The following is a 263,138-nucleotide window of genomic DNA, read 5'->3' as shown; positions in this document are numbered from 1 at the left end:
TTTTAATGAGCCCAATTTTTTTTTCAGATTTCTTCCAAATACTTTATAATCAATTTAGTCATACATTTCCATTTGATCTCATATTTTGTATAGGCACAAGTAGTGCAAATGTGAATTTCTGGGCAGAAATTCTTTCTTTCCCACTCCATCCCCGGGCAAGCAACCATTGCTCTTCTTCTTACTCAGGTTCATTATGGAAATCTTTATTCATATGCAGCAAAACATAGTTTTTCTCCTTTGTAATTTAGTTAATTTGTTGATCCCACCCAATAACAAGACATACATACAAGTCAATATCCTCTCTCTCTGCAACTGCTGTTTTTTACAGAATAGGCACCATTTTTTTTGTGTGTAAAAAAGATTTCTGCACACTAAATAGCATACTTTCTCCCACTGGGTACTTCAGTTTTACAGATATGAATTTTTCTAATTAACAGTGAATAGTATGAGGACTCTACAATAACAGCGGCTTTCAATAGTGATATTTAGTAGGTTCTTTCTCTGGTAGGCTCTTCCTCTAAGTCTTTTTATTTGGTGCCTCAGTGCCTGCAAGGAAATCATTATTTTCTGTTAGATGTTTAATCACAAACCTTGCAAGGAAATTTGCTGTTTTCCAAACAGTGCAGAACTAACTTCATTACCACATTGACATGCTAGATACACTTGTCAGCTCTAAAGTCCCGTCTTCTTAAAAGTCTGTAGCCTATATTCCCTTTGGAAAAGATTATTTTCAAATAATTCAGCAGCCTAATTTACTATTTTCATCTTTCCTCCAGAGCCTTTCTTGCTGAATGTGACAGGTTATGGGAGACAGGGCAAGTTGCACAGAAATACACTTGGTGCCTGCAGTGAAATGATTTTATATGTACTGGCTCTGGTTTCTTGATGGTCAGATCCTCAGCCTCCTTTGAAGTCAGCGCTGTTATACAAAGATTGTCTGGAGCTCTGCCCAGAGAGGAACAGCAGTTTTGCTTCTCTGCAGAGCTGCCTCAGGGAAGTCAATAGAAGCTGCAGGAGTGCAGCACCTCTGAAAATACAGCACATTCTGCAACTTTTTAGCATGTTTTTTCCAACACCCTCAGAGTTGTTGGGATACTAGAGGCAATGTTAAGGTAAAGAAATCAGATACTGAGTCAGCTGTAGGTTCAGCGTTCTCAAACATCAGGAGTGGATGAGTCTACATCTCTAGCTAAATATTACAAGCATTCTTTGACTCCTACTTCTGTTCACTGATTATTAGGTGTCACCATATAAGGTGACACCTCAGTGTTCAGTCACATAAGTATGTGAATGAAGAAACTTATTTTCTCCCTGCAAGGGAGACTTCTAATGAGATATTGGTCTTGTGTTTAAAGCTAATTGCTTTAAACAGAAGAGCAATAGGCATCTAATTAGACTTGCTGAAGATCTAGGTTCAGTTTCTATAGGCTCTATGATCTCAACAAGTGATTTGATCTCACCACGCTGCCTCTCCACTCCCAAACAAGGTGCCATTAATGCACCTATTGAGTGCTACAATTCAAGGGAAGGATCATCTGAGAGCATGGGGAGAGTGTTTAGTACAAAAGGTCTTTTTGGTCAAGGTCTTCAGCACTTACTGCAATATGCAATATATATACTGTAATTTACAGGAAGAAATTAAACCCCCAGTATTCAGAGAGTGTGCATCATTCCTTTCTGTCTTCTGAAAGACTGGAGAAAGAAAAAATGGAAGTGTGTTTTAAGATACAGGGCATGCAGGTGGTAATCACTGGTGCCACGTGGGAGCTGCCAGCAGGCTCCTTCATGACCATGATCAGCCTGGGTTCCCCCTGCAGCCAGTGGATGTGTGCAGCGCACCAGAGGCCGCGTACCAAGCTGAATGTAGAGCACAGCACAAGCCTGCACTGTCTCAGGTTAGCTGTGCTATTGGTCACTAACTTATTAAGACACAGTGGTCTTCTGGTTAGGATAACTGCAGCAGTATGTGTGCATATGAACCCTCATGAGGCTGCATGTACGCCTCAAGCTGTCTGCAAGAATGCACTTGGAAAGAATGAATGCTAGGAAAAGTAATGAAATAAGGCAGGTAAGAAAAACTAGCTTTCATCATCTTTGCATGTAAAGTTTTCAGATTAAGAAAATTGCTGTTTAAAAGCAATGAATTGCTGCTCTTAGTGGGGTTTTAACCTAAATTCTAATAAACTGTAAAGAAAGCAAAAGTTTGTATAACGCACATATATAACATCCATATAACACATATGCTGGGGTACCTGTTTCAAGTCACTTCTTGCTTGGCTTCCCTTCTGCTGCTTATAGTGTCATGTAGCACTTTCTGGCACATATTGGTGTCTTCAATATGAAGGTGGTGTCACCTGACTGTAATTATACAGATTTCCCCTGCAGGAATTCAGCAATACAGCTACATTCAGAACATGAAAAATGTGTGAATTAAAAATAAAACTTTGCTTTCCTTTTTTTCTTTTTTTTTTTTTTTTTGTGATAACCAAGCACATAATTTTCTTTCCATTTTACCCCTAAAATAAAGATGAGAAAGACAGAAACATCATAGGATTCTTTGAGCCTTTATGCATCATTCATAAAGACTGCAAATTGTAGAAAGGACAGTGCTGCATATGTGATTTCTCTTCATTCTGGTTTTTTATCCCTGGTTTAACATAAAAAAAACCCCTTATTTTTGTATCACCTGTAAATATCACTATTGAAATAATTTATCAAAACCAGAGAAAGATTTGTTTTCTCTCTGTGCAGAATTACACCAAATATTCACGTGTTACGTGAAGCAATGATTTTATACTGTATAACACATTTGCAAGCTGTAGTGCTGCTGTTGACTCCCACAGAAGCCTCTAAAGTTTTGTGTAAGCCACTTTCAGATTTCATGTGTGTTATGCATACAGGACAGCAGCTGAAGCTAGTTGAGAAGATCTGTTGAAAAATGAGGGCAACAAACTATCGACCCCATTGCAGAGTTATCTTCTGTGACTCGTCTCAGGACATATTTCTGGAACCCTTTTTAACTTTGATCCCACCAAACATTTGTTTTTCTCATAGCTTTCCCTGTGGCACTGGATAACAAGAATGAGGTGACATCAGTCTGGCTTTGCACAGGTGCAGTTGCCGATGAATTTCAGGTAATACAATTCAGACTCCGTTGACACAAATACCTCCTTACAGGCAGTTCACATCTCATTGTTAGTATTATCCAATAAAAATAGTACTGAAAGGTCTCTATTTAGTTTGGATTCTAATTGTACCAGGCATTTTCTCTGATTAAACCATTTTTAGGTGTGTATATACTGTTCTGACTGATGTCATTGATACAGAGTAAGAGATTCCTACCCTCAGCCTTTGCCACAACTCCTTTTTTGCCCCCTCACATTTGCTCTTTCAACCATTTGTCTTACAATTCTCTCCCTCAGTTCTGTAAAACTATTCTAGTTTAAAACACACAAACAAACAAACCAATGCTTTCAAGTATGAAAAGAAACATACTATTTAATATTACTGCTTCATTATTCAGTTGGGGAACCAAGATATGGAGAGATTGACTTGCCAGAGGAAAAGGAGGAAAGACGCAGGAAGAAAATTTAGTTCCTCTGAGTCACAGTTCAGCATCTTAAGTAGAATTCTTTGTTCTGACTTCATCTTACCTCCAAGCATTGCCCAATCTCTTTATGCTCAAACTTTCCTCTTCTGGATTGTATCTCTTCTGATTTCAAAGGGTGACTTGTCACACAGGACAGGCACAGAAGAGATTAAGGGGTTGTTCTAGGCTTTTCATCTCTGGAATTTTTCTTCATTACCGCTGCTACAAGCTACAGTGAAAATGATTTCCTGGAATCACAGCTTTCCCTTCACCATCTCAGAATTTTTTTCCCTATATCATATTTGTTCAGTGCACATTTTCTTGCCAGCTTCTGCCTGGCAAGCTTCATCTACCTGCTTTGTTCATAAATGTCAGGGATAATTCTGAAGGCTCAGCATAATTACCAGTTGGCCAGCTGCCAAGTTGGACTTTAGGATTTAAATTTTCATCCACAAAAATGACATGTATTTATTTATTTGTATTTAAGAAGTTCCAGTGCCTATTGTGTCTAGGTGCACAAACAAAAGCTTTCAGCCAAATGTAAATATGCACTGTCTGAATTAATGTCCACTAATGAAAGCCCTTCCTAAACAACCTAAACTAACATACCCTCTGACATCTTTAGGTTCCTTCATGCTCTTTCTCAAAGTCTGTAGAAAACATACTCTGCAATCTGCAATGTGACCTGTAGGTGAAAAAACTTAGAAGCTGACAGTCTAGTAGGGAAGTGGATTCCAGGATCCTGGATGAAGTACTGTACATTGCCCACTTTCAGTCAGATTACCACAAACTGCATTTTTTTTTGTCTCCTTTGCCTGAGGCAGTGAGTTCTCTGTTGGGTTTTTACTACATGCAGCTATCTACTATAAAATATATTCACAGTTAACAATCTAATTTAAAAAAAACTATGCTCAGAACCTAGAGTTTACTTGCTTTCTAAAAAAACCCCACATCAGCTCATGTATTAATGCACAGAAGGTTTCACCCTGATAGGCAGCTGAGCAACACAGCTGCTTGTTCACTTTCCCTCAAGTAGGACTAGGGGTAGAATCAGAGGGGTAAAGATGGGAAAACTTTTGCATTGAGATAAAGGGAATATAATATTTTTTTAAGAAGGGGGTGGGGGCAAGTACAACCCCCCCCCCAATAAACAAAATCAAGTAAAAAAAGTGATGCAAAACAAAACACTTGCTCACCACCAAACGACCAATGCCCAGCCAGTGCCTGAGGAATGGCAGCTCTTGCTATTCCTCCACCACTAAGTTTTATTGCTGAGCATGGCATCATATGGTATGAAATATCCCGTAGGTCAGTTGGGGTCAGCTGTCCCAGCTGTGTCCCCTCCGAATTTCTTGCACATCCCCAGCCTCTCGCTGGTGAGGCAGTGTGAGAAGCAGAAAAGGCCTTGACACTGTGTAAGCAAAGCTCAGTGAGAACGAAAACATCCCAGTTTTAATCACAAATCTAAAACCTGTTTTAATCACAAATCTAAAATGTAACACCATGCAAGGTATTGTGAAGAAATTTAACCCTGTCACAGTCAGAAACAGTCCAAGGGGAAATCACTAAATTGATGCGGACAGCTCTGCAGAGCCTTTATAGCTATTCTTAAAATGATAAGAGTCCGTTTTTAAAACTGAAGTATGGATAAGGATTTGCACTAGTATATCAAATATACTGCCACTGAACATAGTGGAATGTTGTTACTGATAAATAGTAACTGAAAAGTCCAAAGCGAACTGTTACTAATGGCAAGACCTTTAAGATATTCCAAATGTAACAGACGAAATTTTGTGGTTTAAGCAAAGAAAGGCAGTTTTCCAGAAGCTTGGCTTCAGCATACTTATGCAATAAGGGGGAGCATGCCAGTATTTGTTTTCATTACTACTGCCAAAAGTGCATCTTTCTCAGCTAATTCTTCTAGTTGTCCTTTCACTTGCAGAATCCAATTCCTCTGAAGTTCCCTGAGCTTGTAAAGTTCTTCTAATACATTCCTTAACTGGCAGGCTCTGAGTTTTTCTTGTTCATACAGTTTCTCCTTCAACCCCTGTGTGATTTGCAAGCATTCCAAATGTCTCATTTTCATATTTCTTACTTCTAATATATCCATTTTATGATACATTTTATCTTAGTATAGAGAAATCTGTCAGGACATTGCCATGATCTCTGCCTCCAGTTGTTCATTGATTTAATACAAATTTTTACTCTTCAGTTCTAATTGTTTGATTTTGTTGTCTTTGTCTTCCAGTGTGTCCCTGGCATCATCCACTTCTCTGTATAGGTTTTCTACTGATGTCCTCGAACAGCTTGCACTGGCCTGCAGTCACCTGAAGGCATCCTTCAAATCTTCACTTTCTTTCAGTAAATTCTGATTTCCAATATCTAGCTCTGCTACTGTTTCTCTGAGGTGCCATCTTTGCTTTTGCAAGTTTTAATTTCTGAAAGAAAATTTATTAACCAGAGAGGTTTTCATGTTAAACAGACAAAGCATGGTCAAGGTGGCAGAACACTGCTGTGCTCTGAGATCTTCCAGCCTGCCCAAGTGTGACATAGTGTGGATGTCACTATTCCATTGTCCCTAACTGCCTGCTCCTATCGGGCAGCCATTGCTTGCAAGATATTGTGAAAAAAAAGTATCAGAAGATGTTGTTCAGAAAATTAAGAGCTTTAGGGTAAAGTTACTTCATTAGGAATTAGTTGAGAGTGCACAGAAATATATCAATTTTCAAAACAGCTAAGTATTTAACAGAGTGGTGAAAGGCACCATGGTAGGAGTGATGCTTTTTATATATTTACTGAATGAATGTTCAAAAAACTGTTATGAACAGTGAAGTGACCCTGTTTTTAGATGATATAGCATTCTGCATGTTAGAGCAATTCCAGCTGAATTGTACATGAGATTCTTAGATAACAGTAACCATTTAGGAGACAAATGTGGAAATCATGGTGCATAGATCGATAAAACAGCAATCCCCATAACACTAGCAGCAGCAAATAGAATTCAAACTGGCTTAAAAAAAATATGTAGGGTGAAACTACTGGGGTGTTCTTGCAACAGAGCTCCTGTAGCCCTCTCTCCTTGGCTCTCCCACCTGTCTCCTGCTCCTATCCATGGCAATTCTCAGCCTTGGTTTTTCTCCACCCTGAACTTTGTATACAAAGGTTTGTAATACCTTTGGTTGTCAGCATATTTTATCTATGCCTCTACTGTGGGTATTTTCAAGGTAAGGAGTAGCCTAGAATAGCTGTATACAGCACTGAGTGTCATTGCTATTTTCACACCAGTCCCATCCTCAAGTACTCCAGTACCAGGACAAGCAAAGTAGCCTGCATAGGGCTGTCCACCCCATTCTCCAGTGGAGATCTGTGGCACCTTTAGAGCATCCATGTGTTGGAATAACTAATGAGGTTTCCAAGCCCAGCTCATCAATCATCAAAGTTTCTTCAGAGTGTCTGCCAGCAGTTCTTTTGCTTTGCTAACAAGTGTCCTTCCTGGGGCAGAGTCCACAGGTTTCATTATCTCGGCACACTTTCACACCAAATCCATAATGTGGTGTGTCATGGCTCTCCCAGAACTCAACTGTCCTGCTTCTGTTTGTCATGACTTGTAACAGGCTGAGCACATCCCTACAGCAAATGTCTCATTCTTCATTCTCAATGGCTGAAGTACACCAATGACACCTTTCCCACAGAAGGAAAAGGAGGCATTCATGAGATGGAGCTTGGACAATACAGGAAGATTTTATTCAGTTGCATACCTTTTTGTGAAGTGAGTTAATTTAGATGAGCTGTATTAACTATTAATTTCCCCCTCTCTTTTCTTCCACTAGTTGGCAGTGGGTCTCCCTGTTGTTTGAAATCAATTAGCAGGTGTACAGCACTGCAGAACCAGCAGCTTTGCAAAGGATTTTCCCTGTCTATGCTGATTCTCCTTCACTACTGTTACATAATCCTCTCCTTCTGGATGAGTTATTCTTCCATTTTATGCTGTTCTAGCATGAAATTACAAAGCCCCATACTGCAAATTAGATTTCAGTAGGGATATCAGGTGTATCAATAAAGGCAATTTCAAGTGGTCTCAAAAAATGCCCTCTTTAAATGTCTCTTGAATGGAAGCATCCACTAATGTTGTAGGGAAAACAAAGAGAAAAGGCAACAAGAGCAAGAAAAATTGTGATATATTTTGCATTGTAAAGCTTGAACCTGTTGGCATCATTTTCAGTGTGCAAAGTCCTTACTGTTTTAATAAGGCTGGGATATGCAGCAGCTCTGCATGTGCAACAACTGACTTGTAACGAAATATCTTTGAACCATGTCCCTTTAAAACACACTTCCCCAAGAAGCAGAAAGGGTGGGGGAAGATGGAAGGAGATTCAGAAATATGCCATGAACTTCTATAGAAGGGAAACCTTGTTAGGAGACATGAGGTTATGTCCCAACTTATTTTAATCCATATGGGGTTCATTCATCATAGCTAACCTTCAGTATAACACATTCCACCAGCTACAGGAAACCCAAGGAAGACTAAGGAGAGTGATAATCACTGAAAAACCCTGCTGATGACTCCTCGCATGGCTTCAGGCTGCCTCTTGAAGACTCCATGTGGTTGTTTCAGAAGTGCAGCCTCCCTGCCTGTGTTGTATATTGATGCAGGAGAGCAAGACAAACTCCTGTAGACAATAGTGAGGGAATATTACAATTTGAGGAGGATAAAGTTCATCCTTTGAAACTAAAAGAAGCTACTCCTTGGACCACCATGGTTTGGCATAAAACTGGAAAAGAAGCATCTACATTCAACATCATTTCGTCTATTGTTATTACTAGAAAATAAGTCCAAAATTGTAATTTGAAAGGAAGTTGGAAAGCCAGAGAGTTACACCAGAGCCACACTGGACCTGCTGTATTTATGAGTATTCAGGAGGTTTAGAGGTAGGGATAAATAAAAGGCAGCAAAGAAAAATGCCTTGTTGAATAACATGGAAATGCTCTATAACAGCAGAAATCAGAAAGTTATCATCTATTTTAAACTCATTCATGATTGAACAAAATGACTGTTTGTGTCAAAAGGAAGTTGTCGAAGGAAGGGAATGAAGATTTGGCCCTAACTTAATTTCATGCTCCCCTTGCTTTGGACTGATAAGCACCAAATTAACTTTGTGCTAATCAAGAGGTTAGGAAACATTATAGAGATGGATGATTTCTGCTGATTACAGTAAAAAAATATATTTTGTCTTCACATTTAGACAATACAGCAGTGCATTTCTCATAAAAGAATTAGTTTTACAATATTTAAAACTTTTAATGCACAAAAGTAGAAAGCCTTTAGAAGCCTTTTCTTTCTCTTCTCTCTTCAGACCCCTATCTCCCCTGCCTACCCCCATCCTCAGCGCTTCACCACTTCCATTGACAGAGCAGCAGGAGGGAGAATCAAATAGAAAATCCTGTTGTTCTGCTTTCTCTTTTATTATATTCAATACTTGAGCCAAGAAATCAGGAAGAAGTTTAAAGCTTCTGTTTCAACTTCCCACCCTGTTCAAATTCTTGCTCTCATTTTGTTTGTCTGAAACTTTGCTCTCTTAGAAGCTTGCCAGTGTGTTTGAATGTGTACGTGTGTACTTACAGGCATATTTATGCCCTTGTTTTTTCAGTCAAGTGATATTACAAAATGTCTTTTCATTTCTAACAGGCTTCAGTCATCTCTATAATAAACATGTCCTTTAACAAAATTCTCAACCTTAATGCTTTTGAAATGTCTCTAATTTACTGACGTTTTCTCTGAGCCCCTCATCAATTTAACTATTCAAATTGCTAACACTGTTAATAATTCCTCTGTGTCCAGCAGATCCACTGCAGACCTTGAAATCCCTCTGATGCCTCTGCAGACAAGAACACATCTGGTTGTGCATCCATACCATGCTGGATCAGAGTACTTATTAGCCTGGCAGCGGAGTCTCATCACTATGCAGTGTGATGATTAACAGCTTCATTTTCACCATTGCCATCCAGAAGGGCCTCTCATGGGGTCATTTCCTCCCCTCACTTCTATCTTACACTGTTATAATTCCACTTATTTCAGCACTTGGAGAACAGCATGAGCACGAGGGTCTGTATTTCTAAGGGTTTGTGGGGAAGATTTTGAGAAACATTTGGAGCTGCATGCCTAATTTACTTCCATGCCTTTGAAAAAGTCCAGATGTCTGTACTTTGGGAAAGATTTGAAGGGGAAGCAGATGCAGGCTGACCTGTCTTCAGACAAGATCCCAAATTTTCATAATGGCCCAATATATGCTCTACTGGGACATTTGGACTGAAGATACTGAAATAAGCTACACATGACCTTGCTGCACACCAGCTGAACTGTGTGCTCTTACCCTGTGCTATATAAAAAGCATTTGGAAATGGCTCACCTATAGGAGGCAGTTCAGGCCTTGGAGTGTTTTGAATTCCACCTTTCTAGACAAAGCTTCCATGCAGAGGCAGCTTGTTAAGTGGCTCACCTCAAAATTTCCTGGGCAGAAGTGCTTCTATCAGTGGTGGTACATACCACTTGCTAGTCATATGTGACAGTTCCCTAAAAAAGACCCTCCTGCATGTACAACCAGAATAAGGAGATGAACTGCTTCTGCTGACACTGCTGCAGTCAACAAAAATAACCAAACAAATTCAAACAGGAACTGGATGGTCTGCAGTAGAGAGCCAGGAGAGCAGCTGTAAACTAGCAGTGCTTCAGGGGGGAATCCTTTCAGAAGTGCAGCCCAGTAACTACAGCATGAGGAACTTGGTAAAGATTTCTAGAACCGATGTCTTAACCACAGATTTCCTGGTAACCAAGATACTTAAACCTTCTGCGTCTTGGTTTCCTTGTTTGTGAATTTGCAGTTGAGATAACCATCCTGGCTTATGTTTACAAAATGCCTTGTGATACTGCAAGGGATGTTACTGGCTGCATGCAGGGAGTATTTTTTCTATAGGACAGCATATGTGTCCTTTTCAGTTTGCCTTGATAGCTGCCTGTTCTGTAAAATTGGGGTATTAAAAATTACTGAGCAGCTGAGTGATGGTCTCAATGCCTTTGGAATTGTGGATAACTGTGAAAAGTTGTCCACTGAAAACAGAAGCCTGCCTCTCTGAACAGTATTTGCTTCTTGAAAAACAGTTTTGCTTCCATGAAAAACAAGGTTAGAAACAAATCTAGGAAAATAATGTCAGAATAAAATGTCATTTCTCCACTCAAGTAGCATTTTGAGGAAAATAAAACATATAATTTTGTAGCTCTGATGAATTCCTATATGGATTACAAAGTTCATAGAATCATACAATATGCTGAGTTGGAAGGAACCCATCAGGATCATTGAGTCCACGTCCTGGCCCTGCTTCGGACACCCCAAGAATCACACCACGTGCCTGAGAGCATGAACCAAACGCTCCTTGAACTCAGACAGGCTTGGTGCTGTGACCACTTCCCTGGGGAGCCTGTTTCAGTGCTCAACCACTCTCTGGGTGAAAACCCTTCTCCTGGTATCTAGCCAAAACTAAAGTCCCTAAATGGAACTAAATTAAATCATTCCCATGCAACACTTCTGAATCATATTATGTAGGAGCAACTGGAGCAGAATTTGGTCCTCAATCAGATGTTTTATGAAAATATACGGACACAAATTATGAACTTCAGACTCGGATCAAAATCTAGTAAAGTCACCAAGGAAAAAAAAGGAAGCGAAAGCAGCCACATCTTCAACATCTGATAAGCAGGACTGTGAGCTGTGAAGGAACTGTTAGTTGTGGGATAAAGAATGTCACTGAGTATCCTGCTGTATTTAACTTCTTTTCAAGGCCAGCTCTATCAATGGGGCTAGCAAGTGCAGCAAAACATTTCGAACAGCTAATTGTCCAGTAAAGATGTGTGGGAGATTTGCTGCTTTGCCTGGCTCAGCACAACCCAGAAGAGCTGCCAGTCCTGCTTCCCTTCATCTTTCAGTCTCAGATGCTGCTGACATGCTATTGCTGACAGGATCTGTTTCCCCATATGTATTCATTTGTAATATTAAAAGTAGCTCCTGTGTGCATAAAGGCTGAGTGAATAGGGAGGCATTCTTCTCTTTTGTTCCATCGTCTCTGGAGAGTCTCCACAGCCATTTTCAAACAAGCTCAGAACAATGTTTGAACATTAGTTAGAAACTTATATAGAAACAATATAAGGAAGCAGTCAACATAGGAGATGAACATGCATTAGAAAACATAAGATCAGGGTTTAAAGCTCTTGATGTTGCCATTGCATTAGCATAAAATCTTTATTTGTATCCCTTACTCAGTCAATAGAAAGGAGAAAAGAAAAAGGCACATTCCCTGTAGCTTCATCTTGGCCACACTCAGATTATTTCTCTAAAGACATGAAGGAATAGAATCATAGAATCATTTAGGTTGGAAAAGACATTCAAGATCATCAAGTTCAAATATAATCCTAACACTGCCAAGTCCAGCACTAAACTATGCCTCTATGCCCCACATCTACACATCTTTTAAATACCCCCAGGGATAGTGACTCCATCACTTTGCTGGTCAGCCTGTTCCAATGCCTGATCACCCTTCTTCCTTGAAGAAATTTTTCCTGATGTCCAGTCTGAACCTCCCCTGGTGCAACCTGAGGCCATTTCCTCTTGTCCTATCACTTACTACTTGTTTGTTCCTATCACTTGGGACCCACCTCACTACAGCCTCCCTTCAGGTAGTTGTAAAGAGCAATAAGATCCTCTTTGTGCCTCCCTTTCTCCAGGCTAAACAAGCCCAGCTCCCTCAGCTGGGAGTCAGTCCTCACAGGACTTGTGTTCCAGCATTGTTGTCCTTCTCTGGACTTGCTTGAGCATCTCAATGTCCTTCTTGTAGTGAGGGGCCAGAAGTAGACACAGCACTTGAGGTGTGGCCTCACCGGTGCCCTGTACAGGAGGACGATCACTGCTCTGGTCCTACTGGCCACATTATTCCTCTTACACGCCAGGATGCCACTGGCCTTCTTGGCCACCTGGGCCCACGGCTGGCTCATGTTTAGCTGGCTGTTGACCAACACCTCCAGGTCCTTTTCCACCAGACAGTTTTCCAGCCACTCTTCCCCAAGCCTGTGGCACAGCATGGGGTAGTTGTAACCCAAGTGCAGGACCAGTCACTTTGCCTTGTTGAACCTCCTGAATGGATTTAACTCCATTCACCGCCACCCTTTGAGCCCAGCCATCCAACCAATTTTTTACCCAGCCATGGGAAGCCAATTTCTCCAGGAGAATGCTGTGGGAAATAGTGTCAAAGGCTTTACTAGGCTACAGGTAGACAACAGCCACAGCCTTTCCCTTGTCCACTAGGTGAGTCATCTGGTCATAGAAGGAGATCAGGTTGGTCAAGCAGCACTTGTTTTTCCTAAACCCATGCTGTCTGGGCCTGATCCCCTGGTTGTCCTGTATGTGACATGTGATGGCACTCAAGGTGACCTGCTCCATGATCTTCCCTGGCACCAAGGTCAGGTTGACAGTCCTATAGTTCACCATATCCTTATTCTGGCCTTTATTGTCGATGGGCATCACATTTGCTAACCACCAGTCAACTGGGTCGTCCCTGGTTAGCCAGGACTGCTGGTAAATGATTGAAAGTGGATTGGCAAGCACTTCTAACAGCTCCTAGAGTACTATAGATTTCTGTGTCTAAGTGGTGTAACGGATTGCTAACCATTTCCACCTGGATTGTAAGGTCTTCATTCAGTTCCCTGTCTTCCAGGTCAGGGGGCTAGATACACCAAGAACAACTGGTCTTACTATTAAAAACTGAGGAAGTATTTAAACCTTTTCCTTATCCTTTGTCACTGTGTTTCCCCCTGCATCCAATAAAGGATGGAGATTCTTCTTACCCTGTCTTTTGTTGATAATGTATTTACAGAAACATTTTTATAATCTTTTACTGCAGTTGCCAGATTAAGTTCTAGTTGGGCTTTGGCCCTTCTATTTTTTTCCTCATATAGCCTCATGATATCCTCATAGTCTTCCTGAGTTGCCTACCCCTTCTTAGAAAGGACATATGCTCTCTTTTTTTCTCTCCTGTGTTGCAGCCAAGGCTCTCTGTACAGCCAGGCTGTTCTTCTTGACAGCCACCTCATCTTTCAGCACATGTGGACAGCCTGCTCCTATGTCTTTAGGGTTTTATTCTGGAAGAATGTCAGGTCTTCCTGACTCCGTTGACCTTCAGCCTACCAAGGGACTCTCTCAAGCAGGTTCCAGCAGAGAGATACTCAGTTGGTCAAAGGTCTGGAGTATCTCTTATGAGGAAAGGCTGAGGGACTTGGACCTGTTCAGCTTCGAGAAGAGCGACTGAGAAGGGACCTCATCAATATATATAAGTATTTGGAGGGAGGGTGTCAAGAGGATGGAGCCAGGCTCTTCTTGGTGTTGCTAACCAATAGAACAAGAGGCAATGGGCAGAAACTGATGCACAGGAAGTTCCACTTGAACATGAGGAAGAACTTCTTTACTGTGTGAGTGACCAAGCACTGGAACAGGTTAGCCGGGGGGGTTATGGAGTCCCCTTCCCTGGAGATATTCAAGAACCATCTAACACAATCCTGGGCAATGTGCTATAGGATGACCCTACTTTATCAGGGAGGTTGGACCGTGTGACCTACTGGTCCCTTACAACCTGACCTATGCTGTGATTCTGTGAACCACTGACCTCATCGTTGTTCAGTTCCACCTGCGGAGCCTCACACCTATTATGCCAGGGCACCTGAGAACGTGGGGTAGTCACAGAGGAGTCCCAACTGCTGCACTGGGAAGGAACTTGCCACTACTACCCCCTATCCCTTAAGTCCTACCACGTGAATATACAGGGAGCATATATTTCTTCCTATCAAGATCAAAAAGGCGGGGAATGGAAGGATCTGTCAAAGAAGGTTTAGCCTCCAGTGGGTAAACCACTCCACGATAGGGGCAAAGCAGCTTACTTCTCTAAGAAACAAGGAGGACATTGTGTGGTGATTCAGAAATCAGGCCATGATGCATAAATGCATTTAGGTGATTGAGTTGAGTGGGTTGCCCAAATGCCTTTGTGGATCTTAGCATGTATATGTACATAAAAGTTATTAGGAAAGGCTGAAGGAAGGGCAATTTTTAGTCTTATGAAGAGAAGGCAGAGAGGAGATCTTATGGCTATCTGCAACAACTTAATGGGAAAATGTGAAGAAGAAATGCCACCCATTCTCAAAGTTATTCCCATTCTCAGGAGACAACCACCCTGTCGTGGAGTAGTAAAAGGAGATGGGGGCATTAGGTTACTTACTCCCAGCCACTTGAGGTATCTCTGAAAGACTGGACCTTTGTCTTCCTTTTTCTGACAGCTATTCCTTGCAGATTCGGGGAAAGTACTCATTAATCTTCCTCCATTTGATTTCTGTATTTCTGAAGAATTTTAAATAGACAAATGGGGCCAGTTCACTTTCCTTAGCAGGGTATTTTCTCAATTGCTTTTTACCTTTGAGACCTTGTGCACTCAAGCTATTTGCAATGTCTGCTTTAGAGTACATTCAGCTCAACTTATTCGGCATTTGAGGCTTCACAGCTCCTTGCTCATATCCTGACACACGAGCCCATACCTTAAAACACAGTCCTCCATATTATGAATGCGAGCAGGAATTACCTGTGACTTTTTAATTCTGTCTCTGGTCTATCTGTGGACTAACTTAGTTTCTTGTTCTCGTTTTCTTCATAACCCTTAAAATAACCTTGTTTTTTCTGCCTGTAAAAAAGTACTAATAAGAATGACTTTAAAAAGTGGACTCTGCCTTGACATTAACAATTAAAACAGTCCTTGTCATGATTAGGCATCCTGAGCTATAAACATGCTGCTACCTGCACATGACAGAAAAATAACTAACAAATACGGTATAAGATTCTGTAGAATCTCTCTCCCTTAGAGATCACTTTGATGGTGTGAAACATTCTTGTGTAATTTTCTGTGGAAAGGGAAAGAGAGCATCAGTTCCGTTGCATATGACAGAAAGGACAATGGGGACTTGCAGTTTAACAAGCCCAGTCTACACAAGAAATTGAAGTAATTCTAAATTAACATAACTAATTAGCAACCTTAGATAACATAATTGCTATGCAGAACTTCCCAGTTTTAGTTAGCATTCTGTATTAACTACTATGTAATTATTAAGGCACCATACTCAGCACCAGCAACTTAATTACGATTAGTATTGCTCCAGTCTCAAGCTTGAATGCGGATGATTAATAAAACACAATTATTTACATTGTAATTGTGGCATTTTAATTAAACTGAAAATGCACTTGGTTTTCTTTTTGTCAGAGTGTTAATTTTTTAAATTAAGGTCAAATCTTTTTGTCAAGCTTTTTTTTTAATCCCTAATTGCAAGTTAGATAGACTGATCTCTTTTCATCTTAAGAAAAAATTGTGACTGTTTGTGCCAAATTAGTTGGGGTAGCAAAACAGTCTTGTTGCCCTGGAGTTATGTAATCCCAGTGCTAATAAACAATACCTTGATATGTGTTTCCCATGATCTTAAGTAACTTCAGTGTATATAAATCCTACTTAATTTTCTTTTAGAATTAGTCTTCACAAGGGTCAATTTGTTATTACTTATATTATGGCAATAGTTTGAAGGTCCTGTTGAGACCAAAGAATTGACAGACCAAGACCAAGAGTGAAAGGGGAAGTGTTGGCTTACAAAAGTAAAATGATCTGCTCATTGTTACTTAATATGTTACTGTCAGAGCCAGGAATAGAGTCAAAGCTTCCCAGCTCTTATTTCTGTGCTCTGATGCTAGATCACATTGCTTCTCGTGTTTGAAAGTTTAGAAATGTCAAATGTGTGGCGAGGCAGAGGCTTAGTCCCTATTTTCACAACAGGCCTCCTGGCCTTAGTAATAATTAAAGATTTTTTTAAATGCATTTTTGTAACTCCTTTGATTTCAGAGGATTTCTTTCTGATTTACACTAGCATAAGATGGATGAGGCCTGGAATTAATAGCTTTCTTTGGAATGTCTAAACACAGTAAGGTTTGCTTATATAGAGGAAGAGTGATTTCCCTGCCATTACCTGGAGAAATTTACCATGTATTTGCAGCAAGTTCTGCCCCAGTTTTTGCCCACTGAGAGACTCTCGGTGATTGCCATTAGAAACTTTATAGGTAAGATTCAGTTTCTTTTTATATAGCCAGGATTTAACTTAACTCAAAATGTCAATGTGTTTGCCTTGGGGGAGAATAGGAAGGAGAATTACCCAGTCTATTTCAGAGATTAGTCTTACTTGTGCTTGCTTTATTGCTGTATCTTCCAAGTTATAGGACTGGAAGCCCAGAGGTGAAATGGCTGAACATTGGATCAAGAGCCAGGTTTTTGGGAGCAGAGTGAGAGAGGATTTGTCAGGCAGACTGACTGAAAGCCATGATAGACAGAAAATGAAGACTGGAAAAGACCCAGAGGGGAAAAAAATATCTATCTGTTTGGAAAAGAAACAGGTTATGGAAAGGAGGATGCTTTGAGCTGAGCTGCTTAAAACAGAAGCAAGGAATTAGCAGACTTTGGAAGCTGAAGACCATGTAGGAAGCAAACATGGAAGCTGGGAAAGGGAAGAGAAGAAAATGTTATAATTGCAGTGCCACTCAAATGTGATCTAATCTCTGGCCTGGGCAAATCCAAGACCTTTGTGTCTGCTCAGCCCAGCACAACAGTGAAATGACTGACTGCCAAGAAAGGGGAAACCAATTGTCTCTTTATATAGTGCAGATATCTCTGGAGCTGTACATTAAACACTTGATGAAACTTAAACAGATGAAGACACTTTCAGTCTATAAGGAAGAAAAGTCTATGTCCACTATGCAGATTTATAAATATGTCCAAAATTTCTAATTTTTAGAGAGGCCTAGTAAAAAGGCCTCCCCAAAATATTTTTCCCATATGGGATGGGAATAGGTCACTAAGGCAAAAAAATAGAAAAAAACACACAAAAACTGATGCAAAAGCAGATCAACAGGTAAAACAAAGGAGCCTTTTGTGAGAAAACTCATGCAAGACTTCTCATCCACTTCAAATTTCCCTTTTACATTGGAAAATCCTTATTTTTAAAGATGTAATTAGCAATAATTGTAGGGTTGTGTGCTCTTCTCTTTTGATTCTTCTGCTGCTGTATCTTCTGTGAATCTGCTATGTTCTTATGTATGCAAAAGAAGACACAAAGCCCCCTACTCCAGGGATCACTTGTCTGTTGTTTTTGTTGCAGATCTCAGTCTCTGGAGATTATTTTTCAGTTACTTAAGAAAATCTGGCTGAATTTCAAGACATTATAATAATGAACCAGGTGAGGACAGGGGATTTCTAGGCATTAAGAGGGGTACTTTCATTTTATCCTGAAGCAGACACATAAAGTTAGGGATGGCAGCTTAATTCCTGAAGCCACTGGAGGCTTTGGGAATTTTCACCAATTTAGTGAGAAGATAACAGAGTTGATTTACTCCAGCTAAAGAGTGAGCTACATTCTCCAGTGCTGTACAGTCATCACTGAAGTGGCCTATATGATGGCCTCATTAGCCTTGAACGATCTCAGCTGAGTTCTACTGCTTAGATAAAACAGAAGGACTCTAAAGCTTTTCTCAGTCAGATTTATTATCAACATTCTCATCTGTATCTGGTGAGAAGAGTGTGACTTTGTCTTCCAGAGGTAATCCCTGCCAGAGTAATCCCTACTTCTAACACTTCAAGATTACTTAGCTGCATTACACTTTATCTTAACGCCCCTGGGAAACTCAAACTGAGGAACAATTCCATGACCAATTTTCAAAGCAGCATCATGACAAAATTATTATTACACCAATATTTCTGGGTCTGTAGCAGCTGGTACTAGGTTTCTAAATGGAGTTTAAAATACTAGAGTCAACCTGTAAATCCCTAAATTTATTGGATACAGTTACCAGAGGGACTGCCTCTTGATTCCTTTGCAACTGTCCTGGCTGAGATTTCTAGGGGCACTTCAGTGGGAATTCTCTGACTATAAATCAAAGAGGTCACAGTCAGACTGCTTTTCACAGGGACGGGGTAAGGGCTGGAGATACTTGGGGTGAAATTTGTATCTTATAGAAGTGAAAGGAATTGGTTAGTGCGATTTTACTACAAATTTCATATATCTGCATTTCACAGGGTAGGAATGAAGAGCAGAGCATGAGTCTCCTCTGCACAGGGGCTTTTATGAACTTACATCCATTTAATTACTGCTCTGTACTTAGTGCTTTTGGGGCAAGAGGCAGAGTGCTTTGCTGCTGCAAAGCACTGTCCCCTGAAAAATTCCTATTTAGTTTCAGTGGCTCTAGATCAGACCTATTAAAGGAATAACCATAGCAAAAGCCCTTACAAGAAAATCAAGCTAGTTAAATATTGACAGCTTCTGTTTAGAATAATAATACTTTCATAAAGCAGAGTTACAAACGTATGATCTCTATACAATGAATTAGATAAATCTTGAATGCTTTGCTTTTTTTGATATTTTTCTATTACTTTCATTTAAGGAGCTTTTTGTTATGACTACTTGCACCTCCAAATGTAATGTCTTTCATGTAATGTTTGGGATGTAATATACTTCTGATTTTTAAAAACTAAAAAAATTAATTAAAACAAAAAATAAATTGTCCCATTACATGGTTAAGCATATTCACCTTTCACTTCCAAGAGTTTAATCAGAAGATGGAGCACTGCAAAAATCTCAAGATCTATATTTCATTAAACAAGTAAATACAAAGGCAGTCATACTAAAATTGTGTGAAATAGAAAGACACATCTTGCTTAAGTACAAACAATATTAGATTTTGATGTAAACCATGATCATTCAGAAAAGTATAGAGTCACATGGTTTTTATGCCCAATTTTTTTTGCCATAGTTCCTTTCTTCTTCAATTTTTTTTTTTGATAATTCACAGGAAAACAGAAAACAAGCAGTGCCCACCCCTCCACCATTACAGTGGTTTGCTTGTGTTTTTTAAATTATGTTAAATTTATGTTTATTTTAGTTAGATCTTTCCTAGGTATGTCTAGATAGATTTTATTTTGGATAGTATATGAGGTAATTGGGGAGTTATGGAGTCTGTCTGTTTTTAGAACTTAAATAAGTAATCCCTCTGGGCCCTTTACAGCTAAATACTAATTTTCCATTCTCTTTATATATGCCAGTTAGAATTTCATGTCTGCTTCTTGGTTCCATGTGATATTCTCCCATTCTTTGCCAACACTAATAGGTAAGTAGCAAATGGAGCTGGGGATGTTTAAAGAAGGACAGAATGAGCTCATGCTAAAGGTAATCACGGGTACCCTGGGAAACTGTATTCTTTCCTTGCCACTGTGCTAATCTTCAGATAATATGCTGCAAGATAAGAAGTCACATATTTTATGTACATTCATTAATTTCTTCCTACCCGTTAAGTATCTGATCAGATGAGCTAAGAATTTGCAGCTAAAATTATTGTCAGTGAGAACTATTTAATTCATAATGCCCAACACAAAGTGAAGAAACAATTTGCACTCAATCACTCTGTCTCAATTTCCATCTGGAAAATGTGAACAAAAATAATTAAATTAACAAGAATGTTGTGGGGAAAAAAGTGTGAAGTATTGGCATATTACAGTGATGACTGCCATGGGAAAACCCATAGGGAAATTAACAATTGTCTCTTTATAAGGATTTGATCCACATTCAGTAAATAAGTAAGATCTGCTGACTAAACATTTAGCAATGATAAAGAAATTAACTTTTTTTGTTAGCTAAAATTAAAACTTCTTTCCCTGGAAGAGGTATGGTCACTTAAAAAAAAATCCTGACATGAGATTGTATTGCACTTCCATCAGCTTAAACTCAGGAGCTTCCCAACTTTAAAGCTGTCTGGCTAGTGTTATTCATACGAAAAATGGCAAAACCATAGCTGAATACAATTAAAATATTTTTTTATTATTTTTTTTTAAATAAGGACACAGCCTCTATGCAGTATGTAAAGGCTCCATGGATCACCCCTAAACTTACAGCATTTAAGCTGTGAGTGAACTTTCTGATAACTTACAACTAAATCCATTAAGTAGATTAAGTTAAATTAATTAAAAACAGTGTCCTACCAGAGATCTGTCATCTGTAGCACTTTTGATTTGGACATCAATGACCTTCCTGACAAATAACACACATATATCCAACTTTTCAGATAGCAAAAAAACTACAAAATCCCCTCTTTGAAGACATTAAATGGAGGTTAGCAATTGTTATGATTATTTAGGTTAGCGACAAGCTTGAGTCAAGTTAGCATGTGTCAGCATTTGTGGAGATCAAGCACAGAATAATGAAATAGGGGTCTGAATGTCTTAGTCTGATCAGGGAAAAGCAACTCTAAAACTGTTAGCTGGCATGAAGACTCATGAGAGTAATGAACTGGCAGTTTAAATGATGATTAAGCTGAATAGTGTGCGCCAGGAGGACACAAACAGCTCTGTCACCAGGGAAGAAAACCAAAACCACAGCCTAGGAGACTGACAGCTCCTCATATCAATATCCTCATATTCTCTTTTCTATATTGCCAGAAGACTTGGGGGCAATGCAGGCTTCCTTAGGGCACGGCGAAGCAGGAATAACCTAAGTTGAACACTATGCCTGAATTGAATGTCCCAAGAGTGATGTCTAAATAGTGTCCATGTCTGAAAATTGCTCTCAGTAAGTGCTCCAACCTCTTAATTCTAAGCTTGCATTTACATGTGTGACTGAATTGTGCATGTGACTCCCTGGATCCTGAGCACTTTCTCATCCTGAAAAATTTTTTCCAACTTTGCCCTTCTCAGGTGGTTGCTCCTTAAGGTGCCTTTAGGCAAAAATACAGTGAACGTGACATTCTTTCTGGAAAGACCAAGGAGCTCTAGTTTACTTTACCAAGGAGCTTTTTACTTACTGCTTTCTCTTCACTCTTTCCAGAGTGCATCTTCCAGCTGTAAATCTATGTAAAGACTCCACTTACTCTGTCTCATGCCCTTGTGGCGAAGTTGGTGTGTTGAGCAGAGAGATGGACAAGGCCTCAGTGTCCGCTGCAGGGAGACACTAGCACATTGCCAAATATCAGATGCTGTGGTAAAAGTAGTTTGTTCACAAGCTGGGGGTCCCAAATATTTGTTGTTTACAGAGGTTTTTTTGCATAACGTGAACTCACGTATGGTTTCTTTTTGACATCTTGCCATGATTTAACCCCAGCCAGCAACAAAGCCCCATGCAGCCACTCGCTCACTCCCTCACCAGCAGGATTGGGCAGAAAATTGAGAGGGTAAAAGCCAGAAAACTCGTGGGTTGAGATAATGACAGTTTAATAGCTATAGCAAAAGCACTGCACACAAGCAAAGCAAAACAAGGAATTCTTGGGGGCAGGTAGGTGCTCAGCCATCGCCAGGAGAGCAGAACCCCATCACGTGTAACTGTTACTTGGGAAAACAAACACCTTAACTTCCATGTGTCCTCCCTCTTCTTCCTTCTTGCCCCCACTTTATATGCCGAGCATGCTGTCATGTGGTATGGAAAACCCCTTTGGTCAGTTGGGGTCAGTTGTCCTGGCTGTACCTCCTCCCAAACTTCCCATGCACTCCCAGCCTCCTTGCCAATGTGCCAGTATGAGAAGCAGAAAAGGCCTTGGCTCTGTGTGAGCCCAGCTCAGCAGTTACAAAACCAGCTCTTTATTATCCACACTGTTTTCAGCCCCATACTGGCCACGGTGAAGGAAAAATCAGCCCAAACCAGTACACAGCTGCAGGGAAGAAGGGCTTTCTTCCAGTTCATTGCTGACTTGTTCATCACGGGTCTGTCCACAAGGGATGGTGGAGTATGAGAGCTTTACTGACAGGCACCTGGCACCAGCTACATTGCTGACTGACATTATTCCTGTGTGTCTTGAGTTTGAACTCTCCATTGGTTCATAGAGATGTAAAGTTTAATTCCTCAATTTGTACACAAACACTAAATCAATGGGATTCCTGCGTATGCAAAACTCACTCAAGTCGATTATCTCTACTGGGTGTTAGATTAGACTCTGCCTGCAAGACAAATTGCACATACTTTGACTAAAACCAAAACCAAGGCTACTGTGAAATGTACTTTGAAATCTAATGCACCACATAATCGAAGAATGAGTTTACATCAAAAAGGCAAAATGACAAAAAAAATTGTCAGTAAGCACTATATTGATAAAGATACCTCTTCCATATGTCTGGCACCTGTCCATTTATGCTTGCATTGCTATTCTACCTATGTTCCTAAATCGTGGTGAAATGTAAGATTTCCATGTTTATTCATATTTCTAAAATATGTTGTTTGAGCAACTGAGGATGAAAGAAAGATGACTACTGTCAGGCAGCTGAAGGCAACTGATTTATTAGCTAAAGGCAACTGATTTATTAGCTACCCCAATTTGCCTCTACTTATGTCCCTTTAAGTAGTCCATCCTCACTGAACTTAAACTCCCATAAGGCAACACCACCACCTACAGCTCAAACATCAGACTCTTCACCACATCCTAATTGCACCTCTCTCTGTCCTGAACTAAAGCTTTACCAGATCCAATAGTAACAGATTACTTCTTTTGAAAATATGCAGTATCACTTTAATTCTTGTTATCCAAAATTAGAGGTTGGTTTGGAAATAAAAAAAAGGAAACAAAAGCAATGAAACACCTCAATGCAACTTGTTTAAACAAAAGATTCTTCCCTACGTCTTCATCCAGCAATTTGACTTCTGCAGTACAGGACTCACCATGTAATGCCTTTATGCTTTGTAAGCAGAACATTTTAGTTCCAGAGCAATCCAAGCTCCTCAGAAATTTGTGCTTCTGTATTTCTATGGAAAAAATAGCTTCGTCAACAATGGTAACTCATGAGATGTATGTTACAGAGAGAGACTCCTTTTCCTACTACTACAAATGGATACCACAGGATAAAAATCGTTTTACTCCAATCATATTTCAGTAATTATTTCTTACTTTGGTTCTTTGTCCCATGCTGCTAAACATGGCTTTGGCAGGCTGAAAGGGATGCTTCCCCCTTGGTTTCGCAAAGATGGGTGCAAGGTTGCCTAGCACAGTTGGGAGAACCATGGTCTCAATGGTGACAGTGATAGAGAAAGCTAAAATCTTTTTACTTACAGATAATAAGAGTTGAAGGGAATTGAGAGTGCCCACAGATGATATTCTGTCCCGTGGCCTTTACCTGCTCCTCCTTAAAGAAGTAAAGTCAATTTGTGAGCAGCTTTTGACTCCTAGAAGGCTGTTTGGTGCTTTTTTGTACAAGCATAGTCTGGCTCTTAGAGGGAACCACAAAAGCTTCAACACAGAAAAGGCCACTGATTACCTGAATTTATTGTCTGTAACCCTGGCTGTGCCTGTTTATGCACCATGTTTTCTATTGTCACCAGATGTACAGTTATGCAGAATAATGCATACAAATTGTTCTTAAGATGCAATCCTAAGCCACTCACGTAGCTGTTTATAGCTTTCAGCACCAAGATATTGGTTTATAGCTTTGGCATTACTCCAGTCAAAAAAGCTCTGTTCAAGTCTTTTGTAGTGTGTTTTCACATGATTAACCAATTGATGTTCAAAGTAGGCTTAAATGTGCTGTTTGAGTATTTCAGGGAACTGGAGGTAGCAATCATGAAAATTTAAAAAAATGAAGAAACAAGTGTGTGTCGATTTACTGGCAGCTTTGCTCAAATAGAAAGCTAAAAGTTCATTGGACAGGGCAGTTTCTTTTAGGGAAAAGGCATAGGAAACTTAATAAAATTTTATTTCAATGATCCATGAGGTCAGTGGTACTGATACCAATTTACATTAGCTGAAGATCTGAGCTTGTCTGTTTCTGCTTCCAGACCCCTACAGTATTCATGACATGCTATATATTACATTAATACTTACAGGAGTTAGAACAGATAATAGGAAAGGACTACTGCCAATGCTGAAAAGTGATTGACAGTGATTTATGATTAGATGCAGCCATGGAGATCTGTTGTGCAAACACCTAACAGAAAAGACCCAGAAGAATTTTGAAGATGTCATTCACAGGTGCTCCATTCTCTGAGGAGCCACAGATGTAAACAAAGAGAACTCTGGAGCCTGTTTTAGCATTAGAGCTGTGACTCCATTGCACCAAATTTACCCCCGCAGGTTAGGAGAACCCACGTGTGTGTGATGGATCTGTTCACACGCTTACAGGCTTCAATTCTGACAGGAAAATGCATTTTTTGTCCTGGATCTCAATAGCATTAGCTGCAAAACCTGTCTGCAATCTGACATCAGGACCCCCAACCCGAGGGGGGTGGACTTTTAACTTTGCGCCGTTAACTTTACACCAGAGGGCAGTAGCGCACATTTGCACTGGGTGCCTTCGGGATGAGAGTATGGAATAGGTATGCAACATAAAAGGGGATCCGGTGTACAGGAAGGAGGGGCCAGACCCCACCAACTGCAGAGTGTCGTGCCCTGCACACATCTGCCACCGTATAGAATATGTGAATCAGTGAGACTAAGAATTATTGGCCAGCTAGAACGATCTATGAAATTCCATGTTTGAAGTTAATCATGTTTGTGTTAGTCATGCATACTTGTTTTGCCTTAGACAATAGAGAGCACAAAAGTAACATGCTACATCATTTGCCACAGTTGTATGGGTTGCTGGGAATAGCTTAAATGCATTGTACTGTCACTAATGCTGGCAGAGCTACCAGCACGATTTCTGCATGAGAGGGCAAGAAGTTTTTGACTTGTAATTATCCAAATCTTTACAGGTGAGGTGGAAATTTTTTTAAGTGATCTTGGTACTCAGACATCTGACTTAGGTTCACACAGAGCTGACTTGCTGTCAAAAAGCTAGCCAGAAGTCTGCCATTTATAAACAGGTACATTTTGCAGAAGGACCTCTCAAACAATTTGTAAATTCAGTACAGTTCGTCCACAGACCTAAATCTTCTCCTGTCTTTACATATCTTATTTTCATCTGTCTTACTCTGTGTGTGCCTGTTCCTGTTATGCCACTTAGAGCTCTATCCAGATCACCCAGGAGTAATCAACTGTTGTTACTGATAGAACAATTTTTGCTATAGTGGGAAGCATCTTGACCCTCTCGGTTTTCAACTCTTCAGGATTCTGTTTTACAAGCAAAACTGTTTCTACTTTCTACTGCCTTTGAGATAGCTTAATTTCACATAATCGATAATCAGATGGTTCTTGTGACACATGCTACGTAGCTAAGCTTTAGCAGAAAGCAATTTGGTTGTGTTTTTTTTCTTCGCTTTTGAGTGTCCAAAGATTTCATGGTTTTTGGAAAGAAACATAAAAAAAAAGCTGCATAGTAGCTGCTGAATTTGGGCTCCAAATTCTGTTTCTGTTAATTGATTTTAACCCTGTTGCAGTGTACACCTCTCAAATGATGCTGAATAATGTATTTTATCTCTCTGAACCACGTCTGTCTTTGTGAACAGAGGAGAGTCATCACTGAGAGAAGGATTGTCACATTCTTATATTTGGCCAGTACTTCTTAAGGTATGGCTGTTACTCAGGTTTGGACCTCTACATCAAATTGTAAAATGAAAACTAATAATCTGTAAATGCTGACATGAACAACATATGTGTAGCATATTCCCCTTTTTAAAAAATGTGTTCTTTTTGTAAAAATGTCTACCAGAATGTGTTAAAGCCAGGTCTTGATTTTACCACCACTGATGTTTGTTTACTTGGTACACTTTTAAAAAGTCTATTTGTACTTGCTCAAGACCTGGTCTTTGGACTTTTGAGAGACGTATGACACTATTCCAATTTAAGTTCATTGCAGGTATTTTGCCTACTTCTACAATTCTGGGTCAGGCCTTGTTCACAAGTATTTCTTCCCATGTAAGTTGTGTGTTCTTAATTTTAGGTACATTTTATTTTTCTTAATCGCAAGTGGGATTAATGGAAAACCCAATGCAATACCACTTCTATGGCCTCTCTCATCCTGTACCTGTCAAGTTCTGGGATTGCCAATGTCAGTTTCTGTGATTTATCTGCCGGGGTGAAGTTGTTGTGACCTGCAATAACAAAGTACATCATTGTTGGCTTGCATGTTATAAAAATGATGCACAATACTCACATCTAAAAGTCAGAATAAACCTTTTACGCAGCTTTGTCAGTTCTACAAATGGTTGTAGTTAATCGATGCTATAAAACTTTCCTTCAGGCACTGGTATTCAGTGTTCACACTGGGAAATGCAGTTTGAGTCTGACATTTTAAATTCTGGTGGTATTATCTAATGAAATAACTCGAAGTTTGAAAATTCCCATCAGTAAAAAAGCACAAAACTACTGCTGAGTATTTAAAATCATCTTTTGGAGCATCGGGGGAAAAGATACATTGTACAGATGTTATCGTTTTGAAACTCTTCTCCTGCAGACACTTTTAACTTGACCAGAAGTTTACTGTCCCATCAGTGCAACCTTGTAATTTTCATCAACATTAATGGGATCTATGTGTATAAACTGATAAGGGCGTACATTGAATTCAAAATTCTTTTTTCCTTTATTAGCACATGTCATGTAAGTCCTGTCATGAAGAAGCCCTTGAGGCTTTTTTCTACCCTGTCATAACAAACACTGTAGATTTAGCAAGCAAGATTTCAGAATTTCTCCACTACGTAATTTTTCATTTTGTATTTTACTGATTTGCCATTTCTAGCAAAGAGAGGAAAGTCATTCAGGTGATGACTAACTGGAAATTCCATAGGCTTTTATCTGACATTTTAATAATGAATCAATGGATAGACATTTTCTTAAATTTAGGTGTAAAAAGAGTAAAGATGGCATTTGAAATTTTGCTCTTATGAAGCCCTCAAAGGGACAACATTATGTTTATCAAGGCCATTTTCTTAGCATTTCTTTAAATTTGGACACTCAAAAAAGGATGACATACAGAAAAGATGTAAAAAGATTGTGGTGGAAAAGGCAGAGAAATAAGAAAGCCTTCTGGGACTCTCCTCCTATAGTGCATGCTGTGCTGTATTCCAGGCAAGCTCGTGCCTAGAGGCCACAATCTATCCTTAAGTGTATGTGACCTACTAACCACAGTAGGAAAAAAAAGAGCAGGTGATCTGATTTACTGCTTTTCTGAGGGAATAACTTCTGCCTTGGCAGAAGAAATTTGTAGAGGGCACTAATGTTACTCCCATGGGGTTCACAGACCATTCCTCAGAGTAGTGGTGTCCCAGCTTTTCAGCATAACTATTGAAAAGGCCAGTGCAAACCGACCACATTAAAAAAAGATGATCCTTCAGTCATTTCGTTGGAGTGTTTGTTGTTCTCATTTCTAGGCAGGTGGAAAAGAACTGATAAGCAAAGAATACCTTTCCAATGCAATTTTTCAAGAATCTCAGATATTTCAAGAATACTCAAGGATCACCAAGTATATCATAAAGAGCAGATGAGGTGAAAATATTTTTTGAAAAGGACTGAAACAAAGAAAAGGAAGCTAAGGGCAATAATGGGATTTTAGACATCTCAATTTTGGGCTGCCTACTTTTAGCTAATTTTAATAGGAACTATGTTTAGGAAGGTGGGCATCTGCCCTTTTTGGTAACTGGGCCTCTGCTGGTGAAGTGGCAAATATCTGTGATACATAAACTCACTAGCTGTTTTGGCAGCTCTTGGTCAGAGTGACTTGACCAAGTTCATGCAGTAAATCAAAAGCAAAACCCATACAGCAGGACAGCGTCCTATTTTCCAAAGTTTGTTTATTCTACCAGTTTATAACACTTTCTTCCTGTTCAAGCTGAATCATTTAATCATTACAATGCTGTAGTTTGTTTCAGCTTTTTATATTGCCAGCAGCTGAGGATTTAAAAAGCACTTTGCTGTTCACCTTTTAGTCATCCTCATAACTTTCATCTGCATATTGTTTTATTTTGCTAGAGGCTTTCCTAATAGACTGTCATTTTCTCTGAAAAGCTGCATCACCTATGGAGCTGGGAACTGTGACCTTCTGGTGCTTGAATGGTTCTATGGAAACTTCAGAACATCTTTTACTTTTCCTTTAAAAAGAAGAGCCACTAAAACATAGGTTTTAGAGAGTCTGAAATCCCCTCCTACAAGTCTTTGCTCTTTGGGGAGGCAGGGAAAGTGCTTCAGCCTCCAGTATTCCGGACTGCCGTCTTCAATACCTCATGGATTTTGGAACTGTTTTTTCATTGTTTGATGAATAGTAATTGCACTTTCATCTTAGCAGCATTAGCACAGCTCAGTTGTATGATTATTGTTCTAGTATCTAGTAACATGATTCTAATATCTAATAAATATTGCATATAGTATCCATTGCTCCTACTCAATGTGTTTTGGCCTCTGCTACTGAGCAGAAAAGCTCTGAAGAAAATCAGGAAGGTGTTACTACTTCAGTGTATGGCTTTTGCTAGTTTTGTTGGGCTTTTTTTGAACGAACAAATGATTGGTGCAGTTAAGAAATACATTTTAAGGGAAATTATATTGGATTTCCTTTGTGATATAAAATCATTATTTTGCCCATTATAAGCAACCACTTTCACTAGTGCATAGATCTCAGTATGCAAATCTTCAAACAGCCTCTCCCTTCTTGCCTGTGAAACTGGTGGTAGGAAATCCTGTAACAGCTTTTCTTTAGATGAACAATATTGTGTTGACCCCTTAAATTGTTCTTCAGTTCTTCACTTTCTTTCATCAGATGAAACTCTTCCTATTGCTTTATCCTTGATTCTGCTCTCAGGAATGTTGGCTGTTGCTAGCCTACACCTGCCTTGCAGCCTTCATTCCAACTCCTGTCCTATATCAGGAACTACCTCATGTGATCTGTCTTCCTTAAAAGCTTATCTTTTGCACTTGCCACTGCTATATGTAGCAATTTGATGAATAGATACAGTTCTGTTCACTGGTGCATAGTGGCCTCAGGTTCTTGGCTCCTTTGTTCTATTTGCCTACTGCTTATCTTGGCACTCTTTTTGATTGTTTTCAAGTAATGCCTTTTGTTTTCTGTGAGACTGATGTGGATGCAAAGAACAAAGTCCTACTTTTTTCACCTCATAAATCTCTTTGCTCATCTTTTACCATTTACCTGAGATAGTGTATTTTTATGGAGCAGGGGATCCTTTATCATTTTGCCATTGCCATCATTGCTGGCCTGTCTTTAACTTTTCCTTCCAGCATTTTGTGAAAACCTAGGGTTGGATCTCCTCAAATTCCCAGTGGTGCTGAATAACTATAAATCTGTGAACTTTGTTATTTCCCCCTATGTGTCAAATGCCAGATACGCCTTATCTTCCAAGAGATATGGCACACCTCTAGATGACCATTCCTGTCTGAGGGTCATTTCTATCATTCTCCCTGCGGTAGGAACGGTGGGCTATTGTAACCAAGAAATCAAGTGCTTCTTGCAGTTAGGAGACAAATTATCTAACAGCATAATATATAAAATGTTGTGTCACAAAATCCTATGAAGGAGCTCAGGGAGACACTAACAGGAGTGAGCTGCCCACTCCCAGGCCCATCACAGGGGCCATCAGCACAAGCCTCGATGAGCACAGGGGCACAGGTGCTGGCAAGAACCCAAATCAAGAACTCTCCAGACAGCTTTTGGACTAAGGGGCTCAGTACCTAGGAGTGGGACACATTATGGGATGTAAGGGAAAAGCAGTTCCAGATTGTACAGGACTAATTATGGGATGTTTAGGGGAGGAATCCAAGGCGGAGAAAGGGAGTGGTTTTTGTAATTGGGGAGGGACAGGAGTGAGAAAATAGAGGGGTAAGCAAATAAAAAGGGTGAGTTATCATAACTGGCTAGACAGAATGCTTGTCTGGATATGCCCTACGCCTGATCAATGCAGTCTGACCTGTGTTCTTATTAAAATATTTTCTAATTCTTTCCTGGGTGAGGGGTGTCTATTCTGTGCATATATATGTATGAGGGTGCTCCCAGCACCTGTCTGTGGTGCAGTGACTGATGAAGTGTGGGTGTGTGAGTGGGTGTGATCACTAGCAAATATCAAGCCAAACCAGCTGGGGAGTAGGTGATCTGGGAGCAAGTGGGTGAGGTGGTCTTGAAGGACCAGCTCCAGGCGTGAGAGCACAGACAAGATCATAGTGGAGGCAGCAGGGAGTGGGGGTGTTGGCCTCACTGGCTTGTATGAGCAGGTGCCAGCAACTGTGAGTTCTGTGATCTAGGTGCCAGCTACCAGGCAGACTCACCCTGTGGTGTAGACAGTTAATATTTTTACTTGTTCATCCGGGTCAATACTTTTCAGCCTACTTGAAATCACTGCAGAGAAATGCAGGACTATTCTAGGATGTTGATTGAATGTTCCACTGAACCATCTGTGATAAAATCTAGAAAATTTGCTTTATTCAGTGTGTTTGACATCATACAACTTCACTGCATATTGTTAAACTGCCCATAAAACATCCATGGTAGCTGCTAATACATGCCTAGCAGACACTTCTTTAGGATGTCATCATTAAGATCATCAGCCAATGATCAGGGTGCATACGCATTTTGTGGCAGAAACTGAATGGATGGAATTGCTCTAAAACCAGAAAAGCGCAGCCAGAAATTGTGTTTGTTTTCACATACCTATTTTCTACATCTTAAACACCAAATGCTCTGAACTCTCAGCTCTACTGTTTCTAGGCTTCCTGAAAGCCTAGAAACTTTGCAGCTGGAATGGTTCCATTCAGCTTCAGGATTTCAAGAATGGTGCCTCATACATAATTTTCTTTCTCTACTTTTGGGGGTTCTTGAGCATTGATCAATGGATGTTACTCGTCTCAAGGATTCACTGTCTTCTGAGAAGTATGCACATAATCTGAAGAGATGTCTGACCATCTGTCATGGTGTCAAGTTTTTAAGGGAAGACAAAAACAAGCTCACGGAAAAAGAAATCTGTTGAAGACTACAGCATGCACAGAAACATCTGGCTCAGAAAGTCCCTGAACTGCAAACAATTGGATCCTGAGAGAGTACTGTAGGGAAGAATCACACACACTTGCATTGGACTTATTCTTCCTTAAGTTTGTATTTACAAACACTTGAACTGACAACTGAAAACAGACATTCTTTTTGTCTCTTGTACCTCAAAGACAGGTCAGTTACCACAGATCCATCCTCATGCTGAAAGTGTCTGATTGCTTTCAAGTTTGATTTCTGTCAGGACCCAGTCAAAAGCTTCACTCATTGAACATATGAATGTGCCTGCATATTACTATTTTTATGAAATACAAAGCTCAGCATATGAAAAAAGCTTCATACAGAGATTTTCACATGATGGTATTAAGCTGGAAAGTGCATTTTGCTCCTTAATAGTTTAACAGTTCTGTGAGGCACAGGTAATGACAGCAGCAGGCTTGAAAAAATGACAGCAATATTTCCAAAGGAATAAAGAGAGACCGCAGTCCAGAGAAAATGATACTGTGAAAGCAGTTATCTATTTTGTTATTAAATATTTTACAAGCCTTTACCTTAATCCAGCTTTAAACAAAGATGATATGTAGATAACAAGCTAACAGTTCATTTTTCTAGGTGAACCTTAAAATTAGTTACTAGAATATGTAGAATACCAGGAATCCTAATAATAATAGCTAAATTATTATTAACAATAATAATAGCAACAACAACAGTAAAATCTCCAAAGCATCTGTCTAACTGCTACCACAGTATACCTCTGCTGAGCAATGTGGACCTGTTTAGGAGCTGCTGAAGTGGGAGTCTTTATGGAAGCACTGTCTTCCAGTAAGCAAGGTTAACTAGCAGAAGTTCCTCAACCCTTGCTATAGTAGAAAAAGTATCTGAACTCTGAGGATGTTCTAAGAATTTGAAACACCACCCACTTACTAAAATCCAGTCCTTTCTTTTCTTATGGTCTACCTCAGCTTTTTATGAAAAAGGTAGCTATCTAATACAAAGGGGGAAAATTCTCAGTTTTAGACTGTTAGCATCTGTTTGGAGATATTGAAGATTGATACAATTATCCTCAATAAAAGTATTATCAGTTTGTCAACAGTATTGGTGACTAAATGTCTCTCAAATATCTGGCTCAGTTTATTATGGAGGTTAATTCCCAAAATGTCTTAATCCCAATACCACTTATCAAAGGGGTGTCATGTATCCATAGGTATGTGGATGGAACGTGTAATTCAGGATGTGATAATGGATCCCGACATTGAAAATGCTGAATATTTTTCTCCTGTTTATCTTTAATATGTGCTTGTCATTGGCATTAGCTATCAAGTTATTCTAATTGGAGACAAAGTCCTAGCTTATGTGAATTCTTCTTACCACAAAAAGTCAACTCATTTATTCTATGCTAATTATAAAAGCTTATCAGTGCCTTTTCTTGGAAGCCTTATATTTCCTTTGTTAATTTTTCATTATTAATTCCACAGAGAATTCAACTGAACAAGTAAAAAATATTGAAAAAAACTTTCTCGTGGATCTGTTTTTTTCCTCTAGCTTCTTACACCATTTCATGATCCATCGTGACTCTTAATATTTTCATGGGAATAAGAGGAAAGGCAATGGCAAGCATCTAAGAAAACAAATGAACATGAGGACTTCCATTAGATACAAGCTAGTGAAAATGGGAATGGGTGAAAAATGCAAATAATTTGCTCTGCTTTTTTTCCAGAAGTATGATAAAACTAAGCAAAATTCTAGATCATTACTTTTTTATTCACTCCATACTCAAGCAAAATTTTTGCTGGGGTCTGTGTTGAGTCCTTCCTGAGTGAAATTTAGTTCTTAAATGAGAATACTGAAAGAAAAATAATTAATGGATAAACGAGTAAAAGTACTGAAGATTATGTCAATATGCTAACTATACACTTAAGTTCACACTGCTTGTTCATTTAAACACAAGTTAATACAGAATAAGGTCAGGGGAAACCATCCTGTATGCATCCCCAAAGATATCTGATACATCCAATGACAGCAGAGTCCTGTTTATTCAAAATACTCTTGGAACATCAAAACATTTGGATAAACAGGGCTTCAAATAATTGAGGGAGTTATTGTATAAGTAATTCACACCAGGGGGACATAACCTAGATTCAAAGGACTGAGTTTCAGATCAAAGGGGTACAGATAAATGGGATTTGGCTCTATATGAACAAATAAAATAAACAACATTTGATTATTCAGGAATCAAGAAGTGTCCAAACACTTTCTCAAAAACAGTTTAGGACAAAAGGTCAAAATTATTGCAATAGGCCATACAGAAGAATATTCCTATGGAATCAAAATAACATAACTAAATGAGACCAAAAAGATATGGGAGTTTGGGGGGCTGGGGGAGGGGAAGAGGAGAGAGGTAGTGTTTCTGTGCATGCATGTGTATGTTTCTTTGTTTTGTTTTGTTTTCTAATCTCACTGATCTTCTAGTCAGGATCATATGAACTTCACCAAGTTTTCTAATCTTATTCCAGCCGTGACATTCACACAACTTTTGTGACAGAAGGTGGGGATTTGTAACATCTCTGTCTCTGTAACTCATTTTCCCAAATGCCCAACAGAAACAAACTTCACGGTTTGTACACAAGTTTGGTCTTGGATGGACAATATTGTCTGATTGTTCATCTTTCTATTAATATCATGACCCAGATATGATTCAGCTACATACAGACATCATAATCTCCTTTTAAATGCCTTTTAAAATACAAATCTTGGAATTAAAAAAGATGTTGATCTATGCTGATATTCACTCTCTGCATTATTAATATGGTGGTGTGGATACTTTGCTAATTTATACAAATCAACAGTATTTTCCTTTTTCCAAAAGCTATGCTCACATTCCTGTACTTAAGTGTTGTCCCTTGCTGTCTGTGTAGGGGCCTTTTAACAGTGGGAGTGGTCAAACATTTATGGGGAGTGAAGGGTCTGAAAACATGACACATTTTGATTCCCCTCAGCCCCTGATTTCTGTAGCCAACAGCCCAGCAGGGAGAGCGCTTCTCCCCCCACGGTGCCTCAGCTTGAGCAACCCAATCCTGGCTCAGAAGCCATAGGGAAAGGAAGGCTTCTGAGTCATGCATGGGTGCCTCAAGTTTCAGAGTTATTTTTTTCAACCATGTCACAAGACATATCAGACTGTCCTGCTGAATCCATCCTGACATGTCTGGGCCTTGTGGTTGGGCTTTTGAGCCCACGGGTCTGTCAGTGCTGCAGGGGCCGAGTCCTGCACCACACCTGGGGCAGGTTTGTTTTGTACCAAGGGCACGTGGTGCCTTATCCCTTGGCCATGGGGCAGGTCTCATAGGCCTGTCAGCTGCCTGTTCAGCTACTGGTACTACTACCCTACTCTACACCTCTCCACAGGGATGCTCACACAGCCTTCCTCCTGCCCTCTGGCCCCTGATTTGCCACTTTGGGTGGCAAAAGCTGCCACATCACTGTGGCTGCCAGCAGGACCAGCTGCATCCTCTCTGGTCCCCTCCTCTGGTCCTGAGGCTCTCCCAGAGGCTGCAGGACAGAGGGGAGTGGAGCATGGCATGGGGACGTGCCATCCCGGTTGCTGGCATTGTTTTCCCCAACTTACTTCCTTCCATGGTGAGGGGCTGCAGGCTCAGGTGCATGAGGTGACACACCAGGGCTCTGAGGGGAGAATGTGTGGGGCAGCAAGGATGGGCTTGTGGTGAGGTGGGGGAAGAATAATGCTTAATGAAAGATATGGGGAAGGGAGCTTGGAGAAGTGGCAATTTGGAGTTTAGTAGCAAGGGGGAACACCTGTAGGGGCTGTAGGGGGCAGAGGGTGCCATTGGAAAGTCACAGAGGCAGTCCTCAGCATGGAAGGAGTCTTGGTGCTTGGTCACACAGGGTGAAGGGAGGGAGAAGCTGAGGAATGGAGATGGTTTGGGGTGTTCTGGAGTTTGCTGGCAGGTTGCTGCAGTGACACAGTCTGGAAGTCAGTAAAGGTAAACCATAAAGAGCAAAGCAGGGCTTTTCCTTTCAAAGCAAATGTTGGCGTTTTGTTTCCTGAGCAGACAGAAGGATACCTTGGAATTGGTTTAAGGTTTCAGTCTACTAGCCTGGTTTCTTCCTGCCTCCTCATCTTACTAACTCCTCTGCAACTTGGTAAGTAGAGTTGTGTTGTCTGTGGCACAGGTAAAGAGCCAATTTCTAGTTTTATTCCAAATTACAAGAGCACCTGCTGTCTGTAGATATAAGTATTAAAACAAAGTAAATTTCCGTCTTCAAAAAAATAAATAAATAAACCTGAAATAGTCTTCTCTCAGTGAGCAACAGATAAGGCTTGTTCAAGTTTTGCCCTCTCTTTACTCTCCCTTTTACAGGCTTGTTAAGACTTCCCTCTCTGACTTAAGAATGCTTGCGCTCTCTGTGGCTCAGCTGGAATCTGAATAGGAATATCTTGATGAGTTTTCAGTCTGGAGTGGAACAGGGAAAAGAAGGTAAAAATGGCACTTGCTAATGGTAATGGTTTCAGCTTGATAGCCCTGGAGTCTGGCTGAAACTGTACTGAATCCAGAAAATACATAGGCTTGTGCTGAACTGGAAGCAAATCTGCAGAATCTTTTCTTTCATCCAGCTCCTTAAGCTCTGAAGGTTAAAGACAGGCATAAGTACTTGGACAAGAACAGTAAAAGTTTTCTTACACTGCTAATATGAAGCCTGGGGATCTAGCAATCAGTCTTATTATCATTGAATCACTGGATTTTTGGTTGCGTTTCTAATTAAGAGAGTGGCCGTGCCAGTTTTGATCTGTTCATCTAAGGACCTGAAGTTTATTTGCTCCCATAAAATTCAAAAGCAGGTCTGTCACTGAGTTCACTGGTTACAGGACTGGCCCTATTATTTTTATCTTTTTTTTTCCTCTTCACCCTCCTCCTTCCCCCAAGGTTCTCTATAAAGGGTAAAACCCCCAAGAGATATAGGTCCTTCAGAATCAAACAGAATCAATGAATTTCCCAAGCTTATTTTCAGAAGTAGGTTTTTTTCCCCTTTCCTATTTCCTGCCACAGTCTCGCCTTTTCTTTAACAATCTGCAACTACAGCTGCATAGTGGAAAAGAATTCAGAAGTTAAAAAAAAAAAAAAAAGTGGATGTTTGGGTCTTAAAATAATATACACATTAAACTATATTTAATTGTGCCTTATCAATAGGCAGATGAACTTAGGTGTTTGCTGTTGCCATTGGTCCTGATGCTCTGTAGCAGGCAGAGGCAGCAACTGCTGCTGATGGAAAAGAAAAGGTAGTGGAAGGAGGAGGGGAGAAGAAGGTGGGAGACGAGGGATTGGCTGCTTTTAATGTCAGTCTCAGCTGCGGCCCCGGCTCTTCCGCTGCTCTAGCTCTGGCTCTCCCTTGAACAGCTCCCAGAGAGAACAAGGCGTGCGGAGCTCCGATCACCAGCATCATGCTCCTTGGGCTTGGATCGTAGATCCCCCTCTTTGAACATTAAAATAACTCTTTCGTCTTTCAGCGTCCCAAGCAGACCCAGAGAGAGAACACGCACGTGAGAGAGGAAAGAAAGAGGAGGAAGACGAAAATCTGCAACCAAGGGGACTAAAGCAGAGAAAAAGAGTGCTTTGCTTGCACAGCTGCAAAGTGGGAATTTAAAGAGCTGCAGAGAGAGAAATTCCAGCTCATCAGCACATACACATTGCAGAATTACAGATCCAGGTAGAAATGACATCAACAGGGAAAGAAGGCAGCGGAGCTCAACATGCACAATATGTTGGACCCTATCGTTTGGAGAAAACCCTAGGAAAAGGACAAACAGGTTGGTTCTTTTGCAGCAGCACCGGTGCTAGAGGGAAGGTGCTGTGGCAGCCAGTGAGGTGTCGGGGATGGGATATTTGAGGGTTCAGGTTTTCCCATTTGCTGTTTTAGTGCAGATAATATTCGTAAGGGATTTTTGTCTTTATTTATTTTTAGTTTTCATTTTAATTCTTTCTTTTTTCTTTTTTTAAAAAAGAAAAGAAAAAGCCCAGGATGCTTTATGTTCATTACTCCTGCTAATGGGTGTTGTTCTAATGACAGGCAGAGTGCATGCAGAGGAAAAAATAGATGATCTGCTGGTGGTGAATTTTCACATCCATTTCTTCACTGCCCTACTTAGGAGCATTTTCTTTTTAATCAAATTATATTGAAATTAAAGGTTCACAGCCTGTAGTACCGAGGAGGGGGTGGTGGTGGTAGTGGGGGAGTCACCAGCAGTATTTCATGACATCATGATTGAAAAGGGTGTAGTCCTTAAGGTGCAGTTGGGGGGGGGGGAGGTGGAAATACGTATGGTATGTCTCTGGCACTGACTGCTGTGGGTATTTAGCAAATATGGATGGATGGGCTAGTGGTTTTTGTGGGTAGAGTCTGAAATAAAGGAAAAATAGAGGATTGGTAGCAGAATTCATTCTGGTTATGCTGTGTTTTTGTAGGAGGGATTGGGAGGGGGGGAAGGGAGGTTATTTAATTATTTTTCTTAAAGCTTGTTTATGAAACTCGCCCCCAGCAGATTTTCCTGAATGGAACAATGGTAAGAAATATTAAAAAGAGGAAACGGAGTGGAGGGAATTAGCAGAGAGCAGGTGCCTCTGCCCTACATGACATAATTAGATCCCCTGAATGCGTTCAAGATCTGGACTTACTGTTGCTTACATGGATAGCATATTCACTTCAAGGGCAGGGGAGCATTAATTGGAAGAAAAACGTGCTTAAAATGAAGCCCAAATGTCTTCTTTTTTTTTTATTTTATTTTTTTTTTTTAGTAACAGGTGCAATAAGCAATGGCATCTGGCAAATTCATTGGGTTGGGAGCCCCCCAAAAGTGGATTGAGACTCGAGATTATTATTTAGGGAAGGGGTAAGATCAGCTATAGGGGGGCTTCTTTGGGCATGTGGGTGTTAAGTGTTGTTCATTATGGTGGGACAATAAAACATGATGCATTGTGGTGTATTTTTTTTTTTTTTATAACCCAGCCGAGCTTTGCCCATCTGTTGTCTAAAGGATTTAATAGGCGTTTCCAGCCCCAGCTGCTGCCTCTACTCTGCCTGCTTCCTCACTGCCCTGCGTGGCAGCAGCTCTGCAGTCCGCAATTTTCTTAGGGACACAGTCAAAATCCAGATCTTTCTCTGTAAGAAGCAATGCTCTTCTGAGATGATTGATTATAACCTCCCCCCCATCCTTCCCCTCCTCTTCACAACCCCATAGCAACCGTTCAGAGACATGGATGAAGATGACATTGTCTTCTAGTGGAAGTGACTTTTATTTATATTTTTTTTTTCCAAATCTCTTCAGTGTATCAGCTGCTAAAGGTAGTTCTCTGTCACTGTTTTAGGTACCACCTTTATTCTTGGCATAGCTCAGTAAGTCTTCTGCAGCTGTATTCTTACTAAAATCTGTTTTGATGATGATAACGAAAATACAAGAAAAATTGTGGTGTATTGTTAATAAAACTGCCCTATTTCTGCTGATATCCTTTCCTGGATACTCCAGGTGATCAAAGAGCTAGCTGTAGATGACAAATTCATTTTTGCCTTCATCACCATTTCCTTTTTTCTCTCCCTGTCTCACATTCTCAGCACCCCTCCCTCCCCTTTAAATACAATTGTGCTTGGGGTTCCTGAAAATACGGCTGCATTAACCTTTTGCTCCATGTTCTTATAGCCTGACGTTGTGGTCCTAAAGGGTTATCTGCAGCTTTGGTTATTTTTTTTCCTCTCTGCTAATCTTCCTATCTTCCTCCTAAGTGATTAGAGACGTGGGGGTGGAGGGAGAAGAACAGGATGTATTTAGAGGCTTGCTGCTGTTGGCCTCTGCAGTTATTCAGCCAGCTGGACAAGGGTGAAAGTTTCCTTTTGCAGTTTTACCGTATAACTGATCTTTATAGATAAGTCTCTGCTCTTTGCACACATGAATGCACATGAAATGCACAATGCATGGTGTCATAGAAGCTGGAGGTGGGGGGAAGAGGAAGAGAAATTTTAAAAGTAGCTGATGTCAGTCTATGTCTCTCTTGTTATACCCGCCCTTGATTAATGGAATAATGCACTGAGGTGAAATCTAACTCAGTATTAAACATACATGGCTAAATATGGAAATATGCCTCCTGGTCTTCTCGCATTTTCTGTGCTAATCCCATTTTGGAGCCTGCAGAACAGCATGAACAGTGTGTGGCATGTAGCTCATCTTCATCCTGCTTGTTTTGGAGGGTAAGCAGGCAACCTGCAGCATTTTAGGAAGAGGACAAGCAGTGCAGTATGAGGGCCTGATTTGCCATAGTATGTTGTCATAGTATGTTGTCATTTTTGCATTTGGGTTGCAGTGGCATACAGATGAAGAAAGTAGTGGTTGTGATCATTCCTTTGGAGCTTGACTTTAAAGCTTGAAAGATTAGGAGTCAATGGCTTGGAATATTTTTTTATCCCAAGGAGATGAGAAGAATGAGAGAGAAAATGTGGCAAAATGTAATGATGAATAGAAAGAAAGTATAAGTTGTGTTACACAGTACTGTCCATTTTGCAGTGATCTTCATATCCATCATTTTTATTTGGAATAAAAAATTATTGACTCTATACAGTTATTTCAGATAGGCAGATGTTTGCTCCCAGATACATTAGTATTATACAAATGTGTTAATCACTCTTACCTGCTTTTACTGAGATCAAAAGAAGAGGCTTTTGGGAAGGAGTGTGGGTTCATTCATAGTTCAGAGTAGACCTAGAAAGGGTGCCATGGAGGGAGAACTTAATGGTAAGTAGAGCTTTCACTGGCTTGCTTTCTGTGAAGTTCTCAGTGATTGCCACTTTAAAATCTGAAAAAAAGTGTTTACCAACAGCAGCCTGCTGGTCCCTGCAAAGACGTTGCGGTATCTGGGACTTCAGTGGAACCTGGTGACACTTGGCTATGGGTGGGCAAAACCGACAGGGAAAAGCCTTCTGTTCAAATTGGTGGGTAACAACCGAAATTGTTGGTTGATCAGATATGCAAAATTTGTCCTGAGCAGCCTTCTGGGCTGGTGCGTCACGCTTGCTGAGGGTGAGTGATGCCACAAAGAAGGGATTAGGGCCTCTTAGGCAGAGAAGTGGGAAGAGGGTTACATTGCTGCTAGTGGGAATGAAAATTATTTTTAATAATGCAGCACATAAATTTAATGTCTACTTTGAATACCGTAGCGAGATGGTTTGCTTTTGTAATAGGTTGAATTCAGAGCACCTCTTGTTGGTGGCAACTGAAGGAATAGCTCATGGAATCTTTATTTGAATGATTTCACAAGAACACAAGAAGCATCATAATCTTCATTATTCTACTCAAAAATTATTTTACAGAACTGTCAGTGTAAAAAAAATCACTGCTGTATAAATATGGGTGTGTGGGGAAAGGTCAGTTTATCTCAGTTTAATTGATACATTCTTTTACAGTTCATTATAGGAGGTTTTCACTGTAATTAACAGTAATGAGCAAAGGATGTGTGTCACATTATGATAACACATGTGGAAATAGTGTACCTTGAGAAGCCCCAGTCACACGTGATTGTGAAGCAGTGTTTTAGTTTTAGGCAAAATAGAGGCTTTTCTCCATTTGCCACTAATTTTATGTGAAATCAGCTTCTTGCATACTCCTTGCTTTATTTTTTGAGAATTGTACAGTTATCTCTGTTCATGTGTTTCTTTTAGCCTCATTAACCCCTATTTCACCCCTGAAACTCTCAACAGTAATTCAAATTGACTATAGTGAATACTTATTAATGAGTGCAAAGATGAGGAACTTGTGTTTCTTGTTAAGGTCTTCAGCATTTTGGAGGGCTTTCTTGTGTTTTTATTTGACAGTCACTGTATAGGCTTCAGCATCATTGTTTCCTGTAGCACCTGTTCAATGTGTAGTTGAAATTTCCAAAATGCTGCTTTGTCTACAAGCAATAAGACATTAGCTCTAAGCGGGAGTTACCCTACTGACTTTGAGATAAACTTCATGAAAAATGTAATGTTGCTTATCCATTTTATCTTGTTCCTTTCATTCTGTTTTAAGCCCGGTACAAAGAGTCCTGCCTGAAACTCACGGGACTTTGACCTTCTCAAAAAGTGTAGGGGTTCCCTTTTCTGCATTGTATCCTGTATAGTTTGCAGCTGTTTAGGTGTATAACATGTTAATTATATGTGAGCCATAAGTGAGGTGTTCAGCAGTGTACTATTGGGTTATGTAAGAACAGAAGTCATTAAATTTGGGGTTTAGTGAATTTAATAGCCTTTTATTTATTGGGAGCTTAAACAGGATGTTTCTTTACAGCCTTAACCATCTGTTTCCATGACACTGATAGAGACTGAAATTTATTAATTTTTTTATTTTTCTCTGTCAAATTTGGTTGAAAGTGAAAGCTTCAGCTCTATTCAAGGGGTGTTGGGGTGGTCAGTGTGATCTCAGAAGCCTGGTTTCCTTAGGTAAGTAGGCTAAACAAAGTATATCCTTTTCATTCATACTGCTGTAATTGTTTTTCTGACCCACTGTATTGGATCAAGAGACAATCTGAAGAGTACAGCTTTCTTCCATTTAGCTGTCTGGATGAATATATCATTGTAAGAGGTGTAAATCATTGTAGTTTTTCTCATGGCCTTTTTAAACACACAAACAAACAACAAATCAGTAGGTATACTAATAATGTTTTCATACATATACTTTACTTTCCTTATGAAAGTTTCTTTCAAAACAGTGAATCCATACCCTTTATCTTGATAGTCTGTGAAGACTTAAATGTTTAATTAGTAATCATAGAAATAAATTCTACAGGCAATACTGTGGGTAGTAGAGGTCTTAAGAATGAAATTTTGCCTAGAAAAGTTATATCATAGTGACTTTGACTTAATGGATTATAAAGTAATGATTATGAGTTTTGAGAGATTTGGTCTTTCTTAACTTTATATACGTTTGATCTGATTGTTCAAAAGTACTGTTTGCCTGCCTTAGTGACTGAAGTAAACTAGTATTACCATGCTGCATGTCTGAACTGCAGAGTTCTGATAATCCCTGCTAAGACTTTCACTCTTCTTTGGTTTTTTTGTTTGAGGTTTTTAAGCAAATTCCTGTTTGCTAACTGCAGAGAAAATTATTTTTAGTTTTCATTCTTCTGCAAACTTTGTAGAGGCGTGCCCTTAGTCTTTTACCCCCCATATCACTACCACAATTAATATGAAATTGTTGAAACAGCAGCAGGCTCTGAATTATTGTTTTTCTTTGTAAAGCACAGTAAGCTTTCTCACCCAAGAGTTGTTAAAATTCAGCTACTGTCAAATGAGTAGGACTCTACAACCATATACTTACATTTCAGACTTTAGCAGTAACTACGGAAGCAGTGATTTCACAAATAGAGTTTTTGCACTGCTCGAACACTTTTCTACTTTTCATGTCATTTTGTGCCCCTATGGTGGGAAGGACTGCATTAGAGTGAGGAGAGAGGTCGAAAAAATGAAAAAAGCTTCTCGTAAGAATTTACTTCTAGAGAGGAATTCTTTCTCATCTCTAGAAAACCTGTGACTCTGTGAAAAGGCCAAATGTAGTGTTTTAGATGGGTTCTTAAAATTTCTTTTGTAAACGGAGTGGAGCAGCCATTGTATGTTTTGGATTTTTCAGCATTGCAATGTTTTTCCGTATACCATAAATTTACTCCATACATTGAATTTTGGAAAGTCTTTAATGTTGAATGCTTTAGAGAGCTAAACAGTAGTTGCAATGACAATAATAAATGTTGATACACACCTGAAACCTAGTAAGTAGGTAATACAGAACATATGTAGATGGTGGACAAATTCCAGCTTCCAGAAGAAATTTGAAAGGAAGTGAGTTTGGAAGTAATGTCCTCTGAAGTAAGAGACATTGCATGAGGACTGTATTGTGCACATAGGAGAACATTCATAATAAGAAGAGGTGGAAGCCTGGATGTAGATTTCCATGTAGATAGAGTAAAGGCAGAGACATAAATGAATGATTGAGTGGTCCTCTTCAAATGCTGAGATACTGTAAATTGCCATTGTGAAGTCAGTCTATGTGTGAAGTTGAACTGACTTCAGCAGAAAGATCATCAAGTCCATGATAAATGAGTAAGGTGGAATCTTTCTGTTTGTTGTGGATTGTTCTATTAAGAAATATCTCAAAGAAATTTTCTGGTTTTGTTTTAAACAAGCCCAGGATGTTTAGCAATCCTAGTCAATAATGCTGTTCATTCTGCTTATGGAATATGAGAAGATTGTTCCATTTCCAGTTCATGCATAAACATTATGTTTTTCTACAAAACATCCATAATGATCTGTAGAATAACATGAATAATTTGTTGTAAATAGTGTTCTTAATGAACTTGAACCGTCTTCATCTGCAGTCTCTGTAAACGCAGAGTGGTTTCCTTTAAATCCTTATTTGATTCAGATTTTCTGGCAAACAACTATTTTTATCTCCCAACTGTCTTAACTCACATATGGATTGGTTGCACTTAAGTAGTATTCAAAGATTTGAATTGTACTCTTGAATGTAGTCTGATGGATATAGTGCATGACAGAATTGCATTCTACTTGTATCATTGTGCAAGCATGTCCAACACAGATGTTTGCAAGTGCAAACTGAAAATTTAGTTTTCCTGGACAATTTGGACATGAGTCCTATGAGCATCCATGCCTGAAAAACGTGTTTTCCAGGTAGGCTTTTTAAAAGGCTCACAGATGTGACCAAATCAAACTTAATTAATTTTAAATTCCTACTTTTAGAGCCTATTAATATTGTTCATCCAGTTCCATTTGACTTATTTTGCATTTAATTTTGAATAGGGATACAAAATTTTTATTAATTCTAGTTACAGACTAGAAACATTACTGATAAAATCATGTTAAAAACCACACAAAAAAAATCCACCCTGAAGATTTTTTTCATTGCTTCATAGCTTTTGCAAGTTGGATTTAAATGGAGGTTAGGTGGAACATTGGAAATTGTTTTGGTTCCTTTTATGAAAATGTATTACTGGCTATCAATGTAGCTGCAAGCATTTTTTTTTTGGATGTGTCATTTGTGGCAGAGATGCCTATGAGAATGCAGTTGTCCTGTGGACTGTGTAAACAGGAATATACTGTTTCTTTTGCAATGACCTTGAGATAGAGTTTTTAAAGGCTAATAAATAGAAGTGTGTTGTGAGACTAAGGATAAAAAGCAGTATGGACAAAGAAGGTAAATGACGATGTGTGTTTAAGCAAATCCAGGTACATTCTCTGGTAAATGGTCTGTTGCCTTCGTAGAAGGGCAGAGTCACCTTCAGGCTGGTGCAGGTGGCTGATGCACAGTTAGTGATGGAGTGGGTAGAGAAGGACACTTACCTTGAGTTAGTGCTCTTGGTTTTATTTCGTGAAAAATTATTATTTTCTGAAGGCCACAGAGACAATTGTCAACTGACATAAAGTAGCCCTAAAGCTACCCTAAATAACTCTTTCACAGAGTTCTAGTGGCTGAGCTTACTGTTTTGCACCCCATGGATGTGCTAGGCAGTTTCTGCCTTTTAGACTTTTGTTGCACCTACTTTGGCTTTCTTGATAAAGGTTATTGGCTGCTTAAGAGGATAAGAAATATTTTTTTAATTTCTTCTTCGCTTAAACATTTTTAATTTGGGGATGGTGGAAGGGGGTAAGGTTAGACTGGAAGGGGCTGTTCTTTGTATAGCTTACTGCAGAGAACAGGCCGCATTTCAGTTTCTTATCTAAGATCCACCCACTAACAATCAGTGATTTGATAATTAAGGAGTTTGAAGAAAGTAAATAACCTACCAGTTACTGAGAAAAGGAGATTATTGCTGGTAAAAACTTTGCACCAAGATTTGCAACATCAACTGACGGTAAATGGGTTAATGCAGGGTGTAGGGGGGAATTGAGGGGAGAAACCATCAAGTGGCTTAGAGTGGTGTGCAAGTACTATCTTTTTTTCTTTTTTGTTTTAGTGTTCCAACACCATATGGGAATTATAGGCATGGTAATATTTCCAGTGAAGTCCTTACCTTTAATTTTTTTTTTTTGGTTTTTGCAAAAAAAGATGAAAAACTTGTTTTCAGGCATCCATTTAGTAAGTGCTTTTCTGGCTGCCTGCTTCTACTTACAAAACAACATGCTGTCTTTATATGCTCTTTTTCTTAATTATTATATGTGTGGGTAGCAATGTAGACACTAGATTTCTACACAAATACTCTTACTGGGAAAGTGATTGTTTTGTTGCTTTGGTCCAGGATGAGGCACAGCAAAGCCTGGGTTCATAGTGTTGGTTCATGCCCGTTATGGTAATATCATTTATGAGGAAGAGGGATCTGGTATAACATATTTGCAGCTAAATATGAGCTGGAGATGTACGATTTCCTTTTTAAAAAATTTATTAAAAAAAATCCTGCTCTGATAAAGTCTGAGCTCATCCAGCAAAAGACTTTGCTAAGACTACTATCTTGTTGCATTTGAATTAAAGCACAAGTTTAAGTAGGAAAATAAGGCTTCGTATCCCAAATCTTTGTGGCGTAAAATGCACTGTGTGGGATGTTAAAAATTTTCTAGTGTCTTTTGCTGACTGTTTGCCAGCTGAGGGTTAAGTTACTCATCATGCCAGCCATTTGCCCTGGGTGAGTTTCATTCAGTGATTGTGTGAATTCCTTTTAATAACTATGAGCTGTCCCTAAGATTAAGGGTTGGATTTGACTCTTAAGATTTTTACCATACTGGAATCCCCTGATCTCTCACAGTATTCTGTTACAAAGCTCTCATCATATTTTCAGGTTCTAAATGATGGGTAGCTTGGCTGTCATGTTGGGACAACCTGCTGTCGGGAGGTACTGGTTTGGTCTATGGTTTTCTTTAGGAAGGTATTCTCAGAAAACTTTGGGGATGTTACAGTTCTAAGGCTGAGAGCCCTAATCGTTTCAGCCCTATTTAAATAGGTTGATGGTTACTGCTAGAAGAGCTGGTAGAAATACTCAAGAACATAGCCTGTATCTAAATAAGCATATATTATTGTTAGAGGTTTGGGGTTTTTTAACTGTATGGTCATGGTAGACTGAAAAATAAGGTACTTCTACGGTTTTCCCCTATTTCTTATATAAGATATGTTGTCTTTGGGAAATTAATACTTATGTACTGTGTGTCCATGGAGGATTATTTTCTCTTTTAGATGTATTTTTTTCTTCCACATTTCATGTGTCTTGCCTAGCTTGAGAACTGAGAGGAAAGATAATTTGTCTTACATTGTCTGCATGTAATCTCTTTCATGCTAAGGCACTAATCCTAGTAAGGCCTTTGTGTGTGTATAGGAGGTTTCATTTAAATATAGGAAGAAGCTTCTCCACTGTGAGAGTGGGTTGAACCTGGCACTGGTTGCCTAGTGATGCTGGGAAGTCTCTATCCTTGCATGTATTCAAAAAGAGACTAGATACAGCCTTGAGCAGCTTCTCTAGTTGACTGTGCTTTGACCAGGGGTGTTGAACTCGCTGATCTTTGGAGATCACTTCCAACCTCAACTCTTCTGCTATTTGTTATCCTATGCAACTAAACCATAACTTGCTCAGTGAACTGTGGATCTAAGGAACTTTATTTCTTCCAGTTTTATACCCTATATTCCATTTTTGCTCCTGCTCTCTCTGTGTCCCTTGTCTCGTGGACTAGGTGAAGACAGTGTTTGTGGCCCATTTGGAGCTATCTCTGCTGCTTGGCCATCTTTTTTATTTCTCTTGTAATACGTTGAGGATTAAATCACAATTACTCTTTCCGTTGTAGGAGTGGTAGTTTGAATCTCTTATATTTTTTCACAGACATTCAGCACTTTCCATTAAATTTATAGAATCTTAGAGACTCCCTTTGCTCTTTCAAACTTGGTTGAAACTTAATAATCAGTTTTGATTTTATGGAGGAACTGCAGCCAGCCACCCTGAACATGTAAATTTGATTTCCTTAAAAAAAAAATCAGGCTGAAGGAAAGTTGTCCTAAAGAGCACAGCTTCTCTAATCTTTGTTTGGTTTTGAAGAACATGAGATGCTGCAGTGGCAGATCAAGATGGCTGGTATATATGATCTTCAGATATAGCCATCACCTTGGTTAAGATTCTTGCACCAAAGTTAGAAGGAAAAAGTGATGCTAAAACTACATTAAGATACCCTAATGCTGGGGGAATCCCCACACAGCTTGATAGGCTGGATTCCTGCCTACTCTCTGCTGCTGGAGCAGTGCAAAGCAAGGATGATGGAGACTTGAACTTGGTCGTTTCTGTTTGCAAGCTGAGCTCAGCGTTCGGGAGTGTGGGAAGAAGGGAGCCCTCTCTGTATTTCCTCCGTGTATCCATTTTGGTACAGTGGCAGTATTTGAAGTAGTCCTTTCCTGCAGAAAGCTGAGAGGAAGACTGAGAGCTGTTTGTGTGTTTGCAATGCCTGTCTGTACAAAATCGTCACCAAAGACAAAGCCAAGTATTATATTAGAACTTGGCAATGACACAGGCACTATCGCCCTACTAAACGCGAGCATTTGTTTTTTCGTAAAGACATAGCTATGAGTGGCACAGCTTTTAAGATTCCTTACACTTTATGATCACCAGCCTTAAATAATTTTTGTTAGCTTTTGAATCTAGTTAAATCTACACTTTTTTTCCAAACTTCATACTCTTATAAGTCAGCAACGCTTGATTAAAATCAGAAATCATTGACAACAAAGAATGATCTGTCCTAGTGTTTCTGGGATTTGTCCCATGCTGCTTTTCTTCTGGGTCTGCGGTTTATTTCATTGCTCATATTTATGAAATCACATCTCTTTTACTTCTGGTTGTTTCCTGATTGTGATGAAGACATTACTTAGGCAAATTCCTCACTCAGTTAAAACTGTGCATTCTTAGTGACTTCAAGGCCTTGCTGAAGTTTATCTGAGAGGGGAGTTTGACTCATGAGCAAGCTTCTCATTGATGGCAACAGAGGCAGACCTCTGGCAGTGTTCTAGTTAAGAGCAACCTAGGAATACATCTCTGCAGTGAATATTCAGGCAAATTAGAGCACTAAGTGGAACGATACTGTAAGCGAATTCAATTCAAACTGAAAATACAGGCCCAGCATTTTATAAATTGCTATGTTTCATCCTTAAAGCAGAAGTCTGTGCTCAGCTAACAGACAAATTAAGGCAAGCAAATGTTTTAATAGTTTTAGCAGTAATTCTTCTCTAGTATTCCACATGTACTTGTACTGAAATTACCCAACCAGTTTGCATTAAGTTTCAGGATGCAGAAATTGTCCTTACCTTTATCATTACTGCATCTTTGCTACGGAAAGGAACAGCCAGACTACTAGTATGATTGGGACAGTTGCCATCTTATTACCAGGTGGCTCATCCTGCTCAGAAAAAATGCTGCAAAAATAGGCATGGCTTCTGGATCTGTGTCATTAGTGCTGTCATCGCTATCACTCTTATCACCAGTGAATCAGATGAGTTACAGCTGAGAAGCCTCTTTAGCTCCACCAATTCTTTTTTATTCTCAGTGTTTTGGTGCCTGTGGCTCTGCAGAACCAGGTGGTCTGTGGACTGCTTCGTAAGAATTCATAAAAACCTTGATTAGAATAGCAAAATTAACATCATATTTACTGTTCAACTGTCTACTGTGAATTTCTGAAGAGCCCACGAGAAGGGAGAAACTCTTGTGTTTTAAGTCCTTCTCAACTTCGTTGAAATGGTGGAGATTGAAAACATGGCAAGGCCAAGGATCCTGGTCAAAGGGTGTGTGTAACCTGCAATCAGAGGTGGAACTCCAGCACTGGTACGTAATGTTATTCTCTCCTACCACAGTCAGCAGTGAAAATAGGGCAGTGAAGGTTGGAGAAGTGAAACAGAGAGGAACCTTGCTCTGTGTAGAAGTCCTGTCTTCCCCATCTTTACCTTATTATTTATTTGTAGCAGTTGTGCCTTTGTTTTGCTCTGTTGATAAACCCTGCATCAGCTACAAGTTGATATAGTGTGTCAGATGTGGATATGCTGAGCATTTTTATACATAATGCATTGTACACTTGGTATATGTGTGACTTCATTTCAAGGTTGGGTTTTTTTGTGTGTGTGTCAACCTTCTGCTTGATCCTGTAGAGTTCTAATTCTCGTGTGCAAGACTATTGTGCACTCTCAAGGCCCCTTGAGTTAAAGGTACTACTGAACTTTTCGGAGGATTGGGTCACTACTCTTGTGGTCCTTAAAATGCTGGCCGAGTCGTTTCTTGGCTTCAAGAGTGGTAGAGATGGGTACAATACAGGCTCTGTTCATGTCACTGTGCAGTTGTAAGGCAGATTATTCAGAAACAATAACTGTGTAGTCTTCACTGTTCTTAACAGCCTCAGCCACTGACTTGGGGTGAAGCCTTTGACAAGTTAATTTATTTTTTTTTAAATGATGATCTGCTGTAAAACTAAGATAATGCTTGACTTTCCTTTTGGGACTGACAGGGTTAGCCAACTAGTATTGATAACTTTTTCAGAAATAAAAAGCATCATGAAAAGGCCTGGAATAACCCTACTATTTAGGCATAGTGATTTTTTGTTTGTTTTAAATCTCCTGATTATGGAGTGGACCCTACAGCCTGATCTGTCCAGGTGATGATATCTTTTTATGCTATATTTGTCTTCCATAGCTTCTCCTTTTGATTATTGTAATATTGATACATAAATGCTGAAATCTCTGTGGCTGCATTTAAAACTAAAGTTGTTCTAAGTATCTAATAAAATAGAAAAATTGCTTTGATGTTCCCATTTTGACAATCTGTGGCTATGCTGACTTTTGTTGCTTCTTTCCTTAGGGGCATTTGTCCCTGATCTCTCAAACAAAATGTCACTGAGTAAAACTATGTATGATGCTGTGTGTTCTACTTACAAAAGATTTATAACTTGGTCAGTTTTATTTATGCCTCTGTGGAGCTGGTAGAATTCTACTGCAGTGTTAAAATGCAGCAGTTTCATTTTCCTGCAGGCAGCAGCCCTCTGGTGGTGTGGGGTTTTTTTTCCTTTTTCTCTTTTTTTTTTTTTTTCCTTTTAAGTCATCTTTGGAGATTCCGATAGACTGATAGAGAAGCCTTTAAGAGTGTCTCAAATTAAGCTGTATAGTCCCATATCATCTCTTTTCCTTTCGCCACCCCAATCTAAATTTGAAGTAAGAGACAAAGCAAGGTTAATAGATGCACCCAGTTGATAATACCGACAGTCTTATTTGGCAAAATTATATTTACCAAATACTATTTCAGTCAGTTTCAGCTTCCAGAGCTATGGCCTGGAAAGGGTATAGGTCAGTGTGAAGTGGGTGGAGAGGCTAATGGGTGGGGAGGCTAGACTGCTAGGAATGCAGGCATTTATGAGGAAGCTGCTGATGAACTTGAAAATTGAAATATCAAAGGATTTTTTTAAGGAATGACCTTACAAGTCTGTTACATGGGCGTTAAAGATAGTCATATTGTAAGCTGCTGTCTGGAAAAAATATTTTGGCCAATAGGGAGGGAGAATCTTTTTATCAGCACCCTAGGAGTGAAATTTACCCTTTTGCTAATATGAGATTTAGCTATAACTTGAATTCCACTTAAGACCTATTTTGAAGTATTAAGTTATGTTCTGGGAGGTAAAAATGGGAGTTCAGAAAATAGATAAAATTAAAATATTGCTCCTTCCTATTTTTGAGATGGTAAGCCAGAGTTTTGTGCAAATGATTTTTTTGAAATTATTAAAGCTGTGCCAATGTTGCATTTGGCTTGTTTCCTTTCCAGGACTCCAGTAAATGTCAAAATCATGCTGTATCTGCCACTGTGCTACTGCAATAGATACTTTGTAGGAAGACATGCAGTTTTGTTAATGATATTTTTTTCTAATGAAAATCTCAAACTATGTCTGTTTCCAGCATAAAAATGAATTCAAGTAGTTTATGGCCACTGCTGGAGGTAGAGTATGGAACTTGGTAAGGCTTTTGTGTTGATCCCTGTGTAGCTGTACATGTATCGTAGGAGAAATTAAATCACCAAGAATTAATTCCCTAACCTTAACAGAAAAGCAGCTGTGATTATAGTGTCAGTAGCCTGGGTAAAATGCACAATTTCTTCAATTTGCTCGTCTCTCAACCCGCAGAAATGCTGAAATTTGAAAGGAAAGTGTTTAAAACTCATTTGCTTTCTTATTGGTTCTGGTTTTGTTACTGAACACGCTTGGTAATGTGACCTTTGCAATGCAATTTTTGCCATCCTCATATTTGTCCTGCTGTGAAGTTGGATAGATGTGCTATTTCTCTACGTTTTGGAAGTTGTGCAAGGTGAACCAGTTCATACACAAAACAGTATCTAAATGTCAGTTTTAAACCAACACTGTCCTGTAGTTTTTGGTTTCCTCTGCTTATAACAGGCTGTTATAGACTCTGTCTTTACATGAGAGCCTCAACTTCTCCCTGATCGTTACATTTGTACCATTTGTATTTTGTTCAGAGATTGTGTTTTACAAGAAAATTCTCACATAATGATGGGTCAGATTTTTGTTCCTGCTACACCCTTTTTTTTTTTCCTTCTTGTTGGAACTCTGGTTTTTCATTGACATTTCTGTGGATTTACAGCCGTTTGACACAGCAGAGCAGCATAATATCCTACTATGGACATTACTGTCTACCATATGTCCTTATAAGAGTCACTGTACCGAAGACAGCAAATGGGTACTACCAGGAAGTTGTTTCAAGTGAGAATATTTTGTAGTTGCTGCTCCTGAATTGCATGTAAACAACTTCAGCAAAGACTAGACCATAAGCATTAAAGGGTATAGATAGAAATGTTAGTCAAATGCTATTTGATTACAAGCTATACCAAAAAACCCCCCAAAACCCCATGATGCATTCTCTTGTCAACATGTGATGCTTATTTAAAATGACATATACTGCTGAAGAGAAGCATTTAGTAATTGAAATGTAAGTGGGTGACAAAGAAACAATACATATGCAGCAAGGTTTTTTCCCTCCAGTTTTGTGTTTCCAAAAACCCCATCTCTGACTGTCATAGCAACTATTGACAGTATTGGAAGTAACTTTTTTGGTTTTCTTATTTCTCTGGTGCTATATTAAACCTTTATTCTTTGGCATTCAGCAAGTCAGTGATATAGGATCATCTTAGTGCTCGCTCTTTGATTTTTCACTCTTTCCCTGTGGCAACTTTCCCTGCTGGATGCATGTGGATTTAGCTTGATTCCCAGCCTTGCCAGCAGCATTGTAAAATCGAACTGTAGCATTTGAAAATACTGCTCTATTGAAAAACAAGCTGGAGCAATCCAGACTTGGATTTCAAAGGGAAAGGAAAGATCTTGATCCATGCTGCTTTGCAAGCTCAGCACCATGGAGTGTGATTGACTGTAAGCTCACTCATATTATGAAACACTAAAGGGTATTTAATGTAATGAGAGGCTGGAAAAGTGGGATATGTGAGATCATGAAGAAGCCCAGAGTCTGCCTCTCTCCACAGGCAAATAGGTGTTTTGCTTATGCTGTTGTAAAAGTGGCATGATGACCCTGAGGCTATTGAGTCTTACTTTAGATTTACAGTGCTTCACAGAAAACACAATTTAACTGTGGATTACAACAGAAACAGCCTGAATTACTATCTGTATAACTTTAGTTGGAGTTGATTTATTTTCTACAGTGTAACTGAAATAAAGGTCAGGTTCTGTGACTATGGGCTAGATCCTCAAGTGGTGCTGTCTGGTTAAGAGTCTTGGACTTCGTGCTGCATAACTAGTTATGGATTTGACCTTCTATACAAGGGCAGAGACTAAAATTTTTAAATTTGGCAAAGGGTCTAGATGTTGAATTTTCTTGTTTCAAACATTGCTACTTGAGAAAAATACAAAATCACACGCATTATGAAAGGGTTTTGTGTCTGAAGTTTTAGATATTACACTGTTTCTGAGAAGAGGTACATATTTGTTTCTGTCTTTGAAAAGGCCTTTCTGTATTCTTTACCTTTTTTTTTTTTTTACTTTCTTTATGTAAGTAAGTGGTCTCTGAATTTATAGCAACTGTATTTCTGTGTTAATATAATAGCCACAGCTTTGATACTGCCTCTGTTCTAAGCTATCCACAAATTCTCTTAGACAATTGACCTTTGGGCCTAGAAGTCTCATGCTTGACCTCTGGTCCAGAAATTTCTTCTTTTTGTCTCAAGAGATCTTGATAAAAATTTGTATGACTAGGTTTATTTTATCTGACTGTTGACAGCAGAAAGTGGTAAGGAAGGGGAAGTCGGTAGTTCAATTCCTTGCTGGAATTAAATCCGTGAGAGAATAAGGATGGTCCGTCATTTGAGGTTTACTCTGTTGGTACCTTCCCAGTACTTAGCTTGCTCCATGTCAGACTTCATAATTTTTGTAATTCTTTTCCTTTCCATTAGAAGGCCTAGAAGTTACTAATTTTGCATTAATGCCCAATGATGAAGAGTCACATGGTGAAATATACACAGTTAAACACTGGTACTTTTGGTTGCAGGTAAGATTTTAAATCTGAGACCTAAACATCTCTGAATTTCAGGAGAATGCATATAGGAAAAGTGGGTTTTGTTCCAGATCAGTACATAACCACATACATTTCCTCTGAGTGAGATGTAAAACTGTAAAAGAGCCTGTCTTTTAGATCAGTCTTGGACATTGTCCAAAATCTCATGCCATTTCACACTGTCGAGCCCGAACATCAACATAGTTCAACTTCGTGTTATGTCCACGCTGCAGTTACTAACCAGGCAAAAAGGAGGCTTCAGACTGCTGTGGCAAGTCAGGCTGATACCTGCATTTACTAACTTGAAAGTGTCTTGGTTATCTCTACTCTGCACTGCTATCAGTTTTAGACAGCCTAGTTCTTGATGGGCACAACAGCAATGCTATGATAAAACAGCGGTTTTTGTATCAGACTGGTGTTCTCTCTTGTTTCAGTATAATGTAGTAGGTGTTGTTCAGTGGACAGGTTTAGGAATGTTGCAGCAACTGATTTCAGAATCACCAACAGTAGGATTACTTTTTTGTTACCTCCAGTATCTTGGTTAGTAGTTGCCTTCTATCTGGATGTGTCAGAGCTTGTCAGTTGATTTTTATTCTAATATAGGGATATGAATCTATTCCCAATATCCATCTGTATTTCAGATGTATGTGATTGTATATTGCCCCAAATGAATGAAAAGAAGCCTCAAAGTCCTTTTCTCCTTTTACTTCCTTCTCCATTTAAAACTATTCCATTTTACTTTGTCAAGATAATATGCATCCTGGTATTAAGAAAATGGAGAATTCTTACTGTATCATCTCTATATCTGTTATCATCCTATGTTTGTCTAATGTTATCTAGTATGTCTTTTTTTACTCTGGTCTTCAAAACTAGAATGTCTGTATATTTTAATTCTGTCCTGGTATCCTCGTGCACTCACCGTTTTTGCTGCTGGTCTCATAATGTTACCTATTTCTACTATATATTTTTTAAGTCAGTGATTTATACATTGGCATTATCTCGTTCTCAAGCATAATTTTGTTTTTGATTGTTCAACATTTTGTTGTCAGTTTTGATTACCGCTGCACATTGAGGTGATATTTTTATTATGCTGTCCAAAGTAATGATAAGTTCTTTTTTGAATTACTTCAGTTAACTTGGGAGTCAGAAATGTATATTAATAATTCAGATTAGTCTCTCTGTTATGCATTTATTGACACTGAATTTCATCTACAGTCATGCTGACATGCTGACTTTCCACCAAGCTTTGATGTTTCATGTTTTAAGTGCTTAAGTAGGACTTAAGTATTGGTCTTGTGCTAACCTACTATGCAAGGGTAAATTTCACCCTTTATGAACTGATGCATCCTGTCACATTAATCAGAGATGTACTGTGTATTTCCTAGGGCAATATAAAGGATCAAATTTCCCAATTAACCCCTTCAGAACTGAATTAAGTGTTGATGCCATGTCTAGAATGTGTACCACAAACTTGATGTATCATGATCTGTAGTTCTGGTGGTCTGTCTTAGTGTGACCATAGGAAAACTTCAGAAGTAGCAATCTGCTGGATACTTGAGATATCCTGAGATTGAAAAGGTCACAACTAGTGTATCCAGGTGTTGAGAGTTGTGGCATTCTTTTTCTATTTGTAAAATAGCTTTTTTTTTCAAAGCAAGTCCATAAAGGGTTCCCCAATGCCTAAAACATCAAGTGAAATTTTGAAGAAGTGACACATTTGTACCCATCTATCCTTTTGCTTTTATTAAAAGGAAAATCCATTCCTTCTTTGTTTTTTCATGGAAGACTTTCTAAGTAGGTGAGAAAATGGGTCGACTCGAGCCAAGCAGGTTTGATTTCTTTAGTTATCTCTTTATTTTGAGACTTGTTTATTGACAGTTCTGTTTTTTCACCTGCAATGTTGATACTGTGCCTTACACAAACTGTTTTGAAAGTTGAAGACTTGGTATTGTATAGGAGCTAGGGCATTTTTTTTGAAGTATAGTGTTCATAATATATAACAGGATCTGCTGATGTCTGATTTGCTTTTCTGTGGGTCACCGAAAATATCAACAAACGGACAGACCAAATAAAACTATTCTCTTTCATATCCCCCAAATGAGGGAGGAAAAGCTATGAAGATGATTCTTTTTCCTACTTCCCCAAAATACCCAAACAAAATAAAGCTGCAGTGTAAAGGGTGTAGAAATGTGAATAGATGGAAGAATTTTTTATCCCTTCAAACTTATTATTTTGATGCTTCTGGTTTGGGAAGAGAACTTGTGTTCAGTGATCATTGATTGCTGTAAAATTGGCAAACTGTGCCCAGCTGTTCAGTGGATGCTTGTCTGACCATGGAAATCCTGCTGATGAAGTAGAGCAGGGAGAAAAAGAGAGGAGCACGCTTGTATCTTAGTGGATTTAGTTTTACACAGTAGCATCTGCTAAACACGCAGTGACTCTTTTACTTAGCATTTAGACTAAACCCCATAATTATTTAATGAGCAGCCTCCCTCTTTGTCTCCCATTTGTTTTGATCCCTAACCCCCAAAAGTGCTGGCTTCAGGGTCTGCGTAAGGCATGGATTAGTCTGTTTACCTGCTGACCACCCTGGGTATTGTGTACGTTGTTTTGATTTATTTATTAGCCTTTATTTTTTAATCTGAAATTTTTGTAGGAAGGGAAGAAAAAAGCAGGACCTTTAAATGACAACCCACAGCTCCTATTAACTAGTGACAGATGCCTTCTGACGTGATATTTTAGGGACTTTGAAACTCTTGATAATAATATTTGTGATTCGGGAATGACCTTGGATATCAGAAGGTCTTTGCCTATCCTGCGTGTCATAATGAGTTAAACACTGTAGTGAAACAGCACAAAACCAGTAAGTGCTGTGTCTGAGGTTCCTGCAACCTCTCTATACCCTTGTTATCTTCAGGAAGAAAATAAAAATTGATGCATATTTCTAGAGAAAAAAGGAAAAAACTGTTGCTGAAAGGAAATAACTATTTGTATATGCTGCTTAGAACAATCTGTTGGCTATGCTGGAACTTGACTCAGTGATGGGCAGTATATTGAAGCAGAACTGCAAGAAGTCTGATAGGAATCCAGCTCAGAACCTTGCAAACAAACTTCTGGATACCGTAAAATCACTTATATCTTAAGCTATTCTAATTAAACTAAATTTGTCTTACTTAGAGGTATCTTTTTATGTTAACTTCTGTTTATGGTGCTAGATGGGAAGCCAAGTTAAAGTTGCATTTCAGTTTCCAAAATCAACTTTTCCAGCTTACTTAGAACAAGTCATGCTCATTTGTGCAACATTGCAATCAATTGCTGAAAGGGAATGGGTTGTGTCATCAGAATTGAGAATTATGATTTCAGTTCAGCAGGGGAGAAGAGCAACATCTGGGTTACGTGCAAATGCTCAGAGATTTGTATCTAGAGATTTAAGGTTGGAAAAATGAGATCTAAAGGGCCTGGTATTTCAAACGATGCATTTGCTTATAATGAGATTCTGATACAACTTACTATAGTTATTTTCCAGTGCTGCATTGTGAAACTTTGTCCTGATCATGCTTCAGCTTTGAAATGAGCTCTCAGCAATGCAAACTCCCTATCAGGGACTTGAAGCCAATCTCTTGTGGTCTCTACATTGACTGAAATACAGTTCCATGGAAACACAAGGCCAGTGTAAGGGTTTCATATAGCAAATGAACTCAGGAAAACAAGTAGTAAGAGGTTAATTTATTTATTTATTTTTCTGCAGAGTTGCATTTTACCTGAAGCATAGCCATTATTAATGAAACCTTTCCTGCATGTCATGTTGAATCCACAGGTTCTGCCCCTAGGGCTTGCTGAAGCCATGAATCAGGGAGACAAACAGGGTTTTACCACTTCTTTTTCTTCCTTTTTGGAGGATAAGTGAAGGGTCTAAAGCATCATTCTCTACTGGGTTTGTTGTGAAGTAGTCCAATTTCAGTTCTTTTTGATCAACAGGAAAATTCCCTGTGGTAGTGAGAAGCCTCTGGGTGAGGATTTAGTTGCACAGAAAGGTCTAACTGCTAGGGAAACCACAAACCATATATTTATCTGATGAAAATTTGGTGTAGCTCTATTGAAGTCAGGATTGATTTAAACTGACTGGTTCTCTGATCAACTGTAACACAGTTCTTTCTTACCATCCTGCAGTGTACATCACTATTTTGTTTAGTGTTGCAATCCGAAGAAGGATGTGACTAATATTTTACAGTGATGAAAAATACTTGGAGTGTAGTTAAAAAATGCTAGGTATTGCCATTCAGATATCTAACTCTTGATCTGAGAAATGCTGTCAGATTGAGAAATTATGGTTTTAACCTCCTTGTAGATCCTATCTTAGAACTAGGCCAGTGCCCATACAGAATAGAAGTCCTATTACTTGGGTTCTTTGTGTTTGGATTTGACAATAACATAAGAGAGAGGATAAGTTTCAAAGTAACTCAAAAATTGCTGTTCATGAATGCTGACACATGAGAATCTTCTTGGCTGCTTTAAACTAACCTGATTTCACTTCTGTCAGTACAGGATTCACTAACAATGCTGGAGTGGATGCTTCTTTAACAGAGGAGAGTTACTACAGAAAGAACTCTCTTGGAAGGATAGTTCTGCTCTTTAGTTTCCTTACCCCAATCTTTGAAGTCTTATCGCTGCTAAATAACTTCAGAGACTTAGGTGAAATCTCATTTTTTTTTTTTTTGGGTGTTTTGTAACACAATGGAACTTTATTTACTCCTTCTAGTTAATTCTCTTTTTATTGCATAAGTACTACTCAGATTCCTGTAGTTTCCTTCTTACGTTATGGCATTGTGAGTCTTATGGAGCCATCACAATGCCCTTTCCAATCTGACACTTAAATCTCAATTAGGTTGTTGGTATGCCTTCTTTCTTTAGAAATATTGTAGGACAGAACGTGTTGACTGCACTGTCTGAAGTCCATGGGTCCATGGGAGCAACTGCAAAACTTGTACTTACATCTGCTCCTTGATTTAGACCCTTATCACTTCCTGCAGTGCCAGCATTTATTTATTATCGTGGCTTGACTATTGTGGTTGACATTTGCTTCAGTTTAAGTGATGGAGGAAGTCTATGAAGATTTCTAAAAGTTAAGTCATACTCCCATCCAGTTTTGGATAGTCAAGGGAGAGCTGCTGCTTTTCTCTATATGTCATAGATCAGGAGTATAGCTGCCTTGAAAACAAAGCAAACAGGTGAAGAAAAATTATGTGAGGCTGAGAAGTCCTGCTTCCCATGGTAGGTGTGGACTTACTGATATTTTTGCCATTCTGGGCAACTTTAATCTTTTGCCTCTGTAGACACGAGCAAGTCATGTTGAAATGATAATACTGAAGTGTATTACAGCCCTGGGGCCAGTTCTGTTTGCTGAATGCATATAAGCCTTTCTGAAGTAGGAGTTATTTGGTATTCTGGGAATATCAAAAACAGAACAATTGGACACCTGCTTTTAGCATGCCTAGAGTACAGCTCTGTAAGGTGATTATAATAAAATTCCTATCAACTTTATGCGACCTATAGAAAGGTCATAGCAAATCATATTGTAACATGGATACTTGGTTATCCTTGTAAAGGATGGTCTCTGGCACAGGCTGATAGTGTAAGTCACTGCTTCTTCATTTGTCACATCTTGAACACTTCCTGTTTTCTCAGCTATTTAAGCAGCAGAGATCTAGAATAAATTCATTAAGCTGAGATAAAAATGTGGTGATTATTGCTACTGTTTTCATATTACATAAACACCTTGGGAGCCATCCTCTTAGGGAGCTTCGTGCTGGCTGAGCAGTTGCTACCCAGAGAAATGTGCATTCTGAATATTAAACTTCATGGGTATTAAGTATTGCCAGAAGCAAAAGAAAAAAAAAAGTAATTTAACAAGAAATGTATCTTTTATTCTTGCAAAATGTATATATATTAAAAAACTAACACCCTTGCATATTGATGCCCTCCTCTGCTGAATATTTTCATAATACAAATAACCGAGAGGTTTAAACTAACTTTCTTCGCTGTCTCCCCTCACATAGTTTGAAACAGGAGTGTCAGTACTCTGAAAAATGCATTAAAGTTGCATGTGTATGCTAAATCCTTTTTTGTGCCTTTGTCAATCTACAGATATCAAGACTTTCATTTGTAAAACACTATTCAGTAGTAATTCTTTCTGAATAGGAACAGCTATTCTGAGTGCCCAGCAGAATATAAAAGTTGTTCACCATTCGTCACAGGTGATGTGTCCTTCTGTTTGTTGGTCCATGTTGAATACTTAGAGCTCACGAATACCAGTTGTATACTTACGTTTGTTTAAATGCTGATCTAAATGTACACCATACAATTGTATGTATGGATGACAACATACATACAACTTATGGATTCTTAACACAGTGATAGGTGGCACTGCATCTGTTTCCACTCCCCGTTCTCCAGTGATGTTCTTGATCCTGAGGAATTTACCCATCTATGTAATTTTTTGCTGCAAGAAACCTGTTTGACAGCGGTTAATCATTGTTGCTGGCAAACAGAAGGAACTGTCCAGCATTTTCCAAGCTGAATGTATTAAAACATTCATAAACTTGAAGTGACTTTTAACATTGTCTTTCCATGCTTTAAAAACCTTTCATCTATTAAATATTTTTTTATGTACGTGAGATATGTGTATTTATACATCTGTATGTCCGTCCCTCTTGATAGAGACTTTGGATAATCACGAAGACAAATACTGTTTGTGGCCTGATTCTAGCACTTGATGTTCAAAAGTGGTGCAAGCTTTAACTTCTAAATTTCTTTATGAAACCTCCACAGACTTCTAGATTGTGAAAGGATACAAATTGAAGAAAATTGGTTTTAACAGCAAGGGTAAACTAGGATGCATTTAGGTATTCAGACTAAATGATAAAGAACTGTGTCTAAATTATGGCACAGCTGAGTATCAATAAGGATGAAAGGAAAGGAGAAACAGGGCATAATACTCAGATTATTGATTTGCTTGGCATTAAAAACATCTTAAAAATTTCAAAATTAATGAGACATAAAATCATCTCCCTCCTTTGCAGCTGATTCTCGTCAGCCAGTTATAAAAGAGCTATCATAGGAGAAGAGAGCATACCATTAGCTGTTAGCTTGGAATGACTCTGCAAAATAGTCCTTAAAGGTCTACTGACTTCTTTCTGACAATCTCCTAAAGGTCTCAAGGCTGCTAGTTGCTGCAGTATATCAGGCTGTAACCCAGCTTGGATCCAAGTTGTATAACAGAAACATCCTCACTCTGCAATTTGCTTTAAAGCAACACTCTCTGAATAATGTAACTCAGGAAGATATGCTTTCACAGGGGTCATCTGAGCTCTGTGTTGACCTGTGTATCAGTGAGGGGGATAAGTTTATCTCTAACACAGTCATGTTTTCTGCCAACAGGCTTTACGATTTGATCTCTACATTTAATGTCATTTTGTTTGTTAAAAGTGGATACAGATGTCCCTGCTGTGGAAAATATCTTTCAACAGTATCTAACTTTTAGTGTCCCAAACTGCCCGTCTTCCATTATGCAGACATTAATGCTTATGATATCTAAATTTTTATTGTTGTAATTTTTTTAAATAGCTGCTGTAGAGACTAAGGGATGAAAGAAAAGGGATTAAAAAAACCTGGGAGCTGTGTTGCAGTGAAGTTAGTTATGGAACTGTTGTGTGTTACGTGCAAATGTTCACTTGTGATAAGTTACAGCTGGGTGAGAAAAAGGTCTTTTGAGTGCTCAAAAGCAGGTGATGAGTTGTCATCTTGAATGGTTTAAAGCAGTTTTGGAAACTGGAATCTCTCTCCCTTCCCACTTACCTTATCTGAGCCAGGTGTCATGCAGCCAGCTGGAAAAGCAGTTTCCATTAGTGCTTTGCCAAATGCACCACATCCTCTGAAGCAAGATGAGCCCATTTTTTACTTCTCATATTTTTAGGACTGACAGGTAGCTTGGTTTACACATTTGGATTCTTGGTGTATTTTGAGAATAGCTTTACAGTAATTCTGAATTGCATTGATGCTTAGATAATAAATTTTCATTATATGAGTTCCATTGGAAAGAAATGTGTTTTCTACCCTCTGCAGTAAATCATGGAACTATAGAATGGTTTGGCTGGGAGGGATCTTAAAGGTCATCTAGTTCCAACCCCCTGCCATGGGCAGGGACACCTTCCACTAGACCGGGCTGTTCAAAGCCCCATCCAGCCTGGCCTTAAGCACTTCCAAGGACGAGGCATCTACGAGTTCTCTGGGTATCCTGTTCCAGTGCCTTTACGACCTCACAGTACAGAGTTCCTTCCTGATATGTAATCTAAACCCACCCTCTTTCAGTTTAAAGCCGTTCTCTCCTGTCCTATCACATGATATCCCCTTGTCAAAAGTCTCTCCACAGCTTTCTTGTAGGGCCCCTTTAGGTATAGGAAGGCTTCAGCAGGTCCACCCACGTCCTCCTTATGTTGGGGACCGTAGAGCTGGATGCAGTATAGCAGGTGTGGTCTCATGAGGGTGGAGTCACCTCCTCTGACCTGCTGGCCACACTTTTCTTGGTGCAGTCCAGGATATGGTTGGCTTTCTGGGCTGTAAGGGCATGTTGATGGGTGCTCTCAATCTATTCTCTGCCCATCCTTTATTTGTTCTTGGGATTGCCCTGACCCTTGTGCAGGACCTTGCACTTGACCTTGTTGAACTTCGTGAGGTTCTTACGGGCCCATCTCTCCAGCCTTCCAAAGTCCGTATGGATTGCATCCCCCCTCCAGTATGTTGACTGCACCACACAGCTTGGTGTCAAAACCAAACTTTCGTGAGGGTGCACACAGTCCCACTCTCCATGTCACCAACAAAGATGTTAAACAGCACCAGGCCCAATACTGACCCCCAATGAATGCCATGCATCACTGTTCCTCACTTAGACATCAGCCTTTTGGCTGCTACTTTTTGAGTGCGACCATCCAGCCAATTCTTTATTCACCAAGTGGACTCTGTCTTTCCAATTTAAAGACAAGGATGTCATGCAGGGCAGTGTCAAATACTTTGCACGAGTCCAGATAGATGGTGTCAGTCACTCTTCCAGTATCCATCAACTCTGTAATCCTGACATAGACGGCCACCAGATTTGTCAGGCACGATTTGCCCTTAGTTGAACCATATTAGCTGTCTCCAGTCACCTACTTATTTTCCATGTGCCTTAGCATATTTTCCGGGAAGATCTGTTCCATGATTGTTTTGGGCACAAAGGTGAGACTGACTGGTCTGTGGTTCCCCAAGTCTTCCTTTTTTTTTTCTTTTCAAAAATAGGGTTTTATACCAAAAAATGGTCATTTATACAAAGCATTCTGAGAGGCACGGTGCTCATTTGAGGACGTCTGAATGAACAGCTGCAAACGTAAATATCATGATTAGTATGATAGATTCTGTGAAGATAGCCAGCTACACTGCATTACTGTTGCCACCCACGAATTAGTCCAGTAGCCAGAATGACTGAGGGTTCTTTACTATGCATTGCTGTTTGGTACAGGTGAGAAAGTAGGAAATCACTAAAAGTGGAGGACAGTGCTAACCACATAAATAATTTTGGGTCACAACATCTTTTGATAGTTCTCAGGGAATGTTTCCCTAGTAAATGACAAGGGGCGGGGGAAGGGAGAGAGAAAAAGGTGACTGGAGTAATGGTGACATTTGAAAGGGGAAGAGCCTTGTCAGAGGCTTGACTTTTTGTACAGATAAGAAATATATTTTCTGATTGTGTGGAAGGTTGGGAGAAACTGCTGCACTGGGCAGATAAGAAGTGGGGTTACATGCTGGTTATCTGTAAGGACACGGAGTGTTCCTCTCAGACTTGTGGTGTATTTAATTTATATCAAAAAATCCTAGGGGATTTACAGCTAATCATAAACCAGCATAGATGAAGAAAAACCCTCTGAAAAATATTAGAGAGATATAATATGTTGTATATAAATGGATGCAAGCAAATACACATAAATATATATTTTATGTGAATTAAAGGTCACTCTGCTGTACTAGTGAAGGACATTGTTTGTTGTAGGAAATGAAATGTAGGTGTGTTAGGGAATCTTGCTGAATATAGAGCAAGGCATGCCCTGTGGCTGTAGAGCTGGCCCCTGCATGGGCAACATGGCATGACTTCTTTCAGTGTCAGGCTGGTCTGCGGTAGGCACTCGCCAGAACTCTGGGCTGCTGCAAATTACACCAGACCTCGGTCAGCCCTGGGCAGTATTTGGAATTCAGAAGATAAATATTTTTGCTCTGCATGTTGTTTGTTGCACTTAGTGAAGGAAATTATAATAGTTGATATGGTTTTTAAGTTTTCATGTTTTAACTCGTAGTGGTTGTGACAGTTCTTCAGTAAATTCACCCACATTCTAAATCAGGTACCATATGGGCAGTTGCAGTATAATTGCTTTGTCTGCTGCCCTTCTAATATATTGGAGCAATCTGAAAAAACACGAAACCAACCGCCCCAAAAAACCCAACCAAAAAACCCCCCAAACGATTTTTACGCTTGTTTCCCTACCTGTTGGCTCCATAGCCTTTTCCTTCCTGCAAATTTTAGTGCTTTTTCTGCAACGTACAATACATCTGTCGTGCCACAGGAGCTGTGACTGGAATCTGTAGGCATCCTTAACCTGTTTTTCATCTGACTGGATCAACAACCTATGGAGTGGAGCAATGTCATGACAGGCCCAGGCTGAATAAACTTGCCCAGAATTGTAAGTACTTGGATCAGAAAACACCCAGCCAATGCTGAGGCCTCTGCTGCTCTTGTAATTGTGCTCAGATAGACAGATACCTGCCACAGTATTAATACAAGACGCAAGTCTTACGATGTCATTTGTTAAAAGTTGAACTTTGATCACATTTTGAATCCTGAAAGCTGACAAAGAACTGCTTGTGATAATACCTTTGGTTGTGTAGTTCAAGATGTGTGAGACAAAGGGCCCAAATGGTGCTGCATCTTTGGAGGGAGGCCTATTGTACCATCCAGCTGCTGTTCTGGCAAAGCTTCATGCTGTTTTTCTGTCTTGTGTGCTACATGAGGGAAAATGGAGTGGTTTATGTGAATATAATTTCAAATTATCTTTTTGATTGATTTCTCTATTTCCATGGTTTTTTTGATATTATAATTTTTAAAATACACATTTAGTTGTATAACTGCTAATAGACTAATGAACCTGCATGTGTTGAACCGTTGGAGTGCAAGACACATTCCTACTTGAATAAAACATGACAAGGTGAATAATTTTAGTGATATCATGGGAGAACAGCAACTTTGTTTACATAAAACCTGAATTTTTAAAAGTTATGTGATTCAGAAACAGACTTTAGAAAGCTTTCATAGAGCTGATCCAAAGGAGTTATAGCAAAACAAAGCAGTCTTTCAAACTTACTACTAAGACACCAATGTGAGTTTTTAAAAGTGTATTTCTGAGCTATGCCTTCTTCCCAGTCCCAGCATAAAGATACATTTCATGCTTCCTTGTTGCAGTCCTCAGGTGCTGGGTTCTGAACCCGCTGAAGAACTATCATGGAAGGATTTGAATGCCTGTTGAGAGTTTCACTGACTCCATTTTGGCAAGACAAGGTGTGCGAGCTCGTTGTTTTGCTGAGACCTTGGTGCAGTCATGCTCCATAATGCTGCCCAATGGTTCGGAGTCAGCTGCTTCCAGTATGTTTCAAGCACACAGTGTGATGAACCAACTTTGGTTCTTAAAAAAAGGCAGCATTTTAATTTTATCAGCAGCATACTTCATAGACTTCTAATGCCGTTCTAGCCTAGAAATAATATTAACCACTTTCCTTTTGTAGAAATTTCTGTACTCTACAAGATGTCACCACATTTCTTCTTTTTTCGTTTTCTTTTTTTATCTCCTTCTCACCTGTTCTACTAATTAGTACAAATTTTGAGTTACCTTTTAGAATATTCTATCTTTGTAAAATAAACCAGAAGAATTTAAGGGTTTAGATATTTACCTTTGGCTTTAGTGGGAGCTTGATTTTTATTTTTTGTTTTTAGAAGGTTGAGGAGTAAGCAGGATAGGAGGTTTGTATGCTGGTGATGAAGGCAGAAAATGTATCTTGTAAGTTCAGTCATTGAAGGTATTAATTTGCTGAGTTGCAGAATAGCCTGGCGTGGCTGGCAGGATCCCCATGAGCAAAGGTGGGGGGATTGTGCCTACTATTGAATTTTGCAAAGCCTCTTTCGCTTCCTAATTACGTGGGTTGCTCTTTGGTTTTAAGAAGAGAGAAAAGGGCATCCTGATTCCCTGCAATCTGCACTGTTGCTTGTTCCTTGGGACCCCACTAGTCAAAACAACGGGATTCATATGTTGACGACAGCTGAGAGACCAGAGTATGACCAGATGGCAAGGGGGAGCTGAGCTGTCTGTTTCTGCAAGTGATAGGCACATTATGGTTATTCTCTTCTGGGGACAAGGGGGTGGAAAGGAGGGGGAAGGGGAGAGAGAAAGAGGGAGATATTAGATAAACAGACTGTAGCCTGAATACATATGACATGTGGGAGGAAAGCTTTGTTAAGCAAGAACTGAAAGCCTCTCGCAGAGCATTAAGCAGCACCGCTTGTGCATTGGACTGAGCCAAGCCAGAGGAAACACGAGTACAAACCTGTAACACTGCTGTAAGGTCAGCAAGGTTCACCAGGCTCCTGCAAAGGTGCTTGAAACAGTGAGGTACTGAAAGGTTTAGCTGTTTCCTTAGATGAGCTTACTTTCTGTTAGTAGGAAGGAAGGGTCATTTAGCAGCAGGCATGCCAAAGGTGTGTTTTCCTTATCTTTATCATGTCTAAGCTATGTTTAATGAGTCAAAGTTGATTCATAACTTTGTTCTGCTAGACTTTTTCACCAGCTTCATGTTTAAGAGATGGCTTTATAGGATTCTGGTTATCTGCTGTTTGCACCACAGTCATGGGCAGTTCAGTCTAGCCAGTGATTTGCAGGTGGTGCTCAGCATGCTCTGTAGATATGGAATGCATCCTTGATCTGCATCACCCTGAGCCTTATCTGGAGCCAGCTGAATTCTGTAAAAATTTTCCCACTTAACTGTATTAGGGTGTGGATTATGTCTTATCAATGAAACTGAAGTATACTTTTATCAGGAATTGATAATAGAGCTACCAAATCTTTCCTTACTGCCCTCTCTGGCTCAGCAGCATGAGTTGTAATGTTTGTCCCATTTTCTTCTTACATTTTTCTTGCTCGTGTCCTTGTAAAACCTAAGCAAATGAGTAACCAGAGCAATTGATAGTTGCATTACACAAAAAGGAAGGGGAAATTTTCATTATTTTACTCATGTGAGTTTTTTAGGCAGTGACTGTCTAAAAAACTGGTGAGAGACTTGGAGTGCATTTATTTGAGAAGGGTTTGATATTCTTTCCCACATAACAGTAACTTTATTTTCTTTTTTCTCCTCTTCATTTTATTTTGACTTTTCCCTATGTGATTTGCTGACCTTTGAGTAGTTCTTTCTGAAGTAAGGTGATAAGAAAGCAGCCTCATACTGTTGTTTTCTTGATGAACCACTCTGAAGCAGTCTGATGTACCTGGGGGGGGAAACATAACAGATTTTTTGGACTGTGGCACCTAACACCACAGCTCAATAACCTATTGGAGTGTTTGAACACGGTCACCAGCTTGGCTTCCCTGCTGCTCCCTAGATAGTTGCTTGTGACATTGATCTGTGGGGGATGGAGGCAGAAATCTGATTTATAGATGTAGCCTACTGCCTGGAGGAGTGGGTTAGCTAAGATTGCATTCCGCCTGGTTTTGGTCACAATAACACAAAGACTTCAGGGGGTCTTTGCTACACAGGAAGTGCAGATAGAAAATTTAAAATGTCGATACATACATAATGTAAACTTAATTAAAAAATAAAAGCCACACAATCCAAAACTCTCCACAAAAACAAACAGCGAAACACACCTCCTTTAAAAAAAAATTTAAAAACCAAACCACAAGAAACCCCACCAAGCAAACAAAATAAAACTAAACAACAACCAAAACAAAGAAGCCTACCAAAAACGTTTAAACTCTTTTTGGAAAGATGCTGAGCATGGTATGCCAGTTTTCTATTCACTTCTTGGAAAACCTTTTGCAGTTCCATATGGGGCACCATCCTTTAGAACACTGTTATATTAATTAGTGAACCAAAAAAAGCATTCTGCTAATTACTATTGCTTCTCTAGATATGCAGAAGCCCTTTCCACTGTTTGATAGTAGTACAACACATATAACTGGAATATATTAAAGATTGACTTTTTTTATTTTTATGCTAATTATAGTGGCTGAACTAGAGATGCCAGTAAGTTTTGTGGTCAACCTCAATGATCAGATAATTTATGACACTTTTTTTCTACAAAACTTCTACCCCATTGTCAGGGCTCTTAAAAAACTAGGGAAGACTCCATTTTGATTAGATGAAAATTTTCAATACATGACCTTAAAAAGTTACTTCCAAATAAAGGGAAAGAATGAAATATTAAACTGTTCCAAATTTACTTTTAAAATTACTGCAGTTACATTGGGAAATTTTTTTTTAATTGTAACTATGAAAACCTGTTAAAAACTACTATTTAATTTCTAATTTAAATAATGCAGTTATTATATATAAAAGTGAGATGTGCAATTCAGTAGTTGCTATATAATAAATACCATTAGTATCGACATGTGCCATGTTTACATAATATAAAGGGATACAGGTACTAGGGAGAAGATGGAGATTTCCTTGTATATGTAATAATAGTAGCTAGCTCTTCCACTGTGTGTAGAATCTTGGGCCCTCAAATCCATATTTAGCCATGAAAATTGGAATAGAAACTTATGCATCAAGAAATTCTAATTGTCAGCATGAACCTGTCACTTGTGGGATCTAGCATTGCTGTGTCTTTTTGCAGTGGGTTTGCTGATGGGTTTGCTTTTTAAAAAACAAGGGATTTGTTTCTAAGGGGTATTGTAGCATACAGTTTTGGACTTGGGAGAAAAAAAAATTGGTTTTAAGCCAGAAAAGGTTAGCCAAAAATATCTAAAACAATATGGTGAACATAAATTGTGTGTAAATTATTTGATCATTTGCTGTTCTTCTGTAATTAAGTGGCATCTTTTGTTGTTGGCTTTGTTAAGAGCACGACTGTGTCCATTCTAACTGTTCTGTTTTGGATGATCTATTACTAGCTTCCTGTCTGTTTAGCCATTCCCGTGTTCACAGTCTAATTGGGACTTCAGCTTTCAAGTCAAGGAAGCAGTGAAGATAACAATTACAATAAAGACCCAGAATGTTAAACTCTGCTCTTAAGTTATTTTAACATCCTAAAAACTTCAGGCACGGAAGTTCATATCATATCCTATTTACATTCAGTTTGATTATCTTTTCAGTACTTGTACGTAAAATTAAGTAAATTAAAACAATAGACCTTGAAAATTGTGCCTGATGTGTCTCAGCATCAATTTTCCATATGTATGAGAAAGTTGTACTCATCTATCTTACCCATATGTTGGATTACTAAAGTGGGAATTGAAAAATGCTCTGCAGTCATGAGAACAGAGGTGCCCAGTACTCATAAAAATGACAGAATACACTTTGAATCTTGTCTCTGTTTTTCCTCTATGCTTCTCTTGCTGCCAAATACATTTGAATGTCACTGTATCCATGCTGTTATAATCTGAAGCTTTTCATCCTGTGAATAAACTGGCAGCTATTAGTGGCAATGGAGATGTTTTTAATTTCAGCTCTTCAGTACAGCACTAGGAGTTCTGAGCATTGATGACTGCATTCTGTGTGCTGAAATGAAAGGAGTAACCCTGTATGACAATGATCAATTTTCTGTATAGAAATGTCAACCATAGGTGGAACTTAAAACAGTTCTTAGTGTTGGCTACTTTGATTAAAAAAACGATAGAGTGAGATGTAGTAGGTGTCTGGCAAGGTTTTTTATGAGCAAAAGGCAGGTTAGTAGAGCTTTAATGTTCTGAATGTATCCTAAGTACAGTAGTTTACTGGGCTTAGTTTACTGCTATGGGCTCACACTTTAATGTACTACCATTGGATCACATGTATCTGACCTGAATACAAGTGTATATGAGATTAATGTCTTTCTATATTGTTCCTGAGTTCAGGTAAGGATTTCCTGCTCTGTGCATGACTACTTAGTCATTACATTTTCAGTTTCTTAATCACAATTAATAATACACTAGGTATGTTCCTACAGCAAGGATCTCAAAGTGCTTTAGAAATATTAGTCTTAGTTACATAATACTCAGATAAAGTGTGTATAATTATTCATATTTTGCAAGTGGGAAAACCGACTTGGACAGATTGAGTTACTGAAGATGAGCAGAAATTGTTGATGGTATTAGGAGCATTATTTGGAGATTTGATGTAAAGCCTATTGAAAATGTTTGGATTGTGTCAGAGATTACTAGTTCTTTTGCAGTGTTGTAGCCACAAAACAGAACATCCTTCAGTGACCAGGACACCTTGAATAAATATTCAGTTCTTCCATAATGTCTCTGTTTTACCCAATCTTTAGACTACATTACAAGTTTTTTGAAACAGTCACGTTTCATGGTTACACCTTTTTACGTTTCAAAAATCATCTGATGTTGGAGAATGTCCATATAGGAAGGGGAAGAGGACAGGTAATCATCTGAACATTTCATGCATTTGTTCCAGCTGTGCAGACAAAACCAAGACCATTCTCAAGGCATCCTCTCAGTAAGCAGATAAATGCTTAAAGCTGGTGCCCTTTGTGCAATATCATCGATTGATATCTCAGTTACGGTTGTACAGGAAGTGGTAGGAAATGGAGGCAACTTGTTGGGTTTTTTCTTCCCCTAATGCACTTATCTCTCTCTGTCATTTAATTTGAATTTTTTTTGCAATTTAAGCTATCTTAAACATTGCACTTAAGAAAATTATAGTTGTGAACTGCAGTCACTCAGCTTTGCAGAAGCAGAGATAGATTGGGACAGGAAAAAAAGTCTCTGTTTTCAATTCCCATTCACAAAGAACTGAATTCTCCATTTTTGAACTGATATGGATTTAGTTTTGTTCTCTTTACTTGTTCCCTTCACCTCCCAAGAACTGCCCAACAAACTAAAAGTAACCATACAAAACAAAAAACTCTTTAACTTTTTAATTGAAAACAATATCTACAGCAATCAGAGAAATAATATCTTTCTAGTGCACAAGTGGTATCTGATAGAAGTGTTTCTTGCTTTTTCAAAGTTCTTTCTACTGCCCACTGCAAAATGAGGTGGGAAATGCAACCTTTCTTTTTATTCTCTGAGATCTACAGTCAGGTTTCTGTCTCTTCCACCAGCTGTGTTTGCCTGGGCTTGTCTGTCATTCTGTGTGTCTTAGCTTCTAGTCTGTAAAATGAAAGTAAATGAAGCTTCCTTTCTCTTGCTTTTTCGTTTTTTTTAGTGACTATAGGAAAGAAAACTTAATCTTGACTGAAGCTTTTATAGTATCATGACACAAACAATAACAAAATGGATAGAGGAAAATGAATCTAAGAAAAAAATTAATCCTTTCTGGCATAAGGTTTGCACCTTGCACTAGTTGTGATGCTGGAGACTTGGAAGTCACAGTTTTGACTGAGCAGGCAGGGCACTGCTGCCTTTGTCTGCCGGAAGAAGGCAGGTTTTCTTCAAGTTTGTATCTTTCAGAAGATTTATCTATCTGTAAAAAGCTTCTTTCCAATGTTATTGAAGATGTAAGATTATGGAGAGCCAGAGGAATGGAGGGCAGAATGCTGCAATTCTTTTTTTTATGGCAGTTAGTCTAGATGCTAGTCCAGAGTTCCCAGAACAGCTTTGAGATGTAGAACACAACCATAGGAGTTTTTATTTCAGCTCCTGGTGGAGTGCATGGAGATCCAGTAAAAAACCCCAGCAATACAAAACACCCAACCCAAACTCCCATCTGTTTTTAGGCCTATAGGTATCTCTGGAAACAGAAGCCAATAGGAAGATACTTGAATATTTGACAGGATGTGGAGAACCTGTGTTGGCCTTTAGTAGCTGCTAGCCAGTAGATGCTAACTATTGGGTGCCAGATGGGGCCATCCTATGTTTTACAGAACCACTGCTTTTGTAAATATTTTAAAAAGTCAGGACTGTTAGCCAGCTTCATGTTTTTATACAGCAGGAGGATTACTTTGCAGTGTCATTAACAAATGGAATAAATCAGTATTGGAAAGGAACAGTTCAGGCATACTTTTAGAGTTAGTGCACTTGCACACTGCTTAATTACACACCCTGTTCGGTACCACTCTGCTGATAGCTCAGCATTCAATTTATGTTGTTTACTCTATGCACTGGCATTTGAGAGACACTATTTGTCAATGTAACATTTTGGCATGTCAGTGCTGAAGATTTGCACCTCAGTGTGAGGGCATGGATGTTACTTGCCATTGAATAGAATAGCTGCATTTTATTGTTGTCACCTTAGCATGAGCTGTGTTACAGTGTTGGATCAAATTAATCTCTTGGGCTGCTGAAACAAGGTGATTGTGCCTGTAATAAAAATTTATTTGTTGTCTCTGAGTGGTGTGTAAGCAAAACCTTGTAATGATAGTGACACTTGGGAAATGTGTATTGCTACCTAGTATAAATTGCACTTCAGCTACTTTTTTCTAGTATATTTTCTGTGGGCTTCTAAATTTCCCTTCCTGTCATCTCGTTCCTGTTATTTGCAATCTATATGTCGGTTCGTGTAGTTGTAGTTCTTGGTCCAGGATCAATAGTTGGTCCAGAATGTCTGTGACATCTCTGAAATACTTTCTCGTGATTCAGTATAAGAAATACAACTTTCTGTGTGCCTCTAAGTTATAAACATGTTGGCTATTTGCACAGAGGGCAGAGAGATAGTAGTGCCACAAATACTGAATTTCTAAAAAGCTTGTTGAAAACAGACTCTTGGTTAGAGGAGAGAAACCAGGTCAGTGCTCCATTTTCCATATCTGAGGAAAATACTATAGTGGAAGCTCAGCTTTTTCTAGGTGCCAGAGAATGTGTATATAAGAGAAATACTTCACATGACTGGACTACAGAAAAGTCCAATGTTGAGCTTGCCCCTTTTAGAATCCAAAGAAGCAGGTGTGAACTGAATACCTGTGGGAGAACAGGCTTATTTAGCCATGCTGCTCATATGACTACTTTTTACCCAACATCAGGTAGACACTGGCAGTTTGATATGATCCAGTATAACACCTGATCCATCTCTGCAGACACTCAGGCAGAGTTTTGCCGAGGTAGTAACAGAATAGTGTATCTGATTGCATCATGTTGGATATAAGAAGAATGAGGCCCTTAAAAAAGATGTTGGGATTATTTAGGCATGCCCACTATCTGTAACACAGTAAGAAGTGGTGTATGCAAGCTTCATTCTGTTTACTGGGGGTTGGGAGTTATGCCTGTTGGACAGCATCCAAATGTAATTCATGATTTTTGATGAAGAAGATCAGCAGTTGTTCTTGGTTGTGACACTTATTGTATTCAAACATGTGGTTATCCGCTCCCAAGGAACTACAGGGATAGCTTCCCTGTTTGAGATGACCATGGAGAGTTTGCAAAAATTATCTCCCCACTGAAGTGTTTCTGACTTATCCTTTGGGGCTCAGTGATTGCAGTTTCTGTTCTTGGCGGGTTACAGAAAGAAATTATTTTTAAAAACCTGCACTACAATTCCTTATGTTAATTAGGAAAAAGAAATCCTCCATTAAGATCTTCCAGATATCAATTTCGCTGTTGTAACTGGGGGTTCGTAGGAGTTTCCCACTCATGCAGGGTTTTGGTGGGCAGGTTTGCAAGTGTCTTCAAGAACTGCCACAAAAAACCTGGCTTCCTGTTGAGCTTTCATATGGGAAGTAGCAACCAAACTTTCAAGGGCCAAAGAAAACAGCTCCAAGTCAGCTGTGGAAAGCATAGCATGCAAATATACTTTGGCAGAAAATATATAGAATATGAAATCTGTTTCCTGGCATCTTCACTGCAAATGCTCCCTGTGGTAGTTGGGCTTATTCGTCTTAAAAAAAAAAAATCTGAAGCAAAACAAAAAAAGCCAAACAAAATGAAAAAAGTCATACCAAAACAGTTACCACTTTCCTTAGTACAGAATAGTGACAACATAAGGCAGGATGGCTAAGGGATGTTTGTGATTACAAGGATGAAAGTTATCACTGGAATCAGGCAAAGCAGTCAACTTCTGTAACATTTGGGATGGTGGGGTGGAGAATTGCCTTCAGGCTGAAAGCTTGCTTTTGGCCCAAGAAATGCCCTCATTTGTTAGAGCCTTCTTGTCTTTCAATCTGAGTTTCTGCTGTGTTTGAGGAGCATGAATGTGTACTTAAATTCTTGCTGATGAAAAGCACTGTTATCTCTCCCCACCACACAGGCTACACACGTGTGTTCCAGTGCTTCACCACGTTTACAAACGTTCTGACAGTCAGTGACAGTCAGATAGGACAGATCTCTGTTGCTGTCTTGTGGGGTAAGTTTTACACTGCAGCCTGTATCTATTCTCTGGCAAATTGCAGCTGCCAAACCCCAGACTAAAATACTAAAGAAAATTTTTCAGCTGTGTATGTGGTGTGTACAGGTGTGTAAATGACTGTGGACAGATTCAAAGAGAAGATTATACAAATCCAGTGTAACTATTCTTAGGAAGTTTTGTGAGAACTTTCTACTTTGATAAAACTACCACCGTAGTGTTGACAGTATCACCACAGGACCCTCTGTCCTGTGTAATGAAATATGCATATGCCACTTTCATCTGTTGAATCCTTGGAGTCTGCAAGAGATTTATGTTGCTAGCACATGCAGAAGAGAGGGAACGTGTTCAGATGCTGAAGTAATGCATGACAGGACAAAGCCAAATACAGGAGGATCGAGAACATGGATATGTTCACTGTCTTTAGTTTACTGAAAGCCCACAATTATAAGATCAGCTTCTGGAACCATAGCTTTGTCTGGAATGGAGATTTCATTTGGGAGTGATTTGTTTTGATCTGTGTATATGCACAGGATGCAAAAGCTTTTTCATACTGAAGGTTTTCTCTGAAGTAGAAGCCAACTGACCTCTTGATGTAATTCCTGTATGTAAATAGCCTGAATGCTTACATGTTGATTTTTAAACATGCGTACATCTTACCACAAATATTCACATTTGTTCCTACTTACCACTTAACCACGACTAGAAGATAGAATATTATTAAACATAACCATGCTCGTATGACCACAGGACAGATTAGCACCTTTTCTTCAGCAATTTTAAAATACTCAGGCATAAAAAAGGTATTACTTAACATTAGTTTGCAACTGCTAGTGGGGTCTTAGAGGATCTGAACAAGTGGCTGATCCTGCAGAGCTGCAAACCATTTATGTACCGGTGACAGTTCTTTTTGGACACTGATGTAACTACAGGGAAAATAAAATGTCTTAATTGTCTGCATAGTGCAGACATCGGGGGCTTGACATTAACTACTTCAGTCCACTGGTCTATTTCTGTTGTACTAATTTACTAATTGCAAATGTAAGTCTGGCCTAATCTGACCCACATCACACAGAGTAACTGTAGATGTGGGAATACAGCCTCCACTGCCTGAATCTGTGTCCCATTCTGATGTGTGCATTCCTTCCATGAAACGTGAATACTGGAGCCTTGGCTGTGTCTTGCTATTCATATGCTAAGAAAGATTCCTGTCAGTCGAACACACTTCAGTGACTAAACTGAAAACTGATGCATTTATCCAGTACAACTGGTTTCATGTGAGTTTCTGGTAATGGCATTTCACACAAATAAAGCTAAGTTCTCTGTGACCAAGTACTCCTCTGTAGAATTTGGCTCTGTTTTGCTATTATGTCCAGGTTTTTATTCTTCTTTAGTCAAGCCTTGCCATCAAGACTAAATGTGCAGGAATTAGATATTGTCTGTAACATACCTTTGTTAGTAAAACAAACTGAAGGGTGTGGTTGGGAAGTGTGATATAATCTGCACTGTCATGTTTAGGAGATTGCAGGAGGATTATTTTGACATTCTATTTCTATAGAGGCTTTTTTATTATTATTTAATGAAAATGGAGGAAAACCTTTCATTTGCTGTAGAGAAGGATTTGGAAGTTGCAGCCCTAGGTGTAAAAGCTTGCTTTCAGCAGTTATAGGTGACAGTGGAAAGCCACTGAGACTCTGTCTGTAATGTATGAATAGGGATGGTGATTTTGATGTCTAGAAATGAGATTTACCAGTATTTTTTAAATGATTCCCAGTGTATACTGAGTTCTTTGAAAGCAAGCCTTGAAACAATGCTTGTGAATAACCACAGAAGTTGTATTTTTCACTACCTTTAAAATATCCCTATTTTTAAATTCTGACTACTCAAAACAAATACAGGCTATTAAAAAGCGTTGCTTTGAAAAGTGTCCCTAGAGCTGTTTATCTGAATAGCAGGGAAGTATTTATGGTATTTAGGCAACAATAATCTGCTGTATTATTTCAGATAACCCTTGCTGTATGTAATTTTGGGAATATTTTAATCCTCCTAAAAATTCTTTATCCCTTTGTGGTATATGTCATCACTATAACTGTAGTCTATTAAAGATGCATTATCTAATCTGTCTGTTAGATATCTGTTAGTATCTAACAGATACATGAAGTATCCATTTATTTAAAATGTGGTTATTTGCCTTTTTCCTTGAGAAAGGAATAGTACTGCAGTGTCACTGGCAAGCAGGTCAGCTGTTGTAATGTGCTGCTTTTCTCTAAAATGAGTTAAGGTAGCATATCAGATTTGAATATTTTCAGAGGTGGTAGGTTGATTCTGGCTGGATGCCAGGTGCCCACCAAAGCTGCTGTCTCTCTCCCTTTCCTTGGCTGGTCAGTGGAGAGGAAATATAATGAAAGACTTAAGGGTTGAGATAAGGACAGGGAGAGATTACTTACCAGTTGTGATGGGCAAAATAGACTTTACTTGGGGAAAATTAATTTAATTTATTGTCAATCAAATCAGAGTAGGGTAATGGGAAAATAAAAACAAATCTTAAAAAAACACCTTTCCCTCACCCCTCCCTTCTTCCTGGACTTAACTTCTGAATTCTCTACCTCCTCCCCTCCAGGGAATAGGGGTTGTGGTCAGTTCATCACAGGTTATTTCTGCCGCTCCTTCCTCCTCAGTGGGAACACTCCTCACACTCATGCCCTGCTCCAGCATGGGGTTTCTCCCACAGCAGATAGTCCTCTATGAACTTCTCCAACATGAGTCCTTCCCATGGGCTGCAGTACTTCATGAACTGCTCCAGTGTGTCCCTTCCACAGGGTGCAGTCCTTCAGGAACAGACGCCTTCAGTGCGGCTCCCCTGTGGAGACACAAGTCCTTTCAGCAAACCTGCTCTGGCATGGGCTCTTGTCTCTCCATGGTACCACAGTTCCTGCCACGAACCTGCTCCAGTTACAGCTTCCCAGGGGTCACAGCCTCCTTCAGGCACCCACCTGCTCCAGCCTGGGGTCCTCCATGGGGTACAGGTGGATTTCTGCTCTGCCATGGACCTCCACAGGCTGCAGAGGCACAGCTGCCTCACCATGGTCCACAGCACGGGCTGCAGAGGAATCTCTGCTCCGGTGCCCGAGGTACCTCCTCCCAACTCCTTCTCCACTGGCCTTGGTGCTGCAGGGCTTTTGCTCTCACCTATTCTCACTGCAGTTGTCATTGCACCCTTTCTCCCTGCTGTTCTTAGATCAGTTATGAGAGAGGCACGACCACTGTCACTGATGGGCTCAGCCTTGGCCAGCAGTGGGTCCATCTTGGAGCCGGCTGCCATTGGCTACGTGGGACACAGGAAGCTTTTGGCAGCTCCTCACAATTGCCACCACTGTAGTCTCCCCGCTACACAAACCCAGTACGGTTGAGTAAGAACATACCAGCCCTCTCAGAAGGAGAGGGGACAAAAGGCAAGACCTTGCAAGGGGACTACAGATTTATGTGAAGTGCTTAAATACACATAAGAGCAACTACAAACTAGTAATTATTCAGGAAATGCTATAAAGGTGAGATGGCTGTCTCAATTGAAAATTATTTTGAGTTGGATTTGTGGGTTGATGGTGGCTTATGTGGAAGCTGTAGGAAGTAAATATTATGTAATTAGGGACGATATGATAGTTTGAACTGAGGATAGTACTGCATAATGTGAGGAGGCACACACTGCAATTGTTGCAATTTTTTGGGATTGCTCTAATGTTTTTTTTGCTGCATGCCTGGTTTTTATATAACATCTTGGAGTAGTTGGAGGGGTTTTGTGCTTCAGCCCCTCCCCTCACCAATACCTCATCTCTCAATAAACACAGACAACTGTTATTTTTAATTCAGCTGTGTATAGTACCATTTCGTTTTTCTTATTTTAGTTTTTTTTATTAAATAACTAAGGTAGTAAGAAGTAAGGAGACATGCCTTGAACAAGAATACATCAAATCTAATATTTTATTGCCTGGTGGTGGGTGATGGGAAAACAAAGAAATTATTTATGTAAGAAATTACAGAATATGTAAAGACACAGAGGCTTGGCAATCTGATGTTGTCTTGTTTTCTTGCTATGTTAGTGAATCAATTTAAAATTTTCACACCTTTCACAGATGGCTTAACACCGTGCATTATTCAGTCCGTGAAAGGCCTGGTAAATACTTTCTTTTATGAAGTACAGATGTGTTTTAACAAAATATTTTAAATTATTAATGCTAGATTTATAGTGTTTTGGTTTGCTTTGTACTGTATTTAAGAAAGATTTCAAATATTTGAAATATTTGAGAAAAAGCAAAATTAAAGCTAACGGAACTTAAAAAGTTGGTACAGACATTGGAATGAGTGAGGCCAACTAGTGAAAAAGCAGAAATTTTGATCCTGGGTTTTTTCTTCTTGGTAGCCTCTGAGGCTACGTCACGTGAGAGTGGTCTTTCTTCAGAAATAAGATCATCATATGTAGTGCTGTTCTGCAGCACTGCATGAAGGCTGTTTGATGAGGGAGCAGTTTTTTCTGATAGATGCAAATCTATAGGACAAGACTTATTTTTGTTGATACCAAGGTTGGCTTGTTGACAGTTCTGGCATAGCACCAGAAATACTCAGTCTGTTTGTAGTAATTCTTTTTCCCTGTACTGTTGATCAGGTGTTTTTTCTCTTTGCTTTCCTATTATTAGTAATAATGATAATAATTGATAATTAATATTGGTAATAATTGGAGAAAGACTATAAGAACATATAGTGACAGGACAAGGGGGAATGGCTTCAAACTGAGAATAGGTTTAGGTTAGATATTAGGAAGAAATTCTTAACTGTGAGGGTGGTGAGGCGCTGGAACATATTCCCCAAAGAAGTTATGGATGCCCTGGAAGTTTTCAAGACCAGGCTGGATGGGGCTCTGAGCAACCTGGTCAGGTGGAAGGTGTTCCTATTCATGGCAGGGGGGTTGGAACTAGGTGAACTTTAAGGTCCCTTCCAACATACACCATTCTATGATTCCATTAGGATAATTCTGTGAATAAAGTTGTTTTGCTTTGCCTTGTAGTGGAGAGAAAGGATAGAAGTATAGGGATAAGTCTTTGTGTGCAGGTATATCTCCATTCTGTTCCTACTAGTCAATGCTATGGATGATGTGTTGAATTTGCTGTTTTTTTCTGAGGAGGCCACCATGGTAATTTGTGCTGGAGCTATTACAAAAAATAGAAGATCTTGGGATAATCATCATCAGGCTAAGTGACATTCCCCTTGGCTCTTTTGGGAAGCCTTCTGTTTGTAAGTTTATATATGAACAGGACATTCACATTGGTTCTTAGGGCTCACAAATTGTTCAGATTTGTTCAGTAAACTGAACTGCATTCAAGTCAGGGCAAACAATTAATTTGCCCCCCAAATGTCTTATCCTTAGATAAGAGGTAAAAAGATCCATTGGTCCATGGGGTTACTCAGTTCAGTCTCTTTATTTTCTAGAGTCCTGCTTGCTTCTAAAATGTTGGAGTGATAGTGTGATTAAAACAATACTTTCTGTTGCTTTGATAATAAGTGTTGGCAAGGAGGATACCCAATCTGCATATTTTTGCCTGTGATGTTTTTGTTTATGTAGTGTTTTTTTAATGACGCAACAGAAAGATCTAAGGCTGTTTATGCTGTTCTTCTGGCATGAACTGAGTTGAATTTTGGCTTTCAGATTCTGCTGTTGGATTGCCTGCTCCATGTTGTAAATGTTGCTTCACCTCCAGCTCAGTGCGTGGGTCAGAATGATGTTGCCTCTCAGCTCGGAAATGCAGAGTCACACAGGGAAACCTGAAGGGCATCTGTCTGGTCATGCTAATTGATCATTCTTGTTTCCACCAGTCCCATATTTTGATCACCTTGCTCTGAGAGGAAATACAAGTAGCTTTGTACTATGTTGGGGGTGGGGGGTAAAAGCAGAATTGTCTTCAGTTTGTAAATTGATGAAGCATGTATATGCAAGACTGTGACCTTCCTCTAGCCTTAATATTCACAGGCTATTATCTCAAAGTACACTGACTATGTAAAATAAAGCTCCAGTGCTGCTTTGAAATATACACAAATGGTGAAGTTCACACCTTTTTAGATTGGTGATCATTTTAAAACCATTTTAAAACTGGAATCTTCTGAAAGGTGAAGGTTTTGACAGGAGGCACTATGTAGAGGTTGAAATGCTTGTCCTTGAGTGATTAGGTAAGCTAACCCATTGTCCTTGGGTGATTAGGTAAGTTGGGACCCAAATTGTAGACATAAAGATCACAGTTAAGGAAAGTAAGTATCTGCACCTGTTTTTGAAAGTCTTGGTTACCGTAATTGTAATTCTAATTGCACCTGTTTTTGAGATTTAATTAATTTATTTTTTTAGGTGATGACAAAATGTAATCCCTTGGGGTTCTCACTGTTGGTTTGTTGCCACCAGTAGGGATGTGGCTTTTCAGTAAGGAAGTCTTGCATGCATGGTAGAAAATGTAAAAGGTCTTTATCAATTCCTGTTTGTCTCTTTTTTTTTAACTACCTCTGTTAAGGATTGTCTGACCCTGAAACTAAGACACTATGGTATAGGGACACACAAAATCATGGAAAATGCAGTTCTAAGGCAATTTCTTTACTTTTGAAGTACTTCTTTTCATGAAAGACAGCATCTTCTTATTCCAAAGGATTATGTACTAATGTACGTTATTATCACTGTATTTTTCAAGGTTTTTCATTTGTTCTATGTATATCTTCTTAACTTTGGCTTATGTAGCTACCTGTTTTTTGCATCTAAGCTTCCTTCTTTCCCTGTGCTTGTGTCAATGTTTATAAATGGAGATATATGTAATTTAAAGCTGGAATCCTCTTTTGAGAGTTTCTTCTGTTTCTGAGTATTACTCATGGTTGTGACAATGTATGTGAATTCAGTCTAGCTACCTGAGGGTCCTCAATGGTACTGCACCTCATGCCAGCAATCAAGAAAGCAATGGAAGGATTGATTTGTTTGTTTCTTTTTGTGTTGGTGGTTTTTTGGGGGTTTTTTTGGTTGTTTGTTTTTTTTTTTTAAATAAAGGAGCTATTTGTTCTGCATCATTTGCTCCACCATATGCTATAACCTTTGTTGTCCTTTCCAGTTCTTCGCTTAGCAGAAGATTTTAAAGTGGCAAGGGGTTTGGAGGGTTCAGTGGTTAGTGATAGATGTGTGTCTGTTGTTGACAATGTCTGTATTTTTAATTAATATCTCTTTATTGTTGGGATGTACTTTGTTAATTCATTTCAATTGGAAACCCAAGCATGGAGAAGAGGGGAGGCACTGTTGACATAGGTAATTTTCTAAAACGTGTCTGTACTTGGCAACATTTATAAAAAGAACCATGGAGAGCAACTGCTGATTCAAGAGGCTTGTAAACTAGGGCTGTTGATATCAGTGGCAAAACTCCTCAGTGAACACAAGTTCTAAGTAGAAGATATGCCCATGTTTTGGATGCTTGATGACAAAATAAGATCACGTGCTGTTTGGCATGTGAAGGTCAGAAAGCAGGTATTAAAAGTTGAGATGCTGGTAGTCAGTGTTTAAGAAACTCTCTTTTCTGTAAGTTGTGAAGCCCTGTTGAGAGTAACACGCTAAATTTAGTTACCAAGCAATCTACCACATTTTGCCATTGCTTTGAAATTTTCTTATGGAGTTTTGTGACCAGGATGTTACTGAGAAAAGTGTAGTGAAAAGTGGGAACGTCCGTGTGTTGTACAGCCTGCTGTTCAGGTGGAGTTGTTCTGGTCAAGTGAAACAGGTAAGACCTTTAGGCTTCAGTTCTTCACTTGTAGATTCCCTTCATCCCCATAAATCGTTTCAGAACTCAAGATCTCTTTGAAATTTACAGGCTGAAGAACTGGGAGTCACAGTGGAAATGACTATTTAATGGAAGAGAGACCCAGTCCAGAATCCTAATTTGCCAGGAAAACATCCCTTGAGTAATAGCTAATGCACAAAGGCAGGTTAAGTCTTTAAATTTTAGTGATTCTCGTCTTAGCTGAGCCTGTGAGATTAGGTTAAATTCCAGAAGCCTGATCCAGATATTATTAAATTCAGTGGAGGGAATGGAGATCCAAAATGGTTTGGATTAAATGTCTCCCATGATGAGTAAAGCTGAATAGTATGTATTGTTCCAGAGAGGAGGTTTCTTTATTTATTCCTTAGCAGGAGAACTTTGGTTTGGACTTGTGGACAGCTGACAATAAAGAGAACTCTTAATGGGATTGTAGATTTTGTGGGGGTAAAATATTTTTACCTGTATGTAAATGTATCCTTTAAAAATTACACACTGCTGTTCCGAGTTCTGTCCTGCACCTTTACCATATTATGTAGTAATGGCATCAACCACATCATTCTTACTGTTAGTAAAACTTCAAAAGAGAGCCCAGAGTCTCAGTGAAGGCAAGTCTTTGAAAGTTTTGGGTGTGGGGAAGCGTGAGTGAGGGTTTATCACACAGGCTTACTAAAGAAAATGAATAACCTTGTTCCTCTGTGAATCCCCCTTTTTCCCCCCCTTCTCGAGATAACAATGCTTAAACTTTACATAAATAGCTGGAATACTGTGCAGGGCCTGATAAGCGGATTTCTTCATCCATGCTGAGTCTCCCTTATATCATATATCCGCACCATTATCTTGTGTGAAACGCTTATTGCTATTTCTTCCATTTAGTCCCCTATATACGTTATCTATAGTGCATAATGGAGTATGTGTTTGAATGAAGGACAATATCCCATAAAGCAAGAAAATTACTTGTAAGTTGCAAGCAGTGAAGCCTTAATGGTATGATCTCATTATGTTAGGAAAAAAATTCCCTAATAACACCCTTTATACTACAGAGCTTGATTTATTTTTCTTTCTTTTTTCAATCTTCCACATATTTAAATGAACTACACTATAAAAGAAATAATGATGTTGAACTAGGGTATAGGATATATACCATGAATTCTTTTTGTAAATCTACCCATTTAAAGGAACATTGTAAACTTCCAGTGTGTTTCTGATGTGGGAAGCATCAAATTAGGAACTTTGAAATAATATAACAGTAGTAATAGTACATTTTTCCTCCTCAAAAGTTGTGTTCTAAACATTGAAATGTGCACTGTAAGTGTATTTGCATTTCTGAGTGCTCTAGTTTACTGTATGTAGATATTTTAAGTTCTGAGATTATTCAACAGCATTATTTTAAGAGGGATTAATCTAAGGTTTTAGCAAATACTGGTGTTCAGTTGCATTTGTTTAGTCTGCAATGTGCTTATTTTCAATCAAATTGTAATCAGCAAAAAGGTGTTAAAGAAGCTGCCTTAGGATATCCAGGCAACACTCTGTCATTGGAGGATTGTTAGGTTTTGTACAGAATTTGAGACATTTCATTATTTAAACATTTTATTGACCTACAGTCGCTTTTAAGAATTTTGAATATTGGAACATTGTTCTTTTCCTCTGGAGACTGTTCTGCAGTTTCTGTTTCTTTTCTAGATGTTACAGTTGTCTACATTGCCACAGTCTTCATTTTTTTATCCTGTAACTGTCATTCATATTTGCATTTATCACACGATTAATAATTCCTCTGCATCATTAGTGCATATATTTTCTTATATTTCTAATTCATTTATATAATTTCTTTCTTTATTCACTATTAGGCAAACTCTGAATATCCAGGTGTTTTCCTGTTAAATTTTAAATATCCGCAGAATAGTCCTTCCAAGCAGATAATATTTTCCATAATTGATACCCTTCAAGTTGTACCAACTTTTGAGAATGGAGTGACTGGAATCAGGTGAGAGACTCAAGGCAGAGTCAAACCGGCTCAACTGGACTGTGTTTGTCAGTCTCTTTGTGGGAATTGCAGCCCCAGGACGTGGCTATGTGGGAGGCACTAGGACCGGGTTGTGCTTCCTCCCCTCACAACCTGGCTCTGGGGTCTGAGGAAACAACTTCAGGGAGCAACCAGGCAGAGACACCAGCTGGTACCAGCAGCTGCAGAGGCGGCACAGCAAGTGCTGGGGGCCTTGCAGAGCAGCCTGTGCTGCTGGCCCGGGCGTTTCTAACCTGTTCTCACTGGTGATGTGCTCAAACCTTGTCTCAGTTTGTCTTCTTCAATCCTGTACATATTCACCCTCCTCACGTTGCATCACCTTATTGCAGGCTCCTCCCTTCCCTTAGCTTTGTGATTAGGTGTCCTCTTCGAAGTAAACACACCACACACAACCCCACCATGTATTCCTCAAACTGCCCAGATGATTACAAGCCCTTGCTGTGCTCATTATATGGATCTTCAGCCTTTCCTCTGTCGTGCTTACTTGTCTTCTGTTAGACTTTGGGGTGATCCCAACTATGTTTCTGTACTTGCAGAGTGCCTAGCACTAGAAGCACCTAGTAACCATTTTTAGTTAGCCTTTGGGAACTCCAAGGATAAATACAGTTGTTACTACTGCTGTTAGCAACATTGGTGTCCTGTGTCTGACTTGTGTTTGGCTGTCTTCCATAGATTTAGCAATGTGGCACATAAATGTCTCCCCTAGGTGAGTATCTGGGTTTCAGATTATCTCCTCAATACCTATCTGCTTTTCCTTCCTTCATTCCTTCTTCTAAATTATTTCTTATTTGACAGTTTTTGATGTATTGTTTCACCTTGAAAGCCCACTGTTTATGGGTGTCAATGGACAAAAGCCTTCCGTGGATTTTTTTGCTCAAACCCCTTAGTTTTGGTTTTGTAGTTGTGACCAAATTTCTGTCAAATCTGTCCTTAAACAAACAAACCAAAACACATTGTTGTATAATGTCAAATGTTATTAAATAGCTGTCAGTTTCTGCTTCATATGCAACAACATTTCTGTCATGGGTGACAATCGAAATGCTTATTGCATATGCAGCAGTGAATTTTTAAAGAGCTTTTAGACACTTGGTGAAGTGCTAACTTTTTTATTTCTACTGGAATATAACTGTCTTCAGCTGTGCCAAGTAGCACTGAAGGGGTATTATATTTTAAATCATTGCAAGGTTCTGTTCTATAGTCTTTCTTTCTAGGGTTTCTTTACTTCTTAAAATAGCTATAGTAAGTTTAATGTTCCCAAGAAGTATGATTACCTTATTGAACCTGGAACATAAGCTTCTAGAGACATGGGAATTATAAAATCTTTTTGTAAATCACTAATGGCACTGTAGGTAAAATGCCCTTGTATAAAGGAAAGTCAAGTTTTATGGTGTGTATTTTTAGTCATCTCCTCTACACCCCCTACTTTGGTGTATGCAACTTCTCCTAAAATTAGTCCTGAATTATGTGGTCCCATTTGGTTGTGGGAGGACCCTGTTATGTCCAGAATCCCATTCAGGTTACTGGATTTCTGTGTTCTTATAAGACCACAGCAAGAAGTGCACTGCAGGGCTTGCCTTCAGCGAAATTGTTATGCCTGTGTTGCTTTGAATGATATGTTTGCTGGCTAAAATGTTCAGAAATAATTCTGGAGATCTGCAGTAACGGTTGATTGGGATTGCATATTTTCATCTTTCTGTATACTTTCTTTGCATACAAAAAGCAACCACAGCTCTTTCCACGCTGTGGTTGCTTCTTTTGAAACACCTGAGACCGTAATTGGGTGTGAAAAAAGGAAGTTGCTATCTCTGTGTATCTGCCTGTGCCTGATTCTGGGATCCTTAGCGCATGTGGTTCTTAGGCATGAGTTCTTCAGGATTTCATGTGTAATGAATACTGAACAGGGATAAAATTTGTAGGACTTCATTCTAGGAGATGTTCTGGGAACTCTAAAATAGAATATAAAAATTTGAGGGTCCTATAATATTCTGCATCGGTGACTCTCCTGTTTTTCTGAATCAATATAACTGCAATACTGTGTATGTTGACACTGCTTGACATTTTAGTGCCTGCAGAAATGTTTGAGTGACTTCGTGAGTTAAAATGAGTGTATTTGTAAGTATTGAAACAGAGAGATTCAGGGAAGTGGATGTGGCATAATTTGGAACAAGGTTAGTAGTTTTGAGGTTAAGCCAACCAGCATCTACGAAATGGAATTAGTGCTGCATGCTTGGAGTGAGAAATATGATTCTCCTTCCTCAATTCACCTTCCTAGCCACTGTTTTTATTGCTGTTTGTGTCTCCTTGCATTTGTGGTATCATGACACAGACCACTAGAAAGACAAGTCAACAACGCTTCATGTACTTTTCTTGACATACTCCTCTATGCGTCACCCCTTCTTTTTTTGGTTCAAAATAGAAGGAGCAGGGTGGAGAAGGGGAAGCTAAAACTGTTTCTGGTAGTAAAATCCTTCATGTTAACTAGAATTTGTCTTTAGATTTGTTCATTAATAAAAAGATTGTGATGTGACTGCCTGTTTTGCCGAATAGTTGCTTGGTTAAGAGAAAGGTGGAAGAAATGGATGTTCTTGTTCTTCACTGTATCTGTGTCACTTCTGGCCAGGAGTGTCCTCTTCATTTTTTTTCCCCTATCTGCATGGGCTGTCAAACTCTCTCAGCTCCAGTATATTATCCTCCATTATCTGCACTTCCATTGCAGTTAGCCTATTTCAGTTTGGACTTCACTAGCACAGAGAAAGAAGAAAGCCATAGCCAATGACTGGTGTCAGTATAAGCTGCCTTAAGAGGAAGAAGATATCCTTTTACTCTGCAGTAATTGATTGCCTCCCCACTTGAACTTAGAAAACAACCTTAGGCTGTTAGGGAGGCACTTGACAAACCAATGTAACTGCTCTCCTCTGTGGAGACAATCACGAGTTTTCCTGTGCGTATAAACCTACTTCAAGGGACTTAATATACTGAGAGCCAAGTGAAGTGTGAAGCTTTCCAGAAGGTAATAATTACTTTTGTGTAAAACAATGCAGGAAAATAAACATCATTACAAAAACTCAGGGCAGATAAATTATAAAATGTAGCCTCTCTGGCTGCTTACAGACTGAGAAATTTTTGAAGCGGGAAGCAGAGACTGTTAGTGATACATCTCTTCTTGGAAATATGAAGGTTAGGAAGTAGTAATTGGTGAAGGTGGCACAATGTATCCTTATATTTGACTAGAACTGAGTTTTTATGCTTTGCTCTGTTTGAAGTAGAGCAATAGTCTCTCTTACCCTTAAAATGGGGCATTAGTTGAAAATGGATTCAAAGATGTGTTTTAAGACAGATTTCATACAGCTCCAGATTTTTGCCTGCAAAGCTCATCCGAGTATCTGGGTTCTCCCTCACTGTTTTGGTATTGTGCTGTAATGGGATTAAAAACCACCATAATATGACTCCAGCTGAACTACTGAATGAGAAGAACCAGGAAAGTCTCCTCTTGCTTTTGTTCCAGAGCAGAATCCTTTGGTCAGACTGACCTGCCATGTGCAGCACCTTTCAAAAAAATGAAGGGTAAGAGTCCCCCAGAGGTTACTGGGGATTTTGGTGTCAAAAGGCAAAATATTTTTTTTGAGTTGGGAACTGGGGAGAACATGGCTCCTTTCTGGTCACAGTTCTTTTCTGCATCTGCTCTGTTGTGCAGACATCAACTTTACACTGATATTCATCCTAGGCATATTTTAGAAGATCAGTTTTCATTGCATTTGGCCCTGGTGCTGGAAATGTGTAAGAAGGAAATAAGAGAAGGAAATAAGGTCGTTACGCACATACCTCTTTCCCTATTTTTCTCTCTTGTGTAGATAAGAGCATAAGTATATGTGTACATATTTATTTATATATTTAAATGCACACACACAAAATCCAGAAATGTAACTAAACACATTCATCTAACAAAAAAAGCTGAAAGATTTGAGAACTGCTTGTTTATTTATTAGTGGGGAAATAATTTGGAGCTCTTGAACTGGGAGAACTGCTCGAAGTTAACTGAACTGTGAAAAATAGGAATAGACAAATGCAACACCTTGTTTTTTCTTCTTTTCTAAAGTCCTCTTCTGTTCCTAAATGTTTTTAATTAAATACTGTTTTGAGGCATGTGACTTACAAACAGTATTCAAAATTTGAACAAAAATCATGAGTCATTTGCTATGTTTACGGACCTTCAATTTATTTTGTAAATAACATGAAAATAATAAAAATGTGCTGTTTTGTCCACATTAAATTATTAATGAGCACATTTAAGAATATTAAATCTGTATAGAGAGATCTTTCAAAGCTGCTGTGTAATTAAAGTTCCTCTTCATGATTTTGGAGTACCTTCTTTTTTAACTGGATATAGGAATGACACTTTTGTGTTGTTAATAAGCAGGAAAGTACTACTGGCTCTTACAATTAGGTGCTGTAGGAAAGAGGTGAATGATATATTTTCTCATCCTTTGAGAGTATTATAGTAAATATGGCATAAATATGGCTTCTGTTGAGAAAAGTAGAGAATGAATAATAGCATATTCAGGAGCAAGCGTCCGCAGAATAGACCCTCAGGAAGGAGTGTGTTTTGAGAGCAAACTAAATCATCGTAATTTGCACTTCTTATTGGGGAGATGAGAACTGTGAGAGTGGGACTAATAGCAACTGCTAGGTTGTTCCTTGGAGAACAGAGTTCCTGAATGATTTGTGAATATGCCCAGTACAGATCCTAGGAGGTGTTCACAGAGATGCCAAGCTTTGTGAGTTTCTCTAGACTTCTTTTGTTAATGCATTATATGTCATTGCCCCTCTTTAAGTGACAGAAACAAAGTCTCTTCCTGGGTACACTTGTGAATCCTTTGGAATCTTACCCTGAATCCAGGAAAGCAGTGGGTTTTGTTCTTTATTGTTAAATATCATTATCGAAGGTTCAAGTCCCGTTTCTGTGATGTAAAACTAATTCATAAGCTCGTGCTTTATGAGGAGTTATACCCAAATGTCAGGATCTTGCTGAGAAATTGGAACTATTCCATTGTTGTTTTCACAGTAGAAGGAAACTATTGTTTCAAATGTGTGCTATAATACCTATAATACAAGTTTATACTCTACTCTCTGTTTTTACAGGTATATGTTGTATCTACTGTCTGTGCTAGGTTTAAAGCCTGACACTGAATTACAGAAGAAATTTAATGCAATGTATTAGAAACTCATATGACTGGCTCAAGTCTCAAAAAAGGTTGCTCCCTTGACATGGTGAGCTTCGGAATTGATTCAGGTGCACTGAGAATTGATTGAGAAGTCTCTCTGGCCATATGGGATAGCAGTGTAAAGAAAGCTCAATAAAAGGATGTTGTAAAAGCAATCTGAAGTAATAGGCAGTATCCAAGATCAAGGAAATTGGAATAGGTGAACATTCAAAGGGCACTCTCACTTTGAATTTGCGTTTTAACTGATTAGGAAAACAATGTGATAGTAAAGGGCAGTTTAGCGGTAGAACTTATCTATTTTTTTTTTTACTCTTAGAATTTTTTTCTCTTTCAAGCTAGGTCTTTTAGAAGGGTACATAAACCATAATACCAAGGCAATTCTCAGGCCTACTATTTGTTCTTTGTTTTTTTTCATTATGCCTTTCCTGCTGAAAAGTCTTCTGACTCAGTTTTATACTGGTACTATTTTTTACTAAATGATTTTCTGATGTCTAGGAAAGGATACACACTTGCAAAGAAAATGGCGCAGTTGGCTACACATAAAAAAGTTGCTAAATGTACCAAACAAATGAGCTGAAGAATGGAAGAGAGGACAGAAAAACAAATTTTAAATTCACAAACAAAATATATCTTGTCTACTTTCTCCTAGTTGATAATTCTAGAATTTACAGGAATAGGTTTTTCACTTTCCTGGGGTAATATTACTTTCAAACTAATGCAGGGGTTTTTTTTTTAATATCTTGCCTTGCATAGTGGAGGTCAGTAGAAGCTAAATCTGGAGGAGATTTTAGATAACTAGTTGAGACAGATCCTGGGCTAGAATACTAGACTTTAACATGGAAAAGCAGTGTAAAAAATTTACCTTCAAATAACAGAGAAATCCTTTTGATTAAAAAGATTGGTAATTTTGGTAAATTGAAATTCCTGTTGTACAGGGTAATGAGCAAACTATTGCTAGTGTGGCAAATCAGAATAACTGAACACCATCGTGTCAAACTCTAGGTTTTATCCCATGTACTTGAATTGTGTAATAGAACCCAAATTATTTGCATATCCTGTGTTAATGATTGGAGACTAATATGACTTTAAAACTAGATGGAGGTTTTATGAAAAATTTTCAGCTTCAGGGAGGTGCATTTCCCAAGGCAATTCTTGAGGCAGGAACTGTGATGCACTGTGCTCCGTCTCCTTACAGAGGAGGCAGTCAAGACCCAAACAGGTAGTAATTTCTGCTTAACAGGGATTGTTTATGTTGGGAATCAAATGGATTAGAGGGACATAAATGGATACTGGTCACTTCTGTCCACTGATTCCAGCATAACCAAAACACTCTTTGGAGCTCTTTGGAGGTATGGAGTTATCTAGGACTTAAAATAATGGATAGAAACATTGGCCTGTCAAGTCCAGTATATTGATGATGTGTTCCTATAGTTATCTCCTTATCCTCTGGATACATCATTCTGTTTTGTCTCCTCCTTAGACACCTTTTTAGTTTTTTAGTTCTCTCCTGGGATTGTTTTATGAAGTGATTTTCTCCACTGAGCATGCAAGCACACTTGTTAGGATTTGATATATGTAAGCCACATATTTTATTATGGTGGATGTGTTCTTATAGGATTCTTATTGATTTTCTTGTGTTCTAGTCGATGATGAAGTGAAGCGATAATAAAGCATGTAGGTGCAGGGTTTGTTTTCTTTACCTCTGCTGTGACTTGGACAGGCCATTGTAATTTTTTTAGATACACCAAGTGCAGCAGAGAATTAATCTTTTTTTGAAGTAAAGCATTGTAGGATTACAGCAGTAACTGCTGATAGCTGCTGCATCTGTCCTTTGTAGCTAGCTCTTTTTTTGCTGAGAATCCTCCTCACTTAGTTTTTCCTTTTACATCATACAATGCTTGTTTTGGATCTTTGTTCATAAGGGATTTATTCCTATTTCTAGCAAAGCCAGTGCTAAAATTTATATTGGTCAAAGGGAAGGTCAGACACAACCATCTAAAATAAATGCTGTGTGAGTGTAAAATAGCATCAGAACACATTAGTTTTTACACGTGTGACAAAATGTTTACCTACTTACAGATGCTTCTGAAGGAGTCTTGCCATTATAATATTAAGATGATCACATCTTGAAAATAATTTGTTTGACATTGGAAACTCGTATACCAAACCTGTTGATTAAAAATGTTTTTTATCCATGCTGCAGAAACTAGAATACCTGCAACTTAATTGTGCAGATATACTGACCTGTAGCATTTTATACAGGTACATTGCATATGCCCAGTAAGGCAGAATTGCCTGTAGAAGGCAGTTGCCAGCTGCTGCTTGTCAAATAATGATGTCTTAAAAGATGCTCAGAATTTTCAGTCTAGTCATTACTCATTTTCACCTGAAGACCACTAACTTCAGATTTGTGCAGTGTGTGTATATTAAACAGTGCTCACATTACTGTGCATATTTTCAACCTCCTGAACTCAGAAAAGAGAAAGTGTCACCTGGTTCTGTTTAAAGGACTGGATTAAATTCCCTTCAGTGTTTGCTTAAAACTGTGTGATCATTAATCCTTCATTTTCAGCTCTTTTGATGTCTGGGGGATTTCTTATAAGTTCCCTGTTTTCCCAGAGTATATCACTTTAAAACATTATTAAAAATAGAAAATAAAGTTGGAAATTTACATGTTCCATCAGTTAAATCTCCTGGAGGTTTGTGAAGTTTGACAATGTGAATGTGGATATAAACAAGCTGGAGGTGTAACCGCCACTGTCACCAAAGACCACAAAGAACTGGGGAGAGAAAGAGAATCATGTGATTGATTAGTATTTATTTGCACTCTCTGAGAGGATGCCTTACATGGTATTAATTAGAACATTTCCATTAAATAATAATTACGTAGCTGATTACCTAAAAATATTTTCAGTCCATCAAAAAAAATTGTCTAAATCTTGAAGCAGAAAAATTTAATTTGACCAATGGAAGCTCATATAGTGTCAAGAAAAAACAAAACACATGAGGACAATGCAAGAAGAATGGCTGTATGTTATATCCTTCTTGGGGTTTGGGTCAGTATCCTGAAATACTGGCAATGCATCTCTGCTCCAGGTGAGTCAGAATTAGTTCCATCACGCAACAGAACTTTATAGAATATTCTCCTCCGCCTGGTCAAAGCTGGGCTTTGCATTTTCTGCCTTTCTTGAACCTATCTCTTTTTTTCTCTTTTTTTCTTTTCTCTTTTACTTCTTTATTTTGTATCTGGAAGTTAAAAAAAAAAAAACAAAAACACAAAAAAAACCCAAAAAAACCCAAGGCTTTATTTCCTAGTGAATAGAGATTGCATCTCTCCTCCCAGGGCTTGCTCAGGGTCAGTAACAACTTCTGCGAGAATGATTTATTGACTTCTCTACTCTGACCAGAATTAAAACTGTCACTAAAGGGCCTGTAGTCCCCAAATACCAGCTTGGCCTTCTCAGTCAGTCTGCCAGAAAGAGGGCTTTAGTTACATAGCAATTAAAAGACTTATTTCATGGTGAGTAACTAAAGGGAAGTGGAGGGCAGAGAGAAAAAGGTTAACGAGCTGAGGCAGAAATAGTGCAACGCACTAATTCTATGCTTATGTAGAAGTTTCTCCCATCACCTCTCACTGCCGTTCATTTTCCACTTGTACTTTGAATATCTCTATTTATTGAACCAGCTTTGCAAACTTTGGAGGCTGTGAGAAGGGTTAAGATTACTAAACCTAAAATGCTATTTATGGCATCTTACTAGATTAATGAGGGATCAAGGCCTATGTGATCATGAACAATTATACTATCCTTGTTTGTCATTCACCATGTTCCCATTCCAGCTATGGATTTGTTGGCCAGTTTAATCCAAATTTGACAAGAAAGGTAACAGCCTCCACAGTGCAGGAGAGAGGGTATCCTAAGTGCTGAGGTATAAAGGTATAACCTTTGTTAGGCACTAGAGCTACAAGTGGAAAAGCTCAGTTGTGGAAATTGTAACCTAATGAAAATTCTAAGTTCAAGTTTGCACCTCACTGGAAACCAGCTATCACACAAACCCACATAAAAACTAACTTCATCATTTCCTTTTCTTATGGCCCTGCTGTTTTGCGATCAGCCTCTTGCTTAACATTCCTGGAGAAGAGGTGTCCCTGTGGAAATTAGTGTGGTGTCTATGTAAATATCAAAGACGTTTCATTAATACAACTCTTGTCATTGGAACCAAGCTCATGCATAATCAAAGCATTCTCTTTGTTTTGCCTTTATGGCAGTTTTGGAGAACTAACATCTTCTCTTGTCTTCTGCACTCTGATATGCAGAGAAAACAATGCTTTTTGGACGGCTGGTTGAAATTATGTGCTTTTCTTACTGCTGTTGGTTTGTGGTTTTGTCACTTGGTGACTGGTGTATTGCATGACAGACTCCAGGCCTTTAGGTCTTACAGAACTGCCATTCTAGCAGCACTTCGTGAATTACACGAGGTACATGGAGCTGGCACTGTGGATTTTACCCTGTCACTTGGATTGTATTGGAATTCTTCAGCAGACTTGAGTATATCCCTTTCTTACTGATAGGGCAGCCAGTTTTTAATTGGATTTGTAGAAAGATACTTGCAGGCATATGTTTTAGCCACAGCCTCCTTTGCCAGCTGGCTTCCCATGGTGAAGAATTGGTGTCCGAACTCAATCCTACAGTGGCACTGTGGGGATTGAAATGTGTGATTCAAGCGCTATTTTGCCAGATTCAGTAAATGCATAATGGATATTATAAAGAAAAGAACAATAAACTTCATTGAATATGTCGATCACAAAAGGATTTAAATGCCATCTCAGACTTGCTGAGACAAGCTGTGACACAGCTGCAAGTTGAACGCCAGGTTTCTGCATCCCAGGACAGTTGTTTTACCAGGGAAATGTTTGCCACTAAAGGTGTAAATCTGTATTCCAGGCTGGCTTTAGTATCATACATGGACTAGAAAGTAGATTTTTTTTTTTTTACTAAATCTTCTTTATCAAATAAAATTTTGGTGGAATTTAATGCCCAGAAGTGTTTTTGAGATTTACAGCAAATAATGAGCTCAGTATGAGTTTCTCCTACTTTAGTCTGCCAATGCATCTTGGTTTGTTCATTGCTGGAGCAGATGGGTCTCGTTTCAGTGTTAAAAGCTGTTCTACCTGTCTGAGAGAATTTCATATGAGGTGTGCGAAGACCCCTAGGGGCAGTTTAAGAGAATGTATTTCATTTAATGTGCATACTAATAAAACTTTGAAATAACTCTCAAGCTTTTTTTGGCATTGTAAATTAGAAGCCTCAGATAAAAATGTTTTAAAATTTTGATTTTAAGTTCTGTCATTGAACCCAATTAGAATTTTTAATCACAAAAAATAGCTTAAAAGAACCCTTTACTGAAGAAGATGGCAGCCAATCTTGCAGATTTTGGACACCTTCCTGGCAAGAGATAGGGGGGCTTCATCCTATCATGAGGCTATCACTGTAACTTACAAAGTGTGTATAGCGAGGAGACTGTGTTGTCAGACTTGAAATAACATTGTATCCAGGATGTTTTCTGTTTTATTGAACCTGTTTAATACACATTGAAGTATTTTGGAACCTAGAAATCTCCAAAGCTTTTTTTTTTCCCTCCCATATTCAGTGGAAGTGCACTTCCCTGGTCTGGATTCATTCATTGCTCTGAACCCCTGTTCAGATGTGTTATGATGCAGAAGAGGAGTTCTAGAGATGGCAGGATGTTGAGTCTTGGGAATCCTGACCCAGTGACCCCACTGAATGCTGTGTATATGTAAACATGAAAGTTCATGTTAGTTTTGACATCTTTCTGTGCCATGGAGAGTCTATCAACATAGATTTAACTCTGTATATAATTATAAAGAAAGAATCAAGATCCCGGTCTCAGCTTTTATTCTGATCCTTTCAAAGACTTTATTCATGGTGCTAAAAGGGCACTCCCCCCCAATCTAGCACAAGTTTTTCATTTTCAGGCTTGGACTAAAAACTTGGTAGCTAACTTTGCTGGAGATGAGGTAGAATGATGTCATCAAAACAGTCTGTGGGATGATGCAGACAGTGGTTCTTATTCCAACTCCCAAATAGTTGGATTTGCTGGTGCAGTAAAGTAATTGGCCCAAAATTAAGCAGATTTCGTGGTTTGTTAATACTTGTTTATTCATTTTCACAAAAGGTGGGCATGGGCTTCATTTACACTCAGACAAGAAAAGGCAGGACTGGGGGTAGAGTTAAGGAGAATTCTGATCAAACCAGTCTTAAAACCAAAACCAGAAAAGCTCTACTTTGAAGCTGTGAAAAGTACTGTTTCCGTTGTTAGCACTTTTCTAGTTTCTCTAAACATAAGTCTACCCAGCTTGTGATTTCTTTGTAGCTTCTGTCATTACCCTCAGGTAAGATGCAAAGGAAAATCTCTCAAAGTGACCATCCAACTTACTAGTAAAACTGGTCATACCATAAAGTTTCTTTTAAAATAAAGACCTTTCAAATCAGTCTTTGAAGTGGGTTATGATCTTCTTAAGTGATCTCTTAATGAAATATGTTTCCTATTATAATTTTATGATTTCATCCATACTCATCAGATTTTAATTCATTGGAAATACAGTTTTGACTTCTTTGCACAGTGGATATGAGCTTTAGTGACTTTTTTGCATTCATGGGAGTCATGGTTCTCTGAATTAATAGATGACAGAAGAAAGCAAGGTCTTTAATTTGTTATAAATTTTACTCTGAAATGATGGCTGTCAATGGTAATCCTACAATGTAAAGGAGTGTTGGCAGCAAACGATAAGAAGTGTCAAGGAAAGGGCAGAAGTGGGGAAGCAATTTTAACATACTGGTATCATGCTTTGTCCTCTTTTTGATAGGCTGTAATGACAGTGGCTGTCAAAGCTGTCAGGGTACTGAAGGGCCCTTCTTGAGACATCTCTCTCTCTTATCGACAGGCAGGGAAAAGTGTCTCTATGTGCCTACACACAAGGATGTGGAGGGATAGAGTTTCGTTCCTTTTATTTTGGATCAGAAGAAAAGATTAAAAAGTGATATTCTGATTCTCATTTGTAATTATTGTATTTCTGTTAAGTCTTTGGTGCTATGTGCATAGTAATTCCTTCTGCACCTGCAGTGTAATCTTAGGGAGCTCATGTAATTATAGATAAGTTAATGGATATATGTTTTGTATATATTATGCAAGTATACATCTGTTATAACCCATACCTATGATATATAGAATCATAGAGTCATTTAGGTTGGAAAAGACCTCTAAGATCGTTGAGTCCAAGTGTTAACCCAGCACTGTCAAGTCCACCACTAAACCATGTCCCTAAGTGATACATCTAGACATCTTTTGAATGTCTCCAGGGATGGTGACTCAACCAATCCCCTGGTCATCCTGCTCCAGTGCTTGATAACCCTTTCAGTGAAGAAATTTTTCCTGTTGTCAAAGCTAGACCTCCCCAGCACAAGTGAGGCCATTTCCTCTTGTCCTATTGCTTGTATTAGCCCAGAGGGATTTTGGTTAACTGTAGGTCTTTCTAAAAAAGGTGTGAAAAGGACATTTTGCTTTCAATGCCTTTCCAGAACTGCTGCATGAATGCAGAATGTTCCAAATTCAGATGCTATTAGGTTTCTAATGACATCTAAGAGTGTTAGATGTTTTAGCATGGAAGCACGTGCAATACTCTGTCTTCATGTTATGTCCCAGCTTCCTGAGACACTCGTTAATTAATCGAGATATTGAAGTGCAAGCAAATGCTCACAATTGGGATGAGGCTTGTAGGCAAAATGAGATAAATGAGGGATGGAATTTTTCTTGAATTTTTTGATTGAGTGGATTTGCCAGTTCCCTACTATATCCACTCCCTGCCTTTTAGTGGGTCTGTGTCCTTTCTCTTTTGTTTTGAGAATAATACTAAAATGTTCTCTGTTGACATAACTCCATCAAAATGAGAGAATTTGCAGACTCACTTAGGTCCTTTATTTTTCAGTTGCGTCAGTGAAATGATCTTGCTAATTTTGAACTTAAACTTGTAGTCACTATATGAGTTTAACTTAGGGTTGTGCCAATGTGAGTTTTGCCAGAGCAAACAAAGTGAATCTGAGCAGCCTAAGCAGCACACAAGTAGAGATTTGTGGAACATGAGATGAAAGTACCTGGCCTATGGGGAGAAATACCACTTTAATTTTAAAAATTACTACAAGGAAAGAAGCAAATGGAACACAGAGCTATTCTGTTTTCCTTTTCTGGTAACTCCAGTGGTGTACAATTGTTATTTTTTTCATCAGAAATATATCTGATATGATAGATTATCCACTCTTCTTACAGATTGAGAACCGTATACAGATGTAAAAGAACAGAATATGTACAGTTTGACAGCATCAGCATTCAGGTTTACTGGTACAAACCCCTATGAAGCATTCTGCTTGATGGCTGATAAATCATTTAATTTCCAGCACCTTGTATGAATAGGTTCAGCTTTTTTCAGTGACTGGTCTGGCCTTTCCATTGCATTCTAGAGCCCTAACCAGAAGACTGCTGTGAAGGAAATGTAGAAGCTGAAGTGTAGCATCATCATTGCTGGTTTGGGTTGCAAATGCAGCATCTTTAGCTCTCAAATTACAAAATAGTTTTTGGAGAAGCTGGAAATTTTGACTCTAATGCTTTGGAAATATCTTCCCTAAATCAACACTATTAATTTTCTGCTGTTTGATAGATACTGAAATAGCCTTCGAGAGTATATTTTTAATGGGAATTTTTCTGTTGTCTTCCCTCCCCTCACTCCTATTTTTTTCCGGATGCTGTAACATAACAGTTTTTGAGGAAGAGCCTGTGGGACTGGATATCAAGACTTATAAACTAGAATGCATGAGAGATTATGCTGTAGCTAAAACTTGTGTGATCAAAGATATTTGTTGTGTTTATGATGGTGCTTTGCCATGTCCTCTGGGATGTACAATTGCTGGTTTCACACCAAAGAATTACATCAGTTCTTACAATCCAGAGGAAATACAAATGCAGAGAATCACAGCAGTGAGGCTGATAGTGTGACTTAAGAGTTGTTTAATCTACCATTTATTTATTTATTAGAAACAGGATTTCATTCTGTGATGATTTCCCTGAACATTTCTTTATCTTTCTGGACTACCATTTGTCCAGCTGCCCTCCAGAGTAGAATCACTCAGGCTGTGAAGTGCTGAGTGCAGTCTTTAGTTGCAGTAACCTGAAGAGCACAGGGAATGAAGAGAGTTCCTCATCTCTTTTTCTGTCAGGTAAGACTGGACTGGCAAAGCAAGGATTCCTGCTGCTTATTCTGTAGCCTAGCCAGCCATCTTCTGCCTGCTGAAACACAAACAGATGCTGTATATCCAGGGTACTCATGCTCCTGCTGCTGATTAACAATGCAGCATGCAATCCAAAAGCTTGAAGAGGCGTTTAGGGCCCCTTCCCTGTGTTTACATGACCTGCATATGCAGAAGTAAAGATCCCTACATTAAAGATGCAAAGGGTTTGGGGCCTTGGTAATCATTAGGAGTGGAAGATGTGTTTAAGGACATGGTTGATGCTTTGCTGCCTAGTTCAGTATGTTGTTACATCCCAAATCTGCAGTCCAAAGGCTTGGCTGGAGTGCATTCTACTTTTCATTTTATGCAACTGTACATATCTGATGAAACCGAATAGTACAAATATTTCTTACCACTGCAGAGCCTGGTGGAGCTTTTGTCTGTGGGTTTTGGGCATTGATGTAGGTGCTGTAAAAAAGGAATAGGTGCCTTTAGTCCTGCAAGCACAGTGGTCTAGAAGGAGTTTTTAAAAACAAAGCTCTAAAGCAATGCTGACACAAGTACATAATTTTAGAGGGGGTAACTAAAGTGGGTTTAGCAAGAAACAGCTGTTAAAGCTGAAAGCATCAGATTTAAAAGGTGTTTGGTGAGCTAAGGAGTGGAGATGATGAGTCAAAAGGAATCACCTCTCACTTGGAGTGCAGATTCAGAGTCCTAGAGGTGACATTTTTATTTATATGCAATTTACCATTAAGTCTTGTCTCTTTTGAGACTTCATTCAAAGATCTTTGGTTTGGTTCTAAAATTTTGATTTACGTTTGAGGGGACAGTGGACACCTTATTGATTACAAATTTATTTGCAAGCATTAACATGACACAGCTTTTGAGAGGTGGTATCGAAAGTGTAAGCTTTAGAAGACCAAGTGAACAGCTTTGAACCATGAACTTTTGTGTCCCTTGCTGCCAGAAACCTTCAGTTGGTATTTCTTCTGTGGTGTGTGGCAACTGTGCTGAGACCTAGAGGCTTGATCCTTAGACCTGTGAAGTCAGTGGCCTAGCTCTCAGGGGCATGATGTAGAGTGTAGTGGCCTGAAATGGCAATTCCATGCCTTAGTGGAGATGTCATCATGTCAGTCTCTGCTACAGGGCAAAACATGGGCACCCTCAATGTAGTTCTTATTTGCTGAATAAAAGAAGCGGGACTGTCTTTCTGTTTTGCATTTGGTTTGTGTTTATTTAAATCAGTATTGTACTCTCTCAGTTCCTTTTAACAATGGAAAACATCTATCTGAAGCCATCATTTAGATTTTATTTAACAAGCATTTCCTTCTTCCTCCACCCTTGTTTTGTTGTCAGGGTACCAGGCTGAGGATGAAGGAGAAATGGTGAGCTATTGAGTAGTCAGCCTGGGGCAGGTTAGTGTATTAAAATGAATGTGAGGGGGAAAAAAGTTACACCAACACTTTCTACAGTATTAAAATAACAGGTTTTATTAGGCTGAATATGTCTACACTGGTGTTTGTATAAATAACTGTGCTGGAGAGAGATGAGTGGCTGCTTCTCTATTCCTGTATTTTATTCATTAACTCATTACAGCTTTGTTACAATGCCGGTTGCAGTATTTTGATGCAGCTTATGAGGGAAAATGGGCAAACACAAATGCTCCAAGTCTCCTTAACGCTCAGCTAATGCAACCGGAGCAGAATGAGAGAGTGTTTGCAGCCTCTTTGCAGTTTATGACATAATTTGTTAAAGCAACAAAATTTTCTTGCTCCCTGTCTGATGGATAGGCCAGATAAATGAGAGAGATAATAGCTCATTGTTTCCTGCTCTTTGAATGGCATTTCTCTATTGTCTTAAAGCCTCAGTGGAGTGAACTTAACACAGTGGGCTTTGTTGAAACAAAAGCACTTGTGCCCGGTGTCACCAAGTAAGCTACAGTGGAAATGCTAATTTGATAGCACTGAAAGTGTTTGAGGTGCATCCTCACCATCAGCTATTTACAGTCTTTGGTTTTCTGTCCTGGGTGAGCAGCCTGTTTCACCGGAACATCAATTTTTGTGCCTTGTCATTTCACCAATTGCATCATGTAGTCAGATTTCAAATGCCTTAAGAGTAACCATAGTAACTGCAGGTCATTTAAATAAGCTGAAAGAAAAGGAATTCCCTCCCTCGTAAAACCCTTCAGTCAAAGGTAAAGCAAGATTCAGATTCTCCTCTGCTGCAAACTGGCATTGCTCCACTGGATTTTATGGTTCTGTGGATTTGCACAGGTTGATCTGGTTCTAAAAGTATCTACAGAGCAAATCAGCATAAGTGGGTGTAGCTTCCACAGGAAGACGGAGCAGTGACTGCTGGCACAAGGATAGATTTGTGTCTTTGTGTTTGTGTCTGCCTGTCTGCCTGCTCATTCTCCTCTCTGCTCTTGAGAAATGTCACGTTTGTATCTCACACAGAACTGCTATTGCTCTTGTGCCCTTATTAGCAGAGTGATGTTAAAGCCTCTGGTTTTAGTTTGACAGTGCTTCTGTAGTCAGTACAGGAAGGGTTATAAATATACTCTTTAGTGTTTTGAATCAGAATTTTAATACAATTGGGTAGACCTGATTCCAAGTGCAACATACTACACTTGGCTGTATCACAGTGTCATCCATGCAAGAACACAAGGAATAAGTCAGGTTCGAGCTGTCTTTTTGTTGTGACAATAAGAAAAATCTGAATTTCCCTTTCACTTCTAACCTGAATTTATGCTTACCTATAGCTCTTACTTTTTGTCTGTTCCCTTTGTTTCCTAAACTGAAAATCAGGGTGCTGTATTGTTAGGGAGGCCCTGAATGTGTTATTGAGAAGATTCATCCATCCGTTCGCTTACTGGTTCATGGGATAATTCCCCCAGATTCATGCTTACATTGATTTCAGGGATAGATGGTGCTGGTGATTCTAAATGTCAGTGATTCTTATCTCTCAGGATCTCTGCGTCTTTATGTCAAGTTTATAATGCAACAGGATAAATGCATTTAATTTAGCTTAACCTTTAATTGTTAACTCTTCTGAAAAAAAATAAGGATTAAGCTGGGTAAAATTCACGTAAGCAATTGTTCCTAACCCCTAATCTGAATGTGCTAATGAAGCAGCTATGAACTGACTGGAGATTTTGGTTTCTGAGTTGGTTGTTAAGAAAACTGTTCCATCTGCAAAAAACCACTTCAATGGTCTTGTTTGGCATATCAGTGAGAATTAAAACCTAGGCTAAATTTTCAGTCTATTTATAGATTTAATAGCAAAGAATATCTTCCAGCATCTTTCATTGAAGGCTAGCGTTTAAAATCTTGGTGATTTTAAGTTATTAGACTTCCAAAAACCAATTTGCTATTAAGGAGTGATTAAGAAACACATTTCAGTACTGGCTATTAGAAGCTTATCATTTGGCCTTACAGCATTAGCATTCTCTGTTATTTGAAGGCATTCAGGCAATATTTGAGGGGCTCATGCTTAAAGCTTGTTACAATAACCATACTGAAATACGGGCATTCTCATCCTTGTTGGGCTAACCTGGAGACAAGCTGGATGTTGACTGAATTGTTTATTAGTCTCTTGGTCACCACCAAAACAATATGCATTTTTGTTTTTCTTTGTTCTTTTTCAAAATTCTTCTAAGGAATGATTCTCAAAACCCTTTCCGTAATCACACTTTCAGATATTTTTCCTGCCTATATTCCTCTAGTTGAGGAGTCTTCAACAACTAACTCTTTTCTAGAGGGCTGTCATTGACTTTAGTACAACTGCAGAGATCAATAGGCTCTGTGGCAGCATGCTGAACAGGCATGTTTTGCAGTCATCCCAGGAAGAAGGGTGTAAAGCTCCCCGACCTTGTGTAGATGGATAAGGAAGTGAAGGTGACATTTATACCACTTGGCAATGAAATGAGAAGAAAAAGGAAATCTAATATATATTTGGGACATCACCAGTTATAGAAACTCTGAATTTGGGTCTCATTTTTCATGTGTTAAATAATATTGTCATCTTTCTAGCTGTGCAGAAGTAGTGTTTTCTCTCCCCTTGTCACTTCAAAAGTTTGTTCAGTTTGTGATCAAGTTGTCTTTTTAGGTTTGGTGTTGTCTAATTTATTAGAATTTTTGACCGTGTTAACTGTTAGTCCATAACCTACTGGGAAAAAAATAATTTCTGCAGTTTCAAAATTTCAATTCAGAAATATTACCAGCAGCACCTATTGAAATAAATCCTTTCGCATTCTCTGTTTTATAACAAGATAGAGATTAAATAATTCATTTTAATAGGGTACTTAAGCATAATTATAGTGCTGCTACTCCTTCCCCCCCCCCCCCTTAACATCAATATTATCTAAAATGTCTCAGATTCAATGATCTGAATTAATCTAGGGAAAAAATGAAGTAAAACACCAGATAAGAGCTTGGGTGCAGCTTCCCTGGAATCTACAAATCCTGATCCACAGCCATTGCTCTCAACAGATAGTATCTTACTGACTTCAGTGATCTTTGGAGTGGGCAAAGATAAGCTAGGAAAGTGCAGTTTGGCAGTGGTGGAAGCCTGGAGTTAGTTATAGCCGAGACTGTTGTATAAGCAGTGGAGGTTTTAGGGGTAGAGATTTCATTGTTTCGAGAAGTACAGAGAAAGTAACATTTCCTCTGCTATATTTCAGAGGGGAATTGTGATAGCTTGAGAGCTAAGGTGATCTGATGTATGTCATTCAACATTTAGAGACTTTGAATCCATCTCCAGTCTCTTCCTTTCTGAAATGTGGCTTATATTTCTGACTAATGTCTGCAGGCAAGTGCTACTTCTCTGGACTACTGGAGACTGGCCAGTTGTTAAGCCAAAACATTAGATGTAGAGCTTCTTTAAGAAGAAAATATTTATATAAGGGGTAGCAATATAGATATACCGTGCACATTTTGATAGAGAAATAAATGCACACATTTACACTTCCAGTCTCTGATTTTTTTTATGTCAGTGATTTACAGCCCTATTATCACTTGGCAATCCAAGGTCTGGAGAATAATATCAAGCCATCTGCTTGTGCCCCTGTAGGGCTGCTTGTAGCCGTGACGCTGCGTTGCAAATACATCATTGCAACTCACATGCTGGAAATCTTCTTGCATATCTTGGATTCTTTTGTTTTTTTCTTTTGCCTGCAGGATGGTGGCAGATGCACCGGATACACGTGTTTTTCGTCCGATTGGCTATGCTGTAAATAGTTGAAGTTATGATCTGTGATATTTTTTACCTTTTTTCTTGTTATACAGTCTGAGAAAATGGGGAAGGGGCCTTCGAGGAAAGGCTGGCATGCAATAGAAACAGGATAAAATCATTTTTGAGAAAATAAATGCTATTTCCCATAAATAGTTTTTGAGCTAATTGTCTTGCTAATTCTTCTCTTAATAGCATATTCTTTTCTTATTGGCATTATACTTGGATACTACACGAATTAATTGAGAACTTAATTGACTTTAATCTGAATCCTTTACTATGGATACTGTGCATACTACTCCAAAACAAATCTAAGTTCAGATATGTCCTGCCACTGAAAGTCTCTCCACTTTATTTTTTTCCTCCTCTTTTTCCTGGCAAATCTGTGAGGACTGATACTGTTCTTCAGAGAGTGTCTTCAGAAAAGAAGACAATTCGCAACCAATGTTGGTCGCATGCAGGGTTGCTGATGAAGTTTCTGTTCTTACCACACCGCCACAAACTGTGAGATCTGTTATCTCTGGGATTAAGTTTTCCCAGGCCTGGTCTGTGCCGAGGAGCACACTGTGGTGAAAACTCTGAGAAATAGCCTTTCCAGAGTCTGTGCAGTTATTGGGGTAGGTGCAGTTCAAAAGTGGTATCACTGCAGTTCCTAACTGGAGAACGCTGGTGGCATTGCTGATGACTTCTGTTTTAAGCTATATGTCATTGCTCCTCTGAGCTCCAAGCTGTAGAAAGTAGGTTCAATGGGAATAACACTGAGGAGGTGACTGGGGTCAGCAGTGCTATAGGTAATAAAAGTGAGAAGTGGGTAGATAATATAAATGCCTGTTTTCTGGTCATTAATGTGATATACCATGTAATCTAGCTGCTTTTAATTATTCATAGTGTTGGAAGGGTTTACAGTAACAGATAAAAAACCAGCATCTTGGAGCATGGATTGTGAAGCCATTCTGAACTGCAGAGTGTGCAGGAATTTGCTTTTCATTTTGCCTGCTTGTGTTTCTCCATGTAAGGAAGATTTGGTTCATAATGTCCCAAAAGTGTCTTGTGTTACTGTCATTATTCATTCATAACCAACTGTATAAATGAATACCTGGCAAAGAGAATATTCCTTGAAGGGCTGTGGACGAAAGCAGGAAATTTCTTTGGGAATGATTCCTGTTATGCCTTATGCATGCCTAAGATTTTTAAAAAAAATATTCTGTTGGAACCAGAGAGAGAATTGCAGTGACAGTAACTGAACTGCATCTATTCAAGGTTGACCTGTGGATGATTTTTGAAAGGGCATTTTAGTTTTAGGGGTAGTTTCCAATGCATATGTGACATACTGTTTATACTTCTAAAACTGGAATGTGCTTTTCCTATTTGTCATCATACGTACAATCTGAGACCCCAAAGTGAAATTTGTTTCCCGTATTTGTATTGGTTTTTACTTGGCAGGAAGGTTTAAATTCAGATGGCTTCTGTTTCAGATGTAGATGCTGTGCTCGTGTCAGAGGTGCAGTGCGCTTAGAAGGGTTACGCTGGCAGAGTTTCACTTAGATTTCTGTGATGAAGAAACTCTGGATGTTGCTGAGGTTTACCTTGGTTTTATGCAAAATTTTTGGGCTAGATATGCCAGGCTAAACTGTTTGGTTTTGGATACTGAACTCAGTGGGTCACATTCTCGGTCAGAAAACTACTCTGATCTGTTCCCTCTAGATGTCTTGTTCTGTAAATGTGTCAGTACGTTGAAAGAATCAGGAAAGAATGAATTTCATGGAATCTGTCTATTTTCAGGTATGCAGATACTGAATAGGAAAATAAGGATAGTGATGAAAAGAAACCAGGCAGAGACTTGGAACAGACCCTCATGAGGCCTTGAAACAAGGACAGCCAGCCCAGCTTCCCAAACTTGCTTCTCTAGAAGACTGAATGTAGAAACCATGCAGGATTTCAGCCGCCTGTGTGGAATTGGGGCTGATGGGATGGCTAGTCCTGCAGGGAGGCACTGTCTTCCCACAGAGCTGCTCCACAGCCCTATGTGGTCTGTTATTCCAGTGGTGAGCTTGAATAGAAGTAAGCATTATGGTGCAGCTCAAGATCATTCCCCACATCTGTGTGCTTGCATTGGCACACATGGCCACATGCTGACCATAATCCTGTATTAGTGGTATTGCCAACCATTCCCTACAGTAGCAGACACTGATGTCACAACTAGGAGATTATGTCCTCTTAGGAAATCTGGCAGGAGAGAAAAGGCTAGATTAATGGAGCAGGTAGATGAGGAGAGGGAAAATTATTTATTAAAGTCTAATCCTCTATCTAAATTGTGTTGGCTCTTTCAAAGAAGAGTTCCAACAAACTCAGACAAGATGCTCCTATCAAATTGTTTTTTATTTACTTTTGCAAATCTGGTTATGGAATATGTCTACTGATCTCGCTTTCCGCTCCTCCCCAAACAGACTCATTCCTCTGGACTTTCTTCTGTATTAGAACAAGCTTTCTTCCACGGATTCATGGGACTCCTTGTTTTGTTTATTCAGTGTATAAACCAATGCTCTACTTGAGGGCCAGGTAGTGAGGAATATGTAGGAATCACAGCAGTCTGCATTTGGGTGGGGAGGAGGAGGAAGCTACAAGATTTCTTTCACATCAACTGTATAGTCCAAGTAAACGTCAGTACAGCTGCTCTGAGGTACATTGCTATTTGCTGGGGAAATGCTGTCCACTGGGAAAGAACAGTATTGTAACTGTAAAGATTATTTTTTTTTTATATAGCTTTATATTTATTTTTGTATGTACACATGTATCTGCTTTCAAAATGCTCTCTTATTTCCAGTCAAGTACTTTAATGTGATCAATACTTCCTCAAATGTTGCAAGTCAGGAAAGGTATATTATACATGTTGCTCGCCAGAAGTTAAATCTGAGCTCATGGCCCCTGTGACGTATCTGCAGAACCCCTCTGAATAACTCTACTTTTTTACCACTTTAACTGAGAGAAGGATTTGACTACATATGGGATCTTTAAGTTCCTGAAGGAGCAAGGTATCAGGTTGTTGGTTTTTTTTGAAGGGCAATGGCCACAGGATGCTTAGTTTTCTTAAACCAATGTAAGAAATCTTAAACCAGTGTGAATATTGACATTTGAGCAGAAAATAAGGGTGAATTTGTAATAAGAGAGATTTGAATCAAAACTTACCAAATGGAGAAAAAATAAGAGATAATATTGATACAAATTGGTAATGTTTTGTGGACTTTAGTGGAGCTGTAGAGATTTATACTATCAATCATTTGGCATAGTAAGTTTAGTTTTAAAATTAAAGTATATCTCCCCCTGAGGCTCTTACAAAATAAAGAGAATATCAAGAAGAGGAGAAGCACAAAGGGAGAAGGAGGGGAAAAAAGAAAGGTTGTAGTGGTATTTTTTGGACATTAGAATTGACTTCTGTGCTTTTGGCTGGGGAAAAAAAAAAGGAAAACACAATAAAGCTTTGAAAATTTTTTCAGTGTAGGATGTGAGGTCCGAAAGACTGATCTCCGGGGGGTTTTTTGATTTTAGAAAAAGCAGTGGTCTGGACTTGTAGCTGAAATGCAGAAATCCAATTAGTTTACTGCACACCTATTTCTCAACCTCTTTTTTTTTAATGTTTCTGCACGTCACTCAGTGTGATGTGGTGCTGCTGGTTTTCTACTAACAGAATTTTTACTGCTTGGTTTTGCCTCATGATTTGCTTTCTGTTTCTGACTTCTACTTTTTCCCCTATGGATTAGCACAGTGCTAGTTTGGGATATTCATCCACTATGTAAACAGTACACCTAGACCATTTTGTCATTGTGCTTTCAGACAGGTCAAAGCCTTCTCCTCAGTCTCAGATAGTTATCAGTCACTCCTGTGCTAACACTGCTTCCAGATCAATTGCATGGAAGTAGCCAGACAGCAGTGGTTATGTAGAGTGATCATTGGGATAGATATGCTTCTTAATTATAAAAGTATTAACTTACATGGCTAAATCAGCAACATGTTAATCAGTTTAACCATGAGATTTTAATAACTCAATTTTTAATTTTTTAATTTTCTGCCTGGCATTTGTTTTAGCTTTTTGCTGACAAGTTTCAAATTACAAATGTTTTCATTAATGTTTATTAGAATTTGGTTTTGCTTTTTAATGTTACATTTTTGCATGTGCTTTACAATGCACATTAGGCTATTCAATTGTATGGGAATGAGTGTTTACAGACAAAGAAAAGGCAAATTCATGTTCTCCAGCGGCTTCTAGCAGAAATAATGTTCACAAAATATATTTCCCTGCACATGGGAAGAAAAAAATAATTCCTTCTGTCTGATTCACTCATGCCTGACAAAGCAAAATAGATCACATCCTAGATTTGGAATGTCAAATCACAGGAAACAAAAGTAATGAGAAAAACACTGAATAGGCAATGAGCTTGTAAAAATGCAGGCAAGAAGTATGAACTTCGTGAAAGGCCTTAGCTGTTCCGAGTTGTTCTGTCAGGTCTGTTTGCAAGAGGCTAGTGTTGCATGCCTTATGGATTAGGGGGCTTAAGAGTCTCTCTGGAGGTCTGTTATCTCACGCAGGCAGCTCTCTGCCTGCTTTGTGTACCTGCATGAAACTCGTCTGCTCTAATGGTGTGACCGCTGTAAAAAGTGTGCCAGTGGAGCAGGAGAGAAACATTGACTGTACAGCTGAAAGGAGAAAAACGGAAAACAAACTAGAAAATGGGAATTGAGGACCAAGTTAGGGTAGAGGGGATAGGTACACCCTTCTGTTTGCAGCTTGCTTGCACAACCCTTGAAGCCGTAGTGATCTATGCTGCTTTGCGTATCCCCTTGTTACACTGCATCTGCAGAGCTGTGGGGGCAGCATTGGGAAGCCCTGCATTGCTCCCGTCCTGTGAGGAAATTGTGCCTTCGAACCGTTAGCATTTTGACCTATTTTTTGGATATTTATTTCCTTGAAACCATTAAATGACTCTGAAATAAAACCATTTTGACTTCTCCAAGCTGTGAGCACTGAACAGGTTAAAAAGGGAAACAAGCTAAAAGCTCTGTTTCCTTTGCCTGAAAATCCACTGATGCAGGCTGAAATTAAAGGCTAAAAATAGCTCCTGTCCCTTCAGCTTCATCATGCAAGCTTCGGCTCTGCACAAGGATTAGAAGAAGACAGAATGGATTTCTGTGTGGCGTCAACAAGAGTCAAGGATTATGCCCACTGTGCACATTGTATTGTTCATTTCTCGTGGGCCCTTGCAGGGAAGTTAAATCCCTTCTGATGCTCAAGGTGCAGGGAGCAGAGCTGGCTTTGAGCAGGACGTGCATTGCAAAGCAATTTTACGCAGTAGCACTTGGCTTCTATAGGTCTGTAGCATCAAGCCCTGGCTTCATTTTTTTACAGGCAGACAACCCAGCACGGATCATAGCAGCAGGGACTGGGGCTTTCCAGGATTAGAGCTAGACCGAGTATCAGTGAAGTTCTTTGCTACTGAACACATTTTGAAAATAGATTGGTCGTATGTTTGTTTGTCATGTCGCCCCTCCTTTACTCTGTTGGCTTCTCCTGTGCAAATCCCATGTTTTTTGACTACTGTGCTGTAGTGCCTCGTGTTGGGTGGCAAGGCTTTCACTAAGTTAACTGTAAATAGACCCTTGTGATATGTGTAAGCTCTTGAAGAAGGGATGCCAGTTCTTTCCTTCAAGGTTGCCATGACCTTAGCAGTGTAAAAAGTTATTGCATCTTTTCTATCCTCTCCATTTCTCTTTTCCGCCCGTACATTGTGTAATTAGAAGACGTTGTTTCAAGGAGGAGTATTATAGTAAACTTCTCTTTATTATTTACAAAAAAAATAGAAGCATTGAGCAGCACTATTTGTCCAAAAGGTGAATAAATAAGCAAACAAACAAACAACTCCTTTTTGGAGCACTTTATGAAACTTCTACTTTTTCGTAATGCTGTCCTGTGAGATGCAGAAGCCCACTTGCTTGCAACTCCTGTGTGTTTAGATGAGGTTTGATAGTGCAAAGCATCTTTCAGAGTTTGATCCTCAGCTGTATATGTGTTTAGAGTTGTATAATTACAAGTACTATTAATATCACTGCTTCATATATGGTAATTGCAGTGGAGAAAGGGGCGAGAGAGGAGTAACTTTGGATTGATACTTTATTGCTTTATAGCTGATGTCTTTGCTCTGAACATTTAAATAAGAAAATAGTGGTAGTATTTGTTACTAGCTGATAAAAGGATTTTATGTACATGCTGTTTTTTTCACATCATAAAGATACCTTGGGACTGCTACAATTGCAGCTTTGTTGTGGCAACACTGTAATTCTTCCACTAAAATGTCCATGAGTCAGCATTAAGGCAGCATGAGAACTTGCCCCAATACTCAAACCTCCCCCAAAAACCTTCCTAAGAAGAAAAATAGTTGAGGATGCAGAACTTGCAGTAGTCATAGACAGTAGGCAAAACCTTTTTTTTAGATTGAATAAAGCAATTTTGTTGCTAGGTCTTATGGATACATCTAATATTACATTGTGCATGTTTAATTTCCTGCTTCTAACAGCAAGAAAGATTGGTACTTTTTTCTGACCTTGTAGTGCTGTCAACCCCATCTGCTGATTGATGGATACCATATTTCAGTCTCCTCCTGTAGCACTGAGAAGAACATCAATCCTCTGGGAATTCAGTGGGTAGAAGGAAAACTGCTATTCTTTCCTATACTTTGGAGCCTAAGCAGATGTGTACTAACCATTGGACTGTGAACCTACCACTTTTTCAGAAATGTTATTTTTTTGTTGTTGTTAAAAAAAATAGCACACTGTGGTGCTGGAACTTCATTCCGTGGGACAGTAGATGTGAGTCTGAAGAAAGGACTCACTGACTGGTACATCTCAAGGTCATGTAGTCAAATCCCAAATACTGCTTTTTTATTTTTTTAGGCACATCCATTGTAGCTGTCCAGTTGTTAAGTGTGATTTGCTTTTAAAACATTAAAATCAAGAACAAATAGGAAAACAACGAATGCGGAATTAAGGTTGCATATCTTAAAAGAACTGGGAAAGCTACTCATATCTGCCTTGAATTAAAAGTGATAAAAGTTAGAAGCTTTTGCTACTTTGTTCTTTGTTCATATTTAATGTCATCAGAGATCACTAAACCAAAAAAAGCCTTGATCTGGACTCCCCACTTACTAAGAAGCAGTTGGAAAGGCTGCTGAATGCAGCAGTTATTCCTTACAGTAGGACTGTGTTCTCTCTCCTGTCGCTCTTGAAAAATGGAAGCTTACTGGGGTCCTGCTGACCTGGTCTCCCTCATAAAGCTTCTCATGGCCATGCACAGTCTCCAAAATAGCAATTTGACTAATGGCTCCAGTGCTTTGAGCAAATGTCTGCTTGCCCCATCAAGGCAAAGACACTCCAGTTGTGCAGATTCGACTCTCCTTTGGCTCTTCAAACAACCTTTTGCCAACTAATGTAAAAAGCCTTTACTGGTGCCAACTCGCCGGCAGTTTATAATTCAGAAGTTCTAGTGATTGAACCTCTGCAAATATTTTTCTTGTAATATATTTATTGATTCCTTTTCCCTAAGGGTGAGCTAAACAACATTTTATCTCTTTGCTCCGTGGCAAAGGAAAGTTTATTTCGCCTCTCCAAAAGTTACTGCAAATGTCCTAAGGGTGACATGTAATGTACTGACTGCAACAGAAAAACAAGAACTATGTTGTCACATGTAGACAGGAGGAAAGGTAGGAGGGCGAGAATGATTTATTCCATTATTTCTGAATTCTACCTGTTTCATCTTTCCAAATAATATAATGCTGTAAACCAGAAGTCCTAATGGAATAAAACAGTAAGTGCTGTAGCCGGAGGCATGTAAGAATATCAATTAAACATACACTTGAAAACATCCATTGGGAAAGTAAGATTTAGTAGCTGTCATTGCAGCATGTTAACCTCCTTTACCCCTCCTTGCCCTCACCTCTTTTCCAGACTTCTCTTCCAAGCTCCAGCTCCTCACTCCATGAACTATATTAGAATGGCAGTTCTCCAAAAAGACCCTCAAGGACTTGCTGTTTGTGGCCTAATTCTGCATCACTCTAGAAATTAGCTAGCCCATACTTCAGTTGGTGCAGTTCACTACCACCACCTTGACTTCAGTGAATGGGAACAGACTCAAATCCTTTAAATTGTTTTACTACCAGCAGATAAGGCAGTGACTGTGTGACCGCTCCTCATGGGGTGGATGCCCGGTGGGGAGGACACTGTGGAGCTCAGAGCTCAGTGTGCATCATACCATTCTGCATGTCTCTGATGTAAGGATGTGTTCCTGAACAGACAGATGGTATCACCCACCAGGGGATTATCAGGTCCTTCCCTGTCGAAGTGAAAATCTACATTCAGCACTTTCTGAGAAGAGGAAGGAGACATTACAGCCAAACTCCTGAAGGACTAGCCAGCTGCTGCCTTGCCATTTTTGACCCTAACCTTGACGTAACTCTTCATGAAACAAATAGTGAAAAATTGCATCATTTCTCCCCGGTGAAACCTTAGAATATGTAGGATGTGGGCAAAGGAGTCAGAACCATTACTATTCCTAGATATCCATCCAGTCAGATGAGCAGATGGAAAAGCACAAACCGTTCTCAGAGAGAGTAGGAGATATGGACCAATGCCTATAGCTCAATTTCTCTGCCAAATACCAGTGTGAAATCAGCAAGAGTAGGGATCCCAGTAGACAAAACCACCAAATAATGCTCAGTATAGTATCTAATAGAGGAAAAAGACTTACAATATAATTATATAAAGCTTGTAATCTGAAAAATCTTCCTTGCTTCTTGAAAAACAAGAGAAAGTCTTAATCTGATGGCTGTAGAGTTTTGACAGGTGCCCAGTTTCTAGAATCCGTAGTCAGGACACTCTTGTGACCAGAAAGACTTGACAAATCCTGTAATGCACCAGACTGTACATCTTACATGTTTGTGAATTGTAAATGAGAGTAAGAACAGTGCTGTTGCTTGTATGTAGTGTTATTAGCTGTGTAAAGAGGTGGCAGGTTGAATGTGAGATGACAGACTAAAGATATGAGCTGGGGTGACAGACATATTTAAGCAACCTCGGTGTTTGCAGTTACTGAAGTCAGAAGTCTTTGCTAGGCTGGTTATGTTTTGAGATGCTTATTAGGAGAACAGAAAAGGGTGAAGAACCAAGTGTGTGATAACGAGCTATACTGTTAACAAGCTGTGCTATACAAGATGTAATGAAAGAACAGAAGTAAGGAGAGGAGATAAAAGATGCAGAATAAGCAGAGGTTTGACATGAAGCCATGCATTAGCTATTGCCAGACATCAGGTATGTGACAGATAGACAGGCAGTAGTTCTTGCATGGCTTGAATAAGATATAATTGAGGAACAATAATCAATCTGGGCGACTAAAGATACAGCTAGAGGAAAAAAATAGAAGGCAATTATGATCATAACTCAAGCCTCTGCTGCCTTACAAGCACTGACCACTGACTTTACAAGGTTCTCCAATGAGTCTGAAGTGCCTGAGGAGGTTTGAAGTTCTTGTCGGATGAATCGTGCAAATGCTAAAAGTTGTAATCAGGAGCTTCAGTGTGCCAACCATGAGCATTGCCTAAGTGCAATCAATTAGCAGGGCAAGGAGAACATGCAGTGTGAGAAGCAAGTGGAAAGAACTCACCAAGCGTTGTGAAATAGCTTTCACCACAGCATTATTTTCTAGACATGGTATATTCCAAAACACTGTCCGCTTCCTCATACCAGATTGGAGCATCTGAGTCTGTATGTGGCAGGTCTTCCCATGTGAATCAAACAGAAAGGCAAGGCAATGTTAGAAAGGGATCATGTTAGATCATGTAATGTGGCTCTTAGTGAGACCGTTGACAGAACTGTGGAACTGTTTCCTGGAAAGTAGGGTAAAAAAAATCTATCAACCATTTTTCTGAAAACTTCACGCTAACTAAAAGAAACACAAACCCTAACTTGGGCAGATGATGTTAAAGGTGTTCCACTTTGCCTGTATAGAGCTGACATACTGATAATTCTCCATTACAAACGCTTGACCATAGGGTTGAAAAAAATTTCAGTAAACTTGTTTACCAACGAACAAGTAAGCAAAAGCAGTCAGGATATTTACATGTCAACCTGACATAAACTGATCATAACATGACATAACTTGATCATGACCTGCAGGTGTCTGAAATGAGCATTGCCAAAGCTACACCAGAAACTATATTTTGGAGTAGGGAAGGTCTGGGACATTTCCTTGAAGCAATGAGATATGCTGGCTAGCACTGAGCATCATAGCCTGGAAAACTGACCTCTAAATGAGTAGCTTTTATGTTTCAACTCTGTAATTATTTTTTAAGAATCATTTAAAAATACTTGGCAAGAGTTAAAGCTTAATAATTTCTCTTGCAGCATTCTATCAAATCAAAGCCTTTTCCAGGCTGTTTTTTAAAAAATATTAGTTTGTTTACTCAATATTTATGGTTGTTTTACAAGCTTTGAAGTGGGGAACGGGGGAAATGTTAATTGGTAGTGAGGAAGGTTACCTAGTGATTATGTTGTAGAGGATGTCCTCTGCTGTGACTCCTTAAATCAGTCATTCATAATGTATACCTGTGCTCCTGAGAGCAGCAGTGCCCCACCGTGAGACTGTGTTTTCCCTCTCCGTGACAGACAGGAATACGAAGTCTCATAGCTCCCATTAGAGCTGTACTTTATTTTTCAGCCTGATGTTTGAAGGAGCTGCACCTTTTCATCTTGGAAGAGAGGCTGGTCAGCACTCATAGGAGAGCAAGACCGAAGTGTTTTTTTTAAGTCCAGATAAGCCCAGCACACAGCTTCTTTATTCATACAAGGGATCTAGATTATTTCACAGAATTACCATTAGAGTTAAGTTCTTCTAGTCACATAGACAATGTCCAAGTGGAATAATTTATACCTCCCTCTTCCTTCCTTTGTACATATCATGTGAGGTAAAGCTACCCCGAGACCAGAGTTCATAGGATTCTTTCTTTCATTACTTGTGCTTCTGAAAAAGATTACACACAACACAGGATTCCAGAAAGGTGTTTGAACTGACTTTTCATTTCCTTAGTGGTCATGCTTTTGCTTCTTGGATCTATGGTTATGGAGAGGGAAATACAGTATGTACTTAGTTCTCAGGCTGCACTGGATGGTAGGAAGTAGGTAAGATCTGTGCCAGTGGATGGGATGTGTGCTCCTTGGTCTCCAGCAGATCCATTTTGTGATTTCCCCCCTCCCACTTTTTCCTCTTATTCACAAAATCCGAGACCTTCAAAGAAATTCAAATAATCTGTCATCCATGGAAAGCAGTGCGATTCAGCTGGCTAAAATACCTCATTCCTCATCTATGAAAGAGCAAGTAAATACTATTTCATGTTTGTTATGAGCATAATTACACTAAAGGCTGTAAGACACTCTATTACCCTAGCAATTGCAGAGAGGAGTCCATATTTATTAGAACAGTGTAAGATCAGTATCGTACTCTCTTTTACTGTTTCAGCCAACTGTTCCCTCAGTTCATAAGGTACTGGAACAAAGGACTGTCACAGGAGAGTTAATGGATCATTGACCTGCTATGTGGTGACTTTCTACATTATTAAAAACATAATGTTTCCTGTATTTTGTGGGCTTTCCTGGTTGGGTGCAGAATGCAGGTGACCTTTTGGGAAACGCGCTTTTCTGTGTATATTGAAGACATTTTTAGAAACAACCTAACAGATTCTTATGCTCTCTTTTGCTTCTGCAGACAGTGCCTATCTGCTTTATGTAGTGTCTGTCGTGTTCCTTTTGTTTCATTTTGTTGTTTTGTTTTTTCAAATAGCACATTTACCACTGAGTTTTTGCTCACCCAACTGGAGTTATTAAAGAGCCCACTGACTCATTTAATGAAAGAAAAGATTTTAGACCTAGTTTTCTGGGCAGAATTCCAGGTTGGGAAATCACTTTTTTTCTCTCTGTCTTAAGCAGTTTTGTGCTATTGCCCCATTTTAGTAAAGAGCTATCACATTTTGCTATAAAAGACACTACATTTTGATACTCACCTTTTGGAAAGTGCTTTGGGATTTGCTCAGATAGTTCCTGTATAAATATATGTTTTATCTCTTAAGTGGTTTGCTTCACTGCTTCTCCTTCCAATTAGAAAATTTGTCCTGTTTCCAGGAAGAGGTGCCAGGTATGACTTCAGGCTTACACATCCTACTGGATGTGAGATCTTTGTTCACTCACTAAGAATATATTTATGTAGGTTTAAATATTGCCGTGTCTGTGCTCTGGGATTATAGATATTTCTGTTAATGAGTTGCCAGTGGGCAGCCAAACAGTATTCAGTATGAATTTTCTTGTTGTGTTTGCATGTTAAGAATCATTGCTTTGTCTGTGGATTGTGAGCAATTTGGTGCAAGGGTTCAGTATTCAAAATCTAATCAGGTTGTGGAATTTTTTGCTTAGGTTCTTAAATCACCTTATTCATTCTAGGTTTTATCTTGCCTAACTAAACATCTTATTGGAACTCCAGTTTAAGGTACTTGTGTGGCTCCCATGAATAAAGAGAAATGGGAAGAATACACACTACCAGGAGAACTTATAGGACCCTCTAACAGTAAAGGGAAACTAACTCAGGAAAAAATGGCAATATTTTCTTTCACCCTCACATTTGTCTTATATCTTTTGGTTATAGGAGGCTGGGGTATTACTTCAAGAAATACTGGGTAAGGTATTTTTAAACAGCAGTGAGATTTTTTTATGGGATTGTGTTCCTTTAAAAAACATTTATTTCCCTTCACTTCCCCCCTTTAGATTTCTGCAAATAAAATCATTACTATACTCTTTCAAGTGGCTGAACACAAAAGGATGAGGAACATGGACAGGCAGAAATCAATTTCTTTCATTTGTGTGAATGTAAAGGCCGTAGGTCCATTTAGGTGTACAGTTGAAGACATGTTTCTTTTGCAAATAAACTCTGTGCAACTTGATGTCATCCTGTTTTCCCACTTTGCCTGTAATTGTTTTGAATTAAAGGGTGGTTGCACCCCTGAAGAGTGGGAGAAAGCAACCTGCAGGTAGGGATATCCAGAGGATGGGTCTGTGTTGTATCCCATAACAGGAGTGGATGATGAGAGAATAGCATTCTGTTGTAGCAGTTCTATTTACTGGTTTCTGTGCTGCACGTCCGCAGATGTCTGAAATGCCTAAATCTTAATAGTTCAAGGCTTTCCTTTCTGCTTCCTGTCTCCCTAATCCAGTCTGATCTTTTAGCTGGGGCAAAGACAACAACGCTCCTGTATTAAACTTATTTTAGAAGGAGCATTTAGCAGTTGCTGTCCCCTCTAAACTCATTAATTCAGGTGAATAGCAAGCAGAGGGAGAAGGTGGCTTTGCCTGTGTTGCCATACTGCAGTCTTTCTGTGCTGTGGAGCTTTGAATGAGGAAACAAGGGAAAGAGGCAGCTGTGTTAGCCTGTTGTCACTGCCATCACTAATAGAACACGATGATTTCCATCTTTTCCCATCTGCCTATGGGGGAGAGGCGCTGATAAGGCCTTGGGATTGGTTACAATCTCCTGAAATCACAAAGCAGATGGATATTGAGCAGATAAGCGTTAATCTGTCCTGGGAGAGGATTAATCGGGTGAAAGATGGCAATCTATGTGTGTGTGTGCGTGCGGGTGGTGTGGGAGGGGGCGGGGGTGAGAGTGGTGGGCAGCTGGTGCTGCTGTCATCTCTTTTGGTCCTGCTTTTGTCTTGTTTGTGTGCCATGATGGCAAATAAGGTTCTGTTTCCTACACAAGCTTTATTCCTCTAATTTTCACTGAACTTTGACTTCAAAAGCTGGGGAGAATGTCTTAAGTTTTTAAACAAGCTAAGTCTTTTTTTGATTGTCCATTTTTCCTCTGTACTTTTAGCCAACCTACTGTTTCTTTGTTCTTTTCCCCAGAACACATTCAATGATTACGTGACATTTGATTTAAATTATTTTTCTGACGTCTACAGTATTTTATCTGAGACTCTCTAAACGTTTTACAGGCATTAGTTAATTAATCCTCACAACATCTCAGAGAGGTTAGGTGAGCATTAAAGACCTGTATTTTTTTTTTTTATTTGCTTGTTTTGCCCCAGAGCATTTGAATACCTGTAGCACCTGTTGCCTGAATTTTGAGTTATGGTACTAAGTGCTTCTGAAATTCAGGCCTTATATCCGTTATTGGTGGGTATGCTGTAACACAGGGAAGTGGGATCAAAAGTAGAGAGAAAAGTGTATCAGTGCCAAAGATGGGAATAAACATGTGAATCCAACCTTTTCCTCTTCCTCCTTTTTTCACCACACAACACAGTGCTTTTCTGACACAGAGCACTGAATGCTAGTTTCTGGTTTCTCTCTGAATACAGCTGTTTCCTTTTTTTTGCCTCCTAGTTGTGGTTCACATGGTTCCATCTTCATATCTCTCTCTGTCTCTCTCCTAATTTTCTTTCCAGTGTAGAAGAATATGCAGTGATGCCAGTGTCCTCTTACAGCTATCTTCTGATGTGCCTGTTCTTTTCATTGGATTAGTTGCCTGTATCTATGAAAGATCTTGCAGCCTTATATAAAACTGGAAGATTATAAAACTACTGGGGTTATGTGGAGTGCATAAAGGCAAATTCTGTCCTGCTGTTCTGCCTTGGGGTTAGCTCTTAGTGTCTACACTTACTTTACCAGTGAGTGGTTGAACAGCATGACGTATTTGATGTATGAGAGGTATAATTGCATGCCACAGCCAGATTTTCAGAGGGACCCTAACTCAGTGTCTTATTTTTCTGTGCTCAGAACATTTATTTCCATATGGAAATGAGCTTGATCACAAATGCATATAAAAAGAGCCTTTTGTAGATTTAAAACTCAACTACTGTCTATTTCTATAGCAGTAGTATGATAAATGAACACTAACTTTGGTAAATTGTGTAGGCATTTAGGTGCTTATTACATTCATCAGGTCTGCACAGTAAAAATCCCTGAGGAACCGGAACCAGGTATCTCTGTAAACAGTTTGCTTTGGGTGAACTGGAGCTGACCAAACAGTGTGCAGTATCTTTGATCAGTCTTGGGTTTTCCTCCTTTCTCCCTTGATGACAAATATTCAAAACAGTTTTTTCAAAGCGCAGTGCATAGATTTTACTGTCATAAGCCTGGGAATGATGGCTGTTGTTACTAGCTGTGTGGTTAGGTGAGTGCTGAGGTCTCATTTAGTATTAATCACCAATATCTAGAGGAGTATGTGTGGAAGTTTTCATTTTGCCACATTTTTATAATAAACCTGTTGCTGTGGCTAGGACAGGTGTGTTAGTGATTTTTGTTCCATCTTACTGGAGAACTTGTCAAAGGCTTCAGAATAGAGTCAGACAATCATGAACCAAAAATAACATGCAGTTTTTATTTGTATTTCTTTTTACGGTTACATTATCAGAAATTGATAAGGAGGAGTTTCCTTCTTGTAAATGAAAACTAGATATCTTCTAAATTACGTAGCGTGTAGTCTCGGCAACAGTTTGCAGGCCTGTTATGCAGGAGATTGGATGAGGTAATTAGAATGGTTCCTTCTGACCTCAAATAGCAAGAGGTCAGGGGTCTACAGTTTGGAGATACTGTTTTGAATCACCTGATGGCCTTTTTTCCCCCATATTGGGATGAGGAATGCATTTTTTTCGTGTTTACTCTTCCTATAATTTGTAATTCTTGACTGAGTTTCTTAAAGTTGTTTTCTCCACCTTTTGTCGTGCTTTGAACGTCCTGACGTTGTTTTACAAGCTTCCTGTGGTCAGACAGTTTGCCTGAGTTTGACACGTGGGGTATAAAAAGAAAACCTTTTGAGACATCAAGTTATTAAAAGACAAGGGGACACACTGAGAAAATAAATTGCCAGCAGCATGAACTGAAATAGAAATACTTGTTAACTTGCTGTCAGACACAGATTTTTTTCTTTCCTTAGAAAAATTACAGACGCTTTAATTTTTCTTTCATACCTGTCATTTTTTATGATGATTTTCTTCACTTTCCTTACCATTTTGTTCTTCATCCTTTCAGTCACCTTTAGGAGGAGCTTTCTCCATCTTATTGTAATAATTCCTTGGTTTGGAGTGCTTAAATTATTGTTTTGTACAAGCCTATGTTTCTGACAGGTAAGAGGACAGAAAAAGATTGGATTCTAGTAACAAAGATTAGATATATAATGTTCATCAAAGATCCATCTCATAAAGAGCTGGATCTAGGGCTGCACTGGTCAAAGAAGAGCATTCTGTTGATTCCTGTGGCTTAGGATGAAATGCTATTATTGTTCTACTAATATTCCTTTTAAATAATTCTCCACCCTTTTTTCATAGCCAATGTGAGGGCTCTCTTCTTTTAGCAAGGCAAGACTTGGCACAGTCTGTTCCACACAAACTGTAATGGATTTTGCTTTTATAATTTGTTCAAAAAGTTTGACAGACAAAATTTCTGTTCTAGGTGAAAATGCATGTGTATATTCAGTGGTCTGAAATAAAACTTTCTTCATATAGCTTTAATGGCACTCATGACAGAGTCAAAGCAAGAAGAAATAGAATCAAAATTTAAAATTTACATTTGCTTGGAGCCCCCCCTTCATTTTTCCAGAGAGATTCAACTCTGAATGCTTTAGTTTAATCACTTCAGTCTGCTGCAGAGCAGCTGACTGGTGGAAATCGAGGTACCAGCCATACTGCCTTTCGTGATGTTGCAGTTCCTTTCCCATAGTGGAATTTGCTCTTAAATATCAGGCAGGTGAAAATGAGCTCTGTAGAGGAAAGTGTTATATTTGGTTATGTTGTATAGATTTAGTCTGGAATCTTGGTTCTGTAATCTGCGGTGTCTTAGACAATAGGAAGAAGGCTGCTTAATTAGATGGCTTTACATGGCTTTATAAAAGTAGACAGAGTTATGAATTATGTCAGTACTTCCCATTGTATTTTGAGGGGGTATATGTAGTGTACAAAAGTACATCAAGGCACCCTGCCCATCAAGGCACCGTGGATATGGCATTAAAACTTTCAGTGTACAAATAAATGTTCCAATTCATCTCATTTAGAGAAAATTGGAGCCTTTTTGGCAGTGCTGGGATCAGTCAAGAATCTGAAATATAGATTCTCTCCCTACTTGCATGAAATGTTTTAATTACTTAACTTAGAGAGATGATCACACTGGGAAATACTTAATGTGATGTGCCAAATCCTTAGCAAATACAAATTGACATAGCTCCATTGAATTCTCCAACCAAGGATTAGAGTTGATTGAAAAATAGGAAATACCAATGAAAAAATCATCCATCTGAAAATACCTACTTTAGGTTAGTTCCATTTGTTCCTAAAGTTTTATTTTGTTTTTGTTTATGTTTCTGTTTTACTTTTGATATTTTTTCTTATGCTCTGTGTCAGACTTGTCACTTTTTCTTTTCTTCTTCAGGTTTGCTTTTCTATTTTTGCTGATATAAAAGAGAATATGAAGGAACACAGAATATCTGTGACCAGAAAGATGAGAAGAACTCAACCTGGAATTTTCTGTTCCATGAAAATGTCAGATTCCTTTCGTTCCAGTTTTTTTTCAGTATGAATTCATTTTTTCTTGCAAACTGGCAATCAGATCGGTTGAGTGAGGATGTTGCTGCAGTATCTTAAATGAGTACCTTTATAATTTTCACTGCTTTATGCTAATTTTTCGGGCCTTTCAGGTGGTGATATGCCAGTTCACACTTCAGTCCTGTTCTGTGTTATCAGGGTGGTCTCATGAAGAGCAGAACAGGAAGCCACTGTTTAGGAATACACCCAGTGCCAGTAGCTGGGTGTGCAGTGCAGTGTGAACTGCAGGCTGTGCCCTGGGTGGGGGGAAATGGAGGGAGCCCCAGGAAAGGAGCTGTGAGCTGGCGCTGACCCTTTGCATCACAAAGGGCACTGGACCTGTGGCACTGGCCAGGTGAGTGGGCACTCAGGGACAACAGGAGCTGATGACTCGGCAGGAAGACCCCAGACTATGGTGGGGGAACAGACTGTGAGGGCATAAAAGCCCAGGGATTCTTTTGTTCAGAGTCTCTCCCTGGAGGCACCAGCTCGAGCTGTTTCTGTTATTGCACCATGATTAAAGTGCTTTAAGGGTCCAGACGTCTGGGACTCTGCTATGGGAAATTCACGCCTAAGTGGGGTAGGGAAAACGTGTCTGATTGTGTGAATGTGGGGTGTGCAGGGAGTCAAGTGGGGCACCCACTGAGTTGCTGTAGCTGCCTGATAAGAAGGGGCTTCAGTCCCAGCAGTGAAAGTCTGGGGTGGTGGGATTGTGACTGCCAGAGTGGCTTCTGGGTGGTCAGACAGGAACGTTTCCTTAATATTTGAAACATGGCCACTCTTAGGCTTAGGAGCCATCTTTTTCCCCCAGAAGAGTGCAAAATCCTAACTTAATGAGATTTTACTTGCAGCAAGATACTTCCAGCCTGCTTTCTCCCTTCATTTCTTAAAGTAATTGTTTCTGGTTTTCTGCCTTCTCACTGTTAGAAATGTCATGTTGTTCAGTTATCAGCATGCTCATTTGGAGAAGTTTATTAAAGGTGACATAGACTTTCTGACATACTAGTGGCAGAAAAGTAAAATGAATTTCATGGCTCGTTTGGTAAAATGCTCCTTTTTAAACTGGTAGATTTAATGTGACTGTTATCTGTTTAAGAAAATTTTTGCCCAAAAGAGACAGAGTGTTTTGCGTTTTTTGTGGTTTTTTCCCACAGTGGAGTGGGAAAGATGGTTCAACTGCATAACGTTGCGTGAAATGATTTCAAGTAAATGGAAATTTTTGTGTGTCACTAGAACCACACTGCACTTTGATTTGTATTTTGCGTAGTTGAACAGCATTCAGGGGCGTGGTCCATCTTTAGTTTCACTGTCATACCTTAAACAGTTGGAAATGACAGACCTTTTCTACATATGTGACTTCTGCTTTGTCCCTGTTCTCCATTTCCCATGTGGAGCTGCAGTGAGAGATCCAGGTACATACTGAAATGCGTTATTTAAGGGTGCTCTCTGTCAATGCTTTCTAGGATGCTCATCTCAGTCAAGCAGGAAATCTAGTTGACTGTAGCCAGCTTTTCTTTCAAAACAGAAATTCTCATTCAGAAGTTGGTCCAAATCCGTTATTGCTTTACACAAGTGAAAATTGAGCCTTAGAGCCTCAATTTATTTGCTTGAGGGCACCTACTCAAAAATATTGTTGCAAGGCAGATGAGGGAGGCTTGAATACATAATGGGAAGAAGAAAAAGAAAAAAGAATTGGAGATATCTTTTTTAAAAATGCATTCTTGTTTGAGGTCAGCCTGTTTTCCAGTATTTTGCCCTAAATCCTGTTGTAGTGAATGAATTTCACACTTGTAGGTGCAGGAAGGTTTGCTGTTGCTTGGTACAATTCCACGTGACACTTCCATAATATTTCTCAAGCAGACGTTTCTAATCTTTATCAGAAACTACTTTACAAAGTAATGTTAAGCAATGGTTGTTAAATTCCCATTAGCTCTATCCAGAGTTTTTGGAGAAAGGAAGAACTAGGATAAATACCACAAGAGACATTTTTAAAGATAGTTTGAATTTCCCATGCTAACATTAGGCTGCCATGCTTGAGAGAAACTCAAATGAACAAAACCCAGTTAAGATTCCAGCTTTATATTTTATCAGAATCCAAGTCTGTAATCTGAATAGTGATGTCTGTTGTACAGAATGCTGCTACTCTATGCAAGCCTTAGATTTCAGGTCCCTTTGCTTGAAGTACTATCCAGGTATTTACCGTCTGTTCTTAAAAGGGAGTCGGTTTTGGTGGAAACTCAGAAAAGATGTTCTTTACAGCAGATCCTGCCCCAAGGCAGTGATTAGGGAGGAAGTAGTGATTGGCAAGGAGATAGAGGAGAAGAATTCTGTTGCTCTTAAGCTGTAGAGAGCAGCCTGTTTTCACTGGATTGCAAAGCAGCGTGGCTTTAAAGGAGTAGTGCACGAGGCTGGCGTATGTGCGCGTCTGAACTCTTCAGTTGAGACTCCTTCCTCTGAAGACAGAGCACAATGAACTGTGGGGAGCAGGAATTCATACCTCCAGAGTTGTCTGGAGCTACCATGGCTGACTCAGTAGCTGCTGTTCTGGACTGCCCTGTTCCCAGCTGCCACACAAGCAGAGGAGTGATAGTTAGTTCAGGGACAATTTGGAACGTGTTTGCACGTTTTGGGGAATAAATGGCTACTAAATAGCAAAACACTTTGATATTTTTCTGACAGTATTTTATAGTTCAGTGTGAATTTTTTCTTTTGATCTTTTATTAGATTTGATGCAGTCCCAAATGTATTGGATCACAGACCCCTGTTATCAGGACTGGGAGAATGGTCCATGATGGTTTGAAAGATGCCTTTCAGTCCATGAAATGACAGGTTGAAACCTCTTGTTTTTGCACTGGCAAATATTCAGGGTTTGTAAAAATACAAGTAATAATGGAGGAGGGAAAGAACAGGTTGCAAAAACTTACTATGAGTGTTTTGGAAATTTGTTTCCTTTAAATAAATGCTAAAAGATAAATTAAAGCAAATACTTTGCTTCCACATTTTGTATTTTGAAGTCAGTTACTTTTTTGTGTGTATCCAGACTTGGAAAGTGATAAATAATAATGGTTTTCTATAACTAATGGCCACAGTTTTAGACTTTTCTTTTAGGCTGAGATGAAGGGAGACGTAGTGATAGAACAAAGAAGTACAGATGAAAATAAACAAAAAAAGTTGCGAATTTCTAATCTCCATTGTTTTGGATGAGGAATGGTGAGAACATTATGTTTTATATACAGAATGTGAATCATACCTTAACACCCATTCTGCTGCACAAAAAAGGAGATTAAAAATTTAATCTCTTTCCTTACTGTCCTAAGGAAAGCACTTTCTTATTGCTGGTTTTGGTCTTTGTGTTATGTGCTGGCAGTTAAAAGACAAAAGAAGGGCAAAAGAAAATGTATTAAAATATGTTGAGCTGAAGTAATAATAACTTCCTGGACCTTCCCATCTTGGGAGACCAGAGATGTTTTGAGGAACTACTGTGGGGCCTGATCTAAGCCATATGTAATAACATATTTCTAAGACATGATGGAGACTGTGTGTGCAAGATCCCTGTCATTGCTCTGCCCAAGCAGTGATGCACGAATGGAGGTGTTTGTATAGGCAGCCTTCTGCATTTATAATTGACTGGTTTGGTTGAAAAGTTAGTATTTCTTTTAGAAATTATCGTTTCTAATGTGCATAATTCCAAGGGAATATATGCTGCACATCAGTACTGCTTTATCAGCTCTTTCTTCCTTCAAGTCACACTACTTTTTCTTTTACTGCAACTGTTTACTGTTTTTTTAAGAAAAAGGGCCAGCAAAGCTAATTTCCTTGAGAGTGAAGTCAGCTCAAGTGGAACCAAGCTGAAGGGAAGTGCTCATCTGTGTTACAGTCAGATTGTATTATAGATGTAGAAAAAGCTGAATGTCAGGGTTTATCATGGGGTTCAAATAGTTTTTCTTTGTTTATTCCTGTCTGTAAGACAAAGTACTTTAAATATTGTTTTGCTTTTGGTGGGATGATGATCTGAGGAAAATACAGGTGCAAAAGATTGGTGACTTGCTAAAGTCACCTAGATCCATAACAGCAGAATCACAAGAGGAATAAAGATCCCATGAGACCCAATCTGTGCTTCATATAATTTATTTTCATTGCTCAGAGTAGACTCTACCTGAAATAGCAACTAGAGGAGGAAATGCACTCTCATTTAGTCTTAGTTTGTAGTCTGACATGTAGCATACCACATCTAGCAATGGCTGCCATTATTTACTGTTTGATCCTTTATTGGTATATATGTGATCTTTCAAAATATTTCAGGATGGTAATAGATTTGGACTTGATCCTCATTTCATCTTCATCAAAACAAATCTGAAGAATTCCAGCTTGCATCTTGCCTTTCCCAAAAGACACTTTCTGGAATTTGGAGAGATATTTGCAGAAGAAGAAGCTGCGAGGAATGCAAAACATGCTCGTAGCAGTTGTTGGGTGTGCAGACACTGCATACCCAGTGCATTGTTTCTGGAAAAGTCATTTGGCAATTTCAGTAGTCTTTGCCATAACAAAAGTGACAATAATTAGTAGTGTCCATGGTGTCTGATTGACTCTGAATCATTGAATCATTAGATTTTACACTCACTACCCTGTGTGATGGGAAGCGGTTATCTACATTACACAAAGAAGAAGCTAAAAGGTGTAATAAATTAAGCAACTTGTTCAAAGTCACACAGAGAATCATTAACTGAAGAGGGCTTGAACTCAGGTGTCCTGAATCCTACACCCCGTGTCTCATTTACTAAGCCATCCTTCATAGCCGTTCTTTGTCTCCTGTCGTGGAGGAGTTTGCCTTGGGGGCTTATGAGTGCCAGCCTTTCTGTAACAAAGCTGTTCAAATGAAAAGACTATTTTGTCTTAGGTGAATCTGCACTTTTGGTAATTAACTTTTCGCTTTGGACACATGAAATATTTTTGAATTAGAGTGATACATATGTGCAGGGGGAGTATGAGAGGAATGCATGAACACATGTAAACCCATAGGAAATGAGTAAGTGCTCCACACCTTGCTGAGAGTAATTTAAATTAACATTGCCCTCACTGTAATTCATCTCATTGTTCCAATGAAGCAGAGTAGCATGGGGTCAGATTAATAATTTAAACTGTTTTACCCCTCAGCCTTCTTCCTCTTCAAAAGAAGGGTTAGAATTTAGCGTAACACCATTGTTTTAGCTTTTGAAGACTTTAATTGGTGTTTCAAAGAGTACGACCTCATTCACTCACAGAGCATTTTTCATTCTTTTTCTCTTCTCTTTGTAAGTTGCATAGAGTTTAGGTTTGCTTATTTTTCAGAATTTTTTACTCCCCCAAAATATTTGTAAATAGTTTGGTGTATAAAGGAATTAGAAAAATTCCATGCTGTCATCTCCCTCATTATCCATTAGGGTCCAAAGCCATTTGAAATATCTTAGAGCACTCCTTTAGTTTTTTGCAGAACTTCTCAACACTTAAAGAAGCAGTGATTAGAGTCACATAATCTTGTCTTTGATTCAGCCCTTTCTGGCAGCCCCATTTCACTCCTGCTTGTCACCTTTCTGTGGTTTCATAGCAGTATCTGAATGGGACCTTTGTTGTTTGCCCTATTCCAAGCATCTCTTCAGCAGAAAAAAAAAAAAGTTTAGATAATTCCATACAATATTGTGATAAAAATAAAATATATTTAAATCACTTAATGTAATGGCCAAATAAAGCTTGGACAAAGACCCACAAGTTTGAAAACCCAGAACCGAATTCAGTTATGTGAGTTACTTTTTATCGAATCCAGGCATGTCATCACTGGACTTACATCATTAACTGTCTTACACTTTAATGTTGAATTAATTTTATAGGGTAGAACATCCTTATAGTATCCTGGAATCTAGTATCATATGAAAATTCAGTGATGCTAGTGGATGTCTGTTTTCTGATGTTTGCAAAGTAAAGCAACACTTTACACACTCTGACCACTACAGTCCTCCTCCACAACTCTAACCCTAGTCTTCAATTTGTAGGAAAAAAATTCTGATGCCTAAAAACTGGGGTTAAAAAGTGTAAAGTATTTTACACTAGTCCTCAGCTCATTGGAAAAACTTAACAACAACAACATACAGGTTTTGGGGAAATTTTCATCTGTTTGCATCCTGGTATCATAACCTATTCCTAGGTTTAGTTGTCAGTATAAACTAGGTACCAGGCAGTGCTCCAGTATTCAAAACGTGATATACAAATTATGTCTTTGTACCTTCCGAATTGAAAGAATAATTCCAGTTTTTTTATCCTGCTGTACTGAACCTTAATAGTAGGTGTGAGTATAAGCTAGAAAACAGTGTAATTATTGAAAATTAATGATCAAAAGTAAAAAATATCTTTTGACACCTGTCTTAATCTTTCTTCTGAGAACCTGAGTTCTCTGAGTTTGGTAACAATCCACACTATACAGTACCCATTTCCAAACCTTAATTGTAAACTTTTGAGCATAAATTTTAATTGCTGTAGCTGACCCGAATTTGTTATTAAAATCTGCTGATGTCAGTTCTCCACTTAATATTTTGCATCATGCAAAGGCAAAAAATTACTTCAGCTTTATAGTTCTTCCTTTCCAGATTCCCAGTGCCAACCCTAAGGTTTAGTTTGACATCAGTAGTTGTTGCTACCTGAAAATTAGTAACAAGGCTTTCATAGCCAAAATACCCACTTTGAATTTCTCTGCTATCTCTTGGATAATCTAGCAGTAATGCCATGTGAGCAGCCCCAATCATCTGGAATCTTAACCCCCAGCAGCTACTGAAATCTACCTATGCTGGTACTTGGTTTTCTGCACAACACTGGAACAATGTGTCAGTTGAATCTTGGTGTTTTCCCTGCTGTCCTAAGCACTAAGAGTTTGCAGTTCTGCCAGTTTTCAGCTGACAAAACTGATTGATTTGTACCATACCTTGCTGGATTAGGAAGCAGTTTACTGTGGTGTATATGAAATGGAATTTTTTTTTTTTTTAAAGAATATTTATGCAAGTTACTGGATCAGTAAGTGGTAGTCACTGTAACCTAATAAATACTATTCTTGGTTTTGCTCTAAAGGAAATAATTTAAATAACAAAAACCTCATTAGTACATGTATATTACTTACACAGGTAGGGTTAGTAATGAACCCCCGGGAAGCAGCCTTGAATTCCTTTCCAATACTTGGATATAAAACGTGAGGAAAGCTGGAGTTAATAATGCTATCTCTGTTCTTCCTTTGCTGACCAGCTCAGTTCTTGCATGCTTTCTCTCCCTGATTCATTGATATCTCATTGTCTCACAATTCCCTCCCCCTTCAGCATTTTTTCCTTGGCTTTCATCAGATACCACGGTCATCTCTATTTTACTCACTTCTTTCTGTCCTTACTCTTATCTTTTCTCTGCTTAAACCACCCCACCAACTCCATCCCTGTCCTTCCAAAGAGCTGGATCTAGGAATACAAGATGTGATTCTGTGAACTCTTCCAGTTGATGCTTCTGGCAGAGATTCAAACTCGTGAAGAAGGGAATGCCTTTTCTTAGGGCTTAGGGAGAGAGCTACTGGGTGCAAGGACTCAGGAATGAGCAAAGGAGAGCTCCCTGCCCAGTGTGGAGAGGCTGGAGAGGTATAAGTTTAGGATAGAGGTGAGCTGAAATCAAACTTACAGTCTGTTCTGGGCACCAAGTGGGCTCTTGGCAGTGTTGATTATGTATAAGAAAAGGTATCCTACTTTCACTATCAGCTAGTGTGAACTCCTTACTTTTGAAGTCCTTTGAACTGTACGGGAGTCCTCCCTTTGTTGGCAGTGGTGCTTGGATGACATCTATGGCAGGATGGCTTTTGGATTCTGGTGATGTAATGTGTAGAATTTTGTGGTGCTTTTTGAGAGAGCAGGCAGCCTCAGATTTTAAAATTTGTGTATTCTGTGAGGTTGATTGAGGTCAGCAGTGGCTTAGGATATCTGTCATTAAAGAAAACTGCTTTGGGAGTGAGGTCACTGATTCAGAATGCAGCACTTTACGCAGATTCAGTGTGACAATCCAACACAGGAGCCACAGTACTTTAAAAATGACAGGTCGAGGCGAGGCTCTGTCTGTTCATGGGCATCGAAAGGTCCTGCAACTTTGCTGTTGAGTTACTAACTTGAATATCCAAAAAGAGACTGTTATACCTTGTCAGACACCCTCCCTCAGAGTTTCCGGCATGTAGGAGCCTTTGATCTCAGTTTTTAAATGACAGTGTTGTGTTGTGGCAGGTTAAATAACTGCCGTGCTTCATCCCAGTGATGGAAATGCTTTGTTGTCTAGGGAATTGTGTGCATAGTGGCTGATAAACTAGTATGTTAATCCTGTTAAAGCTTGTGTGAATCCACTAATTTTGACAGTGTTGCATTGTGACATGGTAAACAGGATTGTATGGGTGATGCAGGTCCGTAGCTTTGAGTGAACTTTGTCATATCTTCAAAAAGTTGTTTTCTATTATTAGTTAAGGAATTGTTTTCCTAGGAATTGTAGTATAATTGTTTGTCACCTTAGCTTGCAGATAGTGGGTCCCATCATATTTTCTGCAAAACCAGCTAGAATTGAAAACCAAAGCACGGAGTCTTAACTGGAGTCAAGAACAGAATCAGTTTTGCTAGCAACTCAACAGGGGAGCTTACAGCATCCTCAATAATAGCAACAACAGTAATTCTTTACACTTACATTCTCATTTTTATCTGCAGTTTTTTTGGAGAGTTTTATAAAGATAATACATTCTCCTTGTCACAAATGGAAGAGTAGAAAGCTTAAACCCCAGAGGTAAGAGTGACTAAACTAGAGAGACCTTGGGGGAAAAGGTATTATTTAGAAAATTCCCTTATGTCACTTTGTGTTTTCCCCACCCCATAAAATATGCTGTTAGTTTTCTCCAGTCTAATTATGCAGTCTCTCCACACCTAGGTCTGTGTCACAGCTGGTCTAAGCTGGTGTAATTTCTCTGAAGTTGGTGATTTTGCCTCTACCACTTATCTCTTACCTCTGTTTTTCAGTTAGCTTTCCTCAAGGTAATTTCCACTTCATTTGTATGTTTATTTTGGCACCATTTTTGTGCTTCCTGTCTGCTAGTGCTGTTTGAATAGCTTGAAAGGATGAATTTTGTTTAGATTTAGGAATCCCTTCAATATTTGTTTTAGAGGAAAGGAACCTGTGGGCACACTGCCTTTGAATTGGTCTTTGCACCCATCTCACCAGAAACATGTGCCTTGTCTCCTTTTTCTTTCCACTGCAGGCTCCTACAGAAAGGATCCTATTTCTGTTTCCCCCTCTCATGTCTGTGCGCTGTGTTCCTAGAGCAGATGCCGATGGCTAGTTAGTACTGCCAGGCTTTGCAAAGACTTCTTGGGGTTTCACATGGCTTGGAATGCCAATGGAAGGTTTGTTGTTCCACTTCTGAGTCTAGAAAGGAAACAGTTCCACCATGGATGCACTCAGAGGAGGAAGCTGCTAATTATGTCTTCTGTCCCCTCTCTCCCCACTGGTACCTGTTTCTCCCTTCTGGTTAGGAGCTGTTGACATAACAGCATCCATTTATTTTGCTTGGGGATGTATTCATACATATGTTTGTTTAGGTGGTGGAGATAGAAACAGGAAAGAGTATTTTCTCTCTATAACGGAAATAGAACATTGTCACAGAAGTGTTCTCTTCCTATACCAGGCCTCACTAGCTGTTGCCATTTTAAATAATTGCTTTAGCATACTCCAAAATTCAGAATATTATAGTAACATTCTTGGCTATTCTTACTGCTTAATCTTTTCATCAAGCTATGACAGCCAGTAATGAAGAACGAAATAGGAACCCGTCCCTTCTGTGTTTCCATGTAATCTTTGATCTGGAAAGGGTCGCACAACAAAACCTTAATTCTTTAATTCCCAGTTCTCAGAAAGATGAAGTTTGGGGAATTTAATTTGCCTCCTATTGTCTCTCTGCCGCCTTATCTTCACATGTCTTGTAGTAAGTTGTTAGGCTGCCCAGATTTCCATACTGGCACGTTGCCAATCATATGAATAGCCTTTGTATCTTTGACGCCAAGAGGGTTCAGAGAAAAGAAGGTAAATATTTTAAGACTGTTTGATGTATGGACAAGCTATGAAGCACTGTGGCAGTAGAAACGTGTACTGAGCTACTTCCAGTAGTTCATTAAAGCTGTTCCAGTGAGACAAGGGGTCTTCTAATATCCTGCTGACATTAGAAATGTGCTTCAGCACTTCACACACAGAGTTCCTAAATATAGTCAGAACAATGACTTTAATATTAATGCTTTTATGTAGCAGCTGTTAGAGGTAGCTCTCAAAGCATTCAGTATGGAAAGCAAATAGTGTTTATTCCATTCTACAGACAGAGAACTGAGTTAGGGAAGGGAGGTGAAGTGAATTGCAAATATGATGCAGCAGGCCACTGGCACAAGCATGAATAAAGCTTAGGTCTCAAGTCTGGTGTTCTGTGCCTAGTGACAGAGACTCATTGCTGTAAGAAACCAGAAGGTTATAAAGTGTATTTTATTGTAGCTTGGATATGTATGTTCTCAGCCACTATCACAAACAGCTCGACCAATTGTCTAGCCGTTCCCAATACATTCAGTTTGGTATTGGGATGGATAAGTATCTCTCAGCATTGCTCTCGAAGCTGTTGTGTACCCACGCTCTATTCCAGATTGCAGGATGCAGGCACATGACTCCACAGAGATAGCATACGGTTGGTCTGCCTAAAAAAGTGCTGAGTTTGGTCCATCCTCTTTAGGAGCAGAGCAGTGCTGCTGCTTGCTCTGTCAGCCAAAAGTATCTGTGTGGCGTGTGAAGAATGGCAGTCTTCCAGTTCTTCAGTAAGTCTGGACAATGTGCTATTAAACTGAGTGTATCGAATAGTAGGAAGAACACAGTCCTTAAAGGGCAGAGTGCAGACATTATAAAGTTATCTATTTATACCAGAGAGCTACACCTGTAACAATACAGTGCTTCTGGAAGCTACCAGTCATGGCTGCTCTCCTATTAAAAGCATATGACAGAGATGGATTCTGCAGTAATAATTTCCTCTAATCACTTAATAAAAATTCTATCTCATTCATCTTTCCTTTTGTACTTTTTAAAGCGTTGTGGTTGAATTTTGTTGTCTGACGGGTAATTCCAAGTGAAAAATATTTACTGTAGGTCTTTGCAAGGTCAGACATGTAGTGCAGCGGGTAACTACTGTGCAAGAGAGAGAGTAATCAGGCATTGGAATGGGCTGCCCAGAGAGGTGGTGGATTCACCATCCCTGGAGATTTTTAAACGCAGATTGGACGTGGCACTGAGTGCCATGATCTAGTAAATGGACTGGATTTGGACCAAGGGTTGGACTCGATGATCTCGGAGGTCTTTTCCAACCCAATCGATTCTATGATTCTATGATTCTATGATTCTAAGTTTCTCTGCATGCATTTCTTTCAAATGAGTAGTGCCTCTTGGACCTGCAAAGTACCTCCCATCTGTGCCTTTCTGCTCTGTAGCAATAACAGGTACTCACACTGAAGTATATAGTGCTTCTATGGGAAAGAAATATATCTATATTTATATCTGCATTTTCGAGAGGGAATTGGAGTAGATGACCTTTAAAGGTCTCTTCCAACCAAAATCATCTATGATATGTTCCAGGCTGTAAGGTCAGCGCCTTCCAGATGCAATTGAATTGTTTTTCATGGCAAATTTGAAAACAAGGATCTATAACAGAAAATGGAAAAGAAAACATTTAGTTTTCAGATATTTTTAGGATTTCTTCTTTTGTCACCCAGTTGTATTGATGTAGACAGTGAACAGTGTGTTTGCGGTGCTGATACGTCCGTGCCAACCTCAACGTACCCGCTGGGGCCAGTGGGGTCATGAGCATGTGGCTGTGGGGACTGTGCTACAGTCATACTCTCAGTAGTTTGTGTAAATGTAGCAACACTAGATCTAGACAAAACAGCGAGACACTGCCGCCCACAAAAGTTTTAACTTATGGCTTGAATCCGTGTGCCTGTTCTTCATCATCCTCTTCTTTAACTTCTGTGATGACCTGTTCTGTTTTCTCCTTTAAGCAGCATAACCAAGAACATGTTGATAGCTCTGTAGAAGAGAATCAGATGTAATATGTTGCTCATGGCAAAGGAGTACAGAAGGCCTTAGTTCTTTCAGAAGATTACATGAGACTGTTTAATCAAGGACAGCAGAGCAGTGTTAGCCTGTACAGCTTTTCTTACTGATAGGTTCTGTCATGCAGTGATATTTTTATAATAATGTTTTTTGCAATGAAATAAGCCTGATAGTGTTGGAATAAATCTCTCTGCTTGACCAATCCTCAGAGATTATTGCTTAGTTATCATAGTTGATAGGGAGAACAATAGTAAGTAATCATCAAACTACAAGCTCAGTCTGATGCCAGCATTTTAAATTAAATTACGTACAATTTTATTGGCATCACTGGGCCTCTCTCCAGGCTTTTATGCATAAGGTGCTGCCTGCTCAACTAAAAGTGGTAATTTCAGAAAAAGAAACCAGTTAGGTTGCTGGTGCTCAGGTGCTTACCTGGGGAGAAATATGAAGCCCTGAAAGAGCCAAAGCAAGAGGCTGCGCTTCAAAAGAACTTTTCAGACTCTGCCACAACATGTGTAGTGACTGCAGAGATACCTGGTGGTGAATGAGAGAGGAGCCTAGCTCTAAGATTTTTATACAGGAGGACTGTTTAGTCCTGTTGACTCTCATAGGGAAGTTTATGTGCTGAAAACAGTAAAATAACCACCCTGTTTCTGGGAAAAGTGCAGTCGTGTCATGAACACCCCTAGATTTTGTAAAATAGTCTTTTTAAGTGCCTGTCTGGTTTGGACAGCTGAGGGCTTGATCTATCAATGGTGCATTTCGTATCAAAGAAACACCTGTGAAGTGAGATCAGTATATTCTTTCATGCATTACCTTTCTATTTGGTCTAAATTAATGGTTGCCATTAAAATGTAGTTTGAAAGCAAATTTTCCAGAATTAATAGATGAAGCATCACAGATTTGCTGCCTCTTCCTCTGAAGAATTTCAAGTGCTACATATTTTCCCCTCGTTTCCCCTTCAGATCTTTCCTGGAAACTAAATACCTTTATTAAAACAAAGAACAATGAACACTTAAAACAAAATAAACCCCAAATCTCTTTCACACTCACTTCAGCAAAAGGTCTGAAGTGTCATGTTTCCATATATGTCAGTGAGCACTTGCAGAAGTGTGAGGTATGAGGCTTTGCACATGGAAGGCCAGCCTAAGGATAAAGAGGATGAAGGTCCAGTTACACCAGAGGTGTCACCACAACCAGAAAGGTCAACACTTCGTATTACAACCACTTCCAAGAGAAAGAAAAGATGCGTTGTAGTCACAGGCAATTCCCTTCTAAGGGAAACAGAGGGCCCAATATGCCAACAGCCCAGCTGAGGTGCCTTTATACCACTGTAGGTATACCACCTTTCCCCCACTGGGGAAGAAGGAGAGGCAGCAGGGTTGCCCTCTACATCAAGAGGTGGATTGAATGTAAAGAGCTGTCTCTGAAGAACAGCCATGAGCAGGTTGAAAACTTATGATTAAGAACTAGAGACAGAGACAACAAAGGGGACCTTGTGGTTGGTGTTTACTGCTGGTCTGTTGGTGGGGCCTTCTTGCTCCAGCCACAGGAGGCATCGCTCTGACAGGCTCCCGTCCTGCTGCGGGACTTCAACCACCTTGACATCTGCTGGGAAAGTGGCACAGTGAGCTGCAGGCAAATCAGGAGACTCCTGGAATGCATGGAGGAAAACTTGACGAGCCCTACCAGAGGGGATGCAATACTGGATCTGATGGTCACCAATCGTAAGCAAGCTAATCATGGACATCAGCATTGGTGGAGTTGGCAGTCCTGAGGGATGTGGGTCAGGTAAGGAGTAAAGTTAGTCCCCTGAGATGCAGGAAGGCAAAATTCCATCTCTTCAAGGAGTTAGTCAGTAGAATTCCCAGGGGGACTGCCCTCAGGGACAAGAGAGCAGGTAGAGTTAGGAAATCTTTTAAGGGAGTCTTCCATAGAGCATGGGAGCTAGCGATCTCGAAATCAGTCAAGGAAGGCAAGAGACCATCATGGCTGAGTAGGGAACTGCTGGTCATACTGAAGAGAAAGAAGCAAATGCACAGGCAGTGGAAACAAGAACAGTTAACCTGGGAAGAACATAGAAAATGAAGTTCAGTTGTGTAGGCATGGGATGAGGAAGGCCAGGGCGAAGCTGGAACTGAACCTGGCAAGGGACACAAAGAATAACCAGAAGGGCTTCTACAGGTATGTTAACCAGAAAATGAAGGTCAAAGAAGGTGTACCTCCACTGGTAAACAATGCTTGAAAACTGGTAACAGCAGATGAGGAGGAAGCTGAGGTACTCATGAACTTTTTTGTCTCAGTCTTCAATGGCAACCTCTCTTCCCATACCTCTCAAGTGGATGTAGGGGGACTGGGGGAGCAAAGTCCTTCTCACTGTGAGTAACCCTCTACTCCACTCTTGTGAGATCCCACCTGGAGTGCTGCATCCAGCTCTGGGGTCCCCAGCACAGGAAGGACATCAGCCTGTTGGAGCAAGTCTCCTATGAGGAAAGTTTGAGGGAATTGGGTTTGTTCAGCTTGGGGTGACCTAACTGCAGCCTTCCAGTATCTTAAGGGAGCCTACAAGAGAGATGGAGAGAGACTTTTTACAAGAGCATGTAGTGACAGGAGAAGGGGTAATGTCTTCAAATTGTAAGATTTAGATTAGATATTAGAAAAAAAATTGTGTGCTGTGAGGGTGGTGAGGCATTGGAATAAGTTGCCCAGGGAAGTTGTGGATGCCCCATCCCTGGAAGTGTTCAAGGCCAGGTTGGATGGGGCTCTGAGCAACCTGGTCTAGTGAAAGGTGGGGGGGTTGGAATTATATGATCTTCAAAGTCCCTTCCAATCCAAACCATTCTGTGATTCTATCTATGAACTGCCATATATTATGGTAGGGGAGAACGGAGTTTATAAAATTCCCTTCAGGAAGGGGGAATAGGTCAGCACTAGAAAGCTCTTCTGGTGACTTAATGAGATGATGGGGCAGGGTGGGAGAGAGGCAAATGGCTTAGAATGAGAAATGCAAATCAGATTTAAAAACAAAATTAAAAAAGAAGGAATAAAAACAAGGCAAAGGCCATTGGGGGATTCTGTGCTGCATTTTGTGTATGTGTTGGAGTATTAAACATCTTCAGCCTGCACTAATGATGTTCATAACAAGCCTGATCTTTTGATGTTTCTGAAAACATCAAAGTAAAGGTCCTGGAAGGCTCCAGTTCATCAAAATCAAAATCCCAGACAAAAAGAACTTTTTTTTTTGCTTTGGTTTAATAGGTATGGATATTTTATTATGCTTAATTTTATGTTTCCAGGGGCTTTGGGAATAGGAAGGAGGAGATGGAAGAAAAATAAGCAAGAGTTTTGAAGTAGGCATGAATGGAGCTGAAATGCGATTCAGAATAACACTTCAGAGAACAGTTAAAATCCTTAAACTGCTTTTTACCTGTTCTGATTTGTGTGGGGAGAAGGCAGAAACCATCTTCTGTCTCTTGTTTTAGTGAGGAGAGCTTTCTCAATCAGGAATATCAGTAGATCCACATGGCATATAAAAAAGGAATTATTTTGCAGTTACTTTGTGGTATCTGCCACCCTTTTACATTACTAAGAACAAGGAAGACCCTTTCACTACAGTATTCAGTTTTAAATTCTGGCTCCTATAGTCTCCAGAAGGACTACTTCCAAAGTACAGCCAGATGTCCAGCACCGACCCTGTAACCTGCTCCCATGTCAGGGCTGCAAAGAAGTTGCGTAGATTGCCAAAAACGTATAAAGGTGCTGGAATTAGGTAGTTGGGATATCTCTTAAAATTTTGCTTAATTTTGGAAGCCAGTACTTCTAATATGAAACACAGGCAAGGCATCCCTAGTACTTGTATTTCACATATTTTTAAAACACTGGGAAATTATTTTAAGCTCAGATTTAGAAGGCGTCTGCTTGAAGTGAAACTTCTGGCCTGTATAAACCAAACCTAAGGAAGAGCTTTTCAGAGAATTTCAAGAAGAATAGACTCACTCTTAGGTGCATGAGAGACAGTAGCAGAAAAATGTTTTTAATTCTTCTGTCCTTTTTGACACTGATGGTTCTTGTGTGACATCTCTCAGTTTTGAGTCAGATGTTCATCTGTTTGATCACAAGTACTCACTGGGCTGTAGTTTGCTGGAAATAGGCATGAGAAAATAACTAAAAAATTTATGTTACTAGAACTTGCTGTGTAGTGAACCCACAATCTCTGTTAAGGATAATATGGTGGAGAAAAAAAAGATAATAACTGCTGGCACTACAGTGGGACTGACAGTTCAGTCAAATGCTTCTTGATGCTCATTTCCTTGTATTTTGAAGCTGAGAGGCACTTTTACTTCTAGTGGTATAATAAAATATGGTATTTTTTTTCATTGTTTAATTTCAGAGACTTAGATGGACTTGAGATGGACTGCTCTGCTGTCACAGCTCTTTCTGAAAAGTGATTTTTGCTAGTGCTTTGGAGATCGTACATTGTAGACTGTACACACAGGGTGCAAGTCACCAAGAGAAGATCAAGGACAATGTCTGTTGCACTTTCAGGAATCATGAGGGCAGTGGGTTTAGGGGCATGCTCTTGAACAGTGCATGTGTACATCTGTGTAACCTCTGTGTGGAGAGGATGAGCCCCAGTTTTGTCTTACTCTTTGACCAGAGTAGGACGGAACTGTAGTTCTAATTCATACTCTGTCTCGAGTGACAGTCTGTGTCTGTGAAGGTCACAGCAGTACAAAGCCCCAGAATCCAGCTGTTAATCTTTAGGGTGTGAACTGACACTAGATGGAAGTCTAGGATTGCTGTACAGGATAGGAAGATATACAGAGAAATTTTACCATTGACTCTCCTTTCTGTCCTTCTTATTGCAAACTTTCTACCCATTAAATGTGTGGTTGGTGGCAGTAAGCACTAATATATGGAGGTGTAAATAATCACATTGCAAAGCTCTCATCCCTTTTTTCTTTTTTTTTTTTTTATTATGAATAACTTTTTTTTCCCTCACACTAACTGCTGATGCATCATTTCATGTCTACTTTTGACTTTGCTATGTTGCCACAGTTTATCCGTTCTATTCTGATGCTGTTAAAATATAATGTATATTACAATCAGATTTCTTAAGTCCTGCCCTCTAGCCGCTTTCCTTCGCCCCCTGCCATCTTTCCAAAATGCAGGCAGGCTTAACCAAGGTGTCTTTAATCCATCTAGTTTGACTACTGGGAGCAGTGAAGTCCCACTGGCCACACTTCTATGCTGTAGATGTGTTCTCCTATATGATAGCAATGTGGTCTGGGCTACCTGAGTCTGGTCATCATCCCCAGTGTTCTCTGTCAGATACTGCCTAAAACTCCAGACTGTGAAAAACCTCCTGTTGTGGCTCTCCAGCTTGAAGCTGATAACTTCATGTTGGGTCTTTAATTTTCTTTATTGTAAAAGAGGTTGTAGACTTTGTCTTCCTGTGAATGTGTATGTACATATCTACGTGAGAACAGTGATAATATAAAGTTCTCATGATAGGACTAGAATCATTTTTGGCTGATGCCTGTCCAGTAATCTGCATTTGCTTTCCTTCTTGAGAAATGCAGGAAAAATATGTTCACAGGCTTGTTGCCTGGGGTTGTACAGGTGAGCTGGCTGCTTCATTGTTGGAATCGCTTTTCTGATGTGTGCTGATATTTTTTTGGTATTTTGTTTAAATGCCATCCCATCAGTGGTGTTAAAGGAGACTGAACAACCACTCAGTGCAGAAGATCCACAGTCATGGTTGGATACGTAGATGATTGTGAGCATGACATTCAGAGATGAGTTTCAGAAAGAAGAAAAAGAGGGTTTTAAAAACAAATAAATAAGAGATGTTATCCAGCAGCCCCAGACACATACCAGACAAGACAGTTAAAATCACTGAGCTGTTAACAGTAAGTTTGCCTCACTTCATCAAATGCATCAAGCACAGTGCTTCTGAGAGATAAAAGATCAAAACTCACACTGATCACCCTCTTGGATTTTCGTTCTGAGTGTTTTGTTGCTTTGCTTTTGTGGGGTGGGGGCAGGAGAAGGAGTGATGTTTCTATTGAAGGAGGTTTTAATTTAATAATTGACAAATTCTCCCAAGTGAGAATTGTTTGGCCAAGTTAACAGATTAACTAGTTAAGAAGTCAGCAGGCAGTGGTTTGCATTCCAGAAACCTTAGCATAAGAGAAGTTCTTCTAGTAGGTGAAGTGACAAGTGACAAGTGACTCAAAGAACTATACCATGCCCTTAGAAATACTGCATTTTTTTTCCCCACAGAATTCTACAGCATCTGCTAAGGGCTTGTACTGTGCTTTAACACAGCAAGTCTAAAACTCAAGGTTCCACTGCAGCCACAGTAAATAGTATATAGTACAGTGAATGGTTTTAAAATGAAGAAGCAATAAATGTGCCATCAAAATAGGAGAGACAATCAGAAACAGACAGACCTCTCTGGACACTCTCTTGTAATAATTTCTCTTGAGAGATTATTCCAGGTAACTTTTCTCTCTTATTTCTGTCTGAGGTGTCCATGACACCTGCCTATTTTTGCAAAATTCAGCATTACAGTTCTTGTGATTTCTGTGCACTTACTGGGTTGGGTACTGATGGAACTGCATTCTTGGCAAATTCATATTACAGGAGAGAAACTAATGTTTGTCTGCTGGCTTTAGCTGTTATTCATATTCTGTCACCTAAAAACAAGAAGACATTTGATGTAGTTGAAAGATCACAGGCTTGAGTAAAAGGCATTTTGTTTCTCACATCATCTCTATGTACAGCTTTTTGAAACGTTACATGTAAGTTTGTTGATTGAGTTTTGCAGATTTTTGAACAAAGAAAGTAGGCAAAGAGAACATCCCTAAAGTAGGTAACTCTCTCATAGTCTGCCTACCAGCAATTTTAGCTTGAAAGTTTTGCCTTTCTTGGGGCTTCTTATGGTGGTGAGGAAATCCTGACGTAGGGAACTTCTTTAAAATGCCCAATGTTTCTAATTTGAGAACATAATTAGGCAAATCTACCTAGCTAAACTCTGAGGAATAGCTACTTTCAGCTCGAAGCTTAACTCCATTCATTGTTAAAATCATACCTCTGTTTTCTTCCTCACTGCTTACTGATCGCAGAAACCTTTTCCTCAAATGTCTCTCCAAACACCTCTGTCACCCTAAATTTGATCTGTTTGTGCTAAAATTATCTTCACTGGTTATAACTCTAATCATGTCACAGTCTCTTTGATTCTTCCAGTTATTCTGCTGACCATATCAAATTCAAGCTTCTGGTTGTTAGCATCAGAGCCCATTAGCTTGTCTTCTTTTGTCTTCTCTCTCTCACTCCCTCTTCCCCCCTTCTCTCCAGCCATCACTGTGTTTATCTGTGTCTTCCCTGCCTGTGGCACGATGTCCTTTATGCTCCTGACATCATCTCCCCTCCTTTAAGACATCCTTAGGACTGACTCCTGTTTAGAGTCTGGGAGCAATCAGCTTGCTAATGATGGCTAGGTTTAGCAGCAGACTAGGGATTGCTAATGGTATTTATTTATTCATGCTCCTTATGGAAGATAAAGCATCCAGTTGATTGTGATTAGCTGATCTAGATAACCTTATCCTTATTTTCATCTTTCCTCCCACTCTCTATGCACATTTTGTTTTGTGATTCAGTTCTAAAGTTTTAAAGTCAGTGGTTTGTCCTTTTCAGCTGCAGCTTGCATTGTGAGTGCCTCATCCCAGTTAGGAAGCTTGAACTTAATGACATAAATGATAGCTATTGCTACTACTGTACAGTTTTAGCCTGGGATTTTCAAGAATGCTCAGGAATGTAGGTGTGCATGTGATCTTTTGGAATCCTGAATAAACTGTAGCCATATTGTTACACTCAATGGGATTTTTCTTTGAATTTGCCTAGTTTGTCATAAGGATACTTGGGGTGTGTGAAAACAGTGTCATTTGGGGTGCTTGGTGGAGAAGAAAGTCAGTCCTTGCAGAAGAGGTGAGGCTTTAGGACAGCACTAGCTGTGCATGCTGGGCTCCAAGAAATCACATGGTTTAGCAATTCCAATGGGTAATGGAAAACTAAGGGTTGATTCCCTGATGTGTGTGCTATGGTCATTGTTCATGAGCTACTTTGGATTCGGTTGGTTACAATTTTGCTATTCAATTTGAATCAGAATAAAATCAATGCAATTCTAAATGTCTTAAACTTGAGTGCATGTGAAAGAGGGCCTGAAAGTGCAAATTGAGGTCAAGGATATTGTATCTGGTCACTGCCCAGAACTTCCAACCCGTACCATTTTACTGCTTTCTGTCATAGACCTTGCACAAGTCAGCTGCTGGAGGATTCATGAGAGGACCTTGAGAGATACCTGTTGCATCCTTTATCCTTCACCTAGCCTGTTCTGAAAGACCTCCCAAACATGGAGATTCTGTGACCTTTCCAGTATTTAACTGATCTCATTGTTAGAAAAGGTTTCCCGGACTGAAACTTTCCTGCTGCAATTTAAAACCTTTCCGACTTCTTTTATGATTCTTTGATACTCCTTTGAATTCACTCTATTTAACCACGACCCTCTTGAAGTGTGGTATGGGATGGTGCTGAGTCCTTGGCAGTGTAGAATATATAGGCAAGGCTGCTGCTCAGAGAGGATGAGTACCTGTGATGCTTGCATGCTGTCTGCTGGGATCTAGTGAGCGATGACTCTGCTGGACTGGACATAGCAGAGGCCTAGGCTGCCAGATCTGTTTCTGGAATGTAATTTCAGCTTTCCTGAAAGAGTGAGAATCATTCCACGTTGTGAAATATTTTTATAATACAGCTGAAGTCATTGTTTGCTATTATGGGCCCTCTAGAGGTATATATACCATGAAACAAATGTGAGCTCATTTTCCACGCTGACCTTGTGGAAATTCCATTGGAATTCAGCAAACGACTCCCAGCTGTGTCTCATAGATGCTGTATGAGCAAAACTGGCATCATAAATGAGCGCCAGTCCAACTGAAACAGTTTGTGGAAGACAAAGCGTGTAGGCATTTTATTCTTCTCTCTGTCTGTGTTTTAAATGTAACTCCAGTGGTACTCAGGCTCAGGGTGCTACTGCTCTATAGTCTCATTGTGAAATGCATGTGGAGAAGTAAAGGATGCTTTGAATTACCTGCTGAAGTATGGTTTTGTTTATGGGTGTGTAGGTAACTACATACCTTTTTCCCCATATGCACTTGACTGTGAACCATCTCATCATCCTTCAGGTGTCTTTAGTGTTTGGAGTAGTACAGGTGGCAGAGAAGAAAACAGCTACAGAGTTTAGCAAGCGGAGAAAATACAGTGAGAATCAAAGATTTAGCCTTAAGGCATGAAAAACAACTTCTTGAAACATATACTTTTTTTTTTTTGAATATAAAAGCACCGATTGAGACTGTATTTTGTCTTAGTCAAGACATCAAAAAATGCCACATGCTGATTGTTTTCTGCAGGAGGTTAATGAACTAGTTCTTTCCTTAAGAGTGTAGTTTCAGGAGTGAAAGAGAACAAGCTCTTCATTCTTCATGAATGCTGGAAGATTTGAGTGGTAGGTACAGAAATTGTTTGAGCACATCTCTTAATACTTTGATTTGTCTTGATTTCTAATGACTTTTAAGAAATTTGCTGCTTTTCTCTGTCCTTATCTGTACCAGAAGTGGCAATATCTAAATGCTTGTGTATTCTTATTAAAGTTCTTCTGTGGTTTGCCATTTAAGAAATTATTTTATACAATTTAACACCTTTTTTTTTTAAAGAAAGATGATCTTTGTTATGTATCAAGAGGATCTTTTGTGATGGCAGGGTTTAAGACATGGTATCTTCTCAGCAAACTTGCCTTTATTCTTTAATATTTCTGCTTTTATTGCACAATGATCATGCACACTGACATGTCACAGAAATACCTCTAAAGCTGAATTCTCAAGAGAAAATCCAGAGGTGGGGTCCTGAAGACCCTGTTACAGGCAAGCTGTTATTTATTGTACGTGAGTGCAAGTGTCCATGAACTTGTGCAGTACATTAAAAAAGACATTTTCTCCCAAGGTCATCACAGTTAAACTCTAACAAATAATGAAACAAAGAAAAGACTAGTGTTAGGTCTAGGTGAAAGTATGACTGTGAAGAAGATCTGCTTAGAAATTTTCTGTGTGAAACCAGGCCTTCAGATTGCTGAGAATCAACAAAATTTTTCAACAACAGTAAAAACAATGGGAAAGTCGCCAAGGAAAACCAAAGAAGAGAGATACACATGTCCTGGAACAAATTCCCTATGCCATTTAAGTATGTTTGGTTGTATTTGGACAGGACATCTCATTCTGCAATACTGACCTTTCTGCAACGTCATTTGCACATGTAGTCCCAGGAGGGCACTGAGCTTACATACTGGAGTTAGTCTTGCAGAATCGGGCCCTCAATAGTGGGAGAAAGATCGAGTGCAGGAAGGAGAGCTGGTAGAGCAGGGCAGGTGTTGACAATTAATTCACAAATTGGAAGGAGAGACTCATAAGGTCATTGTGTCCCCCACTGTGCTGTTCATATGCTTATAGAAAATCTTCCCCATTTCCCCCTGCTGATGCGAGGTGAAGGGAGGTGTAGAGCTGACAGGATGAATGATGAAGGCTTCCCCCAACCCATTGCCTCACTGTGATGGAGTGACATATTTAACCTCCCCTGATGCTACTGCTGCAGGTGAAATGAATTATGCGACCCTCTGAATCCCTTATCGGTGCTAGGCCATCTCAGGGGTTGGATGCAGCTGCTATAATTTTGGAGCTCTTTCCCTGCTTTAATGCCACGTACAAATCATGCACATTTCTCTGCTTGAAGACCCCAGGCTGCTTTGAATATGGAACTGATCTCCCTAGGGGATGCAGAGGGGGAGGGGAGAGCAGTGATAGAAGATAGGAAACCTGCACAGAATTGCTAATCAGACTCTGCCCTGTGTCTTCCCTGGCTGCAGATGGCTCCTTGCTGTGTTGCGAGCCTCGCAAAGCCAAACACCTTCATAGTCAGACTTGCAGAAAGTGCTTTAAGTGTCTACTGCAGAGGGTGGGTGGAGCATGGATAGCTTCATTTTTAAAGATTGCTAGAGAAGCCTAATTAAGCTGGTGATTTTCTTGTTTGGGAGGTGATCATAGGTAGCCTTGAAGGAAATGAAATGTGTCAGTCTGAAACAGTTTTAAACTCTCTGGAGCAATGGATTTTTTTGTCAAACAGCCATTGCCAGTTCTACTCTAGAGGGTCAGAACTGCAAATCTCCCTTGGCTTGATTCTCCTGTCTGTAGAGGCATTGTTTGTTCATGTCTCTTATTTCCTTTCACAAAGAAGTGTGAGCTCTCCTCTTTCCTGCATGTCTGGCTTAGAAAGATTCTTCTTTTGAAAAAGCCACCAAAACCAAAACCCTGACAGCAACACAAAATGAACTTTGCCACGCTGAAAAAATAAGGACTTTAGCACTGCAGGCCATTTTATGCCCCAAAGCGCTGAGAACAAATACCTCAAAATACAACTTCTGTGATGCTGGATGATTGAAGAACCTGTGGGTGGGGATGTAGTGAAGGTGCTAATAGCATTCCCAGCATTTAATTATTTACAGCCTATAAATTGCAATGGTCCATTTATACTCATACTCCTTGGCTTGTCTTCCTGTTGAGATCAAGCACTTGAGATGGTGGGAAGCTTTCCTGTACAGTGCCATGGGCTGTGAGCTCAATTTCCTCTGCTACACATACTCTGTGGGATGAAACTTAGTGGAAATTTTGGAATAAAAACAAACAAACAAAAAAATAGGAATGAGATAGAGAGCAGGGAAGCCCTCACAAATACTCTTGTGCACAAGCAGCAGTTTGTTAGTATGTGTAGCACCTTTTGTCAGTATTTTCTGTTATTGCTTGGGACCTTGAGATTTGCCAGCTGTGGACTACTGCAGAAAGTGAATTGGTCACTGTGCTGTCATTTCAGTTTCTTTTGTGGGCTGTGTGTTGCAGGGAATGCTTCCTGTCAGCTGGGGTTTTTTCTTGGTTAGTTATGAGAGTTGTGTGAGATGCTATAGTGATTGCTCAGTCGTTTCACTGTCTTCTGTTCTGATAATATGTAGTGCAAAATCTGTATTCCGAATACATTCCAGAATAATTTTGTACAGGAAACATTCAGTATTTTGTTTTATGATTAAAGATAGTTCAGTAAAAGAAAAAAGAACTATAGATACCTGAGTTGATTTTGAAGAACCTGTATAAGTCTAGGCCTTTATTAATTTCTTTCAGGCTATTTTAATAAGGTTGCTAATTGCCTCCACACTTCTGCAAACCCTGACATAGGCAGATTTTTGCTGCTTTCAGTAATGGAAATTGGGTTCATTGGAGAAACAGTCAGCAATAAACAATTAATAACCACAGAAATTTTAACAAAAGGAAGTGATGTAGGAATTTATTTCCTTAAATTCTGTTAATGAGCACAGCTTCTTTTCTCTTAAATAAAGAGTTGCTCTTTGCTCAACAATGTCAGAAAATGCCGTCAGAGATCACGCAACACTTTTGAAGTATGTTACCTTATTTTTCATTATTCAGAAAGCTTTTTTGTTCTTGTTACGCTTTCAGCAAACTACTGCATTCAATTTCATGTACACTGGATTTTCACTAAATACATTTTTTAAATTTGTTTAACATATTTTAGTTGTTTGGTTTCAGTTTGTGATGAAAGTTTATTTAGCATCATATTTCGCTTGTATATATACACTGCTCATTGTTATTTTACTCAGCTGCGTGGCATAGAAAGAGTTGAAGTGTTTACTTACTTTTCATGGAAAATAGATGGGGAGAAATACTACATCTTTTTGCAAGGAGAACTGTAGATTGTTACTTTCCTTCCCTTTTCTGATGTTTCATCTAATTTTGTAACATTTTTTATGGGCTGCATGTTCCATCTTGCTGTTCATGCTAAAGGATAGTTGGGGAGAAGACACAAAGGTGTCAGTTCTGGTTTCTCTTCCCAGAGAAACCAGGGCCTCATCTTTGTGTTAAATAGGAGTAAAGTACTTCACAGGATTGCTGCCAAACATATGATTTCTTTGTGTTTTAGTTTTCATGCCTGTCATCACAGAAGGCATTGTGCAAGTGTAGAGTATTCAATGGGTAAGAAAGAATAAATGGGTGCCAGTTTCAGTTTTGCAAGCTTTTGTCTCTGTTTTATGAACTGGACAGGGAGGGCATTTTTTTCATGTCACGTTCAAGGAATTTGCTAGTTTTAGACTAGTCAGCATTTCCTTATCTTTCTTGATGAACACTGAAGTCATTAGTTTAAGACTTTAAGACATATTTACTTGTACAGTCTGTCTCCTTTGTATTGGCTGAGTGAAACAAGTGGATCTGAATATATCATATCTGCTCCTCCATGTTTTTTTCTAGCTTTCATTAGTCTTAGGGTTTTGAGACTACAGAGCACCCCTTATTCCAAGGCTGGCTGGAGTGTGAGCAAGCAAAAGTGAGAGAGAGCAGCAATTTTGAAGGCAAAAATATGCAAACTGCTCAAGAAGGTGCTGTCAGTATCAAATGCTGGAGCCTGAATTTTAGTTTCCAAGTATATCAGCACTTGCAAACTGCTGATCTGTCTTGTAAGTGCTACATACATTCCTTTGGCTGCAAAGCAGACTGGCGAACCTAAGGTTTTGTTTGAAAGCTGGGGCTGTTTAGCAGAAGAGAGTAAAAGAAGATGAATGACTTAACACCAAGTGTTTAGGATCAGTAGCTCCTTGTCAGTCACCAGATGTCTGTCTCTGTACTAATAACAGCGGAGCTGGTACCTGGCAGGTGGCCCTGCTGAGCTCTGATTCCCTGTGCTCTGTGTGCTGGCGGTGTGTGGACTGGGTGAAGGGGTGCAGCTGCTGTGGTGTCAGAGCTGGGCAGCAGTCTGACACCACAGCATCTTCCCTGATGCTGAAGCCTTCTTTCCTGCTCCTTCGGTCTGGTATGTTTTGTGATGCCAGTGCTGCTAATACAGCGCACTCCTTAACTACTGGATGAACCAGCAGCAGAATTGGGAGACATCAGAGCTGAGTCATCTCTCTTTGCTGTGCCCTTCCTCCATGGCTTTTCTAAAGCCTCATCGCCCATCAGGAGCTCTGCATTTTCCTTGTTTCCCAGTGCGCTGCATATCCTGAATAGCATGTGTTGAAATACCACTGCAAAGGTGTAATCCCCAAGTAAGAATACAAACAGTAGGGAATGAAGAGGTAGTGTAACAGCATCCTTTCCTCACCTACAAATAACAAGTGGGGTGAGTGTTCAGTTTTGGGCCTCTCACTTTAAAAAGGACATTGAGGTGCTGGAGCGTGTCCAAAGAAGGGCAACGGGGCTTGTGAAGGGACTTGAGCACAAGTCCTGTGAGGAACAGCTGAGGCAGCTGGGGTTGTTTAGCCTGGAGAAAAGAAGGCTCAGGGGAGACCTCATCACTCTCTACAACTACCTGAAAGGAGGTCGTGGTAAGGTGGGGGTTGGCCTCTTCTACCATGCTTGCAGAGAGAGGACTAGAGGAAATGGCCTTAAGCTGAGAGGGGCGATTCAGATTAGATATTAGAAAATAATTTTTAATTGTTAGGATGGTCAGGCATTGGAATAAGTTGCCCAGAGAGGGGGTGGAGTCACCATCCCTGGAGGTGTTCAGGTGGTGTCTGGATCTGGCACTGGGTGATGTGGTTTAGGGGTTACAGTGACAGTGCTTGGTTGATGGTTGGACTTGATGATCTTAAAGGTCTCTTCCAACCTTAATGATTCTGTGATTTTATGAGTGCTTCATTTTATTTATTCATATTTAGATTCCCTTTATGTCTCTCTCCTCCTCACTTTTAATGCTGCATTTGAAGTTGCACTGTGATCCAGGCCCTTTACAGCTTTCTATATTATTTCCATTACCAGTTTTTAATTGTCTTCCTGTTTTTTCTTCTCTCACACTGTTACAAAAAAGAGAATCTTTGATTAGGATGTATTATGCTTTCATTTCACTGTGCATAGTGAAAAGATGTGTTGACATTATGTAGCGTAAATGGTGGACCAGAAGCAACTTTCAGCATTCTGGGGCACAGGTCAAATAAATTATCCAAATCCTTTTCAATATGGATGGATGGCCTCAAGCTTCCTATGAAAAACTTCTCCTGTGTAGTGTCTAACACTTTTTCTGTTTCATTAAGTGTTGATCCCACGCCTGTGCTCCTGCACTGAAGCATTGTGTCTTTTTCTGGCAACCAGATGGATTTGTCACTTTGAGCAGACACCAGTGTGTTTCAGGATTTATCATTGTACTGAGTCTGTGGAAACTCTCCCATTGGTGTGTCTGGACATTGTAGGATCAGATCCTTACTGACACATACTTCATGTAACTTCTTTGATTGTGTGGTTTTGAGCAGACTGTATATACAGAGCAACTTTGTGCATGTTCAGTAACATTTTGCAGTTTTAAGCTGTGTAAAAACAGATGTAGACTTTTGAGAGATTAGCTCTGCATTCCCAGTATTGCAGTCTGGGGCTGGAGGATGGCTAAATCATTATGACTTTGGTTCAGCTGTAGCACCTATTCCTGTGTCAGGTTTGATTCAAGTCAAACAAGAACTGTGGGGTGACTTAGCATTTTAGTACCTTATGTTGTTAAACAATGTGGTAGTAGGATATATACCAAGTTAATAAGGTAAATTGGGAATAGAAACATCAGAGAGAGACACTTCTGTTTCAGAGTAGCTAATGTCATTTTTTTCTCCTAGAATTGCTCTCTGTGCAAGAACAGGACAGCAGGATTTCATGATCTATGAAAACCACCTCCTGAGGTTAAGATTGTGATCATCTCTATCAGCCAATCATAGCCTAACTGATGGAATGAACTATGGCTACAACTACTTTTATTCACACCACTCTTGCCCCTTGAGTCTAGTATCATGATGAAATCTGCCAAACACTGCCTTTGCAGTATTAGTCGAGATGTCAACTTCTACAGCCACTACCAGGCAATGTGTCTGGGTTTCGTGCCTATTCATATATCTGAGCAACTTTACTTTTATTAAACTGTAAGGGAAAACAAGATAACTTTCTGTCCATGTGGTGTTGCAGCTGAAGGCAGGGGTTGTGTTGCGCTGGTGTTAGAACCTCAGGGCTTCTAACAAAGAAAATACAAAAAAAAAAAACAAAAAAACCAACCCCCCCAACCCCCCCTCCCCCCACCAAAAAACCAAACCCCTAACTTTAGAACAACAGCTCATTTGAAAGATAATAAGTAAAAAAGAACTGCATCAGGAACCTCACTGACCATAAAAGAGCAGGAGGTGTGTTTTCTACCTTAATTTTATACTCTCGCATTCCACACACTTGAATGAGCACAGTTTGGTTTAATTTTATTTTAATGGAAAACAAAGAAGTAATGGTCTGTACCTTTCCAGGACCTGAATTCCTTGGGTTTAATGCAATAGAGAATTACAGGTTTATAAAGTGATACTGGTAAGCCTGGGAAAAGAAAGAAAAGAAAAGAAAGCCTTTGAAGGAGGAAATAATTTGTGACTATGAGAACAACTCGCTGATTGCAAACAAGAGTTATTTTTACTTCTTAAGTAGAGCTTGATTGTTGTTGCAGTAGAGGTCCCTCAATACCAATATGCCTTGCAGTGGGATATAAAGGTAAGAGTTTGTAATGTTCAGACTAAAGTTTTTTGTGATACCTTGGTACCTTCATTTAAGAAGGCAAGTTCACTCATATTAACTATTTCCATGGGATTAATTACATTCCCTTAGATTTGGAAAGCCACAAGATAAAACATTTGTCTCCACCATTATTTTCTGTTTGAATTTTTCCTCTGTTTGAATTTTTCCTCTGTTTGAAGGGTATAATGGTAATATTCTGCTGAAAAACGTATAAAAATTGCCATTCAAGACAATCTTTTCAGTTACTAGAAATCACTTGGCTAACTTTCATGTTACACAACTGAAAACAAAACTTAAACAATCCAAACAAACAAACCCCATAACCTCTCTTTTTGATGAGTTGTTTGGGTCCAGGAGATAAAATCAACTGCACAAAGTGAATATGAGTATTTCAGACAGGTTGTTTGGGTACCTTATTATTCAAGGGTCAGCTGTTGATACATTTAGTATCATCTTGTACTCTATTTCTCCACATAGTAGGTTTAATTAATCTATGGAGTAAATGTACTGAAATACAGCAACATTCAGTTTGCCTCAGACAGTCTAATTCGTTGCAAACAAGCGGTGAGTCCTGTCCTCCTCATTCTTTTATAAGTACTTGTGATTTCAGCAGAGCATCTTGCAGAGTAATGTGTTTTTCGGGTTGCCCAACTGGATAAATGAGGGATGGAGAGAAGCTGCACAGGATCAAGGCCTGAGATAATGTCCTTCTTGCTGTCCCATGTTGCTTAAAACATTTCAGTTTTTAACCTTATTTCTTCCACCACACAATGGTTCTCCTTTCCTATTACTTCTTGTCTGTCTGTGTGCAGAAAAATGGTTAGCAATGGTTTTATAGTTCTCAAAGCATCATATCTTAATACAAGGTGAGGTGGATTTTTCACACTTCGTCTTGCTCACACCTCCGTGAATCTGGTAATGAAGACTTGAGTTTGAATCTTTTCCTCAGTCAATTATTGTGAAGTTCAAAATTAAGGTTCCAGTTTTGACCTTTCACTCCCTAGTTTTAGAAGCTGGATTTTACAACTAGCCAAGAGGACTGATGGACTGGGAATTTTCTTTCTCTGTAGCTTTCAGTTCTCTTTCTTTTCCAGCTGAAAATACAAGAAAAAATAATTTTTCCATAATCAAGAAAATACATCTAAAAATAACAGTGATTTTTGTCTCAGCCCATGTTGCCTCTGGAAGAGAGATGTGTGTGTCAAGCAAGTTAAATAAAATACTCATAAGGTAGTAGTGAATCCCCCCTCTTATGTGTTTCCTAGGGGTCCAGTGCCTTGGATTTTAGGACATGTTAATGACTTTGGCATCAAACAGTTGCATTTGCAAATGAGTTTATAACCAGGAGCTTTTATATGAAGTTTGTCTTCATACTGGTTTGAAGCCTGGAGGTAACTGGCAATTCATTCCTGAGCCAGCTCTATGCTCTGACGTGATGCTGACCACTGTCTTCTATCTGTGTGTGATGCTGACAGGATCAGAAATCTCTTGCCTTGTTTATCTCTCTTCACATCTTTATTTTGATATTAATTATGGATGCTCTAGAATTTTCCTTTTTCTACTGACTGTATGCCTTGTCCTTCACCCTAAAGAAGGCAGACCCAACCTGTTTTAAGCTCTAAGTAGCCTAAAAGGTAAGTAGATAATATACGAAGATGTCTCTCTTGATGGCTTTCAGCAGAAATCTACAAAACGCCTGTCTTGGGAGAATGTCAGCAATTGGAGAGAATTAAACCTGAGTTCTGATTATCACAGAAATTCCTCTAGAATTTTTTGCAGTACAGCCCTTGCAGAGCAAGGAGAGAAACTTTGCTGTTCTTACAGGACTCCATAGTCATTACACTATCATAGCTTAAAACAAAAAATTGGAAGGACTCTTCTTCAGGCAACGTCAGCTAATCATTTTCCAAAAATTTCTCAGGCTTCAGCTAGACAGGCATTGTTTATTTGGTTAGTTGTCCACAACAATGCTATTGGAAAACTATGCTAAAATCTTACTTATCATCTTTCCTTACATGGTTTTGAACATTATCTATACCATTCACTCTTATTTCTTTATTGCTCATTTATAATACTAACCTATCAAATCAATTAAAATTTGAAGATATGCTAAATTGTTTTAAGGGGAACTTGTGCCTTAAGTATCCTAAAAATAGAGAGATCATGAGGTCCTTAATAAAATATTCTAAAGTATCTTCTCAGGCAATTTTTTTCTGCTGCTTTGCTTGGACTAAGATGTCTTGGTTGCTTCTTTCCATTACTGATGCAATCTAAAAGCTGTATGTTTGTTTCAGATTCTTTTCCTCTGATGTGATGGTGAGGGGGGCACTGATATGTTACCTGCAGTGGAAAAAGGAATAGAGGACTGCACAAAAGAAGAAAAACATTTTTCAGATTCAGGGAAAAGCAGGAAAGACACCATGACTCTTCTCAGCAAGAGCTGAAAAGAAAACTAGCACTGGGATATAACAGCTCAGCATCTTTGCAGGACCACTGAGTACAGCTACGTCAGTGGACACCCATATGAAAACAGCATCAATTATATGTCATTGGTAACCCCCCCTTACCTAAGCTCTCTGAGTCCTCTTAGCTGGTGGCAGGGTGGCAAATGTTCTTGAAATAGTCTTGAAATAATTCAAAACTTTTTGGTAAACCCTTCTTCAGTTTGTTACAAAGCAGTTTTAAGTTCCTCAGTCAGGAAAAAAAATGTTTTAGAGTTAAATAGAGCTGTGCTGGTTGCTGCTGCTGTGGACATGAGCCTGTTCTTTGCTGAAGTGCCACAGTCCCCTGCCTCCTGTGCAATTCTCTTCTCTTCTCCTCCCACCATCTCAGAACAGATTGAATCCCGATTAGTCCACTTGACTTTTCTGTGCTCCCTGTGCTGTACAAGCACATTATGGTTTCAGTTGGATTTTTTTGTAAATAATCAAGAGTGTATATACAGCAAAAGGCCTGCAGTGATGAGAATTCTGAGGGTTCAGCTGCCATGCAAGTCAGGATTCTTGGCTTCAGGAGTACAGATTAGGGAAGTTGAGTGTGTTTGTTAATGTAGAATTGCAGGAGGGTTCTGACACTGCACACTCTCTTCTTCTTTCACTTACAAAACTGTACAGATATTGTCAAGAAGTTTATTTTGGGCCCTTTTTCAAGTGAGAAAAGTCTTTCTAAAGCTCTCTGAAAGTGTCAACTTTGACAACAGAAACCTGTGTTATTAGCAATCACTACTTCCTTTATTATATTGCTTCTTCTTTCCATTAAGTTCTCTTTGCTTCTTTCCAACTGTTATTCTTAATTTAAAACAAAACAAAAACAAACAACCCTTCCAAAGAAACCTGTAAAGCAAAAAAAAAAAAAATTCCAAATAAAGAAAAAGAGTGCTGTAAGATGCATACCCAAAGCACTGGGAAGGGAAATTTTGGAGAAAGCAACAACTCTTTATTAGTGCATGTAGCATGTCTAATAGTGCTAATGACAGTGTCTATATCCTGCTGGGTTTTACCATATTAATATTGGCATGCTAACAGTTCTGGGATCCAAAATAGTGAGTGTTGTTAATGTGCTACATCCAACCTGTAAGTAAATAAGTAGATCTCTATGGTTCCTGCTCTCACAAACATGCCATACGAGACCTTAATCTCATTCTTTTTAAATATAATCTGGACATTGCATCTAATTCTTGTAATATTGACATTTCCCTTCTAAAATTTATTATGTGGGGACAAAATTCTTTCATGTGGGGAAACAGTACTTTTGATTTTTTTTCAAATCTTCGAGTAGCAAAGGAATTACTTTTAATATAATTCATTTCTACTTGACTCAGTCCTCTTTCACTCCTCATTATCATTTCATCGGAGTCTTGGTGTAGCAATGTATTTGAGGTATTTCAGGTTGGGATGGCATTTTCATCAGCAACTTTATACTCCTTTTCATATAAAACTTTCCCAGAATGATACCTTACAAGCTAAAATCTCCATATTTGCTTTCTGCCAAGAAATAGGGGTATTTCTGCATGGGTGAGAAACTTGTTTTTTTTCTTAAAAATGGCAGTGGCGCAGTGGTGTTTTTCTTTCCTGTGAAAGGGTTTGACTAACCCAGAAAATGTCAGAATTGTAGTTCTGACAGGAGGGTGATTGGAGCACAAGTCCTATGAGGAGTGGCTGAGGGAGCTGGGGTTGTTTAGCCTGCAGAGGAGGAGGCTCAGGGGGGACCTCATCACTCTACAACTGCCTGAAAGGAGGTTGTGTGGGGATTGGTCTCTTCTCCCAGGCAACCAGAAGTAGGACAAGAGGACACAGTCTCAAACTGTGCCAGAGGAGATTTGGATTGGACGTTAGAAAGAAGTTCTTCACAGAAAGTGTGATTGGGCATTGGAATGGGCTGCCCAGGGAGGTGATGGAGTCACCCGCCCTGGAGGTGTTTAAGAAAAGATTGGCTGTAGTGCCATGGTCTAGTTGACAAGGTGGTGTTTGGTCATAGGTTGGACTCGATGATCTCGGAGGTCTTTTCCAACCTAATTGATTCGGTGATTCTGTAATTCTGAAGGAAGATGAACATCTTTCCTTTCTGTTAATATGTTTGAAAATTGTTCAGCGTCAGATCTTACCTGATGCTGCGCAGCCATAAATACATAGAGAAATGAGTAAGCAGTTCTTCCGCACTGCCTGTGGTACAACATTTTGTACTGAGGTTTTGCATGTGCATGGAAGTTGCTTCAACTGTTGAGCTATAAGAGACTAGGGACTAAGAGTGCCTAGGAAGGCCTGTCCCCATGTGTGCTTCCACTTTATCTTTGGATGCAGCAATTTCTTGAACTGGGAGATATACGTGAAAGATCTGGTCTAGTTCTTTGCAGGTTATTTTCTGTAACTTTTGAGATCTTCAATTAGCAGGACAGCTAAGTATAGGCTTGGTCTATGGACTGTATCAAAGTGCTTTGCTGAATGAGATATTTGTACCTACTAAAGCCTGGCAAAATTTTTCCATTTACAGTAACTTTGTCATTGAATACATAGAAAGAGGCAAGGAGCTGATGGAGAAGGGTAAAATAGTTTGATCTCATTTCAGATCAAAGAACTTCATGCATCCAGATTGCATACTTACAGAACTGCCTTGTCTCACTACTTTAAAAGCACTGTGTCTGGTCTTTAGAGGCCACTCATTTGTTGTCTGCTGGATGTCGATGCTTAAGAGGTGAGGGCTGCTCCAAGTGAAAGGTAAGAGCAGAGGAGTGTGACAGAATGAGACTGTGGTTTAAGCATCTCTGGTTTCTATTAGTTACAAAAGAAAAGCAATGTCTGGTCTAGACAGTACTTGGATGAGAAATCTCTAAGGTTTAAAAAGGAGTCTATTTGTATTTGTAGCTTTCGTTCCTACTCTCACGTTTACAGGTCTCAGGTAGATCTCTTGCCAGGAAAAAAAAGCACATTTATCTTAGTTCAGTAGGTTCCCTCATCACTTTTGGATTCATGACTCATGGTTCAGTTTCTCTCTGGAATAGATTCTTTACAAACAAGAATAATCCTTCATTTGATTTTATTTTCTTGGTTACCTTTCAGAATGTTTCTCTGTCCAAATCACGCTTTGGCATTTTAATCTTTTCCAAATTGAATACATCTAATTATTATAGGTTTTCGTTACGGTTGCGCTTGAGTTGGCATCGTTATTCAGAATGTGTAGTTTTTCTGGTTTCAACCAGTCCAGAACAAGCCCTTTGATGTCCTAGAATTTTATTGTTCTCAGCAAAGAGGTGAATTTGTGTTTTCTATTTTTATTTATTTTTAAGGTGTTGGGAAAATGTTTTCAGTGATAGCAAAATTCCTAGTTTTAGCTTGTAAATGCTAATATACCATGGGATAGCTATTTTGTTCTGCAGTGACAATGATTTAAACAAAACACCAATCTGATTGATGTCAGAAATACAGCTTTATTCTCCCTCAATTTTAGACATCAACTTTCAAGCTTGGAAGGTACAGAAAATTAAAGAAAAGGTCTTGTGTTACTTAAAATCCAGAGATTTGCAGTATTATTTTGGCATTGGAAGTGGGGCCATGATAGGACAACTAGATCTGGTGATGTGAGAGAAAGGCAAGTGATATTTATATAACTTCTAAGTTGATAACTTAGATAACTTAGATAACTAAGTTGATAACTTAGAATTTTATGAGAGTTTCTCTATAGATTGTAGGGAATTTAAGGTATAGATTTTATCAAGAATTGTTCATATAAGAATTTCTGGAGCACTGCTAGGCTTGTGTTAGAAAAGGTTTATACCTGTTGAGACATTTATAATACACAGATTCCAGAGACACCCAGTTAGGACATTTAATGTAAAATGTGAGGTGGTCATTGCCCCATGGAATTTGGCGTGAGTGTACTGAGAACAGGCAGGAGAGAAAAGAAACATGACCCTCCGGTGTAAATGGAAAACAGAAGCACTGCAAAATTACCTACTTGGCTGTGTTGTCAAAGAAAGCAAACAGAGGTCTTCTCCTGTTTCTTAACCACCAGACTTTCTGTAGTGCAGTTAAATGCAAGACTGGATTGGCCTTACATAGTAAATATTTAAATAAATCTGCAGTAACCTTGGACATATTTTTTCATTCATGTAGAAACAGGTGCTGGTTACTCAGAATTGGAAGATTTTTGAAGATTTTAGCCTAGGGATTTCTCTGCAAAGCTGAGAATACAGCATAACACTTAAAATTTAATGTGATAAAAACATGAATGTAGCTGCCTATTTTCATTGTCTAAATTGAGGGGGAAAATGATAAATAATCAACCAGCAGCAAGTAAATGGTAAAGTGTAGTTTAATCATGATAGTTTTTCCATTTTCATAATGTAATGTGACGGTTGTAGCAGAAAGCAATTTTAAAAATACAGGGTTCATATTATGACAGTTTTATGGTTAAATTGTTTTTTGATTTGGAAATGTGTAATAAAAATATTGCATTACATACAAAACCCTAATGTCTAAGTGAGTTCCAGCCCATCAGGCATCACAGCAGTAAAAGAGTTTGGTATCTTGCCCTCGTCTGCAGTACACATTTAGAGCAGGTACCAACCTCCAACAGAGACGCGTAGCATCGGAGCAGTTTAGCTACCAATCAAAGAAGTAATTCTGAATACATATAGTTATTCAGAGTTTATGCCAGTGATTAAAAGAAAATTATACACTTTTGGCCAAATGACCACAGATTTAAAAAAAAAAAAAAAAGAAAGAAAGAAAATGAGTAGCTAAAGCTTCTGTTTCAAAGGAGGACATTAAACCAGTACAAAATGTTGATATTAGGCTTTGTTTGGTTTTTTTTTTTCTTAATTATGGAATACTTAGAAACTGAAATCCTCATTGCTAAAAGTTTACCATGTACAGGTTCTGAAAGTAGGGTGCAGTTAGTATTTTTATGCCAAGACAAGGGTAGGTACTAAATCTTTTACTTTGTGACTGAGACATCTCCAAATTCTCATCCCTACTCAAATTTGCCATTTTGCCAGCATGGAAAAAAACCCATTTCTATTGCATGTCCTGTTGCTTCATCTCTCTTTCCTCATGCAAAACTTACCAGTGAGTTTTACCTGGTAGCGATGTTGAATTTTCTTTTAGGAGTGTTGTTCTGCTTGATTATAGACTGCGGCTGCTCAACTCGTGTTACTTTTAAATTGGGAACGGGGTTTCGGGTAGACGAATTGTTGTGGATGCCAACTGCTGAGTGACCTGCTGTACAATTAACTGCAAGAATCGAGAGGGACCAAATTATAGAGCAAGCTATGACTTGAAAGCATCCCTTGACATTTCATGGGCCACACACTGCTGCATTGTCACCTAGAGCTTTGTGAAATGCTTGTGACGGCATGCAGTTTAACATGGCAGTGAAGTAGCAGTTTCTTTTGCCTTTCTCCAAGCCGAGAAGGTGATTCAGAGGACTAGGGAGGGATGTGCTTAAAGAGCAGTACGAGAGAGAGGGTGGTTGATTCCTGCAGTGCCAGCTGTGCGTAGTGTAACCTGACTACAGATGCTTCTGATAATGTGATGTATGGCTGTCCCTGCGGGCATTTCCGGAAGCTGGCTGCAGGCCTGCCTTTCTCCCTTCATCAGCAGTTAGGAAAACACACCTCTGGCCACATCTTAATGCTATTCCTGTGCTATCGTTACGGCAAGAAGTTACTTAAAGTTCATTACTGTGCTGAGTGAAGCTGTAGATACTTCCCTAAACCGGCTCATGCCATAGGATATATATTGCAACATTAAAACATCCAACAGTTTGGTGCTCTGTGAGCTATCTGTTGGAGTAAAAGGCTTTTTTAAAAAAAAAAAAAAAAAGAAGGAAGGAAAAAAGGAAAAATAGCAAGTTTTAATACTGTGTAGCAGTTTTCTTGCTCTGTACTTTAGTACCCAGAGGGTGCAAAGTGGTGTCTCTGCAGTAGTGGGCACTCTTCAGTAGTGAGCAGAGATCTTCTCAAGTCTGTGTGTCAGTTTTCTCTGCTTACCGTACCAGACAAGTAAAGAGAAGCTGTAGGGATGCAAGTCAACTAGATTAAGGGGTTTGTTGTACAGGCAATGCTTTGTGATACACAAGTCATGCAAAACTTGGTAGCCCAGGTTTCATTTTCCCTTGAACTGTAGAAAGTGGCCATGTGGAATGACAGGCTTACATGAACTGCTTGGAAACAGATCTTGAATTACCACTTACCTGTCCCTGCTGCTGCTTCAAAGCATTTTGGTAGCTACAAGGCATGGCTGTTAACAAGAGAAAATAATCTAGTGTGTTACAGTGGTGGGAGGGAAAACTTCAGTATAAGTTGATTTGTTCTGCTGATGTCCTGTGTATTTCAGCTGTAGCATCCCCTCTCCCCCTTTTCTGGTGATGATACCTCATAAATCAAGACTGTTTCTGCACAATTTTATCAGCTATCAAGTTGACTTAATTCTTGTTGTACATATTGATGACTTTTTGTGAAAAGTACAGTTAGAGAATCTCAAAGATAATCTTGTTGACTTTTAGACTGATTCACTTAAGATAGGAAAAGGGAGTAAGAGAAAAAGAAAGAAGGAAATTTCATGAGAAAGGAGGATCATGAAGGTAAGAGCTGGGACTCTGGGGGTCCAGATTCTATTCTTGCCTCAAGCATCAACTTACCTGGACAAGTCATTTTGGTATTCTTCTCTGTCTTCATTTCTTGCCTTCTGTAATGGTGAAATCCCTTCTGACAGGAAAAATATGAGGATTTATTGATTGTGAGTACTGTAAGGAACTGAAATACCATGCTCCTGAGTGTAATAAAAACATAGATAGAAATAAATTAGATATGCTCCTAACTACACATGAATCTTTGTTGTTAGCTTTAGAATATGGGCTTGGGCAAAACATTTAATCTTTCTGAGCCTGAGTTTTCTCACCTTTGAAATTAGGGTGAAAGTTCATATGGTTATTCTGGAATTAGTTAAAATCTGTTGACAAATTTAAATAAATAATTTTTCATTCACGGTAAAATATTATTTTGCTCTGACAGACTATACAATGTATTCTTCATTTTAGACTTTTTTTTCTTATTCAATTAAATTCTTCGAGTTTGAAAAAATAATATTTTTAGCAGACACCTTCCTTCAATGAATTGGAAAACAGAAATGGCATCTACAGCAAATAAATGGTATATCATTTAATAATAATAATAACTTGAATAATAAAATAATAATAAATGCATATAATTTACTAATATTTATGTGTGCATTACATGTATATACACAGTAAGTTGTTCATTCTGTAAGCTGCTTATACAGAAGAGCCCCAGTTCAGGAGAGCACAACAGGAAGTTTGTCTCTGGCATAGAAGTTAAAAAAAAGCTTAAGATGAATATATGAATAAACATCTGCAATTTCAGTAAATTTGGATCAGATTCTTAAATCCATTCAGGGCCTGGGCAGTTTCCCAGGTGGACTCCTAAAAAGCAGGAAAAGCAAAATAAAAATACAGGATCTTGTTGGGATTCTGTTAGTTCACCAGTGGTTGGACTGTGTACTGAGGTGGGATATAATGTATTCTCAAAAGGATTTTAGCCTTCAGGTTGTGAATAACTCTAAGAGGATAGAAGTGGAAGCTGTTCTAGGTCACTTTCCTTTCACAGGTAATTCCTTGTGTTATATGCTCCAGTGCCATCATCTGTCCTGTTTCAAAAGGAAGTGAGAAGGATGCCACCTTTTCTGCAGGGAGGTTGTTTTTTCAGTTTGATAGATCTTGCTGTTAGGGAATGATTCCTGGTACTTAACCTACATTTTCTTTTGGCAATTCTATCACATTGAACTGAGTTATTACTTCAGGCCATACTAAATAATTATATTTCTTTGCCCCCACTTTGAGCTGTTATATTTGAATTTGATTTACAGATTATTTTGAATACAAATTACTGTAAAATGATAAAGTTATTAAACAACTTGGCATCCAGTAGGAGAGAATAATGAAAGCAGAAACATTTCTAAAGCCATCTGTGTTATTAGGTGCAATGACACAGGGAGAATGTAATGGGAAACCAAGCTGGAGCTTTCTAATACACCTCAACAGTTTAAAATAAAGATCTTTGAAGCAGAAGGGGGTTAATGTAACTGGAAATTGTTAGCCTTCATCACTCTCCTTTCTTCCCTTGAGTAATATCTGTCATACATCTTTGTCCCTTGTGAATTTTTCTACTTCTCACACCTGTTGAAAAGCTAAGCTGTTGGGCTAGGAAGAATTTACTACTGAGTATAAAATATTTTCTTGTCTGTCCTAATATTTTATGCATTTGTGATTTTTCGTCTCTATAATATAAATAATAAGACTACTGCTACCAGTGATGTTTTGTGGGCAGCATTTTTTCTGTATTAACAGGATATTGGATAGTTCATCTGTACTAAGAGGTATTGGGCCATTAGTCAAGGCAGGCTTTCACTGCACCCACTGCTGTTGGCTCCCTCATGTCCCACTAGGAGAACTGTAGATGGAAACCTCTGATGGTACGAAGACTTTTCCTTGTTGCGTTTGGTAAAGACTATATTTTAAGTCTGGTTTTGCTATGCTTTGGATGTTTATAATAAGCTCAGAATGGAAAAGCCCCACCAATTCAAACTTCATTACAGTTACTTCTTCTGTGAACATTTCAGTTTCCCATTAGTAAAAACTAGAAAGTAAATAAAACATAAATATAATAATGAGAAATACTATTTCCTTTGGAAATTTTTTTCTCTGTCTCTGACTTCCTTGTATATCTGTCTCATGGCTGAGGGTGTTGACATCTTTGCTATAAGCAGCATGTTACCATTTCAAGTGGAAAGCCATAGGATCAGGGGTTTTTTCCCATTTTGAATGAAATGGAGTTAAGTGACCATCACTAATAGACATAGGGAGGGAGTCTGCCTGATTTGTGGCTGTGACAGGTTATCTGCCCTCTATCATAGAGTGAAATGGTGACAATGGCTTTGAGCCTCACCTCTAAAGAGCAGAGACTTCAAAGCATCCCGTTGAGTCTCCATGCTGGCCTTCCAAAAGTGGCATGTGCTTCCGCTGCTTGAAACATAGTGTGTAAAGTGTGTAAGGCTGTGGGAAGTATGGGTGTTATTTCCATGTCTAGACACTATGGCCAGGATGTGGAGAAGTGCAGAGGATTCAGGGTGTGAATCTTTTGCCACTCTCACACAAAGGGAAATTTAGTGGAAATTGCAGAGGCTGCGACACGGCCTCTACTCTTTGTACGCGATTTTTAATCACTGTAACTCTTGTTTCTGTTTCAGTTTTTTATCCGTAATGGTGTTCTACCCTATGAGGAAGTGTCACCTGAATGACCTATTTCATTCTCCATCCAACAGCTATGTGATTTCAGCATTGGCTGGAATAGCAATGAAACACAAGGTCCTCTGGCAAATGCTCATTAATCAGGATTTTATTTAAACTGTACATGGCTACTTATAGGATAACAACTGGTGTAGCTGTTGCAGGATTCTTATACCTGTTTCTAGCAGAATGCTATAATAACTTTTTATGTTTAAATGTTGACAAGAGGAAAGCAGGGCTGTGTCATGTTAGGTGCTGTATGTATATTTGATGTCCCCCATCCTACCTACACTGAAGTTCTGCAGCACTTTGCCTGCTCTTATGTTCAGCCAGGGTAGGATTCACATACAGAAAGGTAGGTTAAAGCTGTGCTGGACTGATGATGACCCCATGGATCTTAGTGTGAGCTTTGGGATTCATGCTTCAGTGGCTGTCTAGATTTGCTTGTAAATGTTTTGCTTCTGTAAACTGTTAGTTTCTATTTGGCTAAAGTGTTAGGATTTTCATGTTAATTCTGTTTGTTTTAAAGCATGATTGAAATGAGCTTAGTTTAACTCTGGGTATAAAAGTTGTCACAATGCGTCAGCCCCTGAGACACTGACAGAGGAGAGCAGCACAGAGATACTTGCTCAGTGACTGGCGCATAATATTTGCATGGCTAACCTGTCAAAACTAGTTTCTACTACCCTCAGCCCTGAAGCACCAACCTGGCTCATGAGAACTGGGCTTCTGTCTTTCTGCCTCATACTTCATTGCCAAATAGCCAAAGGACAAGCAAAAAATAATTTGGGATTCCAAATCATGATTTCCGATCAGGATATAGGAACCCAAGATTTCAAATACCTGTTTGGGAGAGCCATTGTTGTGTCCTACAGGAGTTGCAAGAACTCTGCAGAGAGCTTGATATGACAATCCATTCCATCCTTCCCCTTTTGCATTTGTTTCTGCTTCTGTTGTCTGAGGTGCCCTTACAACTAATGTGGGAGAATTTAAGATACTGGCCTGAGTATGAGAAGGTCTTCATTCAGGTCTAGTGCAATCCAAATATGGTTGATCCAGCAATGCTTTTTAGAAAGTTCCTTGCACAGAAGTAACGCTCACCTTTTTGGATAACAGGAGGCACAGTAGAAGAAGAGTTCTGCCATCAGAAGAGTTTTGTCTTCATGGTAGGGTTTTTTGCTTAGTGTGGAAAACACTTTGTAGTAGAAATAATGTAGACTAAGCTGTTGCTACTTTTCTCTCTTCCCCTTCCCCCTACTCTAGGAAATCTAGTCCATTTGCTTCTCTTAGCTTTATCTGCACCTTCTTTTCCTTTGAAAATCCCTCTGAGTTTTAAAAAGCAAGCACTGATGACCAGTAGGAAATTCCTTTCATTTAAACTGAAGCCATCACTCTGTCCAGAGTACACGTACAAATGCCACGCCTTTGTCTCTCCAGCACAAGAAATTCAAGACAGTTCATGAAATCAAACTGAAGTTGTATCTTGTACTCATTGCCCCAATTTATCCCAGTTAATGTTGTGCATTCTGTTGTGCATTCTGTTGACTTCAGAAGGATTGAGGGATCAAAGGCAATCACTCACTTGAATTGTTTCATAGCCATGGACTTGCACATGTTCCTGCAAAAACACACATCTAGAAGATGTGCTGGATCAGGGCCTGAATGCTTTCTGCCTTTGCTGGCTCCAGGGTCACAGATTTTCAAGTGCCTGTCATTCATGAACTTCAAAATTTGCATTAGTGATGCTTGGCATTGTTTCTAGAAATGACTCCCCATCTCTTTTTATCCCCATGACCAGGTTTGTATACAGGCATAATTTATTTGAACTCCTTTGCCACCCAGTTTCAGTGACTTACACAAAACTTCCACCTTGGTCTCAAGAGCTTTTGTCTCTGAACTAAATTATTTACAATGAAAGTTAAAATGAGAACTTCTGCATAATTATTCATCCCCTCCCCACTTTTTTGCTGCCACTTTAGTTTATTTGTATGTGGCTTGTATCAGGAAAAGGTCTGTGATGTGTCACAGTCAAATCACATGAGGGGCTGAGCTCTGCTTTCAGCTACCTGTGCTGCTGACAGGCTGTGGTGGTGCTCAGAATTGCCAGGGCCCCTGGAGAGCTTCAGTTCTCTCCTCACTTGCTTCAGTGGATCTAAGGTGCTGGGCCGTGAGATCTACCACATCAGACTGATGCAAGATTCATGCTGCTGAGGGCTGCAGGGGGAAAACTGCGTCTTGGTCAGATTGTGTTAGAAGAGTTATGCATAAGGAGTGGGCAGAAGAAGTCCCTACCGCATACTTCAAAGAGTTTCTCCTCCGATTTGTGAATATCTTTTTGAAGAGGAAAAAAGAACAACACTGCTACCACAAACATAAATTCTCACAGTGATAATAGAGGTCCTTAAGCCTCCAATGTATTAATTACTCTAAAGAAGAAGTAAAATGTGCATTTATTTTATTTTTAATTAAATTTAGGAAAGCATACAAAAATTGCATTTTGAGGAGTTCCTTTCAATGTTATGGACTGTCCTATGTTCATTACTTTATCTTGTATTTTTAAATCTTCTTGGGTTTAAATCCAGGAAACCTGAATCTGTCCTGCGATATGCAAGTGAAGACAAATAGAGCAATTATATATATGTTTGTTTATTTTATATATATATATATATATATATATATATATATATATATGCAGTTTATTCATGTGTAAGAAAGCAAGGAATGGAGATGTGAAACATAATCTGTGAGCTTCTTTTCAATAGAAACTATATGTTCAATTTTGCACCTAGCAGATTGTCATTCTTTTAAGTGCCTACAGGTCTTAGGCACTGTCCATACAGAGGAGACTGTGGTCTGTGACCCACCCAAGACCCTACAGGGAAACAGTCACTGTACTTGATGTGAATTTCTAGTTTTTCTTTTCAGACCAGGGAGAATTGGGAAAACAGTAGTTAACTCTCCTAATCCTTGGCTTGTTCCCAAAGTATTCCAACTAATGCTGTCCTTTACCCAAAGGGTTCTTGGCTGTACAGTCCAGTCTCAAAGACGCTAGAGCCTGCAGGGTCCCGTTGTCCCCAGCATCATCCCTCCTTAGGAGCAGTGTTTCTGACTAGGACTGCAAGTTCTGCAAGAGGGTTGTCTTCTCACTGGTTAACTCAGGCACTTTCTCTTCATCCTTATGCCCCTGCTGCTCTGTACTGCCTTTGTGGACAGAAGATGCTGGCCAGGTTGGATTTGACACGCATATTGCTCCTAAGGGAATTGATGGGACATATTGGGGAATTTATTAGCCTTGCTAGTTGAAGCAAAATTCAAAAGCAGATGGGAATGCATCCTGTGATATCTCAGACTTACTGCAGCAACGGATGAACGCCTAATGTTGGCAATGTAGGATTCCCTGTGCTCCTTAAGCATATGGCAGAGAACTGGAGTTTGTTTTGGGTAACAAAATATAAGTTGGATGGAATAAACATCAGTACTCAAGGTTTCAGGAATTTTCTAGAGGAAATATGAGAAATTCCTGCATATACTAAGAAAATACATCTGTTTATCTTCAATCAAATTATTTCTCAGCCTTTAAATTAGTATGGGCAAATTTAGGAGCTTTGGTTTTCACTTGTTTTTCTTTCTTTTTTGTGATCATGAATGAAATGTGCGTAGGACTGCAGAACGTTGACTTAACGTGCTTCATGTGTTTGTTCAGAATTATTTACTGAGTGATATGCTTGCTGTGGGACAGGGAATAGTGAGATGATCAACTTTTCCAAACCTGGCACTGGTAATTAATTGTGCTAGACAGCAGCATGAGCAAGAGTGCTGTGTATGCCCAATTAATTACTTTGTGTCTCTGACTGTAGTGATGACAGAAAATTACAAACCAGTAAATTCAGTAATCCACATGACAGAGCTGTGCATGACATAGTGGTTAGATTGAAGCTCCCTGGAAGCCGTGACACAGAGGGAATTTAATGGACATATCAGTGATACAAAAATACCCTTGCAATTGCAACTGCCCGGGTATGCAAAGTGATTTCGATTAGAAATTTCAAGAGCAGAACCTGATCTGTATTCTTTTCTGGTTGGCAACATCTTATAGCTTGGTGTTTTTTACAGTTCTTGTCTCGGGCAAGGCACAGGTGACTAAGAGAGAAAAAAATTGAAAGTACTCTTAAATCCCTAATGTGGCATTGTTTCGTACTTCACAATGTTGTAGCGTTCTCTGAGAGGTCCAAAGGCGCAGACTTTTCCTTTAGACCTTCTAATTTTGAAAGCTGTGCTTAGCTGATTGGACTAAGAGAGTTATTCTTTTATGGGAAATCAATTGATGGGGATCTAACGCTTAGGATAAATACAACTAACCAGTGTCTGTGTTTTGTGTATCCAGTACTTGTTGCAAATTATTTTTATTATTTTTGGAGTGATTAAATCTCTCAGAAATAATCCAGAGCTGATGCTGATATCTCCAGCACTGCTTACTTACCATCATGCCTCGAGATGTCACCAGGAAACCTCTGGGGCTCTCAGTGAAGTGAAACATTATTTCATTGTAAGACTGGCAGCTTGGATTTTTTAGGAGTAACTTCGAGTAATAAATAAATTGCAGGGAACCACAATCTCCTCTGAAATGCTGTGCAACATTCTGTAATGTGGTGGAGAGGCTAAATTTCTTGAGTTATTTATGTAGATGAATGACTCTAACCCAGTGACTAGATGGTGATACCTTTGGTTTCTGGGTCAAGTAGTCATATATATGCAGAGTGAGCAGGCAGAATCTGTCTGCTTACTTTTTTCTTGTGTATGTATATGTTTGTTTATAATGTGTCTCTCTAATGAATTTATATCCTAGGAAGAACTGCATCCAAATTGGATGAGACAGGATTATGTGACCTAGATGTTTTCCACTACTATACTGTGAGGTGGTCAAGAGTTGGAGAGCTTGTTTTTGAGTCAAATTAGAGTCAGATGGCCCCATGACCTAGAAGAAAAGAACATCTTTCTAGGGAGACTGTTAATCCTATTGCATATTGTAGGGTGAAAAAAAAAAGCCCTCTGTCTGAATTGGTTTTATTTTATCAGACACTGTACTAGCAACATAGATTATTTTTTCCCCTGCACATCTGTTATTCTTTAGGCTTGTTAAGCAGAGGAGAAAGCAAAAATAATGGAAAAGTAGTAAAATTAGACACTTTAAAACATTCTTGTGAAAAGTCAGTGGTACCGATGAGCATGTTCTGGGCAAAAAGAAATGTAAAAATAGATTTCAGAAAGAACATGTTTTTCAATTTATTGTTTTAAATAATGTTCTGAACTGTTTGGCAGAAAGATGCAAATTTGAAAATATCTTATTGTTACCAAATCTGCCCACTGGATTGTGAAAAATAATCTCGACTGAAATGTGTTGTCCATCATTAGCTATAGAGCTCCTTCTTTGTTCTGATTTTAGAAAAGCAAAGCTATTAATTTACAGGACTGCTTATCTCCAAGTACCATTGATTGAAATTTGTTTAAGTATATCACTGAGTTAAGCTCACGTTTATTCATTGGTGGATAGGAGTCCCCCAGCCATTCTTCTTAACATCAGGTCAGAACAGGGAATAGGTTGAGAATGCTGATCTGCCGTTATCCACCACCTCTACTTCATACTAAGGTTTCCAGGCACCAAGTCCAGAAACAGAATTTTTAATCTAATGTGTGATTCAAGTATGTGATGGAGTGATTTGACCCCATAGTTTCCCGATCTTGCATCTCCACCTGTAAAACTCAGGTCCTTGTAGGCACTTTCTAATACTGCATTTCCCATTCATCTTTCTTTGTCAGCATATCTGGGAGGAGGCTGGGAGGCAATAGAAAAGAACATCCTCTTTTTAGACAAAAATAACTTTTATTCATAAGAGATTTTAAGCTATCTCTTTGAACAGCTACTGCTGAGTTAATTTTTTTTCCTTTTTCTTTTTTTTTCCTTTTTTTTTTTTTTTTTCCTCTCCAGCCCTTGGAACGGTTTTTTTAGTTTGGAAAGTAAAATCCTGAAAAGTGGCTCAGTTGGCCATTCATCTCCCTGGAAAACTGAACTGGATAGTTTTGTTCTACTTCTCACTCTGCTTATTAGTTGGGTTTCATTTATGTGCAGTGAGATTCATAGATAGACGTATTAGGACAGTTAAATGTCAGGCAGTGTAACAGGTATCTGCCTCTGGCAAGCAGACAGGGTCCTTGTTTCTGCCTTGGCTTATAGAAGTATGAATCTGAGGTAATGTATTCTGCTTCCCTTTTTTGTCAGGGTATGTAGCACCACTTCTATTTATTGGTGTGATTTAGAATCTTATTATTTCACTTTTCTTTCAGGGGGACATTTAAGCAGCTCTGAAAGCATCCAAAATATAATGGGGGCAAAGGCACTAGTGTCAGAGTGTAGTGGGGGAAGACTGGAACTGTTAAAGGTTTGTATTGGTAGAGGTTGGAAGCAAGGTGTTTAGAGCTGGGAGACAGAAATATCCAGTCTCTACAAAGGAAGCACAGATATGCAGCCTCCAGTTAAAAACAAGGAAAAGTGGAGTTTGTGGTCTCCTACACCATTTTTCATGCTTTACACTGTTGAAACTGTTTTTATAGCTGCTTCTACTGCCTATTCACTGACTTTTATTATTTAGGCAGTTTTGTACAGAAATCATTGAGCTTGGTAGAGTGGCCAAAAGATGTTGAGTGCTACTGAAGTCTTTTAGCTGCATTTGCCTGAAGGGAAGATTTCCCGCCAGTGTGATTTCCTTGAACTGGACATAGATTTAGCAATACTTCTATGGTATGCTATGATATGCAGATCAAATGGAGCTCTCCTAAGTTATTTTAATATCTGGCAGTCGTTCCTGGTGCTTGACAAGTGGGAGGATGTTGCCAGAGATTTAGGTATTTTTTTCTTTCAGTTTTTGTTTTTGTTTTTTTTAATGTAAACATTATGTTAAAAAAGGCTGACATTAGAGAGCTGATGGAGAATTAGACAGTATCCAGAATACTGAAATGCTTCAGGCATGACTGGTTTTGATGGTAACCTCCATCAGCAAATTTGCTTAGAAGTGGAAAGTTAAGCTCATGGCTTTTTTTTTTTTTAAGGTGCTCTCATATAATGCTTCCTTTAAAATGCTGTTCATCAGGCAAGATTATTTATTTTTTTCAGCAAATTCATATGGGTCTGGACTGAATTCTGCTTTCTGAAATCCAGAGTACCTCAATGAGAAAATGCTACATCTCTTCTGTAGCAATTTAGATTCTTAAAGCCCAGCGATTTAATAAGTAGCATATCTTACCTTATGGGGCTTAGGTTCATCTAGCTTGCACTCAAGGTGTTGTTTCTGCTGTATCCTAATAAAATTCTCAGGAGTCCTGTCCAATTTTGACAGATTTGAGATAGATCCACTAGGGCTGAAACACTGCACAGCAGGGGCCTGATTCCTTCCATGAGGACAGCTGCTGTTGAAGTCAGTGGAGAAGGCTCCTCCTAATTCATAAAGGACTTTGAATATGACAGCCCATATTAAAGAAGTGACTTAATGAAGGGAAACTTGCATAAAACTGGCCCAAAACTATGAGTTCAATCATTTGCTATGGGGCCCATTAAAAAGCCACTTTAGGAACAGCTGCAGCTACTTTCATTAGGAGCATGTCATTAAAACTTCATGGTACCTCGAACGTGAGACAGGTGGCATGGACAGTTAAGATTTTTACACTGTTTTAGTCAATGAGAAACCAGTTTGTTTACTTTTAAGAAACCTAAGGTTGGAGGGGCAGATGACTTGAATGGTCAAAAGCCAGGGAATCTTCCCTGAACCTTTCACCCAAATGAAGATCATTGATAATGATACAAAGGGATCACATGCACACTAGTGTTACAAATTTGCTAAGAAAATCACATTGTGAGGAAATAGGAAAACCCATGGCACTGTAGACAATCTTCAGATAGGTTCAGTGGTGCTCTTCTGCAAGCTTGCATAAACCTGATTGGAGTGATTGGAGTTATTCTTGCTTTACACTGGTGTAATTAATAGCATATCATGGCCCTTATTGCCTCATGTTTGTTTGCAGCTCTGTTGAAAGTCGTGCTGGGGTAAATGGCCTTTAGAGCTGTGTTTGCAAGTTGTTTGAGATGAGATGTGTGTGTAGCAATAGGACCTCCTACAACAGCTCAGAAATGATGAAATCTTGTTTCTTAATTTGGTGAGAGTTGAGTTTAGCATGATGTGTGACTGTCATAAAGACTAACATGAGCTGTGTGTAGCAGAGTAATTTTTGTTTACATAAGCTGATGGTTTCTTGATTTGCATAATCTTTTGAGGTTGTGCATGCACTCCAATATCCCTCACAGAAAGCCTAGAGCTTGACTGTCTCCAGTAAAGGGATCCCAGTTATTAATTGGTGATACTTTTCTGCTCTATAGACTGAGATGTATTTCCTTGGGATTTTTTAAAATTCAAAATAAGCTTAAAGTTAATCTGTAGACTGAGAAGTAGGAAGCATAGGTCTGAAAGTGGATTTCCCATTCAGTAAGTTGAATGGAATATATGCACCTTTTAGGCCTTTGGAAGAATCCTTGGCATAGTTTCCCTCCACTGAGGAGATGAGTTATCAACTTGTCAAGTAGTGTGATGGTACTGTCTGTGTTCTCAATTGCTTACAAAGGGTGATTGTAGTCCTCCCTTGTTAGTACTGATTTAACCCATAAGTAGTTCCACTAATCTCAATTAATCTTCTCGTTGTTCACATGCTTTTACCTGAGATCAGATTGTTTATTTTTTCAGTTACATGTGTTTTGTTTATTGACTTGAACTCATTTGTTTTCTTGCTGTCAGTGTCCCAAAATAAACACATAGGTTGCAAAGGCTGATATATCCTTCAATACATGCCTATAAATTCTGGTGTGGTGTTTGGAAAAGAATTGTTTGCTGATTTCCTAATAGGATGGAAAAGGACTTCTGATATAGACAATAGGAATACATGGTAAAGGACAAATGACAAGAACATTTGCTGTCATAATATGTTGCACAGCATGGTTTATATAACTAGGGATCTCAGAGCTGTGTCTGAAGGACAAAGGAAGACGTTTCTGTCTCATGCTGGCATGTGCTCACAGATGCCAACCAGCACAAACTAACCGTCTTATTATGAAATACACATTTACTTTTAAGAAGCAACTTTGAAATAAAATCTCTAAAGCGAACAATCCATAGGTAAGCAATTAAAAATGGCATGTGTATGATTAGACCTGACTTAGCAATGTGCAGTCTACCTTTACCTCTCTGAGTTAGAGAGGAGAGTAACTTGCTTAAGTGAAGGTATAAGTTTTGCAAAAAGGGACACGTATTCTTTCTCCATTTGCTAACCTACTCTAGTATTAAAGGACATGATATATTCTGAGGGATGTGTTATGTGAAGACTAAATTATGAACTTGGGGTGGACATGTTACAAGTGCAGAGCCATCAGTGAGAACTGATAGGTTGTCTACATCTGCTGCTGTAGAATAGTTTGAAATAATAAGATCAGCAAATTGTCTTTCCTGCTCAGTTTTAAGGAGAAAGAAAAGGAGCCTTTACAAAAACACCTTAGAAGTACTCTTGACATTTTACCACCCTCAGTACATTAGCCTTAGTATTTCTGCATGGCAGATTAATATTACCTGTGGGAAAATCAAAGACATAGGAAGATTGTGGCCCAGATTCAAAAAGTCTTTGAGGTAGTTAGGTCTGTGTTGACTGATGCACTTAAATGACTTGTTCATGCAGGACAGTTTCCATAAGGTCGAGAATATAGGTCTTTTGAATTTACATCTTTTGCTTTAATAGGGTAAATATTCCCTTTTGTTGTCAGCCATAGTCCAGAAGAAGTGCCTTCTGTTATTTGACACCAGAAAAAAAACATGCAGGATCCAGCTCATTTCAGCCTATTCCGAAAGAATTAGTAGAACATTCTTTAGGTTACTGTGGCCATAAGTTATGAAGAGGTGTAGCTGTCAGCTCTCCTTCTTTTACTGTTGTATCTTAATTGCAGTACAACAATGCTACACTTTTTTAATTAGAATTGGAGATGTGCTGTACCTGTTGCTGTACAGATTGTACCAACCCATTGCCTTGATGCTAAAACCCCTACACTCTGAGTAGGTGGAAAGAACAAAGAAAATAACACTGCCCCATATCACTAATGGGGAATTGAGGCTTGGGAAAAAGTGACTGATCAGTGATCTAAACGGAATTTGTAAGAGAAAGGAAATTAATTTGGACATGCTGTAGCTATACTTGTATCATTGTGTATGTACATATCAGTGTGGCTAAACTGGTGTTGCTGTTAGTGGTAGTGATCTCTCTTCTGCTGCAGGTTGTGTGGTCTTCTGTGTGCTGGATGTTAGTTTTTTCTTCCTGTGTTGCCTTTCACCTGCATCAGTTCCCTGAGCTGGATTCCTACCTGGACAAGGAAATGCATGCTGGTGACATGAGAAGATTGAACTGCTACTTTAGCATTATTCTTAGCTTCTGTGAGTTTAAAGTGTGCGTGAAATTGCAACACGTGACCCTGTCCAGAGTTTGGAGTTGCTAAATAGCTTTTTCTCTGCTTTATTACATGTCTTATGTATGGAATCATTATTCTTTCTTATGTATGGAATTACCCATCCTCCATGTAAAGAGGCACTCGATGTCAGTAAGATTCACTGGCATTTTCATTGGTGCTGAGGATCACCCAGGTAATCCTGCTGTAAGACAGCAGGGATTCATGGAAAAATTTTAGTTTTCTGCCTGTGTGGTACCCATCAGCATTTTACATATTCTGAAGGTACATGCTACCTCCTTCCAGTCCCTAAGTAATCATTTACAGAGAACTCAGTGGTGGAAAAATCTCTTTAAATTTGAAAAAGTAACAGTTTTGAAATGACTCCCTGAAGCTTCATAGCTTCACTTCACAAACAAACAAATTAACCTCTTATAAATACCTACAGGAAAAACACCCAAGCCCCTTAATTACAAAAGATGCCTTTGTGCATTCAAAATCTGTTCTTTGTTTTCCTGTCAGGCCTCATTTACACCAAGGGATCTCTTTTCTAAGCAGGACTGCTGTGATGTAGGAGATAAATATATATATATGGCAAAGGATGTGAAGGGGCAGAGCCCTGCTTTGACATTGTCACAGATAATTGAGTTATTGGGAAGTTAGTGTACAAGTTGACTGTTTCTTGGGAGAGATGTCATATGGCATTCTTGTTGTGGGAACAATAAGTATCCCCTGGCAACATTTATATTGGCCATTTTTACCCTTTCAATTAATACTTTTAATTCCTTTTGGCACTGTTTTTGGCAACTCCAGAATAGATGTTTAAGAAAAGAAATTCTACCTACGTTGCAGGTGCCACCTGTTCACCTTGGTAGAGATCATTGGCAGGTGGGGTCCTTCAATTCATTGCTATTTGTAGTAAGAAACTCAGTCCTGTTCCCATATGCTTGTGCAGGGTTGCCAGAATTTAACCTTCTCTCTAGATTCTGTTAGGGGTGCTCAGACACTTAAGCTAAGCAGTTGAAATGGAAATCTGATATTCCTATATGCAGTGAGAAAAAAACAACTTTTTTTGCCATGAAACTTGCATGCTTTGCATCTAATATGCACAGAAGTGCAGATATAAATGTTTGATGTTCTGAGTAGTGGCATTAGTTAAGGCATGGAGTTGTACACTAGTAATTACAGATGTTAATTATAGAGAAGAACTGGATTATGACTTTGGGTGCCCTCATTAGGAGGGGACAGTGTGTAAGTAGTCCTGGGAGGCCTTGTTAATTGGAGAAAACTTGTTTCATAGCATCTTCATTGCCTTTTTCACCAGGAGGTAGTAATTTACTACTGCTTATGCAACTACCAAATGAAACACTGCTTCTGTGGTTCAGCACTGCAGTTCAGTAAGAGGAGAAGTGAATGTGACTCAGCTTTGTTGGCTGTTTTCATCCTTTCCCCACCTTTGCCTTATTCATCCCTGTTTCACTTCTGCTTTCCTGGATTTGATTTTGGTAGTCCGTGTGGAGGTGTGTGCATGCCTTTGTGTGGGTGTGCATCCTGTGATGCTTCATCAAAGACTCCCTTGCAAGACCTAATACTCACAGAGGGCTGCTTCTGAAGTATCAAGTACACCATCTGGCAGCTATTGACCGCTTTCCGGGTTTCATTAGGAACACAACCCTAGACGCGTGCGCAGGCACCTGCGATTCTGCACTGATACATTGGGTGCAGTTATCTTGCAACCAGGAGGCCTTTGCGCTTCAGGAAACTCAGAATAACTCTTCTATATCTTTAAGGAAAGTAACTACAGGCCCTCTGGAACTCTCTAAGTTGCCTGTGCATGCAGCTAATTATTTTGAGATAGAAGCAGCACCTTTGAAGCATGTCCATGAAATACATAATTAAAGTATCTTGCGTTCGATCATTCCATTGGACAGCTAATTGAAAATCACATTGTGTCTCCATAATGAGTCAAATAATAAGTTCTAGCCAGGTGGGGGTTGGTCTCTTCTCTCAGGCACTCAGCAATAGGACAAGGGGGCACGGGCTTAAGCTCCGCCAGGGGAAATTTAAGTTGGATATCAGGAGAAAATTCTTTACAGAGAGAGTAATCAGGCATTGGAATGGGCTGCCCAGAGAGGTGGTGGATTCACCATCCCTGGAGATTTTTAAACGCAGATTGGACGTGGCACTGAGTGCCATGATCTAGTAAATGGACTGGATTTGGACCAAGGGTTGGACTCGATGATCTCGGAGGTCTTTTCCAACCCAATCGATTCTATGATTCTATGATTCTATGAATATATGCATTTGTGCACTGATGAACTGACTAGTCCCATAGTCTTTTCCCCTTTAATTGCTATCATGGCAACTGGCAGAAGAGGACCACGTGCTGGGCTGTCCTTGATCAGCAAATCTAACAGACACAGAGTTACTGTTAGGGACTCCCGTGAGTTCAAATGAAAGAGATTCTGAGGGATGGGACTGCTGCTTCCAAAAATTTATGTACAGATGTGTAAGTCAGGTGGAATATGTTGGGTTTCCTGCTGTCTAGGAAGTCTATGGTTAGCACAGCATCTGCCTGGGCTTAAGAAACGAACAGAGCGTATGTATTTATGGTGAGGAATGGCTTAAATGGTTTTGGCCTGTGTCTGCCCATAGGACTGTGCCATTCAGGACCCTCTGTGATGCCCAATTGGCTCTGTTACTGCAGAGGGTCCCTACAGAGCAGCTGGTATTTCAACAAGTGAAAGTCTGGGGCTTGCCAAACTCCAAATAACATCTGAAGTCTTGCAAGCAGTGAACTGTCCTCAGTTCGTCTCCTGGGGTTCTGGTGTCTCAAGAAGTATTAATGGCAAGGAGTACATCCCTCTTAGCCATATCCTTTGTGTGTTTCTTATTCTTTCAGTCTATATCTTGCTCCCTGTCGTAGGGGATGTGCTGTGCTGTGTTTTATCACCATGCCATGATCATGTTTCTTGGAATGTAAGAACACAGGAAGGATTCCTTTGCCCTCCTCTCCACCATATGTTGTAGATTTGCAAAAGACAGTAAAATAATTGGTTTACTTATCTTTCTTGCTGCAGTTTATAGATACAGAGAGAGACAAGATTTAGTGTATTATGCTGTAGAGTTATTTGTGGGATCTAAGGTTGCTAGAGAACAAAATTAATTTGATAAATATAAATGAGGAGAACTGCAGGCTGGTCAGTCCCTGTGAAATGCACTAATGGCAGTAGCCATAGAAAGGAGGACTCTGGGATATCACTTCTTCCTCAGAAGATTCAGAGCTGGATTGGGGCTCAACTACAGTGGTTCTTACAGTCTTATTTTTACAATGATGACTTGCATGATCTCCCTCTCGTCACAGCAAGAACAGCTTTCCAGCTTACAGGGTCATTCATTTGGCAGTAGAACTGCCTGGAAAGAGCTAGTTATTTCAGATTAGCATTCACACATATGTGTGTTCATGAATATGCTCTTTCTGTGAAATAAATTAAGTCATTTCTCTCAGCCTACAGTCATGTAACCAATCATAGCTTTCCTCTGTAGCTCTTGTACTTTCTGACATCTAAAAAAATGTCATGGTGCATTAGTTCTAGGGAGACAAAGACAAGTAAGGAAGTCTGCTGATGCTGCTTTTTACATTTAAAATCATGCAACATATCCAGGGCTTTAGGATGCATTTCCTCAGGAGGTTCCTCTGACCCGAGTTCCCTGCTGTTTATATTTTGCAGTCACAGTCTTCTAATTACGTTACCACAGTTTCGGGAAAGGTTATAGTCTCTTTGACTGGCTTCAAACCTTACATTGCAAAATTATATTCTGCTGCTGCTAGTGCCTGACAAAGATCTGACTTCCAAACAAAGGCAAGAGGAAAGAATGAGGCAGCAGACCCTGCAAGAGATAGAATATTGTCTGTGTGATTAAAGCTCTTTTATTAGGCTGTGGTCTGTAATGGGAAAGAAAAAGCATGATCTCCACTGATCTGCATTTTAAACAATGTTGAGGATTAGCAGAGTGGCAGCAGATGCACCTATTGAGCTGTAAAGGAAGGGATTCAAAGCTATATCATGCAGATGGAGATTATTGTACTGTACCTCCCTGCATGTACCGGTCGGTGCTCCTGCTGCTCTGCAGAGCGGCACTTACCATCTCCGTGAGCCCTCCTTGTCCCAGCGCACCCAGCACAATAAACCTGCCCCAGCCCCGCTGCTGAGCCGAGCAGACACTCCGCCACTCTGAGAAACAGAAACGGAGCTGTGGCAGCCATTCTGCTGCTGCTGGTAGGATCATGATACCAGCACCAGTGTTTGTAACATCCCTCCCTAAGGGAGTCTTTCGACCAGTGTAACCCTTTCTATTTTGTGCAGCTTCATCTGTCAGTCCTGCCTCTCATTTTGCTACAGACCCATCCTTTTCCCACAGTAGAGCGAGTAAAATAAAGGGTGAGAGGAGGGAGATTTTCCTTCATGGTTTTTTTTCTGTTCTTCTGCCGTTACTTCCAGAAATCAGCATCCTCCTATCTAAAATACAGTGTTGCAATATTGTTATTGCTGTTTTCATTGAATGGATCATAAATTTGAACATTCTCTCACCCAATTTATACATTCATGTGTAACATAGAAAGCACCCCATTTTTGCTCTCTGATTTCTGCTGTAAGTCAGGAGCAGATCTAGTGGCATAAATGGAATCATTATCCTTTTATACTGCTGTAGCAGGGTGTAGGGGTGAAGTTTATCTGGAATTTAATAACAATGACAGTCTACTGGACAATTATTTATGCTCTAGCATCTAGTTTGTATTTTAAAATACCTTCTTAATGGTTTTGTAGCTTTTGCCTACTCCCAACAACTTAAAATGTGACTGTGACATGTGCTTGGTTTCCAGCTCTACCATGGGGCTTCCATGTGCCTTCAGCAAGTTGCCCAGTTTCTTAATGCCTGAAGTCTTTATCTTCAAACAGAAAAATAGCATATAATTAGGCATAGTCTTTGCCTTCCTTATCTATTTGGATCAGGTTATGATGGATCATAACCATCTGCCCCAAGGCAGGGCCTGGCACCTATTATGTGTATGCATTATGTGTATCACAGTAGAGTCCTAGTCTTGAGTTGAGTCTTTCAACAGAAACCACAATAACAGTTCCATGGGGCTCTTCGTTCACATAATTAATTCTGTGTTCTGTTATTTATTTTCTCTTTAAAAATAATTTTCTTCGTAGTCCTGAAATATATTCATGAAGCTTGAAAATTACTGGAGAAAACAATTATTTTCTGCAGCATCCTGTCCTCATCTGTGTCATAAAGCTGGGCTTTTCCAAAAGCAGCCTGGATATTATCTCATGCTTTGTCTTGTTTTTATGTGGGCAAGAGAGAGAGTGCAAATTTATATATATATGTAAATATGACTATCTCTTTGCTTCCTGGTTAGCATGGATTCTACCTTGGTCGCTTCAGTAGCTCCATCACTTTGTACAGTTCTCTGACTTTGTCTTAAAGATTAAGGTTTGCTTAAAGCTGGAGCCCACCTCAAGTGCTGACATAGTTCCTTATGTTTCCCCATCTTGGAGAGTTCCCACATTTAACAGCAGATTAGGGAATGCAAATCTTGAACCACAGAACAAGGCTCTGGATGCCAGTAAGTGCAGGAGTGCTGAGGACAGTGCAGGCAGGGTCTGGCTGCAGCAGTATGCTCTTGTTTGCACTTTTGTTAAGTTCTGACATGGGGCTTATCTCATAACTCTGAAGAGAATTATTATCTGAAAAACAGATTGGATGAATTTATATAATTTATGTTTAAATCAAGGCAGTTTAAACTGTGACTTTTTATTATGGTTTGAATCACCCAGGGCAAAATCTTGATTTAATTTATTGATTCTATCCTTATTTGCCATTTGTACATTTTAGCTATTTTCCTAAAGAAAGGTTGATTTTCAAGTTGGTGGCCATCCATTTATGATGATTTGAAAAAAAAAAAAATTAGTATTTCTTTTGTGTGGTTAGGAAGACATTCTTTTCCTCCCTATTCATTGAAGTCATAGTGTAGTTATGTGCATTTACTTGCATCATTTCTTGAAAATTTTATGCTACATTATAGATTGATGACTGGCGTTTTCTATTTATTGTAGCTGGACATATTCTTTATAGGTAATTTGCATCAACCTCTGTTTGGCTTGGAAATTGAAGTGAAATCAGATATATAAAAAAATTAAAAATCATTATGTGTTATCCAGGTGTACTGATGGCATTTAAACATAAACATAAGGGTGTTAGTTTGTTTTGAACAGCTATGACAGCATGTGAGGTGCCTCTAGGCAGACACTATACAGGGCTCTTTCTGCTTCCAGTGCACCTGATATTTCTGGGCTCTGGAAAACAGACTGTGTTGCATTGGGATCCCCACTTGGAATTAGAACGGGACCAACCAAACCTTAAAGCCAGATCTCTGGAAGAGCAAGTCTCACCTTCAGTTATGTGTATGGTTACTCTTCTTCTGCAGTGACTCTTTCCTGCAGGGTGGGAAGAATTAGAGAGCAATTTGTATGGCTGTGTTTCTTTTGAGGTTCTTCTTATTGAAAGAACCAATAAGAAAGTTGGAGCGGGAAGGAGAAGTATTGTTTCACACATCCAGCTAATAAAAGCATGAATTTACCACAACAGTGGCCCATTCACAGCATTTCCTGCAGTCAGAGAAGCATGTGAAGCTCTCCTTAAGCCCGTGAGGTCTCTGCTTATAGGAGGACTCCTGAAAATGGACTGTGACATGGCTGCAGAAAAACAACCAGCTCATTCACATCTGTCTTTGTTTTTCTCACTCCCTATTTGTTGTACAGCTTCTGGTTTAGTTTTCTTTGAGTTGCCTTGTACTAACCAGAAAACGTTAGGGGAAAGTTTCTCTTTTAGGATAAAACATGTAGAACACATGAAGAATTACTTAAAGTAATTTAGATAACATTCTTAAAACTGCTGCAAAGAAGCATTGTTGTTCCATTAAACATCCTTAAAACACTCTGAAAGTTTTCTTTGCTCATTAACACCTGAGAGACTGAATAGAGGAAAACCACTGAATGAACCAAATTCAGTACACTGTATTTTTGAGACCAAAACCCCTCCTAATGGCTCATACAGCAGATGGTTGTGCTTGGACAGGCTGGAGAGCTGAGCAAGCAGGCATGCCACAGAGTTCAGTAAGGGGAAATGTAAAGTCCTGCACCTGGGGAGGAATAACCGAGGGACCAGTACACATAGGGGACCAGCCAGCTGGAAGGCACAGAAGGACCTCAGGGTCCTGGTGGACAACAAGCTGACCATAAACCAGTCATGCACCCTTGTAGCAAAGGAGGCCAACAGTATCCTGGGCTGCAGGATCAACCAGATTGAGAGAAGTGATCTTTTCCTCTGCTCAGCACTGAGATCACAACTGGAGAATTGCATCCAGTTCTGGGCCTCCACAGGTTAAAGAAACATGGATTACTGGAGTCAATCCAGGGTAGGGCCATAGAGATTAAGAGACTGAGGATTCTTTTGTAAGATTAGAGCTGTGATGATTTGGCCTGTTGAAAAAGCTTGAGGGGATCTCATCAGTGTGTATAAATACCTGAGGGGAGGGAATAAAGAGAGAGCTGACTCTTCTTAGTAGTGGCCACTGACAGGACTAGAGGCAATGGGCACAAATTAAAACAGAATTTAATCTAAACACAATAAACAGTTTCTTTGCTGCGAGGGTGGTCAAAAAACCAGAACAGATTATGGAGTCTCCATCTGTGGAGATAGTCAAAACCCAACTGGACATGGTCTTGGGCTACATGCTCTAGCTGTCCCTGCTTGAGCAGGGGCTTTGACTAGATCATCTCTAGAGATGCCTCGCAGCCTGCATGATTCTGTGACACTCTAACCAACAGCAGATTCTAGTTGATTTCTTTTCCTCCTCAGCAGTGAATTCTGGACTGCTAACACAAATCAGACATCATGCTTAGAGAAGGCATCACGTATTTCTTTAACTGTGTTGCTATCAGCAGTTTCTAGTTGCTTAGGAGCTCATAACACAAAGCCAAAGAACTAAAGTGTGTGTAATGTTCATAAGGACAAAAGATTATTTTCTGTGCTCTTTACAGGCAGTATCCCTTAAGGCCAGTGGCTTTGCAGGAAGCGATATGTGATTTGTCTAATGCCATTATTGCTGGGTAGTACTGTATTATTTTAGCATGTTTATCCCCTGTGTATGTCAGGACACTGAACAGACACAACAATCTCAATTATTTCTGAACTGCCTTCTCTTCTGAGTGTTAGCGAATCTGAGTCAACACTGAGCTCCTCTGTGGCCACTGTTTGTAGCCTGTGCTGTGTTGTGTCACCTCCTTGGAGGGACTGGAAGGGCTGTGGCTGTTCCTGGTCACAGGGAATTGAGAGCAATTCCAAGGAAGCCAATGGGATCACAGTAGTGTACGTGTGGGGAAAACTGGGTCCTCGTGTGGGGAAAACTGGGTCCTCATGTGGGAGTGTTGTTCTTGAGGGATGATATTTTAACTTTTTTTCAGGTTTGTACCTTGTAGGGAGAAGATGCTTATTGGTTGTTTGCTTATTTCTGTGTACTTGTCCAGGCTTAAAACTTGTCCTTCTTCTTAAGGTGAATCTTTTGATTGAACATCCCTGAGTCATCTGATGCTTCTTTTTAACTCTGTGGGACCAAGAAATACAATCATTAATAGAATAGAAAGCAATCAGAGAAAAAGCCCAGGGGATGAGATTCTCTGTTGACATCTAGAAGATTCATCTACTCTTTTCTTTATTATGGCTCTGGCCTTGAACTAGTGTTTGTGAGGAGCCTAATTTAAGGATTTTATGCTGATACCAGGAAATTAGCAAAGGCAGAACCCTTTCCTGTGTGGGGAAGTGGTGCAGTAAAAGGTGCTGAAGATTCAAGAATAACTGTGCCTGCAGATTTGTTTTACCTTAATGATAGTTAATGCATACAGGGAGTTGTATTCTCTGGTAACTGTTGAGAACAGCTGGTTCTGGAATAAAGTCTACTACAGCCAGATCTTCAGCCCTTCAGTGTCATTCTCTAGAGCAACACCTGTTAGAAGCGGCAAGGTTTGGATACCTGTAAGCTGCTGCTGAAGAAACTGCAAATTCCTGAAGTAGACGAGCCTTTGCATTAACTTCAGAGGGCTTTAGATCAGACCCATGGAGTTGTTATTCATCCTGTCCAACGAATCCTTCCAGAAGAGAAAAATTCACTGTGATATCTTCCAGCAACCCAGGCTGGAGTTGTTGCATAGAAATCCTGGAGCAGAAGCGTGACACAAAGATGTGTTTTGACAGCACAGGTGTCATGCCACTGTCCTTTTATAATCACCAGTTCCTGCCCGAGTTTGAAATTGAACTCTATTTCAGGACATACTTAGCCTTAGCCACTGTGGTATGAATTTCCAAGTGATGAAACTGGGTATCAGAAGGTGGGTTGTAATGTTCGGGTTCATCTGACCACCTTTCTTTGGAGAAGAAATTAAGGTCACTTTATTTTCCTTCTTTTTATTGTGGAGGCACAGCTGACCATACTCTCTAGGTATTGCATTGTTTCTCTTACCTAAAATTAATGAGATGTTTGGGCCTTTTTATGTTTTTAATATGATGCCCTGCTTTCCTCTCTCTATAAGGAACACAGTGAACCAACTGTAGTGAAGTTTGTACAACATGAGCAAGCAGCTCCTGTTCTTCTTGGTACAGAAGTTGATAAATCCTTTCAGCTCTATACTGTGACCTGAACCATTATTCTCACATTAAAGGAAATGCTTTTTAAAGTTTTTTTTCTTAATATGACTGTTTCCATTCATTAAAATTATAATAGTCTAATTTTTGTGACCTTTTATTCTTTTATTCTTTTGCTGTGACTTTCCTTTTTGTAAACCAGAAATCAGTTTCCAGATGGTCTTTCTTCCTACTGTCCTAAACCAGAGGCTTGGAGTTTCTCATATCCAGTATAATTAAAAAATGTGGTATTTTCTACACTTTTTACAGCAGAACATATTGCAAAATGGGAAAAGCAGTGTGTTACAACTGTGTCACGAGATCTCTGGCCTCATAGTTTTATAATGCACAAAACCCACTACGGAGGACAGGAAATTCTTAAAACATTTGCTCAAATTGAGACCTACCCAGGCCCATTTATAGGACTGTAGGGGTCATGACATTGGAGGGGAGTAGAAGTAGGATGTCCATAGATGTGGTGAGTACCTCTTGGGACTGGAGGAGGATCTATAGTTTTGTGGTGGATAATGAAGTTAAATTTACGGTGTGGATATGCAAGCAATCAGCCTTTACTAGTTCTACTGGATACAGAGCGATTTGCCCTTAAAAGAATATCTGTAGCTGTAGAACAATGTATGTAGTGGCTATCCAATGCATTTCCCCTCTGGCTGTGTAGGGGCCATACCCCACTGCTATCAACAAGTCCTTCTGGAATTCATGGGAGTTGAGATGTGCTGCTTGTGCTTGTGACTTGCTGTTTGGCACCTTGTTCAAAGCACGGGTGCAAGTTAGTTAATCCAATCACTTCTTGAGCCCTTACTGAAGGGCAGCATATCCATACTCAGTGAAAATCCTGTTAGGAATCTGTCAGCGGGTGATTAAGAGATGTCAGAGGGCAAAGTAAGCTGTATCAGCACTGAGCTGGGTAGATGAAGTGTTCTGTGGTGAGCCTAATCTTGTGAAGAGCATGACCTCTGTCTGCTGTATAAAGGTTTTCCATGGTAACCCTGCTTTTAATTAAGTTCTTAATATACATATAACCTAGCTGAAACAATCTTGGTGATTGTTGGAGGGTCAAAAGGGTGTGAGGACTTCCTGATGGAGGGTGGAAAGGTGTGGTGAAGAAGGGGAGATGTAAGAAATTAGCATAGAAAATGGGATTAACATCAGCTAAAAGTACATGTGAAGAGCAGTTTATCTGCTGTTTCCCCTCCTCCTTCCTCACCCTCTCTCTGCTGCGCAGTGTCCCCTCCTTATTAGTGCATCACCCTTCTCAATAGATGACTGGACCAAGGGGGAATGTTGTTCCTCATTACCCAGATGTTACCTAATTGCAACAATGTGTTTCCAAAAGATATCATAGGCAGGATAGACAGACTTCTGCTGGCTTCCTGCTATACCTGAAAATGGCTGTCTTTGGTCATCTCCTGACAGAGGACTAATGAAGTCTGAAGGGGAACATGGATCTTCTAATTCCTCAAGAAGAGTTTTACAAGGAAATGTACAGCTCTTGGAAAGTGGAAAAAAGAGTTGCCGACTACTAAAGTTGTGAGTGAAAGCAGTGTTCCCAATACGCAGGGAGAGATGTAAAAAAGAGATTTTTTTTTTTTTTTGGTGCATCAGTGGAAAGATCTGTTGTATTTTAATTTATCTTTTTAATTTGAAAACAATGAAACCACTCTTCTCTTTCCCTGTGTATGGTGGGGGTGCTGCCCAAATGCTTTCAAGTATACATGTTGGAAGCTGAAGCCTGCACTTCTGTGGCAGCAAAGCTTAGTCTCCCAGGTGTTTTTATGTGGGAACAAAATTTAATCTGAAATAGGAACTCAGCCCACTAGACATCACAAGCTGCTGATAGATCCCAGAGGACTTCAAGAGTTTCGCTGATGAAATAATGATATTTTGCAAAAGCAGCATCCAGTGTGCCAATTCAAGGTTTGTGTCCTGGTTCCCTGAGGGGGCTTTAGATATGTAGGTGTGTCTGGTAAGATGGGAAAGAGACCATGTCGAAAGGACTCAACAGTCGTGTTCTTTGCTATATTCAGGGGGCACAGAGGGTTTCTGAGAAGTATTGATTTATGAAATATTGTAAGAAAGAGCCCAAGATAGAAATCAATAGAGGTGATGTTGGTTCTCTGTGTTTGATCCTGCTGAGCTTGGAGGATGATCCTACCATAATCTCTGAGGCATACAGTGTAAAACCTGCTCCTGGTGAGCTGTTGTGTATATGTATCTATACATGTCTGTGTCTCCTGTTCTGTAATATCAGCCATGTGGATCCAGTCACATCTGAGCTGATGCATTGTTCTCACCAATCTCTGAGTTTGGGAGTGTGTCCCTTTGGCTGGCCAAACCAGCAAACATCTGACAGTGCTTGTAACTCAGGACAGTAAATCTAGGCTATAGCAAATTAGTGTGCAGCTTCCCTGTGCTCTGACCTGAGGTATGTGAATCTCAGCACTGATGAACCTGCTGAGCATTTGAACTCCGGCTTTGGTCCTACCGTAATTGGAGTTTATGCACTTTATAAACAGTTATTGCGTGAGCCCTCAGAACTGCCTTATAGTGCTAGAATCTCTCTGTAGAAGAGCCCATGGTCAAGTTATTTCATTACCCACCTGGGAGCTTCATCATCATCCTTTTAGATTTCTAGATTTCTCCTATACCTCCTTTTCCCATATGCAATTATAAATTGATATCATATAATTTGCCTTAAGTCTCTGTTTATTTTAAATGCAATAATTAGAGATAACAATTGCTGTAGAAAAATAAACATCTATTCAGTGAGAAGACTGAGTAATTAAGGACAATTATTGGTTTCTGTAAGTAGGATGCTCAGTAACAAAGTTCTTTCAAGTGCAGCTAAGAGGAGTATAAGATGCGTATCATTGGAGACCAGGACTCTACAGTTTAAAAGAATTGGGAAATTAAATGGAAGCTAATAATAATAAATTATCTAGAGCTTTCTTTCCAGATTGTATTTAAAATTCAGTTTTTCTGGTTGTACTATGTAAAAGTTGCGTAGGGTTTATATCCCTTTCGAACATTCTTTGTAAGGATTAGTCAGCTAATCCTGCTACAGCCCTTGCAAGGTAAGTAACTAAGTGTTATTATCCTTATTTTATGGCTATGGAAATCATGTTGCTGTGGGCCAGATTTTAATCCATTTTCCACTGTTGCAGATCTAAAGCAACTTTTCTGCAGTCAGCAGAGATAGACACTGTAACCGAACTGATTTAACCCTAATTGAAACTGCAGTGTTTGTGAAGATAACTGTTGAGAGTAAAGACGAAGAATATTACATTTTAAGTATTGTCCTGTGCCTCACTTGAGATGTGTTAATGCTTTTGTTTGCTTTAGTGGTTGATTTTCTGAACTGGCATCCTTGAAGTTTTTCAGGTCTTGCAAATGTTAGTGCATGTAGTTTTCAGGAATAAGTATCCATAAATTCTTTTAAGATTTACAACATCAACCTCCAATTTGTGGGGATAAATTAAGTTACATTATTTGTATATAAAGATTGTATGTACAAAGTTCATATGCAGCAATAATGTACACACATTAAGCTTTTTAAAAAAACAGTGCACTTGACTTTGTTCAGCCTTGGAATTTTGTGCCTCCTTTAATCAAAATAGTTTGTTGCCAGTACTAGTCTGAGCCCTGAAGTAAACCACAAATGTTAGTGTCCTGCACTGCCTAGATTAACATTTGCAGAGTATTCATTGACTTGAATTAATTGGCAATTAGCTAACTCAAGTTAAAGAGGAGTGATATTTCTCTCTAGACATTCCTTTAATTGCTCATCCAGCCAAAATAGACACTACTGTCCAGACCAGGGCTTTCCACTTGGATTTTTTAAATTTTTCAACAATGCACTGAAGTGAAATGAAGAGCAAGCAACATGTATGTGCAGATGATCTTCTGAAATCAGTGGCTGGTTTCCCTACTACAGAAATTTATCAATGCTTATGAATAGGGCATTTGGTTGGTTTTATTTTAAAAGAAAACAAAAGGCTTCCATTTGCCACTGGAAAAATTGTATGTAATAAATACAGCAAATGTACCTAATTTTTCATTCCACTTCTTGAAGTAGTTGTTGACCTAATGGTTAAAAATGAGGATAATGAATTACTTGTGTTTAACATTTCTGAAAGACTGGGAACGTTATTAAAAATGGATATACCATAAGTACTGTATTTAAACAACAGTGATAATTTCATTATTTATTACTTTCTCTCTCACTTAAAATGATGATTTGTTTCAGATCAGTGTCTCTGGCAGACTTCAGGTTTGGATAGTACTGAAAACATTCTCTCTTATTCCTAGAATGTTTCTTTCTCTAATGAAGAGTTTTAATAACAGGATTGTTAGTAAGATGCTACTATTTATGCAGTTGTGATGTGGGTATCAAATAGCACCAATTCTTAGTGTTTTATTCAGTCTGTGTTAGAAAAAAATTACTGCACAAAATGCAAGGCAAAAGTAAATCAGCCTTTTCTGAAATCCTGTTCTTGGCTGAAAAGTCGTGGAGGTGATTGCCAGTTACAATATAGGCCACTTGCTGTGGTCATGGATTCACGGTGAGTGTATTGTCTCATTTAGAGGGAAACTTGTTTCTCCATCCCCATAGAACATTCTTCTTGGGTAAAAGAAGAATTTTCTCTCTGAACTGCTTCAGAGACTGTCCACCTCTCCAGCTGATCTAACTCTGTCCCTTGCTCATCATATAAGCTCCTATCCTTTTCGGAAAAGATCTGTGTATCTCTGAGCATCCACAGAGAGGGAGTTTATGAGCAGCAAAATGCGTAGGTGTGGTTACTAGCAGGTCACTGCAGCATTAGGCTGTCTCAGGCCTGTATGCTTCCCTTTGCTCTTCTTCCGTCAGTGGAATCTTTTTGTGTCATATAGGGTTCCTCATGCTCATTCTTTTTCAAATAGTGCCTTTAACTTAGGATAAAAAGTCCATGTTAACTTACGCATCCCCTTGCTTTTCAGTGTTTTCATGTTTCCTTCTTTACTCTCCACCTTCAGTTATAGGGCTGGTTCTGGTGCAGTTCAGTGGCTAAGATCAAAAGCAGCCCAATGCTTCTAGCCAGCTCTAGGATGCAACAATCTATTTGAAAGCCCCAGTGTGTCAGTGTCCACGAGCCCCCAGGAATGACCTGTGGGTGGGGATCTGAAGTGTGCCTGAAGGAATGTGTGTGTGTACAGCTATGTGGGTGGTTGAGAGAAACTGCAAGTGGTTGATTCCCACAGCATCTTAGACTTTCTGTCAGGACAGGCAGGACTTAACTTTAATAATCGTGAAGGTTACATGCCTGCATTTGAGGAGTTAATTATTCATGAAGCTGACAATTTCAAACTCTGTTTGTTGCCTGGAAGATTTGCTTTAGGCCAAGCCAGTGCAAAATATCCTCTTAGCAGCAGCAGCCTTGTTTATTTTCCTTTGGGGAAGACAGAGGTACACAGGTACCTATGTTGGCCTGAATGTGTAGATAAGCTTTACAAATAAGTACCTAACTTATTGACACATTTGTATTGGAGGATTTGTATAGTTTTGAGATGCTCATTTACAGCTGAATATACAGGAGAGGAAAAAGTGGAAGATGCACAGCCTCTTCCATACCCCTGCAAACACACCTTGGACCCTTGTTTCTAAACAGGCAATTCTGCCACTTCAGTTTTTTCCATAACAGCTCAGTAGTTCAGTCACACAGTTGCTTCTTATTCTCTCATAAGTCTGTTATTATGTAGATAAATAATACATGTTAAATAGTTAATGTTCTCCATGTCATTAAAAGGACTTAAGAATCAGAAGCCCACAGGAACTCAAATCCACATGTAAGTCATCTCTCAGTAGTTATACACTTAACTGAAATTACAGGACAGAAACAGAAGTCCTGAGTACCAACTCAATTAGGCTTTCATCATAGTAGCAGGAGGGTGTTATCCTATAGATGGACTTACTAAGAGGGTTTTGGGGTTTTTTTTGCTTAGTCTGGCATGGAAATGGTGAAAGGAAGTGGCTCGGGGAGGAGGGAGGAAGCGAGGCAGAGCAGCATGTTTTATTTTCATTCTAAAATTACATTCATTGAATTTAGTACAGTGAAAAGTGCTGTCTTGGGCTGTTCAGAGAGTTGTCTAAAAGTTCTGTCTCCACAAAACAGCGATGACAGTGCATTTTTTTTCTTGATTTTTAAAATGCAAATCAGGAGAAGAGGAATACTGCATTAAATCTCATGTTTTCTCATTCTGTCCTTTGATACCATGGTGTAAATCAAGAATGATTTCTTGAGGGTGATGAAATTAATTAGTATAAAATCAGTGTGACTGAGTTTTATTTTTGCAACGTCTTGGTGTCTTCTAACAGTTTATTTACTTTTCGTTTGAGTAAACAGAATGGTTTAAACCTAATTTTTTATTTTCTAAGTTAGTAGCTAGAAAGACAGAGGACACTGTGAAGATAGCCTGTACAGCATGACAGTGTCCCAGAAGCTCATGGTTAAACCCTTCTCTGACTCAATGATGGGGTGCTTCAGGGAGGACAAAAGAAAAATACTTCACGAATAAGCCACGTTCAGTGAAACAGATGTCTTAATTTGGGAGCAACAAGATTGGAAATCAAATCCTGAAGTGTGAGATACCACAAGTCTGGTATATCACTGGTGAAGACTCAGAAAACAATTGTTTCTCACCTTCATTGGCCTCTGAAAATAATTGGTCTGCACCATGTTACAATACAGCACTGTGCCACAGATCCCAGGAGTCTCGATATAGAGGACTGAGCTTAAAGTTCTGCTGAGATTTGAAAGTAACTGAGAGCAGTGTAAAAAGTGCTGTCATGCTGCAAGAGTGATGTAGAGCTGCAATTTGTACTAGGAGCAGGAAGGAAGCAATTGGCACAGATTGAAACAGTGCACACTTTTCAGCAGGGTGGTGCCAAGTAGTTGCTATCCAAACACAGAACAAAGCCAAAGGGAAGAAGCGTAAGGAAGGCTGCAGCTGCTCTGAACAGTGAACAGAGAGCCAGTAGTGCTATGGTTAATATTATAAATTGAATAGAAAAAAACCATATGGAAGAGTGAGTGTGGCTGGACATCACAGCATCTTTCCCCAACTGTGCTTCTCACTTGCTTCAGGCTGACGACACACATTTTCAAATGGATTTGTCAGTGCATTGCATTCTTAACTTTTGTGACTTGTTTATGTCATGGCTGAAAGTGAGGAGGTCAGCATTTAACCAAATAAGACTGAGAAATTATGTGACTAGAAATATCCAGAAGACTTGAGCATGCTGTAAAAGAGATGTGACTGGAAGCAAGTTGGGAGTTTATTTCTCCACTTAATAGCCAGTGATTAATAGTTCCAAATTTATTATTAACTGTGTAGAAAAAGCATAGACAAGTACCCACAGGAGACTGCTGGAGTCCCTGAAGAAGCTCTAGTTCACTTCATTGGAGCCAGTTTGTAGTAAGGCAGTAGTCTATATATTTATCCTTCAGTAAGACATGTGAAGTCCTGTGTTCGGAGTTTCGTTGGACTGCAAATCTGGTGTTGAAATTCCAGATAAAGCAATGTGTTTGGCTCTGTGGTTTGCACCAAGGAATGGGTTGGCTTCTTAACTGCAACCCAGCCTAGGAGCTGCTAGCTAAGTTAGGCTTTTTCCTACTCTGTGATGTCATTGCTCATAAATACTCTGCAAAGCACAGCAGGTCTTAGTGACACCAGGGAGGTGCAGTTTCTCTTTACTTATCTTATAACTGAATTAAACTAAATGGCAATTTGGCATATAGTGTGTGGAGTGGGATGGGATCCAGCCCATCAGGTGTTGTACTTCATGTGCATGTTTGACAAGAGTAAAAGCTGAAGCCAACAAGATCTCACTTGAATAACCTACAATTCTTCCAGCTACAGATTTCCTTAATGGCAGTAGAGTTGAGAGCTCAGGGTACCATCTTAAACTCACTTGTAGGAGTTATCTTAATGCACTTTCATGCAAGTCAGCAGATTTAGATGAAAATTTTGCAGAAGGTAATGCTTCATGTATGTTACTTAGCTCTTTCTTTTTTTTAAGTCTTGGGGTTCTGTTCCATATTTTGGGGGTAGTTCAGACATCCTGATCCTGTCAGGGATATCCATATCCTTTTGCCAATATAATCACTTAACAGCAATCTGTATTATTTGAGGATAAGGATGTAGTAAGTAATAACAAGTAAGAAGAACTTAGAATTATTATCAGCATATGCTGATGTTCGTCCACACCACAATGGCCTTCATCACAGTCCTAAGTTTATCCAGGAGGGTAAATTAAAATAGTAAATGAAACCATAATTAAGTACCTTTTTATTAGGGTCATAAAAGCTTTGGAAGGAGCTAGAGAACAGCAGAAGCTACGTCTACACTGCAAACATATGACCATCTAGTTTTGCTGATTTGTGAGCTTTTGTTGATGTCAAGTGTCAACAAAAGCCCTTAGTCCAGTGTGGTTCAATTGGCAGAACTTCTTATTGATAGAATGCACTTTGAGTTGTTCGAGGTGGAATACAGTGTTTCAACAGAAACACAGTTTTAGTGGCAGGAACCGCAGGAGCATCAAGGATGCTGGTGGCTTCACAGCCGAATGGTCACAATGTGGGCTGCGGAGTCATCGTTACTCACATGACCTTATCTGGCTGGAGAAGATACTCATGGGAATTTATTTGCATACAAGTTGCTAAGTGCTGGATGGTGTTCTAATAGCAAAAAACTCAACAATGACTGTCTCTAACCAATTCTTCCTTTCTGTTTTGCTCTGTTTCTCCTGCAGGGCTTGTGAAGTTGGGCGTTCACTGTGTCACGTGTCAGAAGGTCGCGATAAAAATTGTCAACAGAGAGAAGCTCAGTGAGTCGGTGCTAATGAAGGTAATTTTCTAATGGGAGATTTAAAAAAAAAATTAAATTCTTGGCTCTGTGTCTTCTGTTCCATGCAAAATTAATATCTTTAATTATGTATAACAAACATCCCTGTCAGTACTAGGATTATGCAGAGCATAATAACAATAATTTAGTTATGGGGAAGGCTAGGGCAGTTGAAATTAAATGGGAGTATGCCTGTGCTTTGCGAACGAAATAAACGGTCAGCTGTAGAGGTCTTGCTTCTCTGTTGGGGCAGGTGTGTGTTGGGCATTGGACTTCCCCCACTGCAGTTGTGTGGTTGCGGTGCATTGCAGACTGAGGTGTACAAATGTCAGCATGAGGAGATTTAACAGAGGCTAGTAAATCTGTTACTTGAATACTCCCACTGCTTGCTCTGATGCATGGGTTCTTTATGATCTGATGTGCCAAGGTCTGTGACTGTTTAGAGCTGTTGTAATTCTGTTTACAATCCACAGAGCTGTGCCATTGGAAACCATCAAGGTGTTTGTCCCAATGGTCCCAATGACTGTTAGTGTTCAGAAGAGCTTAGTTTGTTTTTTACCTAGCCTTGTGATTCTCCTCACATGAATGTCATTGATTGATCTTGGAAACCTAAAAATAAAATAAATGTATGCATAACAGTTTATGCATGTGATTTGGTGACTAGAAAGGCTAAATTCATCTTGATGGGAAGGAACACAACTGCAGTGCAATCAACGAATTCCATCACGCTGTCACCTGCAAATTACGCTAACAGGTTTGTGTGCAGCGTGGAGCACTTTGCTGAGGTAACTTCCCTATAGAAGCACACAGAGCATATAAGTTTATACTGCTGTTTCCTATATGGACTTCTGTGTCAGCTGTTTCCAAGCACAAGTATAGCAATCTTAGTCAGAGCAGAAAGAAAATGGATTTTCAGCTAATATAGAGTCAGTGAATGTTACACAAAAAATATAAGTTTATTTTTTTTTCAGAAAAGAATTCTGAAAGTTTACATTCCACTGTAATGTGTTCAGACTTCACCTTTCTGGAATTTCATTGATATATTCCTTCTCCTGCAGTACTGTGGATTCAAACAGACTTCTAATATAGACCAAAAGTTAGAAAGTGAAATAGGTAAGAAAACTATGTGTAAATGGTAAAATCTGAATGAGACACTAAACACTGGATATTTTCCAGAGTAAAATAATAGGAATATTTTTAACAAACATGAGCATTTTGTTCTCTGAGAGACACTGTCTGGTATTTGTATAAAACATTTTATTTACCTCATTGATTTTCAGAGTAGGAGGCAAATCACTTAGCATAGCAAAGCAATCTCTCTGCTTTAGTTGTGTTGCATTACCTCGGTTGTAGTATGAAATCGGAGTTGTGAAATGGTGTGTTAGGCCCTTGTTTACACAGCCACATGCTGAAGCGTGCCATGTTTTCTGTAGGATTGTACAGCATCTTTCTCAGGAGGAAATCACATGTTTTATTGTGGTTCTCATTTTCAGACCCTTCTTGGTAAGATTTTCTCTTTCAAGGATTCTGTTCTCTGTGCTCAGGAGGTTGGAACAACAGATGGGATTGAAGTGGTTTGCCCAGTTCTTGCATAAATTCAGTAACCAGATGTCTTTTCAGGAATGCCCTCTGTCTGCTGGTCACAGACAGGGCCTGAGACTTCTAAGTGAATTTAGAATTGACTGTACTGTTAGCCAGCTTAATCCAGTCAGGCTGGAGGGCAAAAAAGCAGTTTTTGGCAATCCCAGTGTGACCATTGCGAAGCATCCAGCTGACAGCCTGCTGTGTGGAGTCAGCAGCCGCAGGGAAATAGCCAACAGTGAAGCCAAGTCACAGTACTGTGGTGGTGTCCCTACTTTGTGCAGCTTCCCACTAGCTTATCAGTTCTAGTGACTTTCTTTGCCAGTGGGCTGTGCAGAACAGCCCCTGGAGCCAAATGATTCAAGACCACATCAACTCTCCCAAGCCAGGCCCAGATTGATGGATTTTGCTTTAATCCAGCCTTGGACAGAAAAACTGGATCTGACAAACATGCACACCTGCCACATGAAGCTGTAACAGTGCAGAGCTGTGGCCATTTATCCTAGAGCATAAGGAAGAAGTCTGCTCACGGTCCTTTCAACATCTGAAGTGACAGGCACAAGCATATACAGCAGGCTGCTTTCCTTGTCATCATTATTCTATTTTGACTTGCTTCTTGTAGCCTTCATTTCTCCAGTGTTTTTGCAGTATTTTATTCTGTATGTTCAGGGAACTGTCCCTTCTCTCTGCAGCTGCTCTTCATCTGAGCTGTGCAGAATTGAGAGGCATTTGGTAAAGTGCTTTCTAATCATAATGCCATAGTATCGATATTTCTGGAGAGAAAAATTTGGAATTGAAGCAGCTGGTCTCAATTAGCAGAACTGCTGCTATGGAGATGATACACGGGCAGGCATGCTGCAGCACAAGCTGCACTAAATGTATCATCCAAGCACTTGCTGCCCTGTCAAAGGACAGGGCTGCTTAGTGCACATGGGAGCCTTTTGCTTTGTCATGTCCTTACTCGCTAAATGCAGGCTGGGGAGCAGTGTTCCTTTCCCAGCTCCAGCTTGGGCCTGTTTGGGAGCCTGGCTTTGGGGCAAAGCTACAAATGTAATTTCACAGTTGAGAACAAAGGGTTGGTTCTGTTCTCGCTCCTGCTTTCATGCAACTGGTAAAAGCTTCAGCTGGGTTTCTTCAACTGCACTGCGGTAACCCCCACAGATGTGGAGACCTGCTTCCCACCGTAACTCTAGCTCGCTCTAGCACAAAATTGACAGAAAGATTTCAGAAAGGAGTATGTTGCAGTGAGCATTTTGAGATTGAAATACAGTTCATTGATTTCCCTGAATTACTTCTGGATCGCTGACAGGGAAATTAGGCCCAGAATACAAGAACTGAATGTGTCCTTAAAGCAGTAAGCTTTCCTGAGCAGGTGGGTTCACTACTGATGGTTTAATTTTCAGTACCAGTACAAGTGTTTGGAGTTTATAACTTCAGAATATAAAGGTTAAGTAAATCTTTCCTCTCATGTGGCAAAAGCTTGTTAGGAAACATTGAGGTGTCTCATGAGACACAATCAGGAGAATCCTGTCTCCTCTTTACTGCCTCACCAGTTCTCTTCCACTCCTTCCTTCCAAAGAATAAACAACAACAAAAAAACCTACTCATTTGGTGATCCATCAGATGAAATACTCTTTGGACAGACAGAGGTAGTAGAAGCAATGGGAGCATAAAGGGTGAAGAGCAAGAAGGGGACAGCTGGCCCTGGTCTAATTACTTGAACACACGGGCATCCTGAGAAAGCCACAGATGTCCCAGGCTTGATGATTGAAGCCCAGAGCTCCATATGTGTGCTTTGTGTCCATGTGCCTTTTGTTTCTTCTGAGTCCTCTAGTGCTGGCCTTGAAGCAAGGCAGATATTTCCAGGGCGGGGGATGGGAAAGAACACAGTCCTACTTTAGTGGAGCTCAATTGTGACATGAGTAGTGGTTGGGGGGGGACTGTCAGTTGGTTTAGTGCCTTGTAGTACTAATGAGCTCTGCTTCCAAAAAATTCTGCAAGGCATAGTGTGTGTTCTTAAACTGGGAAGGTCTTGCAATAACCACTAATGGAAATCACTGGTTGGATGAAATAATTGAGTGGAAGGATAGGTAGGAGAATCGAGTATCAGCGTCTTGGAATTGACAGGATAACTTAGGGAAGCATACTTGTAAATGGGCACTGCTTTGCATGGTCTTTTTGTCATCTCTTGCTTCTTTGTGAGCTTCTATTTCAGTAGGTGTTTACTTCTGTGCTACCTTATCCTACTTTTGAGTCTTTTCCTTCCTTCTCTGTCCTTCAAGGAAAAAAGTTTAGAAATTGGGCACAATTTAGAAAGTATCTGAGAGAATAAGTAAACAATCGGAGCTTGGATTTTATAAGACTCAAGGGTCTCAATCCACCTAGTTTATTAAAGAGAAGGTTAAGACAGCTTCATCATGGTCTGTAAAGAGTGATAAGGAGGATAGGCACATGATAACAGAGGGTATTACAGTCTTGGGTACAAAAAGTGTATTGGAAACTAATAGTTATAAGCTGTAACTAGATTGAATGTAGAAATACTAGGCCTGTTTGATCACTGGATGAAGTTACTAATTGGAACTAGCCACCCAAAGCTCTAGTGAGTTTGTCCCCTGAAAGACTATTAAACTTCCTCTTAAACCTCTGTGTGTTTTTCTAGACCCGAGATCCTAGTTCGACTTCAGCTGCTGGACTTGAAGTAGGAAGTAGTTGATAATAGTTTCCTGATCCGTGCTATGCATTAGCTCTGATTAGATTAATGCAGCAGCCTCTTTGGCCTTAAAATCCACGGAGCTGTGAATTTCCATCACACACTTGAAATCTGTAAAAAGTCACATGCCTCTGTCTGGAGCACAAAAGAGAGGCACTTGTGCAAGGTGTCTGCAGAAGCAGAAATTTAGGCTCCCCTAAGCGAAGTTAAAGAAGGTAATACTTGGGAGCAGCATCTTCTCTTTGGAATTTGTTTTCAGATTTTTCAAAGAAAAGACTGTGATATTGGCTGACCTAGCTGTCCTCAGCTGCTGACTGCAGGCTGGTCTACAGAAATGATTACTAGAATATCAGAACAATATCAGGGAGCAGCTAAATCCGAGGCAGAGATAGAATTGGACTGAAGAGTGTAATTTGGTTCAAGTTCAGCTTTGATCATAACAAGGGCAGTTTCCCTGACATTAACAAAGCCAAACTCACCAACACTAAACCTCGATGTCACCAAATCGATATTTTTTCTAATGTACTCAATAGTGGCCTAATTGTTTTCCAGCTCCAGTATTTAGGAGTTTTGCTATTGATTGCAGTGGAAATGGTGTTAAGCTGCTGCTGAATCCCACTGAGTACATCTACCATTGGGTACAAATGAACACAAGACCATGGGATATCACCAGTGAGATGCATTTAGATTAATCTAGGATACTGGCAGACAAGATTTTGGACGTGGTTATGTTAAAAATAGCAAACAAGAGGGAAATTATTTCCATTTATTAAACAGAAGTCCCAAAGAAAAGGTTTTAAAGCATTCATCAAACTTTCCAGGACTCCCTGATTAAGAAGCACTGTGCGAACTTGCTGGCACTCATTTGTTATTTTTCTAATTGATTGGCATATTGCTGCAAGAAGAGAATAACCCAAAGGACCTTGTAGTCATGGCAAAAAAAAAGATGAAAGAATAATGGAAATTAAATCTCCCCAAAACATATATATGCTGGTATTTTTACTCGCTGTTGAACATGCAGGTTTCAGTGTATAGATGAATATATGCACACGTATGTGGATTGTCCTTCGCACATTCACTGCATATGCTTGTTTAAAACACACTCACGCCCTGATTGTGTTTATCTTTAACCTGGAGCATTACCACACACTTGTCGGCTTTAACACTGGAAGAGAGCAGATTAGAAGTGTGTGTGTGTATATTTGACAGTGTGTAGGTGGTGAACAAGCTGCGGGAATGATTGGCACCCGTCAAAGACCACGAGTGCATGAACACACGCTTGTCCCTTGCCTCTGTGACCCTTGTTCGTATTCCAGTAGTAACCCAGTTTGTGCAAGTCTCTCTTCTGAGTTCAATGAGATAAAAAAAGCACATTGCAATATGAAAAATACAGGCAAAATAAAAGGGGCTTTTTTTTTTCCCCTGGCTGCCTTCTGCTATAGGGAGTTTGGGATTAGGGATCTGTAACAGAATGTATAATGCAGAGTGTTTTGTTTTAAACTGGAGCTAGTGGGGAGCATTGAATGCCTGTTCACTTGTCATCTGTTTGAGCAGTTAAAGAAGTTGGGTAATTGTATTTTCCTTCAGAGAAGAATGACTCTGCCTCCACTTTCCACCACACCCACAAGGAACACAGTTTGAGGTATTCTTAAAGAAGGAAATTAAACAGGAATCACAAGCACATGATGTACCTGTCAGAGGAACAAACCTGTCAAGCGTGCATAGTGCCTTTTGCTTTCTAAAGTTAGTATGATCAATTGAGGCATTTGGGCGACCTTTAGAAATAATTGGCCCTATTTTTTCCACCCTACTTTTAATTTGTATTATAGCAGTCAGTCTCAAACCTCTGTTGTACCCAACATGCTCTACCCACAGCCTTGTGTGTGCAAACACATAGAAATAGACAGTCTACCATCCTCATGTGCTGCCTTGGTCATACAGCAATAAAAGTCCCTCATGAGCCCAGACTAGAGCTAGCTGAAGTCAAGGAGTGCTTTTTCCATGCATTTCACTTGATCACAATCATAATGCCTAAATGGGAAGTAACTGCTCCCAGAGATGAGATGTCTAAATGTGCCAGCAGTCCAGTCCTCATCCTCCTCTAAAGCTACTGCCAACAATTAGCCTGTAAAACCCCTTTCTGTTCAGCTTTGCCTCTACCTGTTTCCACTATAATTGCGCTGTCCTTGCATTTGGGATGAGAGTGACCATAGCTTGACTTCAGATAGCTTTCTCTACTGAAGCTTCTGGGAATTCTCCTCATGCATTGCCAAAGCTTAGTTTTCTCAAAAGACGCTGATTCACTAAAATGTTTTCTCTGAAATAACTTTGGCTCAGTGAACTCCCAATATATCAAAGGCTAGGTTTCTTTTGAACTCTTTCTGCATTTGTAGCAGGCTGTTAGGGAGTCCCGCTTGCCTGCTACAGGGCAGAGCCCCTGTAAGTCCTGCCTCTGCAGGGACTTTCACTGCCTCTGATCCTTAGGTTATCAAGTCAAGATGTAGAAGGTCTTGAGATAGGCTCCAAGAATCTACAGCTGTGGGACAGACACAGCTAGAGAGATGTATCCCTAGACTACATTGGGCAGTGGTAGAAAGGACCAGGATCCTCAGCTGTTGTCAGGCTTGATGCTCAATTTTTTGGGAAGGACAACTAGTAGGAGTTATGCTGAAAGGCAAGGGGAACCCCAGGGGAAGGTTATCTTCAAGGCTCTGTCTTGAAGAGATGTGGTGTGCAGTTTGAAAATCTTGAGACTGGCATCCAGAGCTTGTAAACCCTGGTCAAATCCTATAGTATTTCCAGAATTTCTGACTGCTGGACACCTAATTGATCTGGGAACCTGAAGCATCAGACTCCCTCAGACTGGGTGGTCTCTGTAGGTGAGCCACCTGCAGCTGTGGTCTCTGTTAACTCCAGATGCGAATCATGAGTCTGGTGAAAATTGCATTTTTTCCACCTGGAGCTGCAGGTTCTTTGGTACATTCAAAACTTTAATACTTTTTTTTTCCCTGACTCACTGAAGGTTGATGAAAAATGCTAGCAAACATTGGATTTTGATCTCAGATAAGCAAAACCTTTTAATTGACTTCTGCCAGCACTTCAGCCACCTCTGTTTTGTGGTTAATTAGTCTGAAGAGTTACAGGATGAAACTTATCCCCATCTGAAGAGTAGAGGATGCCACAGCAGAGTGGATCCTGATTGAGCCATAGGTAGAATTGGCTACATTTACAGATAGGAAATCCATTTTAGATTATGGACAAAATCACTTCCCAAATCTTTTAAGCAAAAAAAGGAATTAGGGGGGCACATTTTCTGACCTGAACTACTGAAAGATTTGTAAGTTATACAGCTGCTTATAAAAATAATTTTCTTTACTCACACAATTTCTTCCTGGACTAAGAGCAAAAATCAGAGTGAAACTCAGATGCAGTCAGAAGTGTGAATGCAATATTGACTGAACCATTTGAAACCCATATCTATAAGCACCAGAGCAACAGTATGGGATTTTTAAAATCATTCTTCACACCATCGCATATGCTGGAATTGAATGAGTGTGCATTGTGCCAGGATGTACTCCATGGTTTTTTAGAGACTGTTGTATCCCGTTTTCATGACTCTGCTATGCTGGTGTTTGCTTAGTGTCATTGCAAAAGCTTGTAAACAGTTCAGGCGGAGGAAGATTTTGGGATCTCAGCACTGCAACACAGCAACAAAGGTAACTTGGCAAGTGTAGTTAGGTTGTTGTGTATTTTCTTTTCTGTCTTAAACTTTTTCTTCTGGGTTTGCAGATGAAAAGACTTCAGACGCCATTTTACGTTGGCTTGTATTTCATATTCCAGAATCTTGTCTGGAAACCTTTTAATTACTTTTTCTTTCCTTTTGGAAAGACAATCAGCATTAGTTCAGAAGAGCTCTAGCAGTAATGGGACATCAATCCTTGAGTAGATTGACTGAGACCACAGTTCGTTCAGGTATTTGACCCTGCATCTGTCATGCAGAATAAACGCCATAAATATCAATATACTGATCCATCCCAAATAAGGTATGTAGTCCATCCCTGTATAGAGCAGAAAAGCCATTTGAGCAAAGGCTTTGTTCAAAGATTATCTTAAATTTTTGCTGAAACAACCGAGTGGTGCCTTTTACATCAGCATTACCTTTCTGTAAGAAGCATTTCTTAGCACAGCATAGTTTATGAGTTTCCCAGCTCAGACAAAATGTGTCACTTAATGGATATTTAACTGATACAACTGAGAGCCAAGGACTGGCATTGCACTGTCGGTTAGGGGAATACAGGCTCTCTGTTTGTTTCGCATGCTTCTATCCAACAGGAAAATTTTGCTGATCGTTTGTTAAGTATAAACCAGGCCTCACTCAGTCTGTTCCCTGCAGTTTATGCTATTAAGTAGTTGGCACAAATTTAGGAAAAATCTGGGAAGGCTCAATCCCAATGCAATTAACTGTTAGTTCCAGAGCTGTCAGATGGAGCTTGATGCACTCTGCCATGGGTTTGCTTTGCTGGTGTTAGAACGTGTCAATCTCTCTCATAGTAAGTTTTTAGGTATTTGGGCATTTCCTCTTTTACCAGGTGCTATCTTTGAACTTGTTGCCTTGCCTTGGCGTCCTGAGATGCTGTATCCACAGTCAGCATGTATTTAATACACTGATCCGTTCATGAAGAGCGCTCCTCTAGCAATAAACTCCTGTTTGCCTTTCCCTTCTGTCCTGCTGTGGATGCACACACCACACAGAGAGGAGACTTCAGAGTTTTAGTTCAAAATGGTGTTTCGTGTCCAACTCCCTAGAATCTTCCAGGTGCACCAATACTGAGAGAGCTCAAGCCCGTGCTGTAGTGGTCCAGCTACCGTGCAGTGACAAAATTACACTCATGCCATGGTTGATTTTTCACCGTTGTGGGAGCAGCAATCACTGCTTTGTCAGAACACCTGGTATTCTTGAACCTTATGGCGTAATGGAATGTTGTGTGCTCTGCAGCTTTGCTCGGCAGCAAAGGCTCTATGTTGTGAGGGATAATGGAGATGTTACCTTAATTCTCTACAAACCATAGGGAAGGTGAGATTGAGTTTAATCTTGTACTACTGCATCTGTTTCAGTCTCTCAGCATGTAGCAATTGCTGGATAACATCTCTGTTATAACATCATGCATTGCACCTGGTGGGAATAGGGACTTTCAAAAGTGACAAGAAATTCTGGGGTACAGGCTGTTTTTTTCAAGAATGCTTGGTGAAAACTCAATCAGGCAACCAAAATCAATGTACTTTCTGGAAATTTGGGACTGATGCTCCAGATTATTCTAAAATTACCACATTCAAAGTCTGGTTTTAGAACATTTAGGTAAGGCAGCGGTGAATAACTGTCAACACTCAAGAAGAAGGATCTGGCCTGAAAAACAGGATCACTTGTTCCTGTTTCTGACATATATATCACAGGCAGAAACATTCCTATATTGCTTGGAGCTGTCTCAAGTACATGGTCTTCTGTACGTTCAGTAGGAAAGTGGTGAGGAAATGTCACTGGTGCAGGATGTAGCTCTGTAGAACAAGTGCAGCTCTGTAGCTTTTTTATACTTTTAGTTTTCCTCTTGGTCCAGGACACAAACATTCTTTATCAACTCTATGTTCCAGATGCAGGCATAACTACAGGAAATAAATAATAGCAACATGTATAAACCTTACTTAATCTCAAGTCTGTTCCTAAGGAGTCCTCTAGTCTTTTCACAGAATCACACAATATGCTGAGTTGGAACAGACCCACAAGGATCATCGAGTCCAACCCTTTGTCCTGTACAGGACCATCCCCAGGAGTCACAACATGTGCCTGAGAGTATTGTCCAAACACTTCTTGAACTCTGTCAGCCTTGGTGCTGTGACCATTTCCCTGGGGAGCCTGTTCCAGTGCCGAGCCACCCTTAGAGGCCCTTCACCATCTTTGTTGCACTCCTTTGGACACTCACTAAGAGCTTAACATCTTTCTTATGTTGCAGTGCCCATGACTGCACACAATATTCAACGTCAGGCCTCCCCAGTGCAGAGCAGAGCAGGACAATCCCCTCCCTTAACTGGCTGGCCATGCTTTGCCTGATGCACCCCTGGATATGGTTGGCCCTCCTGGCAGCCAGGGCACGGCTGACTAATATTCAACTTGCCATCAACCAGGACCCCCAGGTCCCTTTCTGTGGCACTGCTTTCCAGCATCTCATTCCCCAGTCTGTATGAACATCTGGAGTTGCCCCATCCCAGCTGTGGAATCCAGCACTTTCCCGTGTTGAACTTCACATGGTTGGTGATTGCCCATCTCTCTGATTTGTCAGGGTCTCTCTGCAGGACCTCCCTGCCTTCAAGGGAGTCAACAGCTCCTCTGAGTTCTGTGTCATCTGCAGACTTGCTTGGTATCCCTTCCAGTCCTGTGTCCAAGTCACTCATGAAGTTGTTGAAGAGCACAGGGCCTAAGATGGAGCCTTGTGGAACCCCACTAGTGACAGGTCGCCAGTCTGATGTTACCCCATTTACTATTACCCTCTGTGCTCGACCCATGAGCCAATTACTCACCCACCATATGATGTGTTTATCCAGCTATGGGCTGGACATTTTGTCCAGAAGGGTCCTATGAGAGACAGTATCAAAAGCTCTACTGAAATCCAAAAATATTAGCTTATTCTTGTTGTATCCTTGTTGTACCCTTCTCTACAGCTCTATAAAACTAAGTAACCAAGGACAGAAAATCTAAAATGGAGAGGAGTCACCAGAATATGCAAAAACCACCATAACAAATGTACCAGGAGATAGAGATTATGTTACTAGTTTTCTTCATTGTACCTGAAGCAGATTTTCAACAATTTTGATACAAACATATAGTTGTCTTATAAGAATTCTTAATAGATTACATTTTTACTGTGTTCTGGAAGTCTGGTCACACTTTCAGAAATCTGTTACCATAGATCCTTGTAATAGACTAGAATTTACTATTGTTTGGTGGCCAAAAATCTGGTGTGCATTTTTAGATTCATGTGTGTGGAGATGGTCCAGCAAAAAGAACTTGTTGTCAATGGAGGCAAATTTCCCCCAGCTGTAAAATGCTTTAACATAAAGTTATATTTTAGAGATCTTTCTTCTTATATTTCCTTCCTAATGCCCTGAAATAAATCTCCTCAGTCTAATGTTCTTATCTCTTTTCTTTGATGAATTTCCTCTCTTCACTTCTGCTCCCTCAGCTGTCCCTGAGTTTCCTTCCCAAATCCCTTCTGTCCTTTGCTAACCTCCCAGTTGTTCCTCACTGTCCACTGCAGTACTTTCAAAGCAGAGAGGAAAGACATGCACGGTGAAAGAGTGCATATTATGCTTTAGGTATTATGGGTTCATTTTATCCTCATTTCCACCTCTTAAATCAATCCCTGATTTATCAAATCCAGAAAATAAAAACATTTACTTGAGAACAACTGGGTAACATCATTGGATACAGGGCACACAGCTGTTCACACAGTCATCTGGGGTTGTGTTTTCACTTCCTTTTCATCTGGGGGTGTAAGCTGTGAGTTTAGCATAGAGGAATTTGGATTAGGAAGTAGTCTTGTGGGAATACCTAAGAATACCAACCCCTTCTTGGGCAGCAGTGCAGGGCAAACTAGATTTTAATTGCTCTTTAGTACCAGAATATCCCCAATATAACAGACAAGGTACCTGGGCCCTTCCTGGTAGTCTAACAGAATAAAAAGATGTATTTCACAGAGGCAGACGTGGAAGTGCCGCAACAGGTAGAAGCAGATCTAAATACTGCCTATAACAGTAAAATACCCCTCAGAGATCTGTTAACATTAAAGCCCTCATTTTTGAAGAAAAAAGGTGCCCTGCATGGCTGAGGAAGGCTGATAGTGGTGAGAACACTTTTAGGTAAAAGCACTGCTCAAGACTGCTTTGCTTAGTATTGAGGAGGGAGTAGTACCAGTTACCAGCACCCGAGAGCATGGTATCTGCTCAGTGCTGGGTAACAGCCACTTGCTGCTGGTGCACCAAGAGGGCGTGTATTTTATTTTGCCATCCTGCTATGTGGCCTGGTTTTTTTGGCAGATAGCGATGATTCAGTGTTTCTCTGCATTTGATTGGCTGCAAATGCATCACAATACCAACTGAATACCAGTCTGAACCAGGGTTTAGACTCTCAAATGTGAAGACTGAGGCTGATGACATACTGCTTGAGGAAGAGTTATTAAGAGGTATTAAGAATATTAAGAATGAAGAAATCTAAGACAGCCAGATTGTTACAGGGTACAGGAGTGAAATATTGGACAAATTTGCAGAATCCTAGAAATAAGGGCTGGAAAGGACCTCTGAGGGTTTGTGTAGTCCATCTTCCCACTCAAACAAGAACTGCTTTTGACATGGGTAAGCCGTAGCTTTGTCTAGCTTGGTTGTGAAAACCTTAAGGGACTGAGATTCATCCGGCTCTCTGGACAGCCTGTTCCCGTGCTGCATTACACTCCTGGTGGTTTAATTCATCCCTTATGTCTAACCTGAACCCCAGTGCAAATGTTGAGTAGAGAAAGTGGCCAGCTATCATGGCTATTGCCTTCAGTAACAAACTTGTGTCAGTCATCAAATAAAAACTTACAACAATTTTTAAAAATCTATAGGAGTTGAAAAAAGAACTTAAGGCCTTGGAGAACGGTGGAGACAGTATTGAGTGCTGCAGCCTCACGGTAGAAACGTGATCAGTGAAATTAAGAGTCATGTCAGTATGAAAAGGGGCAGCAAAATCAAAATTGAAGAGTAAAACCGAATCAACAGACTAGCATACAAAGAATGGGGGTCTCAGCAGGTGAAAGTAAACATTGCAGCAGTAGAAAGAAGAGGGTTTAGGACTCTGTTTCAAAGACTGCTCTCCTGAGGGGACTCTGAGGCTTAAGCAGCCTAAAGGAACTCATGGTAATCATCACGTTTCATTTGTGGTTTGAATACCAACAAGAGAGCAACCACATTAGCAGGCAATGGTGGAATGCTGTCTTAGAGTCTGCCTGGAGTCCTGAGAGGAAATCTCGAAAATCTGTTGGAGGTAACACTGGAAGTGGGATCGTAAATGCATTGGGCTGGAATAAAGGACATGACTACTGAATTTTTGTTATATAAGTGTTAGATATAATCACATTTTAAATATAGATAAGTTCCGTAAGTATAATCCTAGGAACAACTAGCAGACAATAGATGAAATAATGAACATATTGACATACCTTCACTGCACTTCTAGAGAGGTCTTAGCTATTTCTGACTCTTTCATTTCTCACTCTCTCAAATTGCTGGTTCTCACAGAGGCTTGACCTCCATCGTCTATCATCTCTCCAGCTGTCCCTTTCATTACAGTTTCTGCTTATCTTCCACTTGTTTTCCAGGTGCAGATCATTAGACATGCTTGGTTATTTTTACACATCTTTTGAACAGCAATACCATTTGTATAATTCTTAATTTCTTCCTTATCGCTATAACTGTCTGCTGCTACTGCAAATATAATTTTCTTCTCCTGTTTTGATTCTGAGTCCTGTACATAACTGTGTTTAGATTACCCCACAGCCATTCTTCTTTACAGCTATAGTGGTTATAACCCCTCTGGTAATTCTGTATCCTCAGACCTTTAGCTGTGAGATACTAATGCCCATATGCCTTAAAAACTGTTGATTCACCTTTTTTTCAAAAGCTTTTGGAACTTAAGCAAAGCTAGGGTTTGTGTGTATCCTTAACCTGAAATAAGATGCCACAAATCCTGCCATCATGTCTAATGATCTGATAACAGCTCTCTGACCTTCAGTATGGCAGAATGCAGAATTTAACACAGCCTGATTTAAACAAAGTGCTGTAAATAGCCAGTCAGAATTATCAGCTCCTTTATTTGCATATGCAGATAAGATTTTTTAAGTTACAATGTTTCAACCAGTGTATATCAGCAGCTCTGGCATTATTCTTATGGTCAGGACTACAAATACTTAAACCTGCAGCAAACAGTAGTGGGACATAAAACAGAGCGGAGCAGAATTGAAGAATCACAGAATATGCTGACTTGGAAGGGTCTCACAGGGATCATCGAGTCTAACCCTTAGCCCTACACAGGACCATCTCCAAAAGTCACGCCATGTGCCCGAGAGCATCATCCAAACACTTCTTGCACTCTGAATTCAGGGCCTGGCAAAAAGGTTATGTCTTGATAAATTTAATGCCTTTATAAATGTTTAGATACCCTAATCTTCAAGCCTATACTTAATCCTTATAGAAATTAAGAATGTGTTTCAGGGTTTTATAGGCCAGGCATATTCCTGAGAGTATGTTTCAATTAATTAGTTTTCGTTATGAGATTCAGGAAGGTAATGATGAACCTGAAAGATGAGGATTGCTCCTGCATGCATCAACATGTATTGGTGCTGGATGGGAATTTATTGCCTCATGAGCAAGTGGCATATGAGGTAACTTCATATTCTGTTCCTGTCTTCCCTAGTGTCGGTGCACTTACTATGTGTTGACTAAACTAGTGTATTTAATGCTGAGAACACAAGTAGATGGTGGATATCACGTATCATGACATTTGTGCTGTGTGTGAATATATAAAGTGGGAGACAGAGGGAAGACCTCGTCACAGTCTACAACTTCCTTGTGAGGGGAAGAGGAGGGACAGACACTGATCTCTTCTCTGTGGGGTCCAGTGACAGGACCCAAGGGAATGGTCTGAAGTTGTGTCAGGGGAGGTTTAGGTTGGATATTAGAAGAAGGTTCTTCACCCAGAGGGTGGACGTGGGTACAGGCTCCCCAGGGCAATGGTCACAGCACCAAGGCTGACAGAGTTCAAGAAGTGTTTGGACAATACTCTTAAGTACATGTTGTGACTCTTGGGGATGGTCCTGTACAGGACAAAGGGTTGGACTCGATGATCCTTGTGGGTCTGTTCCAACTCAGCATATTGTGTGATTCTGTAATTCTGCTACTCATCATGGAAATAACTTTCATTACTTTTCAGTCAAGACTTCTGTGGCTCAAAATGCATATAAAACATATGAGTCTAAGCTCAGAGTTATCATGAAAGGATTCTATTCCTTTTGGATTCAGAAGAACTGCAGCTAAATTCTGCAGGTCTGAATTTAGGCCTGGAGTTTTATTTATGCTGTGTCATCACTGAGATAAAGCTCAAAGGCTCCCTGATCCTCTTGCTATGATAAATGAATTTTACACACCCATAGGCATTTTTGATCCACCCATTTTATGCATTTTCCAAGCCATAACCTCTTTCTTCTCAAACAGATGATTTTATAAGGGATTTCCTGGGGATGGGAGGAATTTCCACGCATGCAGAACAACTGTTAAACTGAATCCTCATTATAGTAATATCAAGAGGCTGGTTTAAACTGCTGACCAACCATCTGAGTCATTATGCTAAATGTTCGTTGCTTCTGGGCACCTCCCTCTCTGTGCATGCCACAGTGATGTGAGAAGAAACACAGAGGTTTCTGTGGGATCTTGACGTCTCACCCGAAGCACCAAAGGGCATGGACTGCATGGGTTTGTAAGTTAGTCTCTTCCCATAGATTTGAATTCACCCGATGGGTCTGCTGGTACAGTATAGTCACAAAATACATAGATCAGAAAACTGGAGTAGAACAGATTAAGTTTTAATCCATTGTTTGTAAATGTGTACATATACTTTAGAAACTGTGCCTTTGAAAATACCGTATGCAGGTGACATGGACTGTAATGTGACTCCTAAAATATACTGCAGTATAAAAGATATGCAGCATATTATATCTGCTGCTGTCTATACAGCTTCAGTTCCTGGGGAGGGCATGTGGCTGCTTCGTAAAAAGCCATCTTTGGAGGCAACGAAGATCACATCATTTTATGAGAAGGGCTGTTGTCCTTTAGCCATCCACAACTTCAAAACCTAGGGTGGCGCATTTTTCCTTGGTATAGGAATGTGCCTTTCATTCCTCTTTGCTGCTACACACGTCCTGATAAGTCTGGCACTTGCTTTGGGATGTCTACTGGCCATCTGCTATGAGGTATGTTTAAATGTGTGCGTACGATGCTTTCATCATGGCTGGGTTATTTTGATTTTTATTGAGTACAAAATCTGAAAGGACACTACACAGGTACAGACCCATCAATGCCTAAACATATTAGGCAACAGTATTAGTGGATTCCCAGCAATTTCAGGGAATTAGCTCTACAGAATAGGTTAGTTGAGAAGTATATTTATCCTCAAATGATAACTAGAAAACCCAAGGGAAAACAGACTTTGTGGCAGCTGTTTTTCTTCCCTTGACTGCTCTGTTTTCACTTTGTACTGTAACTCTCTCTCTTGCCCTCAATTAACCAGTTCTTGATACCTGCCCAACTTTGCAAAATCAACCACTTAATCATAGACAAACGCTGAACTTTCTTCTTCCCGGAACAGTTTAGCCTCTGAACTTTATGCTCGGTGTGTCTTTCTCTTCCCCTTATTTTGCATTTCCCCAGTCCTGCAATCAAACTTGTTTTAAATATCTGCAAGTTTAATGTATTTCTGTTCTGTATTATTCCCTATGATGATGAATTAGCATGAGTGGAAAATGAGGCCAGTTTTCTGTTTGCATGTTAGGAGTCCTAGGCTGCAACATTATCAACTATTTGTTATTTTAGAAAACTTGGAGCTGCTGGTGGGGATACCATGCAGGTTTTGGCTTTGAAGCAGGAGGAGACTATTTTTTGCCTTGATTTTGGAGGTCAAGATGCCAGGAAAGTTGAAACGGCTTTGTAACAGTACTTGTATCTCCATAAGAAACAGGGAAAATCTGCTCCCTGTCTTACCCTGGGCTCTGGTTCTAATCTGATAACACAACCACATCTAATTTCCATGATTTTCCTTTTCACTCTCCTTACATTACAAGTTGAGCAAATGATACACTTAACTGACAGACTGTTTCATCCATTTCTGCTAGCCTTACTCTTTTTTTTGTACAAATAACAGATCAGACTTTCCAAGTAGTTCTTCATGTCACAACAATGTCAGAAATACTGTGAGTGACTAATTGGGCTACCAGAAGCCTTTTTTCCTGTTTGGGCTTAATGCGGCAATCCCATCTCAGCTGAGACTCCCAGTGTTGTCAGAAACTATTCTCTTGCGAGGTTTCATTACTGTTCATTTTCCTGTAGTGAATTTTCTTTAATTTGTGGCTTTCCCTCCTCATTTACTAACCCCAGATCGGTCTCTAGTTCCATCCTGTTGTATCCCAGGTCTGTTTCTGCACAGTGTTAAGCAGCTTGGGAACTCTCTGCTGTTGATGTTTTTTGTCGAAGACGGTTGACGGCTGAGTAACTGCAGGTTGCATAACTCACAGTCCGGCCCAGTGTACCTTTTTGTAGGAAAACTCAACAAAACAGATGCCAGAAAGAGGTTGTTGTTTTATTATCTGCAGAGCTTCCCACTGTCTACAGACATGCTTTATATTGTTGTAGGATAGTGCTCTCTGTTTCAGAGGAGGCTGAGCTTCAGCTGGAGAAGGAGCAGTATGCTGTGAGACATCAGCACAGAACTTTGGAGATCTCAAAGCTCATACCTCTTAGATACCTTCTGCCTTTTCACCGGTCCTGAAATATGCTGAGGTGGGACTTCAGAAGTTCCAGCCAGAATTGTGTGGATACATGGGTAGTATCCACAGTGTTGAGAACTGTTCTCCACATGCTCTTCTATTTTTCTGGTAAACCTCTTGCAATAAGGAGCTAGCAAAAAGGTAGCTTGGTGGAAGTAACCTATAACCAGTGCTTCCTTTTCCTCTTTTTCTATACTGACGGGGTTATATATGTGCTTTCCTATCACTCCATTGCTTTGGGGTCTTGAAAGTAGAGTAAGCGTACTTTGCCAAAATGAGAAGAGTAGGCTTGGTGCTGATGTATAGCGATTCATCAACCAGCTTTCCCATTCCAACTCTCCTGTTGTGTATGAATTTCAGAGATAGGGCTCAGTAAAGCTCTTATTTATGTACCATATTCATTGGGCTTGCTATTTGATTTAGGCATCTCCCAGTCATCTCATCTGGAATACAGGCTCTGCTTTGCAGAGTTTAGCACTACAGTCAGAAGGCATCTTTACTTCAAAAAGAGCTTGCATATGACCTTGAGTGTTCTTGCAGTTGTTAGATGCTTGCGCAGGTTTCCTGAGGAGCTGGAAGAGCCCATTTTGCAGTATGATTCTGCTTCTAAATGTGCCTATAAAAACCAATGGTATTCTAGGTTTTCCTGTTAGTTTGGTTTTTAGCTCCATGGCTTGTAAGTCAAATATGTCCAAACTTGCAAGTGAGAAAAAAGGCTTTTCTAATTGCTGGTTTCAGAAACTCACTTACTTGGTAGATTTACCTGGAGGTAAAGCTATTACACCTGAAAGTTAGTTGATTAGCTTTATTGATGATACAGGAACCAAAGTAGGTATTACTCCTTCTGTCATGGCTGTGCGTACTCTACAAGGATGATAGGAGTGTTAAAACCTTGTTTGTGTCATTTGGCTACGCAGAATTGTCTACGAATGCTCAGCAGGGAGCAAGAGGTTTTTTTTAAAGCTGTGCCATCCTCACTGTCAAAATGCTTACGCAATACCAGCTCAGCACTGCTGTTGGGAGCAGAGCCTTGCTAGTTCCTCTCACTCTGCACAAGGCAAGCTAAACCAGTGAAAATTGTGTTTTCATACTGTCACCGCATTGATGGTGGGGACTTCTGTGGTCATGGCTTTTTTTAGTCTCATGTTGTCATGCCAATGTCTGATATAGTCATGTTGGCAGTCCCTGAAGTGCAGCCACTTTCCTGACTGTGTGGATGCTTTTAAGCTGACCTATTACAGAAAGGCACTACCTGCCCCCTCGGAGCAGGAAACAGATCTTTCCTGATTTCCCTCAGAGTACCAGAATCATTTAGTTTGAGAAAAGGACAGTCAGAATAAGATACTACATGATAATCAGAAAATTTAGTCCTGCAATGCAGCATTATGAAAGAAAGAAAAAAAAAGGCAAGAGAAAAAGAGAAAACAGAGCAGTTTATCTCCCTGCACCATACACGGGAATTCAGAGCAAGAGAACTGTGTATTTGGGTCAACTGAGTCCTAAAGGAGAATTCTCATGCAGTATTTTCAACCCATTTTCATATACCAAACCTTAAAGGGGCAAATATCATTAAGAAATAATCCTATAATTGTAAACTCCCTGTTCTGTTGCTGCTGCTATAATTTCAAAGGAAAGCAACAAAGCAGCTAGGTATGTCTGCATGATGCAATATAGGATCATGCAGAGACACCTAAGTTAGCTCTGGATGTGCCCATGTAGGGAGGGAAACATTACAGCCATGTCAGGGCAGCACTCAGCTTGGGCTCATTAGGCAGCTTGCTTGGAGCTAGCTGAGACATCTCTTCCCAGCATGGAAATTTCTTAGTTCTCCTCCAAAGGAGCTTAGGCTTTATTTAGGCCTGCCACAGCTCAGTGAATTCTGAGGAGGTCTTTGCACTGGTTTCAGTGGACTTTGGAACAGACCTGGCTGTCGTTTCAAAAAGGTGTCTCTCAGTAGGGTTGTGCTCATGTCTGGCATGCAGGGCACATCTTCTGCATGATGTTCTTCAGAGTCAGGAGATAAAAGGAACTCACAGGGGACAGTGGGAATGGTCAAATACAGAGGAGCACCACACTGAAAAACATCACGTTAGTGAGAAAAATATTTAGTGTGAAGTGAGACCAAAGTCAAATGTTCATTCCCTCAAATGTCTTCATGCAACTTCCGTTATTCCTTCTTCACTCCAGTAACTTCTACTTTGATGCTTTTGCTCATTTTTGTCCCAGACATTTCACACTTGCCCAGGATGCCTTCCACACTACCACTGCCAGGGTCAGTTCAGCTTGGATAAGTCTTTTCTCTTCCAGATCCAATTTTTGTAATCTAAACTAAGAGATCCAGAGAGAGCAAAGGCTTGCCCACATCTGTGCTTTGTAATGACCAATTTTCATAGCAAGCCTTAACTGAACCACCTCCCCCCCAGATCCTTCATCAAGAGTATGAACATTTAAAGGAAACAAACATAATTTTTTACAAAAGGAGTAATCATAACTTTATTTTACTGCATGAGGGTATTGAAGAATAAATTGACAGCTGCACAACTTGCGTGTTGTGCATCAATTAAGTAGTCTGGCCTGTGTGTGTTTAAAAAAAGGCAACTTTGTTTTTTCCTCCTTTTAAGACTCAGGGATAGGAAAGGATGTTTGAGATTTATCTGATGTCCCGATCATGGGGTCTTAAACCAGGCAGATTTTTTAAAGGTAAAAGGTCCTACAGTGTTTTATTGTGCCAGATACAAATTGGCCCAGAAAATTTTCATTTGTTTACGGAAAATCCATTATAGTGGTGCAGAAGAATACTTGTGCTTTTCTACTCAGAAATTGCTGTAGTCAGTTTGAGCTTTTGGTACAGACTGTAGTTGTACCTCTTCCTGAAGATCTCCCGTAGTTGCTACTGCAGATATATTTAATCACCTGGGTTTAAAACAGGCTATGCCGTGTCCTTTGCCTGGTGATTTATTCCTCATCTTGGTTACCACAGTGTCTGAGGAGCCACACTGTGCTTTGCCTGCTTTGCCAAGTAGCCTAACGTGAAGTGAACATGAAGCAGCTGTGAATTAGTCCTGGACATTGTAACAGTGGAGTTAGGGGTAATGCATGTGTGTGAACTGCTTGTGATTAATATCAAGTGTGTCTTTTTTAGCAAGAAGCTGTCATCTTCAAAGTTCCCACACACTTCATCTTGCTCATTAATTTTGATTCTTTTTTCCAGTCTTCCTGTTAAAAATGAATACTTAATGAGTGCTTCTGCTATTTAAAATGCCTCAAATTCCCTCCATAATGATGCCTCTCCATCAAACTGAAAAAACATTCTTTGTAAACAAAAAACCAAGACCTTGTGGCATGGAATTTGCGTATCTTCTGTGGCATCTCTTAATTTATGGTATTGAAATTTATTTTTAATTTCTTTCTATCTGTTTCATTCTGGCTATGCTGCGTGAACACATAAGGTTGATGGTTAGCTGTCATTTATTTTTTTACTTGGCCTCTGTTGAAAAACTGTTCTTATAAAAGCAGCATTTGTAGTCCCTCTGAAGTTTGAATAAAGTTAAACTTGTTAATAGCAAATGATTCTTCTTAGCACCGGTGTTGTACTATCATTTTGAGCTATGGAAAGATATTTCGGTAGTTGATTTTTGTATTTTACCATCGACATGGGTAGGAATAAATTAATTAGCCAGTAAGTTCAGATCTGACTGGTATCAGAACAAGTTTTGCAGTACTCATCTTTTTATGTGAGTACATACAAAGAAGAATTAGTCTCTTTATAGTAAATTTATGATGTCTTTGAATTAGCCACAATAGCAGAAGCAGAAGGTAGAGCTTGGGATGAAAATCCAGCAGTGTATTACCACCTTTCTATGCAAGTGGACTTTATAGTTGGTCAAAAGTGTGCTATCAACTCCTTAACTATGTATGGGTTATGGCACAGGCCCATATGGTGGTGGCCAGCTCTGTGCCACAGTGCTGAGAGTAAAAAGTAATACACTGAAGGTAGGAAGTCTCTTTACAGAGCCCTGCACTCCCTCTCTTCCTATCTTCGTGTCATCTCAGATGGAAGTATACCTTTCTCCACCGAGTTCAGCCTTGAAAGCCTGACATCTCTACAGAAGTTGTCTAGTGTTAACATTTCAGTCACACAATCCAAAAACTACCTTCTTCAACAAGATCTCAGATTGGGGTTCAAATACAGTAGTCACTTGTTAAAACACTCTATTCCAACACAGAATCAGTGTTGGCTCCTTAAATAGGTCATTTGTGCTCAAGTCTTTGAGGGTAACTAATCTTGGGAGACACCAACATATCTCATAACAAAGTACTTTTAAATAGGTGGCATTAAAAATTACCAGTCAGTTGAATGACTGTGCTCCAAGCTTCTGACTTATATTCTTCACAGCCTTTGCCTCCCAGCTTGCAGACTGTCAACACAAATTTTACCTGTCCTAATTCCAAGGAGTCTTAGGTATTAAACTCTGTTTATCGGAAAATCTGTGCTTTGAGCTCTTCAGCTAGACACTTTGCAGGGAAAGGAGCTAATATCCAAATCATTTTGTTTATATTTGAGCCATATCTTCTACTCCATTTTATTGTTAACTATCTTTTCTTGACTTTATAACCAGCTGACAGGAAATACTTTGCCTCTTGACACCAAGGGTAAACCAAGACAATTAGGGGAGAGAGGAACTGTCCATGTTGTAAAAGAAGCATTGTTTTTACATCAACGACACTGTGATAGAAATTGAGAGGATTCCTAATGGAAGCCATACAATTATTCATGCAGCAGAGGAGGCTGTAGTTTCCAATCTGAAGTACATTAGAGGCCTTCATCTGCCTTTTGCTGTGTACTGGCTGGCATCTCATTTCCAGGAGTTATTTTGCCTCCATCAGCACAACTGTAATCTGCACCCACTGCTGTGCTAGCCTGTAAATCACTGCAGCCAGTTACATGCTCCAAGTTATTGTTCACAGTCTGAATGCACTACCAAGGTCCCTTCCTGCCAGCACCCAGCTTCCAGGAAATGCATTTCTGCTTTCCCTTGGTAAAACTTTCCTTTCTGGCTTCCGTCCTAATTTCAGAGATCTACAGCCTAGTATAGAGAGCTCTGTACAACTGATTTTTCTGCTTGCTTGGCAATCAGTGAGATATAAACAATATATTGCTTTGGCTATAATATATCCACTGTAGTATTTAGGTAGTGTAGATGTACCCATGGCTTTAAGTTGTGCTAGTGGTAGAAGAACTGTGAAATGGGAAATACCTTTTTAGTATCTTTTGTCTTTCTTGCTGACCTAAATGCAAAGTTCCCTGAAGTATATTCCTCAGCAAATTTAGTTATGATATTAATTTCAAAGGAATTTAGGCCTGGTTTCTGCTTCCAGGTTCATGATCAGGATACTAGTCTATGAACTTACTGAAGCTTCCATGAATCTGTTTGTCAGCATTACAGTGATGCATTTGGGATTAAGCAATTTTTCAGAAATACATTATTAGCTAAACCATTCATATTAGTTGCTGATTTATATTCACTGTTTCTTTGTGTCCCATGTTACCTTGGTTATATGGGTTACCCTCTCATTAGCTGACTGTAACTTTTTTAAGCAGGAGAGAGAACAGGGAAATAATGAACAGTGTATGCCCCTCTTCCCATGTAAGTGGTGGGTATGCACAGAAAATCATGCAGTCCCTTGGACAATGAGAAAATATCTTTGCCTGGTAGTTTTTAGAAAGACCAGATAGAAAGAGGCACAGACTTAGTGAACCAAGTGACCAGTAGGTTCTGCACAGGCATTGTTTGACTACTTTATTCCTACATAAAGGAATCTCACTCACTCAAAAGTATCTCGTAACAAAAAAAGCTAACAAAACAAATAAAAAGCAGAAATTAGAAGCATGCACAAGCTTGTGGAAGATGGAAAAGCGACTGTAGAGCCCATGATTATGGTGGGAATATCATATGCCTGTTGATGTCACTGGAGATTCACTTCCACTTTCAGTATAATTTACTCCAACAGAGGTTGTACCTGTGTTACATCCATGGAGCAAGGCATTTATAAAGGGGTAGTCAGAGGTGCTGTAATGCATTCAGGTAAAGGCTGTTGCCAAAGCACCAATGCACAGTCTTACTGATCTAAACCTCTAAGTCATAGCCCTGGTCTTGCTTCTTTTTAATTGTTTATTTTATTTTAAATGTTTAGTGGCCAACACTGAGTTGAAATAATAACCGAACACGCAGAAATAGCCTTGTAGTGTGAAGGACAAGGGTAGTGATCATCAGCTCATGGACTGTGCAGCTTAGAAGGAATTAAGATCTCTTGCTTTTTTGATGGCATTTGACTTTGGCATGTTGTCTTAAACTTCTGCTTCTCAGCTCTTCTTTTTTTTTTTTTCATGAATCCATACTGTGCTAAACCAGTGTTTGTTTTCTGAGGATATTCTGCCTAAGACAGAGAGGCTGAGCATGAGAGAAAAGTTCTCCAAATTTTTTACTGATAATCCAATTTACCAAACAGCAATCAGAGCCTGCTCTTCACTGCCCCACCAAGTGGGATCAGGGGCTCCTGCCTCCTGCATCACCAAGCAAACAGCTGTGGTGGTTTAAGATATTAACATCCTCTTACTGCTCATTACTGTTTCACATTGTAGAGCTGGCAGAAGAGAAGGTTCGTCAGGCACATGAGCTTACTATTAGCTGCAGTTTAAATTGATAAGCTGGACAGTGAATGGGAGTGGCTGAGATGCAGGACAGACTTCGCTTGTGTTGATTCTGCTGAAAGACTAAAAGAAGGAGTAAAGGGATATGTGGACGCAAGTACAGCTGACAGACCAGTGGAGGTAAGAGGGAGGTGTTAGCAGCCTAACCTTATTATGGTTATTATGGTGCTCAGTAGTGGCTGGTTTGGGGAAGGGTGGGGGTTTTTTGTGTTTTCTGAAGGTCAAAAAAGAAACCCATCTAGAACCTTGGCTCTGAGGTCTGTGTTTTAATCACTGTTGTGCACAGTGGCAAGCAAGAATAGTATTTCTCTTGTGGCTTGTTTGAAATTTTGTGAGGTTATCTATAGGACTTATGTAGATCAGGAAAGTATCTGGAATAGTTGTGGAAACATGAGCTTCTTGCAGCGCCTCAGAACTAGCTCCACATGTAGAACATCTCATTCTGGACCAAGAATTAGGTTTTTTTGTCATAGAATTTAATACCCTTTCAAGCTTCTGCTGAACAGAGAAAGTGTTTTTAGTTCACTCCCTGTGCAGAACAATTTGAGAATACTTATTTCTTTTTGAAATTTACTTTCTTTGTAGAGAAAGAACTAGACATGTAGATGTGAGGGGAATGTTCTTTATCTGTAAATTCTAGAGGAGAAAGAAACCTGCTTTACAAAACTAAATCCAGCCCCAATAAGAAATCATAGGCAAATTCAAAGGTACAGGAGGATAAACCCTACTGATTGCAAGTGAGTGACCTTTTACGGTAGGTTTCAGAGCCTGATCTTGTCACGTTCCCAGTTCATAGTAAGTGCAACCCTGTGATTGCAGCTACATCATGTGCCTGGAAGCACAGAAGGCACAATGGGAGATGCTAATCAGGTGAAGGTAAGCGTTAGGACTGCAGCTGAAATTACAACCCCTAGTAAATCTACTCCTGTTTTGGACCACAAGGTTATCCTTATCCTAAGGAGAGAATAGGCTGTTTCCTGCAATGTGTTGTGGGGCATGGAGATAGGGAATGCTGCTTGGAGCAGAGTAGGTTTGGCTTTGGTTTGTGTGCCACCCTTCCTCCTATTTCTTTGACACATTTTGCTCTATGTATTTTAAATAAATGGAGGAATGTATTTGGCTGAACTTCTCCCAAAAGGCACAAGTCTCTGAGTACAATCTGTGAAGTTTTCCAGTATCTCTGTTGCTAATAAAACCCACAGCTGCAGCAAGATGCAATTTCTACCTCTCTCTTCTCTGTGGGAGCTGCTTTTCATGTGAACTTAGGTCAGACATTTGTAGTCCCCAGCACCGTCTAAACCCGTTTTCCCATTGAGGCTCTTCTGGCGGCTGTGAAAGGCAAATATTTTGCAAGCTATGTTGGTTTGCCTGTCTGAGGCTCTGATGCATGCTTAAGTGTCGTTCTTATTAAAGCTGATCAGTTATAGGCTCTGTCTGTCACCAAGAGCAGCTGTTTGTTTCCTAAATGAGAATTCCCACACCTGCGCCAGCCCTTATTACAGCTACATCACCACCCCACTGCCTCCTCCTCTTTTCCTTCCCTTCCTGCACCTCTTCTAGCTGGAAGTCAAAGACAAAGATTCCTCTGGCCTGTAGGTGTTTTGTGCCACATATGACAACTCAGAGGGAAACCTCATGGTCCGGCGGCTGAAGCAAATGTCCGCAGGACTGGCAGCGCCTCGGATGCAGTGATGGCTAAGCAGCTGACTATGTGGCCTTGGGCGAGTCACTTGACCTTGGCATGCCTCAGTTAACCCAGCTGGAAAATTGGGTAAAAAGCAGAAACCTTAATGCTGTGTCTGAGCTCAGTTCTCCTGGGGAAATATATAAATGGCAGGAAGGTGGGTGTTTACTGCTTTAGGCTTATGAATTATGTGAAGTATTTGGATGACTGGAAGTGCCAACTGGTGTAAGTAGCTAGTGCCCAGGTGCACATAGAGAATGGTGACAGAAAATTATGGCAGCACTCCCTGGGGAAAAACATGCTCAGATTTTTTTCTCAGGGCAGGCACATGCCATGTTTGCATGGGAGGTAGTGACCAGCTGTGACTGGAGTATACTGAATGACTGCTGTGGTCAAGATGCATTTTCTTGTTGTATTCTTTAAAGATCTGATCTTCACTATTTGGGGCATCCCAGATTTGGCTGGACTATTGGGAGACTATGAGATGAATTGAAAATGTGTTGGGTAGAACTCAATAGACAGTTCTCTGTGATTTACCTAAAACTGTGAAGGAAAAAAGTGAAGAAGGGAGAGGAGGGGAAGGGAGTTAATATTGCAACTGTAGATGTCTAAAATCAAATCTCAGGAAGAAAAGCAAGTAAAAAGGATGTTTCAGACCCAATGACTGCTATTTCCTCTGAAATATTCTGGCAGATTTGGTCAACTTGTGATTTAGAAGACCTAAGCACACTTTAGTCCAGATATGCACAAATTGACTTCAAACAGCTCTTATGGCCTTGCGTCAGGCTCTGGGTCAGGAACCTCTCCGTAAATTCAGTCCTGTAGCTCCAGGCTGTTGTTTACCAGCGCACCACAGTCCTTCCCACTCCTCTGATTGAAGTCCCAGATCTCCCAACAACTCTCACTGTGCAAATTTTTCTGATAAATTAAGATATGGGCTCTTTGTATCTTTCCAAATAGCGCTTGGTAGATGTATCTTAACGTGTCAGGAAGAATAACAGGTAAGAAAAGATTTTTCATGTTTGAACAGTTTCTCTCTCTACCCACGTTTTCCTCTACTTTCTTTAAGCTGCATGACTGACTCGAATGTGCCATTTGGTTTTGCAGTAGGGAGGTGTGGTGTTTGGTCCAGAGAAAGAAAGTTGCACAGCATGAAATTCAGACATAACGTTCATGCATAAACAAAATTATTTAAATGGCAGTAAAAATTACTTCCACACCTCCCAGGTTCTCCCATGCAGCCTGAGTGGCATTTCTCTCAGTTACAGTCCAGAGGGATTCATATTAAGAGCAAACCTTAATGTGCTCTAAAGTAACATTAATCACTGGCCAAGGTCAGCAGGACAGAGCTTGCAGTAGTGAAGTATGTTTAGTGTGTGTTGTCCTTGCTGTCTTTTTTTGTCTGTCCAATTTGGTTCACCTGCATGTGTTCACCAGCTTGTGCCATCCCTGCTGTCCTTCCCTCATTGTGACAATTGACATTGCTGAATTTGGAGGCAGGCACTTTATCTGGGTGGCTGGCTGCCAGTTTATCTAGTCCAGGGCTGACTCATTTGTCTTAAGGCTGTGCTGTCACTTGCCCCTGAGCTGTGCACCTGTCTGAGGTGCTCTGTCCATCTCATTTGGACTCACATCTCCCCTTTGCCAAGGCTTCTTGCAGGTTGTCTGCAATGGATAAAGGAAAGGTGGGCCTTTCCTTAGAAGAGAGCTTGCATAGTGTTAGAAAGAGCTTGCATGGAGGGAAAAGAAGAAAGAAGAGCAAGGAAAGATAATAAATTACTAACAGTCATCGCTGTGTGCCATCTGCAGAAATCCCCATGACAATAGAGACACTGGGGATATTACTTGTAAGCATTGCTGTTAACACCTTCTGCAAAGGAAAAGCTTTATGATCACCAACTGATCCCAGAGAAGGCACCCACTGGAAGCCAAGTTTGCAGCAGGCATTAATAATCCCATAAAACAATATGTGCCAGTTAGAAATAGCTGAGCTTTTTATCTCCAGACCTCTCTTTGGGCAGCTGCAGAGGGGCTGGCCTTCTATATTTCTGATTGACATTTTAATACTCTAGTATTTTTTCTGTCTCTAATGCATTAACAGAATTATACAGGGTAGACAATAGTCTTTGAAATTATTATTTGTTGTTTTGCATAGATTTGGCTGAAGCATGAATAAGGTTTTGTACAAACAGATAAAACCAGGAAATCCTTACTCCAAAACTTAAGCATGCAAAACATAGTTAATGAAAGGATAGATCAAGTGAAATGTTGTACCTGTCATCACATGAAAGTTAAATAACAGAGGTAGAGAAGGTGCCAGGTCTTGCTTCTGGTATAATACTTTTCCCCTATATCACTCTGTGTGAGCACTGCTTTTCAGTAGAGAGTTTCACAGTGCTTTGCAAGAAATTGTGAATGAATCTTCACCAAAATCCCATGAAGAAGTAATGAATTAAACTATATCACAGTCCTAAAAACTAAGTATTATCATTTCCAGTTTGTAGGGAGTCACAAGTTGCTAACCCAAAGTTAAAGAGCAAACAAAACCCCAAGATTTGTTTTCAGATCCTTTTTAGGTATTACTTAAAATATTATTAGGTGATGCCAGACATATCATTCCTATTTTTCATGTGCAAGGAATCAGTCAGCAAGATGCTGCCATTATTTGCATTTAATGCATTCTTCCTTCCAGGAAAATTAACTTGTGACAAGAGAGTACAAGGAGCCAAATGACTAGGAGATGTAGGTGTGGTGTGGCCCACGTAAGTCAACTAAAACTTTATCCATCCACTGAAACCCTTTCTAAGACAGAGACTAATTTTTTCTGCCCTGGAAACCCCAAACTCTTGTGGTTTTAACCTGCACACAAGGGCACAAAAGCATTTGGGCCCTTTGACTAGTGAAATGTCATAGAGTCCTTAGTTCAAGGTAGTCAGGTCAGCTTGCCCTCTGTGTCAGCTGTTCGTGAATGAAGGGAAACCACCAGCTGTTGCTGAAGGAATATGCAGTGATGATTCCTACTTGGAGACAAAAGGGTGTATGTAGATCCTCTTTCAAAGAACGTTCCTCATAAATAAATAAATGGTGGCCAGGCCTTCCCAAATATTGCAGCTAGGAGGTGGAAGAGAGCAGGGTTGGTGTCTCCGTTTATGTCAGTGAATGTTTATCCAAATGGACTGACTTTCTAGGGAAAATGCATGCAATATGAAACACCTGACATCTGCTGAGTTTCGGGTGCCTGCCAAATTCTGCCCTATCCCAGGTGTGCTTATTCCCTATGAAGTTTGTTGCTGCCAGCACAGTGACAGCATGCCGCAAGTGGAAGGGAAGACAGTGATGATCAGTCCCTCTGATAGCTGTTTTGGCTGAGTCAGACTGTGTTGCTGTGCACTCAGTCCCCTGCTTATCACAGGATGCAGCTGTGTGCTACTGGAACCAGCTCTAATTGTGCTTGTGGCTGTCTCCTGGAGGATTTTAATAAGCTCTGCAGAGTATGTAGGAATTAGACAGTGTCTCTTTAAGCAGTTTGTAAACCCCTGGGAGCATTGTTGATTTTTCTTGCAGAAGCCAGGAGAACCAACCTTCGTAGTGGTTCACACAGGTGGTAAAGCTTTGCTTGTTTGTATCAGCAGAGATTGTAATTTTGAATGGAACAGTGGCCATTTGACTTCTTCATATTCCTGACATTGTATAGAGAACAAATACACCATCCCCTGGTGAGGAGTCTAGTCTGAAGAGATCTGTCTGTACAGTTCCTCAGATACACTGCTGCTATTCAGCCGGTGGTCTTCCTTGATGCTGGCACTGATGGCACCTCCCGCTGCAGCCCTCTGGGGGCACAGCATAGAACTGACCTTTATCAAACGGAGCACCCCTTTAAGAACTGTTCTCAGATATTTTAATTAAAGTAAAAGAGCAAATTTTCGTGTCATAAAGGGCAGTTTTGTTTCTAAAAGCAAATAAAAGCAGCAAGTAGTAAAAATAACTAGATCTTTATTGCTGAGCATTTTAAGTAATAAATATTTATCAGCTTAATTCACTGGTATAAATATGAGCTCATCTGTGAATTTTCTTCACCAAGCCTCTTCCTCCATCGTGACATGGCATTTATGTTATCCATCTGTTTAGTCTTTTGTAATCTGATACTGATTACAGATTCTTCTTTTCTTTCCAGTGGTTACTTCTCTAGAAAAGCATTAGTGAAGAGAGCTAACACATTATCATTTAGAAATTTCCCATTAATGAATAGGAAAGGATTTCTTTGTCCTTGCTGAGAAAAAAGAAAGACAAACATATACAGTCCTTTATTGCATAGTTTCACTGAACAGAGCAGAAAACACTGTTGCTTTTACTGAGTGGGATTCTTGAAGTGAGCTAATTCCTTGGGAAAATAAAGATTAAAAATGGTTACTAGGTGGTAGCCTTCATCTCATTTCCCAAATACTTTGAAATGTGAGTCCTTGTCCTGGCTTCTGTTGACCATAGGCCTATCATGAGAACATTGGTTTTGAGAAGTGATTAGCAAATGATCTTCCTGAATGAGTGGGAAATAATTACATGATTGTGTTAGAGGGGGTTAAAATGAACAAAAACTACATTGTGAAACTGCAAAATAATGGGAGCCTAAAGCATGTGTAGGTTCAAGAGTTAGAGAGCTGTTTGGATAGACATTCCAAGTCAAGTGGTCCTTACTGATTGCCAGAAGGAAAGAGTGGTAGATAAACTAGGGGAAGACTCACTCCTTAGTTCCTCTGTTTGTTAGTGTGTCTCCATAAGTAATAGCTGCTGGCATCTGTGGGGAAAACTCTGGACCAACCAGACCCCTAGTCGAAGGTCCATCCCTAGCTGCTTTCCCAGTCTCAGTAAGGCTAGAACTGCCTGGTTTTGTACTTAGAGGTATCAAAAAAAGGCATCTGTTAAATGGGATCTTGGCAAACTATGAACAATGTTTTTTATAACATTATTAAACTTGGGAACAACTGCACACATCCAAATTGCACATACTGCTGCTTTTTTTGGCTATAACTTGAGTCCCATTGGGGCTGTTCGGAGTTCTCAAAGAGATGGCCTGGGAAATCCCACCAAGGATACAACACAAGTGAGCAAAGTAGCTCCAGCTGTGAGGGTGGGAGAAGGTACTGTGCATCCAGATGAGTTCTCTGTGGTTTCCCTGGTTTGGTAGAAACATACAGCTCCTTACTCACTTGTAGTGGAATAAATATTGGGTGCACATGCTCTTTGCCATTAGGAACATGCCCTTTGGAGCATTTAAAGAGCTCCTTTGTTTCATAAAATGTGTTTGGGGTTTGGTTGAGTGGAAAATGTATTCATTGCAGATTAGCTTTCATTCATAGCTTTTTTTTTTTAAGCTGTTCATGCATGGGAGCTGGACTTTGTGTATAAGCCCCATTCTGTGTGAGAGCTCCTTGAAAAAATTAAATGTGTGATTTCCCATATGTGTTGTGTGAATGCACTGAGTGATGAAAATCCTGGGGGAATTAAGCTCCTGTCAGGCATTATGAGAGTTTGGGAGTTGTATCCCAGGCAGACAAACATCATCTTCCTCCCTTACAGCTCTGCCTGGGCATTTTGGTTTTACCTTGGTCTCACATCCCAGGATACCCACAAGGAACCACAGATTTAGTTCATGTCATCCCTCTCATCACCTCTACTGATCTTCTCCCTTTTCCCATTGCACTGTATGAACACCTCATTATTGCTTACAATGTCGTATCCCTGGTGATGTGGCTGAATTTCCTGTGTGGCTGGACGCAAACTCATACAGTTAATGTTGCTTCAGACTGGGGCTGCACTGAAACCTGTACCTGCAGAAGGTAGAATACAAGCACATGAAGCTGATACATCAGCAAAGCCTTTTTTCCTGCTTTCCATGTTTTCCAGGTTTCTTCCTGTCATTTGCATTGAGCAAACCCCAGAATAAAAAACATGGCAATCAGTTATAGAAGGAAGTATTTTGATTCACACCCCATCATGGGATGCAGTGTTTGAAGAGTAGGGAAGAAGGCCCTGCAAAGGGAAAAGGAAGGCTCTTTACAGGAGCAGACTCAGTTCCCATCCCCTGGTGCTGAGCTGATGGATCACTCAGCTGCACGTGTGCTCTTCTCTGATGAATTGTTACGTTATAGGCCCTGTTCAGGAGAGCAGCAGTATTTAGGATTGGGCAAGGATGCCTTTAGGATGCATGTTTATTTGCTCATAAAACAGGATGGATAGAGGGACTGAAAAGTGAGGGAATGAGAATTGGGTCAGACAGAAGCTTCCAAAAAGCTTAGCTTATTTGGAGAGGAGAAGAGGCAGCCAGAATAACAAACCATAGGACAGTGAAATTGATTCCCCGTTCCTTCTTCATCATACCCTCCTCCGGGTAAACCTGTTTCGGTTGATAGTGAATATTTCATGCAGTGCTGAGCATTTTTCAAACTGTGGTGTCCTAGTTTTTCCACCTCCAGCCCCAAAGGAATGTTTTTACATCATGGAGCTTTATTTTTGGGAAGGGGAGGAGGGAGCGGAGGCTGCAGGCTTGCGAAGAGACGGCAACAAAGAGCGTTTCAGAGAACAGCTTGGCTCTGATGTCTCGGCTGAGAGTCTCACCTCTGCTCCTTTGCTCCCTCCAGAAAACTCAGTGGAAAGGGTCGGGTCCCACGGGACCAGAGTACAGTTCCAATCAGAATAAACTAACCCTAAAAATGGCATGCTGGGTCTTCTCTCAGCATACTGCCATTGTAGCTGCTTTGTTAGCTGACAGCGACAAGCTGTTGTCACTGTCAGCACTGCAGGTCCACAGAGCTACCAAAGAGAAGAGCCATGTCTGTTCTACCTTGTGCACCAGCACCCAGAGGACTGCCTCCCTCCTCAGTGCACGTTAACTATCTCTTCAGGAAAGGGCAGGTACCGAGTCTTGTCCCTCTTTGCTACTTCCTCACCCTCCCCTCCACTTAGAGACACCAGCTAAGAGTTTGCAGAAGTGACACTATGAGTCCAAAAGGCTCATAGGTCCTGATCCAGTGCTCCCCAGTGTCAGTCTCTTTTGAGTTCATTGCATTAGGCTTTAGGTTGGACACCTTGTCCTTTAATGGAAACCCTCAAATTCTGATGGGTACTAAAGAGGCAGAGTAGGGAGCAGTGTCATTCTGTCAGAATGTTTCCCTCTTTTGAAGTCAATCTTTTAAAAGCTTCCCTGTATGTTTTTATGAAGCTGGTGGAAGGTGCCTGCTTGAAAGTGAGACCTTCCTCACCGCAGTGCCTCCAGCTACCTCTGAAAGCACCGCAGAAGAATAAGCTGCCCCATTAGTCTGCCAAACAGCTCAAAGTCTTGTGTTATCCCCCATCCCAGAAAACCCCAAAGGAGGCTGATATTCCAGATCCTGCTGTCGATTTGTGTTTCAAAAGTGCATGTTCCCTATAAGATAGAACAGCTATGAAGCCTGGAAGAGTCCCAGAGCCTCAATATGCTTGCTTGTATTAGCCTCCTAAAAGCACACTTTACCTGACCAGCTGAATTAGCATCTACTGTAACTAAGATAGCAGCACAGCAATTCAGAGTCTGACTCACCCCTATTACAGACTGCAAAGCCCAGCACTTGTGTTGCATGACTCTCTAGATAGCCTGTTTTCTCCTACCTAGTCACACTTGCCCTCTATGCTCACTGCCCATTATTAGGGGGGACAAACTGGTAGAGCTTTTTCCCCAGACCACTGAGCTGCAGCTCTGGATCCTCTGCTCCCCTGAAGTTAGTCCACAATGTGAAGTGTTTGCTGCGTGGCTTGTTAGTCCACAGCAAGGTGTGTTCATGCACCCTGAAGGACATGGGACAGGAGCGAAGCATGAAACTGTTTAGTTAATGCTTTAGATTTGCAAGATTTTAGTCGGTGCAAAAATGCCTGAAGAAGGTGGTGGTACATCTTTCTTCCTTGGTTGCTCTTGTCCCCTTACAGGAAGGGAAGGGTGAAGGGAAGAGAGAGGAAAAATGGTTCTTTTGTGGTCTGGTGGAGGCAAGAGGAGAGCTGTGGAACATCTCCACAGTGTGCTCCACCTCCACTGCGTTACAAAACAGCAGTTCAGCGGGGGACACAGAAGCACTTAGGGAAACAGCAACTGAAACGAAGTGAACCTTTTGGGCTACTTACCACAGCATTTGCAGTCCCTGCTTCAAGGAGAAGCAATAATAAATAAAAAAGTATCTTGGAAAAAGAACTAGTATCCATCTAGAGGATCGAATGAAATAGAAAGTGACAAACAAACAAAATCACCAGCTCCTGTTTTAGAAACTGTTGTTAAAAATAAACCATCATTCACTGCTGCAGTCCTGCCAGTATACTGCCTATCTTTATGTTCCCTGTGCATGTTGTATAGTTTAACAGCTCTCTCTGTTGTCATGACAAAGATACCCTGCTTTTCAGCACGAAGCTTGCTCTGTTATTTCTAGTCCACCTGTAATACTGTCTGCCCCCACTACCAGCTTACAAGGCACTGTATTTTCCTGTGCTTGGAGGGCGTGCAGTGCCTGTGCTTGCTTCTGACTTACATGAGGACAGTTGCTGACTCCATATTCCTTGCATGGAGCCAGGGCAGCAGAGAAGGGCACCAGCCCCAGCCATAATCAGGTGCTCAGCCATGGCAGCATGCTTTGAACTTGCATTTTGCTCCGTATGATATATTGCAGACTTCATCCCCCACTGCTTCGTTCTGTGCAGTCTGTAAGTTGAATTAGTGGTGACATTCGAAATGTCATTTTTTGTTTGTCAGAGGGTGTATCTTAGCACATATCAAACACTGTCGCTGTGTTTAAAAACAGTGAGGGACCATCTCTGACCTGAAGCATTTAGATTTAAACAGGCAGTGCATGTGAAAAGGTAGGAAAATGTGGGTAAAGTCAAATATCTTAGTGTCTCCATTCTGTAAAAACTGAACTATGGCACAGATAGATTATTAACCCATCCTGTACAAAAGCTATTAAGAAAATCAGAAAGCGAAGCTAGAATTTCTGAATCAAGAATCATCACCTCAGCCTCACAGCCTGCCCTGTCAGAGCAAGCCAGTATTGGTGATGCCTTTTGCCAGAGTCTTTCCAGAATAAGTTATGAGATCCTGAGACGGCTTTACAGCTTCCTTTGGATATCATTTTGGATAATCCTTCCAACTTTAACCCCACCCCATGAAACTTCCAGAGTTTAAGTGGTTATACTTTTGTTTGGAGATGTGTCACAGGTGGGTTTAGATGCGTACATAATTTAAATTCAAGTTAGGAACTATGTATATTTGTGCATTAGAAGGTACCGCACATTTTCTTTCATTTTAGTATTTTCTCTATTTCAGATGTGTATTTATGCCAAACAGTATAGATGTGTCCAGTATTTGGAGTGCTTCTCTTGAGGAATATGTAGAAAACATTTGCTGTAATGAGACTCACTACTCCCACCTTCAGTGGAACCCAGCAGCAGCCTCTCAGCACCTCCAAAATTTAGGGCATAGGCAAAGACTTTCAGAAGGTCTCAGCTTCGGTCCTTAGACCAGATTTTCATTAGACCCAGTTGACTATAATGTCTGAACAACTTGGAAATCTAATTTTTGTATTGTTCCTCATTGGAAAGGGGATTCTTCCTAATACCTTAAATGTGGGTAATTCAGCACTGAAAATCTGTCACCAGAGTGCTTCAGTGCAGAGCACCCAAAATCATTGGACCTTTTGAAACCATGGGAATTACCTGCTGCTGCCACCTACAGGAGAGGTACCAGAGGGGAAATATCCTTCCTTAATCTTTTCTCTGATGGGGGAAGTTGTCGGTATCTGGTAAAGCTTCCACTGAGAGCAGCTGGATTCCCAGAGGGAAGCAAATACTAACTGTAAGAAGTATTACAGAAAGCTTTTCAGTGTTTCTCAGTGGTGATTTTTTAAAAAATTATACTGGTTGCATTTTGGGGGGAAAAAAGCTCATTTAAGAAGAGACTGAAAGATCCTTAATTCTAATGTAAGGAAATCCCTGTGCTCCAGTTTGAAGAATATTTTTCTTGGGAATGAAAAGGGTGCTATCAGGTATCAAAGACCTGATCTAAGTTACGTTAGGACGGAGGTCACTTGACTGACAGCAGTCTCCAGTGAGGAAGATGTGCCAGTGAGGTGTTCGGTGCTGATGCTTTCTAATACAGCCTACTCACATGCCCCCCAGGGCCTGGGGCTGCTGTCTGTGTGATGGTGACACTGTTCTGAAGTGATTGCGTGTTCCAGGGTCCTGAAGATAATTTACTTGAAAAGGACAAAGGAACGAAATACAAAAAGGATGACTATCATTCTCGAATAGACCACCTTGCACCTGGCCACTCCTAGAGGTGTTTTGGGTTGTTTGGGGATAGGCAGGAGGGAAGGGTGTCACTGAAGGCAAAGAAGTGGATGCAGGTGAAAGACACCATCAAAGAAACATTAAATCCTCTCTCACTGGGTTGTAATGGAGCAGTTGTACCAGCCAAGTCCTGTGTGAAGGTAGGAGTGCCCCAAGGGCATGAAAGCTGCTCTAGGAGTCTCTGGGAAAGCAGTTTGTTTTCTTCGTTTCTCTCTGGATTCCTACTGTTTGTCCTGTAGGACAAAATACCCACACTGTAAGGGTCATCTGTGACAGTGAAGGGGTTGTTGTTTGTTGTTTGTGCTCAGCCAGTGCTGCACAGACAGTAGAAGTTCTGACATCACTGCACCTGCTTTGCACCAGCACATGAGGTCATGTGCAGCTCCCTCATTTTTCTGTTGATTAGTTGAAAAATGGGATTGCACCGTACATTTTGGGAATGTTTGGCAGTCCTGTTCTAGTTGCTGACTGATCTCTGGTTTGGAAAAGCTATTACTCTAAGAGGACTTTCCTTTAGGTATTACATAGTGCATTTTGCCAAGCAGTTACATCTGTCAGTAGCTTGAAGGGCACAGCCTGCTTTCTCAAGTCTCTCTGCTGCATTAAAGGAAGTAGAGATAAAGTCACCTGCCTCTAAGGGTAAGAGAGAGGAGCCTCACAAATGCTCTGACTTTTGATTTACTGTGGTTTTGTACTCCAGGGACTGAAGGAGAATAGTGGTGGTGCTTCACCTGACAGTTGGCACTTCCATGTGTCCCTGGCATACCTGGGTGGGAAACTTGCACCATAGTCCTTAGTCCAACTGCAAGAGTTACAGTGGCCTTTTGCATAGAAGGTTACTTCCACGAATACATTTTAGTCCCCTGACTCTGCTAGAACATCAGTGTAACCAAGAGCCAGTTGCAACCACTGAGAGGACTGCAGTACAATCCCTTTTCCTGTTTTTAAGGTCGGAACCTATATTCCTCTGTCACAGCACACACACACACACACACGCACAAAAAAAAAAAAAAAAAAAGAAAGGAAAAGGATGTTTCCCTTTAAAAGCAGTTGGGGAAGGGAGAACAACATTGCGTAGCAAGGAGACAACATCCTCAGTCTTTAGGTGTCTGGCAGCTGTGGCAGAAGCAGTCACATCCCGAATGATTAATGAGCAGGCAGGCTGGATGTGAGGAGCAGAACACAAGCCCCGTTGCAGAGCTGGCTGTGGGGATCCCCCAGGGAGAGGCGGGCTGCTCCGTAAGGCACAGAGAGGACTGGGGGCGGCTCACAGAGAGCTGACTGCACGGAAGGCAGCCGCTCTTAATGGTGCTGATGTCTTAATCGTTGGTGGCTTCGACAAGACTTATCTCACACCCCCATACTGCTCCAGTGAACAAAGGACTTGAGAAACATAGCTTGACCTCTTGGCATTAGGTGGGTTTGGGGCTGGAGAAAGAAACTCTATTTAAAGAGGTGTCATAAGGGGAAGAGAAAAAGGAGAGAAGGAAATACTCCAGCCTTGATTAAAAATAAAATACAAATCCTGTTTTGACCCCTTGCCAGATTCATTTTGCTGGTTTGGGATCACTCCTATAAAATGTAGGTGGTATTCAACCAAAATGAGGGTATTTCTAGAAGGGCACCCTGGTTTTCTGTAGCAGAATAGCAGTATATATATACCCTCCTAAGCTGCACAATAAAGTGTTTGGCAGCACTTGAGGTGTAAAGTGATTGTTCAAGTATGTAGTTTATACATCTGCTGCATCCATGGTGCACTGTGGAAGGGAAAGTTTGCACAGGATTTGGAGACAACCAGAAGGCCAAGAAAAGCAGCATGCAGTGGGAGCAACAGAACCAAAATTCATATAATAGAAGTCATTCTGCCAATAGGACTTCTGGTAAAGTACACACTCACCCATGAAGGCAATCCCCTAAGGTTGTCTGAAAATCCTTTTGGTTGAATAAACAGTTTGAGGGAGAAAATATTAGGCTGGGCAGGCTGCTTCTGGCCTACATTTGAGAATCAAACTCATTCATTCATGTAAACCCTCTGTAGATTCTTGCAGTCCTGTTTCACCTCTGAGGTTCTGGGTAACATCAGACACTTCTTCCAGAAAAAGGAAACTTGCTGCAAACTGGATGTTCAAGTGAATCCTCAGGTCTATACGAAGCCACCATTGGAGTGATCCCACTAAAGAGCTGAATGGAGGTGCTGACTTCCATCTGCAGTCCTGGAGAATATGTACACTTGTCAGGGAAGAGGATGAGGAACGGCCATTACAGGTCAGGGAAAGGACAGGACTATGCACTACACATTTTCTTTCTGTCTTCAGGAGTGTTGTCTTATTTGAAAATGTTCAGACCACTTTTAAGGAAGGATGGTTTGATTTTTTTCTCTCTTGCTTATTTCCTGTTTCAGATGTAAAGAACTGCTTCATATTTCCTTAGTAAGAGTGTATCAGAGCTGTACGCTTCTATATATTTTCCCTAAGTGAAGCTTCTGCTTGTTTGTTTGAAGGTAGAACTGACAAACTCAGGCCTTCAGTAGGTAGGCAGCAACCTCCTCTCCTGTGAGCCTTATGTGACTGATCATTTGTGGATCATGAGCAGGATGAGGGATCAGAGAGACACAACAGTGCTTCAGGGATCTTGGCATGCCTGGAGAGTGCTAAATTATACCCTATGGAGACATCTCAGGTTTCTCAAACAAGTCACTGTTCCTACAGAAGAAAGAGAGATGACAGTAAATGAAGACATGTCCAAAGGAATCTTATCAAAAAAGTAGCTTTGCAAAATGCGTGTTTAATGGGTCAGAAGTAAAGACTATCCCCACTTCCTGGTTGGCCACCAAAAGCGTTCACATTGGGTACCATTTCAAATGAAATGTGTTACTCTCCTATAGATTTGCCAGAAGTTACAAGATGATTTTTTTTTCTCACTTTCTTTCATCACTTCTCTTTCTTTTACTGCTTGCAGGTAGACCCTAAACTGTACAGTAGTGCTGTAGACTAAAGCATGCACTTCAAACCCTTTGCTGAAATGGAAGTAAAACATTTTCTACAAGTTCCAAGTCCCCAGCCACCCTGAAGGGAAAATAAAAAATGTTTGGAAAATTGCCAAGAAAATAATTTCTGCCTTAGTAAAAAAAGAAGAAAAGGTTAACAGTTTGGAAATGTTAGCAAGCATAAGAATGCAAAACCAAAAGAGGAATAGTCAGAAAAAAACTCTCACAGTCTCTAGAATTTGACAGAATGTGGTTGTTCTTGTGTGACTTCTGTGATAGCATAAGGAATACACTCTAAAATAAAGAACAGGTTCCCAGTTTGGATGTGTAACATTGCCCTACTCTAAATACAGGAACATGTGGGCAGCAGGATGATACCAAATGACATGACAAAACTCTAGATAACCCTCAAGTTGTCCACTTGGGATGGAGTAAGACTGTTACCAAAGAAGGGAAAGTTGCCTCAGCTCTGTTTAATGGCTGTGTTGATCTCTGCAGAGAAGAGAGATAACCTCCTAAAATACCACAACTCCATATCAACTGCTGTCACAGCCTTTCTCTCTGAATGCCACCCAGCAATAACTTTGGGGCTCTCAGTGACAAAAGGGACTTGTCAATGTTATTTGTCTGTGTTCCAGACAAAATGTGAGACAGGATTGACGCAAACTTCTGATGAGCTTTCCTAAGTACCCTGCCAGGATGCTTTGCAGAAGTCTTTAGTTCACCACAGTTCCTTGGACCTGCTAAAACATGTCCAGCAGAGAGCAGCAAAAAGAAAGTGCTGCCCTGCTGTCCCATGGTGTCTAGCAACAAAGCATAGAAGGCAACTACCATACATGAAGTGCACATTTCCTTCTTGGAGGAGGAACTGTGCATATGGATTATTACCATTTTGGTGCAGGAATGAGCTTAAGAGTAGGAGGCAGGATGCAAATGAAACTTCTGACCCCACACAAATCCCTATTATACAGCAGTAGGACGCACTCTGCACACCCCACCATCATATACGTATTAATGTAAAGATCAGCTATCCCTAAATATCTTGAGGTTTTACATCCAAAGTCACTGAGTTCTATATGGGGCAAGGAGAGCATCTCTGTGCTACTTTCCTCCCAAATATGTTTGCATCAGCCAGGATTCAACATGTGAGCCTCACAGTACAGGCACTGTTTCCTCATATCTGAGACTACTGCTGTGTTTCCTCAGCATGGCATCCGTCTCAGCAAGATTTTGGTTGGGTTTTTATCTGTCCTGTATTTGTGTAGAAGGCACTATAAGCTTTTCATGGAGGGAAAGGCTTTCTCCATTGGAAAGAAGGGAGCTAATTATGTCTTCTGTAGAGAGATGTAATTGGTTTTCCTTTCTGTAGAGAGGATGACATGAACAGCATCCCTTGCCTTTTCATTCCAAAACTCTGTTGTGACCATATTGCTGAGTCTTGGAAAACTCCGTGATTCACAGGTTGTTTTTCACATGTTCCAAACATCTGGGAACAAAGTTCAGCTGAGTGATGAATGTGATCTCTGGCAGAAAATGCTGAAAAGTTGGGGTGGGGGGTGGGTAGATCTAGCCCAGCTGTCCATTTCAAATATTGCTGGTTTCAAATTTAGCCTGCCATCTTCTCAACAGATTGTTTATGAGCACTTTTAAATCTGCACATGTAAGTGTTATTATAAGTATTTGGCAAGTGCAAGGGAGTTTGAATTAGATTGTGAAAACAGAATGCCTGTATATGTGCCAAAGCATCCCAAGGTGTACAGGCCCAAGGTGGTATGATTTAAGTGAACCCAAATTTTCAAGTGCTCTACCACTTTCAGGAATAACTGGAGTAAGTGTGTCCAGCTAAGTCCATTGTCTTCAGAGAATTAGCCTAATTTGCTTATCATTGAAACTTCCCTGTTGCTTCCTCTATGTAATTTTTGAGTCATTACCACTTTCTTCAGCATTGTGTTTTCACCTTATTTTACCAAGGTGTCGCATCCTGTCTTTGCTCTTCATCAGAAACCAAATAGCTGTGAACTCTGTATTAGATGTGAGGCATAGGACAGATACAAAGGAATGGGAAGAGACTCAAACAATGGCACTTAAGAGGACTCTTCTAAAGATGCACGACCCACAACAACATCTTCAGAAATAATAAAAATGCCACCTTCCTCAAATTTAAAATGCCTTAATTTCTTTGCTCTTCCTGATCTCTGTGCGATAATACTGTGTTGGTGGGTGCATCTGCACTGCAGTATGCCACTTGTCATAAAAATATAGGTTGTTTTGCAGTGACACAGGTAATTCAAGAAGAAGATTTCTATACTGCAGAAGTGATTGCCACTGTGTGGAAAAGATGATGTGTTTTAGGGTAGGGAATGCATTTGGCTACGGTTTCGTATGGTGAAGCTGAAGAATTCATCATTAGAACTCATAAAGGCTCGGAAATAAATAGTGCAGGATCTGAGAAGTAATGTTTGAGGCGTGGATTCATAAATAGCAAGACAGGCCTTGTATTACAGGCCCCATCTCTAGAGACCTAGAACTCAAAGATGGAATTTACTGATCATTACTGGCTATCTTTGGTTTCAATTAGTAGTAAGAGTCCCATGGACTTTGAGATAAAGAGATAGGCCAATGCCAAGTACTTCTGAAAGTCTGACCAGACTGAATAATGTATTGAGAAACATAACGAAGATGTGGAAAATGATTGTATTTGGCTCCAGAGCATATGCTGGATATGGCCAGAGATGTCCAAGTCCTCATTTTCTAAGTAGGTTTCAGCAGTGTAGAGAAGGAATGACTTAGCTTATCCCCATCACCTGTTTTGAGATGCTCGAGAACCTGTCTTTACAATGTTGTGTATAAACTTTGCTTGCCAAGAGATTTCTTGATCCTGATATTGATGTCGATAGTCTGCAAGATGTCATCAGCACCTCCAGCAATAAAGGACTGGTGTGTGATGGGAAGGATATGAGAAGAGCAGAGATAAAATAACTGAGGAACAAAATGTTCCTTCGTTGCTGTCTTTGATCTCTTAACTCCCAGCTGTGAGAGATCCTGGATGCTGATGGCAGCAATCGACTAATTTTCTGCAGCTTCTGTTGCTTGTACAAAACAGAAAAAGATGTTGTCTTCGCTGAGGGGAGTACAAGTCTTGCTATAATATCTTCTGTTGCAGGCTGAACCTGAGGAGAGGCAGGGAATGAATACAGGCAGCCTCAAGGCTGAGGAAAAATAGGCAATTTTATTTCCCCATCTCCTCTCTCTTGCTACCTCTTGCTTTGTACTACAATTCCTACCTTATTACCCATTCTTTTGCATATTAGACTGCAGTGAAAAGCTCCCAGACAGTGTTGCTATCTTTGCTGTATCCCTGATGCGATGGAAGAAGTGACAGGCACCACAGACAAAGCTGTTATGTCAGCGTTAGCATGATCTTCAAAGCTTGTGCCATTTGTCCAAACTGAGGTGCAGTAGGCGAAAGGAGGGAAAGGTTTTACAATAGCTGTTTAACTGTCCACCAATAGTTTACTCCTCACCTGGGACTGAGACTGAGCCCACAAAGATAATTTTGTTGTGTGAGTCACCAGAGAGCTGAGAGAACAGGCTTGGAGCCCATCTGCTGTTGGCTACATCCAAACAGGTAGCCAAGGGATGAAGATGTTTGAGTGGTTACTGCTGATTTCCCATGCTGCTCAGCCCTGTCTTGCAAGGTACAAAAAGACATGCTTGTGGTTGAGATGGATCTGCATTAAAAACTTACAATCCCACATATAGATCAATGGGCAGGGATGTTTGGAATGGAAGCGCTGGTTCATGTCATTACAGAGGTACACCAGATATGGTCATGTTGTTGTAGAGACACACTGTGGGCAGAAGCACCTATTTTATGGACAAAGGAGACTAATTTCAGCATCACAGATAAGAATAAGTAGTTCTTGGGATCAGTGTCCCTAAGATGGGAAGTAGAAGTGCTGATGTAGAGCTGGTGCACGTCAGGCAGGAGCTGCTGTTCATGCTGCAGGGTGACAGAAAGTGTTGCTGACCTGCTGTGGTAGAAGAACTGGGAAGGGTTGGTTGGGCACTGGCTTTACAGTTTGGCAGAAAGTCAGCTGTTGATTCCTCTGCCTGCAGCTACCAGGCCTCCCCTCAACGCTCCTTCTTTACTGCAAAGCAAAGTGCAAACATGAACTTTGTAAATCTGTGTTGCCCTTGGCCTTTTCACAGATGAGCTCCATGCTGCTGTTTGTCTGGGACCGTGTACCTCTGAGAGGTGCAATTGTGATTCAGCAGCATATTTTGGAAACCAAGGGGTGGGCTGTGGGTTGATTCAGTCTCTGTTTCTGCCACTGCCAGCTGTGAGGGACTATTGGTCTGGAGAATCCCTTCTAGATATAAACTGTTAGTATCTCACTGAGTTTATTAACTCAACTGAAAAGAGATCCTAATTGACAAATATATACAAATATCCCTCTAAAGAGTCAAGGGACACCCAAAAGGGAATGACAGGAGAATATAGTAGAATAGCAAAAATCATATTATCTGTTTTCCTCTCTTTGAAATTAATGATGTTGTTAGGCTTGTGATGGAGGAGGGCAGGGCAGAGGTGGAGTCTGGCATTTTGCCTCCAATCTCAGAATAGCTGAGCTCCAGCTACTCTGCCCTCTCCTGGAGCATTTGTTACCTGCCTTATTTCTTAGGGAACCAGAGATGGCCACTAAGGAATGATGTAGAGAAAGAAATAGTAGCAATGCCATTGATTGCTTCTGGCAGAGTATTAGAGAAAGTGTAAAGGACATTTGTGTAAGACAATGCCAAAGAGCTAAATAAGGCCAGTGTGACTAATGGAGAAAAAGAGGAAGAGGGAGAAAGAGGCAGGCTGAAACACATAGGAAATGGTGGAGAGTTTATCCTTTGAAGCTTTTCCAAAACTGTGCTTTTAAATTTCTCTTCCTATTGATGGTGGACTCCCTTAAGGATCCAGTCCCTGGTACTGTTAGCATCACTTCACTGTCTCAGTCCCATTCCTAGATGCTCCTGAGAGTCCCTCTGCCTTATCGTATCCTCAACCGATGTTCTCAGAAGCTCCCCACTATATTTTTGGCAGAACATTATGCTGTGCTGTGCTATACTGCCTCCTTTGTGCTTGCCCATATTCCCTTAATGGGATTCAGCATCTCCTGCATTCTTCACACACAGTTTGTCTCCAACATTCCAGCGTTGTGTTTGGTATTGCCCATATTAAATCTCTGACGTCTCAAATAATACAAGAAGCTCTGCACCTGTGTTACTTGAAGCTGAACTCTCTGTACCCCTTAATTCTGCAGCTTATTTCTCCTCTGTGCGTAGTGACTGTTTTTCTGTAGCTTAGCATTTAGCAGTCCACAAAACGCATTAAATGTTCAGGACTGTACCTTCTATCTCCAGAAGAAGTAACTTCTACTGGGGCAAAATTAATTAGGAATTGCACTCCTTTCCTGCACTCCTGCACAGGGAGTTTTTTAACATATATATCCCTGAAACAAGGCCCCCAAAAGTTTGTGGGTCCTTCGGGGAGGAAAAGTTGCAGACGAGTACTGCCTACAGCTTTGCTTGGGGGGACTAGACTTAAAGTTCTAAATCTGGAGTGAGCACTGTAGGTCTCACATAGCATGGAAGGCTAATCACATGAGAGGGACTGAGTGTGCTGCTTTGGAGCAGTAGATACCAATGTTCACAGAGGCTTAGCTGTGGCTGCTGATTGAGGGGGGTGGGTTTCTCATAAACACCAGGTTGGGTGCATGTAAGTTACTTTTTTCCAAAATAAAAGAAAAGAAATTAAATGAAAAGAAGAGAGAGAAAAGAAAAGAAAAGGGAAAAGAGAAGAAAAAACTGTGCACACATTCTACTTCGAGTCATAGAAAGCACAGCGTGCATTAACATTAAAAAGCAGGATAAGGAGGAAAAAAGAAAGGCAGGTCAAAGATCACGTTATTTCTCCTGAAGAACTGTTGGTGGCTGTTGGTTTGTGTCCTGTGTCCTGCACTACTGAGTGATGGCAGCCAGGATGTGGCACTCACTGAAGGTGACAGGAGGCACAGGGAGGCTATTTGCCTTCCAGTGTAAGGGGCCAATTCTGCTGACTGCTGGCAGAGACTTGCATGTCAGTCACTCGTTAGCTGTGTACCATCGGGCAGCAGATAATCTCAAGTGCTGAATGAATAAATCCACTCCTTGTCAGCTCCCATCAGTGTCTCTTGCATGAAGCCCTGATGCTTCTTAAAGAAGCATACGCTGCGGATAAGTCAAAGTGCCATATTTACTTGGTAGCTGATGGCAGAGCCCTGAGGAGCACTGCGGGTGGTAGCTACAGACTTAAACCGTGACATTCCTGGGTAGGATTTCCCATGCTTATATAACCTGTAGAATCCAAACTCTGTCACTTCAAGACCTTGGAATCTGTATGCCAGGCCAAGCCAGGCCAAGAATCCTGTTGTGGAGGCACGTTGGCACCAACAAAAAGGATTTCCAAGGAAATTATCACAGTATTCGTCCAGCCAACTTCATACTATCAGACTTTATGCTAAATTTTGAAATCCAGTGGAGCTTTAGAGTTGCAGTTTTGAAGGGACTATGGAAAAATGCTGAAAGGCCTATGGAAAAAGACAAGTAGAAACTGACATCTGTTAAAATAGTAGTTTGTGGAAAATAAATTTGCTTCCTAAAGCTTCATGGTATAGAAGTCTGCACATGCAAATTTTAAAATCAAATATGCATCTCACTTGCTTCTGACACAGACCTATTTTCATTTTCGTTTATGGGGAAATAAACATGCAAACAAAAATTGTGGTAGAATGAGCCCATAACAGAACTCTCAGTAAAATGGGGAATTGCTCAGCTTTCCAGTAATTTTGTCTGTTTGTTGTAAGTATTTTGTACAGCATTGTCTAGCTGTCTGATTCTATGGAGATTTAAGTCTAGTTTCCCCCCCCCATTTATCCAGTTTTTGTAGAATCTTCTTGTAATTACTAGTACTTCACAGAAAACCTGTATACATGTTAAAACATTTAATTAGTCAAAATTGTGTAAAAGATTTCTTCCCAATACCACTTAATGATCATTAGAAGGTCTGATTCAAAGCCCACTTAAGTTAATTGATGTCCTTTGTTGACTTCAATACATTTAGAATTTGGCTCAGTATATTCAGAAATGTGAGGTTAATGGCTACAATAGCAGCAAGAAATACTCTCTATAGATGCAAAACTTCCATGACTCTCCATTTGCTTCCATAATGGCCTGCTGAAGAAGTTTTGGATAAATGTAATGAAAGGTCATTTTAAGTAAAAAGTCAGCCAAATTCAGAGCTGCAGAGGAAGATACTTTAATGTTTAATAATTTAAAACCTGATGTGTTTTCCACTTCTACTCTATTTATGCTTCCATTGAAATTAAGGATGCAATTGATACAATGTGGTATTGCTTAGATTTGGTAATGGCTTAGTCTGTTTGGAAGAATGATAACCCCAATGGCCCTGCAGGACATACAGGCCCTACGGCTTCTTGTTATATAAAGCCATTTCAACTTTAATGCTGTTCTCTTCTGATTTCAGAAATAGCCTATTTATTCTGTGATTATGGGCAAGAGTAAACAGATTCCCTAGATGGTCTTCACCAAAGCCAGGCGTTTTTCACCATTTTTAACTTTCAGTCCCACATACCATGAAAGTATAAGTACCAAATTAATAAAATCCTAGGTCTTTTGCTGTGATATTTCTGTTATGGCAGGAACACAGAACTTTCGAAGAACCTAATATTAGTTTATTCCTATGTGATACCTTTGGGTTTGCCTCTTAAACTCAGGGAAGTATCAGGGTAATTTGCTTTCTGTGTTCTCATCATGGAAATGCAAATTACTGCACAGCAGGCCAGATGTTGAAGAAAGTAGGTGCTTTGGTACAAGGTTTCCAACCTGAGTTCTAGCCTGAGGAGTTAGTTGAGCAGACAAATCTCTGCATCCTTTGAAGTTCGTACTGAGTCTAGATAATTCTGAATTCAGAAAAAGTTCATGTCCTGGATGAGTTTCTAGTAACTGAGGGACAGCATTCTGAAAAATGATTTATTAGTTACTTCAAAACAAAGTAGGGTCAACATTAGAGAGAGCTTGATATTCATAGGAAAACCTACCACTCCTACCATCCCTCCACCATTTTGCTCTGTGAGTAGGAAAAACAGCACACACATTTGCAGCCTGCAGGGCTTTACTGCCCCTTGACACTTTTGCAGCTCCAGACTTGCTTCTCAGTGTTTTGAGCAATATGGGAGCTACTGGAGTCAGTGGAGAACAAGAGGGCTTTCTGGTGTGCTGCTGGTGAACTTCAGAGCTTCCGAGGAGAAATGTCATCTGCTGTCCCCCAACTTTTTGCCTGTAGGTGTTCTTTGAGAAAAAGCTAGTAATGCTTGTTGCATAGTGCTTGCACAGGTTTGGTAGATAAAATACAGCCTAGTAATATGAGGCAGCTGTGAACCTCGTTTTTCAAGCAGCACGTGGGTCATGAGTGACTCAATTGTTATTGAGCAAATGAATGCAAGAAAAAAGGAAACTTTCTTCACTGAGACAAGCTGTCAGCCTCCCTTGACCTGCCCTCCTTGTCTTCTGAGTTAGCACCCTGTGTGCCTTTGAGTCGAAAGGCAAGACAGCAGAGTGCTTGTTGCCAGTGAAAACTGTGCCAACGAGATGGGCTTAAACCAGAGAGATGTGATTTCCTCTGAGTGAGAATAAGAGTGAAGTAGAGATGGAGGAAAGGGATGCAAAATATTGCATGTATCCCTCTAAGGGTCGCATTGCCCGCGTGTTGCACTTTGTCATTAGCTGAATCACTGGAGCATCCTGTCAAATCAGCCTCCTGCCTAGATTTTTAAAACTTCTAATTGGCACCTGCATGGTACCCACACGGCTACATGTTACCAATGCAACTCCATTTGCCCTGCACAGCCTTTCACAGCTGTTTCCCCCAGTTTCAAGATGCAGTCAGTAACCTACTATGGCATAAGGTAACCCTGGCTTTGGTTGGGACCCTGTGATGTGACCTGGCTTTTGTGCGACAGGAAAGCTTCACTTTATTCCTTTCGCTTTTATCCATTAAGGAAATGTTTCTCCATGTTTCCTGTTTATCACAAACTCTGAGCCTCTCTAGACAGGCTATTCTGAGCTTGTTCTGCTTTCTGATAATTGCATGTACATTAAAGCAAACACCCCTGCAGGGTTTCTCCACTCCCCTGTCCTTGCCAGCTCGGAGCTGGACAGCGTTCCGTGGCTTGCAAGCACAGGGCTGCGCAAAAAAGGCATGCCAGGGGCTGGCAAAGCTCTGGGGAAGAAGGCAAAGCTGCTATTTCTGGCGTCTCTTATTTTGCCAGTGAGTTTAGATACCTGTCCTTTCCTAATGACATGATGGCTGCTAGATCCTCCTGAGCCATGCATCGGTGACATCACTATTGAGATCTACAGTCCATGTCCAGCCATATCAATTTCTGGCTTCTCTGTGGGGATATGAAAAATGAACAAGATCCGGGAGAGTCACCCATCAGTAGTGACTTGCAGTAGTAATTTTGAGAAGGTGGTTTGTTGCATATTTCTGTGAACTGTTGTTTTTCTTTCAAAGGGAAAAGAGACAGAACACTGCTATAAGATTTTTGAGGATGATCTTTACCAGATTGCTGTTTAGAGAGCTGGGAATCTCTAGATCTTAAAGTAATTACAAGCGTTACTATCTTGTGCCTCTACCTGGGGTAAAGTCCTGGACTACAAGAAGTACAGTAATGACACTTTTCCTTCATAAATGCCCTTCCTTCCACTGAAGGATTATACAAAGTCTTACTTGAGATGAGTAGATTAGTTTTGTCCTTGGTTTACAGATAGAAGAGGTAGCAGACTGAGGAAAGCTGACTGCTGCCTGCGCCAGAGTGATGCAACACACCACTGAACTGAATACACTGCAGTGAAATGCTGCCAGGCACATCAAGATAGATACTTCCTACCTCCCTGAGGTTGAAATCAAGACCTCCAAAACTGTATTTCCTCTCAGGATTTAGTTCCCAAGAAGTGAAAAATATGCACAGACCTTTTCACACTCGCACACTTAAAATGATGAAAGTAAAGAAACTCAGGTTATTTCTTTTTTAATTGGTTTCTAGAGTGAATCTGTAGGTAGTAAGTAGATATTCCCTTTCTACTCTGATTGTCTGTTATTGAACATAGGCCATGCAGTGCTGTAGCTGAATCCCCTCGTCCAAGTGGTAGTCATAAGTCACTGCCTGTTCTCATGCTTTAGGACAGTAACCAAGCAAGGACCCTGACTGGATGCTGCCATCCATCACTCACTTGGTGTGAACTTATGTTGCCAGTGAACCAACCAAGAAGTTTTTCAGAAGTGAGTCACCAATGCAGTTAGACAGCCCATCGAATGGAATTTTATCTTACCTAGGCAGGATATCCTCCAGGAGGGAGAACATGGTTGGATGATCCTTTTCATAGCTAATGCAATGGTCACATTCCCCATGAAATACCTGGTCTTCCCCATCCAAAGGGAATTTTGTTGGAGTTCCAGTTTCTGAGCAGCTGCAGTACATGTTGCTAATGGTAAACCTCAGTACTTTTGGAAGAATATTATGGGAGTGGGTGCTCCTTCTGTTTTGTTTTTCCTCATTTTTGAAGCAAATCCAACTTTTATCAGTTATAATGTTGAACAAGCCCCGTGCAAATAACAGTGCATTATCTTGTAAGAGAGAAGACTAACAGGTCTTTTTGAAGAGGAGACAAAAATGGAATAAACTAGCTACTCCCTGGGTTTCTGTTGGAATAGCTGTACAGTTGAAATCTACCCGACTTTTGTTTCCTGTTTTTATAAGTGGCTTTCATCAAAGTGCTGGTCATGAGTAAGTTAACGCCTACAGAGCTGTCACTGTCAAGTACTGTGTATCACTGAATTCATAGCAGTTCTGGCAGTGCTGAACTGTGTGCGTACGTGTTTAAATGCATTCCCCACTTCTCTGAAGGAGTTATTTCCAGAGATCCCAAGTGTGGAAGTGGATCTCTCAGATGACTTTTGACTCTGCAGAGGGGGGATAAGTATCTTTGAAAGACTTAGATTGGCACATGTACAAATAGCCTTTCCTCCATCCTGATACGTGAGGAAGGCTAAGGATGATGTAGTGCAAGAGTTGCTTCTGCTGGTTTTATGTGGTGCTGTAGAGGAAGAGAGATCTGGGGTGATAACCAGCATGCTGGGAAATCCTCCTCCTCTGCACAGTGCTGAAAACTACCACTTTTCTAATTTCCTGCAGAGTATCTTACTGACATTCAGGTAAAGTCTTTGTTCAGGCTTATAGCAGAGGATGTTCTCTCAGGAAGTTAAAGGACATCGAGAACTAAAGGTGTACTGGGGCAAGTTCCTAATTACTCGTCTGATCCCTGCAAGGAAGATAGTAAGGAATGGTTTTGTAGTTTGCTTGTGTTTTGTTTGTTAATATAGCAGCTCCAGGGCAATCTGTTATTTGAAGGACTGGAAAAAACCCTACCTAGTTATCTTTGTTTGCTTCTTTAGGTCTTATCCCTGCCTTTGTGGATTCCTAGAAATTTGTTGTGCTCGACTGTGTTGTTGCAGAGTTTATTTCACTTATCTGAGGTCTCTGCAGTGCTACATTAACTCCCTTCAACTCAGCCTAGGTCAAATCAGAGTGGTTACAGTGGTTTCGAGCAGCAGAGCAATTTTACCAGGAGCTTCGGAATTGCACTGACTCCATCTCTAAAGAATACCTTTAGCAGTCACAATAGGAATTTTGGGTGAGAACAAGGCTTGCACTAATTACAAGGACTTAGTCACAACTTGTTAACTCTGTGTTGAAGACATGCTCTTAGAAGTAGCCATACTTGGACAGACTGGGAATTAAGAGAAAGTACAGTCTTACGCTTAAGGCTCTGAACACTGGCATCTCCAGTAATCTGGCTTAATTTCTTGTTGTGCCTTGTACTTCTTATGTCACTTCTTATATTTCTTTCCCTTTCTGTGTCTCAGTTCTGCAGCTATAAATTCACATTCCTGTTTGTCTCCTCCCCTGCATACATGGCAAGTTCTTCAGGATGGGTATATTAGTTGAGTATGCAATACATAGTGCAGCATGGCTGTGGAAGATCAGGAGAGCCCTACATGACATCTTGAGAGTTTCTGTGCTTTGAGAATATGTCATTGGCTTTGGATTGTGAGGCAGGAGCAACCTTGAATGCTCATTTAACTCCCACAGCTAATTTTCTGTTGTAGATTTGGGACTTTTCCTTCAACCTTGAAATTTTGCTGGTTTTCTGTTCTGCAGGGCAGGGAGTGCTGAGACTGAATAAATTGAATTTTTCTTAAGTTACGTGAGTGCTAAATAAGATGCATTGTTACAATTTTCCATATCCACTGCGTATAAAGAGGAGTGGAAAATGAATAAATGAGAAGAAAATGTGTGATGATATCTAATGTATTCTGAGACCAAGCTTCTAACCTTCTCTGTTTCTTTTTCTTTCTTCCAGGTGGAGCGGGAAATAGCCATCCTGAAGTTGATAGAACATCCCCACGTTTTAAAGCTGCATGATGTTTACGAAAATAAAAAATATTTGTAGGTATTACTGGCTTTTGCCAGAGAAAGGGGAAGGGAAGGAGGAAGGAAGGGAGGGAGATCAGGGGTTTGGAACTTGGTAACATTTCTGGAAGAATGGAACAGGTGTGTTTTCACCCTCTGCTGGTGTCTGTGTGATATTTGCTACTTGGATGAGGAATGAACACTCATTATTTCCCTGTTTTTTCTCATTTTCTCTGTACTTTCATAGAATCATTAAGATTGGAAAATATATCTAACATCATCATCCAACCATTAACCTGGTGCCACCATACTCACCACTAAACCACGTCCCTGGGTGCCAGGTCCACATGTTTTTTGAACATTTCCAGGGATGGTGATTCCACCATTTCCCTGGACAGCCTGTTTCAATGCCTGACCATTCTTTCAGTGAAGAAATTTTTCCTGATATCCAATCCAAACCTCCCTTGGTTGCAACTTAAGGCCATTTCCCCTCATCCTGTCACTTGTTAACTGGGACAAGAGACCAACCTGTCTACAGCCTCCTTTCAGGTAGTTGTAGGGAGTGATAAGGTCACCCCTTGAGCATCCTCCTCTCCAGGCTAAACAGCCCCAGCTCCCTCAGCCACTTCTCATAAGACTTGTGCTCCAGACCCTTCATCAGCTCTGTTGTCCCTCTGTGGACGTGCTCCAGCACCTCAGTGTCTTCTTTGGAGTGAGCCTTTACTTATATGCTGTTTCTTTTTTTACTTAAAATTGAGGAGAGAGGACAAACCAATATTTTCTATCAAACAGCAAAAGAGGAGAATGGTTTGTACGTGTAAGATCTGGAACCATTTTGAATCAAAGCTGTAATAGTCTTACAGTGTATAATTTGGATAACCTCCTTTGCCTAACAGTTTTCACTGAAGCCCTCAACTCTCATTAAAAGTGTTTTAAATTTTCCCCATCAATAACAGTTTTGGGTTTTAAGGGCCAGTGAAATCTCCTGATGGTTCAGTAGTAACAGTTATGTAGCAAAGCTTTTTTTTTTTAAGATTTTTTTCTCCCCAGATCATTACCAGTGCTAGACAGGGATGTTGTCCACAGACAAGCATTTTAGCTTGATTTAGGGCACTAGATATGTTGGATCTGTTGTCAAACAAACAGGCCACATTAATCTTGGTGCAACAGGAAAAAAAATCAATGTTCTCCAAATGGGAAATGGTGACCCAGTAGGGAACTTAGTGTTATTTTCAGCTTTTTAACAGGTTATTACAAGTAGAAGAGAGTGGTTAAAGGAAGGTTAAACAGTTTTTAAAAGCCACTATCCATTGGTGACTTCTTTTTAATGTCACAACACAAGAAGGGAATGACTGTTTATCTAAAGAAAGTGTGTTGAATGGAAGTAACAGTCCCTTATGGACTATTCAGCCAGTCTTGTTACTGGAGCAATGAATTCCTGTTCTGAGAAGTGAGACCTCTTTGCCTAAGGGTTAGCTTAGTAGAGCAGGCAGTAATTTCTTTTGTATTCCCCACACTCCTTTGGGGCAGAGCCTGCCATCCACAGTGAAATGCAGTTGCCAGAAAGAGCTTGTGCAGGCACTGGGTGGAAGCTGGCTCAGGTGTTCTCAGAGCTGCATGCTCAGTGCTCTGTCCTCAGTGGCATAAGTGGTCATGGCTCCATGAAGCCCAGTTTACCCCAGCTGAGGACAGAGGCACAGATCTAACACAGCCTTTTCTGTGTGCAGAAGGGTAGCAGTGGAATATCAGGCTTTACAGGGAGTAAGTTTGCCTTTAATCCTGAAAAGAGAGGCACCGTTGGTGAAAGTACATTCCTCTGTATTCTGGTTTAACGGGGGGGGTAGGATGAGGCCCAAGGCTTTCTTTTGATTAAGATAGAGAAAATATTCCTCTTTGTGATCTTTATTTGTTTCTATGTTGTGTAATCCTAGGTATGCACACACTTAACATAAACATAGCGTAGAGCCGATGTGTTCCAGATAGGTGTGGTATACTTTAGCAGCAGTGACAATGTATGAATACATGCAGGAGAAGGGCCATGAGGGGATGTGTTTTAAAGCTGCTGAAGCTTTATTAATGCTCTAGATGCCTGTGCAGCCAGCAGCTGAACTGACCTATTCTTCTTTACTCCAAAAGACTTGGGGGCTGTTCTACTCCTTGTGAAAGATATCTAGTGCTCAGAGCAGTGGGGATGGTGTTACACCATTATTTCCAAAAAAATATTGCATTTCTTGGCAGGAAAATATCTTCCTGATGAAGATCACCTTGAAAAGAAAAGCATCCCATATCTTTAAGCTGTATCTGGATATCCTGGCTTCTAAAAATGTTGGGCTCCAAAGCATGCTTTCCCAGTGACCATTTAGCCTTTAACAATCACTAAGTCTGCGTTGTGCTGTAGCTCCTTTGCCTGTAAGATTAAGCTGTCTGAATCCCCCTGAAAAGGCACCCTCTGCTGAAAGACACTGATTCTGAAAGAAGCAATGACTGTTAATTATGTTTCATTTTTTATTAGTCACTATTTTAAAGAAAGGGCACAATGCAGAGCTCCTGCCAAGCTTCCATGTTCAGAATTAGAAACAGCTGTGGCCTTGGATAAATCTGAGACGTGGAAGAGAGTGCCTATGGAGGGGTGAGGTATTACAAGTGTGTGGGGGCCGAGAAGTGTGTGTGCATGTACTTTCCCAAGTAATAGACATGGTGACCTCTGGTTATCACCAGCATCAAAAAAGGGATTGCTCTCTGGTGGTGGCAGCACCTTTCCATCATGCATGCCATCTCAGCAGTAACAGCAGTGGCATGGTTTCAGAGGAGCTCATGAATTATGGGTGATATTTCAGAAGCCAGAGACTAATCACAATGCAGCGCTGGGGAGTATTTCCTCGATAAATGTTAATTTCACAAATCATGTTTGACTTTTAGTTTATGATTTAATTTGTGACAAGGGGCTTTGGTTGAGTAGATTCCTAATGCAACCATGAATCAAATCCTTTTTCCACAGTTTATTTAACACTGAAAATGAGTTTTAAAAAATAATAATAAAAATCTGGTAGCATATGTGTGTTAGCCAAGCAGTCTTTCTCTGTTTGTTTTAGTCGGGTTCTTTTTGCCAAGATGGTTGGAGAGATGGAGAAAGCTATGAGATCTAAGATTTAATGCTCTAAATGCTCTTTATCCAGCATTTTGAGTTATCTTATTTAGTAAGACTGTGGACTATAGATCTAGGAGCATGGGGGAAAACATGGTTGCACTGAGGCTCTCTGTAAGTGTGCTGATATACCACCTCAGATATACATTTTGTTGGCTAAACGAGCAGTATTACTGACAGGTGGGTTATTTTGTGTTTGTTGTACGATGAAGCTGATGGCCTTCAAGCAAGGTTGGGAGTCCACAGTAATAGATAATTTAGAAATAGCCATAGACGATTAATGCCTCCCTCTCTCCCATCATATAATGTTAATAGACAAAACATCCAGGAAGGGGGATCATCCTCCAATTTTAAATATCAAAAATGAGTCAAAGTGGCCTGGTACAGGACATGATCAGTGAGCTACCAAAATTTCTGTGTGTACCAGTCATTTTGAGTAATGAAGTTCAGATAGTCAGGAATTTTAGGGTAATGTAAATCATGGAATCATCACAGAACGGGTTTGTTTGGAAGGGACCTTAAATCATCTAGTTCCAACCTGCCTGCCATGGGCAGGGACACCTTTGATTAGATCAGGTTGCTCAGAGCCCTATCCAACCTGACCTTGGACACTTCCAGGAATGGGGCATGTACTAATGAACTAAGGGACTGAGCAAGTCAGTAACAAAGTTTCTGTGTGTTCTGTAATGCCTGTCATCAGAGGGGACACACTCCTTTGGTCACGCGGTTTCTGCATTGCATATGAACTGTGTGAACCTGGGTGATGGTCCTATTTTCTCTGTGCTGTGTATAGAAAAGGTCTTTCCTGAACTGACCCTACACAGTGTTTGTGTAGCGACTGGAGAGGAAGGTGGAGTTCGTACACTGTTAGCAGCACTACCACTGTGAATGAGCAGGAGATTCTCATTAGCAGACTTGTTGAGGATTAAAGAAGAGGAAACATGCAAAGCCCAGTCCTTCATGAAAGGACTGGCTCGGATGTTTTCTAGGAAGAAATCTTATGCTTTATTCTTAAATCTGTTACATATATTTACTGCATTTCATTTACTGTGTTTTATGCAGTACAGTTAGCTTTTGTTTTGATCATAGAAAAGCAATTGTCCCACTGTTGGAGGAGCTGTTAGCATAGCAAACTAAGTGCTATCGTACAGTCCACAGTAGATGGAACTTGCCGTTCCAGAGGGGATAAAGCTAACTGATACAGTTCTATTGCAGAACCCCCAACAGAGGTGGCATTATCTGTTTTGAACTCATTTGATTAGCTATTTAGTTTAAATTGCCAGGGGGTTGGTGGGGAGCAGAAATAAAATAGAAAAATAACATACTAGGACCACTCCATGTTTTCTTTCGGATGTTTATACTGATATTTCTCTATTGCCTTTCCATCCATGTTTATATATCTATATCTCTATCTAGCTATATATATATCTGTACATTTCTGTTTCTGGGTGCATACAGATATTTGTGTGTAGATTTATACTGATTAATTTCGAAATCTTCACATTTAAGATTTCAAATTTTCAAATTTTTTGGCAGCGTTTATTTTAAATCTCTATCTTGTCCAGCTTGATCAGCATTAAGCAAGAATCTGTTTTGAGAGAAGGAGTGGATGCCAGGCTATTGTTCTCTGAAGTGTGCCATGCATTCATCAGCACCTTCTCCAAGTAGAAGTACCTTTCTCATCATTCAGTAGTACAATGCTATCACTGGGCAAGGGCCCAAGCCTCACTGCAGTGTACACAACACACCACCTCCTGATTACAGAGGTGAAGGTGCATCACAATGAGCCAGATAACAAAATTAAAACGTCCTCCTACCTACACACAACTTAAGTTTCTGGCTTATACAAGATCAGCTGACAGCAGGAGTTGAAGACGTACAACTCTGGTGGTGTCCGCAGAGGCCTTTGTGCTGCCAGTCCTTTCCTGCAGGGTTTTCCTGTAATTCTGTTTATTTTTGTTGAACTAATTGTGAGGTGCCAGAGGATGCAAGAAAGAGGAAAAAAGAGGCACTATGTGTTCTTCTGTAAGTGGTAGGCAAAGACTTTGACATTCAATCAATCTGCAGGGAAACCTATCTAAAGGCAGAATGAGGGTTCAGAAAGTTGGAGTGGAACCAAGGGTCCAGCACTGAAAATAAATTTTGTGGTAGGTATGCTTCTTGGTGGTCAGGCTGTGGGGTGTCAGGTGCTGTGAATACAGGGGAAGAAAACAAAGCAGGATTGGAAGGCAAAATGGCATTCTATCTGAGCCTTCATTAGAACAAAGAGAAATATTAGTAACCAGCTACTTTGACCCCTTGTCTTGTGCTCTTGACATGTTTTAGTACTGTCTGGAACTACAAGCATGTGTAGTCAAAGGAAAGCCAGTCAGCAGTAGGAGTGGAGCCAGCGCATGTGAAGTTTTGAGTTCAGGGTGGGCTGGACAAGGAGCTGGATAGAAGCCAGGAAGGGGAGCAGGTGCTGCAACAAGGGCAGGTGTCAGCATTTGCAGGAGGAATGCCAGCCTGGCTTGCACAGGGGTGGTGGTGATGATTAATGCTGCACCCTATGCAATGCAGTCTTAATAAGCTCTACCCAAAAGCCTGACTTTATCTTCTGCTCACTGCCTGATGGGCTTGGATACCTTCTAGGCCATGATGGCTGGGCTTGGGAGAAAACAGGCCCATGTGACATGAGCAACGGGAGATGGAACTTGAGAATAACAGTGTATTCAAATGCCTAACTTCTCTTTTAGAATTTGGTAGGCAGAGTTATGTGTCTCTGGGCCCTAGTTGTTACAGCAAAGGCCACTTAGCTCTGAAGAAGAAAACTCCAAAGTATACGGTCACTAGCAGAATTGCAGCAGTGACCTGATGGGTGTTGTCTCAGCTCTTCCCGACCTGTGCTGAGGATCCCTTTGGCTAGATCCATTCCATATCATGTGCCAGATAGGATGGCTGCTGCAGTACTTTGGCGTACATGACTACACACCGTGAAGGCGCTACTCAAAACACTTTTCAACCCAAACAAATCAAAGATACAGAATGCAACTGTGTAGTCTTCTACTACCTCTTTTCCCCAAAAGCCACAACCTGTTCATGCCCAAATGTAATGAACAATCAAATATAATCTCCATTCAAACATGGAAACTAGAGTTAAAATTGTCTTTTAGAAAAAAAGAAATATAATGCATGCACATTTTCTTGCAGGCAAGGAAAAAAAAATAAAAAAACATAGAGCTTGTGGCCCAGTGCCAAATTAGGGTTTAAAAATTCATGCCCGCCATAAGAATTTATATAACTTCTGAATAATTTATAGACTGTGCCAATAACAAGGGGCTTAATATCTGATAGAGGTTATTTAATCAATAGAAAACAGTGCAGAGAAAAAGCTGTCAAAGAACTACAGAGCGTGTCAGCCTGGGCTGGGCAACTTTTAACCTCTTCTGTGTTACGCATATGTTCAGTCATATATATTTGTATGGAAGGACATTTTACAAGTAGGGTGGTAGCATGGAAGAGGAATCACCAGGTTTTTTTTCTTCTAGAGGCTTTTCTTTGTCAGTCTGCTATTTCCAATAGATCCCTTGCTGATGCACCAGAGCTTTGAAATGTAGTGAGCTTCTCGGCAGGCGTGGTCATTTTATCGTATGTCTTACCCATAGGCGTCACAAAATGCTAAACTCTTGAGTGCAGAGGAAGCAAACAGGGATTCTGCCGGTGGTTTTTATGTATTTGTGTGTGTGTCTTTCTGTATAACTACATCTGGGTTTTACATCTTGCTGGAGTGCACACCTGAAGTTGTGCATCTTAAAAACTAGCTAGTGCCAAATGAATATCTAATCTAATTCTGGCACAGTAAGAGTTCTAGGACATCACCCAGTGGTGCGTGATGGTACCCAGTGGTACATTCAGACTTATGAAGAAGAACCTACTTGTTTAGGTTTAAGCAAGGTTGTGCATTATATGTAAATGTCACACCATTTAATAAAAAATAAATTATTAACTGGTTCCCCACTACACCCCTAATTGCAAGCACTCATAAATAAACCTTCTCTTGCCTGACCAAAACAAGAAGCTCTGTGAATTGGCTACCGTTTCAAGAGCATCAGAGAATGTTTCTTGGTAGTCTGTCTTTTGTTGTATTTATAATGCTTACCTATAATAGTTTGTGTTTCAACATGAGCTTTCATCTAGAGATCTCTCTCCATTTAACACTTTTATGATAATAAATACGTTTGTATTGCCCCAGAGGACCTAATTGTTGTAGCTGTGAATGTCTTGTAAATTGTCCTGAGAAAACAAGAGCTGCTTACCCACACAGTGATGGGCTGCTTCCGGCAATCCATCTGGCAAGAATTTTAGTATTTAACACCATTTTTGCTAATGGCTAAGAGACAGCTTTTCATTCTTTACAGATCTGGTGTGTGTGTTATTTTGCCAGGAATATCTGGTAGTGCATGGTCCTGGTGTTCTCTGTACCAGTTAGTCTTTCTTTAACAGCATTTTTCCAGGCATTGCTCAGAGCCAGCCCGTTCCTTTAGTTACAGTTCTGATTTGTAGGTAGCATGTAGCTGCCTTGCCTCAGTGAGGGCTCTGTGACTTATTCTTTAAAGCTCCCTAGGGCTTGGGCAAAGGTACCTTTTAACAAGTTGTAGCATAGTCCACCAGGTGGAAAGGAAAAATAATAACAAAAAGTGTCTTTTTTGCTGTTTTAAGTGATGTCTTCATAATAGTGTAGAGCAACAGTACTGCTCATTGAGAAGTCCTTGCTGTGCTGGCACTGGACAAGAATGGGACAAATCCAGCTTACAATCCAAAACACAAATCAGCTGTTTTGAAGGGGAAGTCCAAGCTGCTGTCAAACATCACAGCATAGAACAGTCTTCAGGAAGGAGCTGAAGAAAAACAATGATGTAGCTCTGTCATTAACAGTGATCCTCTTCCAAGTGTCGAGGGAATGTTATGAGAGCACAGAATTGTTTGCCTGCATATTTGAGAAGTGGATGATAGAACTTGGCTTTGAAGGCTGGTCAGGGACAGAACTCAACCACAAAGGCCAAGGAAGAGATTCTAAATTGCTTACAGAAGGGCCTACAAGAAATGAAGGAAGCTAGTTCATGTTAGATGAAGTATAAAAAAAGGAGGATGATGGAGGCATGGAAGGAGTGGTCAAAGTGGCTAAGAAAATGATATTTCTGTGATGGTCTGATATCTATTTTGTATCACCAGAATGTGTTTATCAAAGATATAATGATGAATTAATTCAGATACAAGATATCTAGCTAAAATTAGACATGAAAGTTTATCTATCTGGATGGATAGGAAAAACCTTAGAGGTATAATAAAGAAAACATATAAAAGATACCAGTACAGCCAAGGTATAGAGACCTGAAGAAAAGAAAGCCTGAGTCAAAGTTAACACCCACCCTAAAAGTCTTCTTTACTGTTTTGGTTTCTGAAAGAGTAAATGGAATGAACTAAAAAGAAACAAAAGAGCCTAGGATTATTCTAAACTTGCTTTTATAAACTGCGTGCATATCTCTGATATGATATGTAGTGGGTCATTTGAGGTTAGGAATTCAGAATCTTTCATTGAGGAGGTGGTAATGATGGGATGCAGATGGAGAAATGACAAAGGGAATAGATAGAATGCTGCTGGATGCAATCTCTCTGTTCCTCTCCAATCAACAAAATTATTCTTGTATTTAGTATTCAGCTTCTTTGTTTTTAAAGACCAAAGTCTTGTCTCCTTCAGGCTCTGAAACTTAATCGGAGATTTTTAGTTTCATGTCTTGGCTTGTAGCAGGGACATAAGATACTAATACAAGACGTGGACCTTGGTGTCTTTATGAAAGGAAGCTGTGGCCTGTGAAAATATTTGCGACCTCATAAAGAATATATCTAGTGAGGAAAAGTAATCGAGAATTTATTTTTAGCATGCACTTGGTTTCATATTGAGTGCAGAACCCTGATGTTTTCTGGCTTTTCCAGTGTCGTAGCAAGCAGAGAGGAAATTGGTGGTGGGTACAGCATGGAGTAGAAGGCACAAGGGACCACAGCTGCTAATCTCAGCTCTGATACTGGGCGACTGTAACCCCGGACAAGTCACTTTGCTTCACAGTTCCCTATCAGTAAAGAACAGGAGGTTAATGCTTGTTAATACTTGCTTCTCTCATGTGAAATGCAAGGATTAGAAGAGCTGGTGTGAGTCCAGAGCATCCAACATGTGAGACCTAAGTGCTTTTACAGCATCATTTGTCCTAATATAGGTCCTCTCTGTATTATCCCAGCATGTAGTGTGCATGCCGCCAGCCAGAGGCTGGGTCTTTCCTTTCCTTGAACCTCCTTGCAATGGCTCTTACAGAGTGGGTTTTCGTATGTTTTCACAATGGGAGGACTGATGCTGTCAATCTTACATAGATAGGATTAAAAAAAAAAAAAATAAAAGCTTCATTCACCAATAAGTTGCTTTTCATCTCTAAATGTAATAGGAGAGTAGTTCTGGTTACTGTTCCAGGATTTTTAGAATTTGCTTGCTTGCTTAGAATAAATGGGAAAAGTAGTACTATAGTGAAATGAGAACCTGTCATATCTGGGGAAGATAAAAGGGAAAGAAAACTCGGGAAAATGCTTCTTAGTGTTTTTCACCCCTAGAGGCTACGTGTTATTTACCTTCTCCTAGATCTTCCAAGAGCTGGCATTGGCATACTTCCAATCCTATAGCACTTTGCTAAAGTAAAGGATTTTAGACACTGATGTGAGCTCAGGAGATCTGGATTCTTTTCTGTGCCATGGATTCAGGAAAGATGTAATGTCTGTATGCCTTATTTTCCAGCCTCTGGAATAATGTTCTTTCCCTTGCTTTTTCTGTTTGGCTTTTCAGAGTGTTTATTCTCTTCTTCTGTGGAGTCACTTAGGCACACTCACACATACACAGATGGATACATACAGATATACAGCACTTAGTGGGGTTTGTGTAAGCTGTGCAGTGATAGAACCGGTGCAACACTTGGAAATGTTTAAACCCCTCTTACTGTCCTGTTTGGAAATAACAAGTGTACTACTACTACTGTGCCATGAATTGTGCCAGCAGAACATTGGCTTGCACAGAGATGGAGGCAGGTGCTGAATTATGCCCTTGTTTAATGGAAAATCTCCTAGTTGGGGGCTATCCTAAAAAACCCATGTCATACTAGCGGGAACAGGGTTGGCGGGTGACCAGCTGCAAATCTGAACTCAGGAATCCTAGCTGCAACATAGCCACGTAGTACTTGTGGAGTGATTCCTGCAGCATTTATATCTTGCGCTCATCCACTGGGGAATGTGTTTGTCGTCCTTCTCACTCATGTCACGTTGGGGGCTTTGTCAGATCAGAATACATCGTCGCTGTGCTTCTCTGTGTCCCTCGAGTTGTCATAGGCACAAATCTTTTTCAAATGCTCTCCCCTGTTCATTTCCATTATTATATCTAGTGCTTCTAGGTGGCAAGCAAAAAATGAATAACCTTGTAAATGCTCCCTGTCTTTCAATTTGTTTTATTTTTCATACAACATGTCAGTGCATTTTTGTTGAGTGTTTTTAATAAGATGAAGTTGATGAAAATAAATTGCTTTGCAGTTCCTGCTGTGGGTGACAGAAATGCTGGGTCTGTAATTTTCCAAAACTGCACATTTGAAAGCAGTGTGGAGGGTGTTCTATATGCCTGTAACTGCAATCATCTTTGTAATATACGTCCCAGAAAAGGAAAGCAGCTAGCAATTTGAATTTTGGGGGCAAGATGCACTGCTGGTATCCAGCTTCTGCTGGGCACAGTGAGAGAGGGAGCTGTCAAGAGGAATCTTAGGATTGATTCTGTGCCAGGCTTGAGTCTGCCATATTGGATAGTTAGCCACATCTGTCTCTAATGTGAGACAGAGAATGAATTATATAGCAAACCCTCTTATCAGATTGTCTCCTAGCCAAGGCTTAGACAGCAAGGACTGGGACTTGACCATGTGGATACCCCAGTGCCTCTGGTTACTGCATATCAGCTTTCTTCTGAGCATTTCAATGACTTACTCAAAAAATGTAATGTGAATACACAGTGATCTCCAAGTTACCAAGGTGTACTCAGTAAACAGTCTAGTAACTACTCATCTGTCTTTGAGAGAAAATAAGCCAGATATTCCAAATGTGATTTTCAAGTTAAGATTTTTCTTTTTTTACTCATTTTAATGAAAGGGGGAAAATTCAGTATTACCATATTTCTTGTAAATGTTTCTATTTTGATAAAATTGCAGAAAATAAAAAATTCCCTGAAGTTTATAATTTCATTTTGTTGTCCACTTTTTGTGCTTTTTTAGTACATATTTAACTGGAAGACAGTATTAATGTCTGTCTTACTGCAGACTTTGCTTTATTTCTGTAAGTCAGGGAAGTGCTTTCTCCATATATTAGGTGAGAACTGACACATGGAAGTTGCTCAGGAGCTGATGATTAACCAGGAGCTCAGGTTCCACTTTTGCAACTTCAAGGCTAATACCATTATCATTAAGGCAGTTTTACTTTCCTCAGAACTGCTTTTAGTCCTTCTTCTGTCCTATATTTTTGGAAGCATTGAAAACAGTAATAATTAAGACTCCAAATTGATAACAGTCTTCTTCACTTTCCATTTCAAATTCAGAAATTTCCTTGGAGGTTATGCTGCTTGAGGTACAGAAAAGACAGTATTCTGGATTAATTATTTTTCATTGTCCACTCAAATTTGAAGAAGTGAATTAATGCTGGTAGTAAAACTATCCTACTGTAAAGCAGGATTGATGGATCATAGTGCACGTACAGTTCAGCCTGGTCTGCTGTGCTGTTGGGAGGCAGGGACTGAGCAGTACATTCAAAACTTGGAAAAATAACTAATTCTTGTTTGCAAGTTTTCTGGTGATGTCTTGCAAACAAATTGCCAAAGGTGCGAATCCACTGTTCACCTGTACCTTGATGCTTTACACTGATGTTTATACTTGTTATTTCAGATTCTGGGTAAATTATCTCACTCTGTAATTTCTTCATTCTGTATTAAAATAGCATGTGCGAAGCAAAAAAAGCAAGGAGATGCTAGGCCCCAAAATCATAATGGAGATGGAAAAAGTTTATGGAGATTTCAAGCAATCCTCTTTCTTAGTCCATATTATATCTGGTTTGTTTTTAAGTGGTTCTGTTGATGGCGTTCCTGCCACTTTCCTGGAAAACTGTTTCATTCCCACTATTCGGCAACATTTCCAGAGATTTATACTGTTTTCCTCTGCTTGGCTGCCTTTCATTTCCCCAAGTTACAACAAGATGGTCCACCTATGGCAAGTTCTTTCCTTGCAGAAGGTTTTACTTTTTGCTCTATGACTACCAGGAGTGCAATATGAGGCCTGGAATTTCCTCTATCGCTCTTAGGCCCCCTTCGTGCCGTGTTTAGTCACTCAGTGTCACATTTTTCACATGTGAGTTGCAAGGACAGGAAGCTACTCCAGCAAATAACTGGTGTTCAGCAGCAAAATCTGAATCTTTTATGTAGGCTACACACATGTTGGGGTTTTTTTTTCCATAATTTACATGGTTCACCTTTTTTTTAATTTGCTCTAATTTGTTGACATCTGTCTGATTCTTTCTGAGTGAAGCTTTGCTACAGCTGTTTTATGAAAGAACTGTCAGCTTGGTTAAAGGACCTGAGGCTTCCTGGTACACGGTCTTACTCCACTGTAACTTGAAGAGCTGCTGTGGAACCTTATTCCTGATTATTCTCTTCTTCCCCTCCGGTCTTTTGAGTAACTTTCTGCTTCTTGATTCTCTCTCACTATGATATTAGATGCTGAATCCAACAGTGTCAGGTCTGAAGTTTGCAGGACCCCTGTTAAAAATACTAATCGCTCCTGATTTTAAAATTCTGATTCTCCTCCGCTGTTATTTCTGGAAGTGTTCTCCTTGACCACTATGTAGAAGCGTTGATCTCCTTGACCATAAATGGAAGTGTTTGTGTACAACTGCGTGACTGTGAAGGGGTTGATATGATCACGTACTTAGAAAATCCTGGCTTTATTATTTTCTAGGTATTTGGTGCTAGAACATGTGTCAGGTGGGGAGCTCTTCGACTATCTCGTAAAAAAGGGAAGACTGACACCAAAAGAAGCCAGGAAGTTCTTCCGACAAATCATCTCTGCTTTAGACTTCTGCCATAGTCATTCAATATGGTGAGTACAGCCATTTCCACAGGAGTTACCTGTTACATAAAGCACATAATAAAGGGATCTTACCTTGATATTTTTACTTTCTGATAAATTACTGATGTTGTAAAGCTCTAAAAGCATTGGGTAAAATAATGATGTATTTTTTAATTCTTGACCATCTATGAGACAATGTACCAGTCACAGATGGACTTGTCATGGAGAAGATTGTCTGTCATTTTTCACTGGAGGAGAATTCGTTCACAGGTAATGCTTTAAACAGAAAAACCAAAACTACCAAAGAAAAACAGTTTCATTTCCATAATTTTTGGGGCACTTACTAATAATTAAGATTATATACACTATATCAAAATGAATCCCTGAAGAAACCTGGGACAATTGCAAATACAGCAAAGTCATTTTACGGCTTCCTTCATTTTTTGAAAACCTGCTGGCTTTTGGCAACCTTCACTGAGTCCCTTCTGGGCATTTGAGTCACCATTGCCTTTAATTTCCTTTCCAGTAGGGAAGAATTTTCTTATACTTTCTAATTCCATCATATTATTTAACCATCGGGTGTGGTTTAACCTGTGATATCAGGTGGTGTTTTAAATTGGACCGATTTCTCCTTCATCTCCAGCAAGTTTAGGTAATTTAAATTATACTGAAATCAAGTTGTTGTAATCAGTCTGAGCACAAGAGTTTCTGTATAGCTGCTGACCCATAACTGCCTGTTCCTTGCTCTCATAAATGCATCTCCTTGCATTTAGATTGGCTGAGGGAGAACATCTACATTATGTCTGCGTGACTGCTTCTCCATAGCCACAGCCAGCCATAGATCCCCAACTCCAGGAGGCCAAGGGCCACAGATAGATATTGCAGTAGCTGGATTTGCATAATCACTGTGTGGTTACTTCTCAGCAGCCTTACAGGGATTTTCTGTACCCCCAGTTCTGTGCTGAAAACTCACAAACCAGATGGCCCCAGCATAAAAGGCTACAGCAAAAATGGATGCTTAAATATTTAACTTGCTTTTTTAGCCCTCCCCCATCATCTCTGACTCATTTCAACAGGAAATAGTAATCAGAAAGAAAGCATATTTCTAAATGGAAAGAAGAGCCTTTCTTGAGGATATATTGAGAAAAGTGTACTGTTAGCAGAAGAGACAGTTCAAAGGTGGTAGATCTGGGTGAGATGGTCCTGAGGACAATGTCTACCTGGTACAGTCAGGGTTACAATAGTCAGAGAAATTCCCAAAAAGGCCAAGAGCAGGTTGCATGCCCTAACTAGAAGATCTAAGTTTACTCTGTTGGCAGAGATGTCTGATCAGTTCTATTCTATGAATTCCACAATTTTTCCTCCCCACTAATCAACTGCACTGAGTGATCCTGACCATTTTAGAACCAGCATACAACCTTGGTAGGTTGCAGAGCTGTTATTTTTTATGTACACTGGGCAGTGTAACCACTGCTGGATTGCATACGTACATGTTTCTGTTTCCTAGTTGGCTTAATACTTAGAAATCCAATCCAAGAAGACTCGAAAATGTTTAAGTACAACTGAAGAGAAATTATTTACTCTTCCAAATGAATATTCTGGAGAAATCTGAATCTCCATTGGGATAGTTTGTACTAAAAAATGCATATATGCACATACATGCTAGTCCTTTGGGCTTATGATGGATACCTCTTGATCTGGGAGACTTTAATAAACTGAGTGAGGATCATGGTGAGTCTCATGTCAGACAGACAGGCAAGCATCTCTGCAGGTTTAACAATATGTGAAATCTTCAAGGCAGAGTGCCTTTCTCTCTTGAGGAATCCATTTTCCTCTGTTAAGCATATTGGATTGTGGGCAGTAGTCTTGCTAATAAGTAAATCCCCTGTCTCCTTGCTAACTCCCACTTGACTAGCATCTAGTTCTGAATAAGTTAGCAGTAAATCATAAGCTCTCCCTCCAGGTCACTCTGAGACTCGTGTGGTCTGTGTTATATTAGATTCTGTGTTGTATTCTAGGCAGTTATCAGAAAATCAGAGCATGCATAAATACGTATGTGTGCATGCGTGTGAGTATAAAAGTTAATGTGCTTTCCTAAGCAATGAAGCCTGACCTTGTCCTGTCATGGGGCAGTGAAATGACAAATCATCTCATCAGCCAGGTTATCCAGTTATGACCACGTTGAAAAATGAAGGCTTCTGCTTTGGTTAATGACTAAATGTGTGTGCTTCTGACATACTGGCAGAATAGATTGATGGTCTGCTATCCCCAGCCCCATATCATTGTCCCATCTTCTTCCTGTACCTCCCAAAACACTCTGAAATACCTGTGGCTTACTTTCACAGGAGTATGTAACCACAGTCAGCATTCACTGCTCAAAATGCATTGACACACCAGGATTCCCGAATCAAAGATTCAGGAAGGATTCCCCAATCCTCCCATCAGTAAAAGGCTTTTGCTGCTCCTGTGTGGAGAGATAGCCTCTGTCTGAGAGGTGTTTTCAAACAAGCAGCTGAGAAAAGGAAGTCTGTTTGTGTGTTGTTTTAAAAATGTATGTGCTTTCTGTTCTTGTTCTATTTACTGGAAACAATGGGGGAATATTTGATGTACCTCACTCTGTGGTGCAGTCACCTATGGGGTTTTTATGATATAGGTTGTCCACGGGAGAATGCTTATAGATAACCCACTGTAGGGTCCTCTGAGGACTTCTGTGTGTACATAGCACTGTGCCAGGCTAGGGACCCACAGGCAACCGTGCAGCAAACTGAGCACCATGCAGAGGTATCTCGTGGGATCCTGTGTTACCTTGCTGCTTTGCCTGAGCTGGCAAGCCAAGCAGTTAGCTCAGTGATGCAGCATTATTGCTTCTACTTCAGCTCTCCCTCTGTGCTTGCTCTGAGGGCTCTGCGCTGCGCTGCAGTGCCTGGAGCAGACGCACTCGGCAGCGGTGCGAGAAATGGCAGAGGAACTTGAGGTTCCTCAGACATCAGTTTAAGACCATCCAAGCCTGGGAAGTTTTCTTTGGACAGAGGTGATGATGATTGTTTTTTTTCCTAAGCTGCCATTCACCTAATACTGGGTGTCCACTTTCCTGAATTCAGGGCCTTTAAGATACCTCTGCTGGGTGCCCCAAATCAATAGTCCCTTTTGAATGTCCTGCCTCCCTACTGTGGGAGAGCTCTAGGCTAATTCAGTGCCGACTGTATTTTCTGTCGGAAAGAATGTGGGAGCACGTATTGGGGTAGGTCACAAATCCTTGGTTTCCTCGGGAAGAGCCTCTTTGATGTCGGTGTTGGGGATGCTGCAGCGGCAGCCGCGGGTGGGAGCGGAGGGAGGGCTGGCGGGAGCCGCATTGGCTGGGCGTGACATCACCGGCGGGAGCGGGGATTGGCGCCGCGCATCCTCCCGGCCCTGGGCTCCGGCTTTGGTCGGGCTCATATTCGGTGTCTGCATCTCACAAGCTGACAAATAAAAATATGATTACAGAAAATGCCCCGTGGCAAACCTTATTATGGCTTCAGAGGTAACAGATAATGCCAATTACTGCGCAGGGCAGTGGTGACATTGAGAGGAAATCCCCTGCGGTAATGAGCAGTGAGATGATTATTTCATTTTATTTTTATTTTGGTTGCGTTTCATTTTGTGGTTTTGGTTTTTTTCCCTGAGCATACACAAGAGGGGTTAAGGCAGGTTCTTTATGAATATTGATAAATGACAATTATGAGGGCCCTTTCTCCTTTCATTGCCTGGGGCTGTGCTTGTTCGAGCACACACAAGGAAGGCTCTTGCTGAAGTGTGTCTATGTGTGCATGCGTAGGCATGGGGGTGTGTGACTTAAAGGGCTGAGGCAATGAATAAGAGCTTTGTTTGACTTTGTCTTGTGTTCTTCCCCTCAGTGCAGAGGGGGAAAGGCTCCTCATAAAATAACACATTCACAGCAGTAGTGCCAAAATCTCTGGTATATTCCTGCAGGCAGAAGCTGCAGAGCACTGTCAGTAAGGAAAGCATCCTTTTAGGGACAAATCTGGGGTGTCTCTGAGAAGCGGAGAAAGCTGAAGAATGCCAGGTGCCATGTTCTGTCAGATAGTGCCACCCTCCTCATGACTCCTGCTCTGCCTTACTTCATAAGGAGCCTGCTGTGGTGTTCTGCAGGGAGGTTCTGTCAAATGCTGAATACTGCAGCAGTTGGACACTTTGAAATCATGACTCAAGGCCTCCAAATGTGAAATTGGTCTAGAAATTGTGGAATTTAATAAGGTTGGTTGCTGTTTTGGATTTTTTTCTGGTCCTTGAGTCTTTAGGTTTTCAAGTTCTCTTTCAGGCTATCAGAAGTGAGAAGGGTACGTTTTTCCCCTGTTGAGAGCTGATATTCACCAATCATTACCTGAATCCAGGAGTTTCAGATCTGTGATCAAGAGTCACAGTAAAACAGTGAGGAATTTTCAGATAACCCTTGTACAGGAAACCGGAGAAAACCCATCAAGTGTAGCAGCTGCAGTGCCAAAGGCAAAGTTACCAGCTCAGCTGAAGTCAGAGAACATGTATTTTTGTAAGTTTACTTCTTTATATAAGCCACTGGAGACTCAAAAATAGCATAGTCTTATTGTAAGCATAGCCAGGTAAGATTCTCTGGCAAGTACAGCAGTAGTGATCAGACCTGACCAGTTGTTCTGGCTTTGAAATGCATGACTATATGTTTTGAGGAGAGGTTGGTAGGGAGAAACAATACATTTTAATTGATTAATGAAAATAATTGTTAAAAAAGCAAGCAAATGTTTTATGCATACAAATCCTTCCCCAGGATTCCTGATATGTTTATAGATGTTGTCCCTTTTCCTAGCTATAGTTATATTTACTTGCTCTGCAGAATTTTGTGAAAACTTAATAAATTTGAGCATAGCAACCATGGCTGTAAACAAAGATTCTTCTGTAGGTAGATACAAGTTACGTGTTTGGATCTGATTTGCAGAAGCAGGAGAAAATAAGATTAAAGGCTTTTTCTGTTCATGAAATTTAAAATAATGCTTCTCATACTATTAACTGTTACTGATAAATTATCTGCATCACATCAGGCACTTTAAGAGGCATAGTGCAGAACAATTATTCTGTGGTCTGGCCCTACTGGGAGTTTGGGGTCAGTAAGAAAAGCATTTGCGAAGTAACCACCAATTTGATTAGTACAAATGACCTGCAACTACTCCAATTAAGAGGTTTCTTGGGTTAGAAATCTGTGACCTACAATGAGTTGTCATAGAAACCAATATGAACATTTCAGCTCAAAAATCACTTCAAAATAATGGCTTAGTTCATCATCTTATACCAGGTGGCATAGCTCCTCTGAATCCAAAATCTAAAGTCTGTCCCTACACTAAAATTCTTCTGCCAGCCCTGGGTGACAGTCAGACTGTTTTACTTCTGTTTTTTATGTATACTGCAGTTGCTTCAGTACAGATATTCAGTACAGGGATATTCCCAGAGCAGGAGGATGGACTAGAATGGCAACAGAGGGAACTGTGGGAACTGTCTGAATAGCATCTCTGGCAGTAACTAGAAAGCAGGCATGACCAGTGTGTAAGTGGGAAGCTGGAACATGTTAATGCATATATGTGCCTTTCATTTTCTATGCACCATCTCCAAGAATGGTGCATTTCCATGGGACAATTTTTTCAGAGCTCTCTCTGTATCTATCTTATGCTGCAAGGAAATTGTAAAGCCTTTGTTGTGTCTTATAAAAGGGGGATGTTGCAAAGAGTCTGACAGTGGGTGCTTCCCCTGTCATGGCTTGTTTAGTGGCTCCCTTTCTTTCATTCACTTTCCCTTCAGAAGCCTGCTGGATGCCTGCTCCTGA

At 40.0% G+C, this 263,138-nt stretch overlaps 1 protein-coding gene and 1 long non-coding RNA gene across 2 annotated transcripts; one reads left to right on the top strand and one right to left on the bottom strand.

The window, feature by feature from the left end:
• Positions 1–36,991: 36,991 nt before the first annotated feature.
• LOC120323234 (serine/threonine-protein kinase BRSK2-like) lies at positions 36,992–257,320 on the top strand (the record flags this gene model as incomplete). The annotated part of the gene is made up of 4 exons (XM_039381195.1): positions 36,992–37,400; positions 191,662–191,756; positions 243,933–244,018; positions 257,180–257,320. Coding segments are annotated over exons 1-4 (416 nt in total), but the record flags the coding sequence as incomplete, so codon positions are not given.
• Positions 119,784–122,150, bottom strand: LOC120323236. The gene is made up of 3 exons (XR_005563526.1): positions 122,003–122,150; positions 119,966–120,137; positions 119,784–119,863 (listed from the first exon to the last, which is right to left on the bottom strand). It is a non-coding gene; the product is annotated as an uncharacterized LOC120323236 (long non-coding RNA).
• Positions 257,321–263,138: the final 5,818 nt, after the last annotated feature.

The sequence above is a fragment of the Pipra filicauda genome, unplaced genomic scaffold (assembly GCF_003945595.2).
Source record: "Pipra filicauda isolate LSUMZ 115617 unplaced genomic scaffold, ASM394559v2 scaffold217_size2002032_pilon, whole genome shotgun sequence".
Lineage (NCBI taxonomy): Eukaryota > Metazoa > Chordata > Aves > Passeriformes > Pipridae > Pipra > Pipra filicauda.
The sequence above is the reverse complement of the archived record's forward strand: the minus strand, read 5'-3'. Positions and strand labels throughout refer to the sequence as shown.